Source organism: Gouania willdenowi, chromosome 20 (genome assembly GCF_900634775.1).
Source record: "Gouania willdenowi chromosome 20, fGouWil2.1, whole genome shotgun sequence".
Taxonomy (NCBI): domain Eukaryota; kingdom Metazoa; phylum Chordata; class Actinopteri; order Blenniiformes; family Gobiesocidae; genus Gouania; species Gouania willdenowi.
The window spans coordinates 22,057,248-22,345,605 of record NC_041063.1 but is presented as its reverse complement, the minus strand read 5'-3'; the positions used below and the strand labels follow the sequence as shown (position 1 = coordinate 22,345,605).

The window sequence follows — 288,358 nt, the reverse complement described above, 5'->3', positions numbered from 1 at the left end:
CCCCCCAGCTTAGACTACACTTCTGCACTGCCCTCGGTCTTTCCCTGTCACCCCTCCCTTCTTGCTGGGCTACTATGAGCTATATTACTTTGACCCCAGCCCATCAATCTGCTTCAATTGGATAATGATCTGTAATCACGTTCTTTCAGGGGAGTCTATAAAACGAGTCGGGGCCTCAGCACCCCTCCTGAGAGAGCTCCTTCTGTTCCCTCACCACACAGTCACATACCCCCCCACCTCCACACATTTGATCCAGACCCTTCTCCTTTCAGCTCTCAGGCCCCCACTAAATACCCTCGCACATGGGCAGCCGCTGCAGCCGGCGGTGGGCCTTGTAAAGGGAGTGGGAGAGGGCGGGTGGGCGTGGATTGATGGCACCACTGTTGATTTTTCACGGCCCCCACCCTCTCCAATGGAGAGGGTCTAAGAGGGACAAGGTGGAGCTCAGCAGGACGGAGCAGGGGGGGCTTAGGAAAGCAAAGCAGGGCTCAGTTCTTACCAAGAGGGGGACTACCGCCCCTCACATTAAAGCTGACCCTCCATTAGGTCGTTTTGTACGACAGGCTTGTAATCGATAGAGCCTATAACGGCCAGGAGGACTGGAGATGTGTGGGAGGGGCTGGATGGCATTAGGGTGACTTGGGAGGGGGGGGGGACGTCATGGGTGTCGAGGAAGAAGTAGGAGCAGTTGGATAAAGAGAGAGATTAGGATAAGGTTGATGGACAGGAAGAAAAAGGCAATGAATGAGTAAGTGAGTGAATGAAAAGGAATGAGAGCAAATGAATCCATGGGCTTCACCTCCTCCCACCTCCCCTCTACCCCCACGATCCTTCTACAGACAAAATAATCCAAACACGGAGAGCCGGAGTATCCAAATCAAACCGTCTGATAAAAATCAAAAACACTATAAACAGTGGCTAATAACCAGATCTCACTTTGTACTCCTCCTCCGACGTTCATCTTGGGTTTGTTTGGAGAGGGAAATGACTTAATGTGTGTTACTGTATGAGATCTTAAGTGGTGTTATCACATGTGGAGATAAGATCTGAAGGAGGAGAGCGCACACAAGAGGCTGTTTTCACAGCATATTGCACATTTTCAAGTCTAAATTGACCTTGCCTGCCACCTTCGTTAACAGTTATCAATTGTTCCACTGGGCCTCTATTGTGACCGTTGGCGCTGCTAACGCGGAAAACCCCGCGTACGCGTTTCGAGCAACGGTTCAGGAGGCGAGTGGAGCAGCTTGACCACAATTTAAAACACCATCAGTTCAGCGGGGGCTTTTGTGTAATATCTTCTGCACTCTTGGATCTACATAAAAAGGCTGTGGAGTTTTAAGGGCCATACAATAAATTGATGAATGGTGTATTCCCTCTATGGAGAGAGAGAGGCCTGTCCTTGTATATCATTATTCCCGCGGTTCATTCTTCAGCAGGTTTAGGCCTCTCACATGTGGAGCATATGTCTATTGAAAGGATAGCACCATGCAAGGCAGGCACAGATGGAGTCACCCTCCCCGTCAATGGGTGGACAATGGAAAATGGAAATCAAAGTTAAAGGGGTGCATCCAGCCTCATTTAGGCCACACAAAAGGTGCTTGTAGTAGGCAGGACGCGAGGGATGAAGGGGAGGGCAGGGGAGGGAGCGACAGGGTGGGAGAACATGTCCATTCTCAGCTGGCCTCCCCATCACTGAGGTGATAGAGACGTGCTGACACAGCGCTAGACGCTGCCGCCTCGTGACTTTTACCTCCCTGTCGCTCTGCTTGATGAACCGTGCTTGGTGATAATTGAATTTCCCAATTTGTTTTTTTTTTTTTTTGTATATAGTTAGGACAAAAATGTAGCTATACAACCAAAACGGTGTCTCACACTTTGCCTCATTGAATGAAAATGTGACAAAAAAGACTAAGTTCTAAGATGAACGTCTAGTGTGAAAAAGAAGACTGTGTTCAAAATGGCACACTCTACACACAGAATATACTGACTATTATATACTATAAGTATTGTTTAGAGGATTATGATGATGACCGTTCCCACTGAAGTATACTTCCAAGTTTCCCAAGATGCATTTCAAACCTACAACGACACAAATCTGAAGCACACTGAGGCTAAATATCTCTGTTGTTTCTCCATCTTTGAAAGTTCTGAAAACATTTTAAGTGAGAAAGTGACCAGGTAATATCAACATGTGGTCATTTGATCCATAAAACTCACAAAAACATTTCATGCCAACATATCGGAGATTATTTGGAGACCCTCCATTGTGCTACTGACAAAACTTCTGGTTCAGTTCAAAACAAGAGCACTATTTACAAGAGTTAAAAACTAATGGAAGACAAAAAGAGATGCTTTTGTTTTGAAAAGATGTTTGATTTTTAACTTGAAGCTGGTCTCAGGACGATTTTACATTGCATCATGGGACGGTTGAGTATGATTAGCGTTCCCACTGTGAATACTTCAAAAATGTCCGGATATAGTATACATCCGAGTATTTCTTGCATACTCAATCTTTTCATACTATCTAATGTGAACTCAATAGGGACATAACGATTAATCGTAACGCAGTTAAAAATCGATTCATAGGTATCACGATTCATATTGATTTTCTGAAAATTGAATCGCAGTACTTTTTTTAAACAGCAGAGCAACTATATATTTATCCTTCTCTTGTCCAAATGCTGAGGCGGCGGGCGGAATCTGCGACTACTTTCTTTCTGGCCACCTTCTACTCTTAAACATGTTCATAAATGATTCCTTACCCCTTTAGCACCGAAAGAATATCTGTAATATTACGTGAATATCTGTAAAAGTCACGTTTTTCTATTAGCTCTGTCTGCTAGCGTAGCATCTCTTCTTCACTGCACAGAATAGCTGCATCCCAACCGACCACTGGGCTACCAGCGCCCTCTGCTGGTCAAAAACAAATATCTGATATAAATACAATGCAGACTGTTTTTTTTTTTTTTTTTTTTAAAGTCCAATTGTTAAGGCACAAAATACATTTTCAGTTGCACTTTTAAAAAGAAAAAGAAATTATGCAATTTTGCATTGTTTACTATAGAACCAGAATTTAAATTAATAGGTTTCTTCTTCATTTGTATTATTCTTTTATTTATTTCATTCAAGGTTTATTTTTAGTTAAATTGCATTGTTTTGAATAGTTTTTCAAGGGATTCTTTTGACAATGAAAATAAAAGGGAAATAGTACAGTATTTTTAAATCATTATTTGGCTACAGTCACATTTTGTAAAATAAATCGTGAGAGAATCATTTCGTGAACCCAGTATCGTGAATCAAATCGTATCGGGAGTTGAGTGAATCGTTACATCCCCAGAACTCAATACATACTAATTATGACGTCAGACTTAGTATGAGTAGTACGTCATACGCAATTTTGAAAACACTTGAATAAATAAGTAATAAGAACCTGTTTAAATATGTTATTTGGCAATAACTTGTTTTGTGTGGGTCTTTTAAAATCCATGAGAGCTTCAAATATGATATTGACCTTAAGGTGCAATTCAGGCCGTGCAGCGCCAAAGCAGAAATGCCTCCCCCTCTGTTCACTCTCAGGCCTGCATGCACTCACGCTACCCACAGCCTCCGACACATCATCAAATTCGAATGCGATGTTTTACCTTTAACTCAGAGTAAGTAAATAACATTTATTGATATAGCACCTTTCACAGACAAAAGCCACAAAGTGCTTCACAACATAGCTTAAAATCAAAAACTACACACTTAAAAGGCCAAGACAACTTAAAATCATAGCAGCCCAAGAATAGCTAATTAAAATTAAAAAAAAGCTAATTAAAAGCTTGAACAAATAAATAAGTCTTTAGTTGGATTTTGAACTAGGTCAAGACTTGTTGAGCTTAACACCTTTTTCAAGTGTACCCTGGATTGAAAACCTTCTGAGTTACAGAATATACTAACATATCAAAAGTGCATTAACAGAAACTATAGAGAAAAAACATGTTTAGAATTCTAAAGTTGTTTATACCCAATTTCTCCAACAGTTGCAAGTCAACAATGATGCAATTCAGCTTCCAATTGGCATGGACACTGGTAGCATGCAGTCTAATTTTTTCTGCACAAAAAAAAAAAAAAAATACAGACAAATTTCTCTAAACACCAAAAACAACAAGATACATCGACAAAATAAATTATAAAATGACGTTAAAATGCAAAAAAGTACAACAAAAATGACTCAAGAAAAAACCCCACAAAAACGATTAAAAAAAACACACAAAATGACATTAAAATACAAAAAAGTACAAGATTTACCAAAAAAATTCACATAACTCCAAAAATGTAAAAACTCTGTTTTAATGTGTTATTGCTCAGTCATTTTTCTAAATGCTGACATTAATGTTTATAATGTGGCCCATAGATCAGATACACAATCTCACTTTTGTGGCCCCTGCTGTAATTAAAAATCAATCAATCAATCAATCAATCAATCAATCAATCAATCAATCAATCAATCAATCAATCAATCAATCAATCAATCAATCAATCACACCCATGACCTGGGTGACATTATCAATGGTTAATCTCCCCTACTGATAGACTCATCTGATTTGCCCAAAACAACCCATACACTATATAATTCTGCCTTTTTTTTTTTTTTTACATTCATCACCATTGTACACTATACTGTAAATATTTTATCATGGAGCAGTGTAGAAACAGACGTTCCCTCATGTGTGCCTCACATAATATTTGCGAGCTGCTCACAGTAAATAAAAGCATTAATAGAGGAAGTAAAACAAAGTAGGGGAGGAAGCAGAGAGAAGTCCATCCTGTTGTTGTGGTCCACGCTGGCTTTGAACGCAGCTCTGATGTGACCCATAAAACAGTGTGTGTGTTTTTAACAGGCCGTGATGTCACTCTCATTAACGCTAACTACACTCGACTGTGGACCGGTCTGAGACAAGTGTTTTTATGCTATAGTTACTGTAGACAGTAAAGCTTTAGGGTCAGTGGGGTTTATTTTGTGCTTTATTTTTTGTCTATATTGTGTTAGTTGATGATAGTTTGGGTTTAAGCCACAATGAGGCTATTTTTTTATTGTCTGCTTATGGAGTTACAGTCCCTTTTTGTGTATTTCACCCCTTGTGCTGTCTCTGCGGAATAGACTTTAGTAGTAATAGGTAAACTTGTTGAGCTTAACATCTTTTTAAACACATTAAAAGTACATTAACAGAAAGTTGTTTAGCATTCATAGGTATTCCACTAATGTTGTTTCTACCCAATTTCACCAACAGTTGCAAGTCAACAATGGCACGAATCAGCTTCCAATTAGACGGTCTAATTTTTGCAGCACAAAATGACTCCAGGAACACACTAACGGACAACAAAAATACATGAAAACTTACTCTAAAAACCCAAAACAGCAAGAAAAATACACAAAATCAATCCAAAAACCCACAAAATGACATTAAAATACAAAATAGTACAACAAAAATGAACAAATTGTCCAAGAAAATACACAAAAATGCTTAGTTTTTTCATGTGTTATTGCTCAGTCATTTTTCTAAATGCCAACATAATAAAGACATGTATTCTTAAGGGGTTATAGTCGTATTTAACCCCCATGTATAGTCTTTGAGTAATAGACTTTTGTAGTAATAGGTAGACCTGTTGAGTTTAACACCTTTTCCAAGTGTAACCTGCATTAAAAACCCTCATAATTACAGAAAACTAACATATTAAAAGTGCATTAACAGAGACTATAGAGAATAAAACATGTTTTGTATTTAAAGAAATTCCACTAATGACATATCATAAACACTGGGAGCATGTGGTCTAATTTTTTCCGCACAAAATTACTCCAAAAAAGGACAACAAAAACACAGAAAAAATCATCTAAAAACCTCAAATTACAAGAAAAATACACGAAAAAAACACAAAAAATTACGTTAAAATACCAAAAAGTAATACAAAAATGAACAAAATGACCAAGAAAATACGCAAAACGACTCTTTGTTTTTTCACGTGTTATTGCTCAGTCATTTATCTAAATACTGTCATAATAAAGATATATCTATAGACTTTTGTGGTAATAAATAATATTTATTTGAAAGGATTTTACAGGTGTGCAAATATGGAAACGAATGATTTCAAACATACTGCTCTTATTGAGGAGCGTAATCATCGATTGGTTGGCTTCACATTTCCTGATTTGCTGTAGATAATAGGAATTTACACACATAATGTCGTAATGACAATAATCCTTCATCAGAGCTTTTAGGGTCGTGTTGTGATGAAAGGGGAGATTGTGTCCGAACGGTGACAGTCTATAATGAAGCTTGGCGTGACCTTTGACCTCCCGGCCCAGCTGAGGGCCTTCCACAGAAGGGATTCTGGCGTGGAATATTGACAGCAAGGAATCCATTCAAGCTGAACTCATAATTAAGTTTAATTTATTGTTTCACAAAGAAGCAAACGGCACAGGGTCAATGCTTTTTTTTTTTATTTATATCTGCTTATCCTGGGTTGGATAGCAGGGATTATTAGTAAAATCATGATTTTTATTTTTATTTGGACTATTCTGCTTTATCCAATTTAATAAATGAAACACAAACACACACAGGTGTAAAGAGTACTGTTATATCCTACTCGTGTAGAATCAGGTAATTAATTATGTATTCTTTAAGTTAAGGAGCAGAAACATAATAATCTTATTCTTCTTATCGCTCCTTTCCAATCATGAAAATGTTTCATTTGAGCTTTGATATTATTTGATGTAATATCATATGTTGGTTTGCATTTTCATGAAAGTAAATAAATAAGTGCTGTTACTTAATTGCACTCAACGACAAGTACAAGTGAGTCCTACTAAAAATACTCAAGTAAAAGTAAAAAGTAGCCAATTAAACAGTACTCAAAGTAAAAGTTTTTAGTTACTTTCAGCCCCCGCATTTATTTTTGGTAATAAATATTGCCACATTTCCCTGCATACAGTAAACATCTCATGTATAAGCTTAAAAAGGATAAGATGAAATCTTGCACAGTTGAAACTTATTTTATTTTCCACAAAGGCATCTGTAAAAAATAAAAGGTTTGTCAAAATTCATAATGATTTTTTCAAATAAAATAAAACCTATGATTTCAATTCAATACTAGCTGTGTTTCCATTACAGATTTTCGCAAAATAAAAGCAATGTTTCTAAATTTTGACAGAGTATAGTTGCGTTTTGAACGTGTTTCCATTGAAGGTTGTTGTGGGACGGAGACTCGTAACTTCCTGTGAAATCCCGCGAGACGTCGCTGCAGGAAGCCGGACGTTCCAAACCTCCTTATAACAGTCCGTATTCCTTTGTTGTTTTACATCTAATGTGGCACTAATAATTTTTAAGTATAATGCTAAGAAATGTCCCCGTCTCCTCTTCTGTCCACACGTACCGCACCATCATTTCTTTGAGAAGTGGTCATGTGATTAGATGTGCCACGTCAAGTGACTTTGTACGTCACGTTCCCTGATGTGTAATTGCGGAGAAATTGTTTCCATTGCGCTTTTGCGATACATTTCAATATCGAAATGTCTGAAATTCCTCCTCATGAAAGCGTAAAGACTTTTTAACGATAACGAGCGTGAGATTCAGGCGTTTCCATTACCACTTTTCATTGCACTATTTAGATTTTGCACATTTCCAGGGGTAATGGAAACACAGCTTCAGTCTCTAAGTATAGCTACATTTATGAACTCTAAAACTGTGCCATGTGGGTAACAACACAATAGGTAGAAACCACAACCTCCCCTGAACCTAAGAAAGTGGCTGGGAGTTGATCAGAAATATAATAATACTAAGAACAATACACTATGAAGAGACCATGAAACAGAAATAAAAAGAATAATCACAAAAAGTAATAATTAACTAGTAACAATTTGGTGTAGAAATGTCACTAGTTGCTTTATTTCTACTTAAATGCAAGTGAAATTACTGATTTATTAATATACTCAGAAAAAAAACAAGTACCCATCAATTACAGTAACGTGAGTACTTGTAATCCATTACTTTCACCTCTGAGCATCTCTCCCCTTACACCCCAACCACCACCTTCACTTTTCCAGTTGTGAAACAGAATATTGTCGACCTGCTCTGTTGGTTCTACATCTGTGAGCTGGTTTTTAGTATTCCAAAGCGTCTTCCTTCCAGCTGGAGAGAGTTCACCTCAGTCGCCCTTGTGTTTTCTCTCTGCAGCGTGGTGGATGAGCCCATCCAGGGGGCACGACATGGTTGCTGATGCGTAATACCCTCTGACATAATTGTGCTGTCAATCCACAATGTCTCCAGTACATGAATAACTCATGACTGCAAGTTAGATATCTGCTGTCTTTGCCTCCGATGAGAAGGCTGTTTTGATTCTTTTTTTACTAAAACACTGAAAGATTGAAGTTCAGTTATTGGTTATTACAATTTATTAGCAATTTATTTCTGAATGTGATCACACACACATGTTGAAACTCTACACCAAAAACAGATTTATGTAAATATGGCGTATATGAGATGCAGGCAAACCATTCCTCATTATTTTTTTTATTTTTTTTGCAATGTTTCTCCATCTCTTGTGAACCCTGGCATCGACACATGCCATCGTTGCAATGCACAGCCTACAAATGAGGTCCCATGTTTACAGCCTAGCTCAGCCAATGTGAGGCCTTCCCCTGTTATAACAAGCATCCCATTCCTCTGCTGGATAGCATCAATCCTCAGCCTGTGCTTGCGTCCAATTATAGATGAGGGTTATGTGACGTGCAGTGACCACGGAGCATAGAGGAAGACCTCAGAGCTGCATGTGGTTTGCACATGACTGTATGTCTATAGGATGTATTCATGAGGGCCAATAATACCACTTAATGGACTGTTTATGGGAAATTCACACTCAAACTTTAGCTCTAAAAAGATGTCTGGAAATACAGTACAAATCAACCTTTAACTTTTTTAATAGGTAGCTTAATATTTTCATGAAAAATGTTCACCAAAAAGGCACCAATCAAGATTTTTTTATATGTCTTTGATGGAAACATTTTTGCTTTTAGTTTTAGCAGAAAAAATAAATAAATCTAAAACTGATATAAAAACACTCCTGAAACATGAAAAGTTGCATCCACATTAATATGATCTCACACCCTTGATGAATTTAACGACGGCGTTTTGTTTCTTGGATTCGGTTTTGTTTGTTGAGTGCTATGTTTTACCAGCAAACCCATTTAGCTTCGTCTGTCTCGTAAAGTGTTGCTGTCGCTCTGACGGGGGACCGACGTGGCAGCCCAGAATCTCTGCGTGAGTCCAAATCCATGGCTCCTCTCCCATCGCCTTCCTCCTCCTTCACCACCTCCTCTGTGATTCCAGAGCTGACGGCAGATGGTGTTTTAATAAAGTCCAGTAGGAATAGGACTGTGAGTAAACAACGCCGCTCATGCCAATTCAGTAATTGCTGGGCACTATTACAACCACCGTGTCTGGCAACGAGAGGAAGGGATGAGATGTAGGGAGCAGAAACAAGGGAGGATGCTGTGGACAAATAGATAAAATTGTAATAAAAGAGTGCAGAAATCTGGAAAAGGAAACACGTAAAGGATATAAATGTTTTTTTTATAAATACATCTAGCAGGAGGAGCCAGAACAGTGCAGCTGCTGAAGGTGCAAGAAGGCCACTAGAAAAAGGGGGTTCTGGAAGAGCTGGGAATGGCCCATTTAGGTGGTCCAGAGCTGGGCTGGGCCCATCAAGGCTACTGGGTGTAGCACTGGCCCTGCAGCCTCTAGGCTATGGGAGCCAAGCCCAGTCTGAGTCCCAGGAACTCTCCTCTACCGGCCAAATCAGTCCCAGGCCAACACTGGGAGTCAACGGTCAGACTGCTCTGGAGAAGAAGATCCCAAAACAAGAAATAAGCTAAAGCTCCTATAGCCACACCTCAATGAAAAACAGGGATATTAGATCAAGTAATTGTTGCAAAAGCTAAAAGAAGAAACTCCTAATGATGATCCGTCCTGGATTAATACTTGGAAGGCTCTGGGAAACATGTCCACACCCTTTGATCATTTCTCATGCACCCTGACTCTTCAAAAGTCACATGTCAAAGTCAAAATTCAACTACAAAGAAACACCCACCCTCGCCCTTCCCCTCCAACACACACACAAAGATTTTGTCATTTGAACCAGTTTTCTCTAAGCCTTCATCACATAACCGTAAAGTCTTTCCCATGATGCACCATTAGGCCCTTTAGCCTCCAGGGATGTCAATCAAGTTTCGTTTTTCGGCAAGCCTGACAGCTTGCGTCACACACCTGCTCCTGTGTAAAGAAAAAGGAGACGTGTTTTATATTAGATCAGCAGAATTACAAAAGAAAAAATAAAGAGCATGATATTTTAGCAAACTCAGCAGAAATCGTACGTAAATACACGATATAACGGATTACAATGACTTACGTTACTGTAATTGAGTAGCTTTTATGGGTACTTTTACTTTTTTGAGTGTATTTCTAAATCAGTAATCGTACTTGTACTTAAGTATGTTTTAAAACAAGTAAAGTCATTTGTTTTATTTCTACACCCAACCGTTACTGAGTAAATTATTATTTATTTGTTTAAAAATGATCAACGGACATTGTGAAATGATGAAAATTACTAGTAACTTTTACTTTGAGTACTATTTACTTGCACTTGTGTATTTTATGTTTGACTTACTTGTACTTGAGTACAATTTTAATCAAGTAACAGTACTTTTACTAGAGCAGAAAATATCAGTACTCTTTACACCTCTTCATACACATTTTTGAGCAAAGAATGTTTACCGGAATTTTTTGTCTGTTAGCAGAATTACATCAAAAGTAATCAATGGATTTTGATAAAGTTCTAACAAAAGATAGACCTTAGATTGTGAAGTGGATACGGATCAATTTAGGTATTCTGGATCAATTTCAAAAATTGAGAAATCCCTACGTCTCATCATTGGCCAGATTTCAAAAATTAATTTTGGTTATAATTGACCTTTATTGAATTTGATTCAGTAAGTTTGTGTTCAGTGCTTGACTGCACCAATGAATTTAATCCAAATCTGACCCAGATTGCACATTTCATTGAGATTTTCTTACAAAGAATTGTGGTTCCCATGCACCTAAACCTACTTTATCGTCCTAAATGGGGATAGAAATGTCCTCAACGCTTTTAAAGTGTGAATGACCATGGAACCTTGATCAGAATCACTGATCAAGATCTTGAGAGAGTCACTGGATACACAACGGACGACTAGCTCTCCACTTTCCGCTCTTTCCTTTTGAACATTGACTTCATAGATGTATCAAGGACTTGCAGCTCACGCCATCTCATCAGGATTAGACGCCGTAAATGCCCCGAGCAGCCATACTTAGAAAAAAGCAGGTACCGTACATCCCACAGGAGTATCCCTGAAGTCAAACATAGATTAGGGCGAAGCAATAAGAATTCTCATCCCTGGGCAAAGCTTGATGAAGCACATCCCACAGCGATGCGGTACAGTTAGTGGCTCTCATCAAAGACAATTAAAGGAAATGTATTTTATTCTGAAGCCCAGCTTTAAATGGCCGGTCTCCTTAACCTTGAAGTTCAACATCCACATGAATATTGAATGATCCTTAACCTTCTGTTCTGGTGCTAATTGAAGCAGAGGGGGTTATTACATATTTGTAATTAGGGGCTGCTGGATAGGGTTTAAGCATCATTAGCCTAATTATAAAGACTCAATCAATTATGCAGGTGCAGGTACGGCAGTGATTTAAAAAACTTTTCTCTGAGTAATGATATTGATAAATTCTCCCCCGTAACTTCTCATTAATTCCACCTTTTACCTCGGGATGGAAATATTTATGAATAGGAGAAGCTGAGATTGACACCACGACTACAGCGTCCTCCACTTATAGATAATCACAGGCAAGGCCGAGCTATATGAAACTAATCCATATGGAAGCTAGCACAAACACGGTGCCCGAGGACAGCACCCAAATACAACATCAAACGGCCCTCCTGACAGGTTTGCTGATGAGCACAAACAAGGATTCATGTCGAAACACAACTTCTCCCCGATGACATCTTGAACTTCTGTCCAACCAAGTCTTCTCACATACTTTCAGGCCTTGAGAATCTGCCTTTTCCCCCTGCAGGCACCGAGGCAGAGACGCAGAAAGAGTGAAAGACGGAGAGCTTGGCAGCTCAGAGAGAGTGAAATATGAGCTTCTCTCTCCTGCAACTAGATTAGTGAGATAAGTCTCCACCGTTCCCATCGACCCGACATATTTATTTGCACATAAACCCCTGCAACAGTCCCATAATGTTTCCAAACTCACGCAGCTTTTTTTTTTTTCCTTTATACCTCAGACGTCTTCCTTACCAGCAGGTTTGGGTTCATGCCATTAATCTTGACGAGGAATGTGAGAATGTGTGAAAGTGGGTCAGAGGACTTAGACCGCGGCGAAGGCAGCTGCCCCTTCACCACCTTCATCTTCCTCTCTCACCGCCGCTGCTTGTTTCAGAGGTGAAGGTCAAATTTGGGGAGTGACTTTGGCTTTAGTTCTTTACTAGCAGCCTGATCTTAAAACTGAGTGTAGAGGACTGCTGCTAAACCTTATCAAAACATTTGCACTTTAATACTGCGAGGCCAGGCCAGACTCTGGATCCACTAACGTGCACAATCTAATAACCAAGACACCTTCAGAGTTCTAAAGCTACAATTGCAAGAAAGTTGTAAAGCCCCCAAATGTAGTCAGATTTTACCGACCAGAGTACCCCAGCGTGCAGAATACTAGGCAAGGCAAATTTATTAGTGTAGCGCATTTCATACACAAGGCAACTCAATGTGCTTTACATGATCAAAAAGTTAAAATCAGCAGCAAAAACATTTAAAATCATCAACAAATGTATTACACATTGGGGGATTCCTGTTGGATAGTCCAGTCTGCTGGAGATAAAAGCATGGACCAGTTTCTCCTGATCTTTTTGAGTCATGAAACCTTTCACTCTGAAGATGTTCTTTAGGTGGTAGAAGCTGTTTTTGTGATAGATTTGATCTGACTGCTGAATGTCAGATGTGAGTCAACCATGGTTTTTGACTTGGTCTTTAGCTTTTGAAGATCGAAAGTCAAGATAACAACAATAACTCAAGAATAACAACAATCCTGTTGTTTCCTAGAGTTTCCTGGAGTGTTTGTACAATTAATAGTTATTGGTTCATTTGGGTTTTATTGAGAGAAAAAAATACTGACTTTGGGGGGTTATACTGACTTCAAGGAGTTATATTAACTCCAAAAAGGTGTAATACTGACTCTGGGGGTTAAATTGACTCTAAGAAGGGGACCCCGTGGGGTTATACTGACTCCAAGAAAATGTTATACTGACTCCAAGGGATTATAGTGACTCTGATGGGTTATACTGGCTCCAAGAAGGTGTTATACTGGCTCCAAGAAGGTGTTATACTGACTTTGAAGTGTTATACTGACTCCGAGGTGTTATACTAAGGGTTTAACTGAAATATAGACAACCCCTTAGTGTCAGTATAAGCCTCAGAATTGTTAGAGAATTTCAGCATACAGTATTCTCACTATAGCATTTTCTCTATGAATGCAGTTTTTCTATAGTTAATACTTGCACCCAACTGAGGTGCAGATTTAATAATGAGTCTTAATGAGCAAGAGAAGAATTGGGTTCTTCCTCTGATTTTGTCTCAAGCACAAATCAGATTACTTATTCTAAATGCACGACTAACAGCACATTTACTGGTAATTCTCCAAACGAACGCTGTGAGACGTGAACGGTATTTGCCAGATTGAAAGGTCTGGGAAATATTTACACGTAAAAGTATTCAAATGGTGCTTTTTTACGCCTCATCTAGCATGAGTGAATTTTCATGGGTCACCTTTTGTCGAAATGAATTCTTATTCTCTGGCCTGTTATGAGTGGGAGTAGCGATGTGTAGGCTCTGAGTTACTACGCTCATGTGACTTCATGGATCAAATTTTCAATTACCAGTGAACGCTGCTTGATGTGCGCGTGCATGGATGTGGATGTGGGTGAGGAAGTGAGTTGATTTTCAAAGGCTGCACACACCACTATCAACTTTATTCAGCAGGACTGTTGGTATAAAAAAGGGAGATTTAATAAGCTATGGTCAACTAAGAGAGGGTAATGAAGTACATGTGGGAATATATAACAGACAGTAGCTGTGTTTGCAATGTAGTTATTTTGCAAAATAAAAGCGGTATCTCTACAAAGTGCTTTGATTGTGTTGAAAGTTGTTTTGGAGCCTTTACCTCTCATGAAATTTCATCCCACGAGACTTAGCTGCAGAAAGATTGACGCTCAAAACATAACACATACAACATTCTGCATTTATTTGTTGTTTGTTGTCTAGTGTGACAGTAATAATTTTTTACATATAATGCTAAGAAATGTCTTGGTTTCCTCTTCTGTCCACATGTACCGCACCCTGTTTTCTTGGAGAGAAGTGGTCATGTGACCAGGTATGTCACCTCGTGTAATTGGTTATTAAGTGTTTCCATAGCACTTTTGTACGGTGGCTGGGAAGTGTCAGGTGAATGCATTTACAAAAACGAACACAAATGCAAACAGGTCACAACACGAATGCAAACAGGTCACAACGGAAGTGTTTCCGACGGACCGGTATTACAGTCGGACAGTCGGACGGGTATTATGATATGATAGCCTGATGTGAAAAATAGAAGAGTATCCTAATCAACTTTCACTTACTTTCATACGCGTTTCGATGTCTTCTTCTTGTTCTTAACTGTTCTGGTGGGTTAAAAACATCCGCCAGAAACATGTCCGTCTGTAATACCGGTCCGTCGGAAACACTTCCGTTGCGGAAACCCGGCGGCCGGGAAGTGTCAGGTGAATGCATTTAAAGAAATGAACACAAATGCAAAAAGGTCACAACACGTTTTGCATTCGTGTTGTGACCTGTTTGCATTTGTGTTCGTTTCTGTAAATCCATTCACCTGACACTTCCCAGCCACCGTACTTTTGCGATACATTTCAATACCAAAACATCTGAAAAACCGCCTCATAAAAGCTTTCGGCAATATTTGAGTTTTTTTCCCGAAATTCAGGTGTTTCCATTACCTGATTTTATTGCGCTATTTAGATTTTGCGCATTTCCAAGGGTAATGGAGAGGCATCTAGCGACTGGTTGTGCGTTCCCGCTGCACAATATGGATGATAATGTTTGTAGACATGGGGGTTCTGTGAAACAGTTGCAGTGTGGACAGGATATTTGTGTTGATTGTTGATTGTGTGAGTATATGCCGGTAGCTGTAGGTTTGTACATACAATGTGTAACAGAAGTGATCGCGCATTCCAGGTTTTTGTGGTTCTTGCTGCGGTGAATGTTTTTGTTGTATTGTTGCCATAAAAATGGGAGTTTTTTTTTAGCATTATATATATATATATATATATATATATATATATATATTGGACTTTATGGCGAATGGGCAGAACTAGATTCTGTTCTTTCTAAAACTACTGTAGACACATGTTAACATATGAGTTTATGTGCATTTGGTTGGTTATCAATGAACCACTGATCTTATATATAATGTGTTTAAAATGCATATGAACTGTCTCGATCTTGATGGGTTCTATTTTTTTGTTTATTTTGTTTTTCATAGAGTTTGAAATAAATAAAGATCAAATCAAGTCAAATGGTCTGCTGTGGTCATTCTAAACTGGAGTCAACTTTAATAAGAAAAATAAACACATGGTTAAGTTTGCGTCACTCATCCTGTTCTGACTTTTAATGCCAATAATGATTTATCTGACTTCATTGTTCAGTGTGCTTTGTTTGCCACTGAAGTGTGCATTGAATAACCAGTACAGGACGTGCACTGGGTTTCACTTTCACCAGGCTTTGAGGACAGTCTCACATTACACATTACAAGTTGACTGATCAACACGAGCTCATCAAACTTTGGCTTCATGCTGGTTCAGACTCTCTCTACTGGGCATGTGTAGCACAAACCAAACCCCAAACTTCATACCATCATTGTCTTTTCTGTAAACAAAGAGAAATCTCACCCCATCCCTTCATCATACAAAGAAAGTGGAACAAACAACTGTTTATTTTTATGGTATAAAGAAAAAACAATACACCCTTTATTGAAGCCACATGAACACAAACCCCATTCTTTGGTAACTTTATAAATAATAAACAAAAGTTTCACATCTCAATATATATATATATATATATATATATATATATATACATTAACATGATTATTAAACAGAATAACATGACATTAAAAGGAGACAAATAAGTAAGTTAACTGGGAATTAAAGGATTAAAGAAAATCCTAAGACAACATCCAATACGTCAGTTTAATAAAGTCCTTTATTTGTGGAAAGTTAGTTAATTCAAAGGAGGCATGAGGATCCCTTTAAGTGAGGGTGCCAAACCGTGGTGTAATTACAGGGCTTAATCATTGAAGTAAGCCGAAAGAGCTAATGTTGACTTGCCACGTAACCTTTCAACTGCTTAATTCCCTTCTCTGCTGTCGGAAGAGGTGAAAACGTAGCCGCCTCTTACCCGAGGGCGAGCTGTCTTCACAGGCGTTAGAAGAGGAGAAGAAGAAAAGGCAGGAAAGTCGCTTTTACTGATAGATACAAGAGCCCGTCCTTGTCTCTTCATGCCACGCCAGCCACATCCTGAGGTGAAGAGGGCACGCTGGATGATTGGGAGGGAGTGGAACGACGCGCTTATCTTCTGATTTCTCTCCATGTCTCATATTCAAACGAAACGTATTTATCAGCTGCAGATACACATACCTGTTTTAATGGCGTAGCTGAAAAGGCCTGTGGTGGGGGTCATTGAATTACATCCTTTTTATTACTCTTTTGAGGAATTTACTCGCTTCGCTAAGCTGAATCGTTTTGATCCGTACGCCTCAAGAACAGAGGTGTAAAGAGTACTGATATATCAAGTAGAAGTGCTGTTACTTGATTAAATCATACATACAATTCTCAAGTACAAGTAATCAGTAGCTCAATAAAATAGTACTCAATGTATAAGTTACCTGTTACTTTCATCCCCTATATTTATTTTTGGCAATAAATCTTGCCACGGTTCCCTTGCATACAGTACAGTAATGGTTTCATGTAGAAATGTAACAAATTACTTCTTTTAAAACATACTTAAGTACAGGTAAAATGACTGATTTAGAATTATACTCAATAAAGTAGAAGTACCCATAAATGCAACTCAATTACACCAATTTGATTATGAAATTACATCAATTTAACTTTTGCTGTTTGCCTTTCCTAAACCTGGGAAACTAACATAACTAGATTTTGATTAAAATATCAAACTTCATGCCATTATTTTAAGCATTCATTTAAAAACAAAAAACAAACAGGAAGTTCATTTAAAACTAATTTCTTCATTGGTGCAGAGGAGAGAGTGAAAATAATAAAGTACCCATAAAAGCAACTCAATTAGAGTAACGTGAGTACTTGTAATCCGCTACTTTCACCTCTGCTCAAGAACATATTCAAAATCTGGAGCAAAAGCACAAATCAAACCCTGAATTTTATTCCGACTTTCTATATTTAATAATGACTAATATTCTTAATTTATGACCAAATATAGCTGCTTTTGGAAACTACTTCCTGCCCTTGTTCTGTTATCTAAGCATGTCTGCTGCCAACCCCGACCACACTACGGGTTCAGAGGATCTGCCATGTGGATGTCATTTCAAGCGGGATCATTTTTCTTAAAGCCACAAATCAAATCAAACATTCAGCTTTGAGGGCAGAAAATAAACCCAGAACTGATCGGCATTACAGCGAAACAAACAAGAGTGAAGTACGAAAATGGGGAGAGACAAAAATCTGAATGTAACGGCTGTGGAGCTGTACACATTTCCTTTGATTACGAGGTATTAGTGTCATCCACAGGGCCCATTGGCAGGAAACGCTGGGCTGTTCACCACATTGGAACAAACACAAATGTCAATGTCTATTAATTCACTTCTAATCATATTTAAATGGATCCCCACCAAGTGGCAGTATCTGAAATTCTCCACACAGTTTGCAATGGTTTTCAGGGACAGTGACTCACGTATATAAACCACACAACTGGATTGTGTTTGACAGAAGAAAAAGTTTTCTACAGTTTAGAGGGCGTTACATTCTGGATTAACAATAAATCATTTTTCTCCATTTTTCCTCGATTGAGGAAAACGGACGGAAATTATGGAATTGACTTGTTGACATGACAAAATTAATTATTTTATAAATCAAATGGAAATAATATGACAGAGTTTCTACTGACTCCACCTTGGCCCCATTGACTAAGCCACTTCCTTCACAACAGAGCTCCTCCTGGGACATGATATTTGAATGTAAACCGACCATACAACATTTGTTAAATATTGCAATCGTACACATGTAAATATGTGACTGTTTGTGGTGTTTTTAATTGTCAATTTAAAAAAATAAAGACAAAAAGGTAAAACCACCGCTAGACAACATACTGTATATAAAAACATGATATACAACATAGACAATCAAAAACCAAACTGGAATTCACTCAAAACATACATTTCTAATTCTTTTAAAATAGTAGTGAAAGAAGTGTATCATTAGGAGCAAATAACAGCAAGACAGACTTCATAGATAAATGGTCCTTAATTATTTTAGATATATTTTGGATAGTTGATTTGCTTATATTACTACATAAAAAATGTGTACATGTCTATGTATAAACTGTTTATTTTCATTGTAATGCTGGCTGTCTATTTTATGGATATAAGGAGTAATGTGCATTGGACCTACGTTCTATCTGATGGATATTTTTGGATTTTTCTTTATTGTTGTATTTGACCTGTATTGAAGATTTCCAACAAAAATAAGTTAAAAAAATAAACAAATAAATAGCAATGATGTAATCTAGGTAATGTAGATGCATTTCGTGCATGTGTTGAAAGGATCTGAATGGGTTTTCCACTGACAGTGAGGTTGGAGTCTGACTATTTGAAGGTGTGAACAGGTGTTTTTTATGCAGATAATGAGTTCAACCAGGTGCCATTAATACAGGTAACGAGTGGAAAATAGAGGAGCTTCTTAAAGAAGAACTAACAGGTCTGTGAGACACAATTCTTGCCTGTTTGTAGGTGCCAAATACTTTTTTTATGCAATCATTTACAAATAAATTATTTAAACATCATACAATGTGATTTCATGGATTTTTTTCCCCACATTCTGTCCCTCCATACTCTCCCAACGACAACAACAAGAATCCTTCCATTCACTGTAGAAAAAACTAACAATTTTCTGACCTTTCCTTTGCTGAAGGTCTGGTAGCTCAGGTGTTGGTCTCCCATCTTTTAAATGCTGAAATTTTTCCTCAAAAAAAAGTTTCTTTATCGTGTTTAGCGCTGTTATCCCGCCCACTTGCTAGAGAATGTAGCAGCAGCGGTCACGTGATATCAATTCACTAATGCATTGTGAACTTAGGTATAGCATTTAGCATAGCACGTAGAGAGCTGCCTTTGGACGGAAATGGTTGTCATCTTGGGGAATTGACTGCGCATGCGCAAACACACAAAAACACTCTATGGGAACCGAGGCAGAGCAGCAACGTGCCTTTGAGAAGGGGTGTGGCCTCCTCCTGCCTTACAGCTGTTAGGAAATAGCGCTGTTTAGTAATTTGGGCTATGAAAAGCACACTTTCAAACTTATAGGCACTGTAGACTATCGGAAATTGAAAAATACATAATTTATGATTAAAGCAAATCATATCAAAATATCAATTCACCCTTGGGTAGGCACTGCCTACCTTGCCTACCCTGACTGCCCGTCACTGCACTTCAACCCACATTGCCCAGTATGAATGTAGTGCGTGAGTGAGTGTTGGTGGTGGTCGGAAGGACCGATGGCGCACTAGGGCAGCCTCGGTTCCGTCAGTCTGCCCCAGGGCAGCTGTGGCTACAATAGTAGTTTACCACCACTAAGTGTGAAGTGAAATAGTAAAGCGACTTTGAGTGTCCAAAAAAGCGCTATATAAAATGTATGTATGTATGTATTATTATTATTATTATTATTATTATTATTATTATTATTATTATTTTTATGTCAAATCTTGGATAATTTCAGCACATTCTTCTGAAGCAAATGTAAATAGGAAATTCATAACTATAGTTAACTCAAATAAACACAGCTCTGAGAAATTTAATAGCAAGTAATGACATGAATATTTTTGCGGCCCGGCCCTGAACCCAATGGTCCTCAGACCAGTAGCAGTCCACGCCCAGGTGGTTGGTCATTATTCAGCTACAACAGTACCTACACCTACTACATGCATTATACATTTAAACCTATTAGGCTGAATTATTTATTTCAACATATTCCTAATAATCCCTCCTCATTCAGATTATTCCCGGGCCAACTGTGGCTTCAGATGTAGCTTACCTCCAACTAGTTTACTTGTTAAAATGTACCTTTGAGAAACAGAGTTTCTAACCCTAATACTTGTTAAAAAAAAACAACTTGCAGGTACTTTTATAATTAATGTGAACCCAGGGACTAAAAGAAATAAATTATCACAAAGACTCGTTCTGTGTTTCCATTACAGATTTTTACCAAATTAAATCCATATTTCTAAATGTTGACAAAGTATAATTGCGCTTTGAAGGCATTTCCTTTGAAGGTTGTTTTGGGGAGGAGCCTCGTAACTCGTATGTACAATACTCCTTTTCTGTCTACACGTACCACGCCATGTTTTCTCGGACAGAAGTTGTCATGTGACCAGGTACGTCATGTCCTGTGACGTGTATTTGCGTAAAAAGTGTTTCTATGGTGCTTTTGCAATACATTTCAAAATTAAAATGTCTGAAATTCCTCCTCATGAAAGAGTAAACACTTTTTAGCGATATTTGAGTGTTTTTTTTTCTTCAAAAATCAGGTGTTTCTATTACCAGTTTTTATTGCCTATTTAGATTTTGCGGAGTTCCAAAGGTGATGGAAACCCAGCTTGAGTCAAAGTTGGGTCAGGGAAGTTATTTTTCAGCCATGATGACAAAACTCACAGAATATCAGTGGGGAGTGTTGACAAATTGTTGGATATGGTGGCATGGGAGACACGTTCCCAATGAATCAGGCTTATCCTCGCCTCCATCCCTGCTGTCAGTCACAAAGGAAAACCTCGCTCATAAGTCTGTGTGTGTGTGTGTGTGTGTGTGTGTGTGCAGACAGGCAAATCATCAAACATCTGTCCACACACTGCACCCACCTTTCCAAACTGACTAACGGCTCCGCCTCCGTGTAGGCTCAATGTTTACGACTCTCAACAGCAGTCGCGCTTTAGGCCCATCGTGGCCGAAGAGTGCGTAAACAAAAGACGCTCAACAACATTTAGAAATCCTCTTCTTTGAAAACTCTACAGAAAAAAACTTATTAGTCAACAGTTGTTGACCAAAGTGCTTAACAAGAAAAATGATTCTTACGTTTTAAAACTTAGTGTATCTTCTTGTGAATTTTAGGATAAAGGGAAGAGATGTGCTGTCTTTGAAATCGCATACTAACGTACTACTCAAACCAAATCTAACGTCCAAATAAGTATGTAGTGCGTTCACATTAGACAGTATGCAAATATTGAGTACACAATAAATACCTTGATGTATACTATAGTGAGACATTTTTTAAGTATGCACAGTGGGCACACTAGTCATACTCAACCACCCATGATGCATTGCAAGTGGAACGTAAAATTTTCCTGGGACCAGCTTTAAGCTAAAAGTGAAACATCCCCGTTTCAAAATAAAAGCATCTCTGTTTGTTTTCCATTAGTTTTTTTTTAACGCTGTTGTAAATAGGGCTCTTGTTTTGAAGTTAACCAGAAGTTTTGTCAGTAGCACAATGGAGGGTCTCCGGAAATCTACAAAACGTCATCATGAAATGTGTTTCAGTGAGTTTTATGGATCAAATGACCTCATGTTGATATTCTACTTTGTCACATTCTCACTTAAAATGTTTTCAGAACTTTTAAATGTGAGAAATCAGCAGAAATATTTAGCCTCAGGGCAGGTGCTTCATTTTTTTGGGTGTTTTTGTAGGCTCAAAATGCATCTTGGGAAACTTCAGTGGGAACAGTCATCATCCTAATCATAATAACCATACTTATAGTATATAGTAGACAGTATATACTCAATGAGTTTGTAGTGCATAGTACGGTGTATGCAATTTTGAACACAGCCATTATGTTTTTAGGCACAATTAAACAGCACACCACACACTTCCTTTTCATTACTTTCACAGTAAGAGCCCATGATATAAGATGAACAATTTACCTGATTCTGATGAACGTTTAAACCAATTAGTCTCAATGTTTATTTGTTTAAATGCTTTGGTGAGGAATTTTCCACTAACTTTGACCTCCTCTCTCTCACAAAAACTTGCACATACAGTATCTACAGTAGCACTTCCAGGAATAGGGTGGTTTCATATTCTTTTCTTTATTTGGTGCTTTTATTGCAGCCAATTTCCCCCTCAATAAAATGTTTGAATGTAAGCGTGTGCAAACAAAACAGAGAATAAGTTTTAAAAAAAATGTCAAAACAAACTCCCTCTGCGATGTACACCTGCATGTAAATGAAAGCAGTGACATTCAAAGCCAAAGGAATTGTGACATCCCTCCTGCAACACAGCCACGGGACACTTTGCTCATCTGACAGTTTTGCTGGAATCTTGACTTTGATAATCCTTGTATTGGTGATACCTGTCAGAGCACACAGTGGTAAGCAGCGAGCCCCCCCTTCAATCTCTCAGCTAAATCTCCCTGTCTACACAGCACTGGCCCCGTGATAAGAAGGTGACACTGTCACTCCAGCCTACACACATGTACACACACACGTAGCACACAAACAGCCTCGGAGGCGTGTGCGGCGTGCATAGGCGTTCAGCATCATGCTAATTTTCATTGTTGTGATAAAAATAAACAGGTCTAGGGAGCTGAATCCGAAAGGCCCGAGGGTCACGGCGACGCTCGGCTGACAACAGGGGGAGTGGGGGGTTGAGGGTGGGGTGTAAGGGGGGGGTTTGATATCAGACTGAATTACCTTGATCCACCACGACAGCCTCACATCACTGTCACCAGCCTGTTTGGGAGAGCAGCAGCATTCGTCTGCGATGGATGTGTGTTGACAGTATGCACCGTGTTCAAGGGCACATTGAAGTGAGCGGCCCAAATGTGAGGGAGGGGGGAAAGTTTGCTAAGCCATGTGTGGCGTAATTATCCCGCGCGCTCGCTCTCCTCGTGCCTCTTATCTGGCGGCGGCTGGTGGTGATTGTCAGACGAGTGAGTGAGAGATCGACTGTGACATTATCTCAGTCTCACAATACCTAGGTTAGATTACCCTTTGAAATGCACAAAATCTATATAGAGCAATAAAAACTAGTAATCCAAACATCTGAATTTCGAAAACAAAAAACCACTAAAATATTGCTAAGAAGTTTTTACACTTTCATGAGGAGAAATTTCAGACAATTCAATATTGCAATGTGTCGCAAAAGTGCCATGGAAACACTTTTTCCGCCAATGCACGTCACATAATGTGACGTACCTGATCACATGACATAAAACTATATAATGGAAACACAACTAATGACTCCGTAATCTCACACGGGACAATGGACATGTTGTGTGGATGCAACATCTGGAGCATATTGTACACCAGGGGTCTACAACCTGCTACTCTAGAGCCTTATGTGGCTCTTTGACTCTTATGGCTCCATAAAGCTTTAATTACAGTAATTATATAACACTTTGTCAACCTTTGTATATTAGAGTTATATAGATTTTTCTATTATGGCATGCTAGCGTTGCTAACGGTGAACATTACCGTAAACAGCGCCAGTCTAAAACACAAGGAATGATGGGAAATGTTTCATTGCAGTCATGTATAGGCTTGGGGAAATGTCATTTGTATGAAATATGAGGAAGATCGAACTTTGTGTGTCAGAGTTATCTGGATTTTATAATTGTAGCATGCTAAAAAAAATTAGCATTGCAACTTTGTGCTGGCGCCACGGCCACACCGTTAGAGATACACAAATTCTTTTGAAAAACTTTAATCTTCAGTGGGTTCTAAATGTTCTGGCCAAGTTTGAAGCGAATCGGGTAAAGCCCCTCGGACCAGTTTGCGCAAATTTGTTTCCAGGACAAAACGCCATTTTTGACCTTTGACCCAAGACGGCTGACATCCTGTTTGGTTTTAGTTATGATCATAATGTAATTTTTTTTCTCATCCTGGGGTCAAGAATGAATGTGAGGAAATTTGTAGGTATTGGTCAAACCTGCCGGTCGTGTGGCTCCTTTGCAGTTTTTGCGTCTATTATGCAACATCTGACGCATATACTACAGTCCCATTGGTTAGCTTAGCACTTAGCCATGCTTATCAGGTGTGTTCTTACTATAAAGCATGTACACTGTTGCAGCTCTGATGTTGATGACTTTGCCACACGTATTTTTTTTACCCCCAAACTTGTAGGTCTACCTTATATTTCGCATATTTAGCAAAAAAAAATAATTTTATTTTGTGTTTTATAATAAACCCTCTCACCTGGTCCTGGTGTAATATCTGAGGTAGGTGTTTTCCTTCACTGACAGGTGAGGTGCCACACTCCAGCACTAGGTGGAGCTTGAATACAGCACACACACACACACACACACACACACACACACACACACACACACACACACACACACACACACACACACACACACACACACACACACACACACACACACACACACACACACACACACACACACACACACGTTTAAGACAAATCCCAAGATCAGACCACATAATTCATGTTCACATCATAAATAATAAAAAAAACTTTAAAAAAAAGATGATAATCAAACAGTACATTTTAATTTTTTTTCATCCAACATTATTTAACATAATTTAGTGTTAAAGAATGAATATTAGGAATTAATTTTTATAAAATAATAGAAATACATGAGCATTAGATAGATGTTTGCTATTTGACATGATAATTTTTGTTACAAATGTTTAGTAAAATATTGAACTAATTCAGTAATCAAAGGTATTTTTTTCTTCTTTCAGTTACTTGTACCATATTTTTTATTCTATATTGTGAAGCTATTGTTTTAAACACACGCTTGAAGGGATTTTGCAGCGTCTAGCGGAGAAATGAAGCAGTTGATTCCAATAAAGTTGTTTTATTTCTGAGTTGGTAAATTGGTGATTTTAACACTGAACAAAGAAGGGGTTCCCAGGTCAAAAACCTCAAATTGTAACAAACAACAAACAGATATCAGCACCTAAAGAGTTAAACATTATTTTTGAAAAACTATGTTTCTGCTTTCTAATGTATTAACTTTCTCAATACCTTATGGTTAACTTAAATTAAGCTTCAAGACAAAGTCAAATTTAAATAGAAGGATAAGTAAATGAACCATCTTCACCTAATTTACGTTAATTTAATGTAAACATTCCTCACACAAAATGAAATCATTTCCCAACATTCAAATATAATTAACCATTTCATTCTAATTTTTGAAGTTTGAATTATGAAAATGTTAAATAGAAATGTATACAGCATTGTGGGTGAAATGATCACTGACATCTCTAAGATTGGAAATCTTGGACGTACAAAACATTAAGGAACAAACATCCTGATAGTGAATAAGTTTATGAAAATTATTCCATTTAGTAGCTAACAGCTAAATAGATCAAAGTTCTGCTCATAAAAATGATGACGTTTTAAGTTTGATGCTCAAACTTCCAAACTGATAAATGTGTAACCTAAACCTAAAACTGAACCTAAACCTAAATTTAAACTTGAACCTAAAGCTGAACCTAAACCTGAACCTTAACCTAAACCTTAACCTAAACCTAAAGCTAAACCTAAGCCTAAACCTGAACCTAATCCTAAACGGAAACCTAAACCTAAAGCTGAACCTGAACCTGAACCTAAACCTAAACCTAAACCTAAACCTAAAGCTGAACCTGAACCTGAACCTAAACCTAAAGCTGAACCTAAACCTAAACCTAAAGCTGAACCTAAACCTAAACCTGAACCTAAACCTAAACCTGAACCTAAACCTAAACCTAAACCTAAAGCTGAACCTAAACCTAAAGCTGAACCTAAACCTAAAGTTGAACCTGAACCTAAACCTAAAGCTGAACCTAAACCTAAACCTAAATCTGAACCTAAACCTAAACCTGAACCTAAACCTAAACCTAAAGCTGAACCTAAACCTAAAGCTGAACCTAAACCTAAACCTAAAGTTGAACCTAAACCTAAACCTAAAGCTGAACCTAAACCTAAACCTGAACCTGAACCTAAACCTAAAGCTGAACCTAAACCTAAACCTGAACCTAAACCTAAAGCTGACCCCACACAGGTACTAAATGTGTCACACTGTGACAAACTGGACGTCTAATATTTATCTGACACTGATGTGCATGTGCGAGCATGCTGCAGCTAATCAGCTGTATCACCTACATCTGCACCAGGATTGGAGTCAATTACATTTTTCAGTTGCAATTACGTTTTCAATTATCCATGTAAATTACGATTACAGTGACCCTTTTTTCTAATTACTTTTTTTTTATTCTCTGAAAGTTAATAACAATTAATTACAATTACTGAGCCTGAAATAAAAGCTAACCTTCCTCTTGTGTTCACTTTGTGTTAGCATCTCTTATGATAACAGGTCTTAAATCATCTGTAAAATACACTAAAAACAAATATTTATCATCTAATTTCTTCCCTATCTATTAGTGACCTTGTTATGCTTCCTAATCAATGAAAATATAGGTTTTAATATTTTAAACATATTTTAATAATTGTTTACTACACACTGTATGTGTAGAACTGTTCATAGAACTGTAACATGGTTCTTCAGTTTAGCATTAAATAATAATTCACAATGTTTATAGATTTTTCATGGCAATTACAATTACGGAGTCAATTATCTAAACTCAAAGATCCACTGGCCAAGTCGTGGTTTTAAAGGTGTGGGTTGAGAACCCATTTACTGGCATTGGTGGTGTGTGCTGCGTCCTGCGTGCTAACCGTGGCTCTACGAGGGCAGCTGCGTGAGCATTCCTGTTGACGTGGAGCAGCTAAACAGAACCAGCTTGCTGGGCTCTTAACCTTCCCTCTCAGAGAGGAGACCTAATGAAGTCCTGAAAGGCTTCCTGACTCCCTCATCTGGCTTTGTTTAGGCCTCTCCCCTCCCTCCCCTTGGCTTTAAGGAAAGCCATTAACCCATTGAGAAGACTGTCACACACGACATACAGAACCGTGCAGCTGTGCTTAGAAAGACCCACAGTCTGTCCCAAAGACACACATAATGAATACATGCATTTACATGCTTACATGTTTGGTTTACTCCTCACAAGAATGTTGAATGCATCTACAAAATAAATGGTACAATTTTATTTATTGATTTGGTCACACATTTATTTATTCAGTTCATTTCCGACATGGTTGCAATCACAGAAATTCATTTTGACATTCAGAGCAAAATCACAGCATTGTTTTTTTTTTTTTTTGACTTGAAGTTTTATTCGTAAAGCTGATATTGTGATTGTCTGATCTGAGGGCCACATTATTAGCATTAGCATTTAGAATAAAGACTAATCGGAGCATTAACACAGGAAAGAACAAAGACTTTTGTCTTTGTAGTCCTTTTGTGTGGTTTTTTTTAAATTTTCAGTTTTGTTTTTTTTGACATTTTGTGTGTTTTTCAAATTCATTTTGTCTATTTTATTGTCAATAAGGCATTTTTTTGTTGCCTTTGTGTATTTATTGATTGTGTTTTTCTCATTATTTTTGTGTTATTGTCATTTTGTGTATTTTTCTGTCTTTTTGTGCAAATTCGTTGGCGTTTTGTGTGTCTTTGAAGTCCTTTTGTATAAGTTGTGGTTTGTGTAGTCATTTTGTGTTGAAGTGGTTGTTTAGTGTGTCTTTGTTATCATTTTGTGTACTTTTCTTGACATTTCTGTGTTTCTCGAGTTTTTTGTGTTATGTTGGACTTAAATAATTTCCAACTTCATTGGAAAATGAGACCGTGGGCCACATGTGGCCCCCGAGCCGCCAGTTGCCTACGTCTGCATTGCGCTGTCATTATCTGTCGTTAGCATGAATAAAGTGTCATGAAGGCTGTCGTTACGTGTCGTTTGCTAAATTATGAAACTTTTGGAGCTATGTTGGCATTTTTTGGGTTAAGTGGAGAGGTCTAGTGGGATTAGGGTAATGAAGGGTTAAGTTAAGTGTTATTAGGTTGGGTAGTGTTATTTATTAACTTTTAAAATAAAACCCTGGGTCATTTTTGGTTTTGTGTAATATCAAAAAGTCTTTACGCTTCCATACACACAACAAGAGAGACATAAATACAGATAGTCAGGAAAACAAAACAATCTTTATTTATAAAAAGCGCTTTTCATACAAAGAATGCAGCCCAAACTGCTTTTACAAAGCACCACACACAGACACACAGGTTAAAATAAGGACAATGGCATGTAGCACATGGCTGGGTACAGAGAATAAATGGGTACAAATGGCATAAATAGTCATAAAAGGAAATATATACATAAATAATAAAGTTTTGATACAAATAGGAACATTTATAAAACAATAGCAATAAAAAAATTATCAATATAAGTATAAATACAAAAGTTTTTTTTTAGTTCAAAACAAAAAATCCATCCATTCATTTTCTGACCTGCTTGTTCCTTTTTGCAGGTTTGCAGGGACTAAAAATGATTCATTTATTTATTTATTTATTTATTTATTTATTTTTTAATTAGAATAAAAAACTCTGAAGTGTATTTATTTATTCATTGATAGCAGCTGGGTAAATTGGTTTGGAAGCAGTAAATCAGTAATAAACATAGCAATGATCCATAAAAAATGATGTTGTGGGGCGAGTAGAACAGTTGAAGAAATTGGGAGCTATCGGGGGCATGGCTCCATTCTCACACTGATCTAGTAGCAATTCATTTCTATTTGGTAGTTTGTAAAAACTCAATGGAAGTCAATTGTTCCTACATGGTTATGCCAGTCTATTGAAAGCAAAGCGAATACTGTAAAAATGGAGTAGGGGGCTGAAGAAGGAGAAGGGAGGGGGTTCGTGGTGCGTACATGGCAAATATAAAACTGCGGCGGTTAATATTAAATTTGTATTCACCAGGAAGTGGGTTAACCCAGTTAAAAGTCATGGAATCCAATAGTAGCGAGTGATATGTGGTGTCGAGACAATCTCCTTTGGGGAGCTGAGTCTGAGGCTCAGAGCATGTTCCCAGGTAATAAGAATGCATCACATTGCTTAACGGCATATTTATGTAAGATCTCAGCGAGAGGAGGCTTCTGGAGTGCCTCGGTGTTGTTCTTTGATATCACCTCCCTCAGATATGTGCCACTCACTCACAGTTGTTATGTTTTCTCTTATCAGTTTTGCAGAAATGGAAAATTCTATTACGGAGTGCGTATTTGGTTTGTCACAGTCAGATGACTTCTACTCAGGTTGCATTTTTGCTCGATTTTTTCAAGTGTGTGTGCTTTTTTCCGAGGCTCCACTATCACCCCCTCTTTGTATGCTAAGGAAGAAAGGAGAGGGAAATGACAAATCTGCCGTTCTTTGTTATTGGAATGTATTGACTGCGTTTGGTTCATTGCCTTTTTATTACAGGAGGTAGCACAACTGTCAGCAAATAGGGGGAAAAAATTGTTTCAGCCATTTGCTTTGGAACATTTGAAGCTTATCATGTTTGTTCGCAGTGTGTGCAGTTTTTTGTGCGTCTCAGCAGCAGCAGGGAGAGTGGAGAGTGGAGTGGTGGATGTGGAGGAGGATAGGCAGGGAAAAGACGTCCAGGAACCCACTGATCCCACTGCCAGCACGGGGTCAGAGAGGCACCAGGACCAGCTTCTCCTCCAGGCCAGGCTGTCTGCCTCTTCACACCAAACCATGTCAGCAACCCTCCAACCTCACTCTCTCAAGGTCACCTCAATTCAAAATCTCTCCATCAGTCTTTAGTCCAAAAAAAAACTCAAATGTACTTTATTTTGTATTGTTTTACAGGAATCATGTTAGACTTAACCGGGCACTATTATTGTCATGCACTACTGAGCAACACAAATTCTGAGTTTTATATATGACACCTGTCATGAAGGCTGTCATTAAGTGCCGTTTGTTACCCTAACCCCAACCCCCTACCTAACCTTAACCCTAACCCTAACCCTACCTAACCTCACTAGATCCCTCCACCTAATCCAGAAAATGCCAACATAGCTCCAAAGGTGTCATATTTTAGTGAAATGTGTCTGAATTTAGCAAACGACACTTAATGACAGCCTTCATGACACCTTATTCATTCTGATGACAGCGTAATGTCCGCCTTACGTGTAACACTTTAAGTAAACTGTTACTGTTTTTTCTTTGTCATAATTTAGTGTTTATGTCATTTTGTTTGTTTTTCTCTCATTTGTGTTTTTGGTGTTATTTTGTATAATTTTCACTTATTTGGTAAGTTTATGTTGTTGTTTGTAGGTTTTTCTTGTTGCTTTGTATATTTTTGTGTCATATCGTGTGTTTCATTTTGGGAGACGCACAACATTAAAGAATGTGGCCCCTGGGCCGCAATCTGCCCGTGTCTATGTTTTAAAGTGTGAGGCAGAGAAAGCCTATTATTATTGTTGACTTATGTGATTCTTCGCATTATTTTCAGTTGTTATGATGCTTTAGGTTTTGGTTGCTGCTTCACCTCTTCTTGCAAATTGCTGTATTTGTCACTTCATTTATTATTTATCCCCACGACCATGAGGAGGAGAAGGCAGGTTGGAAAGTGAGTGAATGGATGGGTGGAATTATTTATTTATATACAAGCAGAACATCAGAGTGATCCTGTTCCTCATTCATCCTTTGTAGATATTTCAATCAGACATGTTTGAAAACCCAGCTATGGACCAACATCAGAGTTACATGTAAAAGACGCATTTCTTGTGTTATTTGGACATATGTAAGTCAAGTTTAAGGAACTAGGCATAGGCGGAGTTTGAGATTCTTGTCAGGGAGGGCAAAAGAAAAAAATAAATAAATATGTAGACCGTCTCGAGATTTGCGCCAACCACAATCTGTGTAACATATACAATAGTAAAAAAAAAAAAATGCTTCTTTTTTGTTGCAGTGCCATACATGAACTGCTGGGTTCAGTGTCGCTTCATCATTTACAAAATTGCGCAACAGAAGAAGAACCAACCTAAAGTCTCAAAAGTTGGGGACCATTTCACTGAAAACTTATACTACACACCTGAGGTAGAACTAACATCTGTGACACAAAACTAACAGTAATACATACTGTTTTATGGCAACTTAAAATATTTGTATATTATGTACATTATATTCACAATTGTATTTTTTCTAATTAATTTGTGAAAACTCTAATGAAAACTTTGGACCACAAGGATGGAAGTAGGCTTTGACGTACAGCAGCAATTTTCAACGAGAATTCCTTGTTTTATCCATTATTTGACAAAAAAAAAAGAAAGAATTTTTGTTTGCATGGTTTTTACATGTTACCACATGGACGTCCCAATGATTCAAGCCTTTACAGTCAATATTAGTACATTTTTGTGATGTTAGACAAATGTATTATTCAATGTTGTGTTTTTCTCCATATCTTACACACTCCAAGTCTCACGTTGAGATCCCACAACCTTTAACCCCATGTCCGACCTCGTCCTCTCCCTTAGTGTCATTCTCCTCTCCTTTGATCTCCATTCTTTTCCCATTACACAGCCACATCCATTCTATACTCGAGCCGCTTCTCTTTCCCTGCTGGGGCTGGAGAGAGGCCGAAGCTGCTGCTGCTGCTGCAGCAACTTCCCCCCAATCCGTTAGCCAGGAGCCAGAGATCCCAGCCAGAGATGCCATCTGATACAAGTCTATCATAATGAAGGTCCAGCATGGGGCTAAATGAGTTTCCACCTCAGCCGCGCAAGGGGCTAATGACAAAACAGCCTCCCTGTGCTCCTTGGCCTGCCGCTAGCTTTAATCAGGGCATATGGCACTTGCCTAAACTGCTCGCCTACGATAAAAAAAAGCCTTTTTGAGAAAGCTGAAACAAGACTATTGAAAAAGTTTCAATGGGATAACAAGTAAATGCAGCTACGAAGAGAAAAATTCAGCTTTCAGACCCATTTTGAGCTTTTTAAGTCCCGTATAGTTACCAGTTCAGTTCATTTTTAGGGCCTATACGCAAGATCCCCTAAAAAGGCCGGAATTAGTGCCGAATGTAAGAGTGGAAATCACTAATAGCTTTCAAAGATTTATATTAATTTGCAGGATTTAATGTGCCCCAAATGGCAGATGATCAACAAGGGAAAACAAAAGTGCATTAAGTGCCCTGGTGGCATTAAAAGAGTGTGGGAGGGGGTTGGGAGCTTAACAAATAGGCTACTCTATTTTCATAGCCCACTTTATGGCTCCCCAACCTATCCAAATTAGCTTAAAGGATTGATAATTCTTTACTAATATAAAACTGTTAGTGAGCCCCTAAAGTGTGACTCGTCCTTTATCAGGTTTTTGTCAAACACTACATAAGGGCTTGGTTGTGGAAATTAAATCAAAATCGCATAACAAGGCTTTCTTTTTAATTTGATTAATTCCCTGCTGTTGTTGTCGATCCCTTGCGAAGACACCCATGACGTTTCGAGGTTATTTGTTCCACTGTCTAATGACAATTTTCCTGCACAATAATAGCAGTTAAGGAGACGCCTTAGAGCGAGTTATTTTTTTCTTCCCCTTTTCTTTGCCTTGAAATCAGAGACAAGACTAAGCCAAAGGGGGACTAATAAACCTCACCCTTAATTCCACGGAGGCCGTATTGAGTGCAGTGACTGACGACCTTTACATTTCCAATCTTCAAACCCAAAAAACAGTACATAGGAGGAATAGTTCAACACAGATAATCTCAAAGATTAGTTAAACCAAAGGTGGTGCTGGTTATTGTAAGGAATCAACACATGAGCTCCATTTTAAAGTTTTACCATCAAAATCAGACTTTGCATTTTAAAAGCATCTATTTTAAAAATTCAATATAAAAAAAATTCAACATAAAATATTTCAGTGTCAAAAAATCCACCTGCAAAAAATTTGACTGCAGTCCAAGACGACAACCAAGGAAAAGCAACAGATCCCCTCCTCAATTATCCAACGTCCAGCCAATCAAGTTACGCTCCCCATTGATCATGTGATGCCGACGCGGGAAGAGAAAGTAACAATGTCGTCCAACGGTAGCGATGGAGCTTTGGCAGGATTGTTTACATCATTTGGCCATTTGTGTTTGTAAGAAATAGCGATAAATGTCACCTGACACCACAAATAAGATTTACTAAACAATATATATCTACACTGAACTTTTCTTGACACTGAATTATTTCATGTTTATTTATTTATTTTTTTTCAATTTTCAAAAAAAGTTTTTAAAAATAAGTGTCAGGAATAAAATAAAATAAGAAAAAAAAAAAAAAAAAAAAACATATTAGAAAGTCTGATTTTGATGCTAAAAAAATTAAGCTTTATTAATACAGATTCAAATTCTGATTACCTCCATACCTTTTCATCTGCTGTACCGATGTGTGTAAGTTGGCAGCAGAAAAGTTCCTGTACCAGACTGTACCAGACTGCACTCAGCATGAGGAAAATGAACCTCTGAAATACACGCTGGTATTTTCAGACCCTACGGTTCAGGTTTTCAGCCACGTTATAACCAGTCTTGGCAACCAACTAGCCTCCGACTGCAAAATACCATCCGTCAGCCTCGACAGGGATTGCGTTTTCATCACAGCATTAAAAGAAGCTCCAGTTTTTCAAGGCAAAGGGCCTTCATAGCCAGTTTTCGACTTCCCACTGACGCTCCCAGTTGTTTCACCAGCTTTCTGATGTCGATCTCTCTCCCTTTCTTTCTCTCTCACCATCCAAAATTTCAAACACTGTCGCCCAGATTTCTCCACAGAGCAGGGCGATTGCTTGCAGCTGTGGAGCATGGGTAATATTTTAATATTATGCTGATGATCAGAGCAAACTAACTACATTATTCTTCAATTACACTCATTTCATCCAACTGATGTCTTTATGTCCTTCCTCTCGCCTCGATTAGCCTAATGTGAAAAAAAGAAGGGTGGGGGAATGTGCTTAGGTTTGTACCGATTGTTCCTCAGTCTCCTATTATTTCAGATTGCCATTAAACGGAGGCGTCTTTTATAGTGACTGTAAATAAAACGATTAGGGGCCGATCCAGCCATGTGCTCTGGAAGATTTTATTTTAGGGATCTGCTTATCATCGTTCTTGGAAGGTTTTGGAAGGATTGCGAGGCGAGAAGCTACCTTCCCCCCACCTTCATCCCACACCGGCTCAGCGCATCTCTCTTTTTCTGAATCCGCATTACACTAGCAAATCTCACACTTCCTTTTGCAATCCGTGTCGTAAAATAAATAAATCAATTACATTCCTGCACGCACAGCACAGCTCCCCTCGCAAGTTCAAATTGTTTCGTCTCACATGGCTGTAAGCCTGCCTAATATCCTGCCAAGCATGCCCAAATTATTAGAAGGCAACATGAGTGACAATGCCAATGTTGGTGATCTGCACACATGAATATGAAAATGTGTAGACAAAAAAGCTCCCTTGCCACATAAACCCCTCGCAGAGCAGAAAAGCTGTTAGAATTGTGGGTGTTCGGCAGCAACGCAAACATGGCAGACAACAGCGGAGAGGACGGTAAACATGGAGAGCACCTTATAAGACTTGTTATAAGACTGATCTAAGAGTGCAACAGGTCAAAAGTCCAACCATAAAAGGTTGAAATTGCTTTTTAGATTATCTCAGGCTTCCTGGAGTGTGTTGGGCAGACATGGGCAACTGGCCCTCAGTCTAATTTTGTACGACTAAGACATAAAAGTACTTAAAAACACATTACAACAAGAAAAGTACACAAAATGAAAGAAATTTACATAAAAACTACAACAAAAATACACAAAATTTGAGTAATATGTACATAATGACAATACAAATATACCAAATGAAAAAAAAAACATGAAAAATGACTACAAAAAATGACAAGAAAAAAACCACCTACTGATGCAAAAACACAAAGCACCAACAATAATAACAAAAATACATTAAAAAAACTTGAAAACACACATTACAACAAGAAAAAACTCAAAATGAGTAAAAAAAAAAAAGGGAGGGAGTTGTCTGTGTGTATTTAAGAGCAATACAGATGTGCCTTTAAATAAATTTAAAAAATACATCAAATTATGAAATCTTTGTTTGTTTTCTGATGATTCTCTCCAAATATGACCTTACGTTTACTGACACATCTGCAAGTGTTTGTTCCGAATTGATTTAGGATTGTGTTCACTGATGTTAATGAATAGAACTGATCAGGGAGAAGAGGCCATGCACTTTGACTGCTACACATTCTTGTATAAACACACTAGAATGTAATTAAAAAATTTAAAGTCTTGGAATGTTTTATGTGATATTATGTGAAGTTTCTTTGCTTCACCATTTAAGACATATTCTAAAGCCTAACTAAATGGGTTCCTGGGCTTCATTGTGGTGATCCAGCCTTGACCACATGTGTGTCTGGTTACAAAACTTGTGGCAGAGTTCAAAAAAAGAAATACTTCTGTTATTATTACATCAACTCATTACATGCTGTGCCACATATTAAGCATCGCTGTGACATTACAGTGAAAGCCCTCATGGCTATTCTGAGGCTCCCTTGTAATGTTTGTTTTTCTCGCTCTCTCCATCCTTTAGTTTCTTGGATTGACTTCTCTTTTGTGCTGGTTACAGTGTTGATTTCAGTTGTGCGGCAGCTGTTTCATAGCTCGCAGCGCGTTTGTGTATGGTGGCATTCCTAATTCTATTTAGCACACAAGAGCATCCCCTCGGGCCGGGCATATCCCAGCATCCTCCTCTCCTCCACTGTCCCAGCGATGGACCAGACAAACATCTGATCTCTTACCCAAACATGCAGAAATGAAGAAAGCCACTTGTGCAAACACCAACACTTATTCTTGGATACAAGCTCAGCACCAACAAGCCCGCCCCCTTAATGCCTGCTCCTATCACATTGCACGAAATCCAGCTAAGAGACTCTGCGGGAAAACAGGAGATAATGTTACCTTCGGTTTGGGCCTAAGCTATGTCATCCTGTGCAGATACTATTGTCTCAGGGGATCTTTGAGTATGACAGATACACAAAGCATGATAGCGTGTCAGCGCAGTAAAACTTTCCATTTACTAAGACAGTAGTCATTTCTCAGAGATTTCACATTAGACAGTAAAAGACCAAAAAGCTACATGGTGCTAGCCAAGGGTGATCATATTTGGATTTCCAAAAAAAAGGACAATTGGGCTGACTGACATACTCAAAGTACTCAAAGTTTTCTTGAATTTACCTTGTAACGGCAAAATACAATTTAGTAGATATACGTTGTTATTGTCCATATGGTTTAATTATTCCCCGCCACAAAGTGTGGAAGAGGGATTTAAGTTTGAGCTTCGGCTGTCTGTCCGTCCGTCCGAGTTAAAGGTGACAGCTTTTCTCAGATAACCAAATTTGGTGTGTGGCTTCATGGTATCAATACCTTGTTGGAGTTAAGAAATGAGAATGAGTTATTGCCCTTGATTCGTTTTTCTTTACTCTGTTTGAGGTATCTTCAAATGGGACAGCCTTTCTCAGAAACCGTTTAAGATAAAATAACCAATTGCAGTGGGTGGCTTCAGGGTATCAATACCTTGATGGAGTTCGAAAATGAGAAATGCACAATTATTTTTTCCGGAGTTATTGCCCTTGTTGCGTTTTTCTTTACTCTGTGCGAGGTGTCTTCAAAGGGGACAACTTTTCTTAATCGTTTAAAACGTGATGATATTTTCTTATGTATACATCTAAGTTCTTAGATTTAGGACATTTAGGAAAAGGTTGTGAGTTATAATGACAACCAATCTGGCGGGGGATGTTGATGACTCTCTTCTTGTTCTCTTTATAGCAAGCTTTATAAAAATCTCATATAAACATTCTTAAAAAATGAAAAACGTCTCCTAGAAATAATAATAATAATAATAATAATAATAATAATAATAATAATAATAATAATAATAATAATAATAAAAAAAAAAAACAGTAACAAACAAAAAACCTAAAGGCTTACAGAACAGTAAGTAATCATTAAATACAAAATTCAATAAATAACTAGTTTGCATCATATCGTCGTAAACAATATAAGTTTTTCCCAGTTGCTCCTTTGTTTCCAAATCCCTCTCTGAACCTCGATGGAAGTAGCTAGTAAAATAAGATTATAGTTTTCTATGAAATGTAATGAAAATGAAACAACTGCATAAATTAGGAGAAAAGAAGTGTAGCATGTTTAAACTTAAACATTTCCTACTTTTTTAGGTTACTGCTAGCCTTCCTTATTATCTTACCCTTACATTTAGCATTGAAGAAGTGCTTTGTCGCCCTTCGGACTATACCGTATCGTTGAAGTCTCTCACATCTTCAGAAAGGTTTGTGACTCCTGCGCGAGGCTATAGTGTCAGCTAAAGATACGGTACAGTATTTAATGATGCCTGATTGAGCAAAGGTTATGTTTTATTGTTGTGGAGATGAGCTCCTTTAAAGCTTCACACATTATTTTGTTAACTGGAAGTAAAACTACTCTGACCATAATTCCCATCGGAGTTGGAGCTTAGCCCGACGCTCTGACCTTTAGCAAATGAATCCGAGCTAACTCGAGCACTTCAGGTAATTACACAGCAGAGCTGATCTGACAGAACCTATCTGGACTGAATTACCCACTGCGTATCGGGGTGAAACGAGGCTGCTTTTAAGTCAATATGGATGGTACCGGAGCTACAAGTGGATAAATATGGAAAAAAGTGTGATATCAACCATAGTTAAGCTCTCCTAGTACTCAGATTAGGAGCACATGTACTCAATTTTGGTTTACACGTACACAGGTACACTTTACAACATTATATTACAACCTATCAGGGTGCTGGGTGTGGTTATAATCCCTCCTACTTTATTTGCATAAGGTCTACTAGTGAATCTTTTGGCTTTTACTAGTGTTACTAGTAGACTAAAAAGAGATTCAAGTACAAGTTAACAACATTTTTGTCTTACTAGTGCACAAGTAGAGCTTAATAGTTAAGCAAAAATAGTTAAAATATGTTACTAGCAAAAAGTCAATGCTTATTAACACTCGAGCACCAAAACAATTACTAGTACACGAAAAATCTCACTAATAGTACTAGTAAAATCTAAATAACTAACTCGTTGACTGAATACAAATGAAGGTGGAGGGATTATAACCAAATCAAGCTCCCTGATTGGTGGTAATGTTTTTGAAAGCCTATGGAAAGCCCCCTCATTAGCATATAATGCTTAATAGTAGTGACATATTTTTGATTCACTAGTAAAGTGTTTTTCAACTTTTTTTTTTTTTTAACCAAGGTACATCTTTTCATTGAAAAAAATCCTAAAACACACCACCAACCAAAAATGTTTAAAAATGAAAATAAATGAAAAATGATATCTTAACAATATACAGTCATTCTTATAAAAGTATGTTGAATAGGAAACAAATAAACACAAAGAAAACTCTTGTGCAGAAAAAAAAAGTGCAATTAACAATATGCGGTCATTCTTATCAAAGTGATTTAAATGCAAAAACAATATATATATATATATATATATATATATATATATATATATATATATATATATATACTGTATTTATTTTGTAGTTTGGATACTATTGATACACGTCACTGAAGGAATAAAAGTAACTTTATTCTGTTAAATACTGTTTTGTTTTTATATGATGTAATTTTTACATCATATAATTTATTATTCTTTAATATAATGTATAATATATAAATATATTAGTATTATTAATATTATGTCTGTGTTCTTTGGGATGGGGAGGGGCTCATGGCAGCACAATGGCATATGCAGACATTATTAGGTGAAATTTAATAAGTTTGAGTACTAGTAGAGCGTAACTATGATTGATATTACTGATATCAAACAGTTTTCCATAAATACAGACACAGAAACGGTGACAAAGAGACATGGAGGAGGAGAGTTTTCACAGTTTTCACAGCCAGAACAAGCGTTGGGTTTCCTGCTGAGCTCATTCTGTGGAACGGGAATCACTGTTTGCTACGTACTGAGTAAGGACTGGCGCACCTCTGTGGATCAACCTAAAGATTGAAGCCTTGTTCACGGCGCATGACCATCTGCCTCAGGGCCATCTGACCTGAGCACATAGAGCCTTTGAAAAATACAGCTTTTTTTTTTTTTACACTTCAGCCACTTCTCCAACATTTTCTCAGCAGTGATGCTACCGACCATTAACCGCTTACTCTCTGTCAAGATTTAGATCCAACAAAGAAAGCTTTAAGAATACACTAATGCTTCAACATATGTTAAACTTTAAACAAGCTTATAGAGTTGTTTTGCAAAAGCAGAAAACTGCCTTTTTATTGTTTTTTTTTTTTCATAATAACTTAGTTCAGGTAATACAAGTGAAATCAAAGGTGAGTGGCTTTTGAGAAGCGATATCCTGTCCTTGGTCAAAGCCATTTAACTTTGATTTGACTCATATATAACCTGAACTAAATCATGAAAAAAACTTGTTTTTTTTGACATTTATAAAAGCAGAGTTATCCACTTTTGCAAATTAACTCTTCAAATAAACATCACAGGCATGTTTGTCCTAGAAGTATGTATTTTAAACAAACCAACCAATTTTGTCTTTGCACCATCAAAATGACCCTTTTCTAGCTTTTCTGACCAAATATTCATGTTACTTACTACCAAATCATACAACAATTATACGTTAATGTGTTTATTTCTAGAAGAGACTATTAAAATGTCTTTTTTTTGGTCAATGTTGCAAGAAAAGAATAGAAACTTGTGTGATAAATGTTTTTCAATCCAGTCAAACTTGATTAGAGACTGTTTATACTAGAACTACGTTTTTTAAACAGACCAACCAATTGTGTTCTTGCACCAACAAAATGACTCATTTCTAGCTTTTTCTGTTTTCCTTAAAAACAAAATCATACTTTGATTTGTTTATTTCTAGAAGAGATTAAAAAAATAAATTAAAACATCCTTGTTGTCTACTTTACTAGAAAAGTAGAAACTTGTGTAATAGATGTTTGTCTATCCAATCAAACTAGATTAGGGACTACGATTAGGCTTTTTCAAAACTATTGATCAAATTTGTTAAAAATGTATACATTGTTATTGCTCGATGGCGAAGGATTGTGAGAACTGCTCCTCAATCTGTAAGATTCCTATTGCCCAAATACGCTTTTTTGATTTTTTTAATAAGTGAGTTTTTTCACAAGGTGATACGAGTCAAATCAAATATTTTGTCAAAGCCATTTAACTTTGATTTGACTTATATATAACCTGAACAAAATCGGAATAATTTTTTACTTTATAAAAACAGAATTATCCACTTTTGCAAATTCTGCAACTCCTTAAATATACACCACGGGCATGCCATCAAAATGACCCTTTTCTAGCTTTTCTGACCAATAACGCACGTTTCATTCCCAACTCGTCACATATTGACGTTTCAGCAGGACCTTTTGGAGTTCATTTCCGACGCTTTGGGTCCGTAAGCTACTTTTCATCGTAACTTTTCAAAATAAGAATTCTAACCCAAAACCTAACCTCAACCTAACCCTAAATTATGGGTCCATCTCTCACTAGAAATGTCATAAAAACAGTTGTTCCCACAGGCCGACCCTTAGTTAACTGCGTGACGCCCTCCCGAACGTCAATATGCGACGAGTTGGGAGTGATAATGTGTTGGCATGTTCCTTACTACCAAATTATACAATAATGACAATTTCATTTGTTTAGAAAGTACAAGAAAGTACATTACAAGAAAGTAGAAACTTGTGTATCAGATATTTGTCAATCCAGTCACGCTAGATTACGGACTAGGATTAGGTTTAGTCAAAACCTATTTTTTTTGAACATTTTGAAAGCTTGATGGTGATAAATTCTGAGAAATGCTCCATAATCTGTAAGATTCCTATTGCCAAAAAACGCTGAAAGGCTATGTTTCCCGTCAGCATGTGAACTAGTTTCCGATTGTGAATACAACTAAAGGACAAGCTCTCTTGAACCAGAACACTTCAGCCACCCTTGAAATAATGAGTTTTGAGATACAAATCTAACATGCCATAAACAGAAGACACAGTTAAATCCCATCAATCAAACGCTAATGGCATGCTGTCTTAGAAACGTACGGCGGCTGACGTGTCGTCTAATGGCTCCTGCTTTGCTACTTCCTTGAAGAAAGACTGTGGTTGGATGTCCTGATGAAACCACCTTGATATTTTCAGGGCTGCTTATGCTAACTGGGTTAGGAAACAGATCGTATTCCACAGGTGGCTGTGAGACGAACTCACTCTGGAATGCTGAGAGGCATAAATCTCTGTAATTGCACGTTATCGATCAGATAACCAAAGCGGCTACTGGTGGGTGACACGCCCTTTTTTTTCTGCCACATTTCATGCTTTTATCTGACATGAAGCAGGGGGTGTTAATCACCGCACACAGTCACATACACCTTCAATTTCCATCCACCCCACACACAAAAGCACACCTGGCAGAGGGACTGAATAAAGTCGACACGTCAAAGTTTTGCTCACAATGTCTTTTGGCTGCTCTGACTTTGACTGTGTGCACTGAAAGTACTCATTCGTGTTCGGTAATTGATGGGACAATGTCAGGACTTTTAAAATCTGCAAACTTCTTTGCAGCTTGACTGCACAGCTTGACGACTCGACTGAGGAAAGAGAGACAAGTCCTTTCATCCAGACTGACTTCTCTGACATGAATCGTCTGCTTTTGCCTGCATGTCTTCACTCGACTGTTCAGATCGAGCCTAAAACCTTTAAAACAAGTCCAGCCACACGAGCATCATGTTCGGCATCAGGCCTGCATTCACATTCAATAAAAATGGAGATAAAGAATTATAAATCTTGCATACTTCTGTGATGATTTTGTTTTCTAATCATTTGTAGCCCACACTTTAAAACCCTCTTCTATGAAGTTTCATCGGCACTCAAGACATTTTTACAACTGATGCTCATGAATTACATTCTTACTGGTTGAATCTCCACCTCTGGAAACACATGCCATTTCTGGTCTGAATTAAAGTTTGTTTGCTTGTTTATCTTTCACAAAGCTCTCTTCATCATCCCGAGTTTTCAAAGTAAAGGGAGAGCTGCCAAAGACTGACTTTAGATCAGCTTCAGGACAAAGTTATTGAGATACGCAAACCATCACATTAATGTACTTTAGATGGCCAGTATAAAGCTGAATAATTAAACGTTGTTACTAATTTGTGTCAGAAATGTCTTTGCAGTCATTTAAATTAACTTTTAGCCTCAAACACATGTCCCATTAGACCAGGGGTGTCAAACAAATTTGAGTTCAGGGGCCAATTAAGGACAAGTTTGATCTAAAGTGGTGGAGAATCAAACAATTTCAACACAAGTGCTACTTTGCATTTCCATGTGTTATAAATGATATAAAAGCATGTATGTAGAATATATAAGGCACCGACAATCTCCAAAAAGGTAATTGTGTCAAATTATTAAAGGATTGAGAAGGATTTTGGAAAAACTAGGTTTGTTCCAACAATTCAAGAGTAAAAATGACTGGAAATGTTGAGTTTCATTGAATTTGTGACAAATTTAATGAAACTCCCCTTGAATAACTGTAAAGTTCTAGGTAGTGTATTATTTTGCATGGATGACAATATCTATGTTTGGATATGATATTGTACAGTTACTCCCAATTCCCATGAAATGTTTCTATTTTTATAATGTCAAAATTCCCGAGCTTAAGTTCCTGTGGAAATCTGCCGGATATTTTACAAACAACTGAGATATCAACAACTAAATTATTTGGTTATTTGGGCCAGATTGGTTGTTTAAAATGGCCAGATTTGGCCCCCGGGCCTTGAGTTTGACACTTGTGCCTTAGAGAGTCTACAGTGAAATAACATTTCATTGACATTTTAGTGTTTAGTTAGGTGCCATATAGTTCCTTTGATGTCAAATTGCCTCGTATGCCTATGAGAAAAGCTTACATATGAAAGTGTTTCTGACGATACACAACTTGCGTACCATTTCAGTACACCATCAGCAAAGTCCCTCTTTTGGAACCTCAATTTTCAGAGGAGTGACATCACCAACTCCTGATCCATCTCTTCAATAAGTGCCCGAGGCGATGAGGAAGGTGGGATGGGAGGCAGTAGGAGGGATGAGTGGGGGTTTGGGGTCAGTTAGTGAAAGGGGAAGGAGGGAGTTGCAGGTCTCAAACTCTGCCAGGTGTGCTTTTCCACTGACACACTGATCCACTCCCCCTATACGTTGATGTCGGCGGTGTAGTGAAAAATGTCTGGGGCTGACATCGGAGCCTGCGTGACACAGAGATGATGTGGCTGTGCTTAGGAGTTCCCACACATCTCAGAGTGTTGGGGCCAACATTTAGTCATGCTATAAAGATTCAGACAGAGCCCACTGACTGATGATTTACGTCAGAAGTGGCTTCAGAAGCCAATTAGACAACAATACAGATGCAACAGGATCGACTCACAGGTCATCAGGTGATACTTGCATACAGGTTCATGTTAGTGCAAGTATTTCTGTGCAACAAAGGTTTATTTTAGCTTTCACTGGCGTTCAAATAAACAAAACCTCAACTTAGCATACTATTCAAAAAGAAGACAAAATTAATCTTGGTGGAATTATAACATGAAAGTCAAGTGAAACTTCAAAGTAAACCATCAAAGGCGATCAACAGAACTCCTCTGACGAAGACTGGCAGTTGCCAGTCGAAACATCTCAGGAGATAAAAATTTCCTGAAAAACATTGTCTGAATAAACGAAAAGTCAACTTAACATACCATTCAAATATTCAATAAGAAAACAAAATTAAACTTGCTGGAACTATGTATTTGTTTGTCTATTAGCAGGATTACGTCAAAAGTACTGAACGGATTCTGATAGAATTTGAACCAAAGATAGACCTTAAGCCATGGAGTGGATCCGGATCATCTTTTTTATTCTGGATCGGTTTCAAAATTTGAGAAATCCCCACGTCTGATCATTGGAGCAAATCAAAAAATGAATATCTTGGTCAGTAGTTGACTGATCTTTATGGAATTTGATTCACTAATGTTGGGTTGGGTCCTACACCAATGAGTTTCATTGAGATCTGATCCGGATTGCACATTTCATTGCAACTTTTTGAAAAAATAGCAGTTCCCATACACCTAAGCCTACTTTATCATCATAAACTGGGATATAAATGTCCTACAAGCCTTTAAAGTTTAAAGAATGATCATGGTACCATGATCAGGATCACTGATCCAGAAAGCTGCCAATATCTGGCAAAGAGGAGATTTGGTGTTTGGCAGAGGTTTGCACTTTCTCAGTGCTCTTGTTGTAGTGTTGTTTTATCTTTTGCAAAGAATAACTGACAATAATAATACATTTCAAAATAAATAAATCAAACAAACGCTTGCGGAGAGGCAGTTTGTGAAGCATAACAATGTTAAATCAGGAGCAGGAAATGCATCCGGCTCCAGGTTGTGCCAATGAACATGGCAATAGGACAAACATCCCTGGGTCACCACGACATTGCCTCCCTGCCATTAATTACTGCTCAGCCGGTCCATATAAACTACCACAGATTATCCAGGGATGCTGCAGATTATCTCCGGATGCCAGCTCTTTGGGAAACATAAATATTCTAGCTTCTTTCCACTTTAGTGTCATTCATCCCACTGCTTGGTCTGTGGATCCAGAGGGCTCTTCACATGGTGTCTATTACGCTTTAAAAAGAGAATGATGACCACCGGGGGAAGGTTTCTTACGCAGCCCTCAGATGTTACATTTCTCTCTCTCTCATTAATTTTTGCCAGATCTGTAATTTAAATTTCTCCCTCGGTTATAAACAAACACACGCAATCACGAAGAATTGGATGATTCTTTGTTTTGAAAAGATAAAAACAAAACATCTTCATGACAATAGTGTAAATTCCCATTGTACCCATCTAAACTCGTTGCTGTTTGTGTTTTTTTTTTATTTAAAGTTGGCAACTTGTTTATTGACAAAACGTTATTGTGGACAAGTCTTCATCTTCCACCGTTTGAACTCAAGGATTTCATTTTGGGATGATAATGAAACACATGCTGCCTTTGTTTGTTGGTGCTGATTGAAGTATCCACTTTAGTTTGCTATTGTCATTCCCTTTGGTAACAAAGCTAACTGTAACATTGTTGTGGGAGCAGTTGATTAAAGAAATTGACTTGAAGTACTGTAAGAAGAACTGTTGTATTTTGGGAAGTTTGAGGCTGAATATTATCGTCTTGTGCGACACTTTGCAAATGTTACTAAAACATTAATTCCCTCACACTTGAGCAACGACATGGGAATACATACTGTATAGTGGAGCTGAAGGGACCTTTATCCTGGCTGTTCACACATTTTAGCTTAAAAGCTAACAATGTAGACCGAGGTTGACAATTAGGTCCTTTCAGTATTGAAATTGCATGTTCTCCATGTGCTTGTGTGGGTTTTTCTCCTCCCACCGTCCAAAAACATGTATAATTGGTCATTTGAGGTCTCTTGATGAATGAATAAATGATGATTTCAAACAGAATCTAAAGAAAAGTATTATTTTTGTCATTTTTGGAGATGAATAAAAAGCTAAATAATATAGTTATTTGCCCCATGCTTATATCTAACACAGCATTATGTTTTACTAGAGTTGGAATCAAGGTTGGGGTCAATTACAATTTTCACTTACACAAACGTCTTCAATTACCCATCTTCAAATACAATTACATTTTGATTACAGTGACCAGAATTTTTTCCAGTTACATTTAAGTTACAATTATTATTATTATTTTTTTCCCCCTCAAAGTCAATTATAATAACCTAATGCAAGGTAAACTTCTTTTTGAGTTAGCTTTCTGTTAGCATTTCTTTTGATGACGGGTCTTAAATCCGCTGTAAAATACACTCAAAACAAATTCATCATCTAATTTATTTCATACAGTATCTATTGGTTACCTTGTTAGGCTTTCTAATCATTGAAAATATAGATTTTATTATTTTTGGTGTGGGCATCTGAGCCACTTTTGTGTCAGTATACCCCTAGATTTTTATTTTTTATTGGTGAAATGTGGGAAAGCTTGATATGAAACATATTTGAATAACTGTTAACTACATATGTGTAGAATTGCACATAGAACTGTAACATTGTTACCTAGTTTAGTATTAAATCATAATTTACCATTTTTTACAGAACTGTCATGGCAATTAACAATTGTAAAATCAATTATCTGAACTCAATTACAGTTTAATTACGATTACGACAACAACAGATTTTTAAAATTACAATTACTATTATAATTATGCCATAACTGTAATTCATTATCAATGACATGATTACAATTATAATTGGCCCCAACCCTGGTTGGAATTGCTTTACTCTACCCTTTATGTGGCCAATCCATTTACAGTGGAAATCAAATCTGAAAATGAGCTCACCAGCTAAACATTCTCCCAACGAATGGTGAGACAACAGCTTCTCTGATTTATCTCAGACAAAAGCAGTCTACGATTACACCTTCTTGCATACCGTAACATAACACAGTGTTTTTACTCCAACACTTTCGACCGATTCCAAATTATCATCCCCAGCGGCCACTGTGTAATTTAGTAGTTTGTCAATGGCTCCCTTTTTAGGATCTTAACAACTTTTTGAAGGAATGTAGCCACAGAAAATGGTCTCTGAGGCATCACTGCTGAGTCCCAGGAGGATTTTTCAATACACCTTGGTGCTCCAGTGTGGAGTTACAGTAACACTAACAAGCTAGGGTTACACAGATAATGACTGCCACTGGTCTTTTTGGTTGCCCTCATGTTCGAGGAATTCCCCCCATTCTGCGCGCTATTGTTGAGGTGTCACTGATTTGGTGTCAGCGTTGGTGGCTGTAAGAATATACTCGATAAAAAATGTATCCGTACTCTTTGGAAAAATACCTGTGAGAGGAGGCGGAGGGGAACTGTAGGACATAGTTCTAGCCTGAGAGATGTTATTGTGCTGATACATGCTGTCACCCTTCCATATGGATGTCCTTGATATCTGCGATGTGCACGTTTACACAGAGAGGCAGGCGATGAACTGAACTTGCTCCGTCACTCTGCCACAGCCAGATTCCTACAGAAGGGAGAAGGGGCCCCCACGGGGACCCTAATCGCTAAAGCTAAGGGTCATCCATCAAGTCGGGCTCAGTGGGGACATTAGGGGAAGAGGCAGAGGAGATAGGAGTAACAGGGGGAGACAGAAACACGTAGTGGGAGGGGAACACAGAGAAAGAACCAGATTGAAACACAATGAAGTGAGGGAAGGAGGTTTGTTTGGGGTCTGTGTCTGTCATTGTGTTGCTGTGGCACAGAGGTTACTGGGGTGTCTCTCGGGCCACCGTGCTTTGCTGATGGCCTTGCAACCGAGCATATGTCACTAGTCTAGAGCGAACGAGAGCACCGTCTCTGCTAGGGCACACGCCATTAGCACCATCTGTGACAAGTACCCGCAAGGCCCTGGTATACACAAAAACCCTTGTTGGAATTTGGCTCTAATAAGACAAAAATTAAAGAAGATCAAACACTTGCTAACTAACCTACACCTTGAGTTGATGGAGGATGGGAAGGAGAGAGATGTTGCCAGACAGGTACGTGTGTGGAGATTGTGAAAGGAGAGGGTTCATATGTCATTTTTCGTCATGGTGGTGTCTTGCATGCGTACCACCAGTCCAGAATACCAGTATGGCAATGATTAGAGGCCTTTTGAGGGAGGGTAGTCGCTGCAGTCGTGTTGAGTCCAGATAGAGGAAATGCTGGAATAATAAGAACAGGAAGGGTAAATGGCCTATCAAACACACCCCTTTCTGACCTCCCCTGAGCCCGGCAGACCAGGATGAAAGATCCAGCCACTTTCTTCTTCTTAATGGTTTCCTCGGTAATCAGCACAGCGGAAGTCCTTCAGTCCGGGGTGATTAGCCAGGGCTAGGATTCCTTAATCGTTCGAGCCCTGTTCTCAAGCTTTGAAAAAAACCCAAAAAATAGGAGGGAGTGAGAAGAAGGGAAGAGGAAGCAAGGGTGATAACAGGACCGCATGTTTAGAGAGGAACAAGGGAAAGGGGGGTGAGATGTTTGGATACGGGGAAGAACTGGGAGGGCCCCAAGCTGAGAAGTCACAGTTGACATTATTTGTGTTCATATTAGTCTGAAAGGGAAGCTGTTGTGTTTCTCCGTTGAAAAGGAGACCGAGCCACTTAATCAGCCAAGTTCAAGTTCATCAGTGGAGATTATGCATGTTTCATGAAGTCATTGAGGTCAAAAACCTAATCTGTTAATCACCAGGAAAACAGGGGTTCAGAGGGTGACTGAATGGACTGAAACATGACCCCCAAGACAGTGATGACTCATGGTGCACCAAAGTCACCACATGGAAACAGCATGTGTGGGGTTTTAGTGATCCTTTTAGTCTCAAGTAACATATTGTGATCTTGTTGTTTTCAGCAACAGCCTGACTCAACATTTTTAACATTTAAAATAATTAGATTATTATTTTTTATTTTTGCTGGTTGCTGGTGAGTGATGATGATGTCAGAGGGTTTAGTTCTAGCACAAAGAAGCACATGTTGTGATTCACAGGTTAAAAACAAAGCAACTCAACCAAGAGTAGGAATTACATTATATTGTGATGGGGCAATAAAATAAGAAAATAAATATCACTCAAGACCATTCAACACTTAATTTTTTCCATTAAGAACATGAATAATTTTCCATTATCAATGTGGCCAACGACATTCGGAATCAACTCAAAGAAAGAATTTGGTTTGGTCAAGAATTGCATAATATAAACATGGTACAGTATAGAAACATTTTGAATGTTTTTTATATGCTTTTACAATCCAGATGAATTGATAATTATATGTAAATGTTCAACATGCCTTCTTTTTGAATGTTCGCAAAAAAAGACGTTTTATAAATGTGGAGGCATTTTGTTTTGAAAAATCATCAGTTGCGTTAGCAAGGCGTGCAGATGCTTATTTCTTTCCAACTCACCGCTGCAATTTACTGCCTGGCAGCACAAATTAGGTGAACTGCAGATATCCTTTATACCTCTGTATACTGTAGTTAGAGTTAATTCACGTACATTAAATGAGAAAACCCAATATTTTTAACGTTTTCATTTGTTCATGTTTTACCATCTCTCTCAAGTACCACCTGTAGTGTCATCACGTACTGTATATCCCCATATGACAAATACTGATACATCCAATAAAAAGTACTGGTCATCCAAATAAAATCCTTTTTTTTTTTTTAATTGTGTATATAATATCAGGTAGTACTCTTGTCATCTATTGTCCTTTTTTGATGTATTTTAAGTATATTAAGTATTTTCTATTGGTTATCTAGTAAAAATCACCCAACGTTAGATATATTTCAAGGGCAAAAAAAGGAAGGCAAAATATAAAATTGTAAGGTTTTGTTTTGTTTTCTGTTATGCTGAGTGACTGGTTGTTGAGAAACAAGCAAATGTCATGTTAAATAATAGTACTGACTTAATCCCAGTTGCGTAAACCAATGGTGATGGCCTAGTGTTGACTTGTTGGGATGGACTTGTCAAACTTAAGCATCCCCAGTGAAACCGAACCACTTGTTAAAGCTGCTCCTGTTTTCTTTCAGACACTGCATTCCTAATGCACTAATACTCCTATCTGTTCTCCCTGTTGTTTGATATGCCTTCTCCTTTTCTTCTCACCACTGATGATATACAGTGTCAGCATTCTTACACACATACCTACACACAAACACTCAAGCCTGTTTGACAGTGTTGCCATTTGTTTTTGTTCAGGAATTCCCCGCTTGATGATCCTCTCCAATTTCCCATCATGTTAAACCTGCTTTGGTCTCATATTGTATTATCTTCTATTTTTTAGTGATCGGGTGACCACTGTTGCTTTCCAAACTCTCGTTGGTAATGTGAAAAACAGCAACTCCACCTTTGTTGTTGTTGTCTTCTGGTGTCACTTCTCAAGTGTTGACCTTTGATAAATGTCATACCCGAACGATGATTGTAATGTTTTTTTTAGAAAATATGAACGCACTTGGTGATTAAACAGCACTGAGATGCTTTTATAGGATAGCTCGCACTGTTTTACTTGACACAGGTTTAGTCCTGAGGCTAAGCAGGTGTGCGCCTCTACATTACTGTCATACCTGCACCAGCTCCTGACCTCCACCTACACATGCACTCCACCCTTGTTTAAGCCATTCCTTTGCATATTTTGTAAACAATATCCAAACTTGTCACATTCAATCATCCTAATCTCGGTCGTTGCATACTTGAAAACTTCAGAAGAAGCCCTGAAGCTAAGTGAACAGGTGAGGTGACGTATGCAAAGTATGCATTAGTTGAGTTTCCATTACTCTTGTAAATGTGCAAAAACTGGCAATGGAAACACCCGAATTTTGAAAAAACACTCAAATATCGCAAAATTATTTTACGATTTCATGTGGAGGATTTTCAGGCATTTTGATATTGAAATGTGTCGCAAAACAGCAATGGAAACACTTTTTCCGCAAATGCACGTCACAGAACGTCACACAAAAACTGCTCTCCAAGAAAATATGGTGGGGTATGTGTAAACAGAAGAGGAGACCAGGACAATTCTTAGCATCATACTTTAAAATGATTAGTGCCACATTAGACAGGAAACAACAAAGGAGAACAGAGTTTTATAAGGAGGTTTGGAGCATATGAGATTTACCGGAAGTTATGAGGCTCCTGCCCAAAACTACCTTCAATGGAAACACATTCAAAGCGCAATTATACTTTGTCAACATTTCAAAATATCACTTATTTTGCAAAAACCTGTAATGGAAAGCCAGCTATTGATTAGGATGAGTTCAACGGTGAAGAAAAGTATAGTTTTCTACTTGCAGAAAGGTTCAACACTCAATATGTCCTCCAAACTTTTGGCATTTCTGAAGTGTATGACTGCTCAGTAAAAGTCCCGTAGTGCTACAACCCTTTTGCTCCACAATGGATTAAAGAAAGATGTGGGAGAGTGAGATGACAGATGAGCCGAAGACTGTGCAAAACAGATAAGACAGAACAAAAGATGGTCATCAGAGAGATACAAAGGAAGAGCTCAAGCGACAGACACACCATGCGTCTCTGTCTCACCATCCTGTAGTCGCTGAGCTGTCAGCGATCGGCCCTGCCTGCTCTATGGGTACAGCCCCCCGAGCGATGGCATTTCAAATAGCCTTATAAATCAAGAGTTATGTTATGTCACCCTGTCACAGTCATTAACACACATAAGAGGTTTTCGGAGCACATGCGGTTTATATTACAGCGTGCATCCCCTACTGAACCATTAATACGCTACATCAGACTCATCGTCAGGACACAGCCGAAGTTTGAGAACTTTAGGCTTATTTTGAGCGCAAGGCCTGAGAAATTCCCTCAAAATCTGAATGCTAACTTTAATTCCCCTTCATGTTTATTCAGAAATGAAGTGGGCACTTGACTTATGAATAATCTGTGGTGGTTAATGAGACCATCCCATATCTTACATTAAAGATCAAGATAAATCAATCCCTTAAGATGACCAACCTTGATGCTTAGGTCACAACTTTCTGTAATCGATGCAATTTCCTTTGTTTCGTTGAAAGCCAATGTGTCATGTAATATACACAGAAAACTGTTGCATTTCCAGCCTTGAAAAATAAGTACTTCTGTCAACTGGTTATGTACAGAACCTCTAATAGATAAAGTCATGACCATCATCTCATCTACAGGAGAGGTGCAAGAAAGAGCTGCAAGTGTTTTGATGTCTGAAAATTCAAATTTACTCTATTAAGACTCAAACATTTAGAGTCTTGCACAACTTTCTCTGGAATTTTGAGTAGAGCATTGCACTCACAGCTGTGGTCAGAACTAATATCCTCAGAAGACAATTAACCTAGTCACCAATTATTACTAAACATTTGGTCAAATTGGCCTATTTATCGCCAGTTCAAGTACTTACTGGGGCGGAACGATAGTTTACAATGTAATACCACAGATGAAACTGGTTTTCACAATACCGATACAACGATATTTTTATAAATGCATTTGGAAAAATAACCAAGCTTTCATTTGACTTTAACTCTGGCCATACTTACATACTTATTCTGGGTATGACCATTACGAACTCAATAGGAATATAATATAAACAATAACATAAATAAAACCAATTTTTCCTATTTAAAGTGCAAAAAATGCCACTCTTCAAACAGTATGTAAAAACACACTAACAATAAATGCCAGTCTAAACTTAAAACCAACATTATAATATTGTGATTTATTTTCGCCAATATATCGTCCCATCTTTCATAGTTACTGTATAGTAGCCACTCAATTACCCATTTGGAAGACTTCGGCATTTAGTTTTGGCAGGTAATAATTATATAAAATATAATGTATCATTTTGCAAAGATTATCTAGCAGATATCGTCTTCCATATGACCCTCAAGCATTTAGTTGAATTCAGCAAACAAGGTTCCCAGGATCTTGATTGGACTGAGTTCACAGTTCATTCAGAGTGAAAGTTTGCTTGTTGAATTAAAAATGGGTTGAAATGTTGTGTTTAGAAGACTATGAGCGTGATTTACTAAAAAACCCAAATAAAGAGTGCTAAATTAACTAAAAAAAAACAATTCACTAAAGGCAAAAATGTTGATCGAGCAGAAAAGATCCATTCTCTCCGTTGCCTTTTCGGCCAACGTCGTCTTCTTTCATCTACCTGCAGCCATCTGTGAGTAAAGCTGTGGCACTTAACACCTGCCTGAGAAATGTGCTAAATAAACAGCCACCATAATTCAGTTCTATGTTTAGTAAATCACATTGCATGTGCTAAATGATCTATTTCAAGACGATCTCATAGGGAAATGTGACTGTCGTGAAAAAACAAAACATTTTTCTTTTTGTGCGTGCCTAGATGATTATCGCATTATTTTCGTGCAGCGGGACACAACTTTCAAACTCATGTCTTTCAATTTCAAGTTATTTTGTGCGATAACCTTTTCTTGGAACATATAATTCAGGGTTTGGGCCAGGTAATTATGCTTATATCCAGATTACAGTAGGTTATCCTTTTTTTTTTTTACGCATATAAACCTTAAGGAAACCAAGCCCTATGTGTGGAGAAATGATTCTGTCCTGACTTTAGAATTGGTTCATGAACTAATTTAATCAGTATTTGGTGCCACAGCACTGACGATGTTTCCAAGCAGGTTATCTTAATGATAGACAGATGGCAAATAAGATTCATTTCCACACCACTGTGCTTTTGTGTCACCTTGAAAACTTTTTCTATGCCCCACACGACCTCCTGCACCTGCTGCCAAACAACTCCCTCTGCAAAGTCAGTCATCCGTGTTCCACGTATAAGTCACGCTTGCCAGGGTTAAATATAGGAATCCTGCAATGAGGGCTAATCAGGAGTTTTCATCTCAGGATCCCCCGAGACTGATTCCCAGCGTGTGACATGGCTGTCAAAACACTTACGGATTGTTTTACCAACACACTCGCGCAGAAAACGCAGCAGCCTTGGTGCCCACACACACACACACACGCGTGTGGGGGCTTTCACGTGCACACCAACCCACAAAATCACATTGACAGATTGTTTTATCAACTCCACGGGGTTGACTGACATCTATTCTCCTGGGTATCCTCGCAGCTCCCTGCTTTACGAGGTAAATACCATCTAACAATTCAAAGCTACAGGTTTTGTTATTTCATAAATGCTTTTTTTCTCCCCCCACAACCAACAAGATTACTTATAACTGGTGTTTTAAAGCATGAGTGACAGCACAGCTATTGTTCTGTATTACATTATATAAAACATTCTTTTAACATAATTTCTTGACAATTTGGTTAAACCTATAGATCATTTAACTGGCACGAATGGAAACCAGACACAGAACAGGGCAACAACCAGGTGCCCTGTTATGATTCTTTCTGCCATTCCATTAGCCAAATAATCAGCTTTTGCACATGTCAAAAATCCAGTAAACCCATTAAAGTGCATTGACATATGATGGCTAACTCCATAGCCGTATGCCACCATGGATAACATATTGGTTAAATGCTTCCTGGGACAGATGCTACTTTTAGGCTAATCAGTAGTAATTAGGTTACAGTGGACTTGCTCTGGCCAATGTCTTTGGCCCCAAGCTGGCAGACGGAGATACTCGCAAGCTCATAAATGATGTCCCAGCAGGAAGAGACACAATATTTTGTACTTAATGACAGTCCTTTAGAGACACCAGTAGATTTCTATTTGTGTGGTATTTGAGAAAAAGATGTGTAGAGGACGAAGGCACAGAGGTATTAATAGCTTTTTGTCTTAGGTTGAGTACAAAATAGAAACACATTTGTCATTTTAATTGTAAAAGTGTGAACCAAGTAAGCATAAGCCCATTTGTCTGCAACTACACCAAACTTGCCATGTTTTAACCTATTTTCATCACTTTTTCTTGCCATATTTTTGCTCCTTTTAATGAAATTTGGTTACATTACCCCCATTTCTGCCACTTCTCCATCAAATTTCAATGTTTTTTCTACACATTTTGCACCTAATGTTGCAAATGTTGACTCATTATTGTCACTTTTAACCTCTTTTCACCATATTTCATGCTCATTTTTGCCAATTTAACCACATTCAGGATTTTTCATGCCCATTATTTGCCAGTCTAAACTAATTGCTCCAATATTGACACTTTGAAGCCTTTTTCTTTCCATTTTTGGCCACTGCTATTTGCAACTTTTAATCAATTTCTGTGGTTTTTAAAACCCCATTTCACCACCTTTTCCCTCTTTTACACATTTATCCCATTTTATTTCTGAATAAAACAAGGATTTATATCTTGAAGACGATTATGGCGCAAATAATAAAACCACTGGATTAGAGTGGATGTTGTTCAGATAAATTAAATGTGTTTATCACAGATTCATAGAACAATGAACCATCATTTTGCTGACTTCATGGATGGACCCCAAAAAGCTCTCCCCTTTATTTCCCCTTGGCTCTGTTTCCACATGACTCTTCTTCAATGTTCATTTCTGTGTTCATCCACCTTCAGGTACAGTGGGGGTCCCTGGTCTCTGGCACCTTTATTTTGGAAGGTTGTGGGCTGAAAAGGTTGAGAACCACTGCCCGACACTACCAATTTTACATTAGTTTTATATTAAACATCAGCCCTAACCCTAAATATCTCATTTAAATCCAGGGGTGAGTCATTTTTATAGTGAATGGGGATTAGATGCTTGTTTTCTCTGCTCTAGCACTTCGATATCGCAGCACTTGAGTTATCATTGATGTGGCCGTAAGCTTCGGAGCTGCATAATTGTGTTCTCTCATTTCATATTTCAGCCTCGGAAGTTTTTTTTTTTACTCCACAATTTGCCTCTCTGCAGCACACACAAATAAACACACACGTATAATCACACATTTCTTACCCCTGCACTTTGTTGATGATACATAAAATAGCGTAAAGTTGCATCTCCCGTAGCATGCACACGTTGTATGCATCTATGTGTGTGTGTGTGTGTTTGAAGCCTGGTCGCTCCACCTGTGCTGGTTGGGAGTTAATCCGGTTAGGTCTCAGTCTCAGAGCGAGTGAGTAGTGTGGTTGAAGCTCACGAGTGGAGTGCCCTGGAGGCCCCGAGGCGCCTCTCCAGCCCAACGCCTTGGCTTAAGCGTGCGGTGCGGTAAGGAGATGAGGCCGGCTTGGCCCTCGTTACAGAAATTAGATGGATCTGGGAGTAAACATAACCAGCTTTTTTTATATGATCCCCCATTTCAGAGCGAAAGATGGAGGCTAAAGGAGGGGAGGTAGAGGCGAGAATCCCCCTCTAATTACTTCATGGGTCACTGCTCCTGCAGGCAGATGTCAAAATCCGACACTTTTTGATGTGAAGCGAGCACAACAGAATGGGAGGGTTACAGTAGGCATGGGGGGAGAGATAGATATAGAGAGGGTGAGATGATTGCAAGAGCATTAGGAAAAAAGAAAGTCTAATGAGGACAGGACGAGGGATGAAGTGTAGAAACAGAAAAGAAGAAGCTGAAGGAGTAGGAGGATAAAAGAAGGAGAGATACAGAAGTTGAAAGGCTACAAAGGGGCGTTAGTGGTGGAAAGCAGAAAGACAATGAGACTCGGAGTAGAAACAGATAGTGGATGGAGACGGGGTAGGGTTAGGGTAGCAGTGGAAGTCAAAACAGAGCCACACCAGGAGCCAAACTCTGGCCCTCTGTGTCCAGGTTTTAATAGATTGGATTCAGAAATTTGAAGTGATTCCCAGATTACTGAAGGATCGGAAAGTTATTTCCCATCCATCCATTTTCTGAGAAAGAAAATATTACATTTACAGTATCTTCCTTGTAATTTCTATTCCATGTTTAGTGGACATTAGGTATTGTTTGTATTGTTTTTTTTTCTTTGCTCTGCACATGATTGGCTTTAAACAGAAGGACTTCCTGACCTTTTTATGCTGCGTTCACACCAAATGCATCTTCTGCGGCACCAGACGCATCTGCCTCATTCGCTTCATATGCGCGTTTGAAGCTAAGCACCGCCCACCAGCGACACATCCAACTCAGTGATTTTCACTGCCTGCTGAAGCAAGGAGCTCCTTTTTCTCCTCTCATAAACATAAACCACCAGTGAAAAAAGATGGTGTGATTAGCAGCTAATGCTATCCTAGCACAGTACCCACTGTCAAAGATGAAAACTGCAGAGAGTACTTTTACCTGCTACTACCACCTCCTCGCCAAATCCTTCCTAGTCTGGTCCTGGTTATAAAGGCTGTGTCATACAGCTCCAGGTGGTCACACACAGCTTCTACTCCATGGTTGAATGGGTGAACAGACCAGTGTCCGTGTTAACGGCCTGACGTCATCGTCAACAAACAAAGACTCTGATTGGCTTTCGTCATGCGAAACACTCGAAGGACTTCAATATTTTCAACTCTTGCGGATGTGCAGATGTGCACGGATCAGACCTCACCGCCGCACAGGAAAGCGTTTGCATCGGGGACACATCTATCCATTGACTTTGTATGTAATCTGGATGTACGGACATTTTGTGACGCATTCGGTGTGAACGCAGCATTAAAGACCCATTATGTCGCATTTGTCAAACTCAAGGCCTGCAGGTCAAGGTCGGCCCCACCAGAGATTGTTTATAGTAAAAAAATACAGAATTCTGGCAAATTACGTCGCAAATTTACAGAAAATCAGTTACAAAGTCAAGAAATTTTGACTAATTGCTTAACATTCAGAATTGTGTTTAAATTTGTGCTTTTTCCTTCACAACAACCAAATCCCCACTTTTTTTTTGGTGCGGCCCACTTGATTTCAAACTAAGTCATATGTGGCCCTTGAACTAAAATGAGTTTGACACCCCTGCTTTATGTGTTAGAATAGGGTGATGGGAACTTAAAAAATAAATAAATACTGCAAGACGCCAATGTAAGGAAAAGAGAGTCAGATATTGTTTTTTATGAATTTCAATTATAACAAACATGGAAACAATTTCATATTGTTAGCTAATCAATAACTAGCTTGCTAGCACTTTGTTTACATTCAAACCTTTGCCCCAAAACATATTTTGTGGTGTTATAAAGACTTTTGAATTATTATCTATAAAAAGTAGTTAATTTAACACATGTACACTCAGGTGATTCCACGTTAACAGGATAATTACTATTATTGTTCAGTGAAACCATACAGTTGTCCACTGTGGGAGTTGTGTCATAAAATAAAAAATATAAATACTTCTGAACTGTAAGTGGTTTTTAAGCTTCCAAAAGGCAGGACATCCTAAAAAATAAAAGGCCACCCATGAGTTATTCATGTACAAACATAATTTACAAACAAAAATCATTCACAGCATCTTGTTGATAAATATATTTCAATATACATTCAGAAAAGTACTTGTTCCCATGCTTGTAAATACACCAGCTTTGTAATTTAGTTCAGGAAATACAAATAACTCCACTTTCTGTGAAACCTACATGTAAATCCACCTAGTTTGGATAAATGTACAGCTTTTCCATTAAAAACGTCTCTTTGTACTGTATATGTTCCTGTAATCCAGAATGTATACAGCCCGCACAATCATTGATAGTTTCCCCCAATTTAATTTATGCTAAACTAAGCTTATGATGATATCTTCGAATACACACTTTCATTTAGACTCCCAATGACGTGGGCTATTATTGTACTGATGCTATACATCCATGTGATACTGTGTACCTACAAAGCAGCTGGATTGGAACAGCAGAACCTTCGTATTTGGCCGTGGAACAAACACACTGCTGTACAATACCGTCTGATGTACCTATTTATCCCTTTATTTGCCTTTAGAAAGCAACACATCCTGTTTTAACTCAATCTCTGGGCCTCCGTGAAACAAGTCTGTCGGTATTCAGACTCCGACTCAGACAAAGATATCAATCCAAAAACCTGCACAGCATTGCAGGTGTTCAGGAATGGAGGGATTTATTGAATTAGCAACAACAATAGATTTAAAGCCTCTTAGTTCTCTGTTTACTTTTTCAATGGATCTTGTCTGGCTGTTTTGAGTGGATTGACAGATATTCTATGAATTGTTGTGGATCCTTTTCTTGAAAAGAAACACTCTTTATGACTTAAAATTCATATTTTATAAAGAAAGGCTACATTTTTTCAGCTTCATTACATATTTCCTGGATGTACTTTTGTATATAAAAAGGGGTACAATGCAACTAAAGATATTTGACGATGCTACGACAGCTAACACAAAATAATGCTATGTTTGGCTCTTTTATTTTCTATTTCTATTATTTATGTAACATCATAAACAAGGCCTTTTTGTTAAAGAACAAAAGCAGAATTTAGTCTAATGAATATTATCAATATGATACAAAATACAATGAATACTTTAATACTATAGGTATTAAATTGAAAAATTTAAATTATTTTATGGTTTTTTTTTGTGATTTTCAAAGTTGTAATTACTTTAAATTTAGGACAGAATTTTGGTAAAGTTTTAAGGTAAATAGGAAATGTTTTATTGCAGTAATAAATGTTTTTGTTTAGAAACAATAGAACAGGAATAATAATATTTCTTTGTACATTGGGTTTATATTACTATCTGCATGGTTTATCATTACGCTCGTATACTGTACAACATTGGTTATTGCCTATGTTTCTCACTGGGTTTTTACAAAATCAGATACAACTAGTATATAGTCAGTAGGGCTGAGCGATATGCACAAAAATTAATGGTGGGATACAATATAAATGTTTCATTTAGTCAAACAACTTTTTGTCAGGAAATTTACTTTGATCTCCTGACTTGTTTTGACCGTCAACTGCCAGCCATCTTCAGAGGCATCTGCATTCGGACAACTTTTTTAAACAACACATTATTCAAAAAGAAGACAAAAAGAACTTGCTGGAAAGCTATACGACAAACCTTGATATTTTTAACCCAATAAAGTTTTACTAGACAGAGGCACATTTATTAACAAATAGTTGTGCAATATGTGCTACTTTTGGCTTTTGTTTCCTGTAAGGGACAGCACGTGTGAGTGAGATGTGTAGCTTGTTTAGGGGAAAGTCTGGGTTAGAACGCACTCAGAAATCCATCTAACTGTGCTGTTCCACAGAAGTAGCAAAAACGATATTGCAATCTTCTATGTTGCAAAAATGGAAACATCGATATAGCTTGAATCTCGATATATTGCCCAGGCCTGTGTGTTGTAAACACAAAGCAAGTGACAAGGACATGGAAACAACAAATCTCACCGAAAGTAAATCTTCAATTGAGAACGGTAGAGCAAACTTAAGATGATGAAAAAATAACTTTAAAAATAAATTAGAGATAACTTGCAAAACATGAATAAAATGTACTCTAAAAGTAGACTAAGCAGACTACACAATTCGTCAAAAGATGTGTGATATAAAGACACTTTATTCCCAATTTCATCTTATATATGCCTTTTTTTTTGCTCATTGTTTTCTTTGTTCTGTTCAGTGTATGTTTGATGACAGCTGTCTTTGAAAATGACATTTTGTTTGTTAATAATGTAATAAAGTATTAAAAATAAAATATATATTGCCCAGGCCTAATAGTTAGATCAATACAAACTGTATATATATATATATAGATATACTATAGTATATCCCCTTTAATGAAGACTACATTATGCCCTCATGTCCTGATTTACGTTATTATTGCTAAAGCTAATGACTGTTAAGGCCTTTTTGAGAAGAGTGGTGCAGCAAAGCCAACCTAGCTACCTAGCTCGGTACATAGCTAGATGTATATAAAGTACCACAGATGGAGATCCCTTCGGCAATGACTTCTAAGCTCGGCTCTCCGGGGGCTGCTGGGATTTTCATTTCAATGTAGCCTAAATATTCATACTTTCCCTCCCCAAACGCTCTCTGAACTTTCAGCTGCGGTCCAACGCTGTGTGTCGTCTTCCAAACTGGCAACCCAGCCAGAAGAAGCAAGACAGTGGGTGGGTGGATGAAACTCCCAGACTTAAACACCAGCTAATGCAGAGTCCGGCACTCAACTACACCCCCCTCCACACACACACCATCACACACACACATAGAACCAACACAATGTGCTTTTGTTTTAAGGAAAAGCTCTTATTAAATCAAACATGAGTTCCTTCTTTCAGGCCAGTCCTTTGTCTGAGCGCTGAACTCAGTTAGTTGTTCTCTGGCCTCTCGGCCCCTGGCCCCTCTCGGCCCCTTGTCGGCCTGTGAATGAGTGTTAATAGAACCCATTGACATCTTTGGATTAACATATATTAAAGGGTTAAATGAAAGTGCCATTATTGTGCTTTTATAGTGAAAGGGACTTGAGAGACACTTGAGTTAGGGTTAATACTAGCTAAACAGCACTTTATTCAAGTCTAGACCTGGAGTATTTACGTTCAAGCTAAGCCACTGGATAGTGTGAGGAGTTTATAATATAATGTGACACAATAATATCTGTTTTTTTTAGTTTTTAGTTTTTTTTACATAATACCAAAAATTCAGAAAAGCTTCTTTCTATATCCGTTCTGGGTCGTGAATTTTTTCAAACCCCTTAAGCTTCAAGTACCTTAAATGGCGTGTTGAGACAGAATACTGGACACATATTAAACATAAATAAATCATATATTGCTAAGTGTACATGTTTAGAAATTGGACGTGAATAACTGAAATTGTCTTCTTAATTGAGGTGTAACGATTTTCTTTAGCAACGATTCCATCTGAATCACAATCTGCTCTTGCCGATTCGATTCAAGGATGATATTGGTTAATGGAGAACAAATCGATACAAAATGATTGAATGACTTGCAATCGATTCAGCAACTTTTTAGCCAAAATAATAATGTAACCAGTGTGAGTGAAATAAATACCTGAATACTGTACAGCACATGTGAGGTTTAATAGATTATTTATGTGTTTTTGTAAGAAAATCATCAATAAATGTATTTTGAACATTAATAAAAAAAACAAAAAAAACAAACAAAATACCCCCACCATTTAATGCTAAATGTATTTACATTTTATTTTAGTAAAAATCAACACTTCAGTTTAAAAAAAAAAAACACACACACACACACACACTAGGTTTATCAGACTCTTCTGCTTGTTTTTTCAACATAAAAAAATACAATATTAATGTTTTAGCCAATCACACGGTAACAAATGATGATGTCATCATTGGCATGCGCTGCAGAGACGCTGCCACAACAACAACAAGGTTCCGCTGGTGAAAACTTTTTTTTGTGATAGTAATGCTGCGGTCATTATGTCGTTGAGTTACTTTTGCCGTTTTTGCAACATGAGTATATGAGTTAAGGACACGTTAACCACCCTCCTGCGTCCACATCTTTCTATTTTAATTCGGAGCTATGCTAATAGCGTTACCTCAACTAGTTCCTCTCCCCGCAACTGCGCAAGCACCAGTTTTGCTTCAGCGCTTCTGTCTTCGTCACACCCGGATATCCCGCCCTAAACCACAACACTGCCTCATGATTGGTTCTAATCGGTTCGGTTTGGAAAGGCAAAGGAGGGAACAGTACAAGATGGATTCTGGTGTTTGTGAACACCAGGAGAATCCATCTGACAGGCAAGGTTACAAAATACAAAGTCATCTCATGGAGCTTAACAATATGAAGTTCATAGTAAGAAAGAAAGAACCCAGCGAGATTCACATGAACAAGCATTTAGCGACAGTGGGATGAATGTTGGCTCTGGCATTGCTTCAGTTGCTAATTTGAATACATGCAACACAGTGCACAGAGATGTCCTTCCCTTTGCATTGTCCTATATCTTATTTAGCCATTTTTTTTCCCTCTCTGTAAGCTTTCCCACACAGACAGAATACATCCCATAACCACATTAGTCCTTTGAGTGATGAGCAGAGCACACATTGTTAGTCCAATCCCATAATCACATGCTTTCACTTAGTGAAAAGAGGTGGCTGCAGGTGTCGGTGACAGTGGAGCAGATCTGTGACGGGGCTTTCCACAGCGTGTCCCCATTGAAACAGATCCGAGGATCAGGTGAAACTGGAGCTCGATACAGTCTTGTGTCATCCCAAGAGAGGTCGATCTGGTTACTGGTGCCCTGGGTGAAAAGTCATTGTTCCTGCTATTGTCAGAGAAACCTCAGAGTTCAGATTTGGACAAAGTAGCCAGGAGACACTGTCTATTTTTTTTATTGAATATTATTTAAGATCAGGACAGTCTGGGTTCACAAACAGCTCACTATACATATGCAAACTGTTTCTCTGTTATGTTTAATCATTAAAATAGTTCAAGGGCCAAATACGGACCAGTTCGATCACAAGTGGGCCGCAGGTTTTACATGGCAAGGAAAGAGTGAAAAAATACTAAAATTTGCCAAAAGCAAACAAGAGTGGGCAAATGTAGGAAATGTAGAGAAAAAAGGAAACAAGTGGTATTTATGAAACGTGGCCAAAATCTCAATTCAAAAATTTTGAAAAAAGACTCAAAAATAACAAAAATTGACAAAAAATAGGAAAAAAAGGGATATTTATTGGCAAAAAAGGGGCATAAATAGAACAAAGGAAGTTGCAAAATGGCCAAAGGAAATAGGTAAAAAGTGGTTAAAAAGTATACCGTTCTTTAAGGTTTTCTGGTGGAATAATAATTAAAATATAGACATGAAGAGCCACATATTGAGCCTCACTGACTTAAAAACAGCTTCTACGTGGTATCTACTAATAATGTAGTGGCCTAAATGTGTTAATTTGGGGAGATTTTGTGGAATCATTTGTCAAACCCCCAAAAACACACCGTCAAACCTACTCTTCATCAAACTTTTAAAAGGATTACTATTGCAACAACACATCATCAGTAGGGTAAAACTAAATTTAAGGATTTGGATCTAAAGACAAATAAAATCAATTTCAGGGAAATATTCATTTAAAAAATAAATAAATAAATAAATCACTCTGTACTTGCATTGGCGTTTTTCCGCCACTACAAAAAAAACAGTACATATGTTGTTATAAAACTTGAATGTGATACTTTATGATTAGCATTAAGATACTGTTTAACCTATCAAAGCATGTGTGTGTGTGACTTCTGCCCAAAAAGCCATGAAGGTAAAGGTGAAACAGACTGTGTTTCCCACCAAGGGATGATCACAGGTAATCTAATCCCGGTGAAGTCAGCGGTTGAGATTTGGAGTCCATTGTTGAAGGTGTTGCCTAAAGGAAAATTGATGAGTGCATAAGTTAAATCCATCATGTGTCACAGAACGTCTTATTTGGGTTACAGTAAGTGCGGGAAAATACAGTCAGATAAACACTGGGGCAGAGATAGCAAGTAATGGAGTAAAGATAGTTTGTTACTGTACTTACGTTTTTGTTTGTTAGACTTTAATATTACTTGCTACATTTGTACACAAACATCAGTATTTTCTAATAAAAACTGTCTTCTAGCTTTATTCACCTTTACAAAGGAAAAAAAGATGAGAAAATGAATAAACAGGGTGTTTTTTTTTTGAAGCATGTGGTTTAATCGCCATTTTGGTGGATTTAAGAAGTGCTTGATTGTAATCACCAACACTGCAGAAAAAACGGCTTCATTTTCAAATTACTGACAAAGAATTGCGCATTTTTACCCTCTTACACTGATTGAATTTGGATTAAGTATTTCTAATTTCATATCTGTCCTACATATTTGTTTGTTTGGTTTTTTTTTTATTTTTCTGTCTGCTCTTTAATTTATTTTTCTTTTTTTTTCATGTTTCAACAATTTAATTTCTCCACTGGGGATTAATAAAGTTATCTTCTATTCTAGAAGTAAGCTACTGAAGCTAAACATAGTTCAAAGTGTTAATATTGGCTTAAAAGTAGCAGAAATTGGGGGAAATATGATTTAAACATAATTTCAAAATAGGTTAAAAGTGACAATAATGGGTCAACATGTGACATTAGGGTTTATACGTGTTGGAAAGTGTAAAAAAAAAAAAGGCATTGAAATTTGTAGCAGAAATGGGCGTAATGTAGCAAACATGCATTAAAAGGAGCAAAAATATGGCAAGAAAAAGTGATGAAAATAGGTTAAAATATGGCAAAATAAGCAAAAATTGGCTCAAATTGTTAAAAGAATATTCTTAGTTTCTTGAAGGCATCTGACGACCCCCTACCAGTGTCTCACGACCCCAAATGGGGTCCTGACCTCAAGGTTGAGAACGTCGTATACAATTGTGAATATGGACAAAGACTGTTATGTGTTGTTTGTATAAATAGGTGCCCAACGCAATAATTAAATACAACAGTTTTATATAATAATAAATAAAATAAATAATAGTTTACAAACATATTCCTTGCAGTGCAATGAGCAAATAACTAATAACACCTTAATAGTTTCATTCATGCATATTTACATTTCTATAAAACATGTTTATTTCTACAGTGATTCATGGGAGTGATGGTGATTGCTGTAGAAAAGGGGTGTGGCCTAAACTCTATCATTCCAGAAGTCTCTCTCTCTCTGGAAAAGTTGTTCTTCCCGCCATGTGACGGACTCAGATCATGTGACCAAAAAGATGAGGAAGTGTTGACAGGAGATTCCCTTTAAATACACACAAGGTGAAAGGTGATATGTTGTGAAAGTCCTTCCAGGTTCTCCACTAATGCAGGATTAGACGGAAGAGAGGGATGGAAAAAACGAATGCACAGCATACAGAATCCATTCTTTTTCCCCTCTTTTCTTTTCCCCGGCGTTCCTTTGCAGCTATGCTAGGGTGAACATACGTCCGGTTTTACCTGAACATGCCCTCTTTTCATGTCTATTTTACAAATTCATTAAATTGTCCAGGTTTCCCAGAAACCTTGAACGCATCTCGGAAACACTTTAATTTAAATGACCGTAACTCCGCTAATATTTGCTCTATCGGATGATTATTTACTGTTCTGTAAGCGGTAAATATTTTCTTAGGCAATGTTTCTCATTGTTTCATTGATTAAAAGATTTTAAGGTTTATACGTTTATAATGCATAATAAAGGTGATTGACTTCAGTCACCACTGATTTCAGATTATTATGTTTTTTTTGTTATAAAGAGATAAATTATTTTTTAAACCTTACAGACAATCAGAGCTTATTTATTTATTATGTTGTGTTTTATTTTTTATTTATTTAGGATAATAATCAAGCTAAGCAATAATATATCTGCAATATATTTATGGTAAAGTTAAATCAAGTTAGATTTACAGGCCAAATATGAGTTCCAAGTTCATTATTCGCTCCGATAACACGACCTTGGCTACAGCTGGCTACAGCTGAACAGCCTGAAAAATTGGGCCCAAGACTGAAGGAAAATGGTGAAAAAACCGCAGGGAGGCCCTTCAGAACCCAATTTGGGTTTGGAAGAGGTTAAGGAGATGATACGCGAGGGTCTACGAAACCTATCTGCCGAGATAAAGTCGTTGGAAAAGACGCTGGAAAACTCACTGGAAAACCTACAAAGCGAAGCAAAGGTACTGAAAGAAAAGAATGAAAGAAATGCTGAAGAGATAAAATTGTTGAACGCCAGGGTTGAACAGCTGGAACAAAAGGAAAGAGAGAAAGATGTCATCATCACAGGCCTAAAGATAAAACCCAGGAGTTACGCGAGTGACGAAGAAACAAAATCGACTGAACAACAGGTCATTGACTACCTGGAGTCGAAGGACATTGTCCTGAACCCTGACAACATCAACTCCTGCCATCTCCTGCCAAAGAAAAATGATAACAGAGCTGTAAAAATAACCTTCACGAATATGAAATTCAAAGGAGAACTACTGAAGCAAGGAAGAAAGCTGAAGGAAACGAAGGTTTTTATTAATGAAAGCCTGACAAAAAAAAATGCAAGCATCGCATGGAAGGCACGCCAAATAAAAAAAGGAGGAAAGATTCTAAAGACGTGGACAAGGAACTGCAGGATTTACATCACACCACTGGGAGAAGAGAACGAAAAACCAATCCTCATCAAAACGATGGAAGACTTGGGAAAATACAACAACATTACTGATGGTAATCATGGATATGGACCCAGAGCTATATAAACACTGGAAACAAAACTCAGACTGTGATTATTTTACGGAGACTGAATTAAATGTGGAAACCAAGAGTAAAAAAGGTCTGTCATTTATTAATTTCAATTGCTAGATGGTGAGGTGATTAAGGATTACATTAAATTTATTCAAAGTGTTTATTGTCATATGTGCAGTTAGAAACACATTTTCCTGTACAATGACATTACTACCTTGCTAATGAACTAAGATATAATTATGTGTTTATACAAGTTAAATCTAACAGTGGAAAATAAAACACTGCCAAAAGAACTAACAACAGCTGGATTAACCTTGATGTAGAGACAAAACAAGCTGCAAACTTGTGTGTCCAAAAGAGACATTCCTGTTCTTGAACCGGAGGAATGCTAACAACGTCTGGCAGGAAACAAGGCCAACACGAACAACGATAGAGAGGAGGAGGAATAAAAAAAATAAATATATATATATATTTTTTTTTTTTTTAAATAAAAAAATAAAAAAATAAAAAAATAAAATAAAATAAATAAATAAATAAATAAATAAATAAATAAATAAATAAATAAATAAATAAATAAATAAAAAAAGACAACACTGACTACAGATGAGAATACACAAAAAAGGACTGTTCAGAACAACTCAAGAATGTTTGACCAGAGAGACATGTAAACCCATGTAAATTTGCGATGGTAAAACAGGGGACGGGACCCAGATAAGCAAACTGCTTCTCTCGTCTCCTTTTTCGGCATGTACAAAAAAAAAAAAAAAAAAAAAAAAATGTAAAAAAAAAAAAGTGAATGTAACCATGTCGGAAATAAACTGAATAAATAATAAAAACAAATAATAATTATTAAATTGTGACTAGATCACTTTTACCTGAAAGAATAAATTGGTATACGGTGACTGAAAAAAGAGTTGAATCAACATGATTTTTTTAAATAGCCATAATACAATTCATTTCTTGTAATTATGTGTATTTTGTTGTTATTTCATGCAATTTTGTGCGTCTTTGGAGCTGTTCTGAAACGTGTTGTTTTTTTGTGTTCCTGGGGTCTTTTTGTTTAAGTGGTTGTTGTGTCTGTCTTTGTTGTCACTTTGTGTTTTACGAGTCTTTTTGCGTATTTTTGGTTGTGTTTTTGTTTACTTATCTGTCAATTTGTGTGTTTTGTGAGTTGTTACTCATTCCAACTTCTTGAAATACAATTTTTTAGGGGATTTGTCTTGGGGGCCGCACAAAACTAGACCGAGGGCCACATGTGGCCCCCGGGACGGCAGTTGCCCATGTGTGCCCTAAGCTATAGAGCAGCAGTGATATTCTCCCCGTCAGTCCCAGGGTCCCCGTGGTGGAGGGTTCCACCCTGCAGTCACGCCCCCAGACACAGAGTCTGATGAGGCGCACAAGGCCGCGAAGGCTTACCCCTGAAATCCCAGGGGAACACACACACACACACACACATAAAGAGACAAGCACAAAGGCGAGCAGCCACATGTACAATCAGCCAGACGTGGACAGTGCACACAAACCAACAAACAAACCCAAAAAAGCAGGTGAATGCACTACTGAAACACACACACAGACAGAGACACTGGCATGCTATCAAAACCTACACACACACACTATAACACACACACGCACATGGACCTGCTGGTACTCTGGCACAGCTACTCGCTCGCACTTCAAGCATGCAACTGCAATCGATATTTTCACTTCCCTGCTCATATTTAATCTTTATTTACTCCTATGTCACAACAGTTTTGACATCTCTCTTACACGGGCCACAGAGACGTTACAGAGACATCGACATGAATGGAAACATTAGTGCAAGTTCATGCAGGACTAAGGCTGCTTTTTGTTGGGTTTTTTTTTTTTCCCCTCATGACGACCAGTCTTCCACTATTATTAATCTGAAATGACTGCTAGACATCACATCTTTGCTTTTTAATCAAAAACGTAGAAAGTTAATTGTGACGGAAATAAAAACTATCACGACAAAGGAAACCCAGACTTTGTTTTGAAACGTGCTCATTTACTGCATTTCTGCTGAATATTGCAGAACCCTAACCTCCATTTAGTCTTTCTACATTTTTTAAATCCAGTTATGAAGATTATACAGGCAGGTAGGGAGTAAATTACATTTGTTTAAATGAATACTTCCTCCTCTAACCTTTAAGATTAGATCTAATATTGTGTTGTATTGTGAGTATTTCAGGCCAGAGAAAAAGCAGTTTTGATAATTGTAGACAGAATTTCCCTTCTCCAGCACATTGCTTGGAATCGTAGCCCAAGGCCTGGTTTGAAACTGGAAAATCTGAGCACCTCGCTGGGACCAATTTCTGATTCTTTTCAAACAAACGTGATGCAGCACAAAGAGCTTAAGCCTGCGTACCTCTGACTAGCTCTGCAGAGCAAACCTTTCACCTCGGAGTTGGATAACTAGCCATCACTGCTGCCTGTTGGCTACACACCTGCCCCAGCAGCACCCACAGGCATAGGTGGGCCCCTGGAGAGCCCATCACACACACACACACACACACACACACACATTCAATGAATGCAGATATTAACACACACACACAGAACAACATTTTGTCTGCAGGATTTTTATTTGCATCCAATAAACACAGTTCTGAAAACACACAGAACACAGCAAATTTAAAATTATTGTGGATTTGTTGTTTTTTAATAAATAATTTTATATTTCGACAAGCACTACAAGATGACTATTGTGGTCATTTGCTCTATATAAATAAAGTTGAGTAGAACTGAATTTAATACATTGTGATTATTATGGAGGATTTTTAAATCTGCTACCTCTGATAATTGTTTAAGTTGATAAAATCATAATGTAGGCCTCATACGCAAATGAATCAAACATAATTTACTCCAAAAAGGAAAGGGGGAAAAAGTGAAATTTACTGCTTGAAAGTAGGGAATCACTGTCCTGTCGCAAAAAAAAAAAAAAAAAAAAAAAAAAAAAAAAAAAAAAAACCCCAAAAACAAATTGTGTAAGTGTTTGTTTTGTGAGCTGTTTTGTGCATGTTTGTTTTTGATTTGGTTGTTTTGTGCGTTTGTTGTTGTTTTGGTTGTTTTGTGCATGTTTGTTGTTGATTTGGTTGTTTTGTGTATGTGTTTTTGAGTCATTCCATGTTTTTTGTTACTTTCTGCGTTTTTCCCCCTTAAGCCATTTTGTGTATTTTTGTTGAAAAAAACAAAAACAAATTATCATGGTATTAATGAATTTCATATATTTATCTAAAAAAAATATATATATATATATATATCAGGGGTTGCAGCTTTAACCAAAGTTTGCCAAAAAAAATGTCCTTTCTGGAAAAAATAACAGGTTTTTTTTGCATGAAGATCTTAAAAAAATAAACACACACACACACACACACACAAGTTGTAGTGTATTGTTTCAAACTGCAATTGCACAACAGTACATGTGCTAAACTCAAATGGCCAAATCTGGCCGATTAGAGCATTGAAATCGACCCACAGGAGAAAGTAGAAATTACAGAAAAAACATGAATCATTAAAAACTAATTCAAAACACACAAATTCAATAAAACTACAATATTTACATGACGGCAGCCATTTTTAACCGCAAATCATTGAAAGAACAAAATGTCCCCAAATATACAAATTTTGTCAAGACCCTGCAGGGACTTAAATCTGTCATTGAATGCTTGTATTTATTGTTTGTGACCTACATACTTTATATATTGTTTATATGTCAAAGTACAAACTATAATTAAGACACGTAAATGTTGAAACAACTCGTTTTCCTGCCTGAAATTTTTTGGCCCACTTGAGATCAAACTGGTTTATATTTGGCCATAAATAAAAGTGAGTTTGATAAAAACTATATATAAATACAATGTACAGTATATAGTAAATGTATATATACTATAAATATATAGCCTTGTCACACACATGCATGCATTAACACAATCATTGCCACATGCAGAACCAGTTTGTGTCCAATTGTTTGTCAGTTTTGCAGCAATTTGGACTCAATTTTGAATCCAGGTGTTAAAAAAAAAAAAATCCACTGAGGTAAATAAGCGATATTAGGAACGTGCAGTCATTATTTGCAGTCAATTTCCTGTTGCTAATGAGATTAAAAACAATGCTGTCAGTCAAGTAACGGTAGAAAAGTCATTTCCATGGAGCTATTGGTTTAATAATCATGAAAATAGCAGGATGTGGCAGCAGTATTTAATTACATTTGGAATATCATGGAGTTTTTAGACCCTGGGAAATGTCACTTTATACATTATTGGATTAATAATAACTGCAAATGAGATGCAGAATGTGAAATTGCAATCATGTTGTTATTCTTTGGGACACAAACCACCAAAAAAGGATTTTATTGTTTTTTTCACACAGGTGGGCCACATGTGGTTTCATCCCCCTCCCTTCATCTTCATCTTCAGCAGGTGATGGTGGAGGTGACCAGAAGGGGGCAGACATACTGTATTCTTTTGTTATTTTGGTTTTTTTCTTTTCATGCTTTTTCTATTTCAACCTTTTTTTTTCCCCTTGATGTTGTCGCTTTTCATCCCTTCATCTGCCACTGTGTCTGATTCCTCAGTGTCATCTGAAATCATCTGACTATTACTTTGGTGTCCGCAGAGCGCCTGCATAAAATCGAGGACAAGTCTGAATAATTTTCATAATTATTTGTATATATAATATAGAATTAATACTTAAATATCATCTGTTACCTTTAAGTGCAAATGACTTGTATACATTTGTAAAACCTTAAAAATAAACCTTTCCTAGTACTTATTAGTATGTCACTAGAATGTACAAAACAACTAGGGATTAATCATTAGAATAGAATAGACATTTATTATTATAGGGAAGATTCACATGCATAAATTAGTAAAAGTGCAAATATACAATTGTGGGACAGATTATTAAATTAGTTATGTACATGTGCTGTTTTTCTTGTGTGCGTGTACTAAATGCATGTTTAAATACTATAATAATTTCTGCAAGAAGCAGAAAAAACAACTTCCATTTTCACAATAAAAGCGTGCTGAGAAATCTGAAATACTAACCCAATTTAATCAACTAAATTCATTTATCCACCCAAAAAAAAGAGTTGCATTATGTTAGAAATCATATTATTATCTCTAAATGTATGTATATACAAATAAATATACTTGGATTATGTTAAAAATATGAAGATGAAATATCACCGTGTGTGCTTGAATTTAATATTTTGTAATGTAACCAAGGATTTGCCCATTTATTCCTCCTGATAGTCAGTATATTACTTAAATGTACAAAACTACTATGGGTAAATCAATAAATTACAGTTATGTACATGTGCTGTTTTCCGTGCATGCACTTATATTATTTCCATGATAAACTGGTGCTAATGTTTAAATAATGAAGAAATCATTTCTGCAAGAAGCAAATAAAGCAACTTATAATTTCACAATAAAAGCCTGTTGAGAAATCTGAAATACTGTAACCTAATTTAATGTTAGAAAGCATTTCTTCACTAAATGTATGTCCATACAAAGAAATATACTTGGATTATGTTAAAAATATAAAGATAAAATATCAAAGTATGTCCTTAAATCTAATGTTTTGTAATGTAACCAAGGATTTGCTCATTTTTTCCTCCTGTTATTGAGTATAATCTCACCCCTTGTCGAGTCCTTTCATGTGAAAAGCTAATAACACATTTGCAGATCCAGCTCAGGTTTCACCATCTTCACCACAAAGAGTTAACAGCTCATTTGTTTGTGTGTAAATGCAGCCAGCCGCTTTCTGACACAAGCTCTTATGCTCTTCCTCATCCAGGAAAGGGCAGGGCTAGAGACGGGACTGGACATTATTACATATCGATTGAAGTCCCTCCTCCTTTCCTTCTCTGTTTGTATCTGATGAGACACAGGCTCCATGCTTTTCTCTCTCCAACACGTCAGATTTGCCTCTGCAGTCTCTCACTCTTCCCTTTTTCCCCCCTGAAATCTCCCTCTGGTGCATTTTAGATCTGCTTCCTGAGGCCTGTGCACGACTCCCTCCCTCCATTGTGCTAATGAGTCAGTGGCGCTAACAGCGCGGCGCTAGCAAGCCCTGCTGATGAAATGTAAATGGGCAGTAATGAGGACGATCAGTGGCACTTGAGGGAAAAGTGCCATCGTCGAGCACACACCGTCCCATCCCTCCATCACTCGGGCCCCTGATGGACAGGCCCCGGTCCCAGGGTGAGCATGTGACTGACAGGTAACCCAATGGGTCCGTGCCGCGGCCCCTTCATGAGTGACCACGGGGATCCGGATGGTGACGGCGTCGCAGGTTTTCACTGGCTGCTCTAAACTGGTCCATTAATTACACCAAACCCTTAGAGGAAATTAACAGGCACGTTTAAGAGCAGCGTGTGTGTGTTTGTGCGTCCGTGCACACGTGGAACAATCCACCCCCTGCCTTTGTGAGTACAGACGGCTCCGAGCTTATTGTCAGCGCGGACACTCATCAAACAAGGCTTTCTGACACGTAAGGTCGATGATGTAGAGTCTGACAATTGGTTCAGGGAAGACAATCCTTCTCCACAGTCACTGTGAAATCATTTAAAAGCTAACGTTGGATTTTATGACAGAGGATTCTTCTATAGTGACTCATTTAAAAGCACTCGGAATGGTTTTATTAAATTCTATTTGAAACTAAATGAGACCCAGCAGTTAAAATCTGCTGGTGTTTATTGTCCAGCTGATGATATTTAACCTATTGATGGTGTTGTGGCTGTAAAAATACCAGGAATAATACTTTGGCTGATGAAAAAATGAATATGAGGTAAATGTGGTACAAAGTGGTGTTCCCACATATTTTATTTGCTACATTACAAAAAAAAAAAGAGGTTAGTGTTTTAAACCATTACAAACAGTATAGTATAGACATGGGCAACTGGTGTGATTTTGTGCAGCCCTCAAATTAAACACTCAAAATGACACCGAAAACACACACGATGACACAAAAATATGCCAAAAAAGCAAAAATACACAACATGACTCCAAAAAACATACACATATACCAAGATATACACAAAAATTATACACAAATATAACTGAAAATATATGAAACATGAACAAAAATACACAAAAGGTCAACTAAAGTACACAAAATGAAAAAAAAATATATACACAAAATAACTTTATAAAATAGAAAAAAAAGAGAAAGAAAGCCCAATGAGAGCATGAGATTGACACAAGCAGACCCCCACGACCCTGAAAAAAGGAGCAAGCGGGTCAGAAAATGGATGAATGGATGATTGCAAAAGCACATAATAACCAAAATACACAAAAAGACACACAAAAGGGGAAGAAAATATACAAAATGACTCCAAAAAATGCAAAACACTACAACAAAAATATACAAAAAATAAAGAAATATACAAAACGACAACAAAAGCACTGCACAAAACCCATTTGTCTTTGCTGTATTAATGGTCAGATTTGTCATTATTTCAAATTCTTACATGAATAATGACAATGTGGCCCCTGATAACCTGATAATCACATTTGTGGCTTTCGCTGTGATAGAAGTTGCTCTCTGGTAAAGTAGAATGAAAACTTTAGGTTATTTCTGTGCATGTTTGCATGGATTCTTTAAAAAAAAGAAATTATTAATCTCAATAAGACGTTCCTTGTTAAACAAAGTACAAAAAAAAAAAAAAAGGTTAATTAAGATTTCTCACTTTTGTTCATTATTGGTGACAATGTGAATTTTTTTATTCAACTAGACAATAAGCTTTTCCTACAGGTTAGTATGCATGTAAGGCAAGTGGAAACTTTGACAGAATCAACTTTTATTTTGAAAGGATTTTACCCCTCGTCATGCACTGAATACACATCATACTGAGATTGTATATCCGCACGCGCTGACAGGCGCACTATCAAAAAATTCATTTTTGCTAAAAAAAAATAATTAATTTTTGCCTATTTTTGTTTTCAAAGTGAAAGGACGTGTTTTTTTTTTGTTTATTGGATTATGTTTGGTTATGGTTACAATCTCAGTATGGAGGTAAACTCAGTATGTGACACCCTCTCAGTTAGTATAACCTGTTATCAACCAGTCAAAACTACTCCTCAAAATCAGAATTAAGCCTCGGAGTCAGTATAACTGTCAGTATGCCCCACGGTATCAGTAAGATGTCACTGTTCCAATAGGTTTTAATGGGAAAAATGCGATTGTCCTGAGTATTCTGCACACTGGGGTCCCCTGGTTGGTAAAATCAGACTAAATTCAGGGGGCGAGTTATCGGAACAAGTCTGTTTTTTGATAGTCATAAAGTACGCTATACATCCTGACTGCGGTTATGTTGGTGCCATTCTTTAGTAATTCAACTTCAGTTTTGTTGAGCATATTGTAATTGGTTATCACAGGTAAGTGCAGGATATTTCACTCTAGAAGCAAATATCTATGCTAATAGTCAAACCTTATTGAATGCATTGATGTCACTGGACAATGTCAACGTGCTCGGGGAGATTTGTAGAAGAAAATTCCAGTTGTGAGAGCGCGGGTTTGAATCCCAGGGTGCCAGGGCTACATTTACACGTACTTTTTTTTTGCTCATGGTACAGTATTTCACTGTTCCCTTCCCTCGCTCACTCTACTGTTCAAAGATACATACTGTATGCTAATGCAGAAAGTAGTTGGGCTAGAGTGGTGTTATTCACATTCACTTGATGTGCTGGAAGACAGAAGCCAAACCATCAGCTCGGCACATATATCAAACTCCTGCGTATGTGTCTGCGCGTGTAGATACAGAGAATAGAAGAAGAGTTTGGGATTGCTATGGCCCACTTCTTCTTCTTCTTCTTCTCCTCTTTCTGTATTCCTTCTTTCTCCGCGGTGCTGTCAGTCTCCCTGGGGTTGGATCAGCACAGCTGAAAAAAAAGGTAGGCCGAGGCTATCAAAGTATGCGTTTTAACTTTTAAGACTCTGCAGGTTGGCTTTGTTCTCCTTTTCTCTCTGTTGTGTGGGCTCTCCTGGGCCCTGGGTTGGGGAGTCTCTCTGGATGCTGCCGATTGGCTCGGGGCTATTAAAAAAAATGCAGGTTATCTACTGGGAGAAGTGGAGCAGCATTTCAAATTGAAGCAAACGCTCACGACCAAATAGAGTTTGGAGGCGAAATTAGAGTGAGGGGTGCTGGATGGAGTGATGATATTCAAGAGGGGGGACGTACAGTATGTCTTGGCCTATGTACACTAAGATGAATATGATGATTAGCACACTTCAGTACTACCCAGGGGTGGACTGGGACAAAAATTCAGCCCTGGCATTTTGTTGTCCAGACCAGCCCACGTAGTGTTATTAAGTTAATGATGCTCAACCTGTGGTTCTTTATGACTTAAATGAATTATTATTCACCCAGAAAACTAAAATGGGGAACAATTTGAACCCCTTTATAACTATTTCCTATGGTCATTTTACAGCTTCCTTTGTTCCATTTGTCCTTTTTCAAAAAGTTCTGACACTTTTTTCAGACTTTTGTTACCTTTTGCCAATAAATATCGCTTTTTTCCTAATTTTTGCGGGTTCTTTGACACTTTGACAAATTTGTCCCCTTTTAATTGTTTTAAGCTAACTTTTGCCCAATAAATACCACTCATTTCCTTTTTTTCCTACATTGTGCCTGTTTTTGTTCCAAGTTTGCCCTTTTCTACTATTTTTTGCCACATTTTGCCCATTTAAGCGACCCTTTGTCATTACATACCACCTGGTTCTTCTTTTTTTGCCCATTTTTTAGCCACTCTTGACTGCTTTTGGCTCATTTTAGTTACTTTTCACTCTTATGCTAACTTTAGCCCAATAAACAACTTTTCACCACATTTTGCCTTTTTTTGTACCACGTTTTTGCCCTTTTTCAATATTGTTTGCCATATTTTGCTCATTTAGACTCATCTTTGCCATTGTATAGCACCTGGTTCCTATTTATTGGCACCAACTGCCAAGTTAAAGTCTTTTTGCTGTTTTTAAACTGTATAGGCGAATGAAAACCGTTCTGATTTGCCCAGTTTTAGACAATTTTTGTTTACCTGTTATCAAGTCTGCCTCACTCGCTTGTCAAAAACCCCCCAAAAAAAGCTATGGCTGATCGGACCGAGCCAATTTGGGTCAACGGCCAACCGGGACAATGCTCGGTTTGGCAGATGGCCAGTCCACCCCTGGTCTCGGTCTATGTACTCAGATAAATATGATGATTAGCACATTTTAGCGCTTTCACTCCACAAACAACTCCCAGATACATGGATACACACCATGCAGACACCAGTATTATCACCTCCCCCCATCACAAACATTCACGTCTACTTTACCCACCACCGAAAAAAAAAAAAAAAAAACCACAGGCTTAAAGCCTTTGGGATGATTTGATTAGCAATGATATCTGAAAACGGCCTCATCGTGCTAACAAGATTAAGCTGAGGCCCTGTCTGTTTCCAGTGCTGGAAATTTGCTAGGTGATTAAAACTGGCTCTCTCTACTGGAACAAGAGACTTAGCTGGCTAGTGGGACCGTTGCCAGGTAACAAGACGTGACTGCTGTTTTGATGTCACTACATGTGCGAGCGGCGAAAGCTTCAAGCGGCTACAGCTTCAGTCGGAATGGTAGAAAGTGAAAAACCGCTATCGTTAGCCAAAACGCACCAAGTGTTAGCATGTCGTTGACCTGATGTAAAGTGTAGCATGTCCACAGATCAAAGCTTTGAGATCAAACAAGCAGCGTAATGCTTGTTTATGTCCTAATACAATGGAAATATATTGTTTTGTCGTCTAATACAGTGTTCCTCAAATGAGGGATGGCACCACAGGGAAATAAAAAAATTAAAGCAATAAAATGTGGGCTTTTATATTGTTTATTTTAAGTTAAAAATGATCATTTTAATAATGATAGTTAAAATTATCTTGATTAAAACATGAACTGAAAAATCAAGGGAATAAGGGTTAGTCTTGGTCCCAAACGAGGTGGGAGATGACCAAAAATTATAAATACTATAGAAATAACTCTATTCAGGAGGCACTACATACTGTTTCATTCCACTTATTTACAATGACATTGTATAAAAAAGTGTGTCATCACCTATCATTCTATTAATATGCTCTATACGTGTTTTTTTTCATTGAATTTTTAGCAAAATGTTGCAGTCTGACAAAGTGTGTTTTTTGGGATTCAGAAATAGGAGAAAGGGGGGACACCTGGGCCCAAAAAGTGTGAGAACCACACGTCTAATATATAAGAAAAGACTAACTCTAAGGTGTTTCAAGCCTTACAGTAGAGAATTAGCATATCAGATACTTTTGTTAGGGTTGCAATGGACGTTGTGTTGAATTTATTGCTGTATTCAAACCTGTGAAAAAAAAATAAAAAATTATATATACATTTTTATGATCATTAATTTTAATAAAGAGTATGAATCACACATTACACAAGAGGTTACCAAGATTTTATTTTTTTTTGTTACCAAGATTTTCAACATTGCATTATACACTATAAAAACTACATTGATATGTGCATTTAAGGTACTTTTGTATCAACCTAGAGGATTGGAGTGGTATTAAAAAAAAGGTTTAAAAGTTGTGAAAAATTAGAACACATGTATGGTTGTTTTACGTAGCACCCTAAAATCCATTACGTCACCTCTGTGTGTTGCTGATAGCGTACGTCAAAACATGTGAGAGTCTCAGTGCAGAGACCTTGGTGTACGTTATATACGTTTGACCAGAAGAGAGAACGTTCTGTAACTTATCAACCTTCGTAAAGAGTTTATTTCTGGAGTTATAAGCATAAGCTTTTTTTTTTTTTTAAGGTAGCGATTTTAATTACTTTATGTATCTGAAAAATAAATCACCCCCTTCACTCTGGTCATTTGCATTTAAAGCATATGTGTCAAACTCAAGGCTCGGGGGCCAAATCCAGCCCATCAGAGCATCTGATTCGGCCCAAAGGAGAAAGTGAAAATGACAGAAAACATAAATCCTTGTGTAAAAACCCTGCAATTTTCCCTCAAATTATACCACAAAATCTCCTTAAATAAAAAAAAAATGTCAAAAAATAAGCCAATCAAATGACATAAGTATCTGTCACTTACTGCTTATATATAGTTGACGCCTTCCATACCTTATGTCTAATTTATAACTGAAAGTGCAAACTTGGGAACGTTAATGTTGAAATTGTTTGTTTTCCCACCAAAAACCTTTGACCCAATAGTGATCAAACTGGTCCATATGTGGCCCTTAAATTAAAATGAGTTTGACACCACGATTTAAAGGGTTGAAAATGTTTATTTGTGGCATCTAAAGGGTTTTTATTATTAAAACATGTGCTGAGGAAGTAAAGCACGGCTAATTTAATCAGAGGAACTCTACATGCTGCATCAAGTAGAATTACATTTATTATAATTATGCCAATTGGAGATCTGGGTAAAGCCTGTAATATAATTCCCACGTAGTCTCTAGCTTTCCTTTTCAAGTTAGAAAGAGTCAAGCAGCAGACTCTCCAACTTTCAGTTTTACCACAGGAGAGGAATTAATTCTTCACTCCAACACTGTATTTATTCAATTGGATTATGTATGCATGGCAGACCTAATGAGAGCCCAAAAATGCAATTATTGCTTAAGCAAAAAAAAAGAAGAAAAAGTGACTTTCTTGATAAATGTTTCTTTTTCCTAATAAATGGAGAATCAACAGTCTTAGGAAACTGCTTTATTCAGGGCTTGAAATTAGCCCATCAATCATGTGCAGTGTGTTAACTGTTTCTCTTCTTCCTTGTGTTCTGGCCCCATCCTCGAAGGCCTGGAATATGTAAAGAGGAAGACGAAGAGAAAGAAAGACGGAAAGATGCATAAATTAAGCCTGGGAAAAAAAGAAAGAAAAAAATCAGTAAGAGAGAGAGTCGTATTGTCAGGAAGAAAAAAAAACTTCCACGTTGGGTTTAATATCCCTCAAACATTACACTGTGATAATGAAGCACATTTATAATTCATCGGGTCCATAGGCACAGGTCAGTGACGCAACGCCAACAAGGTTAATCATAAGCAAAAAGGTTACGCAGTGCCAAAAGGTCATCCTGACTGTTTTATAAGCATATTGATTATGTTTTCAGAGCAATGAATATCCTATTGTAGCGTATGTGTGTGTTATTGTATCGATTTGATGAGTTGCCATCAATACGTGGCCTGGAAATATGAGATTGACCCTTAAATAAATGGACTAATATGGAGCCCAAGAAACCCAACAATGGGGTCAGAAATGATCACATGCAAAAAAAAAGAGAAAAGTGAAGTTTTTTTTTTTTTTTTTTTCCCAAAACTTTAACATTCTGCTCAAAACTTACTGCATCGCCCCAAGATTTGGAATCAGAATAACAGACTTGGGTTCACCATCTTTGATCTCTTTGATTTAAACAGTATTTCTTATATATTCTACATGAGGTACATTCATTTTTCTAACTACAAACTGCAAACTAAGGAATTTGAGAACAAGCTAAAAGTGTGACCATGATCATGTTTTATTTGAATCTGAACTCAGTGCATACATCCTAACTTAAAATTAGAATTTAATAAGCTTTATTTTATTTGTCCATATCCAAAGCATACATGACAGAGCAACTGGCGGCCCGGGGGGCCACATGCAACCCTCGGTCTAACTCCATGCGGCCCCCAAAGTAAATGTATAAAATGACAGAAAAATACACAAAACAAGAGCAAGAATACATTAAAGAAAACAAATAATTACAACATTGCAGGAAAATACAGTAAAAGACAAGATAAAAACAGAAAATACTCCAAAAACACACAAAACGAGTAATAGAAAATACAAAATAACAACAAAAGTAGACAAAAACACAAGAAAAACACAAAGTGCTAAAAACAAGCAAAATGACAACAGGAATACACAAAAATTACTAAAAAAATACATACACCAAAGGACAACAGAAATGCTTCACTACGCGCAAGTCAAACATACACAAAATGATAAAAACACAAAAATGACTAAACTCTGTGGTTTCCTGTATTAATGCGGATATGAATGTTGATCATGTGACCCTCCGATCAAACAAACATTTATTTCATCCCCACTGTGATAAAAGTGTTTTGAAATAAATTATTTCCACAATTTGTAATAGAAAAAAAACAAATAGAGCAGTCATGTGATATAAACATGGTAAAACTGCAAAACCCACAAGTGGATCAAGTGGATTTTTTGATAATTTACACGAGATGTGTTTTTTCTGTAATTTTTCATTTCATTAGATGGACACGTGATCATGTGACTGGTTGCTTATCACTTTAAATAAATTTCCTTCTTCATACTAATACCTTCAGTAACTTTTCTGGACAGTGTTTTCATGTCTAAATGCATTAAGTAACTAATTGTGAACATGTTAAGGAGGAAATGTTTGTCTCCTGACTTTGCCTTTGATGGTTCCTTTGAAGTTTCAGACAAAAAAATCCTGAAAAACCTTGTCTGAATAAACAAAACCTCAACTTAAAGCTGATATCCAGAGTTTCTGAGAAATCTGTGTTTATGTATGATTGTTTTGACTAGTCTTTTACTATGGTCTACTGCCGGTGGTCATTCATATACATTACTGTATATAAGTCCCTCCTTCGTCCTATAGACCCCTATAAAAATGGAAAAGAGGGCACACAGCCAATAGGCTTCGACTTCCTGTTTTGGAGACTGTCAATCAAAGTGAATGCGGAACTGTGCACGCAAACAAGGCCGCGCGTCACAACAGCAAACAGGTAAATATGATTTTGGCTCTTACCTGACCCATAGAACTATATCAATGAGACAAGATGAGACCTTGTTATGTTCCACGATGCGCGTGAAGGAAATTAGAGGCGTGGCTTCTGGTAAATTGCAGAGGTAGGGGGAGGAAGTGGAGCTGTTGTGGGCAGGACATGGAGACGTCCTCTCAGAAACTCCACATATCAGCTTTAACATACTATTAAAAAAAGACAAAATGAATCTTGTCGAAACTAGAATACGAGTGGTGAACATTTTTGTAGATGTATGAAGTTAACACAAGTCCACTCCTTTGTGCCTTTTCTCTATCTATTTATGATTAAATAATAACCCAGGGACTGAAGGGAAGCTGGGAGGTTTAAAATCACGTCATTTCTTTATCCTACACGTTATCAGCCATGTCAGTCAGCTCAGCTTACCTTTTATCTGCTATAAAATACAGTAATCTGAGGGATAGAAGGGGACATCAAACCATGGGGCTGTTTCATTTCAAACCAGCACCCATTCTAAATGAATGGAAAGTGGCCTTTTTCTTGTCACTTCTGATTGGGAAAATGTTGTGATGCGTGACACTGGATGCTGTACATCAATTCATACACAGGAAATGGGAATAGTCCAAATATATTCATGGAATGTTCAGAGCTATTTCAGCAAGGGATCACACAATATTACCTTGGCACAATGATAAGATAAGGTGTTTTTCATATTCCCATGTATTTTCATTCATTTTCCCATTTTGGGAAAAAGGAGGGGGTGGGGAGGGGGGGTAGCATTTGTGCCTTAGGCAAGATTAATAAGCATTTAAAACGGTTTCACCGCTAACCGGGAAATCACAGTGTGTGTTTCAGAGTATTGTTCACTACTGAGTGGCCATGAATGACATAAATAGATTGCCCCGGTATGGCTCAGCAGTAAGCTATTGAAGGCAGCAACAAATAAATAAACTGAACCCGACGCGTCTTGCTTTTTTAAAACGTTACATATATACATGCAAATCACCAAAACACAAACACACAGTGCACAACACATATATCCCAGTTCCCATCTGAGCTATAATTAAATGAAAACTTGCCTTCCGGTGGCTTTTTTTTTTTTTCCTCCAAAGACAGAATTCAAAACACTTAACCCCTATTAGATACCAATTGACAACCCAGCCTTAAAACGGTAGCGGCAGCCGTTGGCTAAGACTAAGTTAGTGTCAATAGCTGGCTGGAAGCCTGTGTGTGTGTGAGTGAGTGTGTGTGTGTGTGTGTGTCTACAGGCTGCCCTCTCCACCATCAGCTGCTCCAACCTTCCTCCCACCAACACAAGCAATCTGCAAACATGAATACCAAAGTGTAACCTCAAATCGTCAACACACACACACACACACACACACACACACACCTGTAAAGCGATGCGTGCACAAACCCTGCATGCGCGCTCTAATGGTTGATGCTCAAACAAGCAAAGCACAAGCGCCATAATTGAAGCCCGCCCCAAATTGTGTTTTTATTTTGCTCCCCAGTTCTGAAATATAATCAGTTTGCCTAATTTTATTGCATTTCCTAATGATGCTCGCCCAGAGCAATTGTTCTGTGTGTTTCTTAGCAAACAGCGCGTGTCAGCTCACTGAGATTAATCTTGATTACTTTAGCCCTTGATGAAGTAGGCTACAATAATGCTTTAATTGGGGAATATTACCACGTAGAGGGGGAAAAAAAAACAGTGATAGATAGACCAAGAGATGGATGTTTGGCTCCAAAGTGCACTAATTGCAACGCTGTTTGGAGTGATTAACTTTGGATGGATCAGTGGCTGTGGCAGGAAGTGGAACCAAAACAACAAATAAGGACTCACAATGGTGGAGTGTTACAGTCATTGTCGTTAAGTCGTTACGGAAACGACTAAAGACTCCGAGTCTCCTATTAGGAGGATGGCAGCGTTTTGAATAGTGAGTGTATGCAAAGATAATCAACAGTTGGATTTACTTCTAGTAAAGAATGTCATTTACTTAATTCATAATAAACACATTAATCCTACCCTCTCATACTGTCTGCATTCATCACTCAGAAAACTGGACAATTATAAAGAACCAATTCCATCAACCAAGAATAAGTGACACAGTTTCTTCAGAGTCATTGTAAATGTAAACATTTTACACATTTTGTGCTTTAGGGCTCCTAAAATATGATTAAAGACAGTAATGTTTTATTTCTAAATAACGGAAACATAACCTGTTGACATTGAATGTTAGGGTGACACTTCTGTTGTAGATAAATAACTTACGGCTGTGCTACTGGTTGGTTACAGCGCACAGAAGAGTGAGTGGACATCAAAAAAAAAAATAATAGTAATCATGACACGAGAGGCAGACATTGTGGTTTTAGATGCTAACTAGAACATTTGCATTTCCTGGAGAAAATGCAAGTGAGGATGCAGGTGTTGGCCCACGTTGCTTAACACTGCATAAGCATTAGCCTAGCATTAGCTTAAAATTAGCATTGACCTAGTATTTGCTAGAATTAGCCCAACATTAGCATTAAACTAATGCTAGCATTAGCCTAGAATTAGCATTGACTACCATTAACTAAACATTAGCCTAATGCTAACATTAGATTTACTTAGCATTAGATTACATTACCATTAACAACCATTATTATTAGCGAGCATTAACCTAATGCTAGTATTAGCCTATAATTAGCATTAACTTGCATTAATTAAACATTAGCCTAATGCCAGAATTAGATTTACCTAGCATTAGCCATCATTAGCATTAACTAGCATGAACAAACATCATTAACAAGCATTAACAAACATCATTAACGAGCATTAGCTTTAACAGTAGCTCAGCATTAACATTAGCATTAAATTTAGCATTAACCTACCATTAGCATTAACTTAGAATGATCATTTTACAGCATTAACATTAAATTTAGCATTAACCTACCATTAGCATCAACTTAGCATGATCTTTTACAGCATTAACATTAAATTTAGCATTAACCTACCATTAGCATCAACTTAGCATGATCATTATACTAGCATTAACATTAACTTAGCATTAGCATCAGCCTAGCATTAGCACTACAATTAGCCTATCATTAGCAATAGCTAAGCGATAGCTATGGTGAGTTGGGAGACGTTAAATAAAAGCATGGTTATTTTTTCAACTGTCATTTGTTTGTCATTTTTTTTTTCTCCATTTCAAAAACATTGTCGTTATCACGAGCCCATTATCGTCTATCGTACCATTTCTTGAACTCAGTGTATCGTCACACCCTTAATAAAAACCCTGGACACGCAGGGTGGGGTGTTAGGGTGGGGCACCTCTGCCATTTGAAAACAGGAAAAACCAGGCAAAAACCAACGAGCTCAGAGTCTCCACGAGGATAAAACAAAGAAGCACTGGACTAAACTTTAGGGTCAAACCAAGACCCAAGTCTGGGAGATTAAAGCTAAAGCAGCTAAAGCAGCAGAAATCACATTGTTTTAAAAAAATTATATCACATACTGTGCATTTGAAGTTATTAAAAGCCTGAATAGATTAGTTTGAAAAAGAGCAGGAACAAGCACAAGACAAGATATCATGATAGATATTTGTGCAATAGTTGGAGCTTTGTACAGCTCCTTTATTTCATTTTTATATTTTCATACATGTTCATTCAGAATGAATCAGTGAAATACACAATGTTTTTATTGAGTATAAAACAACATGTCATTGTATTTGTAAAATGTTTCCATGTTGTAAACTCATGAGAGCAGCAGAAGTGCAGCCTTCTGAGTACATTACCTGAACCTGGTGAATAATCAGCTGATAACATGTGTCACGTCACCACTTCTGGAGTCTAACAGCACGAGGCCTCGGGGCAACACCCAAATGTGCCCATGCAGCTCTCCTGCTATTCTGGCCCATCTTCACATGCGTGGTATTGTACATGACACAGATGAGTGTGTGTTTGTGTGTGTGTGCGTGCAACACTCACACACACACACACACACACACACACACAGAGCTGCGTGCCACAGCACTGTACCAGAGACCCAGTCTGCTTGGTCGGGACACTCGTCTGGAGAGGTGTTGTACTCTGACCGGACGTATGCTGACCTCTTACCATTCATGGGGGTTTTTTGTGCTGACTTTCTTGTTGCTCCCTCTGTGTCATAAACTTTGTGCTGAGTTTTGTTTTTTTTTGTCTTTTAGAAGAGGGTGTAAAGGGCGGTGGACTTCCTCTGGTTTGTATACAATTACAAGCTATGTAACTCAAGTATTATATTAAAATCTGAATACATAATGCCATTTAAATACCAAGGATTTGGCCTCGCTGCTTGTTTATTCCATTTTATTAAGAGTGATAGTATTTATTAAACACTCAGTACTAACACTCTCTGCAGAGCTTTGCTGCAAGAGGCCTTAGTTCAAAGACGGGCAACGAAAATGTGATTTCCTGACCCGAAGTCCACATTATCAACATTGATGTCAACATTTGAAATAATGACCAATCTAAGCAATAATACACGAAAGAACAAAATGTTTTAATGTTTTTGTTTTGTGTCATTTTTGAGCATTTTTGTTATGATTCATATATTTTTCAGTTATTTGTTTGTAGCCATAGCAACAATACAGGATAGAACAAAGTGTTGTCATTTAGTATATTTCTGTTGTCATTTTCTGTGTTTTTGAGTGATTTTGCTATTTTTCTTGGATTTTTGTTTGTCATTTTTATGTATATTGGTTGTTTTCTATATTTTTCTGTCATTTGTACATTTTTCCCATTATGTCAGTGTTTGTTTATGTGTTTATGTAGTCATTTTGAATATTTATATTGTTGTTTTGTATATTTTTCTGTCATTTTGCATAATTTTTTAAGTCATTTAGTGTGTTTTCATTGTCATTTTGTATGTTTTGTAAGTCATTTTGTGCATTTTGTTGTTGGTTTGTGTTTAATGTAGGTTTTTTTCTTGTCATTTTCTGTGTTTTTGAGTAATTTTGCATATCACTATTGTTATTTTGAATATTTATATGTCATTGTGTGTGTCTTTGCAGTCTGTCTATTTTTTATTGACTTTGTCAGTGTTTCTTGTTGGTTTATGTTTTTTTCTTTTTTCTTATGTGTTTATGAAGTCATTTTGCATATTCCTTTTGTTGTTTTGTTTATTTTTTCTGTCATTATGCGTGTATTGTTTTTAGACTTTAAGTGATTTTGTGCAGTTTTTTGTCACCTTGTGAGTTTTGTAAGTCGTTTTGTGCATTTTAGTTGTAAAAATGTGTTTTTGGAGTCATTTCTGAGTGTTTTTGTTGTCATAATGTGTGTGTTTTAGAGTTATTTTGAGTTCTGTTCGGTTATTTTGTGTGTTTATAAGCCATTTTTTGCATTTTCCTTGGGCGCTGCATGTTGGCCCTGAGGGCTGCCTTAGTGGCTGATCCCTGAGGCTGACCCTGACAGACTGTTTGTGACTGGGGTTAACAGCACACACACACGCGTTGTCACACACTCGCACCTTCACAGAGCTCGTCACCTGCTCACAAGGAGCTTTGGAAAGGTACGGCACAACAAGCAGGTGGACGTTGGTCCTGTCGTGTGAAGGCGGTGAGTCTGTCTTTAAAAAAATCAAGAACTGCTGCTGTTAATGAATGTAGGCACGAGACAATGCACGTTACACACACACACGCACACACACACACACAGTCTTTGTTTGGAAGTAGGAGGTCACCCACAGTAAACGTCAAGTGTTCATCACGCCACATCAAATCCTGCAGCAGCTCGGCTGTGCACGTCAAAAAGAGCTTTCTCTAAGAAGCCTGACAAGATGCAGAAGGATCCGTCACGCTGTACCAGAAAGATAACGTCACCAGAATCTGTTACGACATATTGAGGAGAGTGGAAAAAAAAACATTAAAAAAAAGTCTGACACATTCCACAAAAGCCACCCTTTAAACAGGAACTGTACAGTTATTTGGTGATATTAATGTATGACGACAACAGAGGGAAAAAAATCCATACAATATTCCCTGACATCTCCATCTTCCTTGGCCAGCTCGTCTGTCTGTAATACTAGTGAAATAGGTGCGAGCTGGCTTTAGGCTGTGTGGGAGGAGCCATAAGCTGTTGCTGTAATCAGAGGATCCTCATGAGAGGAATAATTAGGCTGATCAGGGTTACAACCATCTTTTCAAACTAATGGCACTGGAAAAGGACTTTCACAAGCATGTTTACATCAAATTGACTCTGCAAGAAGCCTCAAAATATTCACAAAAATGGTCTGGTCAAATTTTTTGTAATGATTAATTGGTTGAACAACTACAAAAACACACAAAAATAACAGAAGCAACTGCAATTTCACAACCAAAATACACAAACTTACTCTAAAAACATACAAATTGTGTTTTTAAATTAAATTTACAAAGAAAAAAGCAAAAACTTACAAAATTCCATTGAAATACAGGAATGACAAAAAATACACAAAACAACTATAATAAAGTATCCAACATTTACAAAACAACAATGAAAATACACAAAAATAGTACAAAAACATACAGAATTACAGAAAAATATGCAAAAGGATAACAAAAATCCACACAACTACAAATGTAGCTGAAAAATATAAAAAATGACACAAATACACACAAAATGACAAAGTGCACAAAAAGAAAAAAAATAAATACACAAAACAACTACAAATGTATCAGAAAAACATACTTTTTATGTCTAAAAAACATGTAAAATTACAGAAAAATACACAAAACTACTACAAATGTATCAGAAAAATAGCCTTTTTTTGAAATGACTAAAAAACATACAAAATAGCAGAAATATATACGAAACGACTACCACAATAAACAAAAATGACAGGAAAAATATACAAAATCATTCAAAGATACACAAAAAAACAAAAAATGACTTATAAAACTGACATAAATGTTCATAATGTGGCCCTTGGATCAGACAATCACATTTTTGTGGCCCCCGCTGTGATAATAGTTGCTCAATTCAGCCTGACATGAAGGAGAAATGAGTGACTGATGTAAAATAAAAAAATAAATAAGACATTTTGAATAATAAAATAATTAAGAAAAATGAAAAGCCACAATGAAAAAAGTTGTAAAACACATTGTCTCAACATCTTTGTGTTTTTCACAGACTTCTGTTGGCTGGTAGTTGAATTCTCTGGTTTTTATTCTTATGTGACAGTCAACAGTCACTGCTGGTTGATTTGTTAGATCTCGGTGCAAACACAAGCACGTGCACACGTATGGGCCCAATAAGAACAGACTACAATAAATAAACCTGCTTGTCATAATAATGATGAGTGCAGACTCCATTATGTTCTTTTGAGTTTATTTCTGTGATTTAGCGCAGTGGAGGCGACGCGTGCCTGGGACGCTCTCCAAGGTTGCTGTCAGGGGGAATTTAATGTCCTTGGCTTTAGTGTCTTTCTGGGAGCTTGTCACATCAGCTCAGCACTGACGAGCATACCAGCAGGGTCCTCTGGCATTGGGAATATTAATAGAATATTGATACTACCAAAACACTATGGAAAGGAAGGTGCTCGTGTCTGCAGGACCTGAACCAGTCTCTGTATCCACCTTCTGTCTAATTCACACTGGCCTTTTGATGAAACCAGTAGATTTTCATAATGTCAATGACCCAAATAATATTTAAGCATCTTTTTTTTTTTTGTTTTAAACAATGTTTTACTTAGGGATGTCCCAATACAACTTTTTAATTTCCGATATGATACCGATATTGTAGCCTTGCGTATCGGCTGATACCGATATTGATCCGATAGCATGAATCATACATACTTTTATTACGTTTTTTTGTAATAAAAAAATTGACTTATTTTGTAGTGTGGAATGTTAGAAAAGCTTGATCAAGTGATGTTACTCAAACAGAGAACAATAGTCAGCAACAGTAGGTATAAGAAAAACTGACCCATTTATTATTAACCAATTGGTTACATGAATAATAATAATGATAATAGTTACAGTATATTCTACAATTAAATAAAATAAATGAAAAATGAATTTAACTGATATCGATATTGGATCGGGATGCCCCTAATTGTACTAGTTTGTGTAACCAGGTAGCGAAAAAAACTGTGGTGTGCCTTATAGGGCTCCATTTTGGAATAAAAACACTAAATTAAAATAATGAACATCTTGGGGATCGTGAAATTGTCACAAAAATGTCTTGATGTAATTTTTAATACTTGCCAACACAACTTATTCATATTTTTTGCGCTGCTTAGATTGAAATATTTAGCATTAACTAAACATTAGCCTAACGCTATCATTAGCATTAACTAGCATTAGCATTAACGGACATTATCATTAGCGAACATTAACCTAACGCTAGTATAAGCCTAGAATTAGCATTAACTAGCATTAACTAAACATTACACTAACACTAGCATTAGATTTACCTAGCATTAGCATTAACTAGCATAAGCATTATCGAACATTATCATTAGCCAAGCATTAACTTTAACAGTAGCTTAGCATTAACATTAGCGTTACATTTAGCAATAACGTACCATTAGCCTAACATTAACTTAGCATGTTCATTTAGCATTAGCATCAGCCTAACATCATTACAATGAACCTAGCATTAGTTATGGTGATGTGAGAGACGTTAAATAAAAGCATGGTTATTTTTACAATTGTAGTTTGTCATTTTTTTTCACCGTTTCGAAAAACATTATCGTCTATCGTACCATATCGTGAACTCAAACACTTTTTTTTAATTTCTTGTTTTTATATGCAATATTATTTTTTTCCACCTTCAATGTGTGATTTTAGTTTAGATTTTCTAAACGTGGGGGCAGAAAGGAGGGCTTCACTTTATTTTTCAGTTGAGACAAAAGTAATTCTTTATAGTTGCAAACATTTTATGTCCTTTTTTTTTTTTTTTAAAACAGACTTTTTCAAGTACATGTTTACAAATGGGTTCCAGTGACTCCAACATACAGAACAAAGACTAACCAGAGCCACAGCAAAGCATCGGCTTTAAATGCTGCTCACACAGGTGGGCTGGGCCACTAATGAGACTGCACAGGTGAAGACAATTCAGAATCAGTAACCATGGGAACAGAGGGAACCCATGGTAACCAACAAGGATGTAGAATAGGGTGCAATTAATGTTCAACGAAAACCTTTTTAAAGCAGAACATCTGGGCAAACACAAGATAAATCAGATTACTTACTGATAACAGTGACAAAAATGGTTATTATCATAATAATAATACTTTCCTTTAGTTTGATAAATTTCCAAAAAAAAAAGCAAAGGAAGTCTTTATTTCTGTGCTTGTATATATACTGACAATGTTCAAAAATTCACTTTTTTCTTGTAGTCCAGCACTAAATTTTTGATTTCCAATATTAATCGACACCAGTGAATACATGGAAATTACAGATTAAGTCTACTTCTAATGTGATGGTCCTCAGAATGTATTAAAATAAACATTATGTGAGCAACAAAATTCAACAAAGTTTACAGTGTCAAAATAAAACAAAAAAAGTTCTTAAAACAAATAAATAGCACAGAAGACAATTACATGAAAAACAGTAAAAAGTACAGTCACAGAGTAAGAGCCTATAAACGCCACCGAATAGTAAATAAAACAATAAAAAACAATACCGATATTGTTTGATATTACAATTTTGGGCAATTATCAGCCATTAATATTAGTTAAAAGCCCTGGATTGATTAAAAGAACAACTGAATAATTCTCCAAATCTATGTTAAGAATGCATGATATAGTGTGTTTAATGTCAAATGTTTTTTCAGAGGCTGCAACACATTGGACATTGTTATATCTTATATTCAGTCATCTTTTAACATCTCTAGTTTTTAGTGCATGGGTGCCAGTCCTGTAGAGTTCCTATTATGCATATTTTAGATCACATGTACCAAACTTAAGGCCCGGGGGCCAAATCTGGCCCTTTAGAGCATCCAATTTGGCATGCAGGGTAAGGTTAAAATGACAACAACACTGTTTATGGTGCCAAATAATTCAGTTGTAGATATCCCAGCTTCTCCAAAAAACACAAATTCAATAAAAACCCATAATATTTGTATATAATTTAACAAGGACATTTGTAGTGAAGATCGTGCAGGGACTGATATCTATCACTTATTGTTTGGAGAAAGTCGGTGCTTTACATACTAGTCTACACAATATAATGTATACGTAGATGTACAAACAAAAACCCCATTCGCACGGGATTAGTTTTACCTAGGGACCACATGCAAAAAATAAATGACCCCCCCAACGTCTGCTTTTTATGTGACGCATTCGCAAGAGATAACCGAAGCCTGAGATTTTGATGAAATTCACGGACATCTGAAAATGTGAAACAGTGTGAGTTGATGTGAAAACAACTTTGCAGGCTTTTGACTACAGCTGCTGTTTTAAATAGAATGACTACAAACAGAAAAAAAAAGTGTCTTACCGCACAAAGCACGACACGATCCACCATTTTCTTCTGATATCGCTCTCTCTTCAGCCTTCGCTTTTTGTTGCCGTACGTTACAGGCCGATAAGGTTTTGCTGGCCCGGGACCCAAAAGCTTTTCTAAACACTCCAATGCAGCGTCCATTCTTCGCCAAAAGTGAATAAACATGCGTCCCGGTGTCACGGTCTGAGTTTACCTGCTACTGAGATCGATGATGAGCATATATGCGCATGCGCACTACCGGAAAATTCCTTTTAGCTAAATAATAATAATAATTCAATTTAGTTTATTTCTGTTTTCAAAGTGAAGAGACACGTGTTTTATTAGTTTATTGGATTAGATTAGATTTTATTAGGTTTAGGGTAAAGGTTAGGGTTAGGGTTGCATGCGTGCATATAAGGTCATAATCGATCTCAGTACGAGGTAAACACAGACCATGACACGGGAAACAAAACAATACGCCATCAGATCCCGCCCATTTTCTGTCCAAATCACAGAGAGGCCTATTCACATTGGATTAGTATTATCACAGGCCGACTACTGTGATAGGTACTTTGCGGGTGAATTTTTACTTTACACATTACTGACATGGCCGATTCGCACGAGATTAACATCACAGACATTCTCCGCAATTATTACAAATCACATGCGGTCCCAAGGTAAAACTAATCCCGTGTGAATGGGGCTTAAGGCACATTATTTTTCAACCAAAATTTTTCGAAACTGCCTGTTTGCCAAAATCTGTGGCCCACTTGAGATCAAACTTGAACCAAAATGAGTTTGTTTTGAATGTTTCCCTGTTCCAACACACCTGAATCTAACGATAGTGACACCATGGAGCTCTACAGAAAGTCTGAGAATGAGCTATTCTTCATCAGTCCACCGGTTTGGCTCCAAAAGCCACATCAAACTTTGTTTTCCAGGCTAGTGATAACTCAGTTGTTGGCCTGTATGAGCTACAGCGTGCATGTACCATCATGTTTACTTTTCTAAACACAATGACGAAGCCATAAAGAAACTGGGAGCCAGTCCAACTATCTTTATTCATGTTTCTGCTACAGTTACGCCGACCGGCACTGGCATGCCCTCCATGAGTGCTGCAGATTTCTCATAACATTACTCAACAGATGGTGGTTTCAGTTCCCAGGCTTGTTGTGGAACTCATAAAGCGGACTGATAATTCAGAATTAATAGCTTCAGTTGCCTAAGACTTCAAAGTTTGGAGTTAAAGCTGATGCTAAAATACCACTATAAAACCTAGCTAGTAAAATCCAACAAAGCCATTCACCCATGATATTTTACTTAGATAATAAAAAGGTAGCTAAGTTTCCAGATATGTTTTTCTGGTATCTTTTGATGGCAGGATTTTTTGTTTTTTTTTTAGAATTTCACATCCTGACAACCAGCAGCAAATGCGCAAAATCTAAAAAGCGCAATAAAAACGGGTAATGGAAACACCTGATTTTTGAAAAAACACAAAAACAATAACAAAAAAGATTTTACGCTTTCATGAGGAGGAACTTTTCAATATGGAAATGTATCGCAAAAGCGCCATGGAAACACTTTTTCTGCAAATACGCGTCACAGAACAGGATGTATTTGGTCACACAACGCAAAGTAGCTGGTCACATGACCACTTCTCTCAGAGGAAACATGGTGCGGTACGTGTCAACAGAAGAGGAGGCTGAGACATTTCTAAGCATTATACTTTAAAATTATTACTGCCACCTTAGACGTCAAACAACAAGTTTGGAGGTTTGGAGCGTTCATCTTTCTGCAGTGAAGTCTCGCGGGATGGGATTTCATGGGAGTTCCTAGGCTCCTGCCCAAAACACTCAACTCAACTTTATTTGTATAGCGCAATTTACAACAAAGTCATCTCAGTGCGCTTATCAAAATATAAAATTCATAATAAGAAAGAAAAAACTCAACAAGATCCACATGAACAAGCATTTAGCGACAGTGGGAAGAAACAACTCCCTTTTAACAGGAAGAAATCTCCAGCAGAACCAGGTTCAGAGGTGGCAGCCATCTGCGTGGACTGGCTGGGGTTAGTGGACAGAAGGACCAACAGAACAACATCAGAGTGTCCCAGACTATTTGAGCCATGAACCACAGATTAGGAACTGCCATCATCAGCTTCACGACACCTGAAACAGAGCAGAGAGAGAAGGGTGAGGAGAAGGCACTGACTGCAGAAAAACATGATACAGTATCATCAAGTCAGCCTTGGCCTTGGGCCTCACTCCCAGTGGCCTAGTCAACACTTATTATAAAGGTGACAAATATCTTCCCGTTAATTGGTAAGCTAACAGCGACTCCAAAGTCTGTAAAGGCGTTCACAGACGAGTCCATATCCGCTCTGGTGGTTAGATTATGTTATGATTCAGTCCTGTTTATGCGGACTGTAAATCATAACCAGCTACATCAGAATTTAAATCTCTTCCCGTTTATTGAACCAGTAGACGCAACCATTTACAGATGAGCCCATGTCTGCTCTAGCGATTAGAGTATGTTATGATTTTAACACGATCAAAGCGCAATTACACTTTGTCGACATTTAGAAATATCGCTTTTATTTTACGAAAATCTGTAATGGAAACCCAGCTATTATTAAATCTGAATTTTGCCTGGATTAAACTGTAGAAAAGCTTGATTTCACAAAGTCCAAACATTTTCAAATTCTAGGCCTCAAGTCTTCATATTTTCACATAAAAGTCAGAAAATCATTACGGGGAAAGGGTAAGGGTTGAACTTTTTTTACTGTATGATGTGGCATCACTGTCTTTTATATGATGTTGCATGTTCTCCATGAGCGTTCTTAGGGTGTTCATAAGAGCCACTGTATCAATTCCAATCGCAGACACATGCTTCTATTGCACGTGTCAAACTCAAACATTAAATGACAGAGAAAACATGAATCATTGGGTAAATGAAACTCAACAAAATTTGCTGGGACTAACCCTGGGTTTCCTTCCAAAATCCTTCAAATTACTTCAAATCAATACATAATATTTCCCTTAATTTAGTAGAAATTTGTCACAAAATCTTGGAAATTTAATGTGAAGATCCTCTTGGGACTGATATCTATCACTTATTGCTTTGATATGATTGGTTTCATACATATTTAGTATTATATGTATACGTAGAAGTGCAAACTATGGCACGATAAAGTTGAAATTACTCATTTTCCTGCATAAAATTTGTGGCCCACTTGAGCTCAAGCTACTCCGTATTTGACCCCTGAACTAAAATGAGTTTGACACCCCTGTTCTAGTGGGTTGAAGAAGCATGTGATTACGAATGTGTGTTTATCCCCGTGAGTGTCAAACACAAAACAGAATGGATAAGTGGGTGTAGAAAACGGAATAAGAGATTTAGCATGTGTAATTTTGCCCAAACTAGCAAATAAAGCCATTTAAAATGGCACAAGTACAAATGGTTCACAGTTCAATGATCGTAATGTTGAAGTGAAAAGCTATCACTGTCTTGACTTGATTGTTTCTGCGACAAAAACTCATCTGAAACTTCCCCAAATGTTGTGATGTTGACAACTTTACTCCATTCTTCATGTATTAAAAACCACATAATAAATCCTAATGCATTTCATCACAAGGGGCATTGATTTTTGATGTAAACATAATTATCCACGAGCATCAGACTAAATTGGCCTGACAAGATAAGAAAGTTCATTAGCAGTCAAGGCACTTGGGAATGTGTTACTCTAATTAATTCTCTATAATGAAGCCGATGTTTTTGTTAAGCCGGAAAAACACGTCATTGACACGTTGTTTATTGAGAAGTATCACATTGTACAGGCAGAGGCGTAAAAAGTACTGATGTATCCGACTTAAGTACAAATACTGTCACTTGAATGAAATTGTACTCAAGTACAAGTAAAAAGTAGCTCAATGAAATACTCAAATACCCAAGTTTATGTTTGGTAATAAATCTTGCCACGTTCCCTTGCACACATTAAACTTCTCATGTAAAACATATATATTATACAGTAAAAACTATGAATAGCATGTGTAAACTATATACTATTCGATAAATAGACAATAATAGTTAACGAAATAATTAAATAATAAATAAATAAAAATAACAATAATAATAACTAATAAATGTTCTGAGAAAATATTCGCCATTCAATGCTTTTGTGGTGCCGTGCATTACGTTTAATCTGATTGGTCGACTATGATGTGATGCATTTGTTTGTTGTCTGGTCATTTCATTTATTTGGAGTTGATCATTTTAAAACGGTTGTGTGTTGAAATTAAACTTATTACTTTACTTCTTTTAAAACATACTTAAAGGCACACAGCAGACTTTTTGACCTAAAAAGTTGACCAATATTTTAAATGATATATTCCTCAGGCCAATATACAGCGCTTAACAGTATCAATGCTCCGACAGGGGCTTCCCTCTTGAAATACCGCCCATGTTAGTTTGGGGAGACGAAACGTCTTTGGCCAGGTCGTGTGACCTGGAGAATGCCTGGAGAACGTTTCACTTTATGGCAGTCACATGACCACAGGCTGTGATATACTCATTGGGCTATAAGGCTTTTGCTAGTATTTTTCTACTTGTTTGACTCCTGGTCATGGCCGAGGCAAGTAAAAAGTTTAAAACTGCTTCTGAGGAGGCTAAAAAGACACAGCCGAGACCCGGCCCCCTCCGCCGACCTGCCTTCCGCCCGGTGCCGGACACCGCCCCGGGTCGCCCGTGCCCCATCCGCCCCGAACCCGGCCGCCGTGCCGACTCCCTGTGAAGGGGGCTTACGACGGTTGCTCCTCCAGCCGCAGCGCGAGCCCAGCCGCGCTTTGCACCCCAGCCCGCCCAACCCAGCCCTTAGAGCCAATCCTTATCCCGAAGTTACAGGTCAAGTACTGTCTGCATACACAATCAAAAGACAAGAGAGCCTGGCCCGACTGACTGTTTGTTGATTTTTGCGACAGTGCTGCGGCGCTTGTGGCCACTAGGGGCGCTTGACGTGAAAGATACAGGTCTAGCGCCCCTAGTGGCCAAAAGTTACACAGTGTGCCTTTAAGTACAAGTAAAATTACTGTTATATTGTTTAATTTTTAATGCCACTTCTGAAACATTTCATAGGGAATCATCAAGTTCCTATTTTACTAGCCAATAACTACTACTTATTGAACTTCAGTAATTGGGAATGTAATTGACCCCAGTCTATGACTATGCAGTGAGTTTTTCTGTTGATTATCAAACATCTGAAAGTTTTTTAGTTTTGGTGGAGTCAGCGCTGCCCCTGCTGTGCACGCACTTTCTTTGGCCCATCGCAGGCAGCCTTGGCATCAAAAAAACTATTTTCAATAATTGATTCCACACTCTAATTGAACGGCAAGACCGAACGACATAGCTCATTACTTTACTCATTAGTTAATTATCGGAGAAGTAGGACAAGTCAATAAAAGTGAAGGCAGTAAATTCTGATACTAATTAGCCGAGCTTCCTCGGAGACATATTTAAAGGCAGATTAGTTACCTGAATGTCCCGCGACGGAACGGGTGGATGGGTGGTGGTGATGGAGGGTTGGAGGACGATGGGGCGGAGGTGGAGTAAGGTTAGCTGCTTGAAATCATTAAAGCGTGAGAGTTCATTGTTTTAGTTGGAGAAACTTTTGGATCACATGGGACTGGGTAAGACTTCAAGTCGTGTCTCAATTAGGGCGTTTTGTTCTATGATGTAAAAAGAACATTGCTTAACGTTGAGATAAAAGCTTAAAAATAACATTTAAAGTGCATTTGCCAATCATTTTGAACTAATATTTAAGATTAGGATGAGTATGACAATAGCAGGAGTTCAATTCAGGGTTGGGGTAAATTACATTTTTTAGTTACAATTACGTTTTCAATTATCCATATTCAATTACAATTAAATTATGGTTAGATAAACGAGCATTTTTTTCCCAATTACAATTCAATTACAATTTTTTTTTTTTTTTTATCCTCAGAAAGTCAATTACGTTCTCAATTACTAAATTTCAATTACAATGATCACAATTACTGAGCCTGAAATAAATAACCCAATAAAAGATAACATTCATCTTGTGTTAGCTTTCTGTTAGCATCTGTTATGCTAGCAGGTCCTAAATCAGCTGTAAAATACACTAAAAACAAATATCAATCATCTAATTTCTTTCATATCAATAATAACGGTGTTAGTCTTCCTAATCAATGAAAATATAGGTTTTTATATTGTTGGTGTCAGTATACCACTCAATTTCATTTTTTTTTTTTTAAATGGTAAAATGTGGGAAAGCTTGAAATAAAACATATTTTAATAATTATTAACTACATATGTGTAGAACTGTACATAGAACTGTAACATGATTCCCCAGTTTTGCGTTAAATTAAAAATGACCATTTTGATAGAATTTTCCTTGCAATTACAATGTAAATTAACTGAACTCAATTACAATTTGTTTACGCCATAATTGGAATTTATCATCAATTACGCGATTACCATTATAATTGATCCCAACCCTGGAACTGCCTGAGGATGAAATGAAACAAAGCAGCTACATAAAGCAGTTTAAAAAGTTTAAATTATATATCATTAGTAAGTATAAGAAATAAGAGCAATAATTTTACCTCAGACGCAATAATATATAACATGTATATTATGTTATTAAATGTATTAATAAAACTTAATAAAAGGTATATATTGTGATAGTGAATATTATTCATTTATACATTGCCACACTATATTTTATATTTAAAAGTGAATTGATGAAATTTGTGTAGTTAATATTAAATAATATGTTATTAATAATATGTACATGCATGTGTATGTATGTATATATGTTTGATGTGCATGTATAAACTGTATATATATATATATATAACTTTGTGCAAAATATATATTGAATGTGTATTGTAAAACTAGTACCAATAGTTTCCTAATTATTATCATATATTGTTATATTATCTAGAGAGCCTTGTTTAGTTTTTGTGATGGGGTAGGTTTGTATAAGTCTTTGCTTCAACCTACACCAGACATAGTCAACCTGTGGCCCGGGGGCCACATCTGGCCCTCTGTCTAATTTTGTGCGACCCCCAAAGACAAATCCTCAACAATTGTATTTCAAGAAGTTGAAAGGAATATAAAGGCCAACATAATACACATAATGACTCCCTAAACACACAAATCAACAGCAAAATGCACAAAGTAGTATACAAAGAAAATTCAAAAATACACAAAATGACTTATGAAACACAAAATGACAACAAACACAGACACAACAATCATTTAGAAAACACAAAAAAACAACAACACATTATAGAATAGCTCCAAAGACACAACAAAATTACACAATATGACAGAAAAATACAGACGACAACAACAAAAATGCAGAAAATACACATAATTATAACAGGCAAGAAGTTGGAAGGAGTATAACGGCCAACATAATACACGTAATGACTCACAAATTGACTGAAAACTGACAAAACAACGAAACCACAGACAAAGAGAAAAAAAAAAAGACAAAACCCATTCCTCCCCCCTTGTGTTAATGCTCAGATTGGTCATTATTGTAAATGCTGACAGAAACGTGATCACGTGGCCCTCGGATCAGATACAAATCCATTTTTGTGGCCCCCGCTGTGATAGAGTTGCCCATACCTGACCTACACCCTTTCGGCTGATTAGTTGGACAATTGAGTGTTGTTTGTTCTGTTTTTTTTGTTTTCTGAAGACTGTCAAAATAAAATTCCAATTCAAATGATTTCCTCTTTAAGAAATATTTAATGTAACTTGTCAGCAGCACCAACACTGCTGTTGACACGTTGTCCCAAAGTGATAAATGATGAATTTGATTAAAACACTGTGTTAACTTTCATTAGAAGCCTCTCAGCCTCGATTTGTTTCCCTGACTAATGCTGCCAATAATAGCCGTTTGACATATTGGGCCCTCTGTGAATAGCCGTGAATGGGTTCATGCACTTCTTAACGGGGGGTGCTTTGCAACACTGTAGCGCAGATGCTCCATTGGCCAATCAAAAGGCGGGGAAAATGGCGAATTCAGCTCTGCTGTCTTTTTCACATGCAAATACTGTGATGTGATAATAAACACCTGACACGGAGCATGACTGAATTACCCAGCCTGTTTAATCAATGGCTCCCCATGTTAGAGTTGCTTAATATTTAGATTTTTCTTTTCCTCTTCCTTTGATCCACTTGATACTGTGCATTTATCACCATTACTAACAATAATAAAAAGAACAAACAACAACCAAATACACAAAGTGACACCAAAAACACTCGCACTGAGATAGAAAAATACTTACCAACAACAAAATGCACAAAAATGACACAAAAAACAAACAAAATGACACACAATTAAGAGTGAGATAACCAAAAATGATGAAAAATAACAGAAATAAATCTACTCAGGAGGCACTAAATGCTGTTTCATTCCACTTATTTACTAAATTAGATTATTTAAAATGTGTGTTATCACTCATTTATTCCATCATTAAGCGCTATAGTGGTTTTTTTCACGGAATTCTCAGCAAAACGTAATAGTCTGATATAAGGGGGGTACTTGCATTCAAAATTAAGAGAAAAGGGGTACTTGAGCCTAAAAAGTTTGAGAACCACTGCCCTACACTATATCACTTAGTATGCACTCCATTCTTTTCAAATCCTCCTAATCTCCATCCCTCGGATCACTCAGCTGTTTTCACACTCATACATTATCACTTTTTCTGTCAATTGGTTTTAACAGTGCTAAGTTCTGTGGGAAGCCATCGGCGGCCCCTTGGGGACGAGAAAATGACAGAAGGCGGCCTTTATTTACCTCTGTGGCCCCTACCGTGTCATCTGCTTAATCATGTGGCTAATCGACAACACTGTCTCTCAGCTCGCCCGCGCCCGGACAATAGGGAACCTCATTCATATTTAATACAATGGAGTGTTTAAGTCATTGCACGCGTCTGAGGAGGAGGATATTGTGTTTCATTGTTGAAGGGCTCCACAGGGACCTCCTCCTGCCCACCCAGACCTCCCTATCGACCCTCCTCCTTCAAACTAGCATATGCTTGGCACTTCTGGTGTTAAGCAGGCGGGCCCCGGCCAGTGCAGCTGGCTGGACTTGTAAGAGCTCCGGCTTGGTATCAAAGCATTAATTCCCATGATTAATTCAAAAGGTTAACTCTGCTTCATCACGGCTTAAGAGAAATAACCAAGACAAATATGTACGATACTCCAGCCAAGGATGAATTACGTGGAGGTGTGTTTAATTATGCAACAGGGCAAATAATAGGGGATCATTTCCACTCAGCACCATCTCTACTTTAGGGCAGGTTGGTATACCATGTGCTTCCCCCTGTTCTCTCAAAAGAGGGATTTATCCTTCCATTGTGTTTACGGGTCTGTTCTTACTTAACTTGACTCTCCAAAGACCAACAAAATGACCTGTTTCGGGCATGATTGAAATCTTTTATAATGCAGTCAATATCTACTCGCTCTCCTGTCACAGTGTCGACTCTGGTCCCTATTTCTTTAAAAGATTAACCAGGGTCATTAAGGACATGGAGACGGTTCATTTTGTCATTATGAGCAGCAAATTAATCATGATGGGGGGAAGCCATTTAATGACACACTTCCCCGGACTGATTACTTGCATTTTGGCTAATTACATTGGTTAACTACAGAGCACCTATGACTGTTCTTTTGGTATTTGGTCTTATAAGTCTGTGGGACTCCTTTTAAGGACGCCCTGGCATGCTTTATATTCTCCTTGGAGCAAATTAAATGACATAAAAGAAACAGCTGTGTACAGCGGCAAGCCCATTACCAACCCGTCCGTCTGCACCGAGGAAGATACTTAACTGTGTCCTATAACCTTAAAACGAGGGGTACGCCACTCACTGTGGTTTTTATGGCTTCACTTTGCCTCCTCTCGCTCTCTCACTTCATGTTTAAATGAAAAGAGCACAAAACCTTGGTGTCATTAAGCCCCAACACCATTAGGCGAGGTACACATTAAGATAATCGAACTGTTATTGTCCTGATTTTTCCCCTTTCTGAAAATGCCAAATTACATTATGTCTGATAAGATTATCCTATTAGATGATCCTGTCATCTAAGGTATGTTAGGAATTAGTTTGTCCCGATAATTGGCTCTAAAATGTGAATATTACGATTTTCGTAATACCTCTTCATATGTGTGAGGAAAGCCCACGCCTTCTGACTCACAACCCTGTGATTTGCGATTATGAACAAAATGTAGCCGAATCAAAAAGCGAGCTGACTGAGAAACACATAATGCATTCAAGGCATCTCGGAACTCGTCTTTCCGAGTTAAAAATTCCGATTTCAGAGTTCAGCAGTAGCATGTCAGAATATCTCAAACATGCTTGACAGGTAAAACGTTCAAGTTTTTACCCCGACTTTACGAAGTACTTCAGAACACATTCCAAGTCACTTTTTCAAGTAAGAGATCCTGTGGTCTGAGGTATGTTAGGAATGAGTTTTTACAGATAAATGGCTCTAAAACGGGTCCCGGGGCTGAAAATCGTAGTATTACAATTGTCGTAATAGCTCTTCATGTGTGTGAGGAAAGTCAACGACTTCCGATTCACAACCCCTTGATTTGTGATGTGGAATGCATTGTAGCCTATCAAGAAACAAGCTGACTGAGAAACAGGTAATGCGTTCAAGGCAACTCGGAAGTCGGCTTTCCGAGTTGAAAATTCCAGTCTCCGAGTTCAGCAGTTGCACGTCTGAATACCTCAAACATGGCTGATAGGTATAACGTTTGAGTTTTTCCCCCGACTTTACATAGTACTTCCGGTGGCGTTCCAAGTCACTTTTTTAAGTAGGAGTCTGGAAATCCAGAGGTGCTTTGTAGCATTAGATGACGTTGTTAGATCCTATTTGTTCACGATAAATTTCTGGCTCAGAGGAATATCTGTGAAATTGGTGGTTGGACAGAATGGTTGTGTTTGTGTGTGTGTGTGTGTGTGTGTGTGTGTGTGTGTGTGTGTGTGTGTGTGTGTTGACAATTTTGAAGCTCATACAGAGTACAATTAAATCTCTTCTATGCCCATTTTTTTTATCTTTGATTGTGTGGTCTGTAACAAATTAAAATATTTTCAAATTTAGATAATCATTATGTTGGTACCCTGCTTCAGGGTCGCCTCGCTTCATTTATCCTATTTTTTCAGCACTCACCCTTCAGAGCCAGAATACAAGTTAGGCAGAAGGCCACAGCCCACATTATAAGGAAGGAATCTTGGGGCAGGTGAGGGTCAAAGTGGACACTTCCTAGCATCCAGCAAAAAGCCATTTATCTGAATGGAAATGTCAGCAGAGACCATCGGGTCAACAGCCCCAGGCTAAGTTGGACCTGGGTGTGACTCCTGACACTCTTCAGTGGACAAGGCGGGCAGATAATGGGTTTAGAATCCTGATGGCTATCTCCTCATCTCTGGCTTGTTTTGATTCCTATTCTCCCTCCCTCCCTCCATCCTGCCCTCACCCCCCACCCTTTGCACCCCCAATGACTCCTGTGGAAGGGTTAAACGGCACAATTCCACAGAGATTTTCTTTTGGGAGAAGAGACGGGACAGATGCATTTTGATCAACTTAATGCTGAGTCTAGGAAAAGTGACCTCGAGCATTAGTCTCGTACTATTTATAGGTTTTTGTGTATAAACAACAGGACGCCCCGCCTTGTGGATATCATAATTGGTAGCTTGATTTGTTTAGTTTCTAATGATTATAATCCAATAGAAAGTTTCTTATCAATCACATTGTTTTTGATCTAGGGTCAAATGCTGTTGAGCATACTTAAATGCTTGGCGTCAACCGGAGATTTTTAAAGTGCAGTTTAAAATGACTTGTCTAATTTGATGAGTGAAATAAAAGCTTTCTAGTCCCAATGGAATAACGTGAAGCACTTCTCTGAGTAGGAATGCAACCCTTCATTGTGAACATCAGCAGACAAACAATCACATCTTCTTCATGTCAAGATCTGCTCAAGCATTCGCAATCCTTTGATTTCCTTTTTTTCCCCTCTTTTGCTCATATTGAGGCGGCTTAGAGGAAATCCTGAAAAGACCTTTTGAAATAGTCCAGAGCTGGCAGTCTGGCTCTCCGTAACCCCCCTCCTTTTCCTCAGCCTGTTTTACAATCTCATTAAATCGGGCCTTTGTTTTGCCACTTTCCAAGCTCTGATCTCCGGCTTAGGACGAGTCAAGAGGCCGAGACAGTTTGAAAAAGGCTCCCTTCACCACAAAGAGGCCGCTTGTTCCTAATCATTCTCCCCTTCAACACCACGCAGACAAAAAAGAGAGAGAAGGAGCGTGAAGGTCAGCCACTGGAGCGATATCGTGAGAACTTAATGAAAGTTTTATAACTCTTGAAATGTTTATGACCCTGCCACTCAGCAGCTTGTAGCACCAATTACTGAGTGATCCTGGCAGGAGTATGGAAGCCCAACAGGTTCAACAGAAGGAGACATTTGTATTATTTTGCACGTTCATTTTCGTTCATTTAAAAACATTTTATATAGGAAAAGGAAGTGACATACCTTTTCTTATGTCTGTTGAGACTTCTTTCTCCTGTTATTTACTTACTAAGGTTGCGTTCACACCAAAGTCAGGTGATTTCTAGAGCATTTGTTTGGGATGGATTCAAAGCATTTCCAATCAAAGTCTAGAATGATTCAGGTGCAATGTGAACACAGGAAGTTTGCAAAGGTTTTTCCTTATTGTCTTTTTTTATTTAATTAACAATTAAAAACTGTCCCATATTTGCAAGTGTACTATTAAAATATTTAACAAACGTTGTATAGTTTACATTCAAATATCACGTCCCAAGAGCTCTGTCATAAAGATTGCGAGTTAAGGAAGTGACGTAGTCTACGCGCATGGGAAAGGATCGGGCACCGACAGTACGCACGGCATTGTGGGTGGGCAGAAGAACTGGCTACAGCGCAAAACAAAACAACAAAACCACCAAAAGCTGCAATTTTTTGCTGTTCCATTGTTGAATGTTGTGGAAAAAACACAAGAAGAAGGTAAAACCTTCTTGCTTTGACAAATAGATTCGATCGTTTTATTCTCATTTCTGTTTGTCTGCTGAAACTAGCTCATGCGAGTACATCAGAGGATGTTTGAGGCAGATTCAAAATTCCAGTGTGTTCATTATAGTCTCGTGCGGTATGTCAGAAATCGATTTTATTGTTTGTTTTAGGTTGTTTAAGGGTGAAATAAGCCTTAAATATTGGGGTTAAATTTTTCCCGACCCTCAACCTCGTCGCCTCCAGATTGAATATGCCACATAATGACCCTTCTAAGTTATACACAATCATAAACTTGGTGTCTAAACTTATAGATTTTTGAATATAAGTAAAATCATGGTATGTATTAAAATGATTATGGGGTAGCTGCCATCTTGAAAATCCAATATGGCCGCCAGAAAATGTGAAATTTTCCAACGTTTTCAATTAGCGAGTGCTGTGATGTGTGATGGATATACAGTATATTTGTCTACAATTTTGTTCGTGATGTTCAGGTTTATCGCTAATGATTTTCATTTATATATTAACAAATCAATAGCTACTATATCATCTCCACATGGCTGAAAGTCATTTCTATATCGCGCATACAGTTAATGGTATACAAGACAAGTGTGATGTGAAATGGTGTCGAGGGGTGGGGAAAATTGAACCCCAATATTTTTGGCTTGTTTAAACCCCAAGTAAACCAAAATAACAATAAAGTCAATTTATGGTAACAAAAGTGGCTAAAATGACATAGCGCACCAGACTATTAAACGGAGCCAAATCAAGGTGATAAAATTAAGAGCTGTTGGCCACTTATTCAGCGTGACTATACCGGTGTAAAAACAGCATCATTATACATTTTATTAGCACTAGCGACAGGCAGGCGTTGCACAAGTAGATATTCTAATCTCTTTGGCCTCTCATGCACTATTATGGCCTATTGTGGCCTTATTACTCAACAATCCAAAAACCAAGAAAAATGGCCACTATCGAAGTTGGATTCAACTGCTCCTCCAGGTGCATTGTGGTACGATCCACCCAACACACACTCAACATGTTATATCAAAAACAAAATGACCACCATTCAGCCTCTTTCGTCTAGTAGACAGTAGTTAGTGAATTACTCATCTCAGAGTGACTTCACAGAGATCCATCTTAGTCCCGTAGCAATGAAGGGGGAATCCAGCGCCCATCGAAAACAAATGACAAAGTCTATCGCCCAAGGCCGCTCTCTCCTCTTCTTAACAGCTAGCTGAGAAGCCATCACTGTCCACAAAATATGATAAAACCCATGCCATAATAGGATTCATAAACATGCCCAAATACAATTTGCGGAGATGTATTTCAGGAAAAGACAATCATTTACAACTTCTGAGGGGGATTTAGAATAAGTATGTTTGTATGCAAATCCGGCAAACATGTTTTATGTACTCCGCTCCCACAGATCATGAAAGCGCATTAGATTTATGGCAATGTGTGTGCATAATTGTGAAAAAAAAAAAAAGGAAAAAAGCAGGGTGGGGGGAAAAGCAGAAGTAGTAGAAAAAGAAGAGGTCTCAGGATTTATGGGAAGACCTTTTTTTTTGGTGGTTTTGATTAGTGTAGAACGAGCCCAGCTTTTATGCCCCCGTCATGCAAAACAATCGTTAACACTTGGCTGAGTCTTGGGCATCCAGGCCCCCTTCGCTCTCATATGAAATGCCGCCAACATTCGCTTTTGGCATTAAAGATAGCCGAGGACAAAAGACAGACAGCGAGTACCTCCTGGCAACTTCTCATTTCCAGGCAAGACCTCGTGATTTATATTTTTATTTCTTTAAAAATACGCCGGAACAAAGGTGAAAAGGGAAGAAAAACGATTGAAGTTTCCCATTTTGTTGTGACTTTACAGCTTCTAGTAATTTAATACATTTGGAGCTTTTGCAAAAGCTTAAAAGTGCCACCTTTAAAAAATAATAATAATTTAAATATGGCCTTTTCTCAGAGGTGTAAAGAGTATTGATATATCCTACGCAAGTAGAAGTACTGTTACTATATTGTAAGTAAGTTATACAAAAAATACTAAAGTACAAGTACAATGTAGCTCAATTGGATAGTACTCAAAGTAAAAGTTACTATTTATTTTCACTCCTTACGTATATTTTTGGTAACAAGTTTTGGTACGGTTCCCTTGCACACAGTAAACATCTCATGTATAAACTATATACTGTATTATTTAGGTAAAACTATGCATCTCATGTATACACTATATACTGTACTATAAATAAATAATAATACAAATAATAACTAATAAATGTTCTGAGAAAATAATTGGTATTCAATGCTTTTTTTGGTGCCGTGCATTACGTTTAATCTGATTGGTTGGCTATGATGTGATGCATTTGATCGTTGTCTGGTCATTTCATTTTTTGTAGTTTCACAATGTCCGTTGATCATTTTAAAACAATAAATAATCTACTCAGGAATAGTTGGGTGTAGAAATGTAATAAGTGAGAGGATTTAGAAATATACTCAAAAAAAGTACATAAAGTACCCATAAAAGCAACTCATTACAGTAACGTGAGTACTCGTAATCCATTACTTTCACCTCTGCCTTTTTCTCACACACTCATTTTAATCTAATAAAGTTCAATTCACTCCTAATAAAGTAGAGAGGAAACACCTGCTTCATGCCACCTTAACCCCATTTCCAGTTGTTTGCTTTTCCCACTCGTGTCATGACTGCCCAGACGTTTTTGTTCAATGTGGCATGAATTTGGGCCTTCGTTGAGACAGCAGTCGTCTTCCTCTTCCTCCATCCCAACACAGCGGAGTAGGAAAGAAGCATAGGGGGGATTTGGGATTGACCCAGGAATCTTCAAAGGAACTCCCCACAGCCTACATAAACCACCCTCAATTGGCACAAAGAGGAAACTCAATTTGCAGGGAGCTGCGCTGTATACTTTTTATAGAGGAACTATAAGTCACGAGGGTGCATACCGCAGTGCACTCGCAGAGCCTCAACATGCATCTTTAACATTTATAAAAGTATCGAAATAAAACGCCAGCTCTGTTAATACGAGCCCATCAGCAGGGAATCCATCCACTTCCAACCTCATACAAAAATACCTCCATAATTATCCCAAATAAACTGAAAAAAACACAAATCCACTCCAAAAATGCACTAATCATGACCAAAACACTCCTGTTAAGCAACGCCAAAGTAATTACCTGTGGTGTGTTAATGATGAATAAATAGTAGCCAATGTTTTGTAGAACAAAAGCCAGTATCATTGATTTTGGGTTTCAAAAGTGCGATTTGGGGGCCCTGAAAAATGTTGATTCTTCAAAAGGGGGAACAGAGGAAGTTTGAGAAAACACAAAAAATGATTTCAGAAATATGCAAAAAGAGAACAAACATACACACATGGATTTCAAAAGTTGAAAAAGATGAAAACTGCCCATAAAACTACAAATAGTCAAGAAGAAATTGAGGATAAAAACGTTAAAACCACAAAAAACAACAAAAAAACATAAGAACAAAAATGGCAAAAACACTCCAAAAACACACATGACAGAAATAATACACAAAATAAGTCCATAAATTCACCAAAGATACACAAACTTACTCCAAAAAAAAAACAAAACAAAAAAAAAAAAACAACACAAACTTACTCCAAACACACACAACAATACCAAAAGACACACAATCCATACAAAACAAACACAAAATAAGAGTTTGGAAACCACTGCCATAAACAAATAAATGATTTCAGAAAAATGCAAAAGGACATCGAACATGGATTACAAAAGATGCAAAAATGCAAAAAACTGCACACAAAACTACAACTACTCAAGAAAAAATACACCAAAAATACACAAAATAACTCCAAAAACAACAACAAAACCACATGGACACAAAGCAGGGATTAATCCAAAAAACAACTTGAATAATATGGCAAACAAATTAAAAAACACACAAACTTACTCTAAACACACACTATTACCAAAACACAAAGTTCATACAAAACAAACACAAAATAAGAAAGTTTGGCAACCACGACCATGAACAAACGCACAATTTTTTTGTGTTTGTTTATGGTAGTGGTTGCCAAATGTTTTCTTATTTCAGAAATATGCAAAAAGATAAACGCACACAAATGGATTACAAAAGATGCAAAAAGACAAAAAAAAATCACAAAAAGGATGCAAAAAAATACACAAAAAAAACAAAAAAAAACAAACACAAAATGAGTAACAAAAACACACAAACTGACTAAAAGAAACACCAAATTATCTCAACAAAAAAAAAAAAAAAAAATAACACAAAAAAACAATAACACCATTACAAAATGACTCCAGAAACACAAAACGGAAGAGTACAGAAAATAACTACAGGAATACACCAAAAACACAATCTTACTCCAAGAAAAAACAAACAAAAAAAAAACGAAAACTAAATAAAGACTACAAAAAAAAAAATATTTCAAAAACTCCAAAAATACCCCAGACACACACAAAAATAAACAAACTTGCTCCAAAAACGCACTAAATATAAAGAAGACCCACTAAATTCATACAAGCCCTTTGATTTCCTGTGTTTCCTGTTTGTTGAGCAGAACAAGGGGATCTGAGCTTTAACCCTTCCACCACCAAATCTGCTTAGAAGGTGTAATCCTATCTCGTACGCATGTAGCAGTCTTCAGGCGGGGCTGTGGAGGAAAAACAGCCAAAGATGCTGTATCAAATCAAACATATGGATGGAAAAATAAGCGCTTTCTTTTAGCCAACAATCAGGCCTCTGTGAAAGAGGTGGAATTTCTGCTGAAAATGGAGTTAAAGGTTGTCATATGAATTTAAGTCAAACAGGATTGGAGAACAAATGTGACAAAAACAGGACTGATAGTTGATCTGTGCACAAAGACGTGCACATTCTCTCCGTGCAGACTGCAGCACTTTGATCAGGTTCACGTCCCATAAATACAACACAATAAAGCAGGTTTCAGTTCAAATACACTCATTCGACACAGGTTTTCTAATATCACAGATTTAAATGTTATTCATCCACACAAAACAATACTTACAGAATAAAAGCACTCGGATGAATATTAATGTTTGTTAGTTTATTCCTGAGTATGATTTCGTCATTATTTAATAAAGTTTTCTAAGACTCTCCATCCTACTGTTATTAGCCTCCAACATGAACCTGTTTCTCAATATTCAATCATGCATGTATCCTAATGTTTAGTAGTATTAGTAGTTTTTTCATAACCACATACCTTTGTTGTTTATTATGTCATTTTGTCAGCCACTTGTACTTTCTGTAATACAGTTTTTTTTTTCGTAAAAAAACATTAAATAAAACAAAAAAAGTTCTACATTCGAGGGAAGAATATGGCAAGGTCTCGCATAATTAAAAGGTTCTCAAAAAAAAAAAAAAAAAAAAAAAAAAAAAAATAATATATATATTTATATATATATATATATATATATATACAAACATGCTAATAAATAAAAACAACTATTATCATTATACATCATTAACAATCCCATCTGGTGCCTTTTCATGTTTATTTTTCTTTGTTTAGAAAATAAACATATACATATTTATTAATGCTAAATTAACGTTTCAAACTTTCAGCATTATTAGATTTTGTTACTTATAAAAAAAATAATTCTACAACTGCTGAGTTTGATTTTAGTTTAAAGCAAAAGGATTTTGCTTGAACGCACCACTAACTGACTCATATTGTTAATAATGATGATTTTAAATGACACATATATGACATTAGCCACAAAATAAAATTGATTACATTGTTTAATGTTAAAGCAATTAAAAATATTACATTTTTAATCCAAAAATCAAATTTGCTGACTGTTTAATGATCCAAACATATGTTATCAATTGTATTCCCTAACACAGTGTTTCTCAAATGGGGGTACGTGTACGCGGTGGGGGTATAGGCGGTATTTCAAAAAGAAAGTGAGTGTAAAATTAATAAATACAAGCATTAAAATATGGGGTTTTAGAATGTTTCTCTTTGTTAAAAATGACAATCATCATAACAAATGATAGACAGTAGATTCAAAAATTAACTAAATATACAAAGGTCAGTCTGAGCAGAAATTAAATTACTACAGAAATAAATAAATAAATATAAATAAATAATCATTAATTACAATTATGGTGTAATTATAATTGTAATTGTAAAATGTTGTTGATATAATCGTAGTTGAATTGTATTTCTGTTTAGATAATTGACTTTTGATTTTAATTGCCATGAAAAAATATAAAACATTATCAATTATAATTTAATGCAAAACTGAAGAACCATGTTACAGTTCTATGTACAGTTCTACGCATATGTAGTTAACAGTTATTAATATAATTATGTTTCATATCAAGTTTTATTTTTAAAACATGAGATCGAGGGGTACACTGACACAAATAAGGCTCAGACGCCCACACCAAATATATTAAAACCTATATTTTCATTGATTAAGAAGCCGAGGTAAAGTAATCAATAGATATTAAAGAAATGAGATGATTTGGTGTATTTTACAGCTGATTTATCATTAGAGATGCTAACAGAAAGCTAACACAAGATGGTTAGCTTGCATTAGATTGTTTATTTCAGGCAAAGAAATAGATGTAAATCAATTGTAATTGGGAAAAATGCTGGTCACTGAAATCGCAATTGAATTGTAATTGAACATGGGTAATGGGAAACGTAATTGTAACTGAAAAATGTAATTGGTCCCAACCCTGACCACTTACTGCCCTCACAAACTAGTCTGAAAACATTGTTTACATATTTAAGCCCCGCCTTCTTTTAAGCTCACATACACTCCTGCCAGCCGTCATACTGGTACCATTGGGGCCTCCTTAACACCCCCCCCCCCCTGTTCACTTTATGCTGCAGATTAATGACAGCTAATAATATCTGATGTTCCTGGACATATAGCGTCCAGTAATGAGATGCATTCCCAGTGGGTAGGCCGCGTGTCACCACTAACAAATTCACAGTCGCCGAGTGCAATTAGCCTGTAAAAAGGGTGAAAAAATGCACTAAATCAGCATCAGCCGAGATGGATGAAGCTCCGCGGAAGAAAAATACCCCTTTGTTGCCAATATGGAAGAAGAGAGAGAGGAAAAATGTCTCCTTTCCTCCTCCACATCCTTCTCCTGAGGAGCTGTGGACAGGTTACCTTTATGGAAACATTATTCCTTGACTGCACCCTGGCAGGAGTTCATTACAGCTCAGCCCAACGTTGAAATATTCTCGGCAAAATGTCAGCGTATGTAAATGAGGACTCAGCACTCGTTCGCGTGTCATGTTTTGTTAAAAGTTGTTGCAACCTTTCTTTGCTCCTAATTCCTGCTTTTCTTCCCACCTCTTCACTCCCATCAGCAGGGAATCCGTCCACTTCCAACCTCATATCAATCCACTCCTGTTCAGCAACGCCATAGTAATTACCTGTGGTGCTTTGATGATGAATAAAAAGTAGCCCATGTTTTGGAGGACAAAAGCTAAAGTAATTGTGTTTGTTTTCAACTTGCACTATTGTTGTGACGGGGTAAAGTGGGGGTACGTATGGGAACTACTGCCCAAAATAAACACAAAAAATGATTTCAGAAATATGCAAAAGGACAACAAACATACACAAATGGATAACAAAAGACACAAAAAGACAAACATTTCACAAAAAGGAGGACAAAAATACATAAAAGGGCAAAAATCCAAATGACGACAACAACATACAACATTATATTGACAAAAAATACCCCGAATAATTCAAAACAATTACACAAATTGGCAACAAAAACTCAAAAAAAACTATGAAAAAATGATATGAGAACACAATTACAAAAAGACTCCAAAAACACACAATGGAAAGAATACACAAAAATATACAAAAACAAATCTACAACAAAAAAACACAAAACAGAAAAAATACAAAAAATAACTCCAAACAAACTCAAAATATCCTAACAACCTCAAGAATACACAAACTTACTCCAAAAACAACAACAAAAAACGGATGAAAACCCAAAAAAGACTCCAAAAAATACAAAAATTAACTCAAAAAATACCCTAAACCAAGAAAAATTGACAAACTTACTCCAAAAATGCACCAAACATTACTAAAACCCACACAATCCATACAAAACAACAACATTATTATTATTAATGGTTATTATTCTAAACGCTGGCATGAATGTTGATAATGTTTTTGTAATAAAAGTTTTCCATCTCTGCTTCATAGTGATTGTGTGATTGTTTCTGTTGATTAGGCCTGTGATGGACTCACATGTGTAAATATCAATAACATAGCTATTTGATAAGAATAAGAAATCATATACAAAACAAAGTAATAAGAAAAACATTTTTAGAACGACAACAAGTAATGTTTAGTTATTACTCATAATTCTATTTATTCCATTTGGTGATTTTAGATCAGATTGAACTTCATTGATCTATCAGGGCAGTTTGAATATTCGTCAGCATTAAATCAATATCGGTACAAGCTAACAGTGCAATGACATGATATTTATGGAAAACAACAACTAAACTGTAGCATCATCTGGAACTGCTGCAGCTTTGGAAATAGTTCATAATAGTTTAGTAATATTTCTCAACCGAGGGATCAGGACCCCATTTGTGATTGTGAGACATGAGGAGGGGGTCTCCAGACGCCTTCAAGCAACTAAGAGTATTTTTTGAACAATTTAAGCTCATTTTTAGCCTTACCATATTTTAACATATCTTAATCACTTTTTCTTGCCATATTTTTGTTCCTTTTAATACATTTTTGCTACATTACTCCCATTTCTGCCACCTCGCCATCAAATTTCAATGCCTTTTTTTGCACATTTTTTCCACTTTTAAGACATGATCATACCTTTGCACTACTTTTCCCACCTAACGTTTCATATATGAACCCATTATTCTCACCTTTGACCTCTTTTCACTATATTTCATGCTTATTTTTGCCAATTTAACCACATTCACGATTTGTCATGCCCATTATTTGCTAGTTTAAACTAATTATTCCTACTTTTTGAATTGCATTACTTTTCAGTTTTGCCACTTTTAAGCCAATATTGACACTTTGAACCCTTTTTTTTACCAAATTTTAACCAATTTCTGTGGTTTTTAAAATCCCATTTCACCACCTTTTCCACCATTTATTGGTCACTTTTAACCCATTTTTATTTCTGATTAAAACAAGGATTTATATCTTTAAGTTGACAATATATCCTAATAATGTTCCTGCATAACAGTGGATATTATTCAGATGAAATAAATAAATGTGGTTATGACAGATTCATAGAACAATGGACCATCATTTTGCTGACTTTATGGATGAACCCTAAAAAGCTCTCCCCTATTGCCTCTTATAGATGGCCCTGTCTCCATGAGTGGCTAATGCTACGCTATATACTCCTAGCTCTGAACTTGCAGTAACTTTATGGGCTGGATTAGCTAACTTAGGTAAAGAACAATGCAGTTGGTGAATTGGGTATTTTCGATGCTGTCGGTGCATCATTGCACTGTCAAATATTCATTTTTAGCACAAGTTTCCAGGGCAGCTAGCTCACCTAGAGCCTCTACAGTAAGAAGTTTTGGTGCATTGTGCCGCTGAAAAAAAGACTTCTACAGGATTTTCATAGCCAGCAGCCATTTCCACGCTCTGCTTTGTGCCTCCACTGTACCCCTCATGCACTGCACAGGCGGAGTCCGTGGGGGCTTGATAAGTCTGATGAAAATTACATTCACACCCGCGCCACTCCTGCCTATACAACCTGCATTATGCAACAGATGAGCATTGGGGCCGTGGTGTCTAAGTTTGATAGCATTTCTGAAGCAGGATCAAAAACCAGCAGCGAGGCAGGAGTGTTGGCAGTGATGTGAATTTGATGAGTTCAACTGTAAAAATATTCACTTCTATCGGGCGCCAAATGTAAAGTTGTGCATGCTAAAATGAACATTTAGCAACAAACCACTTTTAAAAAACATATGTGATTTTTTTTACGTTGCTTTAGACCAGATTTACAGCAATACTTAAAATGTATTATTTTTTTCTCGTGAAAATATATTGTCAATGTTATATATTAAAATTAAAATGATAAATCTAAATGCTAAATGTTGAATCTAAATGTAAAATCTAAATATTAAATCTAATCATCATGGGTGAAACTGAACATTTAGCTACATTTGGAATTAGCATTTAAATTTCACATTTCAATTTAACATTTAGATTCAACATTTAAATTAAGATTTAACATTTACATTTAACATTTACATTCATGTTTAGATTTAACAATGACATATTTTTAAGAGAAAAAAAAAACATCCCAAATTTCACAAATATTGCAGTAAATCTGGTCAAAGTAATGGTTTGTTGCATGCACCACTTTATAATCAGCGCCCCATACTTTTCACCTACCGTTAGAATGACAAACAGGTTGAGTTTCTCTTTTCTTTTTTTTCATTCTAAGTGGAATACTTTTTTGCAATAATATCATGTGAGGTTAAAAAGATATAAAAATGAACGTTTTTGGAATAATTGACTCGTAAGTAGTGGGAATCCCGTCATTTGTTATGTGATAAATGTATGCTACAATATTAGGAAATCCAGTTAGAAGGAAAGTGATGAGTTTCAGGAGGGCACTAAAATCTACATGCAAATGCACAATAATCACACATCTACAATATTGCAGTGTTAAGAAAGAGAAAAAAAAAAATACCTTGAATTCAATTATCATGTGGGCTGGAATAATCATAATGTTATTGGAAACTCAATTATGGAGGCAAGCCTTGTCTGGAAATTAGCTGAACTTAGCTAAGGCAAGTCAGCCCCTTGAATTCATCATGTATGGATTATCACAATATTACATGTTCACTTTGATTCTGCTGTCCAAAGACAAACACTCACAGTCGCTGCTGCACAGTCCCCACGTTTGTTTTATTCATGAACTGCGCTCTGATCTATTATACATACAAAACTGATTCTATGCTGATCGCCCCGAGCTAAGAGGCTCAGACGTAGAATTAATTATTTCATAAACACATGCATGATAATTGTGTACGATTCGGTCAAAACACAAAGGTATTTCTCCATGTGTGATTACTATTGTTGCCGCGACGGCAATTATTTTCATTATTGTGGCTAATATTGTTAATGTTTTTGTTTTCTCATTACAGCATTTCTCTGGGGCTTATATTTTAGGATATTAGGATGTATGTGACCGCTGCTCTGGAATAATTCATTGCATTGGCTGACGAGGCTCATGACATTAATACGTAAACGGTGCGCTCATATAGCAGGAAAATTACTTTGAAATTAAACATCAGGCAAGCACAGGTCACGCCCAAGAAACGGAGATAAAGGTGCTAATTCATTAAAAATATTAATGAAATATTCTCCTCCAGAAATGGCAAAAGGGACGACCATATGTTCAAGAAAGGAAAGTGTTTCCCTTGGCTGTAATGATCACGAGATCTAACTATGTTAATAAAATACAAGATGAAATTTTACTGTTTTTTATGCCTGAGCGTAATTAAAAATATAATTTCCATTTTGGAAATGGGAGCATCATGCATGCATCTATAATGCAAGTAGAGAGGGGCGATATTATTGGTCGATATTTGCCATTAAATGTGATATCGGTTGACATTCGTATCGGTTTTTCCATCAATATTGATAAAATAATATGAAATCATGTTTGAGACAACATATTAAAAATAATTACGGTTCTTTTTCAATAACCAAAAATGAAAAATGATTCTCATTTTGCACTTATGACGTTTATGTGCTGAATAAAACCAGTGAGGCATCATATTCAAAGTTGCCTTAACCTCTTATTTCCATTGATCATTTTTAGTGGTGGACGGGATATCGTCAAAAAGCTAATGTTGAACATCCCTAATATTATTATTATTATTGATTATTTATTGGATCACCATCCTCCATGTACTGTATTGTGTTAGAAAGTCTATGAAGTTCAGTTGTGTGCTCTTACTTTGGAAAAGAGTGAACGGGGAGAGTCATATTTGCAGTAAGTTTTTCAATGTAAAACACCAGGAACACTAATGAAAATGAAACATTACGTATTGAAAAGGTCCACAGCCCGGTGTTTGGGTACTGACGTAATAAAACATGTTTGTTACCAACTCGAACCAAATAAGGTTATTGAAAAAAAATAAAAAGTTTCATGTTGACTACAGCAACTGTCATTGAAATACAAGCGAGGATGCAGGTGCTAGCCCACGTCGTCAAACACTGCCTTAGCATTAGCTAGCACTAGCCTAACATTAGCCTAGCAATAGCATTAGCAAAGCCTTAACCTAGCATCATCTAAGCGTTAACCTTGCAATGCATTAGCATTTGCCTAGCAGTGCATTAGCATTAGCACTAGCTCTAGCACTAGCACTAGCATTAGCCTAGCTAATGAACCCTCCATGAAATAATGCAGAAAATATGATGAAAATTGTTGAAATAACTTGAAGGATCTGAAATATTCGAAATAAAGTTAAAAAAAAATACATTTAAAAAATAAAGTTGTAAAAGGTTGAAATGAGTTAAAGATATTAGCTGAAAGTGAACAGATAGTTGAACATTTTAAAGATTAAATGGTTGAAATTGGTTGAAGAATTAAAAGCTGAAGTTCAAAATTGAAGGTAAAAGTAAAATATGTTGAAAATGGCTGATGTGGATGGGAAAATAATGGGTAAATTAAAAATTTAAAAATTGAATACGTTCAAAAGTTGTATAAAAAAAGACAATACATAGCAGAATAGATCTGCACATTTTGACACCAAACGTATTAAATTTGGAATGTGGGAATAGTAGGAGTAATACAGAAGAATACCCATCATATGGAAAGTATACGCCTCCTGCATTCTCACTAATTAGCTTCTACAAATCAAGTCTTTTACCTGCACACTACCAGAGATTATTCCCATACAGGTGTTTCCATCCTATTGGGGTCATAGGAAACTTTTCTTTCACTTCACTCTATCACCATCTTCACCCTGTTCCTTGTGCACTGCTGCCTGCCACAGCGGAGCCGGGGAAACATGCAGCCTCGCTCCGAGACAACTTCAATCCCCTATTATCAGGAGCGCGCACATTGCCGCTCACAAGGGTTTAATTTATTTGTGCCTGTTTCAGCCCAAGATTAAAGTTTAATTGGCGCTGACTGGCAGCTCCCAAGTTTTGACTAATTCTCCTTATCGGGAATCCTTACTGAGTAGCTGTGGGCAATGTGAGGCCTGCCTGCCTGAGTGTGAGGCAGTGATGCCCACACACACACACACACACACACACACACTGAGCCACATGTGCAGTTAACGTAGTAATCCCTTATTTTAATTGGTCAATACATTGAGTACCTGTGACTCCATTTTTTTTTTCTTGCCGCTGCATGTTTTCCCAGGATTGTGTGCACATGTAAAAGCAATTACTTTAGTGCACTGGTGTGGTCACGCATGTGTTTTCTCCATCTCTACTTGGCAAAGCCCCAAAAAGCATCTGGATTGTTGGGTAATTAGACATGCATCATATTATTTACTCTCGACTTTATAATTGATTAGCAAAGGTGGAACCATTGTGCTTTTCCTTCAGACCGACGCACGCTGAGCCTTTGTGACTTTGTGTTCGTGGATGTGCGTGTTTGATAGCGCCGGTTCTCACTTGCAAGCTGAAAATGATGTTGTTGCGGGGGGGGGGGGGGGAAGGAGGAAATAAAATTACTTTTACATCTTGATGCCACATTTTCCATGAAGCGTTCTCGCATAAATCATTATAAAGTGAGTATATTACCGTGGAGAGGATTGCATTTCCATAAGTGTGTGCCAGAGTGATACACAAGCGTAAATAACACTGATAATCTTGGCCCGTGTTTGATCAGCTAAATCGGAGTCTGAGGGTGCAATCATTTGTGACCTGTGATATTAGTGGCAGCTATTAAAAGCTGTGGAGGATTTGCAAAGCTTCATTTAGTCGGTCGGGGAGACGTGCGTGAAATAGAGTTCCTTTGGTTGTAACTAATGTCTCTAATTCAGTATTGAATCTTCTGTGTTGCAGCTATAGACTCCTAAACTTGGAAGCAGTGGATTTGAGGGAGAAGTCACGTGGGGGCAAATGGACCCGAGTTCAAAGTCTTTCCCCATGTAGACATCGGTAGTAAAAGTCTGTGTCAAATCATTCCACTAATACACTTTATATATCTGTTTTACTTATACACCCTCATCCAACTCAGAGTGTGATGTCTTTCCAAAGGCTTTATTTGGGATTCTTTGCCCTAAAAAAGGCTGGCCCCAAACACAGCCGGTTAAAAAGAAAAGGGTTATGTCAACGAAACTAAACATTTTGGAAAGGGTTTATGAAGAAAAATCTGTAATTGTGTTTGTGTTGTAGAGGAGATTTAAAATAAAACCCGTGGTTTGTTTGAGGTTGGGTAAAATGAAGCAGAAATGAATGAGAAAGAAAGAACAAGTCTTTGACAACAAGAAGTGAACGTTTCCAGAGGTGTGTTTTTACTTTCTTCTTCCTGCGATTTCTTGTGTTTGACAACACCTTATTGGTGTTTTCATGGACTGAGACTTGTGGTAAAACTATGGCGGATGTTTAGAGGGAAGGATCCGAATCTGGCCAAAATTAAACGTCTTGCGCAGTGAAGTGATATCACAAAAAATACTGGGAACAAACCAGAACAAATATGGTGTCAAGCCAATCCCTGTCTTTCTTGAGTCGTTTGAACATAGTTGGGTTTTTTTCTTGCTTCAGTGACATGACGACCGGCGGAGAAACGTAGGAAGAAAGTCATTGTCGATTAGACGTTGCGACATAATGTCACTTGAAATAGCTTAAAAAGTTCAAAATGTTCAACTTTAAGCGACTTCAATCGTAAGTTGTGCTCGGTGTGAACGCACCTTAAGATCGAAATAAAAACATTTCTATGCATCCGTCTACGGGGACCCCACATTCCACAATGCATTACAATGTGCCAAACTTTTCCAAAATTATCAATAAACTGTTTGCAGTGGAGATGAAAACACAATTTTTAGCCACAATTTAAATCTTTTACATTTTTTTCAAGCAAATTATCTGTGATTTATTGATCTATGAGGCCTACACTGCCTTTATCTAATTTAATATTTGATCTTCAGTCTGCAAAGTTGGAAATACAACAAGAATTGAGCTAGCAAATACTCCTCTAAGGACCAAATTGCAGGGATTGGTTTTTACAGGGTTCCAGCTGCTAACAGTGCATTTTGTATTGATGCTGCAGTAATAACCCCCATTACACATAGAGACACTAGCCATGGATGTTATATTTTTTACACAGAATTAAATTAAAGTATTCTCCTAATACATACATAGTCTCTCAAAAAAAAATTAAAAAAAAATTAAAAATTAAAAAAAAAAAATACAAAAAAATACAAAAAAAAATAAAAAAATAAATAAAAAAATAAAAAAAATAAAAAAATAAATGAATAAATAAATAGTCTCGGCTCGACACTTGCTTGCTTGTCACCAGCGCGCCATCGCGACAGGATGAGCATGTGCAGAATGACCGGAATTAACTTAAAGTGGAATTAAATGTTTACAAGATAGAATAATGATTTCATTAAAATCAGAATAAACCAGCTACCTAATTCAGATTGAAGTTTAATTCGGAATGACCATTTTCATTGGGAATGAGGTGTTTACAAGGTCAGTTTAAAGAGGATTTCATTTTCATTCTGAATTAAAGGAAATTAAAGTTCTCATGGAAACATGAACATAGATAAGTGAGGACTTATGTTTCCTCCACCTGGTCAAAAAGTCTTTCATTGACGTCCACAAATATCACCTGACACCATAGAGACATCACTGAGTCCATCCCAGTGACCAATCAGCATGCATCAGTCTCAATCGGAAGGAAATGCTGCCTCTCCGCTGGCCACAGACAAACAGAAGTAAACAGTTTACAAGACATCAAGACTGGTATCAAGGTTTCCCCTTCATTCATTCCCAGTAGAAGCACCTGATCCTGAGCAGGAGGAAAGCATCACCACTTCCACATCTAAGAGCCAGTCACTATTCTGACTCTGCTTTCACACCTGAGGACGAGAGCCATCAACACACAGACCTACAACAACACCTTCTTCTTCAAACCCTTGATCATACCACACCAGCCTATCCTTACAATCACAGCTCTGACAGCTTTAAAGTACTGTGCGTTCCACCTGAGGAACGCTAAAGTGGATTCCTCTTAAACTGCAGTCAAGCAACACCAAACATGGAACGCCGTTGGAGAAGAAATTCCAGAATATCTGGCAAAAGAATGATATTAATTTCTTGATATTTTCCCTGCTTAGCAAATGGTAGACATTTTCTTGCTTGGTAAGGATCAGGGTTGGGGTCAATTGTAATTGCGTAATTGATAATTACAATGATTGCGTAATAATGTTGCTGTGGAATTCTAAATAAATTGTAATTGAGTTTAGATAATTTACTTTGTTACTGTAATTGCCATGAATATTTGATACAGAATGTCAATTACAATTTAACTCCAAACTGGGGAACCATGTTACAGTTCTATGTACAATTCTACACATACGTAATTAACAAAAATATGTTTCAAGCTTTCCCACATTTTACCACTTTAAATCAAGGGTTATACTGACACATAAAAGGCTCAGACGCCCACACCAAAAATATGAAAATCTATATTTTAATTCATTAGGAAGCCTAACAAAGTAACCAGTAGATAGAAAAGAAAGTGTATAATAGATATTTGTTTTTAGTGTATTTTACAGCTGATTTAGGACCCGTGATCATGAGAGATGCTAACAGAAAGCTAACACAAGAGGAGGTTAAGTTTGATTTGGTTATTTATTTCAGGCTCAGTGATTGTGATTAATTGAATTTGAACTTCAATCAATGAGAATGTAATTGTAATTGACTTTCAGAGGATGAAACAAAATTGCCAATGGAAAAAAATGCTGGTCACTGTAATCAAATTATAATTGAACATGGATAATTGAAAATGTAATTGTAAGTGAAAAATGTAATTGACCCCAACCCTGATTAGGGTTAAGGACATATCAAGGTTGCAACTTAGTAATCTTGAAATGAAAACATATAAAAACTATGATAACTTCTGTAAAAGAATTATTGGCGCCCATGGTGGGCAGGAAGTGCTGGCGGCCAAACTCCCATCCCTCTTCGTGGGATCCTCACTGTGTCACAAAAAAAGAACATATTCAAATGTGTCTGGCTATTAAATGTTAATTTGCACAACAGATGAATGTCAAGTGCGGTGCTTTGTCAACAAAATGCCCCTTTGTGTCTGCATGCCATTCTGGCATTATTAGCAAACCTCATAAAGCTCAACTAAATCATTACTCCAAAAGTTTCTGCTACGTTTATTTATTTTTTAATCTCCTGTACAAACTCACTAAATAAACAAGAATTTTAGGCTTAAGCTTAGCTTTCAATAGGTGACGATGTAACGTATCGCTGGGCCTTCAAGTTGAGCTTCTCCTGTATAGTTAGTTGCACAAAGGAAAGCAAAACAAATCCAGAGTAAACAGCTTGAACTGTGAGTGATGAGTAATCCACGCGTGCTCCATCCATCACTATAAACTCACAGATAGAGAATAGCTAGCTTAGCGAGATGATAGACAAAGATTATCAAACCGGCAGCAAACAGTCGTACGACTCAACGGCTGAAGGAGTTTTTTTTAAAGCCAACCTCAAATAAAGTGTGTCATGCTCTAATGCTTGAGTTCACTGTTGTACATATTTCCTATTGTTGACTTTTGAGTGCAGATTTACTCATGCTTTTTTGCTTTATGTATCTAGAGCCAAGATTGCTGCTTGAGCTTGAACCTTCTGCTTGAGTATTTCTGTGCTGTGCATCCTGAGAGGCTTTTTGGGGAAAAGAACCAAAGGGGTTCCCAAATACTGCATCTACGGAATGGTTGGTAATATTCCATGGTGTGCTAATGGGCATATAGCTACACGGTTGCAGGGAACCTTGTGATAAACCTTTTTGTAACAGCAATAACTAGACACGTGCACATAAAAATAGATCGGTCAGGCCAATACTGAGGCAATAGCAAGAGAAATAATAAAGTGAATTGTAGGGTTTAGTGGTTAGTAAGTCCACCTCACAGCAAAAAGGTCCTGGGTTTAAGCCCTGAGGTGGACACTAGAGTCCTTTCTGTGTGTAGTCTGCATGTTCTTCCCGTACTTTCTCCGTATTCTCCTGGTATTACGGCTAATTGGAGTCCCTAAATTGCCCATAGGAGTGAATATAAGTGATTGTGTGTGTTGCCCTGTGATGGACTGGCACCCTGTCCAGGGTGTTCCCCCGCCTAGCACCCAATGAGAACTGGAGATAGGCACCAGCAGACCCCCGTGACCCTGAATAAAGGACCATGGTTGTTACGTTTAGTTTTTATTTGTTATAATTTTGTTGAGTTAGAAAGTTCATACCCAAAGTAAGTAAGTAGAGTTAAAGCTGATAAATCTGTTTATGTATCATTCTTTTGAAATGCAAAAAATTACCAAACTAGTCTTTTACTATGGTCTACTGCCGGTGGTCATTCATATACGTCAATGTATATAAGTCTCGCCTTCTTACTATAGACCCCTATACAAATGGAAACGAGTGCCGTGATCGCCCAGCCAACAGGCTTACACTTCCTGTTTTTGAGACTGTCAATCAAAGTGAATGCGGAAATGTGAATGGAAACAAGGTCGCGCGTCACAACAGCAAACAGGTAAATATGATTTTGGCTCTTACCTGACCCATAGACCTATATCAATGCGACTAGATGCAACTTTGTTATGTTGACATGCGCGTGCAAAAAAGTAGAGGCGTGGCTTCTGGTAGATTGGCAGAGGCAAGGGAGGATGTGAAGCGGTTTAGGGCGGGACATCAAGATATTTCTCAGGAACCCCAGATATCAGCTTTAAAGTAAATTGTTTCGTGACTGTTACAATTATCAACTGTTCGCCACTTATTCGAGCTAAGTTTGGAGGGAAAAAAAAAGAGTCATTTTGCACACGAAGAGCGAGGTGAGAACTTGTGACCTTTTAGTCGTGAGATACAAGAAGGTCATGAGTCGAAGGTTTTATTAATGTCTTTTTATTACCTCAACAAATGTTGAACTAACACTACGTTCTTACTGTAGGTCTAAATGCACAATTATGCATTTTTTGTGTGTGATCGTTCATATTACATTAAATGCATCTTCAATCAGTTTGAGGTTGACCCGCATGTGCATAAGAGGTCCTACGGTGACCCATGACCCCACAGGCACATACTGTACATTGTTTACGGAAGTAAATAGTGTAGGACTGTATGTCGCGTTGATAAATGTTCTTCCCAACAGAAGTCAGCACTTCATAACTTCATAACTGCATCCTCCACCATGGCTGTTGTTTTTTATGACGTTTTCTCATGGTGATGACGTAGGAGTCAGATAGAAATCTCCTCGGCCATTCAGACTGCAGTCGCATTGCAAAAAAATCGGATACGTATCGGAGGTGACCTGGGTCGCATTTGAAATAATCAGAATTGTTCTGTTCAGACTGTCTTTTAGAGATCGGATACTGGTCACATATGGGTAATAAGATTGGATTTGGGTCACGTTTGTCTGCTGTGTGAACGTAGCCTAAATGTTTGAACCAGCGTTTGATTTTCAAATTATTTCATAGTTGTTTTTGGGAACAATATATTTAGTCATATTTATAAAAACCCAGTTTCCTTATGACATAGGACTAAAAACATGCCTTAGCTTTCTGTGTTAGTCACCCATAAAGCGTTGTTGGGAGGTGAGTCAGCCCTCCTCTCTTCTACACACACACACACACACACACTAAAGTGTTCCTGTCAGCCTGGCTCTGACGACCACCAGTGCACACACACCTGACAGCTCATCCCACTGAAAACGCTGCACATAACCTCCCATCCAGATGCTGATACAGAGACCTGGAGAAGGAAAGCAGCTTCCTGTTTCTCACACTAGATCCTTGAGCTGATGTTACCTGACACAGTAAAAACAACCTCGGCGTTTCCTCAACGCTGCGTTAAGCATTGCGTCTTTGCCGTGTCAGGCCTTACCTGCTTCCTGTTCCCGCGCCATTAGAACACACAGTGACGACACCACCTGGTCGGTGTCAGCCGGAGTCAGGATGAGTGGTATGAGCGAGGAGAAGGAAGAAGAGGAAGAGGAGGGACTGGAGGAACCCTCTGGTAAGGAAAACTGGCTCCATCCTGTAGTATCGGCTGTTCGTTTTCACAAATATGGATTTTTTTCACATCAGAGTAGAAAATAATGTCCAAAAACCTGACCTTTGCACTTTCAAATGTAAAACTCGTGAAATTTATATAACTTATGCAATGAATGTATTTAATTATTTTTTTTTTTTTTTTTGCCTTTTTTCCCACACAGGAAAACAACGTTGCTGCTGAACGTGGAATAAAATTGATTATTTTAGTAGTAAAGTTGTAAACTTTAACTTTTCTCAACCCACTCATAAAACCTACAGGGCATGTTCTTAAGGTAGCATTGCATTATATTTCACTTAAGGAAGTTGGATTTATAGAAAAACTGAAAAAGGGCGACTTCCATTTCATTGATTGTCTAATCCGAAGGACACATTATTGTAATTGAATATTTGGAATAATGACAAATCTGAACATTATTACAGGAAAGAACAAAGGGTTTTGTCTTTTTTTTGGTGTGTTTTTGGTGTCAATTTAAGTTTTTTGTGTGTTCTATGGGTCATTTTGTGTGCTATTGTCAATTGTTCAGCCTTTCTTTTAATTTTTCTGTCGTCAAGTAAATTTCTATCGTCTTTTAATAAGTTTTTGTTTCCTTTTAGTCTATTTTTGTGTGTTTATTTTTTATATTCTTTTTAGCTGTGTACTTTTGTTGTAAATTTTTTGGGGGGTCAATTTCTGAAATTTTTATTGTCCTTTCGTAAGATTTTGTTGTCATTTTCATATTCTTCACATATCCTGTGTATTATGTTGTCATTTGTTGTGTATTTTGTGTATTTCTGTAAGCGTTTTGTATGTTGTTGGAGTCAGTTTGAGCATTTTTCTCCATTTTTTTATGCATGGAGTTTTTTCTGGGGTTTTTTTTTCCTGCCTTTTTATGTATTTGTCATAGTTTTGTATGTTTTTAAAGTCACTTTGTGTATTTGTTGTGGGTGCATTAGCCGCATGTGGCCTACGAGCCACATATTGCTCATGTCTGATTTAGTTTTAAACTGCATTTTTTGTAGAAAAAAATAGTCAGAATAAGACCAAAACCTATATGTTTTTAATCAAAGTACAGATGGGTGTATAAAATATCTGCTATATTAATGAAGTTTATGGTGTGTGGTAGTGTCGTTTGGGAGTGTGTACGGTGTCTGTCTTCAGGAATATGATCCACCTTAAGTAACTTTTTTAGTCTGTGAATAACGGCCATGTTAGAGCCCAATATGTAACGACATTAAATGTAAAAAAATGGGTCAATATTGGAACAAAACTGCTAAGCCCGATATGTAATAAAACCCAAAATGTTACACCTGGTCTATAGACCCCTTAATGGCCCACGTCACGAGTGACGTAGCTGGAGGCAAAAACAGGAAACGCCGCTTGCTAAAGCGTAGATATTTAAAGACTAGATGACGCAAGCGGTATTCACCAGCGTAGCTCAACGGCGGCCATCTTACCGCAGACAACTGACCTTCTGACCGTCTGACGTGCTCTACGGTCGCTGTTGGAAGGTGAGCGATCAGCTTAAACAAAACTACCCTTAACTCAACAAAATGTTAAAGGATTTACAAACGTTTTGCCTTATTACAAACCTTCTCATACATAGGTGTGACATAAGATTCTTGTACATGTTGAAATTGCTGCTTGCTGTTTGAAAATTGTTTGAAAATTGTTTGAAAATTGAGCAAGTTAGGATTATTTAAATATTACATGCACCATTGACCTCGATGTAATGAGTGGGGCCAGCTGTCTGAGGTAAGATGGCCGCCGCTCACATTGTCATCTAGTGTTTATATATATATATATATATATATATATATATATATATATATATATATATGGTTGTTTGCCTCCAGGCTAAGCCCCGCCCAACAAAATACATTACAATGTTTACAAACAATCAAAGGGTTATTACAATATTGGACCTAATAGTGTAATAATTGTATTACATCATAAAGTGAGTCAATAATTAATAGATTAAAGGGCTTCACTATAGAGAGTAGTATCATACACAAATACGAATGTGTAAATATGTGTACGTGTGTGCGTTTTTTTACATTTTTATATTACATTATTGATTGATGTTGTAAGATTTGGGGTTTTATTACTTCTTTTTTTACAACACTTTGGGTCTTGTTACATTTTGGGTCAATGTTGCATATCAGGCTCCATTTGTTCCCCTTTTAAAAGATCAAGTAATTGATTTCTGAATATATTTTTCTTATTCTTAACATAGTTGCATATTTAAATGAATTAAAAGTTTCACATTTTTTCATGGGTTATGATGATTTCCATTGAGGATGAAATTGGTAATGTAAACTACCAAGCATTGAATGCAGGCAAAATGGCAAAATATGAAGAGAAGCAGAATGCTTGTGTGTGTTTTCAACCACCCCATCATTTTTAGGCCATGCACTGTTTTAAGGTCAGCAGAGTGGAAGTGCAGCGCGTTGCAGAATGTTGCTGGCACTTAGCTCGGCCACTTCTGAACCTCGTGGACGTCTGTGGCAAGGTCACAGCGGGAAGCGTAAATGGGAGTTGATGGCTCTGTTGTTCCGTGTCACCAACGTGGTTTTTATTTTCAAATATACTGAGCTCAGCTGACATCACGATGCACTTGTACGCAACAAAGGAGGCGGAGCAGTCTGGTCTGCAGAGGTGGACTCACGGTACTGTAATGCAGTTGCTTTTATGGGTACTTGTATCTTTTAGAGTATATTTAGATTATTTCTAAATCAGTGATGTTACTTGTACTTAAGTTATTTTTAATAGAAGTATAGTAATTAATTACATTTCTACACCCAACTGTTAATTAGTAAATTATTATGTTCTTTAATGATCAATGGACATTATGAAACTACAAAAAATAAATAACCAGACAACAATCAAATGCATCACATCATAGCCGAGCAATCAGATTTAGTGTATCATACGGTGCCAAAACAGCATTCAAAGGGTTGGGGGTTTGAATCCCGCTCAGGCCAAGTCATTGTCGTTGTGTTCTTGGGCAAGGCACTTTACCAACATTGCCTCGCATGAATGTGGTGTGTTGGTGGTGGTGCTCTATGGCAGCCTTACTTCTATCAGTCTGCCCCAGGGCAGATGTGGCTACAGCAGTAGCTTGCTACCACTGTGTGTTGAATGAAAGATAATGCACATCAATGTAAAGCGCTTTGAGTGCCTATGAAAAAGCGCTATATAAAATACAATGCATAATTATTATTATTATTATTATTATTATGATGATTATAAATCTAGCTATTCTTAGAGCCTGAGAGCTTTTTTTATTTTGAATTAAATTAATTGGTGTTATATTTAGAAAAGAATTGTACAATTTGGCAAACCTTTTATTTTTGTACAGATTTTGTGGAAAATAAATGAAGTTCCAATTGTGTAAGATTTGGTTTCTTCATTTTTAAGTTTATACATGAGATGTTTACTGTACGCAAGGAAACCATGGCAAGATTTATTACCAAAAATGATTGTGATAACAAGTGACTTTTACTTTGAGTACAATGTATTTCAGCTACTTTTCACTTGTACTTGAGTATTTTATGTGTGACGTACTTGTACTTGAGCACAATTTCAATGAAGTAACAGTACTTCTACTTGAGTAGTATTTATCAGTACTCTGTCTGTCTGTTGGCTACGACTTCCTGAATCCATTAGAAATACAAAGAGTATCTGAGTATTCATGGCCAGAGCTGTCCTACCCCCCCCCCCCCCCCCCCCCCCCATCCCCCTAACTTTGAAAATGCATTGCTTTACTGCAAATTATAACCATAAAAAGCCTCTGATCCCCCATTCTGTTAAATTAATAGAATTACGCAAAAAATGTAATGATAGCAATTAAGTCTTGAAAATGCAAATTTTATAGTCAAGGACGATTACCTCATTTATAGCATGTGCTGGAATGATGCCAGACGAAGGTAATTTAGATACGGGTTGCTCACGGTTACATCATGATGAATATGAGACGAGCTGGGCCCTCATCACGCACCTCCACTCGCCCCACACTCAATCACAGAGAGAGGTAGAGGTAGGGGCGGAGTTTGGGGGCGAATAAGGGACGTACGCACGAGCTGTCGCTTCCCCAAGAAAGAGAAAGAGACGTAGATTATAGCAGGAAATGGGACGGACGAACTGCAAAACTCAAAAACCAACAATTTTGTTCAAAAGTGAGCGAAATAACTTTTTAAAAGGGCATCAGTAGTTGTGAATACTCTGCTTTTGACTCCCGTGACCATGGTTGGGGTCAATTTCATTTTTCAGTTACAATTGTGTCTTCAATTACCCATGTTCAATTACAAATCAATTAAGATTACAGTGACCAGCATTTTTTCCCAATTGCAATTAAATTACAATTATTTTTATCCTCAGAAAAGCTATTACAATTATGTTTGCAATTATTTTACGTTATAGGACAATGGTGGCATGGAATAACATGTATACCGTTTTTCTAAAAGAGTTAAACTATTTATTTATTTACTCAATAATTATTATATAATAAAATTACATATTGTGTGCTGTATGTATAATTGTATACCTTAATATTTTGCAAACAGGTCTTTTTTTAAATTATTAGTTTACTGTCATTTTTGTATTTCAATATTGTGTGTATTTCAGTTAATGTTATGTATTATGTATGCTTTGGTGACTGTGTTTTATTTTGGTTATATTTTCTTTTTCTGTGTGAATGTTATTTGTACATCGTAATGAATCTGTTTGTTGTACTTTGCAACTGTCCAGCATGTACAGTCTCTGATGTAGACAACAGTAAGAATAGCTACAACTTTTGCAATTTACCTAATGAGGATCTAAATAAAACAAACAAATAAACTAAAGTTCAATTACAATAAATCACAATTACTGAGCCTGAATGAAAATATAGGTATTAATATATTTGGTGTGGGTGCATCAGTATACCCCTAGATTTCATTTTCTTTTTTCTTTTTTTAATGTTAATATGTGGGAAAGATTGAAATGAAACATATCTTAATAATTGTTAACTGTACATAGATTTGTAACATAGTTCCCCAGTTTACCGTTAAATTATAATTGACAATTTTTTATAGATTTTTCATGGCAATTACAATTACAAAGTCAAGTATCTGAACACAGTTACAATTTAATTACGATTACCACAGCAACATATTTTTAGAATTACAATTACAATTGAAGCCACAAGTGGCGTCATAGTGCGCACATTTTTTTACCGATTTTTTCAATGCGCCAAATTGTCAAATTTTTCACCAGTTCTGAGGCGCGTGCCAATTTTGGTGAGACTTCAGGCGTGTTCAGGGGCTGAAATTTAGGATTTGTTGTGAAAAAGTATAATAGTTATAATAATTTTAATAATAATAGTAAATAAAAGCAATTACAATAGCGTTCTTCTGGCACTTCTGGCCTTCAGACCCTAACAATAATAGTAAAATTCAAGAAACTTACAATAGGTTCCTTTGTCTCATTCTGGAACTTCGGACCCTAATTACACCTTAATTATAATTATTCATCAATTACATGAACACAAATACAATTACAATATTTTTTCCTATATTTTACTTTTTTTTCCCCCTTTTTCTTCTTTCCATTACAATAATAATTGACCCCATACCTTCCTGTGACTTGGCAATTATTATGCATTCGGGCAACTTTGCAAGAATGTATCTAACAGTGAATCTTGACATTTTAGATTGTAATGTTTGGTTTGATGGAAGTCTCTACGGTTGGCGATGAACGGCCCCGTTAACACCCGTTTATCGCCAGAGATTAAAAATTCCCATCAAAACTCTTACACCTAAATGACATTTAAAACGCAGGGATTTTCAAAGCCTAACTGTGTTTGGCTGCGTAAAAAAAAAGAAAAACACTTGCTCCAGTTAATTATTCCAGCAAAGCAGCTAGGAACCGCATGAATATTTGATGGCGGGGGTCTTGCCGGGTGTCATGAACTGTAATAGCTTAACATTTCGCTTTAGCACTGGTAACAGTAACCCTGGACTGTTTTAATCAACAACTATTTTACATGTCAGACTAAAGAGCACTGAGGTCGAGGCTATATATATATATACATATATATATATATATATATACTGTATATATATATGAGCTCCAAATGTGCAGCACTTTCTCATCTTCCAGGAAGGAAGACTTTATATTTTTATTTTGACAATTTATCTCAAATTTTCTAGTGAGATAACGTGATTATCAAGACTCCTTTTTTCCCATGTATCCATCATATATTGATATAGTTTGAGGTGCCTCCAGGGATATTTACTGGTGAGAAACGCTGAGATAAAATAAGAGAAATGGCACAAATATCCCTCTTGTTTCTTTTAAAACCGGAAAGCCATTTAACTAACATTTCACCCAGGCCTTGGCTATTACAAAGTCTATTGACACACATTGCACCCGAGTTGGACTCTCTCTCAACCCCATCCATCGGTCACACAGATTGTCCCCTGGTATAAGCAGAGGCCTGCCACGTTAATGGAAATGGGGCGACGCTGGGAGCGTAGAGCCTGGAGAAGCCAGGGATGATCCCTCAGGCCATGGCTGCCACGGGATGAAATAGGGAGACTATTACAGCAGAGTTGTAAAGCCCCACACGCTCCACGCACTATCATAATAGAATATTGATTCTATCAGATGCCAGGCCCCAGCCTGTCCCCGCAATGAAGAAAAGAGCAATAAAGGTCATTGTGTAAAAGAACAGAGTGGGGTGGGGGGAGGAGCAGTGCCATGAAGCTGTGTTTGTAACTGTTGGACCTCCACTGTAAAATATAAACATTTTGCGTTAACCCTCCTATTATGGTTGGGGTCAATTTGACCCCATTCAATGTTGACCATATAAAAAAACAATAGTTTACTTTTATTTTCTTGCATCATATTTCATGACTTTTCCTAATGTGATGGGTACAATATAGGACACATATTGTAAACATAATAGCTTGCATTGTGCTCTGAGTATTGCAATCTGCGCTCTCTCTCTCTCTCTCTCTCTCTCTCTCTCTACTGTCAGTGAGGTTTTGGAACAGCTCTTTCACAGTAAAAATGACAGAGGTGTAAAAAGTACTGATATATCCTACTCAAGTAGAAGTACTGTTATTTGATTGAAATTATACTCAAGTACAAGTAAGTAACACATGAAATACTCAAGTACAAGTAAAAAGTAGCTCAAAGTAAAAGTTACTAGATAATTTCACCCCTCACTTTTATGTTTGGTTATAAATCTTGCATACAGTAAACATCTCATATATAAACTTAAAAAGGAAGAGACAAATCTTGCACAATTGGAACTTAATTGCAACTGTGTAAAAGACAGCCCCTTACTTTCAATGATGTTTTGGAACAGCTCTTTCACAGTAAAAGTGACATAGAGGAAGATGTGTCTGAGACAGAAAATTGTGTTGAGGAGGAGGAGGAAAAGTAAAGATTATATATAAAAAATTCAATAGCGGAGGGAAAAAAGTATAAAATATTGTCACAAAAAAAATCACATAGATTGAATTTAGTTAGATTGACCCCAAGGGTAAAACATGTTAGTAATTTTGAGGATAAATAAGAGTGTTAAGTTGAATGACTTTTATCTCATTCCTCTTGTTCATTTAATCCCCCTCCACTACTTCCCCCCATGGTGAATATGTTGTTGTTACTTGTTTATTTATTTTGCAGCGCAGCATCTGTCTCCACAGCCATAAGTAACAGGGAAGCAATTTGAACCATTAATTGTTGGTCAAGGCGGTTTGGGAAAAGCGCCAAAGGAAAAGGATGACAAATAAGCGCCCACCAAGCGAACAGCGGTACAAATTGGACCACAAGCAGAAGACGTTCATGCTTGATTGGAGCAATTTAATGTTTTCTAACACAAAAAAAAGCCAACAAATCCTGAGAGGACAGTTAAGGAAATGACTTTTTAATCATCCAAGGAGCTTCTGCGCCTTGTCTCTCCTGATGGCTCCATATTGAAGACTTGCAGCCATTAGGGAAACAGACTTCATTGGTAGAGGCCAGTTGGACTCCATTCAGAATTTAAAAAACCCCATATGTATTAGAGTTAGCATTGTTAGAATAAAATATTACTATGACGCAATAGCAAAACAGGAAAAACCAAGTAAATCAAGTAAAAAAAAAAAAAAATGGATTATGATACCGCTATGTATAGTTGTATGAATATTTCACTTTTTTTTTTTTTTTTTAATTATCATTTTTTTAAACAAAATCAAGCGGGAACTGTAATATGACAAAAAAAAATGTATTGTTACATGCATGCTTTGCAGAAATATCACACGATTACGTAAATTGAATTTTCTATACAAACTGAAATGTAAAATCTCCAACAAAATCTTGCAATGAAATCCTGCAAAAAAACAGACTTCCCTTCCTGAAATGGAAATAGCTATATTACAAGGATTAAACCCTTATCTATATATCTTGCACTTTCACCAAATTCTTCACCATAAAACAGGTGGCCTGATGTCTAGCAAGCGTGGCAAAAAACAGACAAACATTTCAAATCGCGCATCCAATCTCACGCTCTTCTGCAGCATAGAAATAGAAAATGAATAGCAATAGTTAATTCTGTTTGTTTGGCAATATTTAAGAAAGTCTATAGCCAGGAATGATGACTAATCAGGGAAAGCTGATGGAATGGAAACAAAATGGAAATTGACACGGATGATAGCGTGGAAAACTGATATAGCTACTCTTAACTAGACCTGGAGATATAACAATGGAGGCTGTATCTCAGTTAACAATATGATGACTAAAGCTGGGACAATGTGCCTTTGTTCTAAATCGATTTTACCAAAATACTTGTGTACCGATTAAAATGTATTTTTGAGGTTCTGATTTAATAAGTCTTACAATTCAATCGTAAAAAAATATTGCGATTTTAATTTTTTCGATATTTTCGTCATCTAAAAACAAATGTTGAGTCAAACCCTTCAACAAATTACATAAATAAATATGAATAAAAATAAAATAAATAAAAGATTATCAATGTATGAGTCATAGTTCCAAACACACACTTCAGTTGGTCTGACATTTATTTCAATTGCATGAAGTGTTAACCACACATGCAGACATGGTAAAAAAAATGAAAATTAAAAAAAAAAAAAAAAAATGATTATATATATATATATATAGTGGCTGTACCTGATCTCAATCACTTCTTGATTACCTGGGCTTTTTAAAAGGCTTTCAATGTCTTGTCATATTTTTTACTCCTTTTAATGCATTTTTGCTACATTACTTCTATACTCATATTTTTACCCATTATTGTCACTTTTAACTTCTTTTCACCATATTTCATGCTTATTTTTATTTTGTTTTTTTTGTCACGCCCATTATTTGCCAGTTTAAACTGATTGTTTCTTCTTTTTGAATGACACTATTTCTTCCACTTTTTAAGCCAATATTGACACTTTGAACTTTTTTTTTTATCTCTTTTTCTGTCTGATTTTGGCCACTCTAATTAGCATTTTAAACCAATTTCTGTGGTGTTTAAAATCCTACTTCACCACCTTTTCTACTACTTTTGGTCATTTTTAACCCATTTTATTTCTCATTAAAAGAGGGATTTACATCTTTATGATGACTATATACCATGGCACAAATAATAATAAACTTCCTGGATAACAGTGGATATTATTCAGATAAATAAATAAATGTGGTTATCACAGATTCATAGAACAATGGACCATCATTTTGCTGACTTTATAAATGGACCCCAAAAATCTCTTCCCTTGATTCCCCCTTATAGATGGCCCTGTCTCTACGTGACTGTTCTTCAATGTTCATGTCTGTGTTCAAGGTTGAGAACCAGTGCTTTAGTCCAACACTAGTCAATGTGTTTCTCCTGCAAACATATGCTGAAAAAAGCCACACAATACATTAGGAAGTTGACTAATCTTTGCTGTGACATTGCAGCCTGTGCACAAACTTCATGATAAATACTGTTTTCCTCACACTCCCTGAAATATATTCATGAAACTTTATTGTCCGATGAAACAAGTCATCTTTTAACCAGAGCTTGACTTTGACACACAATCCCTCACTTGTCTTCTACGCCGGGCTTTATTTTAGTCAAATAACTATCCATTTGTCTTGCTGTAGTGCTTCTTACTTCCTCACCTTCACACACACACACACACACAGGCTCCATGATTGAACAGGAGCAGCTGTTGAAGGCCCGCACAAATGAAACTGCCATTGTAGCATCAAAAATAATCAATTTGATGAGTCTTGTATATACTCCCATACTCAAAGTAATGTGATATTGATTCGGCGTGCTGATATAGAGCTCCTCTCCTGCTCCACAATGATTATTTGCTTTTGACGAATTCCAGCACAATCTTTTCTTACTCCCCTTCGCGCTGGGCGTAGCCACCTCTGCTAAAGCCGTTAGCTTAGCTAACTCTAGCATCTGATCTGTTTGGGACTACGGTAATGAAAGTCTGCAGTGTAACACATTGACCCAGAGGTGGACTGGCCATCTGGCATACCGGGCGTCGTCGACTCAAAGTGGGCCGGTTCGGTACGCTACGTTTTTTTTGTTTTTGACGCACGAGTGGAGGCAAACATGGTAACAGGTGGTCAAAAATGATGCAAAAGTGGTAAAAATGTTGCAAGAAAAGAGAAAAAAGAGACTGAAATGGGCCATAAGCAGTCAAGAGTGGCCAAAAAATTGGTAAATAAAGAGGAACCAGGTGGTGTGTGATGGCAAAGGGCAGCTTAAATGGGCAAAATGAAGCAACCAATAGCGAAAATGGGCAAAAATGTGGGTCAAAAAAAGGGAAAATGTAGGATAAAAACTAAACAAGTGGTATTTATTGGGGAAAAGTTAGCTTATTTGGAAAAAAAGTGGCTGAAAAAAATTAAGAATTACAAAAATTGAATAAAAGTGTCAGAAAGAACTTGCAAAAATGGACAAAAAATAAGAAAAATGTTATTTCTAGGGAAAAGGAAACCAAAGTCTGAAAAAGTGTCCAAACTTTTTGAAAATGGGCAAACAATGGACAAAGGAAGTTGCATAAAAAGCCACATGTTGATCACCACTGACTTAACACTTCTACATGGTGTCACTGATAATGTAGTGGGCTGGTCTGCATAGAAAATCCCCCTGCATTGACCCAATCAGCCTCCATTAAACAATGTCCTCATGCAAATCAATCTCTATATAAAAGAATGAGCGATTTCACAAACTTCATGTCGTCACCCAATAACCCAAACATACCTTCTTAGAGTTATTATTTCTACCAGAATGTGACACAATGTGAATAGTGGCTCTAAAAAACTAATACATTATTTAGATTTAAATCAGCCTCTCCTGTCCAACGGGTTATAGATGACATTAATGCTACACACACACACACACACACACACACACACACACACACACACACACACACACACACACACACACACACACACACACACACACACACACACACACTATGGGCAACTTTTATCACAGCGGGGGCCACAAAAATGTGGCCAAATTATCAACAATGAAATGAACAAAGGGTTTTGGTGTTTTTGTTTTGCATATTTTTGTTATCAATTTGTATATTTCTTTTAGTTATTTATTTGTAGTGGTGTGTTTTTGGAGTCATTTTGTGTATTTTTGTGGTTTTTATAAATTTTTGCTGTTTTTAGTGTATTTTTCTGTATTTTTCTGTAATTGTGTTTTTGGTGTCATTTTTGCACATTTTCACTTATTTGTAGATTTTTCTGTCATTCTGTATTTTTTTGTTGTTTTGAATGCGTGTGGCGAGTCATTTTGATTATTTTTGGAGTTATTTTGCCTATTTTTGTTATTGATTTGCACATTTGTCAAGTAATTTTTTTGTAGTCGTGTTTTTAAAGTCACTTTATGTATTTTTGTTGTACTTTTTGGTTGTGTTTTTTGTATGTTTTCTGGAGTCATTTTTGTTTTTCTGTTTTTTTATATATTGTTGCAGTTTTTTGTGTATTTTTTTGTAATTGTATTTCTGGATTCATCTTTGCATATTTTTCGCTGTTTTGTTTTTTGACAATGCCCACATCTTAAGGGATATTACATGTGTTCAGGATAGAAGTTAATATACAGTAAATGACTCTAAAGACATTTCTAGTTTCATTCTTCAGATTCAGAGCGATTATCTACGTACTGTACATCCATGTGTTGGGTTGTGTGTCACCTTAAAGGAATGACACAAATAAAGCATAAAAAAGGGCTGAGGGACGATCTAAGGATGAGGATGGAGAGATGATGGATGAATAAGGGAGAGGGAATTGATTGGTCTGTTTGTATTGATTAGTGTGTGTCAGAGAGAAAGTGACACCTGGTCCTACAAGTGGACGTGGTTCACTTAGTGGTGCACGCTTTAATACGCAGTGTTTTGTGTTTGCTTGGGATGTGAAGCCTCGCAATATGTCCATGCATGCATTTTACTTACGGGTGTATGCACAGAGGGATAAATGAAAAGTGTGTGTGCATGCAATTTTGTGTGTGTGTGTGTGTGTGTGTGTACCTGTGCTAGTCGGCTCGAGTTTGGTGCATGCAAGAAGTGCTTGTGTGCAAGCTGCAGGCAGCATTCTCCATGAAAACACACACACACACACACACACACACACACACACACACACACACACACACACACACACACACACACTAAAATCAATACGATGGTGATAGAAATATGCTTGAATGTTCTCTGGTGGGAGATTGATCTGAGCTCTGCAGACGATCTGTCCAAACTGGAATAATGGTTAGAGGCCAGTGACCCTCACATCTCTGCAGAGAACAACAATTAGCACCAGTGTGTTTATCTCTATTTAGCATCTCTACATAGCATATAACAGAATAAAGCCCGGGAAGGCCAAATGCTAACACACCTGAAGGTGATTTAATCACAAATTTATTTCTTATTTCCCTCAATCCTCAATTTCAAAGATAAGCTATTGTAATTAGGGATACAAATGTTCCATTTCCGATATCATACCGATATTGCAGCCTTGCGTATCGGCCAATACTGATATTGATCTGATATCAGCATGAATCATACATACTTTTATTACTTTTTTTTTTTTTTCTTTAATAAAAATAAAAAAAATAAAAAATACTCATTTTGTAATATGGAGTGTTAGAAAATGCTTGATCAAGTGATGTTACTCAGAGAAAAATAGTCAGCAACAGTATGTATGAGAAAAAGTGACCATACATACATTTTAAACTTCAACATAATATCTACAGTATGCTACAAATGAATGAAAAAAAAATCAGAAATTTGAATCTATCCAATATTTGTTTTCAGGCTGATATTGGACCAATATTGATATCGGATCGGGACATCCCTAATTGTAATTATTCTTTGATAAAAGCCTCCTTTAATCCTCCCTGTCAGTAGGTGGCCGTATGTAGAATATTTAAGATGAATTGCAGTAGTGGAAGTTAGTAAATGATATGATGCAGGCCTAAAATACATCAAATCACCATTAAATTCTAAGCTTATGTAAATGATTCAATACTATTCAGTCAGGACCATTAGAACTTTGAGTGTTTGAGTAACAAAATATTCAGAATTGTCATTAGTTTGCACTCCCTTGTTTAACTGCTTAGTTTATACATTATTTTCCTCACAGAGTGGAATTATTGAAATGAAATGGACAACTTTTATTAAGAGCAGACTTTATGTCACCATTTCGAGTTATGACCAAATATTAATACAAGATAGGACACAGGGCTTTGTATGTTTTTGTTCGTACATTTTTGTTGTTTTATGTGGAGGTTTTTTGGACAGGGAGTAATTTTTTGTAGTTCTGTGATCATTTTGTAATTATTTTGTGTTTTTTGGATATATTTTGTGTTTTTTTGGGGGGAGGATCGCATGCAAGGATCATAAAAAAACTATATACTTAATCATTTTATTTGCTCTTACTCTAAACCAGTGGTTCCCAACCTTTTTTTTTTTGGATCGTGACCCCATTTTTATATCACAAATTTCTAGCAACACCAAATACTTTTTTTGTAGAATTTATTTTTAATCATGTTTGTTATAATGTTGCAAATATAGGAAGTAGCCATGATTAGTAAACAAAGTGACAAGATGTGCAAGCTCAGATATTTCCATGACGTATTTTATCTACTAATTAATTTTAATTATTTTTTCTTTCTACTGCATCTTTTTCAGCAATATTTATATTTGAGAAAGTGAAACTATAGAAAGCAGTCATTTAAGATTGTAATTATTAAAAAATTTTATATATATATATATATATTTATCAGCAATCAATTTTCATCAATTACTTAACATTTCAGATTCTTTATTTGGATCCCCAAGGTTGAAAATCACTGCTATAAATATGATAGTAAAAAAAAAAAAACTTCATTACTAACTTTATTAAAGCAGACTATAAAAGATTCTCTATCGAATGATTTCAATGCATCAACAATGTAGAACAGGCGACACCATAAAAAGTCCACGTAGCTCCTAAAAGTGATGCTAACATGGGAGTTGGGTAATTTCTTTTCCCCAGGTGCAGTTGTTGGACAGAAACGAGCGATATCACCTACTCGCTCTATCATCTGCACAGCCACTTTTGAGTGATGAGTCTCCTACAGGAACCAACAGCTGTATGTGCAAATCATGCATATAAATCAATTAGCCCAGCCCTATGTAGTTTAAATGCACCCATTAATTAAGCAATGTCAGACACAATGAACCGTGAAGTTCATTACATTTTTAGCATTCAAACCCAGGATTATTTGAAGAGTGCGAGCCAGAGAAGGAGACAGTTTTACCTAATGATTAGCTCCATAGCTCAATGTCGAACAGACGCCAGCGGAAATGTGCGAGAGGAACAGAATGTGAGCAGTGAGCAGCAGTGAGCAGCAGCGTCTCAGCACTGCACCAAACACTCGAGTTGATCAGAGGAGGATGTCAGAAGTTAGGATTCTCCTTACAGTTTGAAAAGCTGGAAGGACATCGGTCCATCCATGACCCATGAGCTGAGCTAATAAGTTTAGCGCCTATAGCAGTCAGTAACTGATCACTCATCAACATGTGACCAAATCAATCTCTCTCCTACAAAGTGACTAAAGCTAGTAAGATGATAAAATGACGGACACTGATTGTAGGAGCTAAGGTTAAGAATTGGTAGAATGTTAGCTTATATGTAAATTGCTTTAGTAGTTGAAGGAGGGGGTGTTGTGTTAGTAAGTAAATGTCACGGCAAATTTACGGTTGTCGTCGTTTGAAACCATGATTTGTGCTCTGTAGTGTTGAATGATGAGGTCCAGACAAAAGCGTGATGATTTTATAAAAAAGGATTTAATTGAAACTAAAAGAAAAGCAGAACAAAAAGGTCTTCCATCCTGCACAGGAAGGAGGCATGCAAGCTAAAGGAAGAAAACCAAAGAGCAGTATATTAAAACAGTGCTAGAAATCTCCACGTCCAGAGACCTGGAGAATGAAGAAGACTACGGAAGACGTGGATGTAATGTGAGGAAAGCAGGTGCCACTGTCTATCTTTAGTGTGGCCTTGACAGGTCAGCTGGATGTGTGTGACTGTGACTGTGTGTGTGAGTTTGTAATCTCGCTCTTTCCCAGAGGAGAAGAAGGAAAAACACATGGAAGAATCACATCACAATATGACATCTTAACAATGAATATGACATATACATTTTGCCATATCAATGTGTACACACACACACACACACACACACACACACATAAACTTGTTAAAGGAGTCAACGCAAGGTCGTAGAAGATGATTCTTGGAGCAGGAATTAAACGAGAAGTAAAGACCACTGGAAGTCACCCCCGTCATGTTTTCATCACAAGACACAATTGGGGAAGAGTAGGGGGCGTCATAGTCTTGCCATAAGCCACACCCACTTCCTTTTTTTTTTTTTTTCTGAAAGAAGGTGGGTATGGTAATGCTGCCGTTTCTGCTCACTTCCTTGTTTCGAAAGAAACCGAGCCAATCAGAAAAAAACACCAAATCTCCTACGCCAAGCAGTGTCAAAACAAACATGGCGCCCGCCTGGATATATCATTGAAACCACAACAAGAAGAAGCTCTAAAACAGTAAGTCTGTACCGTACTACACTCTGTTAAAGGAAAAAGATCTACGCTTGTCACGCTATTGTCCGCTCTTCACTTGATTGGATACTCTGCGTGAGTTTGTTCCTCTCCACTCAGCTCCCTAGAACTCAAACGCTTTATGAGCGCTTCCAGACTAATCACCTGTATTAAACATTGAATAATACAAGGAGATTAAAATGGATTCCATGCTAGGGGGTCATGCCCCCCACCCCATGGACTCTGAACTGTGGAGTGAAACACTATAAAAGAAAATAAAGTCATAAAGTCAAGATGTGTTTTGCATCCGGAGCAGTCTGCTGTGAAGGAAGCTGAGAACCACGATGGAACTTGTATAGCTTTACATGTATCAGAGTTATTGATTACGACATGTATCAGAATATTTTTGATTATGTGAATAAATCAAGTCATCTGTGTGAGGTGATGAAATAAAGAAATTGACTGATGTCCAGGTCATTGGAAACACCAGCATTAAAAGATCTACACTGACAGTACCATCATGTGGCCTTAGCAGAAAGCTAACGTTCAAGCGTGGGACAAAATATTTTTATCAGTAAAGACATTTGCCGATGGGTCAATAAGTTGAAGATCATTTGATCGAGAAAAAGGATAGAAAAAGTTGAAATAATTGGCACTCAAAAGTTGGTTTTGATCTCCGCTGTTAAAACTCTCTTGACATTGTAGGAAAGGTGTTGCACATTGCATTGTGGGAAGTGGAGTTCCGTAGACAGATGCAGAGACGTATTTTTCATTCATTCTTAATGTGAATTCTTATGTTTCTTCGCCAGACAAAGAGGACAGTAAGCCCTAAAAATTCATATTCACTTTTGTTTTGCTGCAACTTTCAGTTTGTGAAAACACCAGAAATGTGTTGTGTCTACAGGACTCTACATTACAACTTATCCAAAAATGTCAATATACAACAGTGTTTACGGGGGACATGGCAGCTTTAAGCACTTGCTTTGTTAATTCTAGTATTCTCTGCTTGGCGGCCATTTTGGATCAAGATGAAAAATCACAGATTGTAGTTTAGATTGTAAAGAGTCGTCGAGAGGCTTTCTGCAGAGCTGCATGATGGCACCATCATTGCCGTAGTTTGGTTGAAGTTGCTGTGAGATGAAAAGATGAAGGGGGGTGGAGGGGTGGGGGGTAGTCTCAGTGAGAAGAAGCTGGGCCCAGCTGCCTGGCATTAAGCAATGACCTCTGCATAATGAAAGATGGCGCCCACTCATTACAAGGTTCCACACTGTGACAAGATTTACATATTCATATGTTTTTCCTCCCCCCTGCCCCTCCCCAAAGTTATTTTTTCCAGTGAGCAGGACATCTGCCTCTCTGACATTGCTCGGGTAGAAGGAAAATAGCATAAATATGTGAGTTGAGATACACACAACCCACATCCAGATGCCACTGAAATATGGTGCAATGTGGACCTGATCACATACCCCCAAAGTGTGTGTTTTCTACGGCTTAAGCACCAGGACATCATGTTCGGGGTCAGCGGAGAAGAATACAGCTGGAGCGAAAACAACCTGACAGAGGTCGAGACTGTATATCTGTTTTGCATATTATCTTTTTCTAGCACAATGTCGCTGTAGCTCTGCTGCTGCGGGATGTTTACATCTAACTGGAAACCATATGATGGCACAAAGCAGGGAAACAGTAGAAGTAAACCAACGCTTTAATTCACGAGGAACTGAATATTCCTGAAGATCAGGAGAGTTTTCCTGCACAAAATATACAATTATGTCATTAGTGATACATTCACAATCCCCAGAAACATATGGGGCACCGATTGTAAAGTTGCACATGCTAAAATAAACATTTTATTGCAACATTTAGCAAAAAAACCACATTGAATGTGTGAATTATTTTTTGGTTACTTTTGACCAGATTTACAGCATTATTTGTGAAATTTGTGATATTTATTTTCTCTTAAAAATACAACATCAATGTTAAATCTAAATCTTCAATATTAAATCTAAATATGAATGTTAAATATAAGTTTAAATTTAAATCTGAATGTAAATGTTAAATTTAAAAGTTGAATGTCAATGTTAAATGTAAATGTTAAATCTAATTGTCGTGGGTGGAACTAAATATTTAGCTAATGTGCAAACTCACCAAAAGTACCAACATAAAAGCTCATTTTGGATAATTTTCATTGTAGCTAAATATTTAGTTTCACCTGTGACATTTAGATTTAACATTTAGATTTAGCTTAAACAGCCTACAGGAGAATATTGAGAGTTTTAAATTCACTTTTTCCCTCAATTAAAATGATGCCTTTCACTGTTTTACTGATACATTATTTATTGTTTTTACCTTTTTAGGCAGTGGTGGCCTAAAGGTTAAGGAAGTAGGTGGCTGGTTCTAATCCACTGTGTGATCTTGAGCAAGTGAAAAATTTAAGATTCTTAGTGTCAATGAGACTCTGCAGGTTTTTGTCTTTACGTTTATACTGCTAAATTTAGTTTTATGCTTGTGTTATCATTTTTTTTTTTTTTATTATTACTATCATTATTGATACTCAATTGGATTGTTTTTTAAATGTTATTTTAAATCTGTATTTCTTGGCTTATTTCACTGTATTTTTACTTAGCAAATGACTTGCGTTGCATCCTAAACTTGTGTGGGTCAGGTGTTGATTTTACGATACGGATACAATATAAGTTCATTTTATTATTCTGTTCAAAGGCCATCAGGTGCACAATACCCAGGAGTCATCTTAAACTGGCAAAGAGGATATTGTCTCGCAGGTAATTTTGGAATTAAAGCTGTAATTGGGTCTTAGAAATTTGGCCAGACACAGTCCAAGTCTGACAGAATTTGTGCATCTCTCTCACACAAATACAAACCTTATTAATCCTGGATACACTGCAGCATAGGTGTATAAATTGCCTAAAATAATAACTAAATAAGTACGAATACAATAGCTGAAAATGACGTTGGTAAAAGTGAAAGTCCCTCATTAAAACTCACTTGAGTAAAACAGCTCACATTTAAGTATCTTGTGAAAAAAAAGTACAAGTAAAAGTATTTTTCAAAGTGATAAAAAAAGTGAGCTAAATGTTCATGCAAACGTGAACATTTAATGAATGAAGTGTCTGCCTGAGATATTGATTGATATTGGCTACAAAGAGCAACTTCTCTGCTTTCAGAAACTGGTGGCATTTTTCTGACAAGCAAATATGAGCAGATTTACCATCATTTAAATGAACGTGTTCCCCTTGATGCATTCAAGGTCCCTGGGAAACCCAGACAATTTGATAACGAGGTGGCAAAAATAAAAGTAAAGAAATAAAAGTATATTTTTGACTTTTAAATGTAGTAGAGAAAAATCTAAAATAAAGTACAAAGCATCAAATTATATTTACTTTGTTACCATACACCTCTGCACTGCAGTGCAGTTGGATTAATGGATGAATAGTTGGAAAGAATGTAGTTAAAGTTGTTGTTATCAAATTATTACAGCAGCTCTGATTTAGGTCTCACGTTTCTACCGGTGAAACTAAAACAACAACAATGAGCACAAAAGCAAAGGGAGAAAAATTCAAAAGTCTTCATCAAATGGAACATTTTGTTTTATGCCTTGAAGTCCAATCATGAAAAAAGGTTGAAAAAGAATAAGAAGAAAGGAGCCAAAGTGGGAATTTCATTCCCTTTTATTTAGTTGAGCAACTATAATTCAAATGAACCAGGCTGAGCCGCGCCCGCCAACCGTGCCCCGAGAGTTGCCCGTCCCAACGTGCAGCGCAACCCTTGCCGCAGCATTTTTCAATACAAACTGTTTTATGTGAACACCTCAAGCTGAGGGCTACATAAATATAGAATTAGACAAAGCGTTATTTTTTTTTTTCCTTTTTATGTTTTATTTTGCCCCTCGTCGTCTCTCGCTGGCTGGTAACATCCCCGGGTTGGGTTTGGCTCTGAGCAGACGCAGGCACTTACTTCAAAAAAGTTGCGGCCCACTTCTGATAGCGATGCAAAAATTAAAAAAAAGCTTTTCTTTTAACTTAAATCAGCAAATGTGTGCAGACCTGGCGGCGTGCTTTCTTCCCTTAGAAATAATTGCTTCCAGGGTTCAATTTGCATTTGAAATTGTGGTGAATTGGTGTTTGTCCTTAACAATCAAATATTTGAACCGTGGTAATACCTTTGCCCCCGTTTGTATCTGCACTAGTTTTGTCCCAGTTTGAAAACGCAACACAGGGTCGTGAATTTGATCGTTCACCTGCTGTGTTTAAAATTCTCCCAGAACTAAAAGAGTAGCCGGATGCAGATTGTGAGGTTGGACAAACAGAGAGAAGAGCTTCCTGTCATCTTTGAAAAGCAGCCCCTCTGCTTAATGTTCATTAGGGGCTGATTGAATTGGGGGGTGTAGCACTGTCACGGTTAATGGAGTGAGCTCTAATTGGAACAGATTAGCTCTATCGGCCATGGCCAGTGTCACAGACAGACAGACAGACAGACAGACAGGAGGCTGCACAAAGCTAATGCATTTGAATGTTGTCCATAAATGCCTAAATCTGCTTTAAATTTCCCTTTTTTTTCATCACATAAATACAAAGTTGTTTCCTCACGGATAGTCAAATCCATGAGCATTTGCTAAAAAATATATAGAACAGGGATGTAACTCATTTTAGTTCAGGGACCAAATACGGACCAGTTTGATCTCAAGTGTAAATGTACTTACAGATCCTTGATATTTAATTTAGAGAAATAATTTGAGGAAATTTGATTCAGATAAATCTGAGATTAAAACGGACTGCAATATAAGCATGGGAAATGTGCAACTTTGTATCCATGTGTAATTTGAGGGGTTGAGATATCTACAACTAAATTATTTTATAATATATACAACACGTCATTTTCACTTTCTCATGGGGGCCGAATTAGAGGCTCTAAAGTGCCAGATTCGGCCCCCGGGCCTTGAGTTTGACACACGTGATATAAAAATGTAAAGACATTTTTTTACTCTGTTGGAAACTTTTGCGCATTGCATTGTGGGATGTGGAGTTCCGTAGACGGATGCATAGAAGTGTCTTTTCTTCATTGTAAGTGATTTTTGGTGTTTCTTCGGCTTTTAAATCTTTTAATTCTAACTTTTTAAATCAAGGGTAAATACAATTCGATTTGACACTACTTTTAATTAAACAGTCACATCTTTTAAGTCGATATTATCCTGTTTTGATTTAATCTGTTTTGACTTTTCCTCATGTTTGATTGTAGTCTGCGATGCTTGTTCTTTGTTTTGTGTAAACCACTTTTGAATTGTCCTGTATATGAAATGTGCTACATAAATAAACTTGATTTGATCATTTTGTTCTTGTTCGTTTCAGGCATTCCCCATGATAGCACCTCAGTCCGCAAGACATTCAATTTCGGTTGGATCCGGGTCTTTCTGTGTAAAACTGAAAAACAAACATCTTCCATTGTTTTGCCACAACTTTCAGTGAAAACACCAGAAATGTGGAAGATTTTGGAGACGCAAACACAAGAAAACACAGTCAAAATGAAGTAAAAACACTTCTGCAAATCGGGGTGAGTGTACCCCTAGAATGATGACAGAAATGTACTTGATTAGAAGAAATAGATAAAACTCTAAAAATAAATATATTCAGGAGGCAGAAAATAATGTTTCTCCCACTTATTTTCCAGATATAATCACTCATCATTCCATCATTATGCTCTATAGTTGTTTTTTCAGTATTTCTAGCAAAATGCTGTAGTCAGACAAAGAGGTACTTGAGCCAAAAAAGTTAGAGAGGACTCCACATCCCACAATGCAATGTGTGAAACTTTTCCCATCATGTCAATAAAAGAGTGTTTACAGTGGAGAAGGAAACAAACTTTAAAGTAACAATTTCAACCTGTTTTATTTCAAGCAAATATCATTGACATATTGATCTTTGAGGCCTTCTCTAACCCTATGGATTATTAACCTTGCCTGCAAGATGGATTCTCCTGGTGTTCACAAACACCAGAATCCATCTTGTACTGTTCCCATCTTTGCCTTTCAAATTCGAACTGAAACCAATCATGAGGCAGTGTTGTGGTTTAGGGCGGGATATCCGGGTGTGATGAAGGCAGAAGCGCCGAAGCAAAACTGGTGCATGCGCAGTTGCGGGGTGAGTAACTAGCTGGGCTAACGCTATTAGCATAGCTCCGAATCAAAATAGAAAGATGTGGACGCAGGAGGGTGGTTAACGTGCCCCCCAGCAGAGGGATTCTTGTTGTTGTTGTAGCAGCGTCTGAGGCGCATGCCAATGACAACATCATTTGTTACCGTGTGATTGGACAGGCGCTTCGCCCAATCAGCTTCAAGCATTCTGTTCATGTCCCTCCCTGGTTCCGAAAGGATTTGCAAGACCCTGACCCAGATTGATGTGGAGAACTCGATTTAGAGGGAGGGGCTACACATCAATCTGGCTCTTGCAAGATTTATGGATTATAGGTGCAGAGTAAACGTGCTATGTGTGAGTCCATATGCACTGTGCACCGCAGCCCGGGGCTCGACCCATGATGGTTCCAGGGGCCACTTCAATGCCAAAGTAAGGTGATGTGTGCTTGCTAACGACGAGCCCAAATGGCAGTCAGGACTTGATCCGTAATGGCCGTGCATAAAGGAGAATCATCATCAATGAAAATGACAGGATATTAAGATCTGATTTTAGGGGCGCTAAGGCTTTAGTGTGATAGGTTAGCCATCTATTAAACCTTTAAAGCCCCGGCCTTTCACCGGCATCAGCCCTGATCTCTATATCCCTGCACACTGTGCCGGAGACACATGCTAATAAGCTCACAGCCTTTAATTAAGCAATATGTGTAAGTAGGCGGCCATTACAGCCTGATTTGTGATCCACTCCATTATGCTAAGCACTGGCTAGCAGACACATATTCAATAGAAATTCAGCCAGCCGGAATATTATCCTGCTTAATGTGAGGCCAATATTGATATTTTATCACACGTGTTCTGATTTGGAGCTTTGGGGAATCTTCATATTTCACTGTGTGCAAAACAATGAGCGATATCCTGAGAATGAGCAATGAGGCGTTTATTAGAGTTGTACTCAGGACTAAAAAAATCAGTAAAAACCAGCAGCATTAATTTTTTAATTTTTAGTTTTATTTTAAAAGGAATTCTCCACTGATTTTACAAATACGGCCTAAAACCTTTGGAATTTCCTTATCAGAAGATCTATGCCTGACAAAACGCATCATTTTGCACCATATTTGTTTCATTAACTTTTGAAACTGGGACTACTTTACCCTGTGCGCTGCCATGTTGAAATCTCTTCTTCATTGCGTTTATGAAACAGCAGAGATGGAACTGTCGCCCCCTGTAGTCACAGATTTTTTCGACTCACGGACTTTGTTTATCAATTTTCGGGAAACAAAAAGGTTTACATCAACTTTTTTTTTTTTTTTTTTACCTTTTACTGATTTTTAAAGCATCAGAAAGCAGCACAAGTTGTCATTTTGACTGAATAAGCTGCTAAATGATCCTGAATGCTTCACCTCACATAGAACATCATCAATGACACCATTTCAACAAGGCAGTGCACAGACTGTCAAACGGTAAAGTAGTCCCATTTTTTAAACAAATATGGTTTTTTTTAAGCATAGATCTTCTAATGAGAACAATAAAAGGTTTTAGGCCACATTGGAGGATCCCTTTAAATCCATTTTACGAACAAGAACAAGGAAAATATCAATTTATGGACCAATTTCTTCAATGAAATTAATGCAAAAAATAAAATAAAAATCTTTTAACCTTCCTATTAACACGTTTTAAATTTGCCTCCAGAAAATTATTTTGAGAAAGTTGTTGACCGAGTGTGTCAGACACTGTTTATTATCCTTGATAATGAACTGTTGGCCTCTTCTCTAGGGTATTTCCATGGTTAATCAATTGTACCAATCAAATTAGGAAAAGTCATGAAATATGAAGCAGAATAACAGAATAAACTTTATAATTTTTTGATTTGGGTCAAATTGACCCAAAGGATAATAGGACGGTTACAAACCACGGAAGAATCCAGAATTAAATTATTCCCATCTGAGGTAACACTTTACTTGAAGTTGTGTTCATAAATGCTGACATTACGCTGTCATTATTATGATATTACGCAGTCATTAGCATGAATAAGGTATCATGAAGTGTCGTTCTTTACCCTAACCCTTTGTTATCTTAATCCTGACCCTGAACCCTAACCCTAACCCCACTAGATCCCTCCACCTAACCCAGAAAATGCCAACAGAGCAATCACAATTCAGCAAAAAACACTTAATGACAGCCTTCATGACACCTGTCATTAGCATGAATAAGGTGTCATAAAGGCTGTTAATAAGTGTCATTCTTTACACTAACCCTTTGTTACCCTAACCTTAACCCCTACCTAACTCCACTAGATCTCCACTTAACCCAGGCAATGCCAACATAGCTCCAAAGTTGTCATAATTTAGCGAACAACACTAAATGACAGCCTTCATTTCACCTTATTCATGCTAATGACAGTGTAATGTTAGCCTTATGTATAAAACTTCAATTAAAGTGTTACCATATCGGAAAATAAAATGTTTACCAGGTGAATGAGCGAATTTTAAATCTTTCTTCAGAAATCACCTGGTGAGGTCAAACCCAGAGCCACACCCACTTTCCCCTGCTGGCTCCACACGATTGGACCCTGAGGGATACAATAAAGACATAGAAGAGGTGGGTTGACCCAGGTAACCGTGCACATGTGATCATCAGTGTGTAATAGCATGATGTTTACACTCACGGCTAAATATTTGTCTTCGTTTCCGTGGCTGCAGTAAAGTGCTCCCCCCTCCTTTGTCCACTCTGTGATCGACTGTGCAGGTCTGACACAGGCTGGACTTCTCAACCCCGTCCACGTCACCAACCACCTGAACAACAAAGAAAATCCCAACCAGACATTATAAACCGAGCACACACTTTGAGTCGACCCCCGGGGGGGCCGACAAGCACCAGGGTTGGGGGTCAATTACATTTTCCAATTACAATTACGTCTTCAATTATCTATGTTTGATTATAACTTAATTACGATTAAATTAAAATGATTATTTTCCCCTGAAATTCAATTACAATTACATTCTCATTTACTAAAATTCAATTACAATTATTATTATTATTATTATTATTATTATTATTATTATTATTATTATTATTATTATTATTATTATTATTATTATTATTACTGATGTTCTTTTTTTTAATAATTGTTAAGCTATAGAACAGTACCATGGTTCCCCAGTTTTGCTTTTAATTGAATTGTAAATTACCATTTTTATAGAATTGTTATGCCAATTACAATTATAATTCAATTATCTGAACTTTTTTTTATTGGGTTTCACATTCTTACATATATTCTTCTTAATGTACATACAACCCATTTTTGTAATTTTTCAAACACGAAAACATCACACACTATATACCCCCCAACACACACACACTATATATATATATATATATATATATATATATACAGTATACACACACACACACAAATAAGAATAAATAAAGTAATAATAATTTTAAAAAAATTATACATATATAAACACATACATTTACACAATAATAATAATAATAATAATAATAATAATAATAATAATAATAATAATAATAATAATAATAATAATAATAATAATAATAATACCAAGACAACAAAATTATATCAAACAGATAAACAAAGATAAAGTAAACCCAGTGTAAATACACAGAAATATTATGTACATTTAGATATACAAATGAATTTCAATTATCTGAACTTGATTACAATTCAAGTACAGTAAAAACACCAACATACTTTTCCAATTGCAATTACAAATATAATGATGTCAGAATTATGATTCATTATTTCACAATTACAATTATAACAACCTGACGTGCATCGAGCGTCACAAAGTACAGCTTGAACTGCTATTTTTCCTCCAGGCCTACAAGTCTCTTCCTCCGTTCTGGTGCTCAGAGTGAAGTTGGAGGAAAAAGCAGAAATGGAGACTTTATATGACACACTACCTCTCCTCTCCTCATCTCTTCCCACGGGGGAAACAGCTTGCACAGCCCTGCGTTGGCCTACTTATGTGCAGCGATAGGAAACGCACTGTGAGTCTCTGGTGGATGCCCGTGATCAAATGATAAACCCTACATGTGTTTAAAACGGGAGCTGAATGTGAGCGACGTTACCTAAGTAGTAATCAAAAAACAAGGAGTCGCAACGAAGTAGGTTGTCTCGTAAATTACACAGAGTGAGCAGTGAATGGAAGGAAAAGGAACATGAAAAATGTTCCGCCGTGCGCTCCTTAATCCAAAACGAGTATAAACTTGCAGGATAATTGCACGCTGCTGTGTACTTTTGGGGAAGTCCTCCTGCTAAGCAGATATGGCTGCCAGCATAAAAACAAAGACAGGTGGCAAAAATATGGAAAACTGACAGAAACGTGACAAGAAAAGAGGGAAAAGTGACTAAAATGAGCCAAAAGCAGTCAAGAATGGCAAAAATATTGACAAAAGAAGAGGAAACGGGTGGTGTATAATCATAACAGGTAGCTTAAATGAGCAAAATGTGGCAAACAATAGTGAAAAAAGCAAAACGTGGAACAAAAAGAAGCAAAAAGTTTGGGAAAAGGAAACAATTGTTATTTATTGTGCAAAAGGTAGCTTATTTGGATGAAAAGTGGCAAAAAATTGTTAAAGAATTGACACAAATGTGTCAAAAATAACTTATTAATTAGGAAAAATGGATATTTATTGGCAAAAGGAAACAAAAATCTGAAAAAAACTAAAAAGTGTCAAATTTTTGGGAAAAGGGGCAAAAAGGGCACAAAGGAAATTAAGTGAGAATCACTGATTTAATAACAGCTTCATCATGGTTTTAGTAAATTAATTTAATAAACTAAATTGGGAGTGGACTGTTGCGCTACCCTTAGAACAACCTCACTTTTTATTCTCCTCATGCAACATGTAGCACGTATAGCCAAGGACAAACCAAGCTCGCCCTGCCACACGTTCAGAGAAACACAGCGCACACACACACTCACTTCCTGTACAAATCAAATTCATTTTTCTGAGGGCTGCTGATGACCTCACGCTAAATCAAGCTCAGGTCCTCAGCGGCAATCAGAACGGCAGCAAAGTAATTAGAAAAGAGGGGTAGGAGGGAAGGATCGAGTTGGTTTGTCAATTAATGTTGCTTAAAGGTGTTTTTCCAAAGGTTAACTTCTTCATATTCTCTGCATGGTGAATTAGGTGGATTGGGGTCCAGCGAGTGGTCCTCACAGTGGGCGGAGTCATGAAAAGGCAGGGGGGGAAAAAAGGTCAAGTGTAATGAGAAATTTGATGATGATTATTTTCCTTTGCTTTCTATTGACTGTCGAATATTATGATTGTACTTTTTTAAATGTTAGCTTTTGATTGTTGCTGTTCCGGACCTGAATAGTAACTAAAGCCCTAAACCATTTTTTTTGAAAAAAAGAAAGTATTTGGTATGACGTAGCATTGTTGATTGATTCTTGTTCAACTCTTAACATTTTAGTCCAAAGATAAACAAGAAATAATCAACAAAGTATTTCAGTTATTGCTCTCTATGGGCTGAAAACCAACTATTACAATTGAAATTTGATATTGGCTGAGAATGGTGTTTCACGAAGTTTTAATTGTTTTTTTTTCTAGTTGGCTCCGCCCCTCCAATAACAACTAGAACCTGTCGACTGGAATCTGTGGTGAGTGGGTTCTGTTCTGGCGGTTTGGATGAATAAGAAGGAGTAAAGCTTTAGGGTTGCTGGTCAGATGCGGACACAGGGTTTATTATGTCAAAGGGATTTTGGGGAACAGACCAGTCTGGAATCTCAGGGGTGCTCTCAGGGTTATGTATGTTGCTGATAGCGGTAGTTAAAACAGAGCAGAGCCTCCTCAGGCATAGAACTTGGTGTGCTATCAGTGTACGATGGTATCTGGCCTACTTAGGACAGTTTAACCAAAACTGACCAGGAGAGAGTTCTGTAATTACATGTAAATCCTCTATTTTGTTAAGATATATATATATATATATATATATATATATATATATATATATATATATAAATTACAGAATGAGAAAAAATCGATTTGGCAATAATTGCAATATTTCACCGCTCAATTATCCTATCGATCCAAAAAATGTCTACATCAATTTTTATTAATAATGTTTTTAAACAAAAAATAAATAAAAATAAGTTAATAAATTGCGCTAACGTATGCATAGCATGTAAACGCACCACATCACACCGTGTTAAACTACCTCACTCCTCAATGCATTTTAGCTTGGAAGTTGATTACACTTTATTTTCATGAGACATATTTTCCCTTTTATAGATGTATGCGGTTACTTTTTATTTTTTTAAAGAATTTAAGAACTTAACAGAATCAGCATCTGTTGTAGAAGCAAAATGTACACTTTTTTGAAAAATGTAATTTGACAATTTGGTAAATATACCGCTTGTTTTTTATTTTGGTACTTGAATTACCATTAGTTACCATTTACTTGTTCTTGCAAGTTTGAAAAAATACAATTATTATACTACTACTAATTATTGATATTGTGATATATCGTGATGTATGTCGTATTTTTTAGCATCGGGACATGCCAATCGTGAAAGTATTGCCAGACACCAAACACCCACACGTACCAACACAAACCTATTCCCAGGATCTACGGTCTGTTCCATTTCCTATTTTATTCTATATTTCTTACGACCCTTTACAGTCAATCACTGTCTCCCTAACACGAATGCCAGAACAACAGTAAAAACATGTAAATACCAGAAGCGCCAAAACAAATCCCGGACAATAATCAAGGGACCGAAAAGACTAATTGCGATTTGTCAAAATCAAAATAACCTAAACCAATACTCTGAAAAGATTTTAAACAATACATGTTACAGTTTACAGTTTCCACCAGTTCTAAAACCTTATAAAACTATTTAAATGAGCTTTTATCCTTCGATCTTCCAGAAACCCAATACACAAAGGGTTAAGTGAGTATTAGTTTTAATACTAATATCGGAATTTGGATTAAAATTTCCGAATTTTTTTTTTACCAATTCATTTTTTATTTATTTCATTCAATTGTACAGTACTGTAGATATTATGTTGAAGGTTAAAACTCATGTAACCAATTGGTTAATAATAAATGGGTCAGTTTTTCTCATACCTACTGTTGCTGACTATTGTTCTTAGTTTGAGTAACGTCACTTGATCAAGCCTTTTCTAACATTAAACACTACAAAATAAGCAATTATTGTTTTTTCATTAAAAATAAACGAATAAATGAAAAATGTATGTAATAAAAGTATGTAGGATTTATGCTGATATCAGGTCAATGTTGGTATCGGCCGATACGCAAGGCTGCAATATCGGTATCATATCGTAAATGAAAAAGTTTTACCGGGACATCCCGAGTCACCGCCTCAAAGAAAAGATTGAGGTAATTGTGAATGCAGGGGTAGAGTGAGTACTGAGTAGCTAGTTAGCATAGCCTGGGCGTGTCTTAACTACTCGAGGAGCCCCGCCCTCGAGTCAGCCAAAAACTCAAGGTTTAGTTTCTCTTCTTTCAACACTTGACATTTGGTCGTCCGTAAATCTGCACATTTTTACAAATTTTATGGATGTGTGCTAAACGTAGTGGTGCAAACAGCAACAATAGGGGGCAGTGTGACTCATACTGTCTTTATTTGCAGGCCTATTTAAACACAAATAAGAAACATTATGTTGGAGTTTTCACGCGATCACACGCTGTCACAGATTCAAATGACATATTGTTACTGTCTCTATTTGACCATTGTGAGCGCCCCCTGGTGGACATACATGTCATGTACATCCCAATAAAAAATGAGAAGTTTCTTTAAAAAGATGTTATATCTTATATATTAACTATTTTACAAACTGCAGTATCAAAAGGTCAGATATTCAATGTGCATGTAGGAAAGATTGTCTTTGTGCACAAAGCAAAGTGCAACCCCCCCACCCACCCTCAAAAAAGGAGAAAAAGTAGTCGAGTTAAAATTGCAGAGAAAAGTGTTTTTATTTATCCGAGTTGCTGGAGATGCTCATCATCAGCGCTTTTTCCGAGCCATAAATAATTTGCGGAGAGAGGTAATATTCAAGCTGGCAGAGCCTTAGTTGTGCATCTTTAATGGAAGTTTTACAGAAGCTGAGCCAGTTCTTGCATATGCTGCTGCCTCCCATATGGAGGAAAGGAGACAAAAGGAGCACAGTTGGCTTGTCCTATCTTTTTATAAGTCCATCCACACTTAAATGTTAGCCCCGGAGAAAGAACGACACAGGGGGACATAAACCTACTGTGGTTTTAGGAGGGAAGATAATGACTTTTTCTGCATTAATTTCTACATCAGCCATCTTGTTTCTCCAGACAGAGTGGTTATGAGTCCTTCTCTGAAGGTCCTAGGTTATATTGATGAGTTTCCCTGCATAATTCTGGCCCCGACAGTTGTTGTCAGCAGTGCATTTTGTTAGCTAGCAGATGTGGAACATCTGTTTATAGGTAATGAGTGTTTGAAAGCTACACCTCACTTTACCTTTAATGTCTTTTTATTGGAGCTCGCTGATGGGAACGTTTTTGTCTAGTTGTGATTCAGCGGGAAGATTTCCTCAACATGGTCAATATTACAAACATCTGCCTTAGGCAACAGACTGAATGGCAGCATATGACGCACCATTAATATTAACTTTCTTAAACACAATTCAATATGCAAGTCAATAAAGACTTCATTATCGTGATATTTTTTACTGCACACCTACAATTTAGCTTCGCTGGTTGCTCTTTGTGTGTATTTAAACTTAGGATGCAACGGAGAGGAAAAAAAAAGAAAGGAGACAGTCAACATAGATCGCATAAACAGCTGAGATATTTGGATTTTTACAACTTTTTCTCCTGCTCACATCAAACAGGACACACCTTTGTGTTTGGTTTCTCTCAAACGGCTTCTGACTGTGTCTACAGCTCAGGGCACTTTCTCTATGACGAGGCCGCCGCGTTCATTTAGACAAATTTTGAGTGTAAATGTGTGGGTATTATGCAAAGCCGCTGGCCCCCGGGAGCTGTGGCCATGTTAGTCTAAGGCTGGAACAAGTCCTCCGGGGCACGGGTGTCCAGGATGCTGCCTGAGAAAACAGAGGTCTTTAAGGGAAATGAGCCATCCGTCAATATTTCTTCAGTAAATGAAAACAGACTTCTTAAGCAGAAGGATAAGTCGTTTAGTTAACTGGGACTGCAGTGACTTTAGCTCACACTTTAAATGTGGCGTATACTTTTCACCTCATTCCTTCAGGCCCTATCTCTCCTAGGATTTCAAAATAAAGTCTGAATATTATGGTTGAGGCTGGTTCATCACTAAAATACAAGCTGCTATTAACACAAATGGATATTCACCGGAAGACAAAAGCAATAGTATTCCGAGATTCAATAGTACGGGGGCTTATCCTGCATCACTGTGGTCTCTACATCTTACCGTCATGATACCATGTTGGTTCATCACTAAAATACAAGCTGTTAATAACACAAATGAATATGTACTGTAAGGGGAAAAGCAATAAAATTCAGAGATTCAATAGTACGGGGGCTTATCCTACACCTACACCGCTATGGTCTCTATATCTTACTGTGCAGTATTTTCTATTTCATTCTCTATATTTCTTATATCAGTTTAATCTTGTAGAAGTGCCTGTTTGACTGCTTTTCTCTCTGAGGAGTTGTCACGTTACATCTAAAGGCTAGTTTGTACACAGCACCCTGTCGCACCGTGTATATCACCGCCACAATTATATAAGCCACTAATAAAATCAGCTCTAGTGTTCTTCAAGTGGCAGGGAGGCCCTTTGGTGCTTCCTCGATCTACCTCCATACATAAAAGCTGCATATATATTCAGATGAGGATTAGTTTTAAATATGTTAAGTTGGGGCTAATGGGGAGCACCTCTGTGTTATCGCACTGTACGACCAGCGAGGGGGGAAAAGGGACGCCGTCGGCATGTTGTGCGACTGGAGGTGTGGAGCCTATGAAGTTGTAAGGAATAGACTTTAACACCTAAGAGATGAACTGTGTGTATGAACACCCATCTTTCACTCTAGGTAGCTTTAATAAAAGTTCTCAGCGGATCGGAACAAATAGAAGAAAACAGCAAAAAAGAAAAGTGTTAACTGTGTTTGTGCTACTGGTGTGTGACGTGTGTGTCAGCAGTCCATGTACTGTTTTGTCTTTGGTTATTATGTTTTAAACAAAATCAAAATAACAAATAAATGCTGTGGTTATGTTTGTTTTACTGACTTGAAACCAAAACAGAAATGCAACAACAACAAAAACCAGATAAGCAGCGTTTTTCTGTTTTGAAATTTAAAATATGAATCTTTATGAATAGAAATCTTGTTCTGTTTGTGAGATATTTGGATGTTTAGGGGAAAATTAGAGCAAGAGCACTTCACATTATGTCAGAGCGAACAGGACTAGAACTAAAGTCCACTACACCTGGTTTCCCTCCACAGGTCCTGGACCAGGTCTCTGCACGCAATCGGACTGTTTAGGATTTATTTCAGCAGTTTTCTGGTTCTGTTCCTGTTTTCATGCACTCTGTGGATGTTTTAGCTCATGAAAAGCTGCTCAAATTGTATGTTTTGTTTTGTGGTGTTACAGTCGAAAACAGTGTCCAAATAAACTGCTGACTGAATATCGACTGTAAGGCTGGTGTGAGGAACAACAGATGTTAGAACTTCTACCTTTTGACACTTTTGCAAAAACAATTAAACAGATATATTTTTTCGCACATTTTAAAACCGCGAGCCACTAACGGCAGCCGTAACACACATGGAAGATGATTACTAGAAACGAGGAGCTTATGTGCATGCTTTTTGTAACATCCTTTATTTTTACATTTATTTGTGTATCAATAACATTTCAAATCAGTAGTTCATCAGTCAAGTAACTTATGCTTCTTTTTTTTTTGTCCTGGAGTAAAAGCCTGCCCCCGTCTGTGGGTTTTCTCTGAGTAGTGAGATTAAAACATGAAGCTCTCAACCATAGTTTCGCCGTAAATATTAAAATATGCACAAATAGAACAAGACTTAATTTTAACAACAAGAAAAACACTGGTTTTAAAACGGAATAACCAAAGAACGAACAGTACACGGATTGTCAGCGTTGGTTCATTGTGTTTTTCTTTATATAAAACACAGTGACTTTATTTTGTTTCGAAGACCCATCCACACAGATGTTTCACTTCCTATGCACAGGTCTAGAGGCAACACACACACAGTCTGACAGCCCAAATAGATACACCATGCTGGCTATTTACTCACATTAGCTCACCATTACTCAAATTATGATTGAGGACAATTAGAGAGGAACATTGGGAGCCTGAGAGATGATCACCGGTGCATGGAACACCTTCTTTGTCAATTGCTGACATCTAAACTTGAAAAGATGAATCTTTCCAGATCCTGGTCGCTCGAGGTGGGGCGGAGTGATTGAGGAAAGAGGAGCGGTCTTCCTTCTGCAGCAGCAGCAGGCGTCAGCCAGCGCGTTAAAGCTAGGCTATGGTTGCTCTGAGCTGCAGATGCTCTGAGCTCATTAAATTAAGGTAGCGTTGTGTTTGAAATAATTACAAGTCAAAACAAAATATGGATAGATATCAAGTACCCACATGCACTTTACTGCTCCCCTATTAAAAAACTCATCCACTTACTACATTTAAACCTATGGCGTGTCTTTGCTTCACTATAACAGGCACATAAAGTACAAATATTACACTTACAAATATTACAGTACAATAGTCACACAAAAAACTCTACAATTTACAAAGCTACAAACCTACAAAGAGCTTTTTTGTGCTAGAAACACAAAAGTTAAATAAAGTTTCTCTTTTCATCCTGAAGCACTTCCTGCTCATTGGGTTCACTTTTATCTAAATTAAGACACAACAAAGCAGTTGAAAGATTCACTTAATTTTTCGAGCGATTGGTTTGCACATTAACTTTGGACTCACAGCGAGGTTTGATTCCAAGGTTTTCAAACTTTTCCGTGTGAGGTATGCATGTTCTCACATGTATGGGAGGGTTTCATCCAGGAACTACGGAATCATCGTACAGTACATGTTTCATCCTGTTGGATGGACTTCATGTAAGCTAAGGTAGCTAATTTTCTTGCTTAATGTTTTATTTTGGGAAAACAAATTCCCACTTCCTGTTTAATTCTCCTCCTTCCTGCACTTAATACAAAGAGATCAGGGACCTTTGAGGTCAAACATCTTCACAGTGAGAGCGCTTAGCTCAATGGTAGCACAATAAAAATAATTAGCCTATAAACTTTCTATTTGGAAAGGGAAAAAAATCTATCAAATGCAGTTTAAGCAGCAAAATTAACCTCTTGAATAGTTAGATAACCTAACAGAGGATGGTTGATAGTGTCTTAAAAGGGAATTTTGGTAAGATGTTGGCTGTTAAGTTAAGCCATATTTATGTCAATATTCTGTAAGTGCTGCTATTTCAAAAATAAAAACTTCCTAGAACAAAAAAAAAAATAATAATAAATACAAAATCTGCATTTGATTTTTTAAACTGTTAAGCCCCAGCCTCTTTGCTTTGCTGCATGACCTACATGACAATTTTCTCTCTCCAAATTGAAGTAAGACCCTTAGTGGTTACATATGACGTGAAATTTTGGAAATATATGATACTGAGTGACAATAAATCATGTTTTAAATACAGAAATCTGTCTTAAAAAAACAACCTAAAGATTTACATCAAATATAAAGCCAATTCTCAATAGGGAAGGCTACAAAGGCAGGAATTATTGAACTACTGTATGGACATCAACTGCAGTAAATTTGGTGATAATAATAAACAATAGGCCAAAGTTACACATGTTTTTGTAAACTTTTGTAATCTTTGCCACAACTGTGCCAAATCTTTCCTCTTCCTTTGTGGCACGGCAAGAAATGCTCCATGGATTGATAGTGGTCCGCAGCCCTTTGGTTTGGGACCACTGCCCTATAAGATTCCTACAAACCACTACCATAGACTGGGCTCTAAACCAGTTTAAATATCATGAACATTTTCTACACAGGTGAAAGACCGCAATCAAACTTTTGTGCTGCATTCATTAAAACATTGTCTCACCTCAATGATGGCGCCGTCCTCTTGTCGGAGAAAAGTTCTGTATCTCTGTTTGAGTCCGCTCGGGTACAGGGTGTAGATGGTCACACTGGTGCTGCTCTCACCCACTGGTATGGGTATTACATGTCTCTGGGGTTCATCATCAGTGTCTGTGTTTAAAGGTTCCTCTGCGGTCCAGATGGACTCCTTTACAAGCACCTAACCAAACATAAAAGACACACAAAAAGACGTTAATAAATAAGATTTTTCAGGACCAAATGTGATCATTTAGTGCTGTGGTTCCTAACTGTTTTTGGATCGTGACCCCATTTGGATATAAACAATTTCTGGCGACCCTAAAGACTTTTTTTAACCTAGAATAAAATTTTAATTTCAAAAAGTATAATAATCAAAAAAAGGTTGGAAAAACACTGCCCTAGCCGGTCTAATTCAGTGCCTCACTGGTAACTCACATGTTGCTAAACTGCTAAACATTTATGTTGAGCTGCTTAGGTCGGCATATGGGGGCTCGTCCAGGATTTGCACCCGGGATCTCAAGTGAGAATCAAACCCTCAAGAGAATATCATACTCTAGACTCGGCCTCGACAAACTCACTCTTTGCCAAGTATAATAATAAAAAATTACCAAAAATGTATTTTAAATCTGTATTTTATTTATTTTTTAATCAATTACTATATATTTTAGGTGACCCCATTGAAAATCCAGGGAACCCCACATGGGGTCTTGACCCCAAGGTTGAAAAACACTTATTTAGTGTCTGTGACTCTTCCTGTGTGTGTTGGGGGGCTCACACACCTGTAATGCGCTGCCCTTCTCTATTAGGGTGAGACTTGAGGAGCAAGCGAGGTGTGTAACATGTAATGTAGGTCATCTAACTAGAAGTCATCCATGTGTGAAGATCATTGGAGCGTCTGCTGGTACAGGCTTCAGTGTTTTATTAGTGTAATACTAATATAATTTAGTCAAGGGAAGTCATTTTTGATAAACATTTATTTTTTAACAAACCACACTGATCATTAACAATAAATGTATGACATTTTAATATTCATATATATTGATTATTATCCTTTTTATTCATAAAAATAATTAGATTCAGCTTTGTTGGAGCCAGTTTTAATTTTAATAGCAAATTTTGATTTAGTTTGTCAAACATTTTTTTGTTTTTGTTTTATTTTTGCAACTTAGTTTTTGTCAAAATATAGTCGTCAGGATGATTTCATTTAGTCAATTAATTGCCATTAAGATTTATTTTATGTCTGTGACCGATATAGTCGACAAAGATACGTATAAAGCATAAGTTTATGCATTTTAAAGATTTAATTAGCATTAATCAATCTGATATTGGATGGTATTTTGTAAATACACATAATGGGATCAATTACTGACTTATCCCGCCTTCCAATCAACAAAAGTAGGGATTGGATTCCTACCAAAAAACTTAGTTTGATTGGATTTCGTCCATACGTGAACATTATCGTTTAGTTTTTATGAGTTGACCAAAATATCAATAGCAGTAAATTACTCCATTACTGCTGAAATAACATTCTAAGCATCAGTAGGTAGAGTACTGTAAACATATAGTATTATATAAAAAAAATATTGGGGCCCTCTACTAATTTTGTTCTAAAACATGCCCATTACAAAGAACATAATTTAATGGATTAAACATGTTTTTAGAGTCAAGCATCTATTGTGTACATACCATTAACATAACATTCTCATATTAATTAGCTTCATTGTGTTAGTTTTTGATCGTCTTGACCTAAAAGTGTAGATTTTTGTTTAAATTCTAACGTAAAAGTGGCAATTTGTCACATTTACAACCAAAATTTAAAGAGTAACTAAACCCCAAACCCACTTTTTTCTGCTGAATACATATGTATTTGGATATTGAGAAGTGCTGTTTATTAATCCTCGTCCCACTCTTCACATTTTAGTAAAAGTGTTTTAATTTTACACATTTAGTTGTAAAATGTTAGAGTTACTGGCCATCGAGGGTTGAACACCGGCTTTTACAAGTGAATTTTGCTATTGGCTAAAACAGATTCTTTAAGATTCTCCTGCGTCATCAACTTTCACTGTTGGCCCCGCCCCTCCTACGAAAGATGAGAGGAGGGAGGAGGGTTTTCTCCAATCCCTCCACCCCTCAGTGAGCATTGATTGACAGCCTCACAGAGGAAGTCCACTGTGTGAAACAGCCCATGTAGTGGTGCCGTTTTTGTCTCTGTGCTTTTATAAAGGCCAGATTCTGCTCTAATCACAGGGTTCATCAACGTGTGGACGTCTGTGTACGTCTTCGCTGTGTACATGAGGTGGAGAGAGAGCAGGGCTGTTTGCCCCTGAGCGGTGTCTGTAAGGCTGTGTGCGAGCTTCACGTAGTTATTGCGTGTGCCTTTGGTTGTAGTGACAAATCTCACTTTATGTGTGTGTGTCTACAGACCCATCATTGTGTGTATTACCGTCTGTCTCTGCGCACAGCGCTATGGGATAACTGAGTGGGCGTGTCTTACTGCTACAGCTGTAACGCCCATAATCAAGGCATTTTTTGATTTTCCCTCCTAGTGGCAGGCAGTGTTGGGAACGTTAGTAATTAGTTATAGTTACTCACTACTTGATCCAAAAAGTAACAATTTGCGTTACTGTTAAAAAAAAATAAAAAGTTGCTATATGTCAAAGAATTCAGATTTTTTAGATGCGTGTGTCGTTGTGAGGTGCTTCATTAAATTAGAGTTGCTTACAGTCTTCACTCCTGGATATAATGAACACTTCACATACACGTTCTTGCCTTTGACCACAATTAATTTAAATTAGTGTTTGTATCGTCACCTTAAAAATACCACCTTTTCATCAGATTGCTCCACGCTCGCCATCTCTGCTGCTTCATCAGATCTGTAGTGGTTACGTGTGTGTGGCGCGTGTGCTGGCACATGTGTAAAAACACTGGCTCTGATTGGCTACCATGAAACATGACTCCGCCTTAGCCAATCATAATCGCTCACCTTGTTTTTAGCCCACCTCCACACTACAGCTGCGTATGAAGCCGGGTTGTTTTCAGATAACCGTTTATTCAATCGATGCATGCAACGCATCACATTTAACGCTCAGTAACGTAAACGACGTAAAAAGTATGTAGTTAAATTACCCCGTTACTGAAAAACAAAACGCTGTTACCGAACGCCGTTATTTTAAAGGCCGTTATTCCAAACACTGGTGGTAGGTCAGCAGAAAGCAGGGGTTTAATTACTCTTTAAAGAAAATTTGACTAATTCCCTTTTTGAAATACTTCAAAAACATAAAAAAAAATAAAATGTCATTTACCACATTGCGACATTAACAAATTGTGCTAAAGTGAACACAGTCATCATGTTAACTTCAAGTTAGGAAACAAACACACAAACACACACACACACCAACAACATGAGTGTGTGTGTGAAGTTTTTCAAGGTGACCCTAATTGGTTCCATAATTATGATTGGTCTAAAAATACAGAAAAAGGAAAAGGCTGTGAGTGGCAGGGTCAAACTGAAGGAGAGCTTTAATTTGGTCGTGTATCGATGTCACCCCAACACTTATGAGCCGTTAGCCAAACACAACTCGGGGCACTTGGCTGAGAAAACATTACCCGCTAGTAATTAGAGACGTTGCATAAACTGCAAAGCTAGGAGCAGGAATAACCTCATTGCCTGGATGTCAAAGAGTCACGGCTGCCAAACAGAAAAAAGCGTGGAGTAAAACACTGATTTGAGATGTGTTTGTTGGGGTGGAAGTGTCTCTCCTAAACGCTAATTCACACACTCATTAGTGAAATCACCTCCACTTCACTTCGCCTCTGGCTTGGCCTCGGCCTCGGCCTCGTCCCGCACCGGGGGAAACTGATTACCTGAGTTTCCTCAGCAATCAGCAACTCTGCAAGGCAACTGTGGATGCACTGTTTGGATGGCAGCAGTTTGATTTCTGTGGGACTTTCTGTGGGGGAAGCGTGTGAAAATCTGAGATGGTACGAAAGTAAGAGCTGAGCGTTTACATCTCTGATGACATCAGCACGTACAAGATACTGTACATCCGGAAAAACGTTTTTGCTACTTAGGAGTGAATTAACACAAGTGGTCATTTTTTTGGATTAAAAGTAGGGATGTCCCAATACAACCTTTTCATTTCCAATATGATGCCGATAATGCAGCCTTGAGTATTGGTCGATACCGATATCGATCCGATCCAATATCAGCACAAATCATACATACTTTTATGACTTATTTTATAGTGTAGAATGTCAGAAAAGGCTTGATCTAGTGATGTTACTCAAACAGAGAACAATAGTCAGCAACAATAGGGATGAGAAAAACTGACCTATTTAGTATTAACCAATTGGTTACATACATTTTAACCATCAACATAATATCTACAGTATTGTACAATTGAATTAATATATTATAATATACTGTATATCAGAGATTTTAGATGCAGTCTGATAAAATCAGATATTTGTTTTCTGTCTGATATCGGACCGATCCCGATATCAATATCGGAGAATAGTGAAAATTGTGTGGATTGATGGGGGAAGGTTGGTGGGGTGAATAATTCTGTATTTATTAAGTTAAGGGGCAAAAATATAAAAATATAATAATTGTATTCTTCTTACTGCTCCTTTCTAATCGTAGAAATGTTTTCATTTGGACTGTGATATTATTTGTGATATTATAAAAGCAGCCCCCGCTAATGGCTTGTGTTTGAGTATATATATATATATATATATATATATATATATATATATGTGTGTGTGTGTGTATTTTTTTTTTTTTTTTTTTTAAATAAAATCCAAAATGTTTCAACTACTAATACATAAATAAATAAATTGTATAAACTTAGATTTTTTTTAATTTTTTTTTATTATTATTATTATTGTTTGGAGCGATATAAAATAAGTATGAGAAGTACACGTAAAAGTGCATGGCTTATTAGCCCGGACGTTTTTGCTTTTACTCTGACAATGAAAAACAAAAGTAACAATGTGCAACGTTAGATCAACGTCAAATTACACATTTGATCAATGTATATATTACAGATCACACATGTAAAATAGGCTTGAGAAGTTATCTTTTAAAATAATGCCTGTTTAAAAGCTGTTACTCTGACTTTCCTCTAATAGTCATAAACATTTAGACTCTCAGATACTAAAAAAATAAAAAGAGTAAAAAATGTCCTTTCATTCTCGCCCAGCTCTAGAAACTCTGCTTTTGACTGGAACGTGGAGTGTTTTAAACCAAGCTGTACAGAGGTGATAGAAGCTCTGTACACACACCTGCTTTAATTCAACGTGCTGCTCTTGTGTGTATATTTTGGCTTCCGTGAAAATAGATTTTGTTTTAAACGTTAGCCATGCCACCATCCGACACTAATGAGCGTGTGAAATCCGGTTGACAACACGAGACAAAAGCTTGAAAAGGTGTTTATGTGTTTTGGTTTTTGGGTGATGCCATTTCATGCAACGCGGCGGCGGCACGGCTCTCGGGGAGGCGACGTTCAGTGTGCGCGCATAAAAGGCGAGAGCGTTAGCCGACCTGTCTGCTCTGTTCTGCTCTGTTGTTGTTGTTACGTTACGGCGCTAGCCTGGCTTCTAGCCCTACAGTATATAGCGTGAGTGCTTCTCTCCACTCCACCATTGTTCCATTTGATAGCACTAAGTGACTGATTTAGGTTCAATGCCTGCATGGAGCAGACAGGGCAGCTGTGGGTTAAGCAGATAGCATTCAAGTGAGCTAACCCAATTCAAACCCAATCAAGCCAGGATTTATCGTCGGCGTCTGTATTTAGAAATCTGATAGAGTCTGCATCAGTCTCTTGACTTGTATCAGGACAGACGGGCCTTATTTCTTTTGGGGCAGGGACTATAAACGGCAAACCATGTTTTCCAGCAGGGACATAAATTTGAGGATTTGTAGACATTACCGCAAATGCACAGTGGGGAACGGGAGGGGAGGAGGCACAGCACAGCACAGGAAGTGGGGATGGCACAGCTGCAGACAGGGCTCCATGCTTCAAAAATACAGTCCGTCTGTCTCTGTGGGAGATGCAATTTCACACCAACTGCATCAAACCATGCCGTGTTTTGAAAGAAGAAAAAAAAGGCAATCGGCCTTACAATACACAGGCTGGTGGAAAAGGTTTTCATTTCAAAAAACAATCCAGTGTGACACGTCGTCACATTCAACTGACCTGTCAATCATTTCTATTCAAGCGTGTGCGAATGGTTTAGAATGAACATTTAGCTTTTTATGTTAGTCTAAGGGCAAAAAATAGGTCTCTGGCATGTAATGATAGGCTTAATGCACTGCACTTTAAACAGGATGTTCCTTTGTCCCTTTTTTTTTTTTAAAGAGTGACCCATTTTGAATCCTAAATTAGGATTTGAACTCGCAACTTACAGCTAAAAAAGAGGGCAGGCAATTTCAGCGATATAGATTTTTAGATTAAATTCCCAAGATTAGCGCTGGGGCTGGTATCAAGAAGGTTAAAACATGCTTTGTATATTTATCTCACATGCCCTTGACTGTCAGACATATTCATATCTGCTGTGTTCCTTCATTGTGTGACATGTCAAATATAAACACACCGTCAAGTTCAGAGTCCTATTAAAGAAACAGAGCGTTTCTGTCTGACAGTTCCCGAGCCAGACCTCATGACCTCCATGTAAACTTAGCCGTTTCTTACAGATCCAAACACTAATGTCGAAATTAGAGCTAATCACAGGCCTTGGGAAGATGTTATAGATCAGCCAGAGTCAGGAAAGGCCATTGGAAATCTGTTGTTTAAGCACAGTTTTCATTTTTTTAAAGTGACAATAACGAGACTATGAATAATTACAAAATAACTAACTGATAAAAAACAAAACAATAATGTTCACATGGGATGGAATCCACTTGGCAAAGTGTGAGTTTGCACAGGCCGAGTCTATTCTTGCTTGAGGGTTGCAAATCCCGGACGAGCCCCCATATGTGTTAAATTGCTGGTTCAAGCATTGCAACATCCATGGGAGATAACATGCAGCAGTTTAGACAACATGTGTGTGGTTAGCAATGAGGCAGTCAATTAGACCAGCAAGGGCAGTGTTTTTCAACCTTGGGGTCGGGACCCCAAGTGGGGTCACCTGGAGTTTAAATGGGGTCACTTGAAGTGTGTAGTAATTGTTAAAAAAAAATACTGATTGTATATACATTTTTGAATTTTTTGATTATTACACTATATATACTGTATACTACACACAACTTTAAACAACTGTCACCTTGTCAAATATAAATCTATTTCAAAACAAATGCAGGGGATAAAAATCAGAGCTGGCATAACTTGTCACTAATCTCGTCTACTCTGTATTTGTAATACTGTAATTCTGAAAGATTGGAGTCACGATCCAAAAAAGGATGGGAACCACTGAGCTAAAGTTTATTTTTTGAAAGATATCCAATCAAAACTAAATTTGTGGTGTGGAAAATGGGACAAGCCGGGAAGTGATCCAATAGGAAGTAAGCTGTGATGATGCGCATTGATCACAACATTACAGTTGATAAATTACAATTATATCTTTAAAAAAATGCATAGACTCTTGTCTATATTTTAGTCCACTAAAGTCCATATGTCATTTAGTTGACTAAAACAAGACTATAACTGAAATAGTGGTGATGACAACATTTTGACTAAAACTAAGGGTGCATTCACACCAAAGGATCCTAGTGCAGTTAAAACGCTCTAGGATTCGTTTGCTCAGATAATCTTCCTTGTTTGGTCGGTGTGAAGACGCAGACAAAGTCTAGAGCGGACCAAACAGGCAAATACTAGAGTGGATGTTTTTGACGGTCTCGGAGCATTTCCAGTCAAAGCCTAGAGCGATTAGGAGTTCCGTGAACACAATCGGCGATGATGTAGAGCGAGCGTTAATGTGGGTGATCAGTAATGCCGGCGATGGCAAAAAACCTGTCTTTAAAACCACCAAAACCTTGTTGCTGCTCCATTGTTGAATATTGTGAAAGAACAAACAGAGAATATTTGCCTCTTCTTTAGGTTTTTGTTTCTCTGCCAAGAGAAATCTACTGTATATTCATGTGGTTATCCCATGTCACTGCATCAGAGGCTGTTTGGAGTGGATCAGAAGTTGAACTCTGAACGCAAACCGAACCAAACCAAGGTGATAAAATGGTCGGCTCTCTTCCAGTTCTGCTGCAGATTTCTTCCAGTTAAAAAAGGAGTTTTTTTCCCCACTGTAGCTGATGCATGCTCATGTGGATTTTTTCTTGAGAATTTTGGGATTGTTGGGTTTTTTTCTTAAGAATTTCATAGCGCGTTGAGATTACTATTGTTGTAATTTATATAAATAAAGTTGAATTGAATTAAACCGGTGTTAAAGCACCCAAAGTTGTATCTTAGCCAAAAGACTAAGACAAAAACTAAATTTAGATTTTCTGATGAAATGAATACTGACAGACACTTGGTTATTTAACACGAGCCAACAGCAACAACAGCCCAAGACTGAGTCTATCCTAAGTTTTAAATATGTAGATTTTATCGAGACGATGGAGGTTGTACCGTGAGGATCCGTTACCGTATGTTCCCCTTGGTTTTCTTTATCAGAAGTGATTATTTATTATGTATCTGCAGCAGTCATTGTGAGCGTGTATGATCAAAGATAAAGGAGGAGGAATGTACATGTACATGTGCAGGATGAGCGTCCACTCCAGGCCTGTCAGTCCACACAATCCTTTAATGATTGATCCAAACCAGATCATTAAAGCCATCATTACCATTCATACACTCCCTCCTTCCCAGATATCCCTGCTCCGTCTAATTTTACCTTCCATTTGCATGTTCCCGTGAACTAATTAAACATTTCCTCGCCCCACCTAACTCTCATCTCTCTCTCTCTCTCTCTCGCTCTGTCTATTGTAGTGAAAAATGGTGCAGCACATTTTAGGTTATGCTGTGTTCCATTTGGTTCTCTGAGCTCTGTCTAGACTCATCCAGCCTCTAACCTCCCCCTTTCTACACATTTTCCTTCACATCTACAACCACCATGAGGGTGAAGGTTTCCACTCCACCGCCATGATCCCTTTTTGGTTTAGTACTTCTGTCCCACTTGGCTTTAATTTACAGTGTGAAAATAATTAGAATCTCACTTTTGCAAAGAGTGGAGTGAAAATGTAAACAATGCTTCCCTGCGGGCGGGTGCTTCATCACTTTGACAGGTGCATTTGAATTTGCCTGGGTGGCGGACAGGCTTGGTTATTTATGTGTCAGTCGCACATGGAAGCCCCGGCTGTGGCTGTGGTCGGGACCAACATTTGGGAACCGTGTGGAGGTCCACTGTAGAGGGAATATTTAGGAAAGGCCAAACGTGTTGGACATTGTAGCTAGTCCCAATGGTGGAGTCAGGAGGGAAAGTGCAGGAGATACTGGGATTTAAAGTGGTTTACAGTAGTGCTGCATACTAGGGGTGAAGGTATCTCACCAGGATGGATGGATGGATGAATGGATGGAAGAACCATATTATATCTACAGAATTAAACAGCTAATTGTGACAATGCTGTGGGCTCTTACACATTTACGATTTCAGCAGCATTCTCTCTGTAAATGCAGTTTGTCACATTTAATTTGTAATATGAACAAGCACCCAAAAAAAATATCAATTTTTTTTTTTTTTAAATATATAATTTTTGCTGTCCATGCGTAGTCCAAGATATCGTATAACTGTGAAATTACAACTGAGAAAAATACAAAAATTTTTATTTTGAAAAAAATGTTTTTTTTTCTTCCTTTTTAACGCAATGAGTGTTTTTTTACCCATTGGTACAGTGTTTTTATTTATTTTTTTTTATTAAAAAAAAAAAAAAAATAATAATAATAATAATAATAATAATAATAATAATAATAATAATAATAATAATAAGGGAAAAAAGCAGTGTTTTTCCAAGCTTTAGGTCGGGACCCCATGTGGGGTCGCCTAGAATGAAATTGGGGTCCCCTGAAATGTCTAGTAATTGGTTTAAAAAAAAATTTAAAAAAAAGATTTTATTTAAAAACTGATTAAAATTCTATTTTTACATTTATTTTACTATTATTATTTTTCAAATACACATCACACATAATGTGTATCAAATAACTGTAACTTTCTCAAATAAAATGCAGTATAAAGATATCTGGCGTACTGGTCACTTTATGCACTAATCCTGGCTACTCTCTATTTGTAACACACTTTTATAAACATAATTAAGACTAATTCTAAAAAAAAAAAAAAACAAGAAAAAAAAATGTCTCTGGGGTCTCCGCACCTGAAAAAGGTTGGGAACTACAGCCTGATGTTGTTAAAAATAATAAATAAATAATAGTAATTCTGGATTTGTCATTATTCAAGTAAAACCAAGTTGAAATCATTTAATCTGTATGTACTGTAGTACATTAAATATAAATATAAATATAACAGTTTCTTTCTGTAGTCTTGCCAGAACAGGAATGTAATTATTCAGATGTTGCTTGTCGATAGCTTTTTTGTGTGATTCAACAAAATTAGAAACAAATTAGTATTAGTGTAACAATAAAGCTTATGCTATGACAGTCTTTTTGATTTATGATTCTATTTTTCGACATTTAAGTAAATAAAAACATAATTTTCAATGAGCCTCTTTATCCCACACATGCAGGAAATAAAATACAGTTGGAATGAGCATTATAGGAGCTGCTAAAGGGTGTTTTATGCATATTTTATATGCTTGATGCGCTGGGTTTGTTTAGCTTAAGCTATGCTAATCACTTCCTGGTCCACCAAAGGATGGATTTTTCCACTTTGATCCAAACTCTATCATTACAACTGTGTTGATATTAATGTCAAAGATCTTTTTTTATATTTTTCAAAACAAGAGGCCGTCATAGAGCAGGGTAACACTCACACATTGACGTTCACCAACAGACAAAGCCTCACACAGCGAGGAAACGCATGCGTGCATCTTCAAAGCCCGCGGGCGTTCGGGGCTGTGCAGCAGGGACTGGGGGAGGAAGTGGAGGGCTGTGGGGTGATGGGAAGAAGGGAATGGGGGGTGTGGGTATCTTTGTGTCAGTTTGTGTGTGTGGGGGGAGTGTTTCTCTAAACTACCGAGGGTCAATACTACACCACAACTATAGCACAGTCCACCATTTCTGGCTCTGGTTCAAGGCCTGGTTACTGAAAACTGATAAGAGCGTAACCCAACACACAGGTGGGGGGATCATCGCCACACACACACAAACACAAACACACACACACTCCATCAAATATTGATACTTACATACAGTATTCCTCACCACAGTTTGTATCCCAGATATCAAAGGAAAACAGGAAATTGATCCGCTTTCGAATTTCTCCGCAATCTCCATAAATATGCTGTTCACGCATTCTTATCAAAAGAGTTCAATGTTTCCACATGTGGCTAATATTAGCTAGTGCATCAAAGAAATACATTCCGCACACATCTCATTAAAAGACATGTCAAACTCATGGCCCGGGGGCCAAATCCGGCCCTTAGGATGATCCAATTTGGCCCACAGGAGAAAGTGAAAAGGACAACATGAATCATTGTGTAAATGAAATTCAACAATATATGGAAAATGGACTGCATGATGGCAGTTATTTTTAATGTTAAACTGTTGGAAAAAAAAAAAATCTAAATTCTTACAAAATCCTTCAATTTTCCACAAATTATGACATAACATTTCCCTTAATTACGTAGAAATTGGTCACACAATCTAGGAAATTTGAAGTGAAGACCCTGTTGGGACTGATTTTTTTCACTTATCGGTTGGATATGGTCGGTTTCTTACGAAGAAGTGTAAACTAGTAACTGAAATTACTCGTTTCCTATCATGAAATCTGTCGACCACGTCAGATCAAACTGCTCCGCATTTTATTCTTAACTTGGAAGGGTTATTTATCACAATGCATATCGCTGCTAAACAAATATTCACAGTGCACACTGCCGTACACAGCCACACATTTATTTATTTCATGCACATGAAAAGCCAAGAAAAGTGACACAACATTGCACATGACTGGGAACAGACCAAACCATGAAGCAGAAAACACCGTCAACACACATGCATGGATAAGCCAAGTAATGTCAGCCATTAGAATGGCAATAGATATGCTATTATTGTACATTTGGCCAACATTTGGATCGTCAGCGGATATAATTGGAGCAGCTTGAAAATGGCATGGCTGCACACGGTCTGTGCGGGGCTTGATTTGGCTGCAGCAAAGGTCTGTGTCTGCCTAAATGCACCAATGGACAAGACAGGCCACCCATTCGTGTTTGCATGGGAGGGCGCACAGATGCATGCACACAGGCACGCACAGTGACAAAATGGCTTGTGTGCAGCAGTGTCTTTTCCACACGTTCCTTGCGTTACTGCAATCACTTTAATATTTACCGCTAACAAACTCCGTCTGAAAGTAGCAAAAAAACAACTCAATTGGACTTCGAGAAATGATAAACAAGCAACAATGGTTGTGTTTACAGTGGGTATATTCTGAAGGACTTTGAACAAAGATTATCTCGTGAGATAGTTTATCTCTGGGTGCCTGAGATAATCCAGAAAATAAGCTCTGCATAATTCACTGTTACTAATCTTCCTTGCAGAAAGCCTTTCTCCTAAACTACAGTAAACAACTTAGATAGCGGTCCATCTTTTTTTTTTTCTTTCACATCTTTTCTTAGTCACTTCAGGCCCCGAGGCAGATCCCGTTTCCAGGTAAGCTTGAAGGAACATTAAAGTCTACATGAACTTTTACAAACAAATCAACCTAGGTCTATTGGACAAAGATAAACTTCTAATATTCTGTGCTCGTGAGTTACTAAACATTATCATTTGAGCCTAGAGATGCAAAAGAAAAAGACATAAACTTAGATCTGTCATATAGCAAAGTAATCCTTGGGCTCTGAGTAATATTTATCGAGAAAGACCTCTTCTGTGCTTGCACGTGCGATAGTCTGTTATATAGGAGGAACCTAGACACAGCCATGGCAAAAGTAAAAATTAATGTAGATGATTGTAGATGCAAAGAAAAACCATTCTTGCTTTAGTATTGAAACATTTCAATATGTTTTTGTTCGCAGTTACGGATCCAGAAATCAAGAAGAAATGGTTGTTTTCAGTACTCCCTTTCTCTCATTTCTTAATCTAAGTACCCCCTTATGTCCGACTACCACATTATAGATCATGGAATGATGGAATGAATGAGTGATAACACACATTTTAAAGAATCTCATTTTGTAAACAAGTGGATAGAAACAGTATTTAGTGCCGCATGAATAGATTTATTTCTATAGTTTTATCATTTATGGTCATCTCCCTATTGATGCGAGACCAGGAGAATGATCCTTGTTTTTTGGTTCATGCTCTAATCAAGATCATTTCTATCATCATTTTGCATAATTGGGGTAATGTGGTTTACGTCATCGACTGCGTCATATCTGCAACATCTAAAATGGCAGGACCGATAGCTATTTTCGCAATATTGCTGCTGAAAATGCTACTAACCCTAACCTTGATTGAATTTACACATATACAGCATAAGGAAAGTTAAAAAAGTTCAATACTACACTTTTCGTTTGTTTCGGCAAAGGATCTGCAGACGCCGCCATTTTTCCACCTTTGCAAAGAATTATGGGTAATATGCTTCACCAAAGTCCACTTGGATCCAGGCTTCGGTGAAGTGTTGATCAGGGACATAAAGGGGGAGGGGCAAAAGACCACTCTGGAAAATTGAGACACCCTACGCACTCGCACCCATCATCGGGAATGGGCAACTGAAGGCCGCGAGGGTGGAAGTGCGAGTATTAAGACAAAACAACTTTACACATAATCATTATCTATGTAATATTTATTCTGATTATCTAAATACAGATATGCATTTGTTTCGTAGTACTATTACTTTTTTATTATTTTTTTCATGTCTCACTCGCACTTGGCCACAACCAACACGAGTGAAACAATCTGGTGCAGCGTTCGTCACGGCAACGCCCCTACGACCCCGGCGGGTTATGGGATCAGTGACCAGTGAGTGACTCAAACAAAAATGGTGAGTGGTGGGGTGGCACCCAAGCGCCCTCTATTGGCCAGCCGCCACTGGCGATAAGGCCGCCACTGGTGATAAGGCCATTTTACTCACTAAACCTCGCAGATGTTTCTGAAGAGCTTGATGGGAAAATGTCTGACAAGCTGCACACATTTGACCTTCAACCAAATTAGTTAAAAGTGTCCTTAGCTGTAAGATTGTAGAAGAATCCTGAATTGTGCTTTAGCCAGTTTTATCAAGACGGTGTAATTCCCCATTATTGAAGCCTCAGTGGGAGATATGCCAGTTGCGGTCTTCCAGTTCTTGCTCTGTGTTTGTAGAGATCTGGCTCAAATCTTGTCCAGCCCACTAAAAGGCCAACTGAATGCCCTCTGTATCATATTGCTGGATGGCAAAGAGAAAGCAAAACCTCATGTGGATTATGCACAAAGGCGGCAAGTGCACCTAAAAGTGGTGAAAAGCCAATGTCAATAGAAGGTCTTTCAGTTGCGTGTGTTTTTACAGCTGATGGGCGAAGCTTCATATCATGAAGAAAGTCAAACTAAAAGCTTCTCTTCACTTAGAGCAGGGATGTCAAAGTCAAATACATCAGAGGGCCAAAAAAACTAATTTGCTACAAGCCGAGGGCCGGACTGGTTCAATGTTTATTAAAACATATTAAAATGATTGCACATAACATATTGAACCAAGACCGAACACAGTGTACTGTATTTTATTTAACTATGTAGTCTTTTTTCATACTGACACAGTATGTTAGATTTCCTTTAGGCCGTAGGGCCATTCTTGAGTTTTTACTGGTGTTTTTTAGGACAAAACCTTTTATTTTATCCCCCAATAATCAAAGCACGCAAATGTAAGATGAGTCTGAAGACCGGGTTTGTTCATATAGGTTTTGGTGGTTTTAGAGCGCTGAGCTTTCCACCCAAGATTTTTTACTACTATAAATAAATAACTTTTTTTTTTTTTTTTATGTCACTAATTTCGAGTGAAAACATTTTTCAACAGGCTCATAGACAAAAACGAACTTCCTTCAAAGAAAAATCAAATGTCCTGTACATTAAATGAATAAAGCAATATTTTCTTATGGCTCTGTCAGTTATTTCAAGGGAAACATTTTCAACAGGCAAACAGCAAACAAGTAAATGTCCTTGAAAAATAAAATATGTTCCTTAATATCAAGATAAATGCATAAATGAAAATTCATGCATTATAAGCTGAAAATGCAATATTGTGCTGCTCTATGATCCTACCAATAAGGCTACTGCTTTCAAATAGTAAAATGAGAAAATAAAAAATAAATAAATAAAATTAGTTGTATTCTTTCTCATGGCTCTTATCTGCAATTCCATTAACTGAAAAATAAATATAAATAAATAAAATACAAAAATCTATGGCACAGTGACAAAACAATACTTTCTTCAAAGAAAAATCACGTCTTGTAGAAACAACTGTAAAAATTTAACTGAATTAAAAACTAAAAATATGTTAATGCTCGGTGATGCTCACTTGTCTGAGACAGAGCCTGATACTTGGTGGTGTCTCATCTTTTGTACAAGTTCATCAATGTTCGGGGTCAGGCTCTGAGCTGAGCAAATCCTCAGGATTGAGCCAAGGTGCTTATCAGTAAGACGGCTCCTGTGTGATGTTTTGTTTAGCTTCATCAAAGAGAAAATTTGTTCACACAGGTATGTACTGCCAAACATAGAGAGCGTCTGAGCAGCTTGGATGCGCAGCTGAAGAAATGTGTCGGGGATGAAACGTGCAAACTCAGCAGTACCCACTCTCATATTTTTCCCTCAGTGTGTCATTGCACTGGAGCTCAATCAACTCCATTTGGAGGTTTGGTGGTGCGCTTTCCGTGTCAACTCCAAAAGGATTGGCGAGCAGTTCAAACCTACTTTTTTGAGCTTCAAAGTCAGTAAATCGGCGTCGGAAGTCGGCGGCAAGTATGTTGAGTTTATCAGCGAACCGTGCACTCGGGAACACAGCGGTAGAGAGCTTCTCTTTCATGGTCTGGCAGCTGGGAAAGTGGCTCAAGTTTTCTTTCCGCATCTGCGTCTCCCAAAGACTCAGCTTGGTTTTAAACGCCTTCACTGTACTGTACATATCAGAGATGACACGCCCCCGTCCCTGCAGCTGCAGGTTCAACACATTCAGATGGCTTGTGATGTCGCACAGAAACGCCATTTCACACAGAAATGTCTCATCTCGGAGCTCTGTTGTGTCTTTCCCTTTGCTTTCCATGAACAGACAGATCTCCTCATGCAGCTCGAAACATCTTTGCAACACCTTTCCCTGGCTTAGCCATCGCACAGATGTGTGATAGGGCAAGTCACCATACTCTGTATCTAACTCGTCCAGAAATGCCTTGAACTGCCGGTGATTTAAACCTTTGGCTCTAATGAAGTTAACTGCACGTGTTATGATGCTCATTACATGTTCCATTTTCAAGGCTTTGCCACATAACGACTCCTGGTGTATTACGCAGTGATAAGCTGTCAGCTCATCTGTGACGTTTTCGTCCCGCATCCTCTCACGTATTCTTGCCACCAATCCACTCCTGTGTCCACACATTCTTCACAGAGAAGAGACACAGGTTTGCCTTTTACCTCCGTGAACATGTAATCTGCCTCCCACCTGGCTTTAAACCCCCTGTTCTCACCGTCCACCTTACCTTTAGCCATTATTGGGGAGGGGGGTTGCTGAAAGTTTACATCTGCCCTGAATGCTGACGAATGAATGAATGAAGCCGAGGCCCACTTGCGGCGCTGTGGTGAGTTCGCAGGCTACCGTTGCATTGTGGGGAATGGAGTTTTGGTGCGTGCAAAACAGTAGCAGGCGGCTGTGGCCTGCTACTGTTTTGCACGCACCAATACTACTCTAATACTAATCAAATATCATCCCGGGGGCCATTGATAATTAATTCGCGGGCCGGATCTGGCCCGCGGGCCTTGACTTTGACACCTGTGACTTAGAGCTTCATGAGAGCCAATATAGTAAAACAAGACACACGTTTAAAATAATCCCAAATGCAAATAAAAACTGCTTCCTTGTTTGAACTCATCTTCTTTTCCTTGATCTTCTGGATAGAAGTGAAGCCTGCCCAGCCCCGCCATTGGTAGATAATGATATCCTCCCCCTGGATTAATTGTAAGGGACACATTAAGCAATGGGGCTGACACTCCCTGTAATTAAACTATTCACACCGACAAGTTGATACTGGAACACGTTTTTCTCTCTCGCTGAGGCTGGATTCGTTAGAAATATGGATGTCGGTGTTAAATCATGCTGAAACTAAAGAGTTTGATGTTTTTTTGCTTTTTTTCCTGTTTCAGAAAGCAAAGAGTTGGCACCTAAAGCTGCAATTCATATCAGAATCACTTATCTGGCATCCCTGCAGAGATCATTTCTATTCAACTTTAATTGGACTGGAGGCTTTTTCTTTTTTTAATCTGTCAAAGAAGAAGCTAAAAGTGTTTAAATGTTATCAGTACTTTTCCACATTTTTTATTTTTTCTTTACCACTGTGCACGAGTTTCACACATTACAGCCCAGAAAAGTCCATGACCTTTTCAGGAACACAGGCATGTAGCCTTTGCAGTCATATCTCATATTGAGCTCTGGCTCGCTCTGACTGTGGCTGCTGTGCTGGCTGCCCTGTTGCTCCGGTCTTTCCCTACACGCCTGCGTGCTAAATTGCCCCCAAGCCACCAAAGCCTGCAGCGCTGTCCACCGGAAAAAATGGAAAGGAAGGGATGGTAAACATTCACTGTACTCTAATGTGAAATACACACGCAGGCAAGCAGAAAGGGGTTGCTAGCACACGCTCACGATTACAGAAGTGCATGTACGTGGAATGTACGTGAACAGGTTGGCATTAATCCACATGTAGCCAAGCATAAAAATGACCACAGGAGCGCACACACATACACGCACACACGTACACACCTTAGCTGCCCTCTGACTCTGTGCAATCTCTCCTGTGCCACTTAAGCACTCAGGCCTTCCTCTGCGCTCCTGCTGTTCCTGTGTTGCTGTTATGGGTTCCTATTCATGAGCTGAGGGTTGTATTGTCATGTGACAGCGGTTCCTGTGTGTCCTGTCACGGCCTGATGCTCCTTCTGTTCGCCTTCCTTTTCAGAAGCTTCTCCTTTTCCTTTGCTTGAGTCCAGATTAGACTTTCAGGAGACTCATACTTACTTATAAATGACATCATTTTTCATCTTCTCAGTGGTTCTCAAACATTTTGGGCTCAAGTACCCATTTTGTCTTTTTTCTCATGTTATTATTATTTCTGAATCCCAGTACCGTATTTTCGGGACTGATGAATGAACCGCTGTAATTGGCCAATAATTTAGCAATTATCCATGAAACATTACCGTAAAGGCCGCACCCTATTGGCTGATGAGGGTGCCTTCAAAAGACTCGGTCAATCAGAGCTGGCCGGTAGGCGGGCTGCTATACTCCTGTTAACGAAGGTTTTTGTGTACTTCTGCATATTCTGATCAGTTTCAACTGATTCATTTTCATATCCACATTAAGTCTCCTCCTCACTGCCCCGCATCTCCACATCAGTCCATTTACAGCTTTTTATGGTCAATTTTTACTGGCTCCGGACTGATATACCCCTCCCTCTGTCCGCTCCCGTGCCCTATCACCTCAGGAGCCATCATGTCGGACTCTGAGTCAGAATACGAACACAATCGCTTCTGTCTCCGGTGAGCCTTTGTGTAGTGCTGGTACATCTTTTTTTACACATTAAATTATCATGATCCTTATGCTCTAGAACAAGAGTTTTGAAAGTGGGGGGCGAGCCTCTGCTGGGGGGTGCCAGAGTTATTTAGGGGAAAGAAAAGAAACCAGAAGAAATTGCAGTAAACATTATCGCACAACGGAGATGAAGAAAGTGTCTGTGACAGCCTGTATCCAGGTTTTTCTGAGGCCTTCTGTCTTTTTCTCCTCAGCCCAGTTGGTGACACTTATATTAACAGATATCAGCATAAGATAAAACAAAATGGTGTCATACACACATTATTTTACTCTTGGAAAAACTCAGTACCAAACGGATTTTGTACAGAGCCAATATCATAAAACTTGTATAATAATAATAATAATAATAATAATAATAATAATAATAATAATAATAATAATAATAAAAGACGACCTTGTTTATCTCTCTCTGTTTGGAAGGTAAAAGTGCATACATGATGAAAGATGACGACACATTTGACAAGATTAACAACCAGCCTCCCAGCCTCACATTATCATTACCACTCTAATCTGTGCTGCTTGACTCTCAATAGGTTTACTCTCCACCAGACAAGCTGCTGCTGCAAAGCACCTTGGGTGTTCTCCAACTCGCCCGCTGGTAACCCATTACCTAGACATACAGAGACAAACGGCGCGAAAGGTAGGCAAATGTTGATGGCATCAGGTTGTGAAAACATCTCCGGGGCCGCGGTATGACGACGCCTCGCTCTCCCCACTCAATTATCCCAGTGTCACCATCACCACTGGGAAACTTGGCTTTTTGGTGAAGAGACGTCAGAAGGAGGGCTCTGCAGCAGGAGAGGTGGCGTGATCATCTGTCACTGTCAGCGTGCTATTGCACCAACAAAACAGTTTGCATACTTGCTTAAGTAATACAGAAATTAACACCTCCCTTCCAGGTACAGTAATCAAGAGGGTGACGGGAGACAATTAATTAGGTCCATCTGCATCACTGCCTTTACATAATTAATAGAGCTCATTACTGAGCCGCTACTATGATGTGGAGCATGCTAGCTCAATCACTACAGCTCAAAGCACTCTCGTCCTACAAGCTTGAGGAAAGAAGAGGTTGTTTATTCATTTCAATTCATACTAATTTGTCTGCCACGACAATAAAATGCTCTTTTGTATTATTTATACATAGGAGCTAAAGTTGTGGTAACACTTTAGTTGAAGTTTTATACATAAAGCTGACATTAGGATGTCATTATTATGATATGAAACCTGTCATTAGCATGAATAAGGTGTCACGAAGGCTGTCATTAAGTGTTGTCCGTTACCCTAACCCCTAACCCCTAACCCCTAACCTTAACCTTAACCTTAACCTTAACCTTAACCTTAACCTTAACCTGAACCTTAACCCTAACCTTAACCCAAACCCTACCTAACCCCTAACCTTAACCTCAACCTTAACCTTAACCCTACCTAACCCTAACCCCTAACCTTAACCCTAAGACTTACCCCCACTAGATCCCCCCACCTAACCCACAGCATAGCTCCAAAGGTGTCATAATTCAGCGAAAAGTGTCATAATTTAGCAAATAACACTTAATGACAGCCTTCATAAGGCATATTCATGCTAATGACAGATGACTGCATAATATTAGCCTTATGTATAAAACTTCAAGTAAAATGTTACCAAAGTTATTTCTTGTTTACGAGTGCACAGCTTGAATCCATACTTTCTTCTTTTCTTCTCTAAATATCACACAGGAAGTTGCACCCATAATAAGGAAGTAGAGGAAGGTGTAATATTCTAATAAACTTTACTTGAGTGGGCAGAGAGAAGCTCTAATATCAAAACCTTTTATACAGAAATAGTAAGACGATATGAGGGTTCATTGTTGAGGAATTACAATTATTAAGAAATGCTATGATTAGTGGTTGACTGATTGCTCCCACTTTTAGCTGTTCTCCCTCCAGGCTAACAATCTTTGATGGATAGTTTGTCTTTTTTCTCCCCACATGAGGTCAAAGTAAAGCACATATATGAAGTAAGGCACCGTTCAATGACAAAACTCCAAAATTAACTATAAAAATGGTGGTATAGATGTTTTCAACAAACCCATCAGGGGAAAGAAACAGCATAAAGCACAAAAATGTTTTTTCTTCTTTATTTAAATCAATTTGAAGAAATAAGGAATATAAATAGTGCATGTGTAAAGGTTTAAAGCTTGTATTAAACACAGGTAAAACTGTTTAGTGGTCTGAAGTGCTTCATGTACTTAAAGAAGCGGCAGTTACTTTACATAAATATAGTTTTTCTCCATATGGATAATTTCATTTAGTGGGTTTTGTGTTTGCCCTATACTTCCTGCTGGTGATTCTTCTCCTAATGTGTTTATCTAAAGAAAATGACTTTTTTGTAAATAGTTGGTTAAATCACTGCCAATGATGATGATTTCAGTGTTAAAGCAACTCGACTGATGTAGCACGGCTGCAACACCTCCGCCCCTGATTCGATTTGTTGGAAATGTCGCACTTTATCGTCTTAAGTGTGATGTTCAACAACTTTTTTAAAAAATTGCTTCCTGATTGCTGCCGTTGCTGCTGCACGCACCTTGTTTTCCCTTCCTCCTCATCCCTCCTTTCTCTCCCTCGGCTAATGAAGGCCTTGCAGCTCACTGTTATTAAAATTGCGCCCTTGCCTGTGATATTAATTGGGTCCATAATAAGGAATGCGTCGGATTCATTATTTAATTGCAAGGGCACGTTTGGAATACAGTTTCTGAAATGTGTTTTTAATGAAAAACACTACATCCTGACCTAATCATATCAACCTTATTCTATCTAATTAAGGATGCAAAAATCATTAAATTTGCAAAATATTAGTTTCAGCTGCTGCTTTGCTCGCCTTCGTGAATACATTTTTTTTAACCAGTCTGTGATAAATAGTTAATGAGGGAAAAATGACAAGAAAAAAAATTGCACGTCGGCAAATTATTTTAATCAAGACGTGTCTTTGCTAAGTTAGGAAAGTTACCCTTTTAGAGCAGAAATTGTGACAATAATTCTAAACAAAGCCTGTCTTTTTGAAATTGTGTAAAAATGTTAAAAGGCAGGACTAATGTGCATCAATGTAAGCAATTCCTCAGGTGATGAATAAAGAAGTTCAACCGTAAAATGATCCATTTGGCTTGGTCGAGCCACTTTGAAGCACTTCTGCCCAACAAAATAAAAGCTCATTTCATTCCAGTTGCTCTATTTTCCTCACAAACCCAGACTCTCGCTGCAGTTTCTGATTGCACATGAAGTCGCATTAACTTTTGCGAGCCAAGAGCAGCAGAGTTAATGAACACGGAGAACACCGAGCGACGTGTGCCACTAACAAGTCCAGCAGAATAAATTAAAGGGGGTAGAGCAGTTTGATCGCTGCATTCCATTTCCCTTATCTCAACAAGTCACATTTTCAATCATTATGCAAAGATTTGACATCGGGTGTGGACTCGGCGCTAATACGCCGCCCTTCGCCGTGTCATCTTCATCGACCTACACTGGGCTGTCAGATATGCAACAGCTTCTCTCTGCAATAGTAATTTATAGCTGCCCAAACTGACACCTCGAAAATACACTGTCTGTGTGTGTTGACTGTGTGGAAGCATGTTGGGAAATTGGTTTTCACCATCTAATCAGCTCAGCCTGTGACCCCAGCTCCTGTTTTGGTAATTATCCTCTACTAATTAGAACAAAGCCAAAAACCTCTGAGATAATTTCTCACTTTTCTCAAATGTAACTAAAGTAATTGTAATGTTATAAACATGAGAATGGTCTGAGAATGCTTTGAAGCTTTCCTTATGAGAGAACTCGTAGGGATACATCAAAGCAATCAGTAGATGCCTCTGAGGAAGACTGAGAGTTGGCAGTCAAAAATTGTCAGGAGATCTAATTTCCTGGTTACATTATACTTTCATTTTTAGATATAAAGACTGATTTTACGCTGTCATTGTTATGACATGACACCTGTCATTAGCATGAATATGGTGTCATTGATGCTGTCATTAAGTGTTGTTTGTTACCCTAACCCCAGCCCTTCATTACCCTAACCCAGAACCCTAACTTTAACACGAACCCTACCTAACCCCAGTAGATCCCTCCACCTAGCCCGAAAAATGCCAACATAGCTTCATAAGTGTCATAATTCAGCGAAAGGTGTCATAATTTAGGGAATGACACTTTAGGGCGACCGTGGCTCAGGTGGTAGTGGGTCGTCTTCTGATCGAGAGGTTGGGGGTTCGATCCCAGTACCTGACTATGCGTCGAAGTGTCCTTGGGCAAGACACTGAACCCTAAGTTGCTCCCAGTGGTCAACTAGCGCCTTGCATGGCAGTCCTGTCCCACTGGTGTGTGAATGTGAGAGTGATTGGGTGAATGAGCTGATATGTAAAGCGCTTTGAGACTGCTTCAATGTGGTGATAAAGTGCTATATAAAATCAAGTCCATTTACTTGACAGCATAATGTCAGCCTTGTGTATAAAACTTCAAGTAAAGTGTTAACGAATGTTCTGCATTTCTTTTGTAAATATCATCTTTCAAGTCACCATTGACCATTGAGAGGGGTAATACAGAGATAATCAAGGTTCCCAACAAAGAATAGTAAATGCCAGATTATTTTATGTTTTATAAGATTATCCTGTGGTCTGAGGTGTGTTAAGAGTGAATTTGTCCCGATAATCAGCTCTGAAACGGCTCGGGGCCAACAATAGTAACAATACCAAACTTGTTAAATATTTACGACCAAAACTCCTTGTGCGTGCTGTAAAAGCAGACGACTCCCGACTTATGACCCCGTGATTTGTGACCTGAAAGCCAATCAAGAAGTGAGCTGACTGAGCACTTTTTTTCTGATCCCACCAAGTAGGAGCTCCGGTGGCATTCTAAGGGACTTTTTTAGGTTGGAGATCGAAAAATTGGAGTTGCTTGGAAAGCAGCATGAGATCACGTTGTAAAATGTCACTTGATCTTGTTTGAATTCTGTGGTAGGACAGATTCGTTCTGTGTGTTGAGATTATCAGTGTTCACACACAGTATGATCAAAGCTGTTCTATGCTTGATTCTTATCTTCATGTGTTGGTCTTTAACAGATAAAACATATTAACAAAAGTTATAAAATCCTTATGTGTATACCTTGCTTTAGCTGCCATTTATTGATGGATAAAAGCTCCACGATACAAGCTTTGCCAATGTGAACTCTCACGGAGATACTGAATACTATTTTAGTTGAATCTGCCTTAAACAGAACTAAAGTTATCGACGTTAATCAATTGGAAACAGCAGTTGGATGGTGTGTTTACCTTGCGCCTCTCTCTGTTGAAACCCCTCCACTGCTCAGACTTCTTCACTATGTAGCTCAGCTCCTGATTGGACAACTCCAGATCCAGAGGGAGGAAGTATGCCCCCTCTTGAGCCGTGAGTCTTTGGAAGACGTCCAGCATTCGGCCATCATTGTGAAATCTGGAAGGAAGTTAGACTTGGTAAACAAAAAGGTGCTACCATCTTGACCGTTGAGCTTGAATGGAAGAGTTTGAATATCTTCCATATCTATCAAGTCCCCCATTTTGGCTGGGAAACTAGCGTATTTTACCCCTCTTTCCCGCTATTCTTCCATATTAGAATTCTCCTGTAAATTTGAAACTGCAACTTTAGAGTCTCGCACGGGGGAAGCAACGACTTAAGTCAGCATGAAAAATTCACCAAGCACAAGCGCCACAAATATACACTCCTTTCAAAAAACTGTTAAAGGATGTAAAGTCTTCAACAAATCTGTATAATAAGTCATGATGGAATACCAGAGAACCACATGAATGAGCATGAGAAATTAAAAGAAGCTATGTAATTAAAATAAAATGTAAATGTCTAACTTAAAGACAAGCAACGTGAAATTAACAGTAAATATACAATGTGTTGACTTGTACTGTATATGAACTGTATGATACATGGTGTAAAGTATACGTATTCAGTGAAATGGTCCCAAACTTTTGAGACTTTAGGTTGGTTCTTCTTCTGTTGTGCAATTCTCCAACAATTCACGTGATGGTTCTGCAGCAAAAATGAAGCAGAAAGCGACCGCCGACCTGATTTTATCATGAATTTACAACATTAAACGACGCTTCGATGCAAACTGTTGTAGTCAACATATATAAAATTAAAAAATGTGCTTCATATACACCTTTATGTTTTCATTTAGGCTGTATTATAATGCAGGAATATTCACAGCATTTCACTGTCAACAAAGGTAGGCTTTACACATTCTAATCACCTAATTGTATTTAGTAAGTGGTTGACAAGCAGCTATTTTAGATTTCTTGTACACTTAAAATATAAGGGATACTGGAGCTTGGTTGGGGTGTTGGGACGGCTAGTAACGGGTGCCAGAAAAAGTTCTATATTTTCAAATCTAAAACTTGACAGGTATGAACTCCTCCAAACTTTGGAAAAACTAGATGCAAAACTTTGATTCCCTTTGCTGTAACCATTGATGGATTAGGCTTTGATGGAGCATTTCAACACTAACAAAAAGGCCTGTGAGGAGGAAGCTCTTTGTTAACACACGCTAGCTGTAGCCATGTCTGCGCTGAGCCGGGCGTCTGCGCGCTAGCACATCAGTCAGTGTGTGGGAGGCAGTGCAACTGGGATGTTCTCGAGCTTCAAACATGGCCGGAGCGTTGGACGCGCCAGTTCTAGAAGCGTCTGGAGAGTCCAGATTGAGTCACCGGGAGACGTTGAAGCTCAGCACAAGGCGTATATTGATTACTACCTCACATCACCATGGTGTTTCCTGTTTTCCTGTTTGCCACATACATCGGTGCTCACACACAAAAAAAAGTCCATGTCTGTAAACAAATTCCTTGGCTGACCATCAAAGCCAGCAGACCTTGTGCCCTACCACAGAGATTGTAGCCTGTCAGAGGGTAATCAACTCTCAAATAAACCCAACATCAAGAAGACAATGATTTATCCAAGACACTGGTGTGAGGCTTTGAACTCAGCATCATTCCCTATGGCTCCTGGGAGAAGAGTGTTTGTAGATGTTTGACCTCAGACACCAGGAATAGCATGCATTCATTTCATCCTACACTTGAATTGCGCTTCTCATTCATTTATGCAGTCCCTCTCCCTCGTGGAGGAATCCACCGGCTTTGCATCTTCGTGCTTCACAACCGGATAATTTTTTTTGATGAAAGGAGAGCCTTGAATAAAAGCATGCATGTCTTATTTGTAGGATTGTGCATGAAAGATTCACAATAAAGACATGCATGTACGTAAAAGCATTTCTGATGAGTCGGTGATGATAGATTACAAAGGGCACTAGTGCACAAGCATTAGTTTACTACAGTTAAAGCTCCATGCAAAGAAATGCGTGATAACCAAATGATTGAAATTGTTATCAACAAATTGAAAAGATGCTTTGAAAGACTAGATTCTGGAATGGCATGATGAAGAGATTTGGGATTATTTTTTTCATGCATTTGTTGGTTGATTTCGGCTATTTGCACTTTTACAGAAGTGATTTCCCTCTCTTTCCTCTTTCAATCAATCATGAGCAGGTGAGGCTGAGTGTCTGCTGTCCTTGTTTTGTCTCGACACAGTTAATATTCATTGTTACCTCATGTTTTTTGTACTTTTTGCTGTTTTCTGGTTTGCACTTTTTGGATATGTTTATAATTGCTTTGAATTTTTCCTGAATTAAACAATAAATATATATTAAATGGACCCTGTTTTGGAAATCCTGCAACCTCCACAACTCGATAAACTAATATAATAAAAAAAAGAAATACAAATGACTATGAATAACTTTACTAGACTTTACATTACTTGTGACATTACAAGAATAAAACAATTGTGTTTAATGATTAATCTAAAACATGTACAAATATTTGTTTAAAAAAAAACCTTGTTGTTACTGGATGCTTTTATAGAAGCTCTTTATATTGCATGTTATTATGGCATTTCAGTTAATTGGTGTATTGTGTTACTCCTGAAACTTTCAACCTAAATGATGGTGTAAAATGTTATTTTTTTTTTTTTTTTTTTTATTCTTGACTAAAGCCTGCCTAAAGTGTGATTAAAATCAGGATAACAGTCCGTTCTATCTATACATCCAGCCTGAGGCCTTTTTAAAGAAACAGGTCACGTTGTGTGTCAGAGCCCCTTCTCTGCAGCCAATAGAAGTGTGGAGGTTAACCCATAATATCATCTTGCTAGCTTTAGCTTTGAGGCCTATTCAAACAAACCTGTGTGGCAGGAGTCATTAATCATAGCTGCTGTTTTAATATTGTCCATTTTCATTGGATCTCGATAAGTGTTCTGCTTATTGAAAAAAAGATGGTTGCCAATCTCAAACTGATTAATTCTATAAGAATGTTTTAGAGCAGGGGTACCCAACCCTGATCCTCCAGAGCCCCCTATCCAGCATGTTCTAGATGTTTCCCTCTTCCAACACACCTGATTCAAAAGATTAACTCATTAAGCTCTGCAGAAGCCTGATAACGATCCTGGTCATTTCAATCAGGTGTGTTGGAGGAGGGAAACATCTAAAACATGCTGGATTTGAATCCTTGAGGATCAGGGTTGGGTACCCCTGTTTTAAAGTCAATAGAATGTTGGTCTCACATGAGGACATGAAACACACTGTACTATGTATATGTATATACTTCCTTAAACGTGCAGAAGTCAGGGTTGAAACTAATCAGTGGGAATAAGAAAGATATATAGAAAACAAGAAACACACCAAATGACTCTGAAGACAGAAAAATACACAAAACAACTTCAAAAAAAGCAAAAACTCACAAAATAACTCAAAAACACGCTAAATTACACAACAATCACAACAAAAGTTAACTAAATGACTCATAACACACACAAAAACGTACAGAATGACAGAGATATTAGTATTGCATTCTATAAAATTATAGAAAAATACACAAAAACGTCAAATACACAAAAACCGCAAAAATACACAAAAATGGCACAACTAGACAAAGTGACCCCCCCCCCCCCCAAAAAAGAAATAAATAAAATAAAAAACACACAAATGACTCCAAAAACATACAAAATTACAGAAAATACATGTTTCTTAAAAAACAGAAAAGATCAGTAGCTACAAATAAATATTTGAATTATATATAAAAAATATTCCAAAAACACACAAAATAACAAAAATATACAGACTGACAAATATATGCAAAACAACAATGAAATTACAGGCAAATAGACAAACACAAAATAGTAAAAAAAAAATAATAATAATAATACAAAGTGTCTCCAAAAAAAGGAAAAAACACACAAAATAGTTTTTGCACCAAAAACAACAAAGAAAAACAAATCCTTTGTTCTTTCCCGTGTTGATGCTCATATTGGTCATTATTCTAAATGGTGACACAAATGTTTATTATGTGGCCCTTTGATTAAACTGTCACATATTTATGGCCCCTGCTGTGATAAAAGTTGCCCATCTCCATCCCCTGGGGTATTTGCATGTTCTCCCACGCTTGCAAAAGACTTCTCTGAAACTATCCAGAGGGGGTGACTTTGTAAATGTTATAATGCATCTTGTTGCACTGAGTTGATCACGTGATAACACATACAGCGATTGATCCGTCGGCGGCTCTTACTCTCACCTGAGGAGGAAAACTGAGAGGATGGTGATGGAGAGTAGAAAAAGGACTCCGTAGAGGAAGAGTGTGATGACCACCCCTGCTGCACCTAATTGGTCAGTTTGATGGAAGTGCCAGTAGAGCTTGGCTGCATCACCCACGGGCGTGTCAGCACTGTAGGTGAGACGCTGGGCAGAGAGAGTTGGAATTAATTTAGCTCTAAATGTACTTCTGAATGATACACAATTTAAGTAGAAAGACCTTAAGACTGTGTTTGAAATAGCATACTAACGTACTACACACTATATGAGTACATACTGTCTCTATTAGTATGGTTAGGATGATTAGAATGTGACTGTTCCCACTGAAGTATACTTCAAGTTTCCCAAGATGCATTTGGAACATACAACAACAAAAACCTGAAGCACACTGAGGCAAAATATGTCCATTGATGAAGTCAAGTGAAACTTCAAAAGAAACATCAAAGAAAACATCAAAGGCCATCAGCAGAACTTCTCTGACAAAGCCTGGGCGGTTGACAGTCGAAAAATGTCAGGAGACAAAAAAAAAAATTCCTGACAAACCTTGTCTGAATAAACGAAACCTAAACTTAACATCAACATGTACTCATGTGATCCATAAAACCTGCAGAAAATACATATCATGGCGACATTACAAAGATTTCCGGAGACAAGAGCCCTATTTACAAAAGCTTTGAAGAACTAATGGAAGACAAGTAAAGATGCTTTTGTTTTGAAAAGGGGATGTTTGACTTTCAGCTTGAAGCCGGTTCCAGGACGATTTGACGTTCCACTCGCAATGCATCATGGGGGGGTTGAGTATGACTAGTGTACCACCATGCATACTTAAAAAAATGTCTCGATATATTATACATCTGGGTATTTCTCGCATACTCTATCTTTTCATACTATCTAATGTGAACGCACTACATACTAGTTTTGACGTCAGACTTAGTCTGAAAGTTTTTACTCAAAAAATATCAGTGAATATGTAAAATAGTTTTTTATTTCTAATTAAATGTTTAATCGAGGACATTTATTACATTACTTCCTGTCAAATGTGGACAGGAGGAGTGGAAACGACTCCCGTCTGACAGAATCCAAACACCACAAAAGGACATCCATCTAATTCCACTCACTCCCCTTCCTTTCTCTTCGTCTCATTCTCCTTTTTTTGTAATCTAAAGTCACTTTGCCAAGATAAAGTGAAGTCCTATTTAAAGTGCACAAGTGTCCAAGTTATTTTTACGTGACTTACCCCGAGGACGGCGTCCACTGCAAAGACCGCCAGGGGGTCGAGGACTGTCCACACTCCCTGAGCCATGATCAAGTTTGACGTGAAGGATGGGAGTGAGCCAAATATCTGTTGACAGCCACATCTGATCAGAACCAGCAGGAACGTTACAGCGTTCAAGGTCAGGGGACCCACCACCACCAGTGCAAGCTCCTCCCGGGTGTGGAGCAAAGAACTCTGGTACACCAGGTCCACGGTGTGTGCATGGAAGCGGAATCTGTCGAGAGAGAAAAGTGTCAATACGGACTAGTGATGCCTCGCAGCTGTAGGGCCTGCAACAGCGCGGTTCACACACGGTGCATGATTCACTCAAATCTAATTAGATTGATGACAATTAGCTTCCTAATTGTCTTCCGATTGCCTTATTGGTTCCAATGGTATGTTTTAAAAAGTAATTGGCAGAATTTTATGAGGCTCCAACTGTACAGTTGCACATACTCATAAATAAACAGCAACGTTCAACAAACTACATTTAATGTTATACTTATGTGAACTTTTGACCAGATTTACAGCAATATTTGTATTTTTTTTGTAAAAAAAATTATGTCAATGTGAAATCTAAATGTTAAATGTTATATCTGAGTGTCAAATGTAAAATCTGAATGTTAAATGTTAAATCTGATGTTAAATCTAAATCTAAATGTTATGAAATATTTAGCTAATATGGTATTTCACCAGAAGTACCAAAACATCATTTAAAATTTTGAAATTTAACATTTAGATTTTACATTGACATTATTTTTTTTACAAAAAAAAATACAAATATTGCTGTAAATCTGGTCAAAAGTAACATAAATAAAATTCATATTTTTCATTCATATTCATATTTTCATTCATATTTCATTTAAATGTAATATTTAACATTTAATATTTACCATTTAGAATTAGCATTTAGATTTAAAACTGACAATATATTTTTACGAGAAAAAAAAATCACAAATTTCACAAATATTACTGTATATCTGGTCAAAAGAAACAAAAACAAAAAAAAAAAATCCAAACAGTTTTTAAACGTGGTTTGTTGCTGAATGTTGCAAAAAGTTGCTGTTTATTTTAGCATATATTAGCTTATCAATTAACTTTACAATCGGTACCCCATAGAATTCCCTCTCATTCTGTTGAGGCTCCTGTCTGAACGTATAAACTCTGCATTTACAGCAAGCCTCATGAGTTTCTTGATCTCCCTGTGGTTCAAACGAGGAGGATGAGGAGCTGGGACCAGATTTTTCTCATTAACTTCCTTCAGATTTGCTTCAAGAGTCCAACATCTCTGGGATTCTGTCCATTAATCTGAAAGGAAGGGTACATTGGTTTTATCTGAAGCAAATCCTCCCAGTTTGGAAAACACACCCATGTGGTGATATTTCAAAATAAGACACATTAGAATTTGATCAAACAGAGCAATCAAACTTGTTCTTTTCAAATGGTCCAAACACAGAACCAGTAGTCAACAATATTTAAATTACACGTAAAAGGCAGTGTAAATACCTTCATGTTGTCTTAATTTAAAAACTAAAGGAAGAAAAGGTGGTAATGGGTTAAACTGAAGTCGGACTAAAAGTGTAATACGGAATTTAATGACTACATTTACGTTATATGCCTTAAAATACAGTCGAACCTGACGGGGTCAATTTGACCCCATGGGACATTACAAGGGTTAAAGATGGAGCAACTGCATTCTGGTTTTTCACGTTTGCTGGCCTGCTGGTTGCTCTATTAACAAATAGGACATATAAACAGGAAGTGTTCCCGAAGCAACCCGCTGCGGATAAACTGCAGTCGGAATTTTATGAGGCTTTTTCCTTGGCAACGTTGCTCTACGCCCTCGGTGACCCACATCTGCTTCAGCAGCCAGACTGACATTAATTAGTGAAATATCTCACAGTTATCTCTCACATTCACATGCACTAAAACAAAGCTTTAAGTACCTAAAAATCATCAAATCCTTCTTTTAATCTTGGGGAAAAGATTGTCACGTTAATGAAATTATGCTTTTTGCCATTTTTTATTATGATTAAATAATAATTCAGCAGTATGAGCTTTTGTGTAGTTATTTGTGTCCTGTTAAACATTGTGGTAGTTTATTAATGTTCCGTTGTACTTCATAATAAAAGCCAATTGGGGAGTATTGGTACAAACTTCAGCGTCATTAAACACACAGACAGTCGTACACGCTCATTTCCAGCACTTTGCTGCTTATTATCCTGTTCGGTGTGTTCCTGTGATTACACGCAGGCTGCTTGTGTGTGTGTGTGTGTGTGTGTGTGTGTGTGTCTGGGTGTACAACCACTTTGTAAATATGCTGTAGTAATCTGCTGCATGTATGTATCTGTTCTCCATTTTGTTAATGGACTTATGTCAGCAGCCCTGTGCTCCCAGTGTGTGTGTGTGCATGTGTGTGCGTGTGTGTGTAGGGCGATATCAAAGGAAGCAAACTCACTTGTTGACAGGAACTGCTATGGCCTGGAGGTAGAGCCACTGGCTGCAGTAATGCAGGTAGAGCCTCACAAACCACATCAAAGCCAGCAGCAGCATAATGAGGCCGAGCTGAGGAACCAAGCCACGCCAGCTACCATGGCGTTGTTGTTGTTGTTGTTGTTGTTGTTGTTGTCGTCGGCGGCGGCGTCGTTGGCCCGGAAATGGCAGGCCCAGCTCGGACGGCAACATGCGTAGGGCTAGGCGAGCTCTGTGGGACAGGCAGGGTGCACGAGAACCACTTCCTGTAGGTGCTGACCTGTGAATTTACATTTCCGTTACTTATCTTATCAACGCAATGTGTTTTTATCAAACTATTGCGATGATTTGATCTAAAAAGTTCAAATACACAAAACGATTCCAATTTAAAGCAAAAACTCACAAAACCACAGAATAATATACATCAATGTACTCTCAATGACTCAACAGAAACAACAAAAATATCGAAATGTATACAAAACAACAACAAAAAAACACAGTTATAGAAAAATACACATAAAACAGCAAAAATACACAGTGACTCCAAAAAAAAATCAAAAACACACAAATGACTCAACTTACCGTACACAAAGTGTCTCCAAAACCACACAAGATGAGTGGATAAATAATTGTAATTTATATACAAAACGACAACAAAATGACTTGAGGCTTCAATGAAACATCTCATGGTTGAGCAACTCCACATTCATTCTCCAAAACACAATATTTTGTCTTTATTCTTAGAAAATGATTTAAAACTTTAAATTAGTGCTACTTCTTTTTATCAATGCAATGTGTTTTTATGAAACTAAAGCTTTAATTGAATCTAAGTTGTTGTAAATACACAAAACGATTCCATCTTAGAGCTAAAAACTCACAAAACAACTCCAAAATCAGACAAAATAACAGAATAATACACAACAATGTACACTAAATGACAACAGAAACAACAAAAATGCACAAAATGACAGAAATACATACAAAACAACAACAAAAACACTCAGTTAGAGAAAAATACACATAAAATAGCAAAAATACACAGTAAATCAAAAGCGCACAAATGATTCAACAAATACAAAATTACTAAAATACCTGAAATTAATATACAAAATGACAACAAAAACACACAAAATGTTTCATAACACAAACAAGAACCACTTCCATCAAACTAGCTTTTGTTTGTTGTTTAATGTTAAATTATTTCATTTTTTTAATGGAAATGCACAAAAATGTCCAAAGTCAGAGTGAAGTCGTATCCAAGGGAAACACAATAAACAAACCAGAACTAAAAGTGACAACAAGCAAATCTCTGTCAGACGAAGAAACACGAGAAATCACGGTAAGAATGAAATAAAAACACCTTTTTTAATAAACTTTTTTTGCTTTGGAGCCATATTTTCATTCTTCTACGGGACTCCAAATGCCACAATGCAAAGTGCGAAACTTTTTCAGTTCAAGTCACGTGATCATTTGTCAACAAAACCCATTTTTGAGGTTGGAGTCATAAATCCACTTGCTTGCGGAAATGTCAACCTTTGTGAGTAAATTCTCCAATTTTTCAGAATAAAATACCTTTGCTATATCACTGTCTTTATCTGTGTTGTAAAAAGAAGTTTATCATAATGATTTTCTTTTGTTTTCTGTTTTTGATGTAATTTCAAGTATTTTTTTTTGTAATTTTGTGAATTTTTGTTAAGGGGCCACACACATTTGGACTGAGGGCCACATGTAGCCACCAGGCCACCACTTGCCCATGTCTGGTATATGGTTTCAACATTAATCAGTGAGATATTTCAGAAATGAATGCAGCTAAGTAGCTTAAAAGACTGCATAAATCTACTATTCCGTAGGTGTTATTTACTGCTATAATTCATGCATTAAGCTTTGTAAGCTATAGAAATACAGTGAATCTAAATAGACGTTTGTGTTTGCACAAACCGATAGAAATCCCTTCCAGGGATGCTAGGCTACCCTTAGCACCTCTGCCTTCCCGGTGCCGCCCTTTGTCAGGCCTGCTCATGTATTCCCTTTCATACTGAGAGCACAGATGGAGACAAAGCCATGCAAGGAAAGGAAAGGAATCAGACATTTTTCCAACATATGCATGAAAAAAAAAATTACATTTCGCATGTGCAAACAAACGAATGTCGAGACCCCTCGTGTCTGGCTGCTCGTAATTAGAACAAAGAACTAAAGAAGGCAGTGGTTAGCATCCCAGATTGGGACTAGAGGCTAAAGCCTGTGGACATCCCCATGTTTCACCGCTGTGTCCCAAATCACAGCAGGAATTCACTTTGTAGTGTGTGTCTTGGGAAAACGTTTTATCGCCCAAAGAGGAAAACCAGAATCAATGGTATTGCTCCTCCACCCAAAACACCAAATAATTAGGCTATGCTCACATTATATGAAGCGTTATGTTGTATTCCCTGCACCTGCTGAGATATGAACTATCTCACACTTTAGTTTAAAATCAAAAATATCATCTTGGACCAAAAAAAGGAAAGGTTTTTACTTCATGTCAAACCATTTAAATAAAAATCAAGACTTTGGTGTTTCCTCCTTAGAGCAGCAGGACGTGTGGAAGAAACGGTGCTTCTTTCAGAAAGTGATCACTCAACAGTTTGTGGTGTTAAATATTCATGGACGGTGGAAATAAACTCCTGCTGAGGGAAGCATCTACACATAAAAGTAGGGAGTCATGTACAGTAGATGCTTTGGGTTTGAGAAAGTCTGGGCTTGTCTGTGGGATCTGATAAGTTATTATTGTTCTATTACAGACAGTCAGTGTTTACTCTTTGATTGGTCAGTGTCACATGACGTTGCTTTTAAATAGCAGCTCTACAATGTGGTGTCCATGATGGTGTGGATTAAGCTATGGTTCTGGTAGGGGTTTCCTTCAAGAAACTACCTACAGTATATTTTTTGAACAATTTCAGCAAATTTATTTTTAACCTTTTTATGCAACGACAACAAACTTTCCATTTTTACTTATTTTCATCACCTTTTCTTGCCGTATTTTTGCTCCTTTTAATGCATGTTTGCTAAATTACTCCCATGTCTGCCAATTTTCCATCAAATTTTAATGCTTTTTTTTTTTTGCACAATTTGTCCACTTTCAAGAATTTTTCAGCACTTATAAACCCTTTCCACCATTTTTACCACCTAATGTTAATAATAATAATAATAATAATAATAATAATGCATCAGTTTTATATAGCGCTTTATCATAGACACTCAAAGTCGCTTTACAGAATTAAGGCATTATTCTTTCACTCCACACTTAGTGGTGGTAAACTACTATTGTTGCCACAGCTGCCCTGGGGCAGACTGACGGAAGCGAGGCTGCCATAGTGCGCCATCGGCCCCTCCGACCACCACCAACACTCACTCACACACTACATTCATTCTAGGCAATGTAGGTGAAGTGCCTTGCCCAAGGGCACAATGACAGATACCACTGGGTGACTGTCACACCACTGTGGCACCTGGAATTCTCAGTGGTCTCCCATCCAACTACTAACCAGGCCCAGACCTGCTTAGCTTCCAAGATCTAACGGGATCGGGCAATGACAGTCTGTTGCAAATGTTGACCCATTATTGTCGCTTTTAACCTTTTTTCACCATATTTCATGCTTATTTTTGGCCAATTTAACCACATTCATGATTTGTCATGCCCATTATTTTCCACTTTAAACTAAATGTTCCAACAGTGACACTTTGAAACCTTTTTGCCACTTTTTCTGTCTGTTTTTGGCCACTCTAATTTGCAACTCTTTACCAACTTCTGTGGTTTTTAAAATCTTATTTCACCACTTTTTCCACCCATTTTATAGCTGAACAAAAAGAACATCTTTAACATCTTTAAGATGACTATGTAATAGAGCGCAAATAATAATAAACTTTGTGAATAACAGTGGATATTATTCAGATGAAATAAATAAATGTGTTTATCACAGATTCATAGAACAATGGACCATCATTTAGCTGACTTTATGGATGGACCCCAAATCTCTCCCCTTTATTCCCCCTTATAGATGACCCTGTCTCCACATGACTGTTCTTCAATGTTCATGGCTGTGTTCAACCATCTTCAGGCACAGTGGGGGTCCCCGGTCTCTGGAACCTTTATTTTGGGGGTCACGTGCTGAAAAGGTTGAGAACCACTGGTCTAAAGTGTATTCATGTGTTTGGTTGTGCACACATCCCACTTGTAGACTGGAGATCCCTGCTGGCCATTGGATTGCAAACTGGAACCTTAGTATAAGTAGGTGGACCACTGGACTTCTATTGTTTATTCTCCTCACATCAATAACATCCAGTAAAACCTGCATCCTTGTGTCTTTATTGTAATTTTTTTTTGTTTTATTTTGGTTCCAGGCTTGTTCTTGACACATCCTTCTTGTTGTGCTATGAAAATGTTCCTCACATGTCTTAAAAGGAGGACTCACACACACATAACAGAGGAATAAAGCTATGTCCCACAGACACAGGCAAGATGCTCCCCCTGTCAACTGGCATTCAACGCAAAGCGCAAACACAACCTGACGTCCATCCTGCATGTAATGAAGATATTGATGATGCATGAAAGAAGAACATTTTTAGACGTCTTCCTGTGGCAGCCACTTCTAAAGAAAGCCTGTAACGTGATGTGAAATCTGTTATCTCCCCTGAATTGATTTTATTATGGCACCTAGAATTAGAAAAGTAGAATGTAGAGAAAAGGAGCAGCGGTAAATAGACAAAAACTAACCATTCCAACAACATTATACAGTCATCTGATGAGGGTTTTTGTGTTTCGGTCAAATCCGAGCCATTGTTTTTTTTATTGATTGTTGCTGTTCTTTCCAATGTCATCAAAGCATATCACTGAACCTCTCCAGAGTCTGTTGAAACCTGGAAACAGATTTAATTAGAGCAGACACGAGCGACTGGTGGCCCGCGGGCCACATGCGGCCCTAAGCCCTGTGTTCTGTGGCACAGAAAAACACACAAAACTACTCCAGACACGAACAAAATACACAACATGACTCCAAAAATGAAGAGAAACGGGAATAAGATCAACAAGATGACAGAAAAATTGCACAAAATACACAGGAAAATCGACAAAATGACAAGGAATAGAAAAAATGACACAAAAGGACAACAACTCAAACAAAATGAAGGGAACAATACACAAAAGAACATAAAAATACACAAATCGACTACTAAAACAGTGAAAATTGGCAATAAATTTAACAAATTTATGGAAAAATGACAAAATGACACAAAATAACAAAATACACACAAAAAAAAAATCGATAAAATTACAGAAAATAGACAAAATGAGTCTTAAAACACACAAAAGAACAACAAAACAAACAAAATGACAGAAAAATGCAAAAATAAAAAAATATACAAAAAAAACCTGAAAAATACACATGACATAATGAATGTTTTTGTATGGCAATTGAAGAAAACATGTCACTATGTGCATTTTTAGTTGTTATTTTTCCTTAAAATATACATATCATTTCACACAACTTGTTAACAAGCTGTAAAAGCTATAGTTTGTAATAATTCAGACTGAAATTGACATCCTATTTATTTTGGATGAGTGGGTTGAAACAATGAATTGAAAAGGAAACTACTGTACAATGTGATTGGATGAGCTTGGACTCATTTCATTGGTGTGGGTAAAAGGACATGAAGAAGACATATTTAAAATGCATACAAACTTTTTTCCATCAATGTTTGAAAGGAAATCACATAAAATTGACATTAAAATAACAATTTTTTGTTTGTGTGCGACAGATTTGGGGATTATATTTATGGCACCATATGAACTGTTAAAAAACTGTATATATTCATACATTCTATAGACGCATGCATACATACATGTTTGTTTGCACACATGCATGTATATTTAAGCAGTATTATGCAGATACATATGGAATTTAAAGCACAAATAGGGATTTGCATGCGTATATAATGTGTTTGACGTTTCCCTAACCTCTGCACAAACCAGGCTCCGGCCTCGTCAGACGCATTACGTGAGATGCATGAGGCGGCCGCTTTCATCGCTTAGCAACATGTGGCATTTTTATGGAGCAGCCAACGTAGCATGAGAGCAGATTATAACGTGGAAATGGCAGGTCCCTCGGTGTGCCATAAACATTTCTAATGCAGATGCACCTGGGATTAACAAACACTGCAGGACTTCCCAACAACTGCTTTCTCACACACACCGCTACTACAACCTCCAGCATAGCCGAAAACAATGAGAAACAGGTTGTTCTCGCCATAAAACGCACATAACAATGGTGTGTGCTGATGAAGACAAATAATAAATGCTCTACACAAATCTATTTATTCGTCACTTTGGGTGAGGCTTGCAGGGAGGGCTGAGCACGGGCCTCCAGAGGCTTGCATCAGTATTTAAATGGATTTCACTCCTCTGACCTTGCCTCATAACTGCAGGACATTGTCACCAGAGAGATAAAGACAGGATGGGGGGGGGGATAAGATGGAAAATTAGAGGTAGAGAGTGTGAGATAAAGGTAGAATTAAAAGGCTGGAGAGAGAGAGAGAGAGAGAGAAAATAATTACGGGATAGAAAGACGAGGATGTGTGGGAAGCACAGGCAAAAAAAAAAAAAACATGCAGGAAAACAAATTTAGTGATAATACTTGACCTGAGATGTCATCCAAAGGAGACCATTAGAAGCTTCTTAATTTATTCTCAGTAAAAACAAGTTATTACGGTGTTGAACTTCATTGTAATGCAGGTGATTGTATATAAATCATGGTGTGTGCAACTTCCTGCATGGAAGGGGAAGCAGCATTTTAAATAAAATGAATGATATACTCAGCAGTGGTTTTGTGCAAACACACCATCAAACTAGAAAACCAACCAGTGCTTATTGTCCAGTCAAGATCACTCATAGTCTATTTAGGATTATGGAATTACAGAGAAAACACAGACTCTCATTGAGCAGTGGTTTTAATCAGGAATAAATTTGTTGGTTAAAAGTGACCAAAAATGTTGGAAAAGGTGATGAAATGGAATTTTAAAAAGCACAGAAATTGGTTAAAAGTATGGTGGCCAAAAACAGGTTCAATGTGTCAATATTGGCTTAAAAGTGGCAGGAAAAATTAGGGAAATATTGTCACAAAACAATTGCTTTAAACTGGCAAATAATGAGCATGAAAAATTGTGAATGTGGTTAAATTGGCCAAAATAAGCATGAAATATGGTGAAAAGAGGTTAAAAGTGACAATAATGGGTCAACATCGGCGTCATTAGGTGGGAAAAGTGGTGGAAAGGGTTTATAAGTTCCACAAATGTCTAGAAAGTGGGGAAAAAAACTATAAAAGGCATTTTTGATACAGAAGTGGTAGAAACGGGAATAATGTAGCAAAATTACATTAAAAGGAGCAAAAATATGGCAAGAAAAAGTTATGAAAATAGTTTAAAATTATTTGGTGTAGTTGCTGGAAAAGGGTACAAATAAGCAAAAATAGGCTCAAACTGTTGAAAAAATAGGCTTAGTTTCTTAAAAGCATCTGGTGACCCCATCCCAGTGTCTTGCCAACGCAAATAGGGTCTTGCCCACAAGGCTACATTAGTGTATCACATTCACACATTAAAACCAGTATACGCAAAAGTGGAGGAAAGGGAGTAATGTAGCACAAATGCATTAAAAAGTGATGAAAATAAGTTGAAATATGGCAAGTTTGGTGCAGTTGTAGAAAAAGGGTAAAAATAAACAACGTATTGGTCAGTTTAAAGTATTTTGAGCGCTCTGTTATGATATAGAAGTGTTTTACTTTATTCTTACTGTGATTTATTGTGTTTGTTTGACACACAAGGAGGACAGTGATTTGTTCGACACCATTTTTGTCCATTTCCGGCTCGTATTCCCCATGATATCGGAAAAAAGTAAAGTAAAAACATTTTTATGCAAAACTTTTCCGATAATGTCAATTAGCAGTTTAATTAATAATATGAGTGGCAAAGTCAACCGTTTACATCTTTTTTGGAGCAAATTTTCTTGGATGTATCCATCAATGAGGCCTACACTGGCTACGTTTACATGGGAGCTTTTATTCCCTTTTAATTCAGAATAGAAATTAAATCCAATTTAAAATGATATAAAAATTACTTTGTAAACTCTGAATTCTGAATAAAAAAAGGCCATTCCAAATTGAACCTAAATCCGAAGTATGTGGTCTTCTATGATGTAGCCGGAAAGAAAAGGTTTGTTGTGTATTTTTTTTTTTCACGATAGACGTAAATACGTCACGTTCGCCCCCTGTCCAATCAGAACGCTTCCCAACCCATAGACCTAAAGCGTAATTGAATAAAGGCATGTAAACCTCGATTCGGAATTGCTACTTCTATGTAAAAACGAAGCAGAAGACTTGAATTCTGAATTATCTCATTCTGAATAATGAATTCCAAATTTAAAAAAAACATCATGTACCTGTGACCAAAGTTTCTTTAGGGACTAAAACAGTGCTAATGACATGCTCATGGATCATAAACAATCACTACACTTTACATCAAGTTCAGGCTGCATCAACATTGGGAGCTTGTCAGGGCTCTTATCAGAGCTGTCCGTCACTGATGTTTTCCCAAATTCTACTGTTAGCACAAGTGACAGCACATCACTGCACGTTAGCGCTACAGTGCATTAGCTAACGTTATGTGCTATATATGTGCTTTACATGGTGCTCGGGAATTTGTTGACTTTTTATTATATTTTCAACAACCTGGAGAGAGGTGAGTGCAGGTGAAACAGGAACAGTATGATTAGTGGGTCACCTCTGACCAGGGTCGGGGTCAATTACAGTTTTCAGTTATGTGTTGAGGAGTTTTTTCTCCTAATTCCACATTGTGCCCCTCACTAATGGGGCATAGTTTAGGACCTGCCTTTTTTCCCCTCTTCTTACCTCCTGTTCTCCACTCCTCCTCTAAAAAGACATAACGGGGCACTGCTGTTTTATGTGATTGTCTTTTCATGTTTCTTGGACTGGATGTAACTGAAACCAAATTTCCCCTCGGGGATGAATAAAGTATTCTGACTCTGAATATGTGTGTCTATGGATATATGTCAAACTCTGTACATAACCTTGTCCCCCCCTTTTTTTTTAACACATATATCTTACTTGTAAATTTTGTTCTACATATATAGCAAAACCCTATATTTATTTTATTTTATTCTATTTGATTGTTTTGCACAACACAAATGTTGCTATTTTTAATATTTATTCTTTGTTGTTTATCCGACACTGTTCTATGTCACACTTGCTTTGGCAATGCAAACTTGTTTCTCATGCCAATAAAGCTGTTTTGAATATGAATTTGAATTTGAGAATGTAATTGTAATTGACTTTCAGGGGGGAAAATAATATGTTAATTGAACATGGATAATTGAAGATGTCACTGTAATTGAAAAATGGAATTGACCCCAGCCCTGGACAACATACATGCTGCCATAACATTTGTTCAGTGAAAAAACAACATCTAATAGATATCATAAGTTAAAAATATAAGATCTGCCTGCAGAGAGAGAAAGAGAGAAAAGCACCTGAAATAACATGTATCCAGCCTTCCTGTCACACTGCGTCTCTGACTCACAGCTGGGTTCAAAGGTCAATCAATTCTGATGTAACGCTGGCAGTAGAGGTGGGTGGAGATGGTCACCCCTACAGTCTCCTGTGCTTTCCAGGGCTCCTTCCATCCACAGTGCGTCTGAGCGTGCATGTGCATGTATACGTTCATGCATGTGTGAAGGAGAGGCCCCTGGCTACCTCGGCCCCACTGCACATGTTAGCGTTTTCTTTTTTTTTTTGTGGCCAGACGCGCCCTGGGTCACATTGGATCTCACACACACACAGAATCAACCTCACTGCTTCCTTTATGGAAATGGGAGCTGTCAGTTCGCTGACAGGCCAACACTGGCACGTGATTGGTTAATCTGCTGTGATGTGGGTGTGAGTGAGTGAGAGCTGACTACAGTCCCATTGGTGGTCTGGGTCAAACCAATGTGTTTCCCACTGACACGTAAGAGGCAGGAGGCGGTGTCGGATCAGGGGAAGTGAATGGACTTTATGCATAGAACACATGAGTGATGGAGTGTGGTGAGTGGAGGAGACTTTGCATTTGTGTTTTAAAGGAACAGGAGCAAAACCAGAGCCTCTGGGTTGGGGTCAATTATAATTGTAATCACGTAACTGATCATTAATTACAATTATGACGTAATTATAAATGCAAAGGTGAAAGTAACTGATTATAAGTTCTCACGTTACTGAGTATATTTCTAAAACAGTAATTTTATTTGTACTTCCGTAGGTTTTGACCTACCGTTGAGTGAATTATATATATTTTTTTTTGTTTTGAAATGATCAACAGACATTGTGAAACTATGAAAAATTCAAATAACCAGACAACAATCAAATGTATCACATCATAGCCGACCAATCAGATTAAACGTAATGCACTGAGTCTGAGTCTGTTTTTTTTGTTTTTTGTTTTTTTTTATTGATTTCATTGGTTTCATTTTATTTAAAAAAAAAAAAATTGTACATTTTGACATTTTATACAGATTCCTTTGTGGAAAATAAATTAAGTTCCAATATTCCAATTCTTAAGTTTATACATGAGATGGTTATTGTGTGCACGGGAACCGTGGCTAAGATTTATTACCAAAAATGAATGTGGGAGGTGAAAGTAACTATATATCAATACTCTTTACACCTCTGCATAAATGTCATATTAATTTTAAAGAACTGTTGCATTTGTAATCAGAATTATATTTTAATTGAGTTTAGATAATTGACTTTGTAATTGTGATTGTCATGAAAATTATATAAAAACTGTCGCGAACAACTAGGAAACCATGTTACAGTTCTATGTACAGTTCTACACATATGTAGTAAGTATTAAAATATGCTTCATAACAAGCTTTCCCACATTTTATTATTTAAAAGAAATTAAATTGAAGGATATACTGACACAAAAAAGGTTCAGACACCCACACACATATTAAAACCTATATTTTCTTTGATTAGTAACTAATAGATAGGAAATAAATTAGATAGAACTGTAACATGGTTTTGTGCTTAATTCAATTGTAATGAATCGTTTTTGAAGAATTCCCATGAAATTCCATAGAAATTTCCATAGAATTAAATTTACAAAGTCAATTGTCTAAACTCAATTACATTTCACTTACGATTACAACAGCAACCAACCTTTTTCAATTACAATTTCAATTACAATTGACCCCAACCCTGCTGTTGTCCATGTTAGTTTGACACTGTGATATTGATTTAACACTTGGACATGAATTAAAAAAAAATAAATAAATACTCCAACAGATGGATGTTACAAAACAAGAACACACACATGCACACGCACACGCACGCAGTGGAGGAGTGCTCTGATTGGCTGTGACGGTGGGAAGGGGCGGAGATGAACGTTGGTCCCCATCGAGGAGAGCTGACTGGGGGAAATTAGGTCAGTGTGTTCCTTCTGACTCCACAGCAGGAACAGTGTGTGTGTGTGTGTGTGTGTGTGTGTGTGTGTGTGTGTGTGTGTGTGTGTGTGTGTGTGTGCGTGCGTGTGCGTGTGTGTGTGTGTGTCAACACTACATGCACAAGAGTGCTTGTGTGTCCCTCGAGGTCATCTTCGAACATTTTTAAAGCCCTAATCTTCAAATATTCAATATTTCAAATCATTACACAAGCTCATAATTCTCATAATGCTATTTATTAACTATTGACTCAATATTAGAATATATCAAAGAGAAAAAAGGACTTTAGAGGGTTTTTTATTTGTTATTCCACCCCCCCCCCCCCCCCACCCCCCCCACACGTGCCTCCTGCTCAGGCCACATCACACATTCCATAATTGATATGAGCTTTAGAGGTTATATTTAATGTAATTAGAATCTCGATAATTGGACTAATTAGATTTAATTGGTATGTGGGGGGATGACTTTGATTAAAACAGGTTTGTTTCCCAAAAAGCTGCATAAAAAAACTAAAATATGTTGTGTGATATTCAATAGACGTGATGCTAAAGCTAATTAACGCTAACAACAATCATTGACGCTGGGAAAGAATAAGCATGGGGTGTTAAAGTTATGAATAATGACACATATGTAGAGGAGATTAATGAAAGCTGTAAAATAATTAAAGACTGTATTTTTTATCTTTTGTTTTGCATTTTTGCATCTTTACACCTGTTTTCTGGTTATTTCCTCTAAAATCATGGCTGTCTGGTCATGCAATCACTCCTTTATATATATATATATACATATATAATTTTTCTTTTTTTTGTGGATGAAGGATATATACATAGGCAAACATGTGTTTGTTTACTAAACACTGAACACATGTTTCATTTACAGTGCTAATCTATAAAAAAAATAAAAGTCATGAAAAAAGGAGAGTTTCTAGTTCATTAAATTCATTTTTGGAAAAAACTACTGATACATATTGGGAATTGGTTAAAAGTTGCAAAAAAGAGAAAAAAAGTGATAAAAAAAGGGTCAATATTGGATTAAAAGTGGCTGAAATGGGTTTAAACTGGCAAATAATGAGCATTACAAATCGTGTTTGTGGTTAAAAGTGACAAAAATGGGTCAAAATATGTGACATTAAGTAGGAAAAGTGGTGGAAAGAGTTTATAAGTGACAAAGATATCTTGAAAGTGGGAAAAAATGTGCAGAAAAGGCATTGAAATTTGATGGAAAAGTGGTGGAAATGGGAAAAATGTAGCAAAAATGCATTCAAAGGAGCAAAAACATGGCAAGAAGAAGTGATTAAAAAATAGGCTAAAATATGGCAAGTTTGGTGTAGTTGCAGAAAAAGGTTAAACAAATGCAAAAAGTAAATAAAAAAATATAGTTTCTAGTTAAGTAAATTCAATTTTGGAAAAACAACTGATCAAAATGTTAAGCCTATTTCATTGACAGCCATTTAAATAGATCATTTATCAATATTTTTCAAAATAAAATAATAATTATGACTCAAGTGAGTGTCATTTTAATGCATAAAAACAAATCTTGACAGGTTCAGGCATGTGCGGCTCAATAGATGGCAGTAATATCCCTCAATCACCGCAGAGTGAATCATCATCATCATCATCATAATGTGTCTAAATAAAATACAGAAATGTGCAGAGATACTGTGCAAACACCACAAACGTTGCATGCATGTGTGTGTTTGTGTGTTATAAAAAAACACACACCAAGCTGTTTAAATGTAAACAGAGGTAGAGATGACACGCATGCATGCAGGACAAACTGTAACCTGAGGTAAAGAGGAGATCAGTCCTTAATGTTGCAGCTGTATCTCTTACAGTTTGATTCGGTCAGGGCTCAGAGATACTGTAAAGTGTAAAGTGTGTGCTTGGGAATATGAAATCAATAGCGGCAGCACCTTTTCACGGGGCTACAGGGAACCTCTGAGACTCCGACTCAATACCATCTGTACCCATAACTGACACAAACGTCTCCTCACACCAAACCCGGCGACTGCTCAGAGGTAAAAGGCAGCAGCGGCAGCAGTGCTATGAATAATCGTGAAAACCATTTAATTGTGTCCCCTTTGTGCTTCGTTTTTTGTACTCGCTTTCCCTCCAGATAGTCCCTGTGTCGTCATTTGTTGGCAGGATACGCTGGTAATCATTCGAATTCCCTTCAGTATGTTCAGAAGATGTCAGGGAGTAGTCTCTGATCTTGTTTAATAAGTGACCAGCAGCTATAAATTACCCACTCCCAGAAATGAGGAAACATGGGTGCTTTTTTTTTTTTTTTTTTTAATCTCCAGGGGAAGCTTGCCTCACGTCTCTCTTGCACACAGTGACTTTCTGTCTGGTGATCTCCTCCCCTTAATTTAACTAACATTCAAATAAAAACAAATACCTGTGAAGAATATTTTTATTTCTATTTTTTGCTGGAATAAGCTAATTTGACTCCTAGCTCCATGGGCACAATGCTACTTTAAACAAATGTATGAAACTGTTTATATTTCTTTGTTTTTCTATTAAAATTTTACACTGCGAGCCATAATAAGGGGGAGAAATATTTTTCCCTAAAATTGGCTCTGTTGGCCTTCTGTGGTGAAACATAAGTTAAAAATTACATTGCACACATAACATGATTGTAGGAACTCAAAGGAAGAGCACTGGTCAGCATGGGACGAACACACACTACAGCAAGATAATATATTTACGTACGCACACACTTTAGATTGCTCAATACTGTAATATTGCAATATGCATGTCTAATTTGATAACTGTAGCCTAATGCGTTATAGAGATATTAAAGAAAAGCATCAACACTGACCAAATATAACAGCTGCTCAGCATTCCCTGAGATAAATGTGCTGTGAACTATGAAGCAGGCATGGAAGACTGGCTACATGTGGACCCCCCAAAGTTACTGTACACAATAACGACAAAAAAAAACCAACAGAAATACATCAAATGACTCCAAAAAACACAAAATTACACAAAACCACAACAAAAATACATTAAATGACTCCAGAAATACATTCAGGACCCCATAAAGACACAAAATTACACAAAGCAACAACACAAATACATCAAATGACTCCAATAAACACACAAAATTTACCAAAAATACCCTAAAAAAATATGACAACCAAAAACAATGAAAACAACAAAAAAAACTAACAAAATGACCCCAAAAATACACAAAAAACAACAAAAACATCCTAACCCCTGTCTTTTTCCTGTATTAAGGCCCAGATTAGTAATTAGTACCACCACAAAGAAGATACTATACTCACCAGCTTTTAATTCTTTGTTTATCTTTTAGCATGATGGATAAAAATTTCAAAAACTCATATCTCTGTTTGTAATTGATCGATCTTTATGACATTTGACTCACTAATGTCAATTTGGTTCCTCTATTATCCCACAGAGTTTCATCTGGATCTGATCTGGATAGCACATTGTATTGTGTCCATACACTGTGAGCTACTACGGAAACATTAGGGCCAATTTTGATGAAAATAATTTTGGGCAAATCAAAAATAAAGTCAAAATGTTGAGATTAAAGTCGGAAAGACGAGATTAAAGTTTAAATTTAGAAAATAACTTCAAAATACCATATTTTGATGAAAGTAGAAGCTTTGCTATTTAAGTCAAATCTACAGAAGCTGACTAGGGCCAATTCACCATATATGACAACAGTCTCCATCAAAATTGGCCCTAATCTGTTTCCGTAGCTCCTCAATAGACACAGATGGACTGAATGCTCCGCCTCTTTCAAACTTGACAGGTAACAAAGAATCTCTTTGTTATTAAGCTCAACTTTGAAGTATAGTTTAACACATTTAACGATACACGGAATTTTGTAGATGGCCACAATCTGCTGTTTGTTGTCATATGGTGAGTTGGCCCTGGACAGTTTCCGTAGATTTGACTTCATTAGCAGGCTTTTCACTATGATCACAATATTGCATTTTGAGATAATTTTCAACATTTCCACTTAAATCTCATCTTTTCGAGATTCTTGAGTTGCCAAAATTCTCTAGTCCATCAAAATTGGCCCTAATCCTCTTCCATACCTACCTACTGTATGGTTATTGATGGGGAGAGAAATATAATTTTTTTCCAAGCCTTTATAGTGCGAATGATTACGGTACCAAACTACAATAAATTATATGTATTAAAGAAAACAACTGTAAGAATGTAAAGAATCATGAATATACATGAGTATATACAGTATATAATGGAGAAGGATGCCTGACTGTTCTATAATAAGGTAGGTAAGAATGCATTAATCATGTGAGTGTTCGAGATCAGTGACAGTGCTGTGCATTCAAAAGTTTGAAAACATGGAATAAAACTTGGAGTTGATGCTGAAGCTAAAGATATTAAACTTAAGAGTGAGAGAATGCAAAGACAGGTAACTACTGCGCCTCTTGCCCGAGGTATTGCCCGTCGGGCACTCGTTACCCACGGTTTTCTTTCTGTTCATTCTCCACATTTGCGTTTGCTTGGCTGAGTTGGGATTAACGTGCGGTGAGACTTACTGTAGGGAGAATTTGTGCTCCTCCATCTCCTCCGTAGAGAGAATCTCCATTGAAGGCGGCATCTTGTGTTTGTCTGCCTGCCGAGGCGGCGGCGGCGGCGCGCCTCTGCCGCTCACGCTGGGGCCGCAGCTATTTGTCTTCTTGATTGGCTTCTTCTGTGAAAAGCAGAAATCGGGGGAGAACACACGCGGATGTCATTTGTAATCAAAGCAGGAAACAGGCCTCGGAATTTATCTTGGGGGATGCATTGCACACGGTGACAGCGACAGTGTGTGTGTGGCACTTTTGGAAGCGTCGACACACACACACACCCGCGCGCCGCAATTGACACGAGACGAGAAGGACGGTGAAATCACACACGGCGTGGCGTGCCATCCTTCAAGTTGAGTCGGGTTTTTGGGAAAAGTGTGGCGGTGATGGTGTGGCATTTAAAACGTGGGATATGTGAGCAGCTGGCACACGAGTCGTTTACTGTCATCGTCATATAAACACAGTCAAATGGAGTTAGGAAGTAGGGGTTTGAGATATTTCACCGAGGTACTTGGGAGCAGATATTATTTGTTAAGCCGCCAACATGTTAGCGGCTTGCGTTCCTGGCCCTGTCAGCCCTGCCTGCGTCGCCCTTGGGTGGGCTTAGTGCTTTTTTCTGCTTCAAGTTGTGAAATACACACTGATGTATGTTAATGAGATCCATAGTTGGAATAAGCAACCTCTATCCCCCCTTCCAATCCCTTCTTTTATCACTCCACCTTAGTTTCCTCCTTCCCTCCATCTTCCCTCTGAGATAAACTAGCACCAGGAAGTAGTAAATGGGCATAGACCCATAAAAGCTCCATCCGTTTTCATAGGGCAATCTTTGCCAAAGCAAGCTTGGATTCCAGAGTGATGATCACAATAAAAAAAAGAAAGCAGAGAGAGAAGAAATGCATGAGATATATAAAGCACAATGTTCTCTGGTGTCTCCCCAACAATAAATTTAATGCAATACCTTAAGAGTGGATTTGGTATATAGCTGGATTCCTGCCCTGTGGGCAATGTGGTCGCCTGGAGAAAATTCATTTTAATTAGGGCTGCACTGCAGGTTGAAGGGCTGAAATCTGATCCCCAGCGCTCCCAGGCTGGGGCAGGTTGGAGATCACTTCACTTAATCATTAGACAACTGGGTTCCACAGCGCGACATTTGACACAGTTAGTGAGGTTTTTAAAAAGGGAGACGGGGGACATGGCCTTTGGAGGCTGCGGAGGAATAAAACCCGATATCAACAAAAGTCCTTCATTTAGCAGATCATTGGTGATTAATGGTGGTGGGAGGAGCCTGTTGAACACTAGCGGAGGGATGTGTGCAACACCGTCCAACTCCCTCAACAACAAAAGGCCACTGAAAACGCACAAAGGAAGTGGTTTTTGCAATTACCACTTCAAAGTATGGCAGGTAACATGCAAGGTTTGATTCATTTAGCTTAAGTCCTCCGTAACACATGAAGAGGTGTGTCCATAGTGATCTCAGGATCAGGTTGAATAAGCGAAAAATCCCTCTCTCTCATCATTGGCCACGTTTACATGGAAGCTTTAATTCCTCTTTAATTCAGAATGAAAGTGAAATCCTCTTTAAACTGACGTTGTAAACACTTAATTCCAATTACAAATATAATTCCGAATATAATTTAAATCCGAATTAGGTGGCTGGTTTCTTCCGATTTTAATTCCAAATTAAATAATTCCATTATCTTGTAAACGTTTAATTCTGCTTTAAGTTAATTCCGGTCGTTCTGCGCATGCTCGACCAGTCGCAATGACGCACGGTGATCACATAATCCAAGACGGCCGCCCCGGACTAGAGTTGAGACTATTTATTTAATGAGAGCCTTAGAAGACATGGATATAATAAAAAGAGTGGACGGATAGACGCATAAACGTACACACAGGTTTCATTGTACAGGTGATACTTAAAACCCGGAGACGGAGTAAATACGGCCCCGTACTGCATTCACAGGCTGTAATATCACCCAGTTTATCATTATATCAGTTGTTAGAGCTACTATCTTTACCAAGGAGCAAATATTTATTCCTGGTTATTGTTTTCCAGAGTTTTACTGGGCTTTATATACCGGTGATTAGTTCCTATATCTCCTTTTCCTGCTCCAGTGACCAAAGTGAAACCGTGTGTTATTGTCCAGCTGCTGCTTCAAAACTACAATTAAAATAAAAGTTCTTATTATGTGGTGTTCTATGTTGTTCTATATTATGTGGTGTTCTATGTTGTAGCCGAAAAAAAAAAAAGTTTGTTGCGTGTTTTTTCTCGATAGACGTTAATACGTGACGTTCGCCCCTTGTCCAATCAGAACCCTTCCCAACGCCCTGAACCTAAAGCAAAATTAAATAAAGCCGAATAAACCTGTTTTCCGTGTAAACCTCAATTCGGAACGACTATTTCCATAAAAACACAAAGCAGAACACTTTAATTCCAAATAATTTAATGATTTTAATACATGTTTTTTAATTCGGAATTAGTTATTCCGAATTAAAAAACGTAATGTGACCAAAAATCAATATGTCGGTTCTTTATGGGGACCTACCCCATACAGTTTAATCTTGATCAGGTCCGTATTGCGCATTTTAATCACAATTATTCAAAACAAACAGTGTATTTGGATCTACTTTATTAATATTAATGGGGATTAATTTTTTTTCTAAACCTTTAATGTGAAAATAACTTCCAATATCTGGCAAAGACTGCTCTTACTTTCTAGAATTTAAATTACACCTTTTTTTATTGACGCACAATGGAGGGGCGAACCAAAGCCAGATCAGCACAGACAGTCGTTTTTTGCAATTACCACTTCAAAGTATGGAAGGTAACATGCAAGCTTTGATTCATTTAGCTTAACTCCTCTGTAGAACAAGAAGAGGTGTGTCCACGGTGCTTTGGAGGAAAAAAAAAAGAAAAGGATCGTGGCCTGGCTGGTATTTGTGATTTCACAGAATTAGAGTTTGTCAGGCAGATCAAAACTGGCTTTGAAGGTAGAGAAATACCTGTTAGTGTGGAATGTATTTCAGAAAATAGAACGGGGTGGAAAAGGAAGGCGAAAGCAGACAGAGGGTGGGGGACACTTCCCCTTAAATCACTGTTACCTTGTGCAGAATCCCACCCTCTGCTTTCTCACTCCTCGGCCCAGTGTTCCCAGAGATCGCACCAGAGCAGAACTCCTTCCCTGCATGGAAACAGAGACACGACTTGCAGTAATTGTGCAAAAATAAAAAAATAAAAAACAGAGAAAACAAAGCTCTGTGTATAAAAATTAGATATAAATAATTATTCTCTCTTTTTTTGGCAGAAACTCTTAACATTCAACAAAAAATCACTGTGCTAATGTGAAATAAACGTGTCTTCAGCTAATTTATGAGGCATTTGTTTGTGATGGTTAAGACTGAAAGTACAATTAAGAGAAATAACCAAACAAATCGCAGTGTTATAATATTCACATTTTAAAAATCTGTCAAATTTATAGTAACAATTAATGTTCTGTATAAACACAAGCACAGATAGTCTGTTGATAATTAATAAACAGATGAGCAATATCTTTTATTGATTGCAGTCAAAACTGTTATCAAGCGATTTTTTGTCTTTTTGACATACTATAATTATATATCCTTATATCCAATAGCCCTAGTAATATTTATCCATATACCAAATATAACCTTACAGAAAATAGTTCAAACCGGTCATTTCGAGGCCTATTTTCTAGAACAAGGACGAAGAGTTCCAAAACATGTGATTTTAACTAAATCTAACCAATAACACAAGCTTCACGTAAGCGACGAGACAAGTCAGATATGCCAAACACGAGTCACAGTTCTGAATCCAAGAGCCAAATTCTAGAAAAACAAAAAACAAATAAAAAGTCTGCCTTCTCTTTTAAAAACTACATTTATAATAAATGGAATAATTTCACTCTATTCTAACAATATACTTGTGGTTTTTATGCTAGCAGCGATAGCACGACCACTCCTGAAATGCATCCTAAATAACTGCTCTATACTGTCCCCAGTTAACCAGATTGTAATGGCCTCCTAATAAAACCCAGTCATGGACATCGTCAAAATGTTTATCTGCTCTAGTTCCTCTTCAGGACAAACTTTAAAGAGAAACTAAACCCCAAGGTTTGGGCTAGAAATGGAAGAACTGCCTTGATTATGGGCGGGGCTTCTAGAGCAGTTAAGACACGCCCAGTCAAAATGATAAAATTTCCAAAGAACACTCTATGCTATGCTAACTAGCTACTCAATACTCACTATGCCTCTCAAATCACAATATTCTAACTCACTCACCACAGAATGTAGAGTAAACAGCTGCTTGTGTTAATAGGAGGGGTGTGGCCAACTGTGGTGGTTTGTGATGTAAGAAGCCACCAAATTGTCACAAACTGAATTTTAATTGTTTCATCCCATAGAGGGCAGTCACTCCTACATTTTACCACAAAATGTGCCAAATTTAAATACTTTGAGTAAAATGTCAAGAGTTGGATGAGAGTCAATCAACAACACTGCTTTATAGAAGAATACATTTGTTTTAGCAGAAAAAAAGTTATTTTGGGGTTTAGTTTTTTTATATTAATCACTCAATGTGTGATTAGCATAAGGAGCTTCATTGGCCCCATGGTTCATCATGCGTTTGAATTGCTAACCTTACCTGAGTTTACCATTTAGGTCCGCTCCTCTTTTTGGGTATTTGGTTGAATTTAGGTCAATCTGGAATAGTCTACACACAGAATCAACATGATTTTATTGAATTTTACAAAGCATTAAGTGATTGCTAAATTAGTAACAATTTCTAAAATTAAAAATATGGATAACTGTAGAGCACTTTTTCCTACATAACGGTTTAAAAAGCACTGTACAAACAGCCTATCCACAATATAATTTAATGGCAATGCTCTTTAAATACTTTTGTTGCGAGTTTGAATGATGTCTTATCAACATTTTTATCTATTTATGCATTTAAAGGGTTGAAAAAGGAATAAACGAAAGCACTTGTGCCTTTAAAGCTGTGCTATTCAACCTTGGAGTTGTGACCTCAAGCATGTGGGGTCGCACAAATCATCAAATTGGGTCACTTGAAATGTCTAGTATTTGATTTTAAAAAAATACGAAATTAATTTTTTTTTTTTTTTTTTTAAAGTTGTTTTATGATTATTTTTATAATTAAAATACCACACATTATCTCAAAACCATATATTATTTCTCAAAAACAGAGAAATTCAATAAACATTTATCTGAACTGGTGCATTTTATCACGTTGTGCACTAATCCTGGCGATTCTGTATTTGCAACACAAACTTGCTACAATTTTTTTTTTTTCAGAAAAAAATACATATATATTAATAAATGGGGTCACGACCCAAAAATGGTTATGAACCACTGCTTTAAAGCTTCAGATAAGCTAACATTTGTCATTTAAAACAAATAAAAAAAAAACATTCTGCTCTTATAATTTCTTTTTTATTTATTTTTGTGCAAAAGTTGGGAATCTGACTGTAAAATATGCCACATTGTCTTTTATATGTGAACCCCATCCCACAGACACTAATATTTCCCTCTCTGTTTAACACATGACATGTTTTTCACTGCTTTCCAACCGTCTCCCGTCTTTTTCAGCAGTAATTTAAATGATAAGCTGCCAGATGTGTGTCTAATGCTTGAAGAGTTAAAAGATCTGCATTATTTAGCATATTAACATTCGCAGAATTTAAAAAAGAGGCTCCTGCTTTGCCTGGAGGTTGCAATTAAGTAAACCTTAGCCTGATAAATGTAAAACTCTCAGAGAAACTTTTTTTTTTCCCCTCCTTACCCCCGTGGAACCAATCCCGTCGATATAATACATACGGAAAAGCTCTGCAATGCTAGGATTTTTTTTTTTTCCCTTTTCTCGCTGCAGGATTAAATCTATCAATAATAATAACTTAAATATAGGCCACAGATTAAAAACACATCTGACTGTTACATTTTACAACAGGGGAATAGCAGAGGAAGGTTTCACACAGATGTAGTTATTAATTATCACCACTTTGCAGGAGAACACACAGAGAGCATCGCATTGCAAAGCAAAAAGACTGCATTTGATGCATTTGAGGAAACAATGATAATTGCAGAAAATGACGTAACTGTGAAGGCGCCCGCGTGTTATGTTCCGAACATTAAAAGGAAATAAGGCACAAAGAAGGAAAGGAACTGATACAGTAACCTAAGTTAGGAAGTGAGGTGCATTATGGGAAGCTGCAGGCAACTGTCACAGTCTTTTCAAAATAAAATCAGCACATGCTATTCCCGCTATCAATGTTCACCAATAACCAAAACAAACGTTAAAATCATGTATTTATACAAATCTTTTTATTTATTTATGTATTATTACTGAAATCAGGTCGCTTCATGTCCTCCGCAAAGGTGGTCAAATTGTCACCTGTGTTTATTTTTATATTTGTTTTTCTGTTTGCGGGATTACGTCAAAAGTACTGAACAAAATTTTAAACAATTCAACAAAAGATAGACCTTAGACCATTCAAACAAAATTTAAAAAAAGAACTGATTGAATATGTATAAAAGAATTTTAAAAAAATCATATATTCATATATTATTTTTTTACAAATTCAAACAATCTTAAAGAACTCTATTGTATACTTTCACTTCGTCAAATATAAATGTGGGTAAAATGAATAATAAAATGCAGTATTAAAATATCTGAGCTGGCAACTCTGTGTTTCTAACACAGTATAACAAACTTAATCAAAAACGAATTCGAGAAAGGGAAAAAAATATTTATTTCATTTCACCAGGTTGGTTCATTAATTACCCCACAGAGTTTAATCTTGACCAGATCTGGATTGCACATTTAAATCACAATTATTTGAAACAAACAGGTTGTACATACACATACTGTATTACTATTAATAGGGATAAAAATGTATTATTATTAACTGCCAATATCTGGCAAAAGGTGCTCTTGTTTTCCATTAATTAATTCATGTTCCAGCATTGTTTAATATGTTGTCTGTTGGTAAAGGATTCCGTCTGTGTCTAGTTTACACCACATCCGGTCAATATGTTTGTGAGGGATTGAGTAGTTCCTCCTGTTTCCACACAGGTGTTCCTGATCTGCTAATTAGCTTCCAAGCATACTGTATTTCAGGTGTGGTTGAACACTGACTGAGTGATGCTACATTGGCTGTGTTCGAAATGGCACACTCCATGCTATGCACTAACAACTCAATGAGTATATACTGTTTACTGCATACTATTAGTATGATTAGTATGGTGACCATATTTGAAAGTTCTAAAAGCATTTTAAGTGAGAAAGTGACCAAGTAGAATATCAACATGTGGTCATTTGATCCATAAAACTCAAAAACACATTTATTGCCGACATTTCTAAGATTTTTGGAGATTCTACATTGTGCTACTGACAAAACTTCCGGTTATTTCAAAACAAGAGCCCTATTTACAAAAGCGTTAAACTAATAAATGACAAGAAGAGATGCTTTTGTTTTGAAAAGGGGATTTTTTTTTTACATTCCACTTGCAATGCATCATGAGTATGACGAGTGTCATACTGTGCATACTTAAAAAATGTCCCAGTATAGTATACATCTTTGGATTTCTTGCATACTCAATCTTTCACTACTATCAAATGTGAACAAACTACATACTCATTTTGATGTCAGACTTGGTATGAGTAGTATGTTAGTATGACAAATACAACACAGCCTATATGTTTGTGTGAGACATTAAGTAGTTCCTCCTGTTTCCACACAGGTGTTCCTGATCAGCTTATTTCAGGTGTGGTTGAACACTGACTGAGGGATGCTACGTTGTCTATGTTACCCTCATGTTTCTGCTTTTGTCTCCAGTATTTTAGTTGATCGGTACGTCCTTTGAAGTTCTGTTGTCTTTGATATTGTGCTTTGTTACATGAACTCTTTTGATTTGCACTTTCATTAGTTTTTTTTTTTTTTTTTAAAGATTAAATCATTTTTGTGTTTAATTAGAAGGATTTTATGTTCAATAGAGTCCGTCGACATAACAACAGAACTGTGGTCATCTTCTTTATACACCAAAAACAAACACAAATCAGCCTCCATTAGCAAATATAACACAAAACATCACAAACACGGAGCTTCTGGGATGCAGACAAACATTAATAAATACTTATTACATCAGGCCGCGATTCAGACGCTGTGCAGAGGCAGCATGGACAGCTAACGGCAGTATCCATGAACTAAGAGCGCTGGGGCCACCACAACTCCAGCCTCGCTGAGCACCCAAGGCCAACAACAAACTCCTCTTTATCCCCCAAGGTTCTGAGCTTTAGTGAGACCTGCACACATTGCATTGATGCACCCACACATTCAAGCCAAACTTTGTATTATTAAGGTTGTTTACACGTATATAGAAGTGTAGATATTCAGTATAGGGTGACCCACAAAAAATGAGGTCATTGACACTTTTTATTTGTTCTTGTCCACTTAAACAGGCTGAGTATAGAAAAGCCTCAGGGTTGTAACACCATTAAGACCATTGTGATACTGGTTTGGCTACACCAGACTAAGATGGTGGTGTTTGCTTATCTAGGCCCCTATTTGTCTATTTGTGGTCTGGAATTATACCGTACAGCAAAATTGAAGGTTAGAACTAGAGAGTTTTATTTTGAAATTGGTTGACTTCTGATTGTTTTTGTTTTTTTTTTCTTATTTTATTTCTAAACATAGCCACGTGAAATCTGGGAAATGTTATTATAGGTAGATAGATAGGTAGATAGATAGATAGATAGATAGCTAGCTAGATAGATAGATAGATAGATAGATAGATAGATAGATAGATAGATAGATAGATATTTGTTCTTGGCTGTCTTAAGACATATACAATACAATACAAGTAATAAACATAAATTTTAACAACCAAAAATATTTTTTTTTGTTGTTGTTTTTTTTGTTTTTTTGTTTGTCCCTGGACAGCTGTTAAAAGTCACCCTAAAAACTAAATCTATCCACACGAGTACAATCAAAAATGTCACATTCTAAAACAGCTTAAAAACATTCCTAAAACGACGTAATTCACCTTACTAAAAATGTATAATTCGGTTTCAATAAATTGTTCAATTTATATTTTAAATATATCTTGTATTTAAATATAAATACAAGATAAAATTAGCAACTCAATAATAGTGGTATTCATCAGCTAATCAACTTATGTTTCAATAGGAGCAAATAAATGATTTAGTTTTTTAAATAATTTTTGAACAAAGAAAGTGAATGGGTTGTGTTTGGTTTTCATTCAGTTTAGTTAGTCTTGTTTAGTAATTTGTATTTTTGTCAGTAATATCTTCTAATAGTTTTTTCTCTTACTTTTGTCTGTTAGTAGATTTCTGTCAGTGTCTTCCTACCTTTCTTGTCAGTTTCTCTGTGTGTATTTCCTCCCAGGTGTTCCTGATTAGCTACACATTTCAGGTGTTAGCTACACATTTGAGTGCTGCTTCATTGTCTGTGTTGGAGGTGTTTCTTGTGTGTTGCATATTTCTTTTTAGTTACTTTTGCACCTTAGAGGATAATGCAAACTTTTTAAAGTCGTAATGGTACTGTGTGGCCATCTTATAGCTGTTTTTCCATTATATACTTTATCATAACTTCTTCTTTTGAAGGATACATTTCCTTATCACCATCAAAACTGCAACATAACAATGTAGGAACGAAGCAGTCATACAATTATGTAAGACTCATTTGCGTTACTAAAGGCGATCATAAACAAGACGCTAATCTGATCAGTCATTTGGGTTCAAACAAACCCAATGTAACTGGATCATTCAGTTAATGTGAAAGGTCACTTAACCCAGTGCGCCTCTAGCTAATCGGCTAACGATTGAAAGCCAAATATGCTCAATCATGCTTGGAAAAGTTCATTGAGATAAATGACATTTTTATTTTTTCAGATAAAAAAACTCCCATGAAAACCAACGCAAACCGAGACATTACTTGTGATTTCCTGATCCGAACTCGTCTGAAGTCTGAAGTCGAGTCTGTTGAGATCATTATTATTACAAACCCTGAGGGATTCAAACTCAAAGTCGTACTCTGAAGCTTGTTTCCGTCACAACACTGGACGGGATCTTCATACAGAGGCATAAGAAATGTAGGAAATGTGTCCACTATGTTCACACTGCAAGTCTTAATGCACAATTATGACGTTTTCACATGGTGAAGACGTAGGAGTCGGATAGAAAGTGCCTCGGCCGTCCAGACTGCAGTCACATTGCAAAAAGTCGGATACGTATCAGATTTAGGACCACGTATGAACCTGGACAGAGCGCACATACATCACCACTCACAAACCTTTCAATAAAACAAACACGCGTCCCCACTGTACAACCATAATTGACGACTACTTCTATGCACTCTGGATCTGCCCATACATCCAAAACTTTTGTTCGGAGGTCATGAGCAGCTTGTCTGATAGCCTCAGCATCCTTCTCTGCCCCATTATTGCACCACTTGGAGATATTTCGACGTTAACCATCCCCAATCCCTACATACCATTCATGCTAATATCGTTAACCTTTTTTTTTTTTTTTTTAATTACTTTTAAACTGGAAAGATTGAACAAAAATATTTTAAATCCACTGGTTAGGCCTCCTCACAGACCACTTAAATGTTGAATAACTAACCCACCATTTAAGAAAACCTGGTCCCCCGTTTCACATTACCTCCGAGAATAATTCCTCCATATTCATTAACTTGTGATTAGTGAAAACTGTATGTGAAGTGAAAGGTGTACTGATGTATACAAATCATCACTGTTATAGTACAGTGCCCGTCGGAAGTGTGTATTCATGTGGGAGCTCAATAGAGTTGTCAATTATGGCCAAATAAATATATGTTTGAAGGTTGGATGTACAAAGAGGTGTACATACTCTCTAGTGTTATAAAGTCCAAAATAATAGAGGCACAAAGTCTTGCTATGCCCACGCTGGCAAAAAACTTTCACGTGGACAAGACACCGCGTCAGTGAGATATATGCTCCACAAACACACACACATGCAGACGGTCCTGTAATTAATAGATAGATATAAGGTTTTGCCCATGTAATGTCCTTTTTGTACAGGTTGACTTTCACTCCTGTATTTCCTCTGTTCTATCATCAAGCATTTTGGTATTTTTTTAAATGTTTTCAGCAACATGTCTAACTATTTTCAGCATGTACTTTAAGTTACAAACTGTCCATATTAATATTATTATTAATAATAATAATAATAATAATGGCTTAGATTTATATAACGCTTTTTTCAAGGTGACTCATACCGGTGGTGGTAAACTACAATGTAGCCACAGCTGCCCTGGGCCATAGTGACAGAAGCATGGCTGCCATTTCACACTTACTGCCCCTCTGACTACCACCAACATTCATACCCATTCATATGGGTAAAGTGCCTTGCCCAAGGACACAACGACAATGATAGAGCAGGATTCGAACCTCGAGCCCTTCAGCTTTTGGACGACCCATCCTACCACCATGGTCGCCCTCTATTGCCCTGCTTGTTTTAGTTTGTTTTTTTTAGTTTTGTTGTTGTTTTTGTTGCTTGTGAAATGAAATAAAAAAAATCTGAACTGTGCTGTTCAGACTGTCTTTAACAGATCAGATACAGGTCACATATGGACAAATAGATCAGATTTGGGTCACATTAGCCTGCAGTGTGAACATAGCGACTTAGACTTTCATCCTCCCGAGTTGGATTTCCATTTTTTGGCGATGTGTTAACGTTGTCCATCCAATCCCTTTCTTTCAACCTTGACGTACCACTCCATCTGAATGTCATAACTCACTGCAGAGGTAATGCAACATGAATAGATCTGTATGCAAATTGCGCTCGATTGTCAGTTCGACTTAAGGAACGGCGTGGATAAAGTGCCGCACGGGACACCTTTTGATCCGTTACTTCACTCTCGGATCAGGTTCACTTCCCATGCAACCTCCTCACCTGGCCGTAAGTGTGTGTGTGTGTGTGTGTGTGTGTGTTAACATCTAGAGCTTACAGCCATGTGCACAGTCAGAAAGACCAGGTACCATTTGCCTTTTGTGGCAGAACATAAATCTCCCATACCGAACGCTTCTCGCCCTCCCTCACTCTCTCCCTAGAAATGCAGTCAGTTCGTTGGGGACACTTCCCTTGTGGGGGTAAGGATCTCTGTGGGGGGTCACAGGTCAGCCGGCGGAGGAAGCGACAAGCTGTGAAATGTAAAAGACCAATTTCTTCCACATGTTCCAGCGCTGGGAGAACACTGCCAAGCTGTCAGCCAGCATCACGTTTAAAATGGGCCAGGGTGCTACCCAGCAGACCTGTCACAACTCATTTGTAATTAAAAAGCCTGTGTGATGTTTAAAGCAGAGCACCCCAGAAACTTTTGAGGACTGTTAAATAAAGATGAGCTGCAAAAGAAAGAAAAATGGGGGGAAAAAAAGAAAAGGGGGAAAATGGTGAAGGATTAATAACAGAAGAGTGAACCCATCATCTACACCATAGATCAATACCAACTGAGCCTGGGTTTGAGTTCTGTTAAAGACCAGAATGTTTGATAGTAAATGTTCGAAACATGGTCGTCATATTTAAAATAATGTGGTGATGAGGATTGATGACTTTTTGTGCATCATTAGATTTACTCTGAAACCCTTAATGCAGGGGCATCAAACTCATTTTAGTTCAGGGGCTTGAGTTATTTTAACATTGTTGTGCCCTGGTTTGCACTTCTACGTGTACATACAATACTAAATATGTAGGAAACTAACAATATCCAAGCAATAAATGACAGATATCAGTCCTAACACAATCTTTACTTTAAATTTCCTAGACTTTGTGACCAATTTCTGTTAAATTAAGGGAAATATTATGTAATAATTTGAGGAAAATTGAAGGATTTTGCTAGAAATTTGACATTTAAAATGACTGCAATTGTGCAATATAAGAAATGTGAAAACTTTGAACACCTGCAAATATTGTGGAGTTTCATTTTAACAATGATTCTTGCTTTTAAGTGCTGATGCTTATGATAAAGGATTCTTAATATCTCTTTACTCATTTTGATTTTGGAGTGCCTGGTTTCCCCATTTTTAGAATTGTGTTGTGCTTTAATTCCATAATGATTCAATTCAATTAAACTTTATTTATATAGTGCTGACTACGACAATAGTCATCTTAGCGCTCAAAGAATAATATATATATATATATATATATATATATATATATATATATTTAATAATAATTCAATAATTGAATTTTGAAAAAATATATAATTTAAATCTGTTTTTTTTTTTTAAATATATTTTTAATCAGTCATTATTATTTAATCCAGTGTTTCTCAAATGGGGGTACGCGATGCCACTACAGGGAGTACTTGGGAGAGAGAGGGGAAAATTAACACCTTTCAAAATCTAAAAATATGAACTCATAAAACGACAACAAAAACACACATAATAAGACAAAAATACACTGAATAATAAAAAGAACAAACAACAACAAAATACACAAAATGACACCAAAAACACACACGCTGAGAGAGAAAAATACGTACTATTACCAGCAACTGTCAAAACGACAACAAAGACACAGTAAAGAAGAGAAAAACACACAAGATCACTACAAAATATACAAAAATAACAGAAAAAACATACACAACGACAAAAGACATTAAAAAAACACACACACACTAAGAAAAAATAATACCAACAACAATGAGAACAAAAACACACAAAAGATTAAAATATGCTGAATAATGAAAAGGACAGACAAACAACAACAAAATACCACTAAAAAAACATAAAATGATGATAGAAATATTCTTGATTAGAATGTTCTTATGTTGTCGTCGGACAAATGGGGTTCTTGGATTCAGAAATAAGAGAAAAAAAAAGTTTGAGAATCGCTAATTTAATCTTTTACTAAACATTTCAGGTGACACTATTTAAATTCTAGGAGACCCCACATGGAGTCGTGACTCAAAGGTTGAAAAACACTGGTTTATTTGCTCATAAAACTTGTGTCAGTATTTATCTCTAAAGTCTATCAAGGTCTTGCAGTGTTTTCCTTCCTGCATAAACTCAATATTTCCTTAAGTCAATAGTGGAATTTAGCTGAGAACACATTGACTGTGTTTGTGTTCTTTTTTCTGCCAATCCTGGCCCAACCCAACCCTCCAGCGAGGCCTGCCACTCTTCTTCTCCCAGCGTAGGTGACATTATGCTAACATTTTCCCCCACATGTGGCATCGTTGGGGGGTTTTAGGGATTAGACCCCTACCTGGCAGAGATGAGGTAGAGCAGGCAGAGTGGGCTGACAGGTGGAGAGGAGACCCCTGATGAGAGAGTACCATGGTGGCTTCTACACATCTGCAGCTGAGGCCTGTGTGTGAGAGCTGATGGGACTGTAGGTGGGAGGGGGGAGGACAGAGCTGGTTCTGAAGGTGGTCCGGCTCGCTCTCACTTTGAGGCATTCCTGGGGGGCTTTTCACCTTCACGCTGTTGCACTGCTTTGCCTCTGATGAACCAGGCTGGAGCCTTTTAACCTGAAACAGACAGAGGTGTAAAGAGTACGATGTATCGTACTCAAGTAGAAGTACTGTTACTTGATTAAAATTATACTAAGTCCAAGTAAGTCATACATATAATACTCAAGTATATGTAAAAACTACCTCAATTAAATAGTCCTTAAAGTAAAAGTAAAAGCAATTCTCAGGCTCTAAGTCAGGGGTCTCAAACCCATTTTAGTTCAGGTTTGATCTCAAGTTGGTCACAGATTTTATGTGAGAAAACGAGTAATTTAATACAAAATATGTAAGACACCGAAAATATCCAAGCAATAAGTGATAGATATCAGTCCCAACAGGATCTTTACTTTAAATTTCCTATATTTTGTGACCAATTTCTATTTAATTAAAGGAAATATTGAGTAATGATTTGAGAAAAATGTAAGGATTTTGTAAGAATTCAGATTTTTTTTTTTTTTTTAACAGTTTAACATTAAAAATGACTGCAATAACGTGAGCACCTGCAAATATTGTTCAGTTTCATTTACACAATGATTGATGTTTTTCATTTTTACTTCCTCCTGCGGGCCAAATTGGATGCTCCAAAGGGCCGGATTTGGCTCCCGGGCCATGAGTTTGACACATGTGCTCTAATTACAGCTCTAAAACTGAGAAAATACCAAGCATTTAATGCTGTTTTGGCACGGTGCATTACGTTAAACAAAAAAAATAATTAGAATTTACTCTGTGTAGAAATAAGTACATTTCTTTACTTCTTTTAAAACTTACTTAAGTACAATTAAAATGATTTAGAAATATACTCAAAAAAGTATGCATAAATGCAACACCATTACCGTAATGTGAGTACATGAAATCCATGGCTTTCACCTTTGGGAACAGCCAACAAACAAACACGTGACAGACGTGAACGTCTTATTCCATCAGATCATCGCAGATCGTGGGAAAAACAGCATGTGATTGTAGTTATAATATTGTAAATATTTTCCAATATTTGCATCAAACATTGTTTGCAGATGTAGTTATTCATTTCATCTAAAACATAACAAGTGGATTGTGTTTTTTTGTTTTGGTTTTTTTTTAGTTGCTCATATGCAAAGATGCACAAATATCCCTGAGGAATGGAAGCCAATGCAGCACAACAGCAATGATAATGAAGTAATACAAACAGCATGTCTCGGTCTAAGGGACGAATAAAGAAGCAAAGCAAAGACGGAGAGCTTTGTTCTGCTTTTTAATTGAATTAAGATGTTTACTAATCTAATCAATGCATCAGCCCGACTGCATCCTGAATCGGTGGGTAAAGATGGGCTTCTTCTTCTTCTTCTTCTTCTTTGCTCTCTGGGGCCAGTTTTAAATTTCTTTGTGAAAGCTTTTTATCATTAAAAGATCCAAAATAACCCCTAAACTGCATCAATTCTGCCTCCAAAACATTAGAACGAGTGGAAGATAAACTTCCCCGACAAGATGAGGGATTTTAAAGGCAGTAAAGGTGAGATGAATATCTTCAGAAGAAACATGGATGCTAATCTGAGACTCAAACACACACACCTGAAAATACAGGTTGCACAGCCAGTGGTCAAGATCAGACGAGATAAGGGACTCGATCTTTTTGAACTGGTCCGTTTGGATGCTGGGTTCTCCTCTGAGCAGTGGGGTTTTGAACCTGCAGCGACAAACACGCATGTGTTGTATGTGTGTACAGAAGTAACCACTTCAACACCAGATACTGTGTCAACATACTTAACATGTGATCAAACACACGTTTATTTCCTTTAGCTGATTGTGGACTTTGGATGATGTTCAGAGCTTATCTGATGGAGAAGTGCGTCATGTGTTTTTCTTCATCAGGATAATTTCAGTTTCTAGTTTTAGTCAACTAATTAACGTTAAAATGTCCATGCAACTAAAGTAGTTTTGATTGGATACCTTCCAAAAAAAAAGAAGAAACTTAGTTCTGATTGGATAAGATCTAATAATCACTTTGAGGATTAAAATACAATTGTTGTACTTAATATTAATATTTTTTTCTCTGGCCCAAATCAAACATTTTGCCAGAAACTTTAATGTAAGTGTACACCAGACATGAGCCACTGGTGGGAGTGTCTAAAAAAATGGGGCACAAAACGATACCAAAAACACACAAAATGACAGAAAATCACACAAAAGAACAAGAAATATATACTAGAAATACACAAAAAATGACCACAAAATAACTCCAAATACACAAAATTAGAGAAAATACACAAAAAATGACCACAAAATGACTCCAAATACACAAAATTAGAAAAAAATACACAAAATGACAAAAATAAAATACACAATAGGACACAAAATGCCCAAAAAGATTTCAAAAACAAAGAAAATGACCACAAAAAGACACACAATGACTTTAAAAACATTCAAAATGACAGACAAATACACAAAAGGACAAAAAATACACAGCATGACTCCAAAAAACAAAACAAAAGCACAACAAAACACAATATGACTCCAAAAATACACAAAATGACTCCAAAAACACACAAATGGACACATAAATATGCAAAATCAATCTAAAAAACACACAAGAAAGAAGAAACACAAAAGACACAGAATGACTCTAAAAACTCACAAAATGACAGAAAAATACACAAAATGACAACAACAATACACAGAAAGTCCACCAAAACAGACAAGATGACCACTGAAATACACAATCTGATCTAAATACACACAAAAATTGACATAATCCCTTGTTATGTTCTGTGTTAATGCTCAGAGTCATATTTATTCTAAATGCTGACATTATTGTTGATAATGTGTCCCTCGAATCAGACAATTACATGTCCCGTTGTGATAAAAGTAGCCTAAATACATTTCCAATGTAACCGGTCCTTATTATGAATTTATTTGAACCTTTTTTCACACACACCTTCCCTGAATCAGACTGAGATCTGGTCCACAAACAGGAAAGGCCCCCCAGGCATGAACGGTGCTGATGTGGCTGTTTCCTCCTGGTACTGAGATCAGTTGGAAAACCAGGACCATGGAGGGGCTGATCTCACTGGTGGCAGGTAAGCTCTGCAGGAACATTAAAACACACAAAGTTACACATCATTTACACACACACACGCCTCCAGGCACTTTTATGTAACGTACGCACACACATGCAGACAAACCGGAAGCATACACTGTTAGTTTTTCTCACTTTGCACACAAGCAGAACAGAACAGTAGCCCTCAGGGAATGCATTAAAATCCAGACTTTGGTGGACCCTCCCTTAACTTATTTGTCCTCATTTTAAAGTTTTCCTTAACGGCCACTCTTACCAATCGCTCTGGAAGTTGCCTAAAAGGAGATGATGGCGGGCTGATAAAAACAGTTGCCGAGGACACAGACTATAGGCTACTGCTGCTGCTGCTGCTGTAGAGCTGCCTGACAGTTACTGAATTTGTGATTCACTGAGGCCACCATCGATCAAACTGATAATTTTGCTGCTGTTAGCGGTTAACAGTCAATAGAAAACACATGCATTCTTATTTACTCAGAGAGGAGAGCAGTGGGTTTGCTTAAAAAATGAACTGACAGCGAGCGAGCTGCGACTCCATCCATCACCCAGTGGAAATATTTTATCCCTTTATTAGTTGTAATAGAAAATGCAGAGGACTTGTTTTAACACATAAATCATGTGTATCCCACTCACACAGCCCCACCCCCCACCCCCCACCCACTGCAAATCTGCTTATGCCATGCGCACCTGTGAGATGATGGGTAGCGGTGTCTGACTCGGGACATAAATTTATGCCATAATATCACGGATTATAGATATTGAGGATATTCGTATTATTCATTTACTGTCAGGAATATGACCTGCATAAATAGTCATTTTGGTGCGAGCGTGACGTGCCTTCGTGTAGCTTGGAAACGTGTATATATACGCCCGTGGGAAAGTCCTGTGTGAGGTTTGTGTTGTGATCTGGCTTTTGCATGACAAATATTCTCCTGACAGGGAGAGTAAACATAAGCAGAATCATCACAGCCTTTATTAAAGGAACCGATTTACCTCAAGCAGTAACAAAACACGCAGGGTCATTCAGTACTCAATCAATAAAAATAAAGTTGTTTTTTTGGGGGGTTTGTATTTAAAGTATACATGTGTACACAATATTACTTGTTTTTATATCAAGAGAATTCAATGCAATTCTGCGGCACAACAAACCATTGAATATCTTTTAAAAATTACAATAATACACTTAAATACAATATAACACTTACAGGTATAGTGCCAATGTCCTGAGGGAAAAACAACAACAACAATGGTGCAAATTCCGAAAGCAATGCAAAACAGTGAAATCAAAAGCAAAAATAAAACGTAAAAGTTTCTGTGCAAGTAAATTTCTACTTTCCTGTTTGTTTTACAAGTCAGTAACAAAAATCTTAATTATTGTAATTTGGTGGCCCTCCAGCAGATAGCACCCTTGGCGGCCGCCTGGGTTGCCTAGCAGGAAGGCCGGCCCTGCAAATACGGCTCTTGGGTCACACAAGGAAATAAATGAATAAATAAATTAATTGACAAAAGTTAATTGTATCAAAAAGTCGAGTTTTTGGAATCCTAAAAACAAACTTGCATTAACATTAATGAAGTAAAATTATTATTTATTTTCATTTTTAACAGCAATTCTTTTCAGAAAAACTTGAAATTATTCAAAAAATATTGAAAAAAAGAAAAGAAATATTAATATTTCTCTTTAACTCTTTAACCGCCTCCTCGAAAGTTAAGTTGTTAATAAACTGTTAATAAAATGAAAATCTTGTTCACTTTTTACACATTTTCTGGTATTTGTCATAATTTTTGAACTTAAACCATTAAGTGACAACTCAACCATTTGGTAGAGATCAGAATTTCAAAAACGACATGGGGTCAGTTGAAAATAAAATTATTGATAATGGTTACTACTCAGCATAAGAAATGGAAATGAAAAATAATTTCATAGATTTTTTTTCTTGGTGGGGTTATTAAAAGGTTAACAAAATTAATAAATATTCAAACTATAACAATTAATGTAATTATCTAAATGCATTTTCTTTAACAAATAAAATGTGAAATGTATTGTACACAAGAGGACAACTTAGTATACAATATGACAAAACAAAAACACACAGAATGACAGAAAAACACAAAAAAGGACATAAAATACACAACATGAACAAAAGGACAACAAAAGTACACAATGTGAATCCACAAAATGACTCTGAAAACATACAAAAGGACAAATGAATATGCAAAATGATATACAAAAGGTCATAAAAATACACAAAAGGATCATAAAGATACACAAAATAAGTTAAAAACACACAAAAGAACACAGAAAATACACTAGGTGACAAGAAAAATACACAAAAAGATTCCAAAAACACATAAAATGACAACAGAAAGACAAACAATGGCTCCAAAACACACAATTACAGGAAAATACACAAAAGAAAAGCAAAAGTACACAAATGCACAGAAAGCCCACCAAAATATACAAAATAACCACTGAAATACACACACAGAAATGGACAAAATCCCTTGTTATTTTCTGTGTTAATGCTCAGATTGATATATATTCTGGAATGTTTTCGTCAAATAAAATGTTAAATATATTTTTCAGTTTAATTATATTTGAATATTACACCAACGATCACAGAGTGTATCAATTTTTTGCCTTTAATGATGGTTTAACATTCGTGGCTGGTAATTGGTTCATGGTCATTTGAAATTTATTTTACCCTTTTCCTATTTGTTGTTGGGGATTTTTTACACTCAAAGTTTTAAAAGTTTTGACGTAGAAACTAAACTTAAAAAAACAAAAAAAACAAAAAAAAACAAAATAAATAAACAAAAAATCTAGGAGACTTTCTCAAGCGTTCTCTACAAATCCAAGTCGTCCCACTTGAGCAGTTTTTGTCAAATCCAAACCCAGACACACAAAGCGACGAGTGAATGAAAAAAAGTGGGAGAGACGGAGCGAGGGAGGAAAGGAAAAATAAGCTCCTGGCTTCCTTCTACCATCACTAATTCCCCATTTCCTCTTGGAAGGCAGTGCTAGTACACTCCTGAAATCACACGCGACCGTGTGGGCAAGCAGTGAGAAAAAAAACAACACCCAAGCCACTCCTGGTAGTTTCACAGAAATCTGATCAACACTCCCCTATCGCTGTCAGTGAGCGCACCAACAACTGCTGAAGGTTTGGGGAGGAGAGGAGGGAAGCATTTAGCATGCTGTACTTAAACCTTTCTTTACCTTTGAATCACATCTTAGGTCTGCATTCAAGTTGTGCCAGATTTTACCCCTTGCTTTATGTTTCCCAGGAGCTGCAGACAATAACATCTGCATGCTCCGGCTCAATGAAGACGCCCACTAGTACATTGACAGTGTCCACACCAGCTAAACGCTCCAGCTAGGCCTTCAGAGTTCCCGTCAGGAGACAGAAGGAACCTTTTCTCAGCTCGTCTATGGGATCAGAGGGACATGATGAATTCAGTGGCTTCTCTTTGAGGCTTACATTCGATTTGCCTTCAATGGATAAACCAAAGGGTTTTAATCCACTGGTCAATATCGACCATCCAAAATAAGTGTGTGGGTTTGGGAGATTAGAGCTGCTGCTGCTATAAAATGCTGCTTACTGTCATTTCAAGAGGTTTAAGAAAGTGATTGTGGAATGGATATACATTTGATTTTAATGCAATCTGCTGTTTAGGTTCGTCTAAAGAACTGAACTCAATGCAGCCTTTTTTGGCACAAAGGAAGTCAAAGGAAGAATTCTAAATGCATATTTTAAATGTTCCCAAACTTTTGTATTTACTCTTGGAAACTAAGGGAATAACTACATTTCCATTACCCTTGGAAAATGCGCTGAATCTAAATAGCGCAGTAAAAAATGGTGAAGAAAACACCTGAAGTTCTAAAAAAAATATTGCTAAAAAGTTTTCACGAGAAGCTTAGCGAATATGTCATAAAAGTTGTTCACTTCTGGAAGAAAGCATGAAAAATTGTACATGTTGGTTTTTCAGTATGCTTTTTTGTCATACCTTTGGTTCTATTTGACTATTTCATGACAATTCTAGTCCCCAAAAACCTACATTTTGCAACAAAAATCATGTTTCTACATCAAACAGAACCAAATTTATGGTAAGATTGAAATTCGCAATACGGATGGCGCCATCTTGGGTCCTGCTCTGAGCACAATTTATGGTATTTTAGGATACATTATTGAATTCCTTGACCTTAAAAACCTGTAATTTTCCACTGAGATCATGGTTCTATGTCAAATAGAACCAAAGTTATGACAAAATATCCAATTGGCAATATGGATGGTGGCCATCTTGGATATCTTGATTTTGAGTGGAAACTGTAGCTTAGCCAGTGTGGATCCCATTAAAAATTAATTAAGCATACTCAAAACCCCCCATGTACACATTTTCATGCTTTCTTCCAGAAGTGAACATCTTAGCCTAATATGTCTACACATCTGCCGGGCTAATATGTTTTGATATGGAAATCTGTCGCAAAAGTGCTTCGGAAACCCTTGTACGTCACAGAATGTGACATACTGTACCTGGTCACGTGACCACTTCGCTCCGAGAAAACATGGAAACACGTCTATTCTTACGGAACAAGGTTACATAAAGAAAATACAGAAATGCAACTGGGATTCTTGCATATTGTTCATATACACACCATATACGTCCCCTCCACTTGCAATTATTTTGAATTTCGTTAAAATTTAGCCTCTCTGTTGTAATTAATAACTGATATTGGTTGATGGGTGACTAAAGGTGGTAATGGGGTCGTTTATAATAAGACCTGAATGTGTGTCTTATTTAGGAATATAATCCTAATTTTAACAAAGTGATCCAAACATCATTGACTACCATGAAGAGGCTCTGGTTGATGTCGAGGTTGATATCGTAGAAGTGGCCCCCGTGGTTCGTCGGCCCTGTGGACGTAATCCCAGCTGGTGTTCCTTTCTCGGTGCACCAGACCAGAGGTGGAGTTCCCAGTTGGCTGTGGAGCGCCACGCTGACTGTGTAAAGACCCCTGGGGAGTTTGTCTCTGGTGGCTCTCAGGCAGTTTATGTGCACCTCTACAGGCTGGGGGATGTCACTGCCAACGCCCTGCAGGGAAACACAGAGTGAGTCATTAAAGCCATCGTCTCTTTTCCTGCAGGTTAAGCAGTTTGCAACATAACAAATGAAAATATAGAGATTTTTTTGTAATTTAGTGTTTCTACAACAAGGAGCCCCTGTATTTATCACATAAAGTTGCGTCGATGTGTCATAAGATGTATCGTCGTTCTACTACACACCAGATTGTTACGTTTTGGGGTAATTTTTTTTTTTTTGTTTATTATTCCTTTCAAGATGAAAAGGTCATACCCAAAGTAAGTATGTAAATATGTCCAGAGTTAAAGTTAAATAAATGCATGGTGATTTTTCTAACTCCAGTTTTCTTTTGTTTTTTATCATTATTGTGAGTCAACTTGCATCGTCTATTGCAGCAGTGTCAAACTCATTTTAATTCGAAGTAGTTTGATCCTAAGTGGGGCGCGGATTTTAGGCGAGCAATTTCAACCGTAATGTCCCCAAGTTTGCACTTTGACGTATAAATGAAACATAAAGTATGTAAGGTGCCCACAATATCCAGGCCATAAGTGACAAACGTCATAGTAGGATTTTATCTTTTAAATTTAGATTTTCTGACCAATTTTTATTTGATTTGGAGGTAATTATGCAAAATTGATTTCTTTGAACAATTTCAGATTTCAGTTTAATTGAATAAATGTATTTAGAAGAGCTGGTATATCTGCAACTGAATAATTTGGTAATTTACACTCTAATTCATGTTTTTTCTGTCTTTTTTTCCGTTCTCCTGTGGGCCGAATTGGATGGTCTAAAGGGCCTGATTTGGCCCCCAGGCCTCGAGGTTGACACTTGTGGTCTATCGTGTAGTCATTATTTATGTGTGATTTATTTTCCTTGGTAATACACCTGTAATGTTTTGCTTGCTGTGAAAAACATCTGCTGCAATTTTCTCACGGAACCGCATGTTTTTTAAAATCTGAATCAATTATCTATTAATAACATGTTACAGTCTAGTAGTCTCTTCCTGTTTGCCTGTCATCACGGCGGTGTAACAAAGCTGTATTTCTAACAGGACAAGTGAGTCACGTATGAGATCTGTACACACTATGCAAAAACCTACACTCCATACAACAGCTGCAGAGAGGCGTCGCCATTGTACTTCACAGATGTTTTAATTTCAGTAAAATGGATCTTAAGACGAGCATTATGGCGTAAAGTTACACAATACAGGTGTGCAACCTGTTAGCCCTGACAACAAGACTGGGTTATAAAATACAGGGATAAATGTAATAAGTTTTAGAGAAAACTTTTCAAATGTGCATAAAAAATAAAGCAAAAGGACATTTAACGACATTGTAGTCATCTTATCCTTAAATTCAAATATGTTGAGGTAAATGGCCTCTGAGCCTTGCTCAAGGGCTCATCAGCCTTCCTTGTTATCAAACTTGGATTTCCTATTTAGCGGAAGGGTTTCAAAATGGCAGCCTTCTGGTTGTGAGATTATCCCACTAACCTTCAGGCAACAACAGCCCATTTGTTGTTTATTTGCTCGTTTGCTTGGGTGACATGTGCCTTGTTTTAGGGCTTAGAATGAGTAATAGAGTAAGCTGGCTAGACAGTTTTAATGAAACATAATCAGAGAACAATATAAATACATATTCAGCTTTTTGTCCCCCGTGGCATCTGCCGGAGAGCACTGAATGAAAAGTCAATCTGCTTTCAACAGAGCCACAAAGTTGGCCCCTTTGTGCAAAATCTATCCAACACATACACAGAGAAAACATCCATTGCTACAAAATCATTTTTCCACGTCTGCCTGATCCGTCTTTAAACTTGATGGAATATTTTGTGAAAGTTTAAATAGCGTGAGGCAATTTTCTTTTATTTGGTGGGATATTTTAGTTTTCCAGGAATAGAAAAAAATACAAAAATTCGTAACTGCCAGTTTTTCAGCAAAAACTACATTAAAAACCCTAGAGAGTCTTTTGAAATACAAAAATGTAGTTGTAAAGAGGACTGTACGTTTACCCTGGGGTCTCCTATAAAGCCATATATTGGGGGCTTGTCCAGGACACAGGTGGCCACATTGCTAAGTGACATCTGTGGTTAAAGTTCGTAAGCATTTATCGGTTGTCTTTATCCTGTAAATGGTGGATGGGTTAAATGCAGAGGACAAATTCCATGTATGCAATAACATTACATGGCCAATTAAAGGCGAAAGCCCCGATTTAATCTTAATTTATAGCTGACAACAGGTACACGTCGACATGCCAACCTGCACTAGGACATCAGTTTATCAAATGTCTCCACAGAAACCAGACACTTGAAAAGCGATTTCACGTCATCAATGAAAACTAACATTGTTCCACCAAGAATCCTGAGTTAGCTTCTCAAATACTATTTTATATATAATGTATTGTATGAAACACGCTGTCAACAAATGACTTTGTGCTACCACTTAAAAGAGGGGGGAAATAATTTCTGGCAACTATAAATAAAAGTTCCAGTCAATAGCACAAATAATTAAACCCACAAAATACACAAGGGATAATAGGTCCTTAAAACAGAGTTTAGTAAATATTCAGGTTTTGTCCGTGTCGGCCGCCATGTTTGTTTTAATACTGCTTTGTGCTGGGGATATGGCGTTTTTTCCTGTTCGGCTCTCATTGGCTCGACCAACTCTGGGGCGAAGAAGTGAGCAGAGAGGGCCGCATCACCACACCCACTTTCTTACAAAAATTAAGAAAGTGTGTTAGCATGGAGGGTTACCTGCAAGGCGGAGCAGGTTGTGATAAGGTCACTGTGATCAGGTCAATTAATACGCAAGAGCACAACAAGCTTAAAGTGGAGTCACTTGTCCAGGATGTGCCTAGACGATGGAATTCCACACTGGAAATGCTTCCACAGCACCATGCAAAATACTTTTTTCTTTAACTGACCACATTGTGCAAAAGAAAAAGATCAGCTTTGTCATGTGGAAATGTTAATAAGCGTGTTTGCTTAAGTAAGGATAATCTTTCATTGATCTCAAGCAGTGTACTTAAAAAGCAGCACAGAACTAAAATGTTTACAGTTTTTACTGTAGGTTTATATCAGCACTATTTTTGTGCAATATTGCAGAATTGTTCAAGATGTCTGCCTCGCACTTTCAGAATAAAAATAGAAAATGTTTTATTAAAACTGGCTCTTTTTTCTTTAGAAACATGCAAATAAACAACTGCGATTAATCGAATGAAAAATGCAATTACATGCAATTAATCACAATTAAAATAATTAATCGTTTGACAGCTCTAATTTGGACATTTGCATAATTATTATTTATCTTGTTTTTTTTAGTGTAATGTGTAACTTGTATTTAATCCTGATTTAATCAACAGTCTTACTTAATTATGTACATTTTTCCTTCTTTTTTTTGTTAAAAGATTATTCCTTTTATTTGTAATATTTCTTGACCCTCTGAACCACAAGTAATTTCCACTTGGGATAAATAAAATATTTTTGATTCTGATGTTATTATTTGCTGTCACCTGCATGGCTACTGTATATACAATGCTATGCTAATAATGCTTTGCTAAGAAATGCTATGCTATGTAGTAGTAGTAAATAAACAATGCTCATTCAATCATATTGAACCCTTTGCCTGTGAAACAGTTAAGATTTAAAACAGTTCCTCCTAAAATGTTTTTTTCACTACATTTTTTATTTCTTTATTGTTATTTATTTGTCAGTCCTCTGAGATTTAAAGGCACCGTGAAGGAGATAGCACAATAAAATAGTGCAATATACTCAATTTACATGTTTTTGCAGGATTATTTCAATGCAGTTCAGTAACGTCTGCCTTGATGTTTGAAATACATTGCCCCGTCCTACACTGTTCTTACCTCTGTACACTGTCTTATCCTCTCTGATGACATTGTCCCAGCCTAACCATTCCCACTCTTCTCTATTTGTCATTTTCTGGTTTCACTCCTAAAGTTTTCTACCCATTATTGTATAAAAATTGATATCGAATATCATTTCGACCACTTCTACACCCCCCTATTGAGAGATGGAGGAAAGTGCCTGCTGAGCCCTTCAGTAATGCCCCACAATCTTCCCACTGTGTGCATCTTTGCATACCAAAACAATCGAGGCAGAAGTGAAATTAGTATAATTGGTGGTAAAGCGGTTTAGCCCACACATTTCTTATTTGGGTAGAGGTGATGGAGGCCTCCGAACCCCCACACTGGAAGGAAGGAGACGCAGGAAGATGAGACGGAGTGGGATAAAGGGAAAAAAAAAAATCAAGAAAAGAAAAGAAAATTTGAAAAAAATAATCTCCCATCAGTGTCTAATTCATACTGTGTGTGTCTTTAAGAAGTATTGTTCCGATCCGGCCCACATGCTTTTCGAAAAGGCATCACAGAGACAGTGAAGACAGCAGCAAGCCGAAGGTAAAAGGTGAAGGGAGCCAATTTTCCATATCAGAGGTGGTTTGTTTGCCCCGAGCCTGAGTTGTGCCTAAAGTGCCATAACATTACAACACTCCTACAGATGAGATCAAAGGCTCTGGTGAGGGATCCTCCGTGGTTTTTGCTGGCAAGCGGCCGTTCTTTTTTAGCTGAAACGTCTTTTCAGGGCTTTGACTGATCACAAAAAAACATGCACTCTTAATAGAGACAGGAAATGCCACATACAAAAACTTCCTTTCTTTCTAAGTACGGGCTAATATTCAGAGATTAAGCTTTCTCGTTAATTATTTTCATTTTAATTAGTAAATCTTAATTAACAATGAACATTTACCCTTAAAATTTTTTGGCTTGGGTTTTGAAGGAAAGTGGGGGTGAAAAAAAAGCAAGAGAATAAATATGACAATCTTTTGGGGACCTCCGGGCAGGATTACTGATGCAGGCTGCTTCAGTTATTAAACACGTTCTAAATTAAATGCCTCCATGAATTTTTGCACAGAAATATATTTTCATAGTTTTGCATGCCAAATGTGACATTTCATATTTCAGATTCATCTTGCTGCAGTAATTTTAAGGAAATGTCATCTAAACAAAAATTCTGTCATTTACTGAAGGAAATTACTATGCGTGGCAGGTTTGGCCATTGCTTTCTCTCTTTCTTTCTATCTCTCCCTCCCTTTGCCCCCTATTCTGCCTGTGCTAGTTGTTTCAAGTCAGCAAGCCATAAAAAATCTTTATCTCAGTGAAACACAGCAATTTGGGAGATAATCGAATGGTGACTGGGGGGCACAAACGCCAGTCTGAGGAATTATACCACAATCTCCCCTGCATTTACAACCTTCCTCAAAGCCAGTTGTCACCCTGGAAGGAAAGCCCCCGACTGAAGATTCATTACATCTTTAAGCCAGCATGATGGCACGGCAGCCTCATCCCCAGATGCAGCACAACAGCACACGCCTCCCACAGCTGCTGATGCTGATGCTGGTGCTAAAGCTGCGGTCCGCTTCCCTTCCTCACCAGTTTGTCTCTTCATTCCCTTTTCTCTATACCTGTATTCCCCAAAACCCCAAAATCCACTCTCTGGCAACCATTTATCCCATTGTTTAAAACAAAAGGAATGTGGTTGAATAGACAAGTTTCTCAAATGGGGGTACGTGTACCTCTATGGGTACGTAATGGCACTACAGGCGGTACCTGAGACAGTGGAAAATGACCAAATAAAGTGTCAGTCTTTGTCCCACCCCAGGTGTGAGGTGAATGGAAATGATACAAACTATAGATACAAATCTATCCAGGAGCCACTAAATCTGGGTTTTTCAACCTTGTGATCGGGACCCCATGTAAGGTCGCCTGAAATTTCTGAAAAATTTAAATTGATTTTTAGAATTTTTGGAAACACTTAGTTTTATACATAAAGGCCGACAATACGCTATCATTATTGTGACATTAGCATGAATAAAGTGTCATGCAAGGCTGTTATTAGGTGTCGTTTGTTACCCAAACCACTGAACCCTAACCCCACTAGATCCTGCCACCTTACCCACATAGCTCCAAATTTCTCAAAATTTAGCAAAAGACTAACACTAAATACTGTTTTTTCCACTTATTTACAAAATGAGATTCTTTAAAATGTGTTATCACTAGTTCATTCCAACATTATGCTTCAGCCAAAAAAGTTTGAGAACCACTGGAAAAGACAGCGTATTGTTCCCTGTACCCTTCGTTCTTTGGTTATTCCATTCAAAAAAATCTAAATAACAAATAAACAGTGTGGTTATTGCTGGAAGTACGAATCTGTGAATATCGTGCCAACTTTACCGAACAGTGTTACGTTCCAAATAGTATCCAAATAAACTGGTGACTGACCATCAACAGTGAGGCTGGTGTGAGGAACAATGGATGTTCGACCATTTGACACTTTTGCAAAAACAACTACAGCTTTTTTGATGGCAGTAAAAAATGTTTGTACGTTATAATACCGCTAGGCACTAACGGCAGCCGTCAACACACACGGAAGTTGATCACAAGAAACAAAGAGCACCAGTAGATTCTTTACACCACCTCTGGTTCCTGCATGTTTTACATAACATTATTATTATTATTATTATTATTATTATTATTATTATTATTATTATTATTATTATTATTATTATTATTATTATTATTATTTATGTATTAATAACATCTCCTTTTTTTGCCCTCTCATCCATATTTTCCCCGTAAATATCTAAATATCTCACAAACAGAAGATTTAATTTTAAAACAGAAAAACGTTGCTTGTCTAGTTTTAGATTTTTCTGTAATTCTGTTGGTTTAAGTCAGTAAAACAAAATAACCACACTGTTTATTTGTAAATTAGATTTTTTTTTTTTAAACGGAGTAACCAAAGAACAAAGGTTACACGGATTCGTACCGTATGCTTTCACTGAATTCAATCAAAGAAAGTCAAATAAAGGATATCGTTTTTTCCAGCATTTCACATAATTACATCATACTAAGACTGTTTTTCAACAAACAGCTCTGCTTTTGCTTGGAATCGTACAATAACAATAGATATCTCTTGTGACTCCACCCTCTCAGAGACGAGCCGTGATGTCACTTCCTGTTTGTGTTCTAGCTGTCAAATCTGGTGCTCCCTACCTGCCACCAGGGCCGTGATGCTGCAGAGGAGGAGTCTGAGGGCTCGCACTTGGCCGACGCCTCTTCTTGGCCTTCCCCCAGCGCTCTGAGCGACGGGCTAACACACACACACCAACATACACACACACACACACACGCACACAAAGAGGTTAACCCTGTTAGCAGCCACCTGCATTTCAGAGCCACCTTTGTAGCCAACAGCGGCTCAATCTAATAACAACACAACAAAACGCTTTCTACCAGGTCTCTCATTCCCCCCGTCCTCTCTTCCTCCTGCCTTTCAATCTTATCAGCGGTAATGTAATAAGCGGTCGCTTCGCTCTGTCTCATCGCCACCTCTCTTAATTCCTCAAAATAAAGCAATATCACAGGGGCTCTGGCCCTGCCTGTGACTGGGGATAAGATGCTTGTAAAGGAAAGGATAATTTGGCAAATAAATGCCGTGCATCAAAGGCGAGGACTGCATCTTTCTCTCGCCCCATTCTCTGTTTGCCTATCAAAAGTATTACATGCTCTTTCATCAGTTCACAACAAGGCAAAATGTGCTTTCTAATGCAATTACTCAACCTCCATTAAATCAGAAACAGTGGAAACAAATGAATTACACATTTGTTACAAAAACCACAAGTCAGCTTCGTGTCTCTGCTCTTTATTTTTCTTTTTCTTTTTTTTTCCCTCCTTCCTTAGCCTTTATGGGAGCCGGGAAAAAGGGAAAAGTGAAATGATTTCTCATTCAATTTCAGGCAGATGTAGCCCTAGGTGATGCATAGAAAGTCTCCCATGTCTAATAGCCACCCACCATTGATATCAGAAGGAATTTACAGAGTTCAAAGCTGTTGAGAGGAGGTCATCTCGCTAAACTCCAAACCACATTCATCTGACAGGGCTGGTGTCCGACTACCACCCACCCATGATGCAACCCAACGCCAGAGAGAGTTGCTTTCTTGATTTTTATCACGCCAGCCAGCATGCTAGCCCATAATTACTAAAAAACTCAAACATGCTAAGCCAATCGCCCGCGGGGGGCCCTCGCTCTACGAGATGTGATGTGTGATCTCCAACTAAAGTGGATGGACCAAGAATTGATGCACCTCCGAGCTCGATGACACCGAAACATTCCACTGCCCCGGAGCCATATACTACCCACAATGCAACGCCTGTCGACAGAGGAAGCCATGCAGAGGACATATGAATTACATGCCTAGCCAAACGTCAGCGGGAATATGAACGCTTTTCTCACAATTAATGATTACAGTCATGTGACATCCATTTTACATACAGAGGGGAATGTGAAATATGCTCGACTTACAGACAGGGATGAGGTTTCACCGCCGCCGTGCCGCCGTCACTCTCCAAATGTTGCTGCTTTGACACATAAATAATGCGTTAACTTTAATTAACATTATCATACCATCATCAGTTGATTTAATTTGAAATATATTTCTCACTGTAGGCTAAAAACGTATGGGCTGAGATTTGTACCACTGGAAACTGAATTTGAATACTTTGTATTGAAATTGAAAGTAAAAACTTAAAATTGAATTTTTGTTTTGAAACTGAATTAGTAATTAAAATTTTGTATTTTTTCCTGTTGAAAAAAAAATCATCTTAGTACTTTCCAAGAATACAATGTATCGCTGCTTCTGAAATTACGATTGACTGCACGCAATTCAATGTCATTACACGAAGACAAACTTCCGGTTCTCGAGGTTGAACAATCAATCACAAATTCATGGAACTCCTGTTTACGTCTACAAAAACTATTATGAATGACTGGAACTGTGCCGTGCCATAATAGGAATAGCTACTATTATACTAAAGTGATAAATAACTATTAATGCAAACCTGGTTTTGGGGTACTTGTCCTGTAATCAGGAGTTCCATGAATCAGTGATCGATTGCTCAACCTCGCGGACCGAAAGTGTGTCTCCTTGTAGTGAAATTGAATTTGAGAAGCAGAAATATATTGAATATTTGGAATATACAAAGATACGTTCGGAATTACCCAAACATGTCCTTTTATCACATCTTGTCCAGGGATATTTTACAAGTTAATGGAATTGGCCAGGTTTCCCAGGGACCTTGAACGCATCTCAGGAACACGTTAATTTAAAAGTCCTTAACTTGCTCTGTCTGAGAAATTCCACAAGTTTCTGAATGCTAAGTTGCTTTTTACAGCCAATATAATGTCATTACGGTAGTTTCACTCACATGTGACTCAATCATTAAAGATGCTGCTTTGTTTTAACAAAATTGTCACACATGAACAAAAGAGAAAGAGGGTCGAGCAATGTTTTTCAAAAGTCTTAGTTTTAAAGAGATAAATGAATTTTTAAAGCTTATGGACAATAACAACTTATTTAAATATGATATTGTATTTTAACCGTTCAAACTGGGAAGCCTCTTCAGCTGATCGGGGATAATGGAGGCAGCTAGGGAAGGAGGGCATACGGCAGAGTGACCAGAAGAGAATACAGCAGTGGGAGGATAAGCGAGGACGCAGAAAAAGAGCACTAACACCAGCATTGAATCAACCACTTAATGTGACATTTGTATGCAACAACTGCAATAAGGCATGTTTTTCCAGCTTATACAGCCATAGCAGGTGTTGCACCATCATTAACTGACAAAAACACCCTAGCGCAATAACTTATTGTCTCTCGAGACAAAGAGATGCCAATATTTTGCCCGTTACAAGGTAGATTCAAGAAAACGTTGATTTGCCTACTGTGAGTAGGTCAGCCCAAGTGTGTGTCCATTTTTTGGAAATCAAAATATGATCATCCTAACTAAGTTTCAAAACAGTATATTTAATTTCAAGTTGTTACTTTCACAATTTCAAGTTACTCATTTAGTTTCTAGTGGCACAAATCCTATATTTGCTTCAGTGCGAGCTATGTGAGAATTCTGTCAGTCATCTGATGGGGTGAAAAGGTTGAAGTTGTAAAGTGGCCTATAAGAAGCATTTGATCCAAATGTTAATGCCTGCAGGGCTCTAACAACTAAAAAAAAAAAAGAAAAAGCAAAACATCCTTCATATAGTGTGTATATGTACACTGTGCATGGACCTTTACCTCCTCACTGCCTGCGAAGAAGGCCTTTAGTCTCCTCTTCCTCTTTGCCCACTCACTCGTCTTCCAGGGTCCCTTCTGATCCGCGTGCTAAAAATATACATGCAAACACACACATGCATGCACGCTTTCTTCGGATGCAGCTTCTATGAAAACAGCGCCGCATGCGCCATAATGGCAGATTTAAGCGTGCGGAGCAACTGTAAAGCAATCTGCAGGCAATCGATCTGAGCCAGACCCTAAAGACATGTAGCGTTTGATGAGTATATCTGCCAGTTTTACATTCAGTCAGCACATTTGCGCTTTCCCATTCAGACACATTGACACTGCTAAGTGACAACATCTCGCCCTGCAGAGGCTTTGTGTGGCAGAATAGAGGAAAAGAAGAAAAAGGCCATTATTTTCAAAATAGATGTGAAATCTCTGGTGGATAATGTGCTTTGAATGGGAGGTGGGTGTGGAAAGAGTCGGGGGAGCCTATACGATAACACGGATCCTGATTCTGATACAGTACACAAGATGTTGCTGATTATCCAATACAAGCAGATGAGTCAACTGTTGCTATGACTTCAGAGTGACAGTAAGACATTGTTGGAGAATTCTCCTTCCAATTACTTTCTTTTCATGCAGCGTCAGACTCCTACTCTCTTCGGGAATGGGATTACAACTAAAAATACTCTTGGTGTAAGTTGTTGCGTCCTATTGACACGTGTTACTCTTTGTGTCGTCACAATCTAGATTAACAAAGACAAAGGGAACCCCTGTGTTAATGTATCTACTTTGTTCTTTTACAAATACGGATCTTCAATGTTTTGTGTTGGCTTCCCAGTGCAATATATTCATTTCATGCTCTATTTTTTTTGGTGAAAAGCTCATAAGACGGGTAAGGATTTCAAGAATCCAGCTGTTGTAAGAGGTAAACATGTATGTAAAAGTAAAACCAGGCCCTGTTTGTGGATGTATTGTGTGCACGCTCCAAGGATTCCTGTGCTACTTTGAAATTGAGGACAAATGAGTAATCCAACCTCTGAAAAACCTTGAATGCACGCAGGACAAACAACACGTTTTACATAAGTACATTTCCCTAACAGTGCTGTTGAGATTCCCAAAGATGAAATGCACCATGTCTTAAAAGGAACGACGGAAATTAATAAAAAAAAAAAAAAGAACCAAATCCTTTGAACGAGTGTGACAGGAAAATAAAGTTAAGTGAGTCGTACATGCAGACTGCAACCAGGCATGCGAGCAGACACAAACCAGATAAATGTGCATGCACACATGCACACACTCGGTGTCCATTAGCTGAGCGGCTGATACACAGCGTAATGGACGTGGCTGATGTGGTGGTGAATATGGGATGATGACACAGATATTCTTCTTTGTAGCCCTGACCTGCTGCAGTGAAAGGCTGCCAAGCGTGATCATGTCAGGGCGCACACGCTCCCTCAGCTGCTGGCTGTGGTGGGGGATCGACCAATCAGATCTGCTCACTGCAACAAACAAACCTCTGCATGCTTCCTTATGACAGAACACACTCAAAAAAAAGTACACAAATAAGGATGATATCAGAGCTTAATCAAGTAACAATGCAAGACAAAATGGTATCTTATTATTATTATTTATCTGGCTTTTTAAAAAACAGATCATTGAAAAGTATATACTAAAGGTGAATATGCAAACAAATAAATGAACAAATTATATAAAATAATACAATATGATATAATATAATATAATATAATAAATAAACAATTTTGTAACTTTGCGGTGACACATATTTTAGATTTTTTTTTTTTGGCACCTGAGCAAAAAGATCTGGCTTTTAAAAAAAAACTAAAAACAAATATAAGTTAAAAATATATATTAAAGATGAATAGGCAAACAAATAAATAATTTGATGAATTACAAAAAAATATATAATTAAATTAACAAATATTATTTTTTTTTAAATACGTAAAACAATACATACATTATTTTGTATCATTGTTGTTGTGACACATGTCAACTATTATATTTGTACCTCATGTTTTACACTTTCTGTTGTATTGCTACCGAAATTATTATGGATTACAAAAAGACAATAATGCATTGTTTATTTATTCATTTACTTATTTATTTATTCATTTTTTTTTCCCATGTTTGCATATGTCAACAGAGGTTAACACTATACTGTATTTTGTGACATTTTTGTGACAACTATGTATGTTTTGTTGCAGCAAAAACAAAGTAATAGTACATTTATTATTTTCCTCAATTGTGACGGTCATTAGCCCTCCTAGGTTCATAAATACATTGCATTTATAAAGCACACAGTATACTTTTATGTGTAAAAACAATATAGTCGGTGCATTTTGGGTAATTGTCATAGTTTCTATGTATCAAATTGCTTACTATTGCTTAATCTCATCTTGTACGAAGGTTTATTCTATAAAAATCAAATATAAAAGATCAATTACACAAAAGCCTTACTTTGAGCAGTGCTCTCCGTCCCCTCTCTGAGCCCTGCACTCCCCTCAGCCTGTGCTTTGGCAGTAGTGCAGGCCTGTGAGGGCCCGGGGCCTGAGGCACCAACACCAGCGCCGCCGTAGAGTAGCAGATCACCAGCCTTCACCTCCAACACCTCCTCATCCCTGGAGGCTGGTAGCGTACCTGGAGAGATGTGCATCAGTGGGCACGAACACACACACATTAACGCATTATGTGAATTTGTGCATATAAACATCAGCACATTTATTCACTAAGTGGCAGATGAGATTCCAAGACCAGGAGCTGAAATGATTGTATTTTTATTATATTATATTTTATTTGTTCTTAACAGATTGTAAAGGGGAAAAAAAAAACTTTATAAAACATTGAATTTTTACCTCTGCCAAGAAGGTAATACTTTCATTTTCATGTTTTTTATGTATTTGTTTGTCTGTTAACAGGATTATGTCAAATGTATTTAATACCATTTTAACTAAAGATATGCCTTATGCCATAAAATATTCCATTACATTTTGGAGGAAATCCAGGTCAATATACTGATTCCAGATCAGTTTGAATACTCGCTGATCTTTGATAAAATTTCCAAAATTCATATCTCGGTTCATATTTGGCTTGGTTTCTCAATTACTCCACCAAGTTTCACGCGGATCAGATCTGAGTTACGCATTTCATTTTTATTTTTCAAAAAATGGGGGTGCCCATACATTTGGAGCTATAGTGTATGGTTATTAATGGGGATAGAAATATCTTCCAAACCTTTAAAGTGTGAATGCTCATGGTATCATGATCAGAATCAATGATCCAGACAAAAAGGAGGTTTGGCGTTTAACATAGTTATTCAAGTTTGAAAAAATTAAGGTATTATACATAATGCTGACAATACGCTTTCTTTATTATAACATGACACCTGTCATTAGCATGAATAAGGTGTCATGAAGGCTGTCATTAAGTTTTGTTTGTTACCCTAATTCTTTGTTACGAAAGTTTATCTCAACCTAACCTTTCCAGAGCCAGGGCCCTAGAATAAAATCCTCACAGACACTTCCTCCCTCTATCCCTACCTAACCCCTAAGCTTAACCATAACGCTAACCCTTACCCCAACCCCAAACTCCGAGCCCCTAACCCCTAACCCTCACCCTAACCCCTAGCCACACAATACTGATAAAAACTCACAAAACCCTTTTGGATGAGTGGCACAAGGAAGAGAGGGACACGAATAACATGCGTCGGCCGTGCCTGCCCTTGATTCCCTGTTCAACTGGGGGGGTCCCCAAATCCCCCTGGGGGGTCTCATCGAGAAAACACATTCCTTTACCTAACCCCAACCCATAACCATAACCCTAACCCCAACCCCAACCCCTAACCATAACCCAAACCCCTAACCCTAACCCTAACCCTAACCCCTAACCATAACCCCTAACCCAAAAAATGCCAACACAGCTCCAAAGGTGTCATAATTTAGTGAACACCACTTAATGACAGCTTTCATGACCCCTTATTAATGCAAATGACAGATAATGACAGCGTAATACTAATGTCAGCCTTATGTATACAATTTCAAATAAAAGGTGACCAAATTTAACTGTTGAGCATTAAATGTTAAATGTTGTGAAGTATGCTTTGGTTGGGTTTGCTTATACGTTTTCTCAAAAACTTTATTGTAGGCGTACATCAGACAACTGGTGGGCTGGCCAAAATAAATGGGACACAAAATGACAGAAAGATACACAAAGACTTCAAAAACACACACATTGACCAAAAACAAATAGACAAAGTTACAACAAACATTCACAATATGACTCAAACAATTCACTCTCTATTTGGTTTGTGCCCATTTTTCATTGTATTTGCTCTGCCCTCTAAATATTAAAAACATTTGCGATCTGAAAATGCGACAAAATGCATCGCTGGGGATGTAGAAGGACAGAAGATTGAACACAGCACCATGTCTGACAGGCTTGTGCAGTTGTGTGTTCATCCCTCGTGGTTAGTGCGAGGTGTTTCCTTCAGAATCTGTGAGTTCAACGTGTGCAGTCCTGGATGTGTAACAGCCAAAAGCCTTAATGCTCTTTATAGAATAGCTGATGTCAATGCCCAACGCCTGACAGAGAACCAGAATGAATAGAAAGCCAGTCGTGTTGTGTCTCATCTGTCTCATCAGGAAAGTCAACACCACTGGCTACTGTCCATTTCATTGATACTTTGTCGTATTCGTACTCTTTCTGGTGAGACGTCTTTGAAGCTTTGTGGTGAGAACAAGAGCTGCAGATGTAGTCCATGATGTCAGCCTACGCCGGTGGGAGGCATCCATACCATACCGTTGTGTACGTCGATTGTTTGGAAGTCTATTGTGGCTCAGTGAAGTGCTAACTGGCAGTCGTCGCACTTGGACTCCTGTACAGACACACAATACGCTCCCTCTTCTCCCCGTCCCGCTCCCCTTCCCTGTCTCTTTGCCTCTTAATCCAAGATCCTCCTCACGTTCTCTGTGGGATTTCATGAACATTCCCAGACAATGGGATGGAGCTGCTAATCTCAGTGCTACAGCTAAATCCAAAAACAATGGCAAATAATACCAGCCTGTTAAATTCCACCATGTTGAAGCGAAGCGGGCCTAAGCCCATCACTTGTGTGCTGGAATTACAAGGAGAGATGTGTGTCATGTCAACAGGATCTGGTACGACTGTCTTCGACCCTGAACAATGCTTGGCTTAAGTCGTCACCAATGTTGCTTTGATAGCAGCGTATTGAAATGAAACTAAACTAATGAGAAAAGAGACGCCCAATGTGGAACAATGGCTGCGCTTTGACATAAAGCTTCATACCTGCTATGTTCACGGAGACTCCGTCTTCTAGGAGCTCCGTCATCTTTTCGTAGAGTGCGTTTTCGTCCACTTTTGCTATAAAATAAGCAAAGGTGTAAAGCAGGGGTCACCAACAGTTCTTAAACCGTGAGCTACTTCATAGATGCTGTATAGTCAGAAGGGCTACCACTTAGAAAATAACTTCTTAAGTACTCAAATATCACGGTTTCACTTTAATTAGAGGGTAAGATAATACGGAAGGCTCGCAGTAACTTAAAAAAGGTAGGCAATTTTGAGGTTGAGGTTTCAACATGAAACACTTTGTTTCTCTTAATTTATGTAATTGGTTCATTTTCATTACATTTCATAGATGTTCCTATTTTAATAGCCACAAACAAACAACTTTTAACTAATTGTTAAACATGTAAAATGTAACTATTATGTCATATTTTACAAAAATCCACCTTGCGATTTTGAAAATATGTCATATTATATATTATATACAACATACCACTGAACATACATCAAATTTCTCAACACGTAAAAGCATGTCCCAATGTTTCAGTGAAAAGCACATTTAAAGATGGTTCATTTAATACAAAAACTTTATTAGGAGTATTTAACTCTAATAAGTACTATTTATATCTGACATGTGTTTATCCTCGTGAGTTTGAATTATGGAAAATAAAATTTATTGTAGATGGAGCTCATTGGTGTAAAGAGAACTGATATATTCTACTCAAGTAGCAGTACTATTACTTGACATGATGCACGTAAAAAGTTACTAGTTACTTTCACCCCCCATGTTTACTTTTGGTAATAAATCTTTCCACGGTTCCCTTGCATACAGTGAATGAAGAGAAAATATCGTTCAATTGGAACTTAATTTATTTTCCACAAATGCATCTTTATAAAGTTTAAAAGGTTTGTAAAAAATCGTTTTTTTTTTTTTTTTTTAAATAAAATAACACCAATTAATTCAATTAAAAAGAAAAACAATTCTCAGGTAAGTATAGCTACATTTAGGAACTCTAAAACAGTGCCATTCATGCCAAATAGGCCATGTGTGTAACAGCATAATAATTAGAAACCTGAACCTGAACCCAAGGGCGTTGATCAGAAATGGTACGACTAACAGCATATGGATTATTTGATTGTTGTCTGCTCATTTCCTTTTTTCGTAGTTTCACAATGTCCAATAACAAATTCAAAACAAAGAAAAATTTACTCAGTAACGGTTGGGTGTAGAAATGTAACAAATTACTTTGTTTTTCTTATTTCTTTTAAAATGTACCCAAGTACAAGTAAAATGACTGTGAATATACTTAAAAAGTACAAGTACCCGATGAAGCAACTCAATTACAGTCACGTGAGTGCTTGTAATCAGTTACTTTCACCTCTGAAAATAAGATCAACTTGAATGATGACATGCATCTGTAATATTAGCTGTGGCTGTAGAGGCCTGGGGATCACATGTATGCAGTGTGATAATGAAATAGAGGTATTTCCATGCCTGTTAGACGGCCTGTCATCATTTGATGAGATTTGGTTTGGTGAATCCTCCTGATTTTACACGGCAGTGATATCTAAAAGATACAGGTGGAACGGCGTCTCCATTAATGGCCAGGTTTCATTATAACATGCATATTACTCGGCTCCCAATGGGCTCCCTTTTTTAATAGAGCGATCGCAAACTATGGGACCGACTCGGCGTGTCGTCTGACAAGACACCACACTGGAATGAAGATTGACCAATGAGGCGTGACCTTCATCAATGACAACCAGTTGAGTAGCCAATCATCGCTCCTGGTGTATTTACATAGACTTTTCTCTCTATCACACGGCAGCCGCTACCTGTGATCTCCATCACCTCTCTTTAATGAACCGAGGAGAACCATTATGACAGAGAATGGCGTACTTAACTCCAGCTCATCTTCCACGCTGACCCCGGCCGTCCTGCGCCGCCTTCGGTCCGTCTGCTCAGTCGACGGAGGGTCAAAGTAATTTCTCGCGCCTTCATTTCCTGTGAGAAGTGAGGGAGAGACGGATTGATTGGAAGTTGGTAGGCTGAGTGACGAATGCGGGTGGGGGGGGGTGAATAAGGGATGAAGGGACGGGTTCAGGTTAGTGGTTATTAGAAGCACATGAAGCAAAATGTTAATTTTGAAACCCACAGTGTGGAAGGGGCAGTGGCAGATAAGGCCACAAGCCAAGACGAGACTGGAGTTCAGAGGCAGAAAGGAAGAGAAACAGGGAGAGAGAGAGAGAGAGAGAAGCTTCTCGGTTGCACCTCTCCCCGGCCCCGCGGTGCTCTGGGGCCTAATTAGCATCCCGCAAAAGGTCACGGCAGGCAATCTCTTAAATACGACTGCCATATGTTTGCCATGTTCAAAGGGAACTAATGAGAAAAGTCGACAAGCCCAAAAGTACCTGGAATTTTAAAGACAATACCGACTAAATAGTCCGTGGTCAGCGACCCACAGGACTGTCCAAGTTTGGAATTGTGATCTGAAGCAAAATAAGCCGTGCCCGTGTCTCTTTGACTTCTTATTAGCAATCAGTGACCTGTGAGTATCAGGTGTGCTGCACAGAGTTTATGGGAATCAAACGGCCGCAGGGTTTTTTTTTTCTATTAAAGCCCCAACCAAGCTTTCTTCACCCCCAAATCCTTCTCATTACAATCCTTAAATATGTCATCGCAATCTACACATTTCAAGGAGTATTCATTGTTTATGTGAGCTCTATAGACCTCTACAGTATGTCAGGGGTTCTCAAAATGTTTTGGCTCAAGTACCCCCTTTCTCCTATTCTTGAATCCAAGTACCCCCCATTGTCAGAATACATCATTTTGCTTAGAAAACTTTTTAAAAACAACTATAGAGCATAATGATGGAATGAATGAGTGATAACACACATAATTTGTAAATAAGTCGAAAGAAACAGTGTTTTCGGATTGTGACCTCAAGAATTTCTGGCGACCCCAAAGACATTTTTTTCCAGTTTTTGATTGTGCGCAAGCTCAGATATTTATTTTTACTGCATTTTCTTTAAACTAAATTTATATTTCATAAACTAAAGTATGAAGTTGTTTGAGATTGTGTGTTGTTTTAATTTTTTTTTAAAAAGAACAATAATTGAAAAACCTATTTAGATTTTTCAGATATTTCAGGCGACCCCACATGAGGTCCCCACTCCAAGGTTGAAAAACTCTCTTGAATGGCTCCTGAATAGATTTATTTTAATATTTCTGGTCATCTCACGCCTGTGGCGGGACCAAAACTGACACTTTATTTATTAATTTTCCTCTCTCTCTCTCTCCTTCAAGTACTCCCTGTACCCTCATTGCGTACCCCCATTTGAGAAACACTGTTCTACGTGACAAAAGTTAATCTGTATGTTTGCATAGGAGCTTAAAAAAAGTGCATAATATTGATTTAATCTGATATTCTAAAGTAAAAGACTGACGACCTTCATAAGAAAGGAGCAGTGGCTTTAACATCCCTCAGTGTTGTTAACACTGGGAGCTTATGAAACCCATTCCTTTCCTAACACACATTTACATAATGGCTGTAGCTTGGATCTCCTTTTGAATCATAGCTGTGATTTACCTAAATAGTCTGGCAGCTCTCCAGTTTATCTCTCTAATGAAAATTTCAATTATCTGCTCTTAAACGCACAATTAAAAAAAAAAAAAAAAAAAAAACCTTAACCCAGACTGGGGATAGTGAGGTATATAAATATAAACATTGATTATTCATTGTGAGAAAAACAGCAGAGCTTACATTATGTCAAACTCAAATCGAGCTCAACAGAGCAATTACATTCTGGTCCACTTATATATCTTAATTTTAATGAACCTGATCAATATTATAGGAGTTCTTCAGATTTTCTCAGCCCATCAATTTCAATAACAAAATGTCACAATTTAAAAATAATGATAATAATTATGCAAATAATACCCTAATATTCCCCAAAATTGCATTGCAGTTCTGTTTTAAAAATATGACAAAATCAAGGAGTATCAAACTCAAGATCCTGGAGGTACTAATAGTTGTATCTTAATGTATAGAGAGGGATATTACACTAAGGGAAATTGGCATATTATAGACCAACTTATAGACCAACACACTAACCCATATGTATTATAGAATGAGTAATGACAGTAGGAGTGTAACGAAATAGTTACGATACGATATAGGACTCACAAGCTCACAATACGATATAAAGAATGGAAAGAAATCTATCAATCTTAACTGTTTTTTTATTATTTATCATTTCTGTAACATAAAAGTTTGTCCCACATGAGATTAAACTGTGTCGTTATGACCCCTGAGTTAAAGCCACCACACAAACACTGTTTATTACCCAGTTTGATGTATAATTGAAATTTGTAGTGAGCAAACACACCTACTATACCTACAGTATATCCAATTCCTCACAACAGTACTACTTGTTGGTTTTATGTCTCAATAAAACAGAACAATATTGACAATAATCACCAGTAGCAATAGACAGCTCCAGCAAAAAATAAATAATAAAGCACATTAAGTCAAGAATCCAACATGTGACTCATCCCTGCAAAAAAAAAAAAAAATTGGCACGCTCGCAACCTTGAACGCATTCTAATTTACCATCGCATTCCTCAAGAGTTCTCCCTGACATACTGAATTATAAAGGGGGCACATTTCTATGCCTGATTGGCCTAAAGCCGTGTTTCGAGGGTGTTGTGAGTACACCATACAGACAGCTGGATCGGCTCGGTAGCAATAGTAGCGTATGTAAATGTGCTTTTTCCTGTGACTCCAGCCCACCACAAGGCACGTAGCCGAGAGTGGGAGTCAAGGCTGATTGTGTCGAGGGTTCTTCTTCTAGATAGAGATAGAACACCCACTGCTGTGGCGTTAGAAGAGGGCTGCTTGTTAAGACAAGCTTGGCTGTGGAATGCAGGACTGAGGGCCCTGTGATTGTAGAAAGGAAGAGAAGAAGAAGAAGAAGTAGAAAGAAAGGAAGAGTAAGGGAAAAGGTCAAATCAGGAACGCATCTGCTGTCAACAAATTTGAGGCTAATAAAGAATGAAGCTTCACCACTTTCTTCTGCGGAGGCTCGCAGGGCCGTTTTTGTTCGGTGAGCTACGAGGGTGCTAGCTAGGCTGTCACCTCCAATCTCACTCCCCGGGCCAGAAAACTCCCCATCGAAAGCCAGGTTTTCAATGCCCGTCATGGCCACCAACGCTTCTCCTTCTTCTACTTCTTCTTCTTCTTCTTCTCCATCTGCAGCGGAAATACAGACGTAGACTTTGGCTCGCAGGACCAAAACAACAGCTTGGTCAAAGTGACTCATTGAAAAACAAAAGCATATTTATTAGCCACAAAATGTTCAAGTGCATCCTTCTTGAATGAGACAAAAAAAACACAATTAGGTTAAAATTAAATCTTGTAGAATGAGGAGGAGGAGGGGGAAAAAAGAAGCAGCAGAAGAAGAAGAAGAAGAAGCTGAAGCAGAAGAAGAAGGAATGATTAAAATAATTACAAATTGCGCCCTGACAAGCAAGAGCAAAATTTAGCCCACAGCCATTTGTCTGTAATTAGTTAATTAATCCTTACACAAATTATGAGCAATAACTCATCAAGCAGGACTCACCCATCAGAAATTCAGCCGACTTGGATTTCTTCTGCTTAGGTTGCTGCAGAGCCTTCTGCTGTAACTTCTGGAGGGAAATTGTTAAATGAATAAATTAGCTGCAGAATGAAGATCATCATTTATGATCCGCAACTAACGCAGTATTTTAAATATGGGACGACGCTGAAATGTCATTTAATTTACATCGCCGCTAAAGGGGTCAAGCACTAATTGAACAACAGGAGTGGAAAAGAATTTAATCATAAATAGATAAGAAAAGTTGACACGAATGTGTAATGAAGGTCACATTAAAATACTACCGAGTACTTTCTCCTTTTTTTTTTCTTCTTTTTCGTTTCTGGAAAATTATGCATTTTCACACACACAAGCCTGCACGAGAGTACACAGACATGGTGTGCAAATGAATATGGAAATCCAGGCACATTTCTCATTACTTTATTTTTTTATGTGAGCTCAAGCTTAAAAGCAGAAATGAAAGTAATGAATTACAAGTACTCACGTTACTGTAATTGAGTTGCATTTATGGGTACTTTTAGTATTTTTCTGAATCAGTCATTTTACTTAGTACATTCTAGAAGAAGTAAAGTAATTAATTACATTTCTACACTCAACTGCTATTGAATAAATGAATATTTTTGTTTTAAAACTAGTAACTAGTTACTTTTACTTTGAGTACTATTTACTTGAGCTACTTTTTACTTGTACTTGAGTACTTTATGTATGACTTACTTGTACGTGAGTACAACTACAATCAAGTAACAGTACTATTACTTGAGTAGGATATATTAGTACTCTTTACGCCAGTGTTTCTCAAATGGGGGTACGTGTACTCTAGGGGTACGTGATGGCACTACAGGGGGTACTTGAGAGAGGAAAATTAACAAATGAAAGCATAAAAAATATGGGGTTGTATGCCGATTTTTTTTGTTTAAAATGATAATCATACTAAATATTACCAGCGACTAACAAAATGACATCAAAAACACACAAAATAAGAGAAAAATATACTGAATAATAAAAACAACAGACAAAATACACAAAATTTCACCAAAAACACACACATTAAGAGAGAATTTTGTTTTATTATGACCAGCAACACACAGCATGACAACAAAGACACTATAAATGAGAGAAAAAAGCACAAGATCACAATAAAATACTCAAATATAACAGAGAAACATACAAAACAGCACAAGAAACGACACCAAAAACAAACACACTGAGAAATAATAATTTAAATATTACCAACAACACACAAAAATGACAATAACACAAAAAGAGATTGATATATGTATATATGGATACTGAATAATGAAAAGAACACACAACAAACAAACAAAAAAATACTCAAAATGACACCTAAAACACACAAAATGACACAAAATGATGACAGAAATGATCTTGATTAGAAGATAAACTGAAAATAAATATATTCAGGAGGCACTAAGTACTGTTTCATTCCACTTATTTACAAAATGAGATTATTTAAAAGCTCTGTTATCACTCATTCATTCCATTATGTGCTATAGTTGTTTTTAAAAAAAGAAAAAAAAAGTTTGAGAACCACTGCTTTACACCTCTGTTAAAAATATGTGTGACCAAAAGTGACATTTTGGGTGTTTCTATTTGTTTGCCTCTAAATATTCCGGTAATTTTAAAGGCTAGCATGAAATTTTGCGACTTTTGTTTTTACATTTGTATTTGCTTGCATCCAAAGTCCTGTGTATTGGACGTTTATAGAAATATGACACTTAATAGCCTCATGACCAAATTGACCCCACTGACTCCCATTGTAACCACATATTTTTCATTTACTGTAATCATGACATATCATAATGTTGTTCAATAATACCCAATAAATCTAAGCCTCTACCTTCAAAATAAAGGGAGCATATGTTTTTGGTGTAATGACCCCCTACCAACCACGTACATTTTAGGGAAATTTCATTGAAGGCCTGGATATCTTATCTTGCAAATATACAAGATGAATAAGTGTAATTTTTGTGTCAAGGCTGTAATATTTTCATCACAAATAGTCAACTTTGGCCCTCATTTTTGGAAATACTTTAGTGTTTTTCCTGCTGAAAAAAAAAATAGATGTTCTTGTATTAAAAAGTCTATAGAAACATAAAAAGGGTTTGAAATGTATAATAAACTTTATATCTATAGATAGGTCTGAAGTAGTTGAAAGAATCTGATGCGGTGGAAGTAAAAAAAAAACAATAATGGAGTACATCTTTATTGCCCTTTTATGAGACGGACCATTTGTGTACACAAGGTGTACAAGTGTATGTAAATTTAAATGAGTGCACAAGGGTTAAATAGCATCACAGCACACTGAGTCACTTATAGTTAGTGAAGCTGGGATATGTTTGATGCTATTATATAAAGAGCTTTCCATACATTTACGCAGACATGCCAAGTCGACAGCGTTCCGTCTGTTCTGTAGGTGGTCCTGGAAAAGACGAGGGGGGGGGATATATACACGAAAGGAAGCCACTATGGGTTCCTTTGAAATCAGGAAAAGAAGTGGAACAAACCCCGCACTCCCACATTTCTCTCATTTCTGCGGACAGGCAGAACAATGCAAACGCTGCGGCGAAAGGCATAAGTCGTTGTTTCTGTTATTGATATGTTTACATCGAAGAATGCATCGTATAAAAAGAAGCCGGGGCTGCTCGAGCGTTTGAAAAGCATGGTTTTATGCAGATTTCTGTGATGAACTGCGCCCATGCCCGTGAACAGCATGTATTTGTATACAATATTTAATTTCAAAGGCAAAATCAGGGAGCAGGCCCGCTGGGAGGGTGGGGGGGGGGCTTATTTCATCTCTAAATGACAGAGCAATTAAAATAGCTGAAGACTACTTCCAGACCAATCTGCTAGGATGAGTTTTTTTGTAAATCTGTTTTTACATTCAACAAGCCCTACAGCGAGACATTCATTTATACCACTGAGATTAATGCTTATCTAATTGTAACTTATTTAAAAACCATTTTCCTTTCGACTGGATACCAATCATGTTCTCTGAGTGGTACATACAATAGATTACCCAAAGATTAGGGACACTTCATGTGGCTTTACTGCTTATTTTCATCCCTTTCTCAACTTTCCACAGCAACAAGCTTCCTGGAAAGAAGTGAATCTGCTAGTTTTATTAGTTAAACAAACATATAATATGTATTATTTTAGCATACATTCACGAGCAAACAAGTATATGGCTTGACACTATATGTCATATTTCATCATTTACGTGTAAAACCTATTACGGAACACAATGTTAGCGATAAAACTTGAAAAATATGTTCCATAAGGTTGATTTCCATCTACTTCTATAACTTTGCATGCTTAAAATATTATTTCAACTGAAATGAATGAACGTTGTACACATGCATATTATATCAAATTTCATGTACAATTGTCCCAGAATCTGGGACAATTTTACGAGTTAAATATTACGAGTTAAATATTACACATAATAAGAACAGTTTTGTATGTGCATTAAATTTAAACAGTGAATTCAATGTTTTAAAAAACTTTTATACAAGTTTTTTAAAATATATCCAGTGGCATTATTTGCTTTGCTGATCTTTACGACACATAACACACGTGACCTCGTGTTGTAGTTTTGACAATAATATAACCAGATACTTAACCACGGGAAGAAACTTAACAAAAGCAACACTTTTTTTAGCATTTGAGAAATTTTTATAATCTGTATACACATATGCACATTTTTGTTGTTGTTTGCGTTACCTTAGCGCATGCAACACTAGAAATCATTCATTACTTAGACTACGCAATTTTCCAATCATGTAATGTGACAAATAAATGTTAGTGCTGATATTTTGTGTAAGAATGATGTAAGAAGACAGGACGCTTTCATTTTCCTGATCTGTGTTTACGCCCTTAGGATACAATGCACTTTGTAGAGATGTATAAAAACATCAAGGAGACAATCTAATTAGGTTTTATCTTTAGCTTTATGTATTCAGACTAATACCTTCTATTTAATGCATGGGATTATTTGGAAAGTAGTGCAACTTAAACTAGAACATTCAGGTTACCAATAATTAGTTTTCACTATAGTTTAATGTACATTGTGCACAGATTTCTGAGATATGGAATGATTTTGTTTGATCTCATGGTGAAAAAGCTGCGGAAAAAGAAACATCAGGTTGAATAAAAAAGAAAATGAATGAATGAAACTGATCCAAAAGTCTCTGTTTTTTTCAGAGGAAAACACTGACAATATCCTGGACCCAAAGCAGTGTTTTTAAAATGTTGTAACAACTGGATGGAGCATGCAGATGTTGCACTTCTAAAACAATAAAAACCAACATCATCCTCAGGGGTGTAAAGTGTCACTGAGGTCCATGGAACACACTGCATGGCTGCTTCCAGGCAAAAATGACTAAAATGTGACAGGGAGCAGTGTGAGCACGGTCAGTAGTAGCGGAAATTTGCCAAAAAACTTTGGGCATAAATGTGTTGAAGTTTGGTTTCAGCATGAGAACAAACAGCCAGGAAATGGAGCTCAACTGTAAGGTTTCTGTGCATTTTATGGTCAGTGTTTTGACTAAAATTCAACTTAGTTTCAGTTATAGTCTAGTTTTAGTCAACTAGATTATATTAATATTTTTCGTAGACTGAATCTGTAACAGATATAGTCCATTACAATAAAAAGCAGAAGAGTTTATGCATTTCTTAAAGACACGAAAATATCTATATATATTTCTATATCGTTTCCGTCCGCAAAATTTGATTTAGTTTTTAAGTCTTTAGACTAAACTGCAACTTAGTTTTAGTCAAAACAGCATGAACCCCAGGTACAAAATAACTCCAAAAATGCACAAAATGACAACAAAATACACAAAAATGACTCAACATTTTACAAAATGATAGAGAAATACACAAAATGACGCGGATTCATACATAGACTTACAGTAAAATACACAAAAAGACCCCAAAAATACACAAAAGGACTCCAAAAACTGATGAAAAAATTTTTAAAAAATTACCAACAAAACACACAATGACAGGAGAACACACAAAATGACAGAAAAATGTACAAAATAACAATAAATATATAGAGAATGACTCCAAATATCACAACATGATAGAAAAATACACAAAATAATGGATAAATATACACAAAATGACACAAAATGCTTAAAAAAAAAAAACATACTTTAAAGACTTAAAAAATAACTTTAAAAAACAGAGCAAACTTTGATTGAGTTTTTAGTCTCAGACTAAACTACAACTTAGTTTCAGTCAAAACTTAGTCATCAGAAATGTGTTGTTATTGTCCACTTTTAGTCCAAATCGTTTACAGCTCCCGTGTGACAAAATTACAGTTTTGTTTTTTATTAGTTGACGAAACATTAACATATTTTTATATAGTTTTTGTTTTTATTTTGTCATTGCCTAAAATCTATATATTTTGATATAGTTTTCATTCACGTATTTTTATTTATTTTTTTTTAGTCATAGTCTTGTTATTGTCACTTAATAAATGTAGTCGACTATGAAAAAATTATTACTGGGTCCAACCTGACGCTAAATGCTAACTTTCATTTGACATGGCTAGAAAAATCATATATAAGTGTTGGAAAAAGTCAAATAGTTTGAATGTTCTCTTCTCTTAATGTGGTTGTTGTCATCGTGAGCAGACACAGTCGCTCCTGGTTCAAAGGCGTAGCTCGGAGGGCTTGGGGAAGACCGCTCGCCGCTGGGAGCTGGTGGGCACAGACCAGCGAGGAAGTGAGTTTTGCATACTGTACGGATCATCGCCCAGTTCAGCCCAGTCACATTGAATCCGCCGTCAAACCAATTGTGCTTCATGAAACCGTCAGCCCTCATTTACGTCCTCCTGTTTTCTTCCCCGCGCAGCTGTAAACAAGGCCCCAGCTTTGAGCCGTCTGGCCCCGCCCCTGAGTTCACAGCAAAACATTTCATTCAATAAGATAGCAACACTTCCCAACCAGAGAATGGGAGGCAAGAGAACCAATAATTCCACGTTTATCTAGAACTGAAACAAAATATGAAATAATAAACATGTTTTTGCTGTTTTAACATAAAACAGGGGTGTCAAACTCATTTTAGTTCAGGGGCCAAATACAGAGCGGTTTGATCTCAAGTGGGCCACACGGGCCAACGGGTAGATTCAACACATAGACAAAAACACACAAATTGACAGGACAATACACAAAAATGAAAAATACACCAAATGACACTAAAAACAAAACGACAATGACAGAAGAATACACAAATTGGCAACAGAAACGCATGAGACGATGACGAAAATACACAAAAAGGACTTTGAAAACACAGAAAATGACTGAAGAGAGTACAAAATGACTCCAAATACACACAAAAGGACTTCAGAGCACAAAAACAACAACAAAAACGTATAAGATTCCTTCAAAAACACACATAATGACAGAAATCTACAATACATGACAGAAAACTACACAAAATGACACACGACACACAATGATGGCAACCATAGAGAATGGGAGGCGAGAACATTACTCGTGAACCAATAATACGTTTATCCACCAGACAGACGATTTATTACAACAGAAACAAAACATTTATGACATAAACACGTTTTTTCCTGTTTTTACCTAGAACATGGGTGTCAAACTCATTTCATATACGGAGCGATTTGATTTCAAGTGGGGCCACAGATTTTATGCTGGAAAACAAGTAGATTCAACATTATTGTGCCCTAGTTTTAACTTCTAGGTATATATAAAATACAAAATATGTAAGATAGAGACACTTTCCAAGCAATAAGTGACAGATATAAATCCCAACAGGATCTTCACTTTAAATGTCCTAGATTTTGGAACCAATTTCTATTTAAATAAAGGAAATATTGTGTAATAATTTCAGGAAAATTGAAGGATTTTGCAAGAATGTAGAATTTTTTTTCAACAGTTTTGTTGAAATAAATTTACACTATGATTCAAGTTTTCTAATTTTGATATATTTTTATGCCAATTACTTTTTATTGACTATATTATATCAGGAAAAAAAATAATTGTTAGTGATGGTGTTGCTTATTTTAGCGATAGTGTTTTAGGATTAATATTGCTATGTTTGCTATATAGTATAACATGATATATGAATAAATAAGTGATTTATATGGTGTTAAGTGTTTGAATGTGTCTTTCTTTATTTTCCAATATGTATATTTTTTAAGTGACAGTAACGAGACCATGACTATATATATATATATTGTTTTTTTTTTTTTTTTTTTTAATACATGTGAACAAAAACTATAGTGAAATGTTTATTTTCTTTTAACTACAGGTAATAATAAAAACATTACTATAATTTTGTCACACGGGACAAAATTCTAATGTCGTTTGTGTGTGTATTTACAAACAATTATACCATCCAATATCAGGTCAATAAATGCTAATTCAATCTTTAAAATTTGCTTAAACTCTTGTGCTTCATATTTTAGTCAAATACTGTATATGTAACAGACTTAGTCGGCTAAAATATTAATGTCATTTAGTTGACTAAAACTATACCATAACTGAAATAATGATGACTAAATGACTAAAACTAAGGTGCATTTTGGTAAAAAAAAAAATGACAAAAACTCAAAACTAAAACTGATCCCAAATAGATTCAATTACATTTCCATTAAATTCAATTAAATGTATTTTTTTGATTAAAAATGAATAAATATGCACTGAAGAATTCAAATATCTACATTAGTGTTTGATTAAAAGGAATGAAAGGTAAGATCAGAAGCATGTGTGCGACGACTGTGACCCACCAAACAACAACGGCGTTGTGTTGGTGCAGACGCAAAACATAATTAGTATTCAGGCTTAATTAATCCATGCTGGCCTGCTTTAAGTGAATTAGCCCATTATTTATGCATGTGTGCTCCTTTGATGCTAACAGATTATGTACGTTACCGTGTAAAAAAAAAAAAAAAATATGAAAAAGAGAGAGAGGGAGAAACCTTGAACAATGACTTTGAAAACTTTCCACAATAAAATGTCACTGCAGGCTTAGAAATGTCAGAGAAGGCCACGGCGACGTTAGTTTTGACGGCAAAATTAAATCAAATTTTGGTCATAATCCTTTGACTTAGTCTAAATTTAGTCATCAGGAATATTTAAGTTCTAGTCTACTTTCATTAGACTAAAGGACATTAAGATTTTAGTCGACTACATTGGTTACAGATATAGTTGACTAAAATATACAACATAAAAGTTCATGCGTGTTTTAAAAAGACTTATTTACCATTGATCAACCTGATATTAGGTGGTATTAGTGTTTGTAAGTACACACAGACACCATGTGATCAAATGAGTTCTGATGGACGAAAATATTAATATATTTTTATGTAGTTTTTAACAGTTTTTGTTATTCATTGTCTTGTTATTGTCACTTAAAAAATGTAGTCGACAAAAACTATTATAACAGAAATATTTTAGTTCTAGTCTACTTTTAGTCGACTAAATAACATTACGATTTTAGCTGACTAAATCAGTTACAGATATAGTCGAATAAAATGCACAATATAAAGGTTAATGCATTTTTTAATAAGGCTTATTTACCATTGTGATCAACCTGATATGGAATTATATTAATGTTTGTAAATAAACAGAGAGATCTGACCATGTGATCAAATGAGTTCTGATCAGTGTGAAAAAAATGATACTTTTGTTTTTATTAGTTGATGAAAATATTAAAATATTTCTATATTTATTTGATATACTGTATAACTGTAACATCACATTGCACTCTCACCTTAAAATAATCAACTCTTCCTTCCACACCTCTTCCATTGTCCTACCCTGACTCCCTCTTCACTGTTCTCTTCCCCCTCACATAGGTGTAACACTGCTTTTTATTATCTCGCTTTAATAAAGTCACATGTGTGCAATAAAAACAAATCTATTTCATTAAATGCAATAATAAAACATGCATAGCTGTCGTGAAAAGATTGCACTACCGCATGTGCAGCCAAAAAAAAAACATTTTTATATAATTTTTGTAGTTTCTGTCAACTTCTTTTATTATTATTATTATTATTATTATTATTATTAGTCATAGTCTGTTTATTGAACATGAATCTGATTTTAATGGATAAACACCCCTGTTTAACTCAATATCTGCCACCATTTGCACATTTGTTGTGTTTTTTATGCTGTTGTATTGTTTTTTGTTTTAAATTTTATTTAAATTTTAATTTACTATAAATTTTTTCTAAATTATGTCCCTACCACAGTCGTATATTTGCACTATTATCCTTTGTTGGTATGTATTTATTTTTGTTTTTACAGTCTGCTCTTCTATTGTGTTGCTGCAATGTGTGAATGTCCACTATGTGGATCAATAAGGGTCTATTCTGTTCTATCTCTACTCTATAAGTACGAGTTTAATAAATCAGACAAATATGAACATTTTGAGAGTCCTAATCCACGGAGAGAGAGAATTCAACATTGAGGTCTTTTCCAGGATCATGGGAACTCTTTGTGCTTTTCAACGGACTTTTTGTTTTTACCCTTGAGAACCGGGCCTCGACCTCTGCACGCCTCAACCCCTCATTGAAAACCCAGCGGAATGCTTGGTGTCATGGGTCAGAGTGCGTCTGCACCTTCACAGACTGAGGTACAAATCATGACCTCCGTGGTGTTTGAGGGGACACGAGTGTGAAACTGTACTCACGCTGCCAAACGTGTCCATCATCCCATTAAAACAAAAAAAAAAAAAAAACATCACATTAGAAAAAAACACATTTAATAGCAAATAATTTTCATCCCAATTATTCAAATAGATTATTCATTTACATCTGCGACGGTATCGTTTAGTGTTTTTATCATCGTCTCCAGCGGTAATTCGCACGGCACGCACAACTTTCTGCTGAAATAGCAAAACAAACCCCAGGCAAAATGTGAAAGATTATCCCATAGCATGCGAGCTAGGATGAAATGCTATACTTTTTCACACTGAACACTTGCTCCGCTGGGTGTGATTGAAAAACATGTAAAGCTATTGAATCTTGTGGTTTGTATATGTGAGGGGGGGAAATGAGTGTTGTAACAAGTGGGCCAGTGTTTTTGTAATTGTTTCAAATTACACAAGACGTAATAACTCAGTGAAAGCAGAGCCCGTGTGCAGCGGAGACCACAGGATATCCCCCTCACTCACCTTATCACGGCTCACGCACACAAAAAAACCTGAGTGTGTAAACAAGCGAGGGGTCTGCGTATGAGAGGGTGCTTCTCAGCAGAAAAGGGATCAAAGCTACTGTATCACACTTACACGTGTATTTCATTAGGTTAAAGACATAACACAACGTTACTTTATTATATCTATGCAGCTTTGATTAGGCCACGTGTCAAACTCAAGGTCCAGGGGCCAAATCCGGCACATTAGAGCAGTGATTCTCAACTGGTGGGTCGGGACCCAAAAGTGGGTCGCGAATAGCTGGTCAAAAATAAGTACATACTTGGAGTCTCTCATGTTGGACTTGTCTTTTATTTTGAAATAAACTTTTCTTTTGACAGGCATGCTGTGAAGTGCATGTTGCACAGGAAAATATGTAGATTTATGTTTTTAAAAAAGAGAATGTGTGTTTTCAAAAGCTATTTTTGAAAAACGTGGGGCGCGATTTAATGGCATTGGGAAAATGTGGGTCCCAGGGTGAGACCAGTTGAGAACCCCTGCTTTAGAGCATGGATGGGCAACTCTGTTACATGTGCAAGGGCCACAAAAATGTGATTGTATCTGATCCGAGGGTCACATGATCAACATTCATGTCAGCATTTAGAATCATGACCAATCAGAGCATTAATACAGGGGGGAAAAGGGTTTTGTCTGTGGTTTTGTCTGTGGTTTTGATGTTTTCTCAGTTTTTAAGTCATTGTGTGTTTTTGTTCGTTTTTTGTGTTCTTGTTTGAATTTTTCTGTAAATTTCTGGATTTTTGGGGTAACTTTTTGTATTTTAGTTCTTGTTTTCTGTATTTTCCTGTCATTTTGTGTCATTTTGTTAACAGAGTCTGTGTCTTTGGAGCTATCTTGTCACATTTTGTTGTTTTGTGCATTTTTGTAATTATTTTGTTAGTTTAAGTGGCTGTGTCTTTCTTTGTCAGTTTGTGTATTTTGGGAATTTTGTGTGTACTTTGTGCATTTTGCTGCCAATTTGTGTGTTTTGGGAGTTATTTTGTGTATAATATTGGGCTTCGTATTCCATCCAACTTCTTAAATTACAATTTATGGGGAATTGCGTCAGGTGCCGCACAAAATTTGACTGAGTGAGGGCCACATGTTGCTTGTGTCTGCTTTAGAGCCCACAGAAGAAAGTAAAAATTATGGAGAAAACACTAATTATTATGTAAATTACCAAAAAGAAAAAATCCAGTTGTAGATATCTCAAATTAGCCAATTTAATGAAAGTTGATGACATTTTTAGGAGCTTGCATTTTTCCTTTGTTAATATCTCATGAATGCAGTCATTTTTTTTTATTGCAAACTGTGGAAATAACTCTCAATATTTCCACAAAACTTGTAAATTCTCACAAACAATTGCACAAAATTCCTCTAAATTACAAAAAAAAAAAAGAAAACTGCTAACAAAATCAATATTTTTTAAGTGAATTGAGCTGATATAAAAAACGAGGGCACAATTATGTTAAAATTGTACTTTCCCCCCCACCTAAAATCTGCAGCCCATTTGAGATGAAACTGGTCCGTATTTGGCCCCTGAACTAAAATGAGTTTGACACTTCTGGATTAGGCTGTGGAAGAATTCTACAGAGAAATAATTAGTGTACATGTTGCCAATATTTATGCTGACTCACCTTTTACCGTGCTGTGCAGCAAAGCCCAAAAAGTCCAACTGTCTGACTTTATAACATGTCTTGTGCACTGCCAACACCAGACATCGTTCACTTGTATATTATCAACATGCTTTCCTGCTGTGAATGTATTCATATTTGACCTGCAGGCTGCAGAACTGCCCCCCACTCCCCCGACCCCCCTGTTTAATCACAGCAACATGCCTGTGAGAAGCAGCTCTGCACCCATGTCAAGCATGTGTTTCTAAAACCACATGCTTATAGTTGCTGCTTATACACCTCATATTTTGCACGGGCAACCAGCGCCCCAGTGTTGAGCTGCCCCCAAAGTAAAGGCATGAAATTACCCCAAAATTCACAAATGACAGTAAAATACACAAAATGATGGAAATATGTACATACAATCACAGTAAAATACTCAAAATGACAGGAAAAGGCACAATTGATTCCAAAAACACACAAACTGGTGGAAAATGACCAAAAGAAACACACAAAATGATGAGAGGATATACTAAATGACAGAAAAATTCACAAAATGAGAATAAATGTACTCAAAATGACTCCAAAATTCACAAGATGATAGAGAAATACACAAAATGACTCCAAAATTCACAAGATGATAGAGAGATACACAAAATGACTCCAAAATTCACAAGATGATAGAGAAATACACAAAATGACTCCAAAATTCACAAGATGATAGAGAAATACACAAAATGACTCCAAAATTCACAAGATGATAGAGAGATACACAAAATGACTCCAAAATTCACAAGATGATAGAGAGATACACAAAATGACAGTGAAATACACAAAACACTCCAAAAATTAACCAAAATGACAGAAAAATACACAAAACACTCCAAAAATTAACCAAAATGACAGAAAAATACACAAAATGATGGAAAAATACAATAGATAGACTTCAAAAACACACACTGACAGAAGGACACAAACTGGAAACAAAAACACACAAAACCACATCAGGAATACACAAAATGATTTCAAAAACACACAAAGTGTACAAAATCACAGCAAAAATACTCACTAATTCTTCAAAAACACACAATGACTAACCCAAATCTACAATAAATGACAGAAAACTACACAAAATGACTTCAATAAAGCACAAAACCAAAAAGACATCAAATGGCTTTAAAAAAAAAACACAATGATGAGAAATTGTACCAAAATAACTAAAAAAAAAAACATAAAATGACATGCCCATCTCTGATCTACCTTATTCCTGGAGGTGCTGCTGTAGATATAGATCAATAATGGCATCAGTTGTTTCTAAGACAAATATGTATCATCCAACATGTCATTTTGTTATATTTTATTATAATACATATGTCTTAACCCTTTCAATCTTTTATCGTACGTCGTATATGAAAGTTATTTGCAGCTGGTGCACAGCTATATTTCTCGAAACATAAAGGGGTTTTCCTGACGAAATAAAGGTTACAGGTTTATGGTTTTTCCATCCCCTCCTTTTGCCCTGTGAATGACCATCGGCCCTGTCACCCAGTTAGCACAGCTCAATCAGCCGATAATCCACAATGACAGTAGGATCTGTAGCACCTCCCCCTTTTCCTACAGCACTGGGCCATGTGAAATCTTTGCCTTACATTCCTCTTTGTGTTCCAGCTCCATGGATCAGGATGTAATTCAATAGTCACAGGGGGACAGGGCATCGCGCACCGACGAATACGTTATATCTGCTCGTGGACACATGGCTGTTTTCTGCATCACACATTTAGACCTCTACACTGTAGCCTTTGAAGCTTTGAAGTTCACTTCCACTGCACATGTGGAGTGTAGTTTGGGTTTCAACAGGTGAATCAGATTCTCATTCAATAGAACGTGAACAAATTTTAGTGGAAAAACACCAAATAAGCGTGAATAATAATCATAATAAATGCTGTTATTTACCGTGTGCAGCCAGAATGCTCCCTCTGCATGGACAGCTCCACCGTCTCCAAGGAGACGATGAATAACAACACACGTGTGGACGTGGTGTCAGTTGACCTATCGGGTTCACTTTCACTGATGAGTACAACTCAATGTTCTTCTAATCTGAGGGTTTAAAAGTGCACAACAGGATATTTTAGGTCATTTATGATCTATAAATAAATGTCTACTGTACAATATCAAATTAATACAGCTTCATAGTAATATATAGCATGATACATTTAGAAAAGACACGTCATTTATTATATATTCATAAAAATAAATACATTAAATCTACAGTATACAGTGTAACATAATAACAACAAGGAACAAAGGACAAAGATGGATTACTTGTATGTGGTTAGCATATGTTTTTAGAATAAAGACCAATTTAAGCATCAACACAGAAAACAACAAATAGTTTGGTTTGTTTTTTGAAGTCATTTAGTCTATTTTTGTTGTTGTACATTTGTATATTTTTCACGTTATTTTTTTGTTGTTGTTTAGTATGTTATTTAGACATTTTATAATAATCTAATTTTGTATGTTTTTGGGAATCTTTGTGTATTTTGTTTGAAGTTTGGCATATTTGCAGTAATTTTGTGTATTTTTCTTGTTTTGTGTTTTTTTAAGTCATTTTTTGAAATATTTCTGTTGTTGTTTTATGTTTGTATAGCATATTTATTGTTGTTTTGAGTGTTTTTCTGTCATTTTGTGCACATTTTTTTCTTCTTTTTGTGGTTTTTTGTTGATGTTTTGTTTGTTTTACTCAAATGTTGTATAATATTCTGTCATTTTTTACATTATTATTGTTGTTGTTTAGTGTGTTTGTAGTTATTTTTATAGTAATGTAATTTGTATGTCTTTTTTGTAGTTTTGTATATTTTATTTGATTCTATGGGTTTTTTGTGTGTTTTTCTCTCATTCTGTGTTTTTTTCTATCATTTTCTTCATTTGGTGTTTTTGTTGTTGTTGTTGTTATTGTTGTTCTTGTTTTGTTTAGTTTACTCAAAATGTTGCATTTTTCTTGTTTTTCTATCTTTTCTTTCATTTTGTGCAATTAATTTAGGCAACGGAGGGGTTCCAAACTTTTTTCTTTTGCACCCTGTCCTTAAAAAATAATCGAAATACATAAATGAATAAATAAATTAACCTGGAAGGCCATTCTCACGTAAAACAAATCAAAGTGTTGACTATTCTGGGGCAGATATTGATACCTTTAGACGTTTACAATGATAACACCTTGAAACTGCATGAATAATTAATGACCCACTTGATTTTTGGGAGGCATAAAGGCATCACACACCTCCGTCTACACGCCACGTGGACCATAGAAGTTTGTTGGATGCGTCATTTGGAGGTTTACCGCTGACAAACCATTTTCCCAGTCAACAAATTACAGTCGCTGTGAAGCAAAGGTAGCACATGGCCAGCGGACAGGCGTGTTCGTATTAGGTATTAGGCTCGTTAACAGTAATGTCCCCTGAAAACACAGTGTGAACTTAATCTAATGCTTCCCTGAGAACAAAGAGTCACAATGAGTATATATCTGAGTCCAACGCCATCAGGCCATCAGTGGCCTTTTCAGCAGAGGAAGAGAGATTACACTAATGCATCAACAGCCAACCAACCTTGTTTATTCTGCATTGTTTTAACTCCGTCACTTTTACTGGGAAGAGCTTTTGAAAAAGCATTTTTTCAGAAAAACAAAAAAACAGAACAAACAACACTCAATAGTCTAACTAATCAGACAAAAGGGTGATTATAGCTTATATACAGTACACCTACCCCATCACAAAAACAAAACAAGGCTATTAGGAAGCTAATATGACTTGTTTTACAATACACATCCTATGTATATATATATATATATATATATATATATATATATATATATATATATATATAATAAATTAATTAAATTTCAAATAGAAACTATAGAGTGGCAATATTTAAATTCATATTATCTATCTATACCTTTTATTATGTTTTTTTAAGTATTTATATATGCTATACCACTATATACTGTACATATTATGTATTGTTGCTGTCCATAGGTAAAATTGTTGCTCTTCTCATCCATATTTTAACCCCTGTTTTTGTTATACTCATCCTCAGTGTTGTTGCATCTTTGACATGTAGTTTTCCTCTTAAATTATGTTCCCCTGCTTCTCTGCAACCCTTTTGAAAGTGCACCTTTGCTTGCTTTATATATCATTTGTACAGTTCTGGGAGTTGTAAATCTGGTGGGTTTTTTTTTTTTTAAGAATAATTCATTTGTGTGTTATCTGTATCCTGTTTTCATCTTCAGGTGATTGTTAAATGATGATCTGAAACAGAGCTGGACCGAAGCTGAATGAGATGCCCTTTGATTTGCGTTCCGTATCTTCTGGCCACGCTGTCATTGATCGTTTGTGCGATTAAACACAAACCCTAAATCTCCATCTTATCCAATTAATCCCCTATGTAGGCATGAGAGAGGCTAATTATGTTATCTTACCTAATTAACCTGTATAGGGATTCAAGTGTAGGACGAGGGATTGTTCATCCCTCATCCAAGTGTTCATTATTATCATTACAATCATTATCATAAAGGGGATAATCTATGATGTTAGCCATTCCTCCATCATTAATCTAGATTCAGGCTTTTTTTTTCTTTAGGGAGGGGGTGGGTGCTGGGGGGTGTCCTCCTTTGGGGTCATTTTTAATTATCACTAAATGGATAAGAAATCTGCCCAAGCTTTGAGAGAAGAGACGTTCAGTTGTGGTCACAGCAATCACTGGAATCCCAAGAGCTCACATTGTGAGAATGTGATTGGATGGTATAAGAGTGAGGGGATGCATGTGGGCTGTCGACCCAAAGTGGGTCGGTTCGGTCCGCTACGTTTTTGGGGTTTTTTTGACGAGCGAGTGGAGGCAGACATGGTAACAGGTGGCTAAAACGTGGCAAGAAAAGAGTGAAAAGTAACTAAAACAGGCCAAAATCAGTCAAGAGTGGCCAAAAAATGGCAACGGGTTGCTGAAAGGGGCAAAATGTGGCAAGCAATAGTGAAAAACAAAAAGAGGCAAGATTTAGGGAAAAAAGGAATGAATTGGTATTTATTGTGCAAAAGGCAAAAGTTAGCTTATTTGGAGGAAAAATGACCCAAAAAAAATGAAAGAAAGAACAAAAATGGTCCAAAAGTGGCAAAAACATGGCAAGAAAAAAGTGAAAAATGACTAAAATGGACCAAAAACACTCAAGAGTGGCCAAATAATGGGCAAATAAAGAGGAACTAGATGGTATGTATAGGAAAAGGGTAGCTGAAATGGGCAAAATGTGGCAAAAAATAGTGAAAAGGGACAAAAATGTGGAACAAAAAGAGGCAAAATGTAGGGAAAAAGGAAACAAGTGGTATTTATTGGGCAAAAGTTAGTTTATTTGGATGAAAAGTGGCCAAACAAATTAAAGGAAGGACAAAAATGGGATACAAGTGTCAAAAAGAACTTGCAAAAATGGACAAAAATGGGAAAAAGAATTGATATGTATTGCAAAAGGTAGCTATTGTCTGAAAAAAGTTAAGGGGTTAAAAATGTTTCCCCCTTTTACAGTTTTCTGGGGGAATAATATTAAAAATGAAGACATTAAGTAAGAGCCACACATTGAGCATCACTGACCTAATAACGGCTTCTACGTGCTGTCGCTGATAATATAGTGGGTTGGTCTGAACACAAAATGCCAGAGATGATTTTTGTTCCCAGTACACTCATGACCCCCCCCCCCCAATCAAAACCCAATACCCCCACCCCTTTCATAGGCTGTGTCTCTCTGTCAGCTTTCCAATGCAGAGTTGGCTTCAACCTATTAACACTGCATACTTGGTGAAGATCAATAGCCCTCAATGGGCCGTGTGTCATTAGTTAATCGGATATTGATGAAGGTATCGACAGGCAGCTAATTAATCTCAGGCCCCGTGCTGGCTTTTATATGTTCCTTTAATTATGTTCTTCATCTTAGTCCAAACACATCAGCAGCTTTCCGCTTCCTGTTTGACAGTGACTAAAAGTTGGATGTCTCGCTCCTGACGTGTGTGTGTGTGTGTGTGTGTGTGTGTGTGTATGTGTGTGAAAACCTTCTTACTATCAGTGTCGTACCTAGCAGTAAAATACTCTTTTTTTTTTTTTTTATTTGTGAACATTATATTGTAGAGGTGACATTTTTTTCAGTATGTGGTCAACTTTGTCTGTGCAAGCCATGGAACCGACACAAAACCAGAACAGATATAAGCAAAATGAAGAGCAAAACATATCAAAGAACAGCAAATATACACAAGATCACTCTGAAAACACACAAAACGACAACAAAATTAACAAAATGACGACATAAACACACAGGAAAAAGTGAAAAACGAACTGAACGACAACAAAATGACTGCGAAAACAAACAAAAAACAATAAAACATACCAAATAAACTCCAGACATGCAAAAAGACAACAAGATTTACAAATTGACTACATAAACACACAAAAAACAATAAAAAAAAACATACAGAACAAAACAAAATTACAACAAAATTAATAAAATGATTGCAAAAAACACACAAAAAACAATAAAAACATACAAAATAAACTCCAGACATACAAAACAACAACAAAATTAACAAAATGTCTCCATGAACCCACAAAAAACAGCAACAAATACACACAAAATGCAAGAAAAATGTACAAAAGGACAAAAAAAAAAAAAAAAAAACACTCCTAAAGCAACAAAATGACTGAGAACACAAAACAAGAGCAAAAATACACAAAATAACTTCAAAAATCATCTAAACAACAACAAAGACACACTAAATGACAACTAATACGCAACAAACCATTGCCTATATTAATGCTCATTTTGGTCATTATTGTAAATCCTGATATGAATGTTAATGATGTGGCTCTCAGATCAGAAAAAATACTTTTTTCTGCTCTTGTCGGAAACTCTAAAGTGTCAGATTTTGTCCCTGACACACAACTGTATTATATATATATATATATATATATATATATATATATATATATATATGTATTAATGACACCTGTCCACACCTACAAACATACTCCAATCTACTTAATATATTTGTTTCTATTTTATTTATTTCAAATCCTAAAAATATTTTCAATAGATAATAAATTACAATATATGCGTGTATGTATATATATATATTTTTTTTTTTTCTTTAATTTTATTGTGGTGTTTTATTTTATTTTTCATTTGAAATCTTAAAAACATAATTTTTCAATAAATAAATAATAATACTGATTATTATTGTAAATAATCTCAATAATATTTATTATTTGCAATGGTTCATTCATTCATCTGTCTTAGTCTGTCTCTGATTTCTACTCCAGGCTTATAAATAGTGCAATAAATTGCATCTATAAAGTAAATCCAAATGTGTTTGCGTTGTGTTGACACATCCATGCCGATCAATAGAGGCGTGCATGAGCGTGCATGTGCGTGCTGCAGTGCAGAGGAGATAGAGCACCTGAAGGTGACCTGCACTGCTGGCATCACCACGGGGCTCCAATAAGCCACTCCTCAGCCGCTGCTCTCTCTCTCTCTGCAAAGCACAAATCTCCAACTTTGAGCCTGCTGCTGTTGGTTTGATTATTGTTTATAGATACAGCCGAGAATTAAAGCATGGCCCGCAGGCAGCATAATTATTTACAGCTGAAAACTCATATCATTACCAGCATGCTCCTAATTGCCAGAAGTAATATCAATGTTAGTTGATTAAGTGTATTTTTTTTTTTTCATCCTTTGCCTCCATAATGTGCAGAGATTGTTTTCCCTCAGCATATGGGGTGACGCTTTATCTCAATACAGCTGTTCATCTGGCTTGACTTCTGTTTTTTTTTTTCTTCTTCGCTCTTCATTCCAAAATACAATATTGTGGTATCTTCAGAGGGTAGAGATCGATTGCTCCACTTTTTGTAGTTTACTCATGAGGTCAAAGGAAACAACTGTTTTTTTTTTTCTTCTTCTTCTTCTTCTTTTGTTACTGAGAAATAACTCATCTGTGTAAAGGGTTTCCTTAAATAGACCCGGTGCTGACTTAAAGGAGGATTTTTGGCTCCAAGTGAGAATGGAGCTTTAAAAAAAAACCAAAAGGGTGAAAGGTTTTTTAATTTTTTAAATATCCTACAAATGATTCATTGATAGTTGTGTCTTTGGCCCAGACCTTGTGTGCTCCACTGTGGTGTTAATGCATTGTTTTACTTGAAAACTAATGAATAAATCAGATAACATAAAGCTATGAAGGTAAAGACATCCACCTACATGTGTCAAAGTGTTTCCTCACATTTAGGATGAAGAACCTACAGCCTTTCACAAAAAGGTTCAAATGCATGTTAAAAATTAGAATAATGTCTAATTAGAGCATTAACACAGGAAAGAATAAAGGTTTTTGTTTTGTTGTTTGTTTTGTGATTTTGTGTTGTTGATTTGAGTATTTCTGGAGTAATGTTGTGTTTTTATATCGTTAACTTGTGTACATTTGTTGTCTTTTGTGTTTTCAAAGTCATTTTATGTCATTTCTATCATATAGTGTGTCTTTGTTGTTGCCATGCGGAAGTTTTGTGTCATTTTCTTTGGTGTAGGAGTCCTTTTGTGCATTTATCTTTCCTTTTATATGTATTTGATGTTTTGTTTGTGTCTTTTTGTCTTGTGAAATTGTGTTAGCGTTTTGTGTCCTTTTTTAGTGATTTTGTTAATTTTGTTGTCATCATTTTGTTTGTTTTTGGAGTCTTATTGTTCATTGATCTTTCAATTCTTTGTGTAGTTATTTTCTTAGCCATCCTGTGTAATTATCTTGGCATTTTGTATGTTTTTATAGTTGTTTTGTGTGTTTTCAATGTGGCTTTTAGTTTGTTTTGTTGTTGTTTTGTATGTTTTCGAAGTCATTTAATGTATTTTTCTGTCGTTTTGATCGTTTTTGTTGTCATTGTGTGAGTGTTTGTCATTTGGGTTGTTTTAAGAGTTCTTTTGTGTATTTGTTTTTGTGTTTTTTTTGTATTTCTTTTATCATTTCATCCTTTTTTTTCCCCAGGTGGTTTTTTAAGTCTGGAGTTATTTGTGTTTTTCTGTCATCTTGCATGTTGTTTCTTGTTTAGTGTATTTTCGTCATCCTGTCGTGTGTTTTTGGAGCACTTTTCTGTATTTGTTTTGGGCGCCGCGAAAGATTTTGCCATCATTAAAGAAAAAGTCAAGATAATGTCATGTGTGTTTGTTTTCTATTGAATTTATTTCTTCATTCTCTATACACAATAAGTCATTTGTAATGTAGCATCAGTTGAAACACCAAAGTACAAATGTAAATCAGAGAAAACTTTTGCTTTTCGTTCCCTTTGACCGGCCTCAAAGGAGTGGGAGTGAGTGACGCGAGTGAATGCTGAAGTCAAGCAAATACTTTGTCAAACTTAGAAATAAAAACTCACATTAGACTTTAAACCATAAAAAAATCTCTTCAAATGCATTCTCAGGATGAAACGGATGCGACCCTTGAAGATCGTGTTCATAGGAACTTAATTACAGGAGTCTGTCTCATGCTTGTACAGTCAAAATTGTGCACCGTGGTGGAAGAATCGGTAAAAGGGCAATGCAAATAGTGATTAAAAGTGGGCCTAGGGTCATCATTAGGGCATGATCTCAGAGAAATAGAGAGCAAAGGGGAAGAGTTTGAGAAACATCTTGATGACCAATGAGGGGCGTTTTGACTCCACATGACAGGGATTTATTATCCTGCTGTTGATGAGCAGCTAATGCTGGAGGAAAATAAAAAATAGATCATTCAAAAGATACTACGATGTAATCCAGAGATCAAGAGGCCACGGGCAGGATGTGTCACTGCTTCAAAAGGCCACTATGTGTAGGTTATGGTATGAAACACAATAAAATAATTAGCAAACAGAAGATTGTGTTCGAAATGGAACACTCCATTATATGCATTACAAACTCAGAGCGAGTATATACTGTCTACTATATATTATAAGTATGATTAGGTTGGTGACCATTCCACTGAATATACTTCTAAGTTTCCCAAGATGCATTTCAAACCTACAATGACAAAAACCTGAATCACAGAGACTAAATATTTCTGTTGATTCTCCATCTTTGAAAGTCCTGAAAACATTTTAAGTAAGAAAATTACCAAGTAGAATATCAACATGTGGTCATTTGATCCATAAAACTCACAGAAACACATTTCATGCCAACACTTCTGAGATTTTCGGAGACCCTCCATTGTGCTACTGACTAAACTTCCGATTAACTTCAAAACAAAAGCTCTATTTACATTTTCATAAACGTTTATTGATTATTTAAAAGGAACAATGTACATTAAAAAACAGAAATGCTGTAAATGAGTTAGCCAAAAGAAGCTAGCTTTCATCTGATCAGTTTTGTTGTCATTGTATGATTTTTTTTTTTTTTTTTTTTTTTTGTCATGTGGGGTGTTTCAGGAGTCCTTTTGTGTATTTTCATGTTTTCTGTGTTTCTATAATCATTTTGTCCATTTTTTTCATGTTGTGTTGTAAGTCTGCAGTCACTAGTGTGTTTTTCTTGTTGTTTTTGTGTATTTTTGTTGTTCTTTTGTGTGTTTTTGGAGTCCTCTTTTATATTTTTTCAGGGGGCCACAATTTTTTTTTGCCATCATTAAAGAAAAAGTCAAGAAACTGTGATATTTATTTTTTTTTTTTTGTTTTGTTTTGTTTTTTTGCATTTATTTATTCATTCTAAGTAATTTGTAACGTAGCATCAATTAAAACACCAAAGTACGTATTGGTTTTTCCGCTCCGACAGAAAGTCGATTGTGAAATAGCAGTTAACTATAGTTTCTTGCACGTTATTTCTAACACGAGGAACATTACAAGGTACATGAATAGTCTTTCAGTTGAGCTGTCTTTGTCATTGGTATCTCTTTTAATATCTTTGCAGCTAAAAAAAAGGATTTTGCTCGCTCTAACTTACTGAACTGTATCCCAGTTAATGAACATACCAGGAAATGGTTTGTTCAGGTTCAACCCAAGCTGAAACAGCAGCTGATTGCCTTAAAAAGAGTCCAACCCTAATCTCTGAGGTCACTCTCTAACCTACACATCTGTCTAAATAGCAGGGAGAATGTTTGAAATGTAAATGTCCGCTCCGCTTGTTTTCAGGCATCAGCGAGCTCGTTGGACTATTCAGAGACGACGTGTCCTCTGCCTCCTGCCTTTTAACTTTTTAAAGGGTATAATGTTCACTCTGTGAGTTTAACCCAGATCTCTTTTGAACTTTTAATGATCTATTTCCTACAGTTAATGATTCAACACTGGGTTTACTACTGTGTGGGCGCACTGACATATTAACACACGGACACACGTGGATATATGCAAGTTAACTGAGGTAAAGCTGCATATGCAATCGTACATTTCTGCTTTTATACCCATGAAATCTTCTAATTGGTAGTAAAGTAAGTAAAACTAGTTAAACCGTAGCCTATGTATCACTAAATGCGGTATATTTCAATTTAGGAGGTCTGAATCCTAAATCCCTGAAGTTAGACCTTGTCAAAAATGTGCAAAGTAATAAAATGTTAGTCCTTCTAACTTCAAATTCACGCTTTAGGGCCAGAAATTGCCTTCAGCATTAGCTATGCTCCGAGAAGCAAAACCCATAAAATGACATCCAAATTTACTGAAATGGAATATGTGCTCCGACAACTCAGTAGAGACGTTTTACCTGTTCGTGAGGGACTTTCGTCTCGCAGCTTCAACCCATGTATGATAAATATTCAGCTTGAGCTGAACATTGATGTAAAAAAAGGCAAATGGTGTGGAGAGGGTGCTAAAAAAAAATGCTTGATTTATATGTAGAGCAGAGATGGGCAATTAGGAGTCTGACAAAAGTAATTCGCAAAAAGACGCTGAACCTATAAAATGACAAAAAAAAACAAACTAAATAACAGAAAGCTACAAAAAAACCACTCCAAAAACATGTAAATAGACAACAAAAAGAACAAAATGAATGAATGAATGAATAAAAACACACAAAAGGACTCCAACGCATATAAATTTACATCAAAATAAGCAAAAATGACAGAAAAATATGCATGAATTGACTTCAAAACACAGATGAAAACCACTATAAATTTACACAAAATAACAGAAAAAAATAAATAAATAAGCATTATAAGCACTCAAAATGAAACTGAAAGCTCACAGAACAACAACAAAACCAGACAAAAGAAAAACAAAAACACAAAAATAATACAACAAAAATATACAAAATAAGACAAAAATGCAACGTTTTTACTAAACCAAACTCTGCTCATGGATTTTTACATGAAAAATGTAACAGGAAACACAGCCAAGTCAAATAAATACATTCTACGAGCATGCTATTGCTGCACATAGCTAACTTTATAGCTCCACTCAGCTAGCTAAAAAGGTTAGCTTCAACGTTTGATTCATTTAGTCATTTTTGAACCTTAATCTATAAAAATAAATAGATAGCTTTTGCCTTAAGACTGTTGTGAACTTGCTTACCTCATTAGCTTGAAACTAATTAACAATCTTGCTAAATGTGAATAACCATTAAACGTTATAGCTGCAACCTGTGTAGTTATCAACTGTTTAATTCCCTAAAAAAAATTAATATAATCCTACTACTTTCTAATACTTTGTTTATGTGTACATAAACAATATAATTAATGGCTAGCTATTCAGTATTTTGTCCTTTAGGCCTAGGCTACTGGTTTTCCTGGTGTTCCAGGACGCCTGGCACTTTTAGAGGAAAGTAAAAAGCAAATTAGCAGCAATTAATCCACATTTCAGTAGATTCCCATTAAAGTAACTTCAATCATTCTCCTTACAAAGTGTCTCTTTCATTTTAGGGCTAGGAAATGGGATCTAAATGGTTTTGGTGCTCTTAGAAGATGCACAACCTGGGATGTAGTTGGTATTTTGTGGTCTTTGTCAAACACACTGGTTGTTGAGCGGTGGAGGTGTTTAAGGCTCACACCCAACACTTATATTAGTAGTTGTTGGATATCAAATAATGAAGCCTCTAAAGCTCCATAATCCACAGACACAGAAAGTGCGTGAAACGTGTTTAACCAGAGATGAACGCTCGATCAAAGGCAGGTATGACTTTTAATGCAGCTGATGCAGGCTGTCAGTTGAAGCTTAGGTTTGGTAATTCTTTAATTGCTCACTTTAATTCCACGTTTCATATTGAACTCGGTCAGAGACTTACGTCGCATAGCTGTTAAGATAAAACATAATCCATGTTACTTTGGCGTTATAAAAGCTGTGTTCGTGCCTCCGTCTTATTGCTTTGTTCAGGGCGGTGAAAGGTAGGAAACGCCCTGGACAAGACGCCAACTCATCTATGGGAAGTGAACGTCAATCAGTTTTCACAATAAGTGTCTCCGTGAGGCACTGACAACTTTCTGCAGGTGTGGTCAGCAGAGGTGAAAGTAACAGATTACAAGTACTCACGTTACTGTAATTGAGTTGCTTCTATGGGTACTTGTACTTTAAGTATATTTCAAAATCAGTCATTTTACTTGCACTTATGTACGTAGTAAAGTAATTCATTACATTTCTGCACCCAACCATTACTGAGTAAATTATTATTGTTTTGTTTTAAAATGATCAACGGACATTGTGAAACTACAAAAAATGAATTGACCAGACAACAGTCAAATGCATCACGTCATAGCCGACCATTCAGATTAATGTAATGCATCGCGCCAAAACAGCATCGAATGCAAGGTTTTTTTCTCAGTTTTAGAATTCATCAATTTAGCTATACTTAAAAAAATATTTTGCATTGAATTTTTGGATGTTATTTGATTTGAAACCGATGCCTTTGTGGAAAATAAATCAAGTTCCAAATGTGGAAGATTTGGTATCTTTATTTCTTAAGTTTATACATGAGATGTTTACTGTATGCAATGGAACCGTGGCAAGATTTATTACCAAAAATAAACTAGTAACTTCTACTCTGAGGACTATTTAATTGCGCTACTTTTTAACTTGTATTTGAGTATTTTATGTATGACTTACCTGTACTAGTACTTGAATACAATTTCAAGTATGTAAGTAAGTAAAATGTATTTGTACATCGCGTCTGACAGACTATAGTCACAAAGTTCTTCACATTAGTAAAATAAATAAAACAGGTAAGTATAAAAGCATGTAATCAAGTAAATAGTGTAAAGTATAACAAAACACAACGCTAGGTCAGGTTGGACTTGAATGCTTGCTGAAACAAGTAGTTTTTTAGGTGCTGAAAGAAGTTTGTAGCATAGTAGAGGGAAGTACTGTTATTGATATATCAGTACTCTTTACTCATCTGATGATCAGTCATGCAATACCACAGTCGTGTTATCTTTTGTCCAAAAGATTCCCATTTCAAAGACTCTTGTCTGTTGTTCTTTGCTTATTTTCAGTTATTAATTGTATCTCTGCTAGCATGGAAAGCTTGAGGATCCTAATGTATCTAACTCAAGGTCATGTTTTTATGACTGTTCCTTTCTCCAGCACATAAGGAAGACAGAAGCGGAGCATCTTCAGTTGTTTAAAAGTCATACATTGCTCGCAGGCACCAAAACACAAAAGACGATGAGTGGCGAACGTATTATGGAGCAAGATTGGAGAGTGGCAAATCTGTAATTAACCTCTACGTTGCAGATGAGCGTTACAGTCTTGCTTATGACTTTCCTCTCCGGTCCCCAAAGCATCTTCGATTAATTTAGCTCTGAGGGGCCATCCATAAACAGGCTGAATAAGCTGTTAGCCTAAACGACCGACGCAAATGAAGGGCCCGCTAAGTACGCTGATGGTAAGGGAGATAGAAAACATATTGAAAACATCCATTAAACATATAAAGAGAGGGAGAGAGGATGACATTGGAATGACTGGTCGTTCTTAGGGTTTCAAGTAACTGTGAACAAAAGTAACTTATTTTGAAAATTTGGAAAGAAAATGGAATGACTTTTTGTAACTGTAGAAAAGATTCAATACACGTTAGTTAACATTAATATACTTTGTCTAGGGCTGTGTTGGACATTGCATACTAAGTAACTATACACTACACATTCTATGAGTATATACTGGTGACCCACTGAAGTATACTTCCAAGTTTCCCAAGATGCATTTCGAATGAATGAACAAAGCACACAAAGGCTGATTATCTCTGTTGATTTTCCATCTTTGAAAGTTCTGACATCATTTTAAGTGAGAAAGTGACCAAGTAGAATATCAATATGTGGTCATTTGATCTATAAAACTTGCAGAAAACAGATTTCATGTCAACATTTTGGAGAATTTTGGAGACCTGCCATTGTGCTTCTGACAAAACTTCTGGTTAACTACAAAACAAAAGCCCTATTTACAAAAGTGTTAAAAAAAAAAAAAAAAAAAAACTAATGGAAGACAAGAAGAGATGCTTTTGTTTTGAAAAGGGTATGTTTGTTTTTTAGCTTGAAGGACAATTTCACGTTCCTGGGTGTTGAGTACGATGAGTGTGCATACCGTGCATACGTGACGTCAGACTTATTATGAGTACTACATTAGTATGACATTTTGAACACAGCCTAAGACTTTTTTCCTCTAATGGCCCATGTACCCCTTAGCCTTTATTTCTTATCACAAGTATTAGTAAATCTCTATCACTCAATATTTCAGAAATTCATATCTTGGTTCGTTAATGACAGATGTTTATAGAGTTTGACTGAGTTATGTTCAATAGACCTTTTTCACAACAACCGGAAGTAGTGCATCCTGGTGCCGAGTAACGTCCTGTTATTGCGGGTCTAAGGGAAAATGGCTCTTGTTTTTTTAATACCGTTGCTCAACTTAGCAGCTTTTTCGCTTGCTGATGCGGAGGCAATCGCAGCGGCAAATACCCGAACAAATAAGCTTCTTCCATGAAGAATATAGCCACTGCTATCAAGATGAGAAAAGAAGTAGCTTTGTGAACTAACCGCCATCTACAACATATTAAGTATAAACATTGCAATAAAGAAACCTAATTTAGTTAGCTAAAAATATTCAGAATGTTTAAAAAGAGGCATGCTATAAACTTTGAAATTATATTTTAACAGTCTGATATGTGTTCATCTTATGTACCTGTGGGTGGATGTGCTGTAGCAGCTTTAGCCTGGATAGCTGCCGTTTCTGAGCCCTCTCAAAGGCAGACTCCCTCTTCGGTGGTACGATAAAATTATTCCAGGGAAAGAGAGATGGAACAGCTCCACTTTTAAAGTGGCTGATGGTGGATCCGCTGACAAAATCCTCCTGAGTAAAGTGCCAGTGTAGAATACAGATCCGGACCCTCATCCCTCCTAACTGCTTAGATCCACTGCCTCCTTTGGTCTGGGTCCGTTGGAAAAGCGTGGTTAGACAGGTATGGCTGTTTTCTTGCCCCATAAGAGCAACCAGGAACAGAACAAGGGCAACCACGCCGAGAATAAGCATTTTTGTCAGTCTAACGCTAAAGCTATAGCCACAGGAAGTTCCGGTTTAAAATGTAGAAGGTCTATCACGCCAGAGTTTCATCCGGATTGGATCCAGATTGTTTGGTTTTTCTTTGGCTCATGTTCTGATTGTCTGTCTGTTATTGATCTGTTTTCCTTGTATCTGTGTTCAGGTTTCTGTTGTCTCGTCACTCCAGCTCTTGTTAGCAGGCGTGTGCTGTGAGTGATTAGCCTCCCTCTCGTTTTGCACTCAGGTGTGCTTCATTTGCTAATTAGCCTCCCTCACTATTTAGTCGAGTGTTTGGACATATAGTAGTTGTTGACTGTTGTCTCTCCAGCGTCTGTCAGTGTTAGTATTGGTTTGTTTGTTTAATGTTCTTGATTTTTTTTTTTACTTTTTTGTTTGAGGTTTAGTCAATAGATGAACTTTAATAAAAATCCCTCTTTCTTCCTCCTGCATTCTCAAACTATGACAGTTCGCTTGAATTTTCTATTAATTAACTTGATGCTGCTTCTTTGGCATTTTTGAGGATGTTGCAAACCTGGGAATATATGTAGATGTTTTCTATATACAATCTGACTTCACATTTAAAGTTTAAAAATAAAGTATTTCCTTCAAATTAAGTAAATATGAGCTCATTGGATTTGTGTAAATACAGTTTAACAGTGACTGCAGGAGTTTTACAAATAGGAAGAAAATAAATATGGGGCACCAGTTGTAAGGCTGTGCATGCTTAAATAAATAGCGACTTTTTGCAACATTTAGCAGCAAACCATGTTTAAAAAATGTTTGTGAATTATTTTAAGTTACTTTTGACCAGATTTACAGCAATATTTGTGATATTTTCGTTTTACGTAAAAATGTCAACGTTAAATGTAAATGTTGAATCTATATCTAAATGTTAAATCTAAATCTTCAATATAAATATTGAAACTTAATCTAAATGTAACGGGTAACCCTAAATATTTTTGCTAAATTGCAAATTCACTGGAATTACTAAAAAGTTTTACCTTACAATTGGCGCCCCCCTAAGTAAAGGAAAATAAACCTGATAGATCCATGCAGTTATAGTAAATATTCACAAATTTTCAAAAAATATATATATATTTATAAGGGTATAGATAGAAAATAAGTACTAATGGTGTCTTATCTTGTATAATGGAAATTGCTCTGAACTCGTGAGGTCAGTTTGCGTCTTCCCATTTCATTCAGTTGTTTCACATGATACCAAGCACAGCCCATTACTACCCAACAGAAAGGATATAAGACAGAAACTTCTAAATTAATTTACAGCAGAGCTCACCTTACAGGTAACTGACTCAAGTTTGATGTAATTACTCCAGAAACCATAAATGGCTGTAATGGGAAAAAAGCCTACAGCATGGAAGGATAATGAATGGCGAGATAATGGAAGCTGTGAAAGTCTTAGCTCAGATTGATGCGCGTGGAGGAGGTTTCTGGGTAATTCTTGCAAATGCACCTTTAGCAACATGGTAGCACTGCTTCCTTGTGTGTGGTATATATATGTGCCCTGAGCATGAAGCTCATATATTTAGATGAGCCACTCATTAGCTCTAAGTGGTCCTTTCCCCCAAATTCCACCATTTCACAAATTAGCCCATTTCAACACTGGATATTAGCCAGTGGCACAGGTCAAAAGGTCAGCTGTGATAAATATGAGCTGCAAACTGGAATTAGGGGGAATTCTGAGCCTGATTTAAGGTGCTTTAACAAGAATGTTCTACATTTCAAGAAAGGAAGGAAGAATCGAAAGCAGAGGTATAAAGAGTACTTATATATCATACTCAAGTAGAAGCATTGTTACTTGATTGAAATTGTACTGAAGTAAGTCATAAATACTCAAGTACAAGTAAAATGTAGCCCAGTTAAATAGTACTCAAAGTAAAAGTTAGTAGTTACTTTCACTACTATAACAATCTTTAAGACAGCAATGGATGTTTTGTTCATACAATTAAATACATTTATTTTCTTGCATACATGTAACCATCACCAGCCCTCCCTAAGGAAGGGTAAGAAACACTTTATTAAAGGGAGAATATAAAGAGAGGGCAGTGTTACTTCTAGGTGAGGGGGAAGGGAACAAGGAAGAGGGTGTCAGGGTAGGAAAATGGAAGGGGTGAGGAAGTGTAGACTGTTTTTAAGGTGAGCATGAAATGCACAATTGGAACTTAATTTTTTTCCACAAAGGCGTCTGTATGAAATAATAATTATGATTATTTTTAAATAAAATAACACTAATGAATTAAGTTCAAAATAAAAAAAAAAAAAAAAAACAGTCTCAGGCTCTAAGTTCAGCTACATTTATGAACTCTAAAACCAAGAAAATAACCAGCATTCAATGCTGTTTTGGCACTATGCATTAGGTGATGTGATGCATTTGATGGATGTCTGGTCTTTTCATTTTTTTGTAGTTTCACAATGATAATTTTAAAACAAAAAAAATAATATTCTACTCAGTAACGGTCTTTTAAAACGTACTTAAGTACAAGATAAATTCCTGATTTAGAAATATACTCAAAAGTACAAGTAACCATAAAAGAAACTTAAGTGCTTACTTTCACCTGTGATGAAAAGTGACACCAACATTTGAACCAGTGCTTTATGCAGCACTGCTTTGACCTCAGCCCTAGATGACACAGCTTTTAAAGGATCCCCCTCCTCTGCTGTGGCCTATATACTGGCCTAAATGGCCACTGTGTGTGTGTGTGTGTTTTTTTTTTTTTTAATACATGAGACAAAACAGCGATAAGCTTTCACTCCGTACCACAGCGAGGAGAAGAAAAGAGGGAGAGCACTCTCGTATCCCTGCTCTTCCACTCCGTCGGGTATGCATCAGGGCAGACGGACATATGGGTGACGCTACATTCTTTAAAGAGAGTGAAGCAAATTCCTCACCCACCACCCACCCCCCCGCCTCCATCGCCTCGCTCTCTCAACGTGTCTCTCACAAAAATTGCCCGTTCGAATGTCAACCCTCCTTTTAATCAAACACTTCATTGTCTGCCAGCTCGAAGGACATTGACGAGAAGAGGCTAGCAAACTGTGGATCCCCTCTTATGTGTGTGTGTGTAGATATGCTCGCGAGCTGTCGTATTAGCAGTCTGCCCTTTGCACACGAGGGCACACAGTAGACACACAGCCAGAAAAATCAATACAGCTTTGCATGGACCTGACCCACATACAGGGGAGGCCAATGACTGCCCAGTCATGGCTGTTACATTTATTTTTACATTAAAGTGCACGTTCCAGACCTCGTGAGTGTGTGGGTGTGTTTTCTGTGTGAAATTCATGAGCATGCATACGTGCAAATGTGTGCACATACGCAGTAAATTTGCATGTGACGGGGTTGCGTAAAGGTCGACTCGTCCTGGAAGAGAACGCAAAAAAACAAATGATAATCTTGTGTGCGAGTCAAAGTGGGTGTTGAGTTCACACAAGCCCTTCCTGCTGCCTGACTTCACTGTCACTGATTGCAAGCGACGCAGAGCTAATAAAAGAGCAAAGCTGACTGTCAGCAGCGATTAGGCTGGCTACACAGACAAGACAAAGAGAGGGGAGAGCACCGCGGCATTAGCCATGGTCATTAAACAACTTGAGTCAAGGAGATTTTCAGACTAACCTGGTCCATTAAAGGGGAGGAGTGCAGATCTATACCTAGGGGTTGGCTGTCATTTTTGAAAACACCTTCTTGCCATAAATTCAACCGATAGTACTTAAAACCTTCAAAGAACACTTTCTAAACCAGACTCTTTTGATTTTGTAGGGCATGCAGCAGCTTTTAATGTGAAGGTATCATTTTCTTACACAAACGAATGTTGAACTAGCAACGTAATGAACATGTGATCCTTCTTGTATGTAGGATAACTAATACATTGGCTCTTAAAGAGTAACTGAACTCAAAAAAATGTATTCGGTATGAAGTAGCCAGGGTTGTTGATTGATTTATACTAGAGTATTTTAATTTGGCCCACTCTTCAATTTGTGATTGCCCTCATAGGTTGAAACCTATTACAATCAACTTTTGCTATTGGCTCAGAAAGGTGATTTCTGACATTTTGGTGGCTTCCTACGTCACGAACCAGCCCTGTTGGCTCCGCCCCTCCTATAAAAACTAGCACCTGTGGATTCTGCAATCTGCAGTGAATAGGTTGGATTGAGAGGATTGTGAATAGTGAGTATTAAGTAGCTTGTTATGCATATAATGTAAACGCGCGACATACTCATTTTGAAGTAAGACTTAGTATGTGATATCGAACACAGCCAGGGTTTAGTTTAAGTAACGTAAGTGTCCCACTAGGGGCAGTACAGAGTCTACCGTTGATGGTGTCATCAAGAAACTGTTTAAGATATTTTTATATAACATGGCAGAAAGAGGCAAAACATAGACTGTTAGTATTTGGCCTTCCAGTCTTTCAGCCACTTAAAGAACCAGTCCAAGAGGAGTGGATGAGGGAGCAAAACATGGAGGTAATTAAAGGTAAGAGTTGACCTGACAGCCCAGGCAGAAAGCAGTAAAACAGCAGTAGGAAGTGCATGTGTGACTTCAGAGGAAACCCTGTTGTAAATGAATACCTTTCTTTAGTGCGTGTTCCAGTTTGGCCAGAAAATGATGAAGCGGAATTCAGCGGTGTTCGTTTAAACCACACAGCTAATCCATCCTAAAGAAATAAAGATTGCACTGAAATGTGAATTTCACACATGAAAAATGTCTCACGTGAAGTTTAAAAAGAGTCCCACACACCCCTAGGCAATAAATCCAAATAAACACTAAAGAGTGAATACTTCTTTAACATGGTTATCTTTCATTCAAATGTATACATTTAAAATGCAGTTTTTCACTTTGATTAAATTTTGAGAATGGTTCATCAAAAGCAATGCAAGAGAATACTTTGCTCTTCTTTTGTTGCCTACGCAAAAACTCTAAGGATTGTTGCACTTTCAAGAAATCATGAATATCAAGATTTTTTCTGTTCCTTATTGATCACTTCCATGGGATTTTTTTACATATTAGTCACTTGTGTTGTCTCTATAGATTCACACATGAATGCTAATGTGTGCATGCATGAAGGCTTGCAGATAGATGCAAGTCGTCACACAAAGAACGGCCCTTTTTAAAATGCACACGGCTGACTTTGGAGACTCGACTGCTACGAGAACACAAAGCCAGAGTGAGTCAGAGGCACAGACGTGCACTAACATAAAAACTCAAAGCCCGTTTTTCCTGCTCGAGTTAGAAACGACTGCCAACAAGCAGGGGTATCCCACAAGCCCTGTAGCCACTATACCAAGGCTGGAAACCAGAATGAAACCAGAGCTCATTCTGGAAACACTTGCATGTATCTTTAAAGGTATTAACTGCCCTCTTTTCAGTCTCTGCTACATAGATCAGAAGTCAGACCTGCTTTGAGGTCTCATTAAAAGCTGTGGTCAGACTTTTATTACATCATCAGTTTAAAATTAATCAAGTCTTAATGTTGTCGTCTTCTTTTTGTGACATGGACAAAAGCAAGCTCAATAACTCTTCTGTAAAGTAAATTCACACTATGAGTTATGCGTCAGCATGTTGTGCTTTCTTCAGGATTCCAAAAACGATATAAGATAATGTAATAATAATCATATCATTGTGAATCCCTTAACTCACGTGTCAATCTCAAAGGCCCGGGAGCCCAATCCGGCCCTATAGACCATTCAATTCAAAAGAAATTAAAAAATAAAAGACAGATCTGTCAGCCCTTCTAAATACACAAATTCAATGAAACTCCACAATATATGGAGGATGGGAATTTTCCCCATTCTTTTATCACATGACAGCAGTCATTCTGAATCTCAAATTGTTCAATGAACTTAATTTTCCTCAATTTATTTCAAATAATTGGTCACAAATTCAATACAATTTAAGGCAAAACCCTGCAGGAACTGATATTTGTCACTTATTGCCTGGATAATTTGGGTGCCTACATACTCTATGTATCATTTATATGTCGAAGTGCAAACTTCGGGTCATTAATGTTGAAATTGCTTGTTTTTCTGGCTAATTTACTTTATATTTGGCCCCTGAACTAAAATTATTTTAAAAAAACTCCTTGATAGAAGAGCCATATATCCATAATGGACCATGCATTGCATCATCTAAGGAAAAAATTAGTTATAAGTGTAAAGTGTTATTGCTCATCATTCTGTACAGTTACAGTTCTCGCGCTTTTTCATCCACATCTTGCATTTCTGTATGGTAGGTTTACAAAAAATAGGATAAAGACCAAGGACCATCAGTGTGTCATTTATTTCCAGATATAAAGAAGAAATACATCTTTAAAGACAGCCTAGATTTTAAGCCATCTTCAAGTTTAAGTTAAGTTTTTTTTTTAAAGGGTACGTGCGCTACAAATGTTTGTCAGTTGTGTTTATTTATATATTACCAATTAACCAAAGATGTGCACATCTCGTAAAAAAAAAAAAAATAACACACTTTTTGAAGAAAATCTACTCCATAGGGATTTGTCATTTTTGGCCAGATGTGACATCAAATAGTTGATTCTGGTTCAGTGTTTTCATGAACTCCCACATCCTTTCCTTGCATTATTTCTTTGCTTTTCCTCTTTATTTTGGTTGTTGGAGTGCTTTTTCCACATTTTCTTTAAAGGGCCTATGTTATGCTAAATTAACTTTTCTGTGCTTTAAACATCATAAAGTGCTATGTGGGCTTCATACACATGCCCAAAGTGTTTTTTTCATTGATTCCCTCAATCATTAGTAAGAGGGTGATTTGCTCCTTTCTTGCTGCAGGGTGAGCCCAAACACCTCGCTCCAATTTGATGACGTGTTCCCACTTTGATGATGAATTTGAGCAGGCACTGAGCTGGAGAAGCCGCGCCTCCAGGAAGCTCTCTGCCGTGATTGACATGTAAACAGACACACCCACAAAGGTGAGCATTTCAGCGTCCTACCGGCGAACGCCCCGCCCCCATGCTCTGTCTCGTGTTTATAAAGCAGCATGAGCTCGGCTACAGAGTGGGTGGGAGGAGGGAGGGCCGTCCTCTGGCCCTACGTCACCGTACGGGGAGGAGGAAGTCAGTGTCCCATCGATAGACCACTCATGAATATGTATAAGTAGGCCGCAAATCAGCCTGTTTGTGTAGAGTTGCTCAATAAGTGACTTTTCAAGGGCTAAAACTCTGGAAAACAGGCGAGTTTGGGAAAATAAACCTCAAATACTATGTTTTTGGGGTTCTTAGAACACAAACTTCAGAAAAATACCAACCATATTAACTCTAAACTGCTTTACAAGGACTTTTAAAGAAAGTCATGCAGTTAAAATTAACAGGTGGCCTTTAATGTAAGCCATGTTTCTACAATCCACTAACTTTGTACATGAAA

General features: G+C 37.2%; 1 protein-coding gene across 1 annotated transcript; it reads right to left on the bottom strand.

Moving 5' to 3' along the window:
- Positions 1-149,807: 149,807 nt before the first annotated feature.
- Positions 149,808-280,963, bottom strand: ofcc1 (orofacial cleft 1 candidate 1). Its single transcript, XM_028435121.1, has 23 exons — positions 280,616-280,963; positions 252,687-252,753; positions 252,203-252,316; positions 248,965-249,069; positions 247,068-247,142; positions 244,224-244,403; positions 243,150-243,247; positions 241,761-241,847; positions 239,996-240,048; positions 238,687-238,783; positions 231,389-231,631; positions 226,403-226,551; positions 225,040-225,154; positions 223,245-223,509; positions 212,045-212,124; positions 208,913-209,067; positions 192,847-193,140; positions 190,371-190,623; positions 189,117-189,280; positions 184,791-184,950; positions 160,643-160,837; positions 150,236-150,362; positions 149,808-150,139 (listed from the first exon to the last, which is right to left on the bottom strand). The coding sequence occupies exons 1-23, from the start codon at positions 280,961-280,963 to the stop codon at positions 150,075-150,077; spliced, it is 3,489 nt and encodes a 1,162-aa protein (XP_028290922.1). The 3' UTR covers positions 149,808-150,074.
- Between the last annotated feature and the right edge of the window lie 7,395 nt (positions 280,964-288,358).

Coding starts and splice junctions, on each gene's coding strand:
- ofcc1 (XM_028435121.1), bottom strand. CDS start 280,963: ATGCTTATTCTCGGCGTGGTTGCCCTTGTTCTGTTCCTGGTTGCTCTT. Junction 193,141..208,912: donor GAGCACAAATTCTCCCTACA/GTAAGTCTCACC, acceptor GTAAATTCACAG/GTCAGCACCTACAGGAAGTG. Junction 184,951..189,116: donor CTCTCAGTTTTCCTCCTCAG/GTGAGAGTAAGA, acceptor ACTTCCTTCCAG/ATTTCACAATGATGGCCGAA.